The 288,358-nt window shown below is 41.5% G+C and overlaps 2 protein-coding genes and 1 pseudogene across 33 annotated transcripts; all 3 read right to left on the bottom strand.

The window, feature by feature from the left end:
• Positions 1–158,743: 158,743 nt before the first annotated feature.
• Sec16b (SEC16 homolog B, endoplasmic reticulum export factor) lies at positions 158,744–245,108 on the bottom strand. 25 transcript variants are annotated; one of them, XM_074047366.1, is made up of 32 exons: positions 244,647–245,108; positions 242,775–242,907; positions 237,684–237,791; positions 229,106–229,177; positions 228,568–228,686; positions 225,839–226,188; positions 223,926–224,038; positions 223,047–223,167; positions 222,140–222,236; positions 220,826–220,970; positions 220,054–220,205; positions 219,676–219,737; positions 218,240–218,375; positions 217,548–217,778; positions 211,960–212,057; positions 209,599–209,680; positions 206,084–206,201; positions 204,827–204,938; positions 202,995–203,100; positions 200,939–201,079; positions 199,771–199,884; positions 198,904–198,979; positions 197,192–197,497; positions 196,726–196,793; positions 190,725–190,865; positions 190,473–190,565; positions 189,972–190,083; positions 189,771–189,850; positions 188,754–188,852; positions 164,693–164,784; positions 164,138–164,279; positions 158,747–162,546 (listed from the first exon to the last, which is right to left on the bottom strand). In XM_074047366.1, exons 6-31 carry the CDS (start codon positions 226,129–226,131, stop codon positions 164,177–164,179), a joined length of 3,291 nt encoding a protein of 1,096 aa, XP_073903467.1. In that variant the 5' UTR covers positions 226,132–226,188; positions 228,568–228,686; positions 229,106–229,177; positions 237,684–237,791; positions 242,775–242,907; positions 244,647–245,108; the 3' UTR covers positions 158,747–162,546; positions 164,138–164,176. The 25 variants fall into 25 exon arrangements, 24 of the variants coding, with proteins under 24 accessions (XP_073903485.1, XP_073903463.1, XP_073903473.1 ...); XM_074047367.1 differs by lacking the exons at positions 237,684–237,791; positions 242,775–242,907; positions 244,647–245,108 and having other exon boundaries at positions 229,106–229,890; XM_074047362.1 differs by lacking the exons at positions 228,568–228,686; positions 229,106–229,177; positions 237,684–237,791; positions 242,775–242,907; positions 244,647–245,108 and adding an exon at positions 227,064–228,469 and having other exon boundaries at positions 158,746–162,594.
• An 11,228-nt stretch (positions 245,109–256,336) lies between these two features.
• On the bottom strand, positions 256,337–287,689 carry LOC109678811 (quinone oxidoreductase-like protein 2). Of its 8 annotated transcripts, XM_020154244.2 has the most exons (11): positions 287,539–287,689; positions 284,098–284,344; positions 283,895–284,003; positions 281,589–281,685; positions 280,430–280,488; positions 279,840–279,905; positions 279,023–279,132; positions 277,904–277,985; positions 273,031–273,212; positions 270,780–271,008; positions 256,337–257,691 (listed from the first exon to the last, which is right to left on the bottom strand). In XM_020154244.2, exons 2-11 carry the CDS (start codon positions 284,334–284,336, stop codon positions 257,623–257,625), a joined length of 1,242 nt encoding a protein of 413 aa, XP_020009833.2. In that variant the 5' UTR covers positions 284,337–284,344; positions 287,539–287,689; the 3' UTR covers positions 256,337–257,622. The 8 variants fall into 8 exon arrangements, with proteins under 8 accessions (XP_020009833.2, XP_073903491.1, XP_073903489.1 ...); XM_074047386.1 differs by lacking the exons at positions 256,337–257,691; positions 287,539–287,689 and adding an exon at positions 258,219–269,080 and having other exon boundaries at positions 284,098–284,332; XM_074047390.1 differs by lacking the exons at positions 270,780–271,008; positions 287,539–287,689 and having other exon boundaries at positions 284,098–284,332.
• LOC109678752 (calcyclin-binding protein pseudogene) lies at positions 258,219–268,884 on the bottom strand (annotated as a pseudogene).
• Positions 287,690–288,358: the final 669 nt, after the last annotated feature.

Genomic DNA, 288,358 nt, shown 5'->3' with positions numbered 1-288,358 from the left:
TATGATCTGAAAAATCCAAAGGTACTTTTATGAATAATGAAATGAAATAAAGAACTAAAACACTCTCAGAATCCAGTCAAGTAGAGGAGATATAGTTGAACAATATTTCTACATAGGGTCACTCTTTTTTTTTAGTACTAGAGTTTGAACTCAGGGCTTCAAGTGCTCTACCACTGGAACCAAACCCCAGCCCTTCTTGCTTTAGTTACTTTTCATATAGGGTCTTGCTCTTTTTGTCTGGGCAGACCTGACCACAATCCCCCCTCTTATGTACTCCTAGCTGGGAGGAGTAGGTATGTGCCACCACTCTGGCAGGGTAATTCTTATTTAAACTCTACTAGTATATTAAATTTCTATTTCCATGGCAGTTACCAAATCTGCAAGAAAGGCAGAAACTGGTCAGGGTTTAGGGTTATATTAATAGAATTTTTATTTAAGTGAAAAATAGCAGTTACCAGGATTCTACATTATAGTCTTATAATCCTATGAATATCTTTTTCTTCTTCTAAGAAGTATGTCTGACCAAAACCTAAGAAGCAATGTGACAAGCTAATAAAATAGAAAGAGGTTTAAATGTCAGTTGAAACAAGATTCATTTCTTCAAAAACATCATTTGCAAAGCTTTTTGAGCCACCAAACTGAACCTCTTACAGTTTGAAGTTCATCCAGAAAATCCTTTTGCAAAATATTTGCTGAAACACTGTAATGTAGGAATTGTAAGGAATTGAGGCATGTTCACTTTCTCTTCCCCCACACCTATCTTCCCTAAACTGTTTTCTGAAGGCCAGAAGCTTAAATATGTGTGACTAAGACCCACATTCCAAAGTCAATATATCTCTTACCATCCCCACCAAATACTAATGTGCTACTGAAATAATCTCACTACTTAAGTGAGTAAAAATCACAGGTCCTTCATACAATATTATTAGTCAGCAAACACAATGGATCCCTACTGTCCTTCAGTTGTTTTAATGTCAGCAATATCTTTATACTGTGGAATTTAAAATACAGTGCAGGTCCCTGCCTTCAAATAACCATCAGCTCAGCCAGTGAAGCTGATGGAAAGAACACCTGAGTAGCAATGACTCCATATGCAGTGGTTAAAGGAAGGAGAAATGTGTGTGGGCTGCCGTAATCTGGGGAGATTCAGAATTTCCAGGAACACAAATGTCAAAGGAGGAGGAAAGGCCATGCAGGGAGAAATGGCATGATGGCTTTAACAACAAATCAAAAAGTGAAAAAGCACCCTTATTTAGGTGGCAGAATTTTAAAAGACTTAAGGATTTCATGCTAACTTTTGTTTGCATCCACCACAAGGATAGATACTGCAATCACATTATTTGCCATTCTGGTATTTTTAAAGTAAGAGGATTGCAGCCTTCTCAAACTGTCATTCCATCAAGTTTTAGAGCTTTTTCACCTCAGCCCTCGGGTTCACCTTGATTCTTACTGCATTTGGAATATACCTGGGTGTTAACATGTATAAACCAATCTCCTCCTCATTGAATTACTTCCCTTTATCCTCTGCCATATTGTTTTTACCAATAACGATAATGTATAACAGAGGCTATATTCAAACATGCCCAGTCTTGAGTTAAACAATGAATCTACAAGGCCAACTTTCCCATCCAAGTACTAACCAGGCCCTACCCTGCTTAGCTTCCAAGATCAGACGAGATCAGGCTCATTCAGGGTGCTATGGCCATAGACAAAGGCCAACTTGCCAACCCTGCAACTAGTCTTGAGCTTTGCCTTGATGGAATCAGTGTCATTCATATGTGTATGAATGTGTGTAGAATACATGTGTGTGACACAGGTGCGTGGAAGAAGATTTTATCTCGCTGCACCAGTGCCTCGGCTACCAACATGCTGTGCCCTCCTCCCAGCTCTCTGTGTAGGCAGCAAATGGAGAAGTGTGAAAGAAGGTACAAGAAAGAATAACTGGAGGCATGGAAAGAGACTAATCATGATTGTGTTGTCTGCCAAGTATTGTTCATTCTTTTCCCCTTTGGACATACAGTAGTCATATGTCCCCCGCCCTTCTGTTAAGGTACGACTGCCCTTCTGTTAAGTTGTGGGCCTTGTGGAAACAGCCAAGATGCCCCAGCACTGACGAATGGATTAAGAAAATGTAGTATCTATACACAATGGAATTTTATGCAGCCATGAAGAAGAACGAAATGTTATCATTCGCTGGTAAATGGATGGAATTGGAGAACATCATTCTGAGTGAGGTTAGCCTGGCCCAAAAGACCAAAAATCGTATGTTCTCCCTCATGTGTGGACATTAGATCAAGGGCAAACACAACAATGGGATTGGACTTTGAGCACATGATAAAAGCGAGAGCACACAAGGGAGGGGTGAGGATAGGTAAGACACCAAAAAATTAGCTAGCATTTGTTGCCCTTAACGCAGAGAAACTAAAGCAGATACCTTAAAAGCAACTGAGGCCAATAGGAAAAGGGGACCAGGAACTAGAGAAAAGTTGAGATCAAAAAGAATTAACCTAGAAGGTAACACACACGCACAGGAAATTAATGTGAGTCAACTCCCTGTATAGCTATTCTTATCTCAACCAGAAAAACCCTTGTTCCTTCCTATTATTGCTTACACTCTCTCTACAACAAAATTAGAAATAAGGGCAATGTAGTTTCTGCTGGGTATTGAGGGGGTAGGGGGGGAGGAAGGGGGCAGAGTGGGTGGTAAGGGAGGGGGTGGGGGCAGGGGGGAGAAATGACCCAAGCCTTGTATGCACATATGAATAATAAAAAAAAAAAGAAAAAAAAAGTTGTGGGCCTTGTGTCACTCCTAGGCCAAGCTGGCAAATTGCAACAAGATCTTCCAAAGCTCTCTCTTTTCCCCTCCAGCACAGTGTTGGGTACTATTCAAATGGTGGCTTCTGCATGGGCAATAATAAACAGCCTCCCTACTAACTAGCAATGGACAAATGCCTTAAATAATCATTTTTCTTTGCTTTGTAAGTCCCTGAGATTTAGGGAAGAGGACTTTTGTTACCACGATAAGGTTTTATTCTTTCCTCCAACTTAGGTCCTTGTCGTACTCCAAGCCAAATGTGAGGTCTCAGAGAGAAAGAGAGAGAGAGAGAGAGAATGGCCTCTCTTTTCCTATTAAATAACTGCTTAGGTAATAGATGTGAAAAATAAGTGAAATGAATGGGAGGGAGACAGCAAGACAGAGAGAGAGGTAGCAGTTCAGTTGACTAAACATTCACTGTTTGCCATACCAATAATGTGAAGGGGTCGTGGAGTGGGCCAAGTGGTACAGAACTTGCCTAGCAAGCATGAGGCAATGAGTCAAACCCTAGTACTGCCAAAAAAAATTAAGAATGTGAGCTTTCTCAAAAGGAAGAATCTTACATATGAATAATAAAAGAAAAATGAAAAAAAAAAAGGAAGAATCTTGGAAATCACTCCAGCTAACTCCACCCAAGAACTGATCCTCAAGCCTACAAAAGTAAACAGCAGGTGGGAAAGGTGTGCACCGTCTCCAGGCCCTTTTACTTTCTATGAATGATTCATTGGGGCCCTCTTACCACACACACCTTACTTGGCAAAGCAAGATGGCAAGCAATGGCTAAATTTGAGATACACGTCCATTTGTTAATCTCTGTCTTCTCCATCATGCTGGGGGATAAAAGGAATGCAGACAAGGGAAGGAAAGAGAAGAAACTCTGCTCTTTCCTTACCAGCTGACCCGGTAGCCATAGTTAATCCCAGAAATGGGACTAGAAATTAAATAAGACTGTACCAGATTTTAATAATTGAAAGTGACCAAAACATCTGTGAGAAAAGTCCATGATACCATTACAATACAGGAAAGTAATTTTGACTAAAGTTGGTTGAAGGCAGTGATCAGAGAAAAAAATATTTCATGCTTGTACAACACTGAGTTTAGAATGTTTACAAAAATAGTTATATCTAAAATCAGAGAACAAGAGGGCGGAACCGGGTGGGGGGAGGCAGGAGGTAGGGGTGGGGGGGTGGGGGAAGGGCCCAAACAATGTATGCACATGTGAGTATATGTAAAAATGATAAAATAAAAAAGTAGTTACATATCTACCTAAAAATTATGACTATTTTTTTCTGAAGCACTCTGGAACTCATATATCCAAAGGAATGTTGTGATTCAAAGTAATCTCCAGGGTTACACTCTTCATCCAGAAATGTTTCCATTGCTCAGAACATTTTTGGAATTGCCTTCAGAGTCAATTTATGAGCCGCAAAATAAAATATCTCTTTACAGCCCCAGATCAGCCTTCCTTGGATTACTACTTTATTTGAGCTCTTTCTCTCTCTTCTGACTTTATTCAACCTAACTCCACACTCCTCCCTCCCAGTCTGTCAACTAAGGCAAGGGAATTTCATGTGTGCTCTCCAGTCCTCTGCATGTGTTGAGGAACATAAAGACTGGGAAGATGAAACAGGAAGCAGTGGAGTGTTATGAGGAGACGCCCATTTGGATGCTGCCTACTGAAAAGCAGTAAATGGATAGCGAGGGTATTGCTGACTAACCATTACAGCTGAGAGCCCCAAAAGTTGACTTCCACTGAATTTTAAAAAGTTTCAGTAAATTTTAAAAGATTGAAGTCATACAAAGTATGTTCTTTGACCACAATGATATTAAGTTACAAATCAATAACAGAAAGCTATATGGGAAATATCCCCAAACCTTTGTATACTAAATAAAACAGTTCTAAATAATTGAGAGGCTAAATAAGAAAACAAAAGGAAATTTACCACTCTAAACCAGTGGTAAGGCCCTTGCCTAGCTTGTGCCAGGCCAAGTGTCCCAGAAAGAAAAAAGAAAGGAAATTGGAAAGTACTTTTAAATGGAGGGAAAATGAAAACACTCATCGATTTGTGGATGCTGCTAAAGCAGTACTAAAGGGATATTTATAGCACTCAGTATCTATATTAGAAAAATGAAATATTTCACATTCATTACCTTAGTTTCAACCTCAGTTAAACTCAGGGTAAGGAGAAGAATGGAAATTACAAAAATCAAAATGGGAATCAATAAAATAGAAAACAATAGATAAAATCAATGAAGCCAAAAGCTGCTTCTTTGAAAAAAAAAATTGTAAAATTGATATATCTCTAGTGACATTTATCAGGAGGGGAAAAATGGAACAAAGCACCAATAGTGAGTCTGAGAAGTGACATCATTGCAGATTATAATAGAAATGAAAGTTGTAATATGGAAATATTATGAACAACTCTGGCCCATGAATTTGAAATCTTAGATGATATGAGTGAATCGCTTAAGAGAAACAAACTTTTAATTTCACTTAACAATAAATGTGTAACCTGAATAGGAATTTTATTCTTAACACCTACTCACAAAGAAAACTCCAGACCTAGATAGCCCTACTGGTAAATTCCAACAAGCATCAAAGAAAGATGTGATAGCTATGCTAAACAAATTCCACCAAAAACTGCAGAGAAAATATTTGTCAACTCAGGTTATGAGACCAAAATTACCCTTATACCCCAAACAAAACTACAGACCAATATCCTTCATTAATATAGACGCTAAATTTCTAAAGAGCATTTTAACAAGTCAATAAAATATAGAAAGGATGATAATCATAACCAAATAGCCTTTGTCCCTGGAATGCAACTTTTTTTTAAATTTTAACATTAAAAAATTAATCATTACAATTCTATTTAAAAGCTAAAATAGAAAAGCCATGTAGTCATCATCAATATTAGAACAAACTAGAGGAAAAGAAGAATCAGGAAAGAATCCTAGGATTTGGGCCTAAAAAAAAAACCAAGAGATGCCAACCATGTGGATTTAATGTCCAGAAAATTAATTTTTACTCCTTTATAATAGTTTCAGTAAAAATATGGGGATAAGTGTTAGAATTTCCAGGGCTGATGAGTAAAGAAAGTAACTATCACCCATGAGAAAATGATTTTTGTTAGCTTCTCAATCCCAATGTCAACCACAACCTTTGATCAGAGGGGAGAAATATTTCACCCCACTTCTTCTCTGTACATAAACTACAGCAGATAAATATCCTGAGTCTTTAGCTAATATAAATTCAGTCTTGATCCTACATAAACCCCAACTACATACAAAGTGCTTTCTCTGAAGTATGCTAAAGGATGTCTCAGCCCCCAATTGTCTTTTGGAGCAAAGGAATAAAGGAAAAGAAAATGTGATAAAACACTAGATGCTTTAGACCTAATTGACAGATTTAGAAACAAATAAATCACAGTGAGTAGATGGCACCCACCCAAGAGTCTGAAGGAACTCAAGGATGAAATTGTGAAGCTGTTGGCCAAATTGTAACCTTGCAGCTACAAAGGTCCTCACACACTGGAGTGGCAGTTTGCCAGTGAGTTCTTTCCATGACAATGCTACAGAGACCTGAGAACCACATACACATAGGCCAAACTTCTCACCCAGTATGTTGTTGAAAATAATAATGAAGTGGAATCCTTCCACACACATATGAAGCCTAATCTCTTATTTAGGCAGTGCCCCTCACTGTCTGAGAGATGCAGGAGGCGCAGAGCACTGAAGAACAGCTGGAAGGTGCGAGAACCACTCCCACATGGGCTGTGAGCACCCTGTGTCTCATTCTCATCTGCAAAGTGGAAATAACACCTACCCTCCCTGCTTCATAAGTGTGTCAGGAGGCTGAGAAGAGGTAATAGAGACTACTATGTTTTATGTTAAAAGAAATTAAACCTAAACAAATTTGTAGTGTTCATGAATTAAGGAGAATAATAATGATAATAACTGTAACAATAATTTTCTCCTACTAAATGCCTGTGGGAAATAGTGCAAATCTCCAGAAATTGTTCTTCCATTACAATTGTGTCAGCTACTTCCTTTTGTTTCTCTCTCCTCCCTTGATTTTCATTACTTTTAACTTACCAACTTCCACACCAAGCTATCATTTTCAATTGCTTCTTTGACAACTATGTGTCTTGCCTGAGCTTCAATCCCAAACTTACCATCTTTGCTTTCAATATTCTATCCCTGTGTAGCTTCCCTGTCTCTGTTAATGGTGTTGCAATCTTAACTGTGACCTGGCTGGCTTTTTAGTCTTTATCCTCTCTTCTCTACACTCAAAAATGTGCACATCCCTATGCACCCATGCACACTTATTCATAAATTTGCTAGCTCTTGTCAATTCTCTCCCACAAAACCTCTGCCATCTATGCCTTCATTTCATGCATTTCCAGCACTGATCGAATTCAGTTCCTGTTATCACAATCGTTCTTTGTGTTACTTAAGAGTCTTCTAGGTGCCAGCTGAGAATGTGAGGGTGAAAAGTAGCACTTTGAGAAGCCTTGTGGCATGTAAAGGACATGGCAGGCAGGGCAGTAGTCTAGAGGAAGGCAGGAGCCAGATGTTTGAGGGTTCTGCAAACTATGTTAAAGGGCTCTCACTTAGGAATGAAGGGACGTAGAGCCATGGGAAGGACTTTGTACACGGAGGTGACACCTTTCTAAGCCTGTAATGCAGCTCCAAGAGCTCAGAGCCTGCTGCCCACTCAGTCTTATCTCTGTACCCAGAGCATACCAGCACATAGATATTTTCTTGTGCCCTTGCCACCCAAAGGCCTACTCCCACTTTCAAGTCACAGGTGATTAATGTGGGGCCAAGCAGCAGCTTCCCTAGAGAAAACTGTCAAGAACTCTGTTAGCAAGTATGAAACCACGTGACTCTACCTTCCTAAAAATGAGGCGCTACCTTTTCTTTTCCTTATTCACAACTAGCTGGCTGTTTCTTCTCCCCTTACCCAACTTCTGAACTTACACTTCTAAATCTTCCCCCTGTGTTCTCTAAATCTCCATCCCTTAACTAACAAATTCCCTTATACCCTTGACTTTTCACTGAGTGTCTCTTTACTCCCTTATCTCAGTGTGTTTATCCCCTGAGAACCTGCTTCCCCTGTAACCATCTCACCTGAACGATCCTCTTGCCTCCAACTCCCAGACCATTATTCCATCATTTTGCTTAAGGAAATCCAGGTCCCTGTCCCTGTGTCATGCTCAGCATCCCTTGACTCTGTCATCTTCTACCCTCATGGATATTGTTGCTCATTTACTGATGTCTTTGGACAGTTCTGCCATCTGAAGGGGTCCAAGCACCCTTTGTCTTTCCAATGCCAGAGAACTTCTCCACTCAGAAACCTTATTTTAATAAGAAACTGTTTCACATCCACAGAGTGAGTGGTCTAATCACACTAGGTCCCCTCCTTCTAGCTTCGTCAATCAATTACATCCAGAATACCAGTTCTCCCTCTTCAGTGGGATTCCAGCCCAGGGACCTCTCAAATCCCTCCTTACTCCCTTCCACACCCACGGTTACCTGATATGCCATGATCACTCTTTTTCTGATATGCTATATTAAATCTTTATAGAACTAATTTAGGTAACACTTAACATTTTCAGAAACTTCTGTTCTGGGTTATATGGACTATCCCTGAATTGCGATAAACTCCTGACCAGTCTCTTCATATTCCAAGTTTCTCTTTACCTTAAAAATTCTAGTACCACACTTTGTAATTTTATTTATTTGTTTGTTTGTTTATTTTAAGAAAGGGACTCTCTATGTAGTCCGAGCTGGCTCTGAACTCACTATGTAGCTCAGACTATCCACAAACTTGCAATCCTACTACCTCAGCCTCCCAAATGCTGGGGTTGTAGACATGCACCACCTCACCCATCATACTCTCCCATCAAAGTACTAAAAACTAATGAGGTACTACCTTGCTTAGTTTCCAAGATCAGGTGAGATTGGGCACATTTGGGGTAGTATGGTTATAGATTCTAACACATTTTCTTAAAACTGAGCTCTGATCACCTTACTACCCTGATCTCAAATCTTAAAATTATACCCCTTGCCTATGAAAGCAGCCACCTATGAGTTACATTCCAAAACATCCTGCAGCCCACCTGTCTGTTCTTATCTCACTCCGATTCTTTCCATTTTTAGTATCCTCTAGTCACCCTCATCTCACTTCTTAATCATGTTACCAATATCCCGTAAAATCTTTTGAGCCCTCCGACTCCCATACCCATTCCAATCCTTACCCTCCAAAGGTATATATGCCTCGCTTGTGAAATGTGTCTGAGATTTGGCCTTGAATTATAGTTGTAACACTATTCTATGACTCCCCAAAGTCTTTCCAGTTTTTTCTGGAAAAACCCAAGGCCTTCCACATCCATGTTTTAGCCAGAGCTCTGTCTCCTCTCATGCTCCGATCCCGTCAGCAGTGTTGCCACATGCCTCCACCATATGCTGACACCACTTCTTGGCAATAAAACCTTTTCTCTATCTGTAGCCCCACCCCACGTCTCCCTCTGCTGGTACACACAGAGCTGAAGACGAGTGACTCAAGAGAGACAACTTCCCTGCACCCACACACCCTCTAGGACCATGATCCAAGTTTATAATCTTCAAAGACAGATTCTGGGCATTCCCAACATCCCAACATCTCACAGAGGGTTTCTGTGAAATCCACATCTTAAGTCTCTGCTTGTAGTCTCCCTCCTCCTCAAGATCGGTAAAAGGTCTTAGAAAGTCACTGACAGAGAGAATCTCAAGAAAGTGTTTTTCTCTGAATTCCTTTCCATTCCCCAATTCCTCCTCTCTGTCATCCACATCGCCCATGGAGTTCCATCACAGGCACAAGCAGAGATATTTTGTTTCACAGTGAAGGTAGTGGAAAACACTAGTCAGTAATCCGAAGACCAGTCTACCACTGGTGGCCTTGAGAGAGCTACTTGCTTTCTAGAGTGGCACAGTTGATCTGACTCATGTCTCATAGCAGAGATGCTGTGAGAACTCTCCAAGGTGATACAGGTGGAGTAAAACTAAATTGTCAGGTGTTACAGTGTACAATCAACTCAAAGGCAGAGGTCTTGACAAATCGATTAACCTCCCAAACCTAAAGTTCTCCATCTATAAGATAGAGCTAGGGTCATCTCATAGAGACATATTAAGAATTAAATAAGATATGGAAGATGCCAATAGTGCACTTGTAACCAGAAAGTAGTCACAAATCTGTGTGGTGGTGATGTTAGTGGTGATGAAAGAAGTAATAATGATACCCCATTTTGAAATCTGAAGACATCAGCCTGCTTATATAAAAGTCCATCTGGACTTTCCTTGACATGCTGATCTTACACAAAAGAAATAAATTGTCAGTTTGCAAAACAAGATTCCTCCAAAACAAGATTCTTTGTTGCTTATAAAAGATTTGAATATTTTCTACTAAAGGAGTTTTTTAATTCTTCTATATTAGGATATTATCCAATATTCATAAAACATCATTACATGTAATGGCATACATAATTTGAATGTCTCAAAATCTACAAAAATTTTATTGCTATAAAAATATATTTGCAATGTTGGTATATTATACAGACATACTTTTATAACATCATTTTAATTATTCTGAGCCAAGTTTAACTCCACTTTAGTCTGGTATAATTTTTGTGCAAGATTTAATTTGGGGTTAAACAGTCCAATATAAGCAGAACAGAAAAGGCACCACGTGCTAATTTCATATTTTCAGTACATTGTGTCTGGCCATACATTTTTAATATCATAAAATTGGCTTGTTCTGTAATATTTTGATTGGAGATTTATGCATTCTGTTGTCACATTCTTTAAACAGATGTGCAGTAAATTTGATGAAAAAAAAATCTCTTCCTCCTGAAACTAGGACACTTGCTCATTTAAATAATATAGAACAACAACAGTCACCATGGACATTTTAGAAACACAGGATGTTCTGCAGAGGAAACGGCCTCAAAACGTGCAGTCACAGTCTTATTCCCAATTCACTGGAAAGCGTTAAAAGTTCTAACTGACGTACTGCTATATTCCCACAATGGTCTCTCCCACCCATATTGTCTCATTTTCAGTGACAACATGAAACACCATAAAGTAAGGAGGAAGTTGCCTTTTTTGTCAGGAATTACAGTCCCATGAATGGAGTTTAAAGTGATGCTGTATTTAGGGCTATAAACCATTCTTGGGGGCTGTTCCAAAAAGTAGAGAGAGAGACCAGGTTTTGGAACTAAATATCTTGTGTTCCAGTCCCAGTTCTAGAACTTACTGAAACTTTTTATTGCTTCAGTTTCATCATCTGTAAAATGGGAATAGCCAAACCTACTTTGCATGGAGGTGACAAGAGTTAAATGACATCTTCCTGGAACAGTGCACAGTACACAATAGATTCTCTAAACATTGTATTTAGTATATTTATATATTTTGTTATAATTTTTACCTTACCAATGGGTATCCTTGGTCTAAATGGGTTCCAGGAAGCAGAGTGAAGTAACTTCATTAATCTACACCAGCTACTAGGAAAAAGCAAAAGCTTAATGCCCATTCCCTCGTGGTAAGAACTCTCACATGCAGAATAAAAACATATCAAAAGCCTCCACAAATCTGCCTTCTTCAAGGAGTTTTCTCTAAAGTTATGGATATAAATGACTTTTGCACATTATTTGAACAACCTTCCTAATTCCAGAACTCTTACACTCTAAAACACCTGAAATAATTCACACATTCTGTGTGATGTTTTTATTTGAAGCTCTTTTTTTAATCCAAGAGTAATCCCAAACTTCATTAAACGAGTTGTTTCTAACCCCTCCCCAACTGAGGCTTTCACTAACTTATTTTTACCAACATCCAAAGGTACTGATTTGAGCTCTTCCTTCTCTGGCAAAGATGCTAGTGAACACCAAGAGTCAAATGCCAAAGCACCAAAGAGAAGTTAAGAAGTTTGGGCTATTTACCAAGGATAAATCTTTAAACACAAGCTATGTCTTCATTTCGATCATCCTCTGGCCTTAGCAAACTTTATATTTGGAGTCACTCTGTCAATCAAATCCTCTGTTGTCCCATACCCCCTCCAGCTACAACTCCATTTTGCCACCCCATTTATATGTGACCTTCTTTAAAGAATTATTTATTCATCGTCTTCACTGTCACCCTTCCTTTCTCTCTTGAACCTCTTGCAGGTCTCCTTGCCCAGTATATATTTCACTGAAACTGCTTCTGTCACAGTCCCAAATGACTTCATTAATAGCTAAATTATTGTCTTTCTTCTCATTTAGAATTTCTTAGACTGTATTTAGACCACACAAAAAGTACAATAATTCAGTGATCATCTGTGTACCCACCACATGCTTTAAAAACAAATCATTACCAAAATATGTTGAATGTATCTTGTGTTTCTCGCACAAATCGCTCACTCTTCTCCTACTCTTAAAGTAACCAGTATCCTGAATTTAGTATTGTTTCATTTCCATGTATTTCTTTACATTTTTATTGCATAGATTCCACTAATAAACATAGGTTTGTTTTGCATGTTTTAAAACCTTATAAAAGGTATTCAACAGTACATACTCTTCTTAACCTTTCTACTCACTACCATGTTGATGGGATTCCACCAGGTGGTCCTAGCACATTCATTTTGTTCACATGAATAGAATTCATTGTATAAACATACAGTATTTGCCCACTCTCCTGTTGGTAGGCATCATGTGGGGATTGTTATGGTTTAGATATGAAGCATCCCCCAAAACCTTAGTTGCTCACACTACTGAAAGGTGATTGGATCACGAGGACACTAACTTCACCAATGGGTTAATTCATTGAGGAGTTCATAGCTGAATGGGATATTAAGTGATGGGGCCTAGATGGAAGAAGTAGATCACTGAAGATAGCCTTGAAGACTGTCTTGTCCCTGGACTCTTTCTCTCTTATTCACTCTGCTTCTTGGCTACAATGAGATGAGAAGCTTTGCTCCACTGAACTCTCTCTACAATGAAGTCCAGCCTCATCTCAGGACTAAAGTGATATAGCTGAGCAACCATGGACAGAAACCTCAGAAACCATGGGCCAAAATAATAAACTTTTCTCCTTTAAGTTGTTTTTCTCAGGTACTTTGACACAATGATGAAAAGTGACTAACACAGGAAAGCTTCCAATATTTTTCTAAAAATAAACAGCAATCTTGTGAGATTTCTTATATGTCTTCCAATAATTCTCAGAGCACACTTTACTTGAGCACCTGGAGAAATGTAGCACAGGTGATCACTTTCTTACCACATTCTTCTTGTTTTCTCTCAACACCACTGCCAATCTCTGGTTGGCCCCCTCCTCTTCCCAATCTCTAAATGCTGGGGTGCCCAGGACTGAGGCTTAGCCTCTCCTCTCTTCTCTCTGACACTAAATAATCTCATCTACACCCAGGGTTTTTGGATACTATTTTTTTTTTTTTGCTAATTATTCCAAAGTATGTATACCATTAGCTCTGCCCTCTCCCTTGAACTTCAGGCTTCTCTATCCAACTTTCTAGGTAATATCTCCACTGAGATATCAACATTTAACATAACCAAAGCTGATTGATTTCCAGAATTGCTCCCCCAAATCTTTTTCCTCTCCAAGTCTCTTCATTCCTTGAGTTGAATCATTTGATTAGTTGCTCCAACAAAAAGAAAAATTTAATAACCCTCCTCCTTTTATCCTTTAGATCACTTCAAACATTTAGAATCTATTCAAAAATTCTAGGGTATCTACCTTCAGAGTATATTTCAAAATAGCTCACTTCTCATTTCCACCTCTATCAAGCCACCACACTGTCTCACCAGAACTACTTAATGGCTTCCTAGCAAGTCTTCCTACTTTCACTACTAACGCACTACAAGCCACAGAGCAACCTGAGATATCGTGTAGGAAAATAAAGCACGTAAATGCTATCACATCTCAGAACTATTCAGTTGCATTCCATCTTACCTGTAGTACTGTCCACAGTCTTTTCCAGGGCCTAGAGCCTTCCAGATGACCTGCCCTTCTAAGCCCTTACCTTCCCAGTGTCCAACCTCTCTCTCTTTCCCCCTTATACTCCTATCAGACTAGACTCTTTGTTCTTCCCCTTACAAATTAAACATTTAAAGTCTCAAGTCTTTTACCTTTGCTATTCCTTATTCCCCTGGATTTGCATGGCTTGTTTGTTCATGTCATTCATATTTCTGTACAAATGTCTCCTTCCTGACTATCTTATCTTAAATTTCTCCCCATCACCCTCTGTGCCCCTTATCTAGGTCACTGTCTTGGAATTAAAGAACCTCCGGTGCTGAAAACAGACACATAAAAGACAGAAACTCTTGACAAGGCAATTTCTCTTGATCAAGAGGGGCAAGCATGTGCTCACTCCCACTAACCAAACACTCAAGCACAAAATGGCTGATGGTGGCTCCTCCTTACATCCCTGATGCAGTCGTACCTACCCCTCACCTGGGATTTGTCCAGGTCAAAGGTTCACAATCTCCCTTGATTGGCTAAAAGGCTTGGGGGATGGGTTAGGGCATATAGTTGGCAGGCAATGGACTCATACAGGAACCTGGAAGAAGAAGCAAGGATACTTTAAACAAGCAAGTCATCTAAGATGGTGGCCTGAGGAATTTTTAAGTAATCTAAGAGTGTAACAAATACTTTGATAGAAAAGATCATTTTTCTTACAACTCTGTGTATGGTCTAGAATCCTACAGAATTCTGGTCACTCAGACTTGTGCTCTAAATGGGAATCAAGGTGTCAATGCAGGAATTTTTTGTGTGGCATTTATACTATTTTTATAAGGAAAAAAGGAAATGACAAAAGCTTGAGGGATGTGATCAAAGGTTTAGCTGCTAAGGGATATATTTGTATTCTGCTCTTATCTGCCCAAACTACTATGACCAAATCCAAAACTCCCTAGAACATTGGTGTAGCCAAAAATTCCCAAGTCCATCAGCTGAAACCTTCCTCAGACTCCCATGGAGCCATCAAGGTGATTTGATGACACAAATCTCTCATGTGCTAGCTGCAGGAAAAAATCAAGTCACTTAAGTATTGAACAACCTTGATGCACAAAGCACCACTCTCAGCCACATGCAGGCACACAAAAGTGGAAGGCATGGTTTCTATATACCTTCATATCCAAGAGGCTCATCATGACATAAAGGGCATACAGTGACACTTAAGCAATGATATGCCAAGTGCAAATAACAAGATGTGTGCTCCAGAAGTTGAGAAGGAAGTCAGCTAGCATTTTCTCAACAATTACAGTGTGTACCAAGCTCAGAGCTAAATGATTCTCATACATTATTTTAGTTAACCTTAAAAATAATCCTTAGAAGTAGACATTACTATTATTCCCATTTTGCAGGTGGAAAAATTGAGTTCTAAGGTGACATAACTAGAAATAAAGGCTCTGAGTTTGTTTCAAATGGCAAAATCCACGTTCTTTCCCTCTGTGCTCTGTAGTAAGAGTATATAGTCACCCTCTAGGAGTTCTGACCTCTGAGCCCTCAAGGGTGGAAATCATGGCAGATAAAAGAGCTGGGATTCATTCTAGTCATAAACATTTATTTAGTGCCAACACTGTACAAAAAACTAGGGCAATAAAGATGGACAAGACATAGTAAGTCAGTATGCCTCTATATGCTTCCATATAAGAGATCCCATACAGGTTCATCCAAGAGCATGTGTCCTCCTATAGGAAAGTGATTAGGATGTTTTCAGCTGTATGCAGAATAGTTGTTTAATGTTAAGTACAACTTTGTTATTACATATTTATTTGGAGATTAAATAAGATTCAAGGGGATGTGACTCGGTTCTGGTTTGACAAACAGCAGAATAGCAAATTTTATCTATCAACTTGGAAGGTGTTTTAGATAAGAACAACATTTAATTTGGTGATCTTTGAGTAAGGAGATTGCTCTCCATAATGTAGGTAGGCTTCATTCAATCAGTGATGGCCTAAAGGGATTTTTTTTTTTAAGTGAACACCTGAAGCAAGAGGGAATGCTCCAGCAGCTGGCCTTCAAACATGTTCTGTACCCTCTGCTCCCCTGTGTCTCTAGGGTGCCAGTCATGCTGCAGATTTCAGACTCACCATGCTCCATACTTGTGTGATCTAATTTCTCATTATCAATCTTAAATAAATAAAATAACAAATTCTGGTGAGATGTGCACAAAAAGGAACTCTTAGACACTGTTAGTAGGAATGAAAATTAGTATAGCCATTATACACAGTTTGGAGGTTCCTCAAAAAACTAAAAGTAGGACTACCTACCATATGATCCAACTATCCCACTCCCAGTTATATATTCAAAGGAAATAAAATCAGAATAAAAAAAAGCAATATCTACATGCCCGTATTTATTGTAGCACTGTTTACAACAGCCAAGGTATGGAATCTGCTTCAATGTCCATCAACAAATGAATGGATAAAGAAAGTGTAATATATATATATATATATATTATATATATATATATGGAGTATTATTCAACAGTAAAGAATGAAATCCTGGCATTTGCAGCAAAATGGATGGAACTGAGGGAAATTATCTTAAGTGAAATAAGCCAGACATAAAAAGTGAAGTAATGTGTTCTCTCTCATATGCGGAAACTAAAAAGTCAACCTTAAAGTAGAATAGTGATTACTAGGGTTGAGAAGGTGGGTGGAGGGGTGAGAAAGGGGTGATTCAATATACTCAATGCACACTGTATATATGTATAAAACTATCACAATGAACTCCATTAATATGCACAATTAACACATGTTTATTTAAAATATGGATAGTCATGGAGCAAAGAGAAATTACGGGTAAGTCAGTTTGTCCAGAAAGGTGAGGGGTAAGTGACTTTTGACTTGATACTTGAAGAATAGGTCATGTGTACAAAGCAGGTGAGAGGAACTTTCAGGCCTGACAGAGAGACATACGCTAAAGGACATGAGTGGGAATACACCCACAAGTGGATGTTGGTGCATTCAGGGATGGTCTAAGCATCTCTGAGCTTAGAAGCCTGAGCAGGGATCCTAAGAGGGAAATACCAGGAAATGACTTTGAAAAGGTGAATGGAAAAACAAGCAGGGGTATCAGCAGGCGCTCTAGCCTGTTCTAGTCAGACAATGGTCATAAGATGACATTGAAGAAGGAATGGGTTTGGGGCCTCTGAGGCCAATGCAAGAGCCTGGAGAGGAATCTCCAACTTGAACTGAAAGTAGCCAGTGACCCTGAACAGCTCACACTATCTAGGCCCAGGAAGCCAAACCAGAACTTTCAGAATTGAATCCTGTGAATGTGGACTCAGATTCATCATCTAATGCCAAAGAAAAAGTTACTTCATTCTAGGATCAGAAAAGCTGTTAGGCTATTCAGTCCTGTAGCTTAAATTTGCCCTCACTGTCTGCTAAACACATGTTTTTACAATCTGGCAGTGATCTATGCCTATTAAGCATCTCTGGCCACTGAGAAGTGATATTGATTTGTCTTGCTTTTACTGCTGGAGGAATTTGTTCCTTTTTGCAGTCTCACTTCTTTATCCTGGTTTTTAAAATATCTATGGTGGGGATAGAGCCTGGAGTTAGTGACTTATGATCCAGGTACATTTGGAAGAAGGGATGCTGTGGGTGGGTCACCAATGTTCATCATGATTTCTTGGAGGTGGACTGAACATGCAGTCTTTCCTGACTTGGCTAGAAAAAGATGACAAGGATCCAACATCAGTATGCATAAGAAGAATCTTTGGCTTCCAAACAAGAATCTCATTCCTTTAGACTCTTCTGAATGCCATGTTTTGTGCTCAGAGCTAAAGAGAGAGGAAGTGCTCACAGTGGGAATCAGCCATTCCAGTTAAACAAACCACTACAGCCAAAGATGGACATTGAGTTAATGTATGTGCGAATTCTATAAAGGTCAGTGGGAGCAGAAAAGAAATCACTCAGACCGTCACCACCGATCATGCTTGGAATGTTGAGATTGAGAGGATCCCAGTTTGAGGCCAATCCAGACAAGTAGTTCCCAAGACCTCATCTCCAAAATAACCAGAGAAAAAAAGGGTTGGAGGTGGGGCTCAAGTGGTAGAGAGCCTGTTTTGAAGCATGAAGCCCTGACTTCAACCCCCAGTCTCACCAAAAAAGAAAGAGTGAAAGAGCTCTCAGATTGTCTTAAGGTGGGAGGCAAGGGGTCAAAGGTGACTTTCAGGTGAGATGTGAGGAAGGCTGCCATACAGACAGTGGAAAAAGGCCATTCTATGTAGGTGCAATCACAGGAGAGTGGAGCACACCTGTAATCCAGTCTAACAAGAAAATTCCAACAGTCTCCACTCAGCACTTCTTTACCAAGGACAAAAGTTCAGCAGCTCATCTCACATTGAAGAAAACATTACCCTGAAGAAAACATTAAGACTTGGTTTTGTAAAGAAATACTTACATGCTAAGCATTTTGTATTTCCAGGTTTAATTAAAGCATCTTAGGCAAGTGTCTTGATTTCTCTAAGTGCTAGGTCTGTAACCCTCCTTCCATGAGGGTTTCACTGAGCTCAGACATGGTGCCAGCATAGGGGGACAGGTCTAGAGGCACCATTGGCTTCTCTAGGCTGCCATTGATGGACAAAGCCATTGGCAGGAGAAAATGTGTAAAAGGATGATAATAAATATCAGAGGAAAAACAAATATGAAGGAAGATGGGGCAAGAGAAGAGAGAATGAAGGCTTCTTTGAGAGCCAGGGAAGGTCCCACCAACAATTGCTCACAGTCTCTTCAGCTGATGCCAGCTCTGCATCTACTTCCTCTCTGATGTCGACTTCACTACCAACAGTCTCCTTGGGGTCCAACTTGTCATGTCAGCCTTGGGGTTGGAGGGGATGGGTGCTGGCCTCAGGGGAGAGATTGCTGCTACCCCAGAGCTCTTCCATCCTGACAGAAGGCCTCCAGCCTCAGAGCATTGCAAAGTCTGAAAAACAAAAAAGAAAATATAAGAAGAAAATGTACAGTTGAAGTTATCAACTATTTAATTGAATATTTACAAGATGTAACCTAATGTCCACTTCATTAATTGTTCAATTTGGTATTTACCCCCTCCTAAAGTCATCATATTAGAAAATCATTTAAGATTTTCTCATCCCATGAGAATCTCATCATAAATAACTTTTAAACCAAAATTAGAAAATAACTTGACATTTTACAGCAAATACATAAACACAGACAACAAAAAATAAATTTCCTCAAGAATGTGGGGGCATTTTGCAGCACACCATATGTTTGTTGTTTCATAGGATCTGGAATAAGGCCTCAAAGGAAAGAGAGCCTGAGGCCTGCAAAGTTCTTAGAAGATGCCTGGTTCTCCTCCAGAGCCTTTCTTGATCATTTTCTGAGGCTTCTTAACCAGCATATTTCACCAAGACACCAAAAGCCATCTTTAACTGCTTTTGAGTGATTCAAAATACTCCCTGGTATTTCACAGCACTCACTTGGAACTATGTTTGATTACCCTCTCAGAACAAGTTCAGATTATTGCAATGTTTTCTGGTATTCCCAGTAAGTACAAAATGCTTTCAGGGTGGGATTCAGTTGACAAGTAAGCAACTTGATGAAAGCCTATTACAGAGCTTAGCAAACAGTTAGTGCTTAATAAATATTTGTTTAATAAACCAAACCTCCTTCTAACAGTCTACAATATTTATAAATGCCTATCTCTAATGCTGCATGTGCCACATTATATTGAAGTCTCATTTCTTCTTCTTTTTCGTACTTATTTTTAAGTCCAGGAGAACAAGGACCATGTTTCACCCATTATTGTACATCCTGGACCTAACCCAGTATATATTATAAGTGTTTGTTGAGCCAGACACAGTGGCTCACATCTATAATCCCAGCTACTCAGAAGGCAGAGATTAGGAAAATCATGGTTTTAGGCCAGCATGGCAAAAAGTTTGCAAGACTCTGATCTCAACAAACAATCTGGGTGTGGTGGTACATGACTATAATCCCATCTATGCAGGAGGTGTAGGTAGGAGGATCCAGGTCTGAGGCCAACCCTGTGCAAAAACTATGAGACCCTGCTAGACACTGGTTATTCACACCTGTAATCCCACCTACTTGGGAGGCAGAGATCGAGAAGATCATGGATCAAAGCCTGCTCAGGCAAAGAGCTCAAGGGACTCTATCTCAAAAATATCCAACCCAAAACAGGGCTGGTGGAGTGACTCAAGTGATACAGTGCCTGCCTAGCAAGAATGAGGCCCTTAGTTCAAACCCCAGAAGTGCCAAAAAAAAAAAAAAAGTGTGAGACCCTTTTCAAAAAATGACTAAAATCAAAAATGGGTTGGGGGGGCATGGATCAAGTGATAAAACATCAGCCAGACAAGCATGAGGTTCTGAGTTTAAATCCCAGTACCAACAGGACAAAAAAGTATTTATTGAGTGAATGAGTGAATAAAAGAAGTGCTGATGATAGATGCAGGGTAATAAATCTAAAAGATAGATAATAGAGATCTGATAGATTATAACTCTAACAGATCAAAGCAAGGTTTTGCCTTAATAGGTCAGCTCATGCTAATGTCAGTTGTAATAATTTTAGTTTTTGAATGGTTACTGGGTACTGCTGCACATTAAGTGCTTTTAAGTGTTTTTATTTAAGCTTCACAGATCTAAAAGGAGGTAGCAGTAAGATAATGAAACTGAGATTCAGAGACATTAAGTTTGGTGCTCAAGGTCATACACCTAACAAGTATTGAAGACACCATTTCAATCCAGTAATGATGACCTACTCCCCCCAAAAAAGTCTCTCCTACTCTATTCTACACTTACCTTGCCCTTTGTGAGAAACTTGAGATCACATGGATTTACAGTGGGTCAGAATTCCTGTCAAAGATTAACATCTTTCCAGACCCACCTGTCTGGATGTCTTCCTAGACCTGGATTACACCATTCAATAGGAGACAACTGCCCTTCTACCCCTCTGTGAACACAGAAGGGAATGAAAACCAAGACAATCACCCTCTGAAACCTTCCTGGGGCCGCATTCTGTAAGGGAGGGGGTCAGAGCTGAGGAGTTAGGAATCTAGGGTCCTGGGTTCTGGGTTCTAGAGACTGGGTGCTACCTCAGTCAGATCTCTGTGCTTCCCTGGATCATTTCCACAGCCTCTTGCAGCACTAATATCATCTTCGTCTAAATGCTCAATCTCACTTCCACTTTTTCTTTCATCCCAGGGGAAGTGCCTTTTCTCAAGGTGAGGACCATTTGGTGTCCTGCAGCAGAGGATGAATTACCTTAGGAATTGCAGCCCTAACCAGGGTAACAGTGGAAGCAGCTGTTATTCTTTCCCATCTGAAAGCCCAGCTAACCACCTGCCTCAGTTAATAGCAAGCAGGTTAGGTTCCTTCATAGGTTAATTATACATTGTGTGGAAAGCACTTCCTTTCATCAGTTCTAAATTTGCTCCCTTTTAATTTTGTCAAGTGCTGCCTCTTTCTCCGATTAGGGGAAAGGGCAAGAGGTAGCCTGCAATTGGCTTGCTGCTCCCCATTCATTACACTCACCACCTTGGAGAGTGCTCAACCCTTTCCTTAGCTCCTTTCAGAACTAAATATTTCATCTTCCTTGGTGTGGAAGGCATCCCTTTATGCAGAACCATCTGCTTTGCCCTCCCAGGGACCTTTCCCATTTCTTCTGTGTCGTCTCCAAAATTAGGTGAACTGAATGAGGTCAAGGTGAGGAGAGAGCACAGATTTACCAGAAGAGGTAACAATGGCTTCCATGGCACTCCCATTCTTTCTTAGCATTCTTTCTTAATCACACCCTCTCTTTAAAAGCAAAGCCCAATAGCATATCCAAGGTAACTAGTGAATCCCTCTTCCTCAAAAAGGTGCTGGTAATTTAAAGGCTCAAACATAGCAGTTTTAATTTTTCTCTTAAATGATATTTGGGACTTTGTTCTATGTCAGTGAATGGTGTCATGTTCCCAAGAACAGTGATGAAGGGAAGTTTCTCCCTTCAAGTGACGGAGCAAGCCCAGGGAGCCCTGGAGATGGAGGTCCAGTGTGCACTGATGATCCTGGCTCTGAAATCCTGTGCTTTGATCTGGATTTGGACATCAAGGCCATCTGTTAGATCAATCTCTGTTAGGTATATCACACCCACAAAAGTCAGTGGTTTACCCCAAGCCTCCCATTCTCTATCTGATCATTTAACAAATAATTCATGAGCCCTCACTATAAGCAGACACTGGGATAGGCACTAAAAATATGAGGATGAGTAAACCAGATTGAATCATTGCAGCCAATAGTTCTGAGACCATGCCAGGCATCCTGTTAATCACTTCATGTGCTATCTCAGGTCGTCCTCACCTCTGCTCTAGCCAGAGAACACTGTTATTATCATCTTCATTGTTATTGCAGGAAACAGAGGCCCAGGAAGGTTATGAACTTTGTCCTGTGTCCTGTAGCCAAAAAATGTGGAGTTGGCAGTTGAATCCAGTGGTTGTGAGCTCAGGGTGAAGCTCCAGCTATTCCCTTCTTGGCCCTGCCTCCCTGGGCCTCAGCCTGGTGACCTGGGGCTATTTAAAGCCTTCCCTGAGAGCTGAGCTGGGTTGGGGGCGAGGGAGGTCTTCTTAATGTGTGATGTGGATTATTTCTTCCAGCTCTTATCAGTTGACCACATTGAAGTCTATTGGTGGCTTTTTTGGCTGTGCCTAAATCCCAGGTAACAACTATGCAGAGATTTATAAACTTCATACGTGACACCAACAAATTCAAGATTCAAAAGTATGGATTCAAGAACCCCACATACGTCTGACCCACAATCAGGTGCCAGAACCCTGAGCAGGGGAATCCCTGGGACATTTCTAAAGGAGGGTACCCACCAGCCTGGTCCCTGGAAGGAGCTGCCATGAACTGCTAAGGCACCTGAGGGAGGAGAATGCACTTGATGTTTCTTGATAATAATAAGCATAGCTAGCATCCAGTGAGTGCTCAATGTGTACCAGGCCCTGCACTGTGGCAGGCACTTCATATGCATTACCTCATGAAGACCCATAGCTAGCTACCCTCTGAAGTAGGTAACATTACCTTCTTTCATAGAGGAGACTGACACACAGAAGATGAATTAATTTGCCCAAGTTTACACATACAGATAGGATTCCACTATGGACTACCTGATTCCAGCAGAGGGAACTTCTCAATGATACCTAAGAAAAAGAAACTCATAGACACAGGGGAGATCAATGGTCTACTGACATTGTGCCAGCTGTCTTACCTAATCCAGCATTTAGCTTTTCTGTCTCCGTGCCCAGGCCATGTGACTGGAATCCACGAGCAGAGAGAGGAGCCCCTGCCCTTCCCCAGTGGCCCTGCCTGCCTAATGCCTGGCCGTGTACTACCAACTCCTCCTGATCTAATGGGAGTTGAAATTTCCATTAATTAACAATATAAATAAATAAATGGGTAGGAAAGAAAGCGAGATGGTGGCATGGTGCCCAGAAGGCTCTGCTAAAAGCAGCCAGTTCACGCTTCATTAGCATCTTTGCTCTCTCTCTCCAAAGCTGCTAGCACAGCCTTTCTCTCTGAGACACACTCTGGGAGAGAAACTTCAGTTCAGTTCAGAGGGGAGCCTTCGGTTTCAGACTTAGTGTTTCTGGCCGTTTCTGGTTGACTTTTCAAGGTCTTTAAAAGGCCAGCTCACCCCAAGTGCATGATTCCTCTTCAGCTCACCCACCCTCCTACCCACAGTGTCAAGAAAGAACAACTCATTGCTGCAGATCCGGGGTCCCCCACAGGAGCCCTTACACCATCAAAATGCCATGTTGTGCGACGGTGATTCAGTCAATGGTTAACATTTTCTAGGCCAGGTTTTTTTCTTCAGCTAGGTCTTTATGTTCCTCAGGTCAAAGCTCCCCTCTCTAACTTGAGTTGAAATAGCATTGCTAGAAGTGAGCATTTTCCCAGCAGGCTTCTGTTGTAGACCAGAAGCAAGTGGTAGAAGGGAGGAATTCAGGAGGCAGAGCAGTGGGGAGTCCATTCTGCCAGCAAGAACACATTGCTACTGTGGCACTGGGCACTTGGCCGGAAACAAAAGTGGTGAGGACATGCCCTTTACTCTCCATGTGCACAAGACACAATACGGCAGCAGGCAGCACTTGATAAAGTCAAACTGCATGCTATAGACTGTACAATAGGGTTCAGGGGAGAGAGGGTGGAGAGGGAGGGAAGAAAATCCTGAATGTCTACACAGTAGGAGCATGGAAATTGGATGACTGACTTGTTTTAACTTGGACACATAGGATGGTGGACTTATTGCAAAGCTGCATTGGCTCAACGAGCACACTGCTTCACCTTTCTGAAGCTTAGATTGTGTTCTTAGGGATGAGGGTGCTAGAGACATTTCCCAACAGGTTGCCCCTTGATGCTGCTGCTTTCGTGGAAAGTTATACAGTCCCAGAAGTAGAGACTTGTGATGGGTCAAGAAATGGAGATCCACAGTCCTTTCAGCTTCCTTGTGAAGAAACAGAGTTAACAGCTAAAATGGGTGAATGGAGCTGGAATCAACAGAGAAGAGCTTTGGCAGTAGAGGCAGACTTATGGCTAAAAACTTGTCATCTGACTCTTAGCTTCAGTTCCTATAGAAGAGGCATTTACAGAAATGTCAGTTCCCACAGTTGAATGCTACTCAAAAATGAGAGCTGGTTTGACACCAGAGTATGAATACAAGAGTAATGTGTCTTTCTGATCTGGGAGACATATTCTGGATCTGGGCTCCTAAGAACACTTCTTCCTTACCACCACTCCTAACTACGATTTTTTTTTTTTTAAGTAAGTTAAGGAATAAGGAAGAAAGGAAGTACGAGGAGGGAGGACCAAAACACCTGGCCTTGTTGCAAGAGGTATCTGAACAATCTGTTTTACCAAAACACACAGTATGTGTTAAATCCATGTGATAGCTTGGAATACTTACTGTAGATTTTGTCATTATGACTATGGTATAAGAGAAAACAAAAGTTTTGGTGTTAAACTTGAAGCTCTAAAGACTTGGATTCACTGATGCAAGACAGAAATGCTGTAGGAGTTTGAGGATCAGGTGAGGATACAGGGAGCCCATCCCTATTCTTAGCCCTGCCTCCCACACTTTGTCTAAAAGGTAAGGTTAAGATTCCCTACAGTTTGCCTGCTGCACTCAACAAAAGACCTCTATGTTATTGTTATTATAAATATTGTTGTCCTATTTTAGATTCTTTAAGGTTAGGGTTAAATTTAAGAGTAATTAACTTAGCAGCTGAGGGGACTGAGGTAGGAATAAGGACAGGAACACACTTTAGGACATTAGAAAGAGCTCACCCAGCATTTCTAGCTTTCTTCCAAATTAAAGTGCAAATCATGTCCTGTTTCATTTCTTCTCCCTCTCAGTCCCTGCCTGGTCTCCTCAGAGGTGCCAGAGAATAAAGCAGCCCTGCTTGATTGTGTAAATGAGAAAGGAGCTGCTATTCTTAGCCAGGGACAGTCACTTGTAGTGCTCTAACAACCTACCTCTCTCTCCTTTCCCCTGTGAGCAAGCTTTTCTCTAATGCAGTGGTTCTCAGCCCAGTTATGTATTAGAATCACCTGGAGGGTGCTACTAACCACTACCAGAGCCCTACCCCCACCACACACACACACACACACACACACACACACACACACACACACACACATACACACACACATACACACACACTGATGTAATTGCTCTGGGGAAGTGGTTCTAATATTCAACCAGGTTGAGAAAAACTGATCTAGTGTGTGAAACAAATTAATCATCTTTTTCCTTCTTCTCCCCTCTTCTGTATTTGAATATGATCCCAGTTACACTCATTATTTGCCTACATTTGGTTTTATATTTGGTTTGAACATATTTTTTAATGAATTGGATAATTAAGATCTTTATCTTTCAGAGAAACATCAAAATATTACAAGTGGCAGCTCATCCTTCCCTCAACAAAAATGAAAAAGGGAAAAAAACTACTAGATTCCAACATTAACTGAAATCTAAGAGTCTGTGAGATTTTCAACTCAATTTAACACTGTGACAAATGCTGGGGGTGTTTAGTCCAGTATCTTCCATCTTGTGCCCTACTCAATGCCCCACATTATAAACCCAGATTATAGGTGCCATCCCAGAAATTCTAGTTGAGTAGGTCTGGAGTGGGAACCAGGAATCTCAATGTCCAGAATATTCTATTGGGAAGCCAATTTAGGAAAATCACTTATTTAGACAATTTCTCCCTTGAGTGAACAAACGAAAGGTCTTGGTTTCTACTGTAGCATTCTTCAACCATCCTTTGGCCAAAGTTTGATTGTGTTGATACTGTGGGATGCACTCTCCCCAGCATCCCTCCTAAAGGTATAATATAACATGTCCTTTTTACAGTTATAATTTACGTTGAAAATTCTGTGAAAAACTTTAGAACCAGGGTTAGAGTTTAGTTAGGACCACAAAACACTCACTGGAAAAACATGATTTAAAATGCCAGCCTGACATCCTACAGTGAGTACTAACTTGAATAAGGAGCAAAATAGAAGGGAAAAAAACTAGGGTGGCCATGAAAGCCCCTTCCTGGGTGCTGAAAGGAATAACTCTTCTTCCTCCTCTGTGTTACAATGCAAAGTGAGTAAGAGAAGCATTGAAAGAGAAAATTGAGCGAAGACCAAGATAGAAAAGAGCATGAGAGGGGAGAGGAAAGACTCCAGTGAGAAGCAGTATTGAAAAACCCCAAGGAGAGTTTGACATTGAGAAAGAAAAAATCAAAGAGAGAGAATAGTAGGATTGGCCACATGCTGTATTGCTGAGCACTCACACAGCAGGTTTTAGACGTGGAGCACTCCCACCCCTAAAATCAAAAAAACTTTACGCAGTTCAGAAAGTCATTCTTCCTCAGAGTAGTATCTATCATACAGGTATAAAATGGGGGCTTTGCCACATTTGCCACTTTTTACCAATTCACAGTATGTCTGAAGGAATCTTGAAGGCAGGTAAGAGTGGAGGGGATCCAGCCTACCAGGTAGAGTTACACATATGTGGATTGAGGTTAGGACCCAAGGAGACAGTGTTTTTTGGCATTTGCCATCAAATCCTTTGATTTTCTCTTTTTAAACAGAAAAATCACTGAGCACCTGTTGCATATCATGTATTTACATACACATTATCTCACATAATCTTCGACACAGCCTTAAGCGCCAGAATTACGCCAGAATTATGTTACAGATGGGTAAGGAAGTGGTGTAAATAATCCAGAAAGGAAAAAGTAAGGTCAAGCCCAGATCTTCCATCACAAAGAACAATGCTCTTTCTACTGTATCTCTGCTGCCATTGGATTTGAGCTTCATGTTTTGATCCAATAAAACTAGAATCTCTTTTTTTTGCTATTAATTTTTAAAATATGAAAGAGTTATATGTACTTTAGGGTAGTTATTAAAAGCCGTAATAGCTTTAGGAGAGAAATGCATCAGAGGACATTATTTATTACCTAAACTTTCTGATCTCTCTCCTAAATTTTCCTCACTCTAATGGTGCCCTTACAATAGCCTATTCCTGTCCTCCATCTTTCATTTAGAATAATTCCTTAGCAACTTTCCCATTCTAATGAATTACATCCAGGGTTATCAGTAAGCATAAGAATAATTATTATATTCATCACTAATCAAGTGCTTATCCTATAAAGAAACAACTCAGCACTTCACAGGCATTATTTAATCCTTTTAAGATCAGTTCAATTAGTATTTCTGTTTTACACATCAAGAAGCTAAGGCATAAAGCTCGTGTAACTTTTCAAGATCTCACAGCCAGTTAATGGTCATCTGGAGATTTAGACCTAGGTCAAACTCTGGAGCTCACATGCCTAAACCAACCTAGAAAGTCAGTAGAACCCTGAAGTTCTCAGGCCAGACCTTTCAGAAGTGGCATATAGCCCACAGTAGAGTTCCACAAAAAGGAATGAGCACAAGATTAAAGCATTAAAAATGATTTGAAAATCATTTTTAATGATTTTTCTGGTTCTTAGGTTTGATGAGAGAAGGAGAAGATATTAGAAACTCTTCTGGAAAATTGACTAGGAAGAAGGAACAGAGAGAGACCATTATAGGAAAACCAGTCATTTCTGGCAAAGTACACAGGAAATGTATACTTTGTAGAACTCTATGCGCTAAGAATTTAGCAATAAGAGATCAAATATAAGTATATAAATAAAAAAAGTCACAAGTAGGCTCAATAACAAGATAAAGGCCTCTGCAGACCAAAAATTGATTTGAAATACAAAGTGGTAAGTGTGGCTAAAGCCACAGCCTTCTGGATTCTGGGTCTGAATTGTGGTTAGGAGGTTGGCCATCTAGACAGAGGAATAGACAAGTGCTTATTGCTTAAGGCCAGGAGCATGGCAAGGAAACTCCACTGTCCTCCAGTCTCCCCATGTCCAGAGCTTTTAGCAAAATATAGGCCTGGGGTGGCTAGAAGACCAGTCACATCTTCTCCATCAGAAATTGAACTCAGTAACTCATGGCTTGGTGACTCAGTCTGCGCTATCACCCATGTCCAAGAAATATAGTTTTAACCCAGACTGCCAGGGGCAGTAGATAAAACCATTTGACATGAAAAGTGAATAAACTGGGAAGGGGGAAGAAAGAGAAATATAAAATTGCTAATATTTAGCCAGCACACTAAAATTTCATGTCACATGAAGAAATACAATACAAAGAAAAAGGATTAAAAGAGCCACCCACTGGAACATAAATCCACCTCAGATTATATTAATTTATTGAAACAGTATGATAAAGGCAAGAGGGGCTATGTGAAAGAACTCAAAAAGACTAATAAAAGTCACAATTTCCATTTAAAAAGGTCAAGAAATTATGAGACAATAGAAATTAAAAAGAAATAAAAAGAATGCAATTTTAAACCTTATAAATGAGAGATATTATTAAATTTAAATCTCAAATAATAGGATAAACTCTAGAATGGATATTCAAAGAGATAATTCATATGTTGAAAATTTGTACTGAGAAATTCAGTCAAAATATATCACAGAGAAAACAAAAATTACAAAGCAGTTAAGAAACGTAGAGAATACATAAAAGATTTCAAATAGAACAAGAGATGTTCCAGAAGAGTATAGTAGAGATAAGAACTAAGAACTTTCCAAAATTCCTGCAAGAGTCATCAAATCAAGACTACTTCGACTACTGGGGGGCGGGAAAAGGAAAGACAAATCCACATCGGACCGTCCTAATGAATACTCGGAACATCAGGAAGAAAAGGAGAGAAAAAGTTACAATCTACAGAAAGAAAAGCCAGATTACCTAGGAAGGAATGGTACTTCCTGCCAGTAACATAGAGGAGAGATGACAATGGAGTCATGTCTTTGAAATGCTGAGAAAAAAAATAAGTCAGTCTAGAATTATAGACCCACCCTAAAATATTGTTTATTAGTAGGAACCCAAAAGGTATAGTTTTTCATCATAAAAAGGCAAAGAATATATTATCTTTATATCTTCACTAAAGGAAGTGCAAAAGAATATACTTTAAGAAAAAAGTAAGTCTAGAAAGGAAACATATAAAAAGTGAAAACACTAAATTAATTCAATAAATTCAATTAAAACCATTGACCATAAAAATTGATAACATATATGTTTAAAGAATGAGTGAAGCTGAATTTTAGATAAGAATAGCAAGAGAGGACTCAAATTTTTTATTGTGATGCATGAAGGTACTGGGTCCATATAATGTACCTTGAGTTTTTAAAAATGTTTATACTGAAAATGATAAAATAAAAAGGAGAAAAGGAAAAACAATTTATAGTGAAATGTGCATTTTTTAAAGGGCAGAGAAAGCTACCAATGAAAGAAGAGTTCAATAGTCTTTGTCTTTCAACCAGCAGAGGAAATACAAGAGCTTGATGCTGGGGGTGTAGGAAATGTACCAATCAATAGAAGGCAAAAAGTGGAAAATATGTAAGAATCAAGGAAATAGGATGATAAAAACATAAAAATAAAATAGCACTGTATGTATAAAGATAAACTTTTCAATAAAACAAAGAATGCCATATTGTAATTATTGCTTGAAACAGACATAACTGAAGCAAAAAAAGCCTAAATAACTCAAAATAAAGGATAAACCACTTAGGAAATCAATTTTTCAATATCTAGGAAATTCAAAGATGACCAAAATTCTCAACTTTTGGTAATATACCAGAGAACAGTCAGTGTCTTTGAAACTGCAAGCTATGACCCATTCCTGGATCATAGAATCAGTGTTGTGAAGCACAACCAGAATATTTGAAGTGAAAAATTTAATTTGAAAAGAAATAAATGGATAGAATAGAATAGGATATCAGAATAAATATTATACTATATCTCAGAGAGCTCCATGGATTAGGAGTATTGTTTCTTGAAACTTTTATTTGTAGTATGTGTGTAGGTATGTCTGTGTGTATGCAGAAGTTGCTGTGTAACATGTGTTTCTACCTTTTTAAAAGAGTGACAAGACCCAGCCTAGAGAAACTCTTATAATTATATACAAGGGTACATGTACAGGGATTTCTGTTCAGTATTATTTGAATGTACTCATGGATGAAAATGGAAAATGAAAACTAACTGTTGAAACTATTCTAAGAATGGGAGAGATGAATAAAGGAGAATAATAGAGGGGATGAATCTACCTATGATATATTGTAAGCACTTTTGTAAATGTCACAATGTACCCACAGTACAATAATAATATGATAATTAAAAAAAGAAAAAGGAAAAAACATGTTCAACAGGATAATGGATAAATTAATTGAGATAAATATGAATAAATGAAGTATGATAAAATAAAGAAAATAAACTAAACCTATGTCAATATGGATAAATCTCTGGAATAAAATATTGCATAAGTAAAAGCAAGATTCAGAAAGAGGTACACTATGCACTTTATACAAAGTTTGAAAAAAATGATATTTTCTACTGTTATGGACAGTATATAGAATGACACTATAAAAACCTGTGAAGGTGATAAACACCAAATTCATGAGGGCAGTGAACTCTTCAGAATGGAGGTAGGGAGAACAGGGTTATGAGGTCAGGGAGGGTACATGAGAGACTTCAACTAAATCAATAATGTGTTTTTTTAATTGTGGAAGTAAATATGGGGAAAATTTGATAAGACTGGGAGGCTATATGGGTGTTAATTTACTCCTATGCAGATAGATAGATAGATAGATAGATAGATAGATAGATAGATATGTGAGTGTAGATAGATATATGTATATATATACACACACACACACACACACACATATCCATAGCCAAAAGTTATATAGTCCCAAGATTGGTGTTTTTAGTCCATAGACTAATCACACGGTCTGGCACAAACATCCACTCTCCCAACCCCAATGTCCTGAATATTGAACTGCTATCTTACTCCAAAGCAAGAGATACAGCCAACTTTTCCATACTCATGAGGGACAGATTTCCTACCCTGAGTTGTGACCCTCACAAATTTATATTCACCTGCACCCAAGGCAAAGTTAGAACTCAGCTCTCACTTCTAAACAAAGGCCACCACATTAAACCTGAGTACAACAGAGGTTCCATTGTGTTTCTGATGAGCAAAAGATGTATCGCTTTACTCCACCTAATGAACATTTCAATCTTCTAATAAACACTCTAATAAAGAAAAATTGAGACTTAACTCACTTTTATTATCACAACTGACATGTCGAAAGGTCTTAATTGGGCTGAAAACAGCTTCCAATAATAATACCCTCCTTAATTGATTCATTAAAGTGGCCCCTACTGAGACAGAAGTGCTAGTTCCAGGAAAAGAAATGAAATAGAGTCCCGATTTCCCACTGAGTGGCGATGATCCCTCTGCCATCAACTCCCCGGGCCATTCAAGAGTATGTTAAGGATATCTAGTGCCTGGAATCATTCCTCTAGTCCCAAAGCGGGCATGGAACTGAAACACGATCTCTACAAACACACCACTCCTTTGTGGGGCAACAAACAGGCAGACATGGAATCTCAAGGAATTCTCTCTTGCTATGAGATGAATCTGCAAATAAGCAAGCAGACAAGGGGATGCATTGATAGCAAGAGATTAAAACTTTTTATTACCACATCCCAGCATGGTAGAGCAAGAGAGGAGAAGCAGGTATAGCAGAAGGAAGAAGTACAAGGGGCAAATGACAATCATCTGTCTACAGGAAGAGTTGGTTTTGAGCATATTATGTAGATTAAATAGCATAGTCATTATAAGCATGAAATTTGAAATGACCCAGACCTGGTAGATTGTCCTGCTCTAAGCTCCTGTTCTACCACAGCAGCCAGAGTGAGCCAGATCTTATCATTCTTTTGTTTGAAATGCTCCAGTGGCTTCTCATTACATTCCTACATGATCCACCCACTCTGTTACCTTGCTGACCCCATCTCTTACTCTATTCCCCCAACTTACTATACAACGCCTGACCCCTGCTGTTCCTCAAAAGTACTCAGCATGCTCGCACCTCACGCCCTGGGGTTGTCTGTGCCTTCGCCTCCAGCTCTCTAAACCTCTCCCTCCTTGATCTTCCTTAAGTCTTTGATCCAACATCACCTCCTTGTGACCTCTCAGTTTGCCCCCTGCTTACTCCAGATACTCTTTTCCCCCACTCTACTTTTTCTTTTTCCATAGCACTTATCACCTTCTAGCATTCTGTATAATTTATTTTTTATGTCTTCTGTTTATTTTCCCCTGTTGTTTTAGTCACTGATCTAACTGCCTAAAAGAATGAACAGCATATGACAGGTGCTTAATTTTTACTATGTGGAAACCTCATAAGATTGTTCTGGTGACTAACCTAGATAATGCCTGTGAATCACTTAGCTCAACACAGACATACAGAAGTAGTCAGTAAATTTTATCTATTGTTTTCCTGGTGGTGCTATTATTGTGATTATTACTATTTTCCATCCAACATAAGGGATATTAATTAATTGGGTCATGATTCTCTTAGCCAATGGTTCTAAGAGAGAGAAGACCTAGATTTAATTAGTCTTCTGACACTAAATGACATCTTGTTAGGTATGAGTGCCACTAGCTGAGCACCAAAGGTGTTGGATCACTTGCAAATCCCACTCACCCTACCTACTTTGCCAGTATGCCCAGTGCTGGGAACAGTTACTAGGTTAAGAATGAACATCAAGATACAACTAGGAACTGCTGCTCTCTTTGTCTTGTCCCTGTATTGCATGTAAATACCAACTCAGCAGCACCTGCATGTCAGCAGGAGGCTAGAAGGGTTTTATTTTACATTTAGCAAAGCATTAGAGAAGGAACAGGAAGAGAGATGTGTGACTGGCTTGCTGGAGTCCTCAGAATTTAAGCTCCTGCCACACTGTCTGAGACACATGTGTTTCTATCCAGGAAAAGAAGAAAACACAACCATCTGCCCATTCCATAACATCCCAGGCACTAATGAGATGCCTTCTTTGTCAAACACTTAGGAGCTTCTGAGACAAAGCACTACCCTGGGTAAATAATGAATGGTGCAATCCCATTAACTCAAAGTTCGACTGCATCCTCTGTTTCCTGAACATGAAGGAAGACAGGAGCAGCCAAGGCAATGAGCCATTGATTACTCGGAGCCAGAGCCCACTCTCCACTTCTCAGCTGATAAACCGTGTGAAGTGCACACAGCAGCCAAGCAGGTTCTATGTTTCTTTCCCATCATGCCCAGCTCCCTTTGCATGCTGCACACAGTGCCTGTACAAAGGAACACGGTGGGCGTGTCTCAGCACACTGATGCTGCCACCAATGTAGCACTGTGGAATGCTCAGGAGACAGGAGAGGACAGTGGGTTAAAACACAAGCATCTGTGCCAGGAAGTGCTGCATTTAAATCCTTGCATTTCCGTGACCTCATCCCAGTTACTTTTCCTCTCTGAGCCTCAGTGTTTATCTGCAAAATGTGATGATGGTAATGCCTAAACCATAACGTTGTGGAGAGGTGGATAAATTAATGCATGAAGTCACCTAGCATTGAGTCTGGAGCACAGTAATCACTCAATAAATGTTTCTGAAAGAAACTAAAAGTTTGAATGCCACTGGATTCAATGACCCATTCATTTCACAATACCTTTCACATGCCTACTGGTTCCAGGTTCTGGTTTAGCTGCTAAAGATGCAGCAGTGAACAAAGATACCCTGCCTCACAAAGTTTACTGACCAATGGATAACGATGGCCGTTGCATAAGGGTATAGTCAGGCCTTCCTATGTGTCAGATGGTGCTCTGGGTGCTACATCAACTTACTTAATACTTGCAACCACCCAATGAAGGCTATTATTATTATTATTATCTCCATATGACAAAGCAGGACATATATCTCCATATGACAATATGAGGCACAGACAGAATTGCCCAAGGTCATGAGCTGACTCCAAAGCCCACTCTCTGGAGCATTGTTTAAATTGCCTTCTTTCAGTTACTACACACTCATTTGTGTGCCCTGACAAAATGCCTGGCTAGTGAGGCTGACCATAAATGCTTGTTGGAGGAATGAGGGGAGATTTTCTCTGAGACATTGGAACTACTCTCTTTGCTAGTCTCATGATACCTCTCTGTAAATCCTGCATATGTAATGAAAATATACTGTTCTTCCTATGCATAGAGAATGTAATTGATTTTCTGTCCATAGGTTATTAAGCATAAGGTTGTTTGTCCAGAAATGGTGGTGAATTTTCCTTGAACCACCTACACTGTGTTCTGTTCTCTTTAACCCAAATGACATGCATTTGAGAGGGATCTGGCAGACATTGATTGTATTTTAAAATTCCCAAATATGTGATGCTAAGAAGAGAAAATATGGACTACTCCTGTCCTTTTATTTTAGAAATCAGTGAAACATCCTAACCACACTCAAGATCTGAGTTCTCCAGCTCAAACACCTCTAACTCTTTACTAGTCTCAAGGCCATTTATGCACAAGCTAGTTGAGTTGAAGTGGGCCACAGTTGAAGAAGACGACAGAGGGAGATGAAGGCAGAAAAAAAAGGCAATCCCCAGAGAACTCAGATTGACAATTGAGTGGAATAGCCATCCTGCACTGAAGATGGCTGGTACTTGATCAATAATAATAATAAAATTAATTATATTTTATATATTATATTATATTCTTAAATATGTTATAAGTAAATCTATTTTCTATATTTACCATATTATATATTTAAATATAACAATCCATATAAATATATTTTATGTATCAATTATATTCATATTATAATATATTCTTATTAAACCTGCTATTTACTAATAATGTCTATTCAGTTTTTTTCACATTATTTCATTTAAACTCTATAATAACCATGAAAGTAGTAATAAAATATTTGTTAAGGAAACAAGCTAAGTTGCTTTAATAAAGACACCTAAAAGTACAGTGGTTTAAACAAGTGTTTTTTCCTTTACTGTGTAACAATCTAGAAGCAATGATATGTACATACAATCTAAGCTGCTGTGACAAAGATGAAAAAAGAATAAGTGACTTAAGATAAAAGTTTTTCTCCTGTAATAGTGCACGACTATAGGTAGTCTGCCATCCCCAAAATGCAGCTCCTATTTAAGGAATCAAAGTGCTTCTTCAACTCCCACAGTCACATCCCAGCCAGCAGGCAGTAGAAAGGAGCAATGAGAGTGCAAGCCTGTTTCTTTTACAGACACAATCCAGAAGTGACACTCATCACCTGCATCCCTTTGGCCAGAACTTGGTCACAGAATGCTGTAAAGAATAAATTGAAAAGCCAGATGCCTTGAGTAAGACATTTGATAAATGTCCATTTCTTCTCTGTCTCTTTTTGACATCAGTATCCTGAAAATGAAAGCTAGTATGATTATTTTTTTTAAGTTTTTTTATGATTTTTGTACTAGGGGTACATTGGGACATTTACAAAAGTTCTTACAATGTATCATCGTTAAATTCTTATTTATATCCCTTCCCTTCCCACAGACCACTGTAGACAGAGTACCCTTCCCTGCACCACTGATGTTAGGCTTGGCCATGCAATGTGCTTTGTCCGATGGAGTGTCAGTGGTCATGAGGCAAGCAGAAGCTTTGTTGTTATATGTGGGGTAGTACTGGGGTTTTGAACTCAGGTCCTTGTTCTTGCAAGGCAAGCACTCTATCACTTGAGCTATGCTGAAGTCTTTTTTTTACTTTATTTTTTGAATAGATCTCCTGTTTTTGCCCAGGGCTGGCTTTCAACTGCAACCCTACCTACACTTCCTACTTGGCTAGGATTACACACATGGTACCACTACATCTAGTTTTCTTATTGAGATGCTATCTCACTAACTTTTTTCCCTGTTCTGACTTCAAATGCTGATCCTCCTCATCTCTGCCTTCCGAGTAGCTAAGATTATAGGTGTGAACCACTGCACCTGGCCAGAAGCCTTAAAAGTGTTGCTTGGTTCAGCCAAGATAGTGCTCCAGTGACACACTGTAAGAAGAGCTTATCTGCTTATCTTACAGCAAGTAGTGGCTGCTGGTTCAGCTTGAGTTGAAAGCAAACACTTAGCAGAGTAGACCCAAGGCCAATCCTAGTCACTGTGCAATCTAGAACACTCTTCAACCAATTGCTAAACCCAGCCTAGATCCATTTGACAATTCTTCAGCACACCTGGGAATGTGAGCATGAGCGCTTCTTGTTGTAAGTCACTGAGTTTGCATCATTTCTGAAGCAATAACTGGCTACCATTGAAACCGGTATCAGAATTGGGAACTGCCGTAAGGAAAGCCTAAGCGAGGCACCTGTGGTTTGGGAAGCAGGCAGCAGATGGGGAGGAAACTGTAATGGAAAACTGGAAACATGCCATCCCATGTTATTTCAAGAAGAGGTTCTTGGCAAAACTCATCTATAGTGATTTGGTAGACAGAAAATATGCCTAATGAACTGAAGCACTGGACAAGAAGGTGTCAAGACAGAATATTGATTGTATAATGTAATTGTTGCTAGCTACATATGTTTCTAAAAGACAAAGAGGAGTTTAAAAAAGAAATGACCAATTTGCCAGCAGAATTGAGAGCAAATATGGAAATCCCAAAAGTTCCAAGACTTGCATGTCTGAAAAGTGAAACTATTTTTCACCTTACCATTTTATCAGTCTCAGGACAAAGACTAAATCAAGGGTGTGGCTGTCGCATCCTTTGTGACAACTTCTAAAAGGATTGAAGTGATGCCTAACCATTCTTTTCAGCTGAACAAAGTGCTCCTAGAAATATAAAGGCATAATCCTACAGAGGCCTAATATATCCAAAGTAGACAAAATTAAGTCTTAAGAGAGAGAGATAGGTCTCAAAATGCATCATAGATGTAACTTCTGGCACATGGAATTGACTGAAATCAAATCCTTTTGAAGTGCCTGTATTAGTAAAATGCCATCAACCTGAACCTGTAAGTGTTTGAGATGTAAAAAGATCTCTCTCCCCCAAATTTCTAAAAGCAGAAAGCAGGCTTGCAAGTTGCTAAGCCATAAAGAAAGGCTCATTCTCCAAAATCATGGCCACGCAAGATGGATGATGGCAAGGGAAGTACCTCCTGGAGACTGGAGCCAAAAGACACAGGGAACACTGCAGGTGGTAGCTATTCCCAAAAGCAGAATGGGGCCCTAACACAGAGGTCAGCACACTGTGGCCCAACACCACCAGAATACTAAGTGAAGTTATGTTGGAACACAAATTATCTACACTGCTTTTGTTGCAAAGTTGTAACAAGTACCTGCAAAGCCTAGAATATTTACACTTTGACCCTCATCAGTAGCCAGGTAGTGAAAGAATCTTCTGTACCCACAGAATAAAGAAACATGCCTCCACTCCCACAACAGTATTTCAGATTTGCTGTGGATTGGTGACTGCAATGTGCCTACCATTCCTCCCTAGTTCAAATGGGAATATTTGTGGTAGTTATTATGCCTCTGTTCAACATTACACCTTGGGAGATTAAAAAATAAGTAACATATCTCTTTAGTTCATAGGAGTCTTACGTGATAGGAGCAATGTCAGGATTTAGAGTAATTTCAAGATCTTAAGCTTCAATACTGATATGAATTGAATGAGACACTTAAAGGTATAGGCACAGGGTAAGTATATTTTGCATGTAAGAGAACAGGGAATAAGAGGTCAGACTGCAATGGTTTTATTATAATTTATTTCTCTTTTGCTCCCATAGTGGGCAGTAGATTCTTCCTAATGATATGGGATTGACCAGGTGACTTGCTTTGGTCAAAGGAATGTCACCAGGCATGGCAGTAACAGCTTTAAATGTACTTACATGGTTCATCTTGAATCTTGCATTCTGGTGATCTGCCATGAGAAGACCATCCCTTCAATCTGGTCCTTAGAATAAACACATATGGAACAGACCTAAACCAAAGATGTAGCTTTAGGACAAATCCAATAAGACTAAAGCCTAAGTGGAGCTTCCCAGGTGAGCCTGAACTAGATCATATAACCACAATCAGTCTTCAGATCCATTGGTAATAACTTAGGTACCTGTGAGCCAATGAGGTTTAAGGTGCTTTGTTAAAGCCATTATTGCAATGATAGCTGATTGATAGCTTCTATAAAATTATGAGGTAGCTGGAATCTATAGATTACACATCAGTTTGGAAATCAAAAGATCTGCGTTCGAGTCTCAGCTCTGCCACTTACTTGTTATTAAACTAGAGAAAGCCACTATACCTTTCTGAGCCTCAGGGATTTTTAATTATAAATTGAGAGTAATAAAAACCTAAATCTGAAGATCATTGTAAGATTAAACAAGATAATATATTTAAATGTTTTATAAATAGAATAAGGTTGTACAAATATGAGGTATTTTCATGATAGCACTTCTGTTTATGTAAAGTAAGTTGCCTGGTTTTATTTTTAGTCAATTGTGGAGAGGGAGTGGTGTGATTTTTGTTCTCTGTCATGCTAAGTCTGGAAAGATAAATATCTGTAAGTTGTTAACACTGTTGTGTTCAATCACTTTCTTAATTTTTAAGTCTGATCCCTGATTTTTCTCCAATGAACATGTAATTTTATTGTAAGAAAGCAAAACAATATAAAGGTTATTCTTTTGCAAATTGACCATGCTACCCAGTCTTTACTCCTCAGCACTTCTCCTTCCCCAGCCCTCTCCCTTGCAGTGAGGAAGTCATAGTAAAATAGATCACAACAACCTAACTGCCAGACAAAAGAAAGTTCTTTGAGCCCATGTTCTCTCCTCACTGCAGAATGAAGTAAGAATCAGAATATTTCCTTTTCTGAACCAACTAAAAAAATCCCTGAAAACCCAATCAGACAACAGGACTCCCAGCAAACAGGGAACCTCCATTAGATTTTTTTTTTTAGAGCAATGTCCACCAAATTGTTTTCCCTGGATTCCAGAATGCCACTTGACCAGAGTCTGAGCTGTTACAATCTAATTACTTTGTGTTTGTGTCAAAAATGTTTTTCTTCTCCAAAATGCCAAAGGAGAAGAACATGGGTTTCCTAGAAAATACCCTAAATTGTCTCCCTGTAGCCAAGAGTGTGAGCAGTGTGGCACAGACACCATCCACAGGGAGAAGGGAAAAGGTCAAGTCAGTAGCTCTGATGAGATCCATTTGTCCCACTAAGACAGCCAACACCAGTTTCTGGGGAGGATTATTTGAGAAATAAATCTACCCACACAGTTACCCCTAATCTTGCAGCCAAAGCAGCAGAACCCACCAGAAACCTCTCAGCTCACTTTATAATAGAGCAGATGAGGTAGGAAAGAACATCTCATGGAATTATTGACCAGAGTTCCTCTCTGATGCAATAGGGTTGCTGAATACAGGATCTGTGTACTGCTTGTCATTCCATCTGTTCAATAAATACTTATCAAATGAATGGCTATGGAATCTTAAGTATTGCATCACCACCCACCAACATCAGCAAACTAGGTGGAAGGGCTGTGGGACAAAGCAAGCAGAGTGAAGGGTCAGGAGGCCTTCTAAGCAAGGATGCTGTCAACCAGGGATGTGATTGTGGACAACTGCTTGAGTGGCACATGCTCATCTGAAAGATGAAGGAGTAGGCAGATGATCTGTAAATTTCCCTCCAGCATTAAGACTTGTCATTTTACACAGGTTACTCCAGAGGCACCTGCACACCCATGTTTATTGCGGCACTATTCACAATAGCCAAGTTATGGAAACAGCCAAGATGCCCCACCACTGACAAATGGATTAAGAAAATGTGGTATCTATACACAATGGAATTTTATGCAGCCATGAAGAAGAACAAAATATTATCATTCGCTGGTAAATGGATGGAATTGGAGAACATCATTCTGAGTGAGGTTAGCCTGGCCCAAAAGACCAAAAATCGTATGTTCTCCCTCATATGTGGACATTAGATCAAGGGCAAACACAACAAGGGGATTGGACTATGAGCACATGATAAAAGCAAGAGCACACAAGGGAGGGGTGAGGATAGGTAAGACACCTAAAAAACTAGCTAGCATTTGTTGCCCTTAACGCAGAGAAACTAAAGCAGATACCTCAACTGAGGCCAATAGGAAAAGGGGACCAGGAACTAGAGAAAAGGTTAGATCAAAAAGAATTAACCTAGAAGGTAACACCCACGCACAGGAAATCAATGTGAGTCAATGCCCTGTATAGCTATCCTTATCTCAACCAGCAAAAACCCTTGTTCCTTCCTATTATGGCTTATACTCTCTCTACAACAAAATTAGAAATAAGGGCAAAATAATTTCTGCTGGGTATTGGGGGGGAGAGGGAGGGGGTGGAGTGGGTGGTAAGGGAGGGGGTGGGGGCAGTGGGGAGAAATGACCCAAGCCTTGTATGCACATATGAATAATAAAATAAAAAAAAAATCCAAAGACTAGAAAACAAAACAAAACAAAACAAAAAAAAAAAGACTTGTCATTTTAATCATGAATAACATTCACTGAGCACTCAGTGTGTTCCAGGTGCTGTGTTAACAACTCTGCCTGCATTATTTTATGGGATCCGGTCCTTTGAAGTACTATGGCTATCCTTATCTTATGCAAAAAAAGGAGGCCAGGAGAGGAGAAACCACTTTTCCAAGGACACATGGTGGTAGACTAGGGTTTTGAACCCATGTCTGACCAACTCAAAAACCCATGCTCTCAAACACCTAGCCAGACAAATTCCTCTTCCACAGCCACACCTCAGGTTTTTGGAAGCCCTTTGGGGCCATCACTTCTGAACAGTTTCATTTTCTTTGTAGCCAAACTTTCAGAAAATTGCTAAAAATGCCTGCGGCAGATGGCAGCACAGCATAGAGGCCTGGAAGGCCTCTCGCTGGGCAGCCATTGGCTTTCTCATGGTTCTTGAATGGGCCTGGGGCCTTAAACCACCAGTCAAATTTCCAGGAATCCTAGCAAAGGGAGAGAAAGTCAAGAAGGAACTACAGAGGGTGTCAGTCGGTCTTTGGAACATGGTAATTTGAGCCACATTTGAGGAAGGATCTGAGAAGACAAGAAAAGAAAAAGAAAAATATTTTGTTCAAGGAGCTTGGGGCAACTGTAAAGACTGATCATATTCTAGATCCATCAGACAGATGTGTCTATTCATTCTCCCAGTATTTAAAGTATGTGGAGAAAGGTTTGTTCACCAAATAACAGGCAATAATTTCAGGAAAACTTGGTATCTTACACGTGAGTCTCCAAATACCCAAGGTGTGGCAGAGATCAATGACACTGACCAAAGACTTTGGGACAAAACAAAAAAGGATTTTTTAAATGGGCATATTTTTAAATGAGACAGAAAAATCAAGTAAGTCTCTAACTCTCTTTTAAAGTTGCAGCTGAGTTTTTTTTTCTTCAAAGTGATAAGCAACAGTAAAATAAAATACTAAGCCATAAATGGATGGCCCCAAAAGGTACAAGTAATGAGCACAGGTTACTTGAAGGAAAAGAGAGAGGAAAATACAGCTCATGTTTAGAAAGCAATTGGCAGGAGGAAAGAATAGGATTGATTAACTGCATGCAAGTGACCTTAAACCTAAGGCAGGGAAAGAATAAAGAAGGGGGCTTAGGGGAAAATGAATGGATTTTAATTGTCTCAAAGAGAAATCTACAAGTGAAAACCCAAGAGTTCTTTGGGGTGGCTGTGTGTGTGCACGTGGGGAGAGAGAGAAAAACAGAGAGAAAGAGAAAGTTTTTCTTGATGACAGAAAAATAGAAGTCAGAAGCACTAGGTAGCTGTTATTTTCACAGCTAGAGGAAGTTCCATTACATCTCATGACAAATGAGCACAGTAAGCCTTCCTATTAGTATTGGGCAAATGATCTTCCAGATATGCCTAAATCCAAACCACACAAAAGAAGTTAGGCCATAGAAAGGCAGTTTGCTCCAAGGCAAAATGACATTTTTCATGCTTAAATTACCCATTCCCTCCTCCACCATTCCCCTTTTGAAATGCTAACTTGTTGGAACAGTGGGCATTATGGAAAAACAGGCAGGTAGAGATTCAGATTTGGCACAAGGAGCAAAGTCCTCTGCATTCCCCAGCCTTTCCAGACCTCTGCTGGTTCCTACAGCCATCTCCTTCCTGCTGTCCGACTCTGCCGATCTGGGCTCCCAGGAAATTCTGCGGGCCACCTGCCCTGAGTTGAATTGAAACATCTGTTGAGATGGCCTCAGACCCTCCCTAAACATGACCAATAAGTGCACCCCAGTTTTGCCCTACAAAGTCAAGCACCCACTCAGCCTAGACACACTGCAGTTCAGGAGTGGACAGTTGATGTAGTGGGTGTCCAGACATGTGGTAAACCCATTTTCAATTATTTCCTCGGCTGCTTCCAAAACAGCTGCTTACTGCCTTCCCATCTCTGAAGATCATATCCACTCAGCCCTCCAAAATATAAATTGCCTATAACAGAAATATTAAAATTTAAAACCCCACACAGTGTGTGAGGAAGAAGGCAGGGTCTCTAAGAGACTTGGCATGTTTTCTTCAGCCCTACAATTACACCTGGGGATTTTTACAAATCTGTGAAGAGATTTAATGGAGGACAGAAACCAAGATGGGAGGAGAAAAGAATAGGATGAAGGGAGGGAAAAGAAAGGAGGAAGGAAGGGTGGACGGAAGGGAGGAAGAAGAGACAGGAAGGCACATATCCTAAGGGCTAATACAATTTCCCAGTTTAACTCATGATTCCCTCACTTTGAGCACAGTAACATTGCCACCTAGAGGCTTTTCTGAATTTGGACATCAAATTACAAGACATTTATCTGTGTAAGCTGGTTAAGGAACTTTGAGGAGTCCTAATGGAGATGGTGTATACTATCGAGAATTTCCACATTTAACCATTTCAAAGCCACTAACGTTTATCAGGCACCTACTGTGTGCCAGGGACTGATCAAAGTGCTAAGAGTACAAGTAGGACTGTAGTATCTCTGCTGAAATATATCAGTCCAGGGAGAAGATAGACACATGCAACACAGTCTTTGAGAGTTGTCATAAATGTACAAAGACGTTGTACATGAGGTGTAGGTGAGATCGCTTCTGACTACAGCCATTGTGGGGAGCATGCTCTGTACACAATTCAGGGAATCAATGGAATTGAGGTGGGTCACAGGAAATCTGGACACTTGAGAGGGAATCCCAAGTCAAGGTAACCACCAAACTAGGCACAAAGTCTAGAAAGGACACCATGAACACTCAACATGACTGGATGACAGGAAAATTGGGTATTACCTGCAGGTAGAGAATGATAAAGGCCAGAAGAATGAGTTGAGTCAAATTATAGGTGGCATTGAGTACAAGGCTGAAGGACTTCTTAAATTGCACAAGGACAGGGTTTTGTAGCTGCTTTATTCTCTCCAGTATGCCCAGTACCTCATGGTAAGCACTTTGTAGTGGCTTAATTGGAATCTGTGGAGTGAAGGACTGTGACAGGAAGCCCATGAAAATTTTGGAGAAATAATTGGATAAGATTTGTGTTTCAGAAACACATAACTTGAGACAATCTACAGAAATAGAAAAGGATTACAAAGAACCATCAGAAATTTACTGCCAAAATTTGACTAGTTGACATTGATCTGCCATGAGGCACAGTGGGGACAATGGAAAGGCTTGAGTGACTATGCACAATTTTGACAAAGTTGGACCTAGTGTTTAGCACCAGGTGTGTGGATTAAGGCTGAGTGATGACACTGGCCAACATAGAAGATGCAGAGGGAGGAGCTGTTTTGGGAAGAAGACAATGAGTTTAGTTTGAAAAATGGAACCTCCGGTTTCTGGGAGTGTAACAAATTGGAGATGCCTGACAAGCAGTTAAAGTTACAGTGTGGAGCTTACTGGGAGGAAGTGGGGGGAGGGCTTACACACACATACTCCCTACGCCCACTCACATACCTGCACCTACTCACCTGAGCTGAATGCTACTAGCATTTTGTTCTCATCCTGGTGTTAAGCAATAAAGTGAACCTACAACACCCTTGAGGCTAAACTGTACTCTATGCTTCGGTAAAACCAGAAGACTGGATGGAGTGTCCTCAGTATCCACATATGAAAATGTGGACTACTGTAAGACTTGATTGAGCTCACCCATGGAAAATATCTAGCATAAAGTAAGTACACAATGAGTGTTAGATTGCAACCTAATCGCACATCTTAATGTGGTAGACAATGGGATTAAAGGTCAAACTGGGTTTATCGTATACATGACCTTGAACAAGAAAATTGACTTGTCTTAGTCTCAGTTTTCTCATCTGATCAGTGGGAGGACTATTGTCTGCAACACCTGTATCATAAGATAAAATGAGATAATGAACATAAGTCACTTTGTAAACTGGAAGTCAATTTATAAATATTACATATATATATGTATGTATTTTTTTTTATGGGACTGGGGTTTGAACTCAGAGTACCACACTTGCAAAGCAGGTACTCTACCACCTGAGACACACTTCCAGTCCTTTTTGTTCCCATTTTTGTGGAGATGGAGTCCACCAAACTATTTGCCTGGGCTGGCCTTGAGTGGCCTCCCAAGGAGCTAGGATTATAAGCATGAGCCACTGATACTCAACTATTACGTGATTTATTAAATGGAAGATTGTGGTGGGGAAAATCTCTGAACTTCAGGGTACTGTGGTTCTTGGTAAGTATGTATCTTTTTAATACCCTTTTCCCCAAAAAAAGAGATTCTTCTCTGGCTCCACTTAAGAAATTCCTCACTTGTCACTTTTCTACGATCCAGACATGCTTTCATCACAGCACATTTCCTTTATTCCATCTTCAATTGCAATTTAAAAAGAAGTCTTTGAAACTCCCCAGCTGGTAGAACCACTAGGGAATCAAAGCACATTTGTTCTCTCTTCTACATATTCCCCACATGGTTGACCAATCAAACTCACACTGTTAATCTGAACGGAAAGGAAATGGGCCATTATTTAAAGGAGACAAAGATAACCAACATGGAGTATTGGAATAAATAAGGTTATTCAACTTCTGACCCACAAAGAATTTTTTGTTGTTGTTGTTTGCTCTTTGCTATTCTAGTCCCTCTAGATCACACCTGTAATGAAAAGTCAAGACCAGACAGCTGCTGGTTTCAGCCTGCAGCCATCACCATGCATCTGTGTTTAGGAGGTAAGATGATCACTGACTCATTGGGCCAGAACTGAGGAAAATTGAATATAATGTGACTTTCTTCAGCCTGGTTTTACAGCACAATACAGAAAGTCAGTTTTGCAGGGTAAGTGACTAGCAAACATTTGGCTTCAACTTAATCCCTTTTGGAACTAGGTGGCCCCCATTCTGTGAGGGGTTCAGTGGGCAGTGAATCCTTAAAAGACTCTTCTCTGCCTCACTTGCCTGACACCTCACCCTCTGCTCTCAGAGCTGCCCTCTGACACTGCACAGAATGAACCTCTTTGTCCCCTAACCTTGTCTTCTCTGAGCTACTAGCCCTCTGTCCCTCAAGATGTCCTCATATGATATATGCGCTGCCTCTCCTCATTTCTAAATAAAAACCATACCTACAAAAGAAACCTGAAGTTTCATTGTTAGCCATAAACCCAGGTGGTTTCTGTGGATTGACTCTCCTGTCCCAAAGCTGTATTAAATGATTACTAAGTGCCCCCACTCCATAGAAGGGCAGCATCTCCATCTGAGATTTTCTGAGCTCTAACAGACTTGAGGCTGATGGATGAACTATTTCATACTACCCTAGCTCCTCTGAGGCAGACAGCTAGGGCCACAATTTATAGAGGAAGATTTGAGGCATTTTCAACTTACCTCAAGTCAATGTAACAGTGACTCCCTCAGCCTTCCCATTTCTGCCTCTGGCACCTTATTCTCTCAGCCTGGTTTTGGAGATGTGGATCCAACTTCAAAGTCTTTTCTGTTCTCATAGATCCAATAAGTCGCCCACTTCCATCAGTTTCCTACCTGTCTATCTCTTTCTCCTGCATCCACTGCTTTCTTTGGACTACTGTCTTGTACCTCTACTCAAGTCCTTAGTGTGTTTGGAAGCATTTAAAGATTTCCAAGCTGTCTGATTTTAAATATAGATAAAATTTTAAGCATAACCCTCAATTTTCTCCAGAATTCAGCTGTCTGATCTTTCTAGCCTTGTCTTGCAGGAATCTTCCTGTTGGGTCAGGATCCCAACAGGAAACAGATCACGCATACACACTAAAGGGTCAACTACAGAGAATTCATTCATGGGACTATTTACAGAAGTGTAAGTGATATCAAGGAAACAAGCAACAAACAGTGATTTCATAGAGACCATGAACCAATGAGAAGCCCTACTTTCCCCTAGGCCTGAAGGAGCAAGTGGTAGGAACAGTGTTACCAGGTCCCCCATGGAATCTGGAGCTGGAGGAAGATAAGCCTCAGACAGAAGAAACAAGAGGACTGTAGCCTCTGACAGGACCCTGGCCTGCTGGTTAGGAAGAGGGTGATGAGAGGACAGGGAACAAGTATTCCAAGTCTCCTTGCTCTAGTTGCTTACCTAAAGGCAAGAGAGCCTGTGGGATCCATTCCTAGAAATCAGCCTCTTGGGGCACCAAGCAAGGATAATAAAGGCAAAGAAGAGACAAAGTAGAGACGTGGGGCACTGGGAGACTAGCCCGCACATTATCTCGTTACTTGTGTCCTATCTCCAGTCAAGTTCATGAGCTCACCACTCTTAATCACAGAAACCAGTTCCTGATCCTGTGCCCTTGTTCACACCTCTTCCTCTCTTCCAAATGCCCTTCTCTACAGGGAAGGCTTGCTCAGAGAAGCACCGAGGGTTACACATTCAGAGACTGGCTGCATGCCTGATGCCAGAGATTTCTCTGGTGGGATGCCACAGCAAAGAGGAGTGCAGCTACTGTGGGCAAAACCCCATAGACCCTCAATATTCTCTGTTTATGAAAAAGGAGCAGCAAGCAATGGAAATAGAAATGTGCACCTGTGTCACGACATCTGTCCCACACACCACCTCTCCCAGCACCTCTCACGCCTCAGTCAGGGGAGGGACTTGGGGCAGGACCATGAGGGAAAGTGGGGCTGCATAGCATGGGTCCTCGTGAGCAGAGCCCCTGCCCACCTGTCAGGCTTCTGGGCCCTCTGAAATGATCAGTGGAACAGGAAGATGGGCTTTGCACTTAACAATTCTTTTCAGAGTGAAAGTTTTCCTCCCCGTGCAGTTCTTGCCTTTTGTCAAGGTAAAGAAAAGAAGAATCAACCCAGAGTGAATTCTGTGTAGCGGGAGGTTTGCAGGCAGCCAGTGCAGCCAGAGCACACACGGTGCATTTGTCTGAAACCTGTGCCTGCTGCACAAGAGCAGGTGGGAGGCCTCTGCCTCCTGTGCATCAGGCTACCCTGGGGCTGGGGCTTGCTTTCCTACCTCCAGGGGGGCAGAGAAGCCACATTTCCTTCCAAGAAGAGTAGGTGAGACAAAGCAGAGGCATCTAGAGATTCTTGATGGATGAGAGAGCTGGCAGTGGTCCTGCTACCATGAAAGAGAATGTTTTCAGAGAAAAATCAGGAATATCTGCACTTGACCTCCAAAGCTATAAGGGCCATGGACTCTGAAGCCAGACTGAATGGGTTCAAATCCTATCTACACCATTAACTAGTTGTGTAACATTGAGCAATTTACTCTCTCTCTCTCTCTCTTTCTCTCCTCTCTTTCTCTGTCTCTCTGCTAGAAGGTCCAAATAAACTAACCCATTTTAAATGATGGGCATGGTACCTGGCATGTGATAATAGCTCTCAAGTAAAATCAGCTGTTGAATAAAATGTGCAATAGGGAAGCACATGTAAACAGAAAGCAAATGGGCCCTGCTCTCAAAGAACATGGATAATGATGATAACAGCTAACATTTATTGGCCACTTACTAATCGTTAGGCACTGTTACAGTACTTACATGTATGACTATCACTTAATCCTCTCAATATTTCCATTTTCAGATACAGACATTGGGGTGAAAGTTGGCTACATAATTTGTCCAAGGTTATTTAGCTTGTAGCTTAGAATTGAAGAGCACCATTTAAAAAGTAAGCCAAAAGATGAACTTAATATTGCAGTTGGTGAGAAATGCTACAAAGAAAATGAAAAGTCTCTCGTGGCAGAGCTCAGTGGAGGGCCCCACTTGCAAGGGTGGTCAGGACATCTCAAACCAAGGCTTGAAGCAAGGGAAGCTATGTGTCATGCAAAGGGCAAAGGGAGAGAATTTCAGGTAGAGGGTCAGCACAGGCACTGGTGCTGAAGTGAGAAAGAGACTTGGGTAGCCAAGAAACTGAAAGAGGCCCAGATGACTGACATGGGGTGAGTGGAAAGGAATGAGAGGAGTCTGGAGTGTAGGAAGAGCCAAATCATAGCGTGGCCTCATAAAGACCTCACATCTAAATGCACTAGAAAGCTGCTAGAGGGCCTTACAAAGAAGATGACCTGACCTGAGTGCTTCCATGGAGTGACCCTTGAGTGAAAGCAGGGGTCCCTTAGCAGGCATCTGTAGCAGTGTTTAGTGAGCTGGACCAGAGACATGTCAAGCTTGTCCTGGACAAGGGATGTGCTTTGTGAGCATTAGGGAATAAAGGCACAACTCCATCCCCATCCAGAACTTAACACCAATAAAAATTCTTGTGCTTTTCCATTATCACCATCAGCAACAGTACCATTGCCATCATTTCCAGATCATGAATCAAGGTCACAGTGGCCCTGGGATAGTCATGACTTATTCTAGCTCCCACACAAGGGGTCTCCTATCTGGAATCCACCATCAGAATGACAGCACAATACCTCTGCCACAATGCATACACAGACACCTGAAGAAACCCTGAATAGAAACAGCCCAGAAAAGAGAGTGTACAAATAGCCCTAAGCGCATACAGAAGACTAAAGTCTTAGAGCAATCATGTGAATTTTGTGATAGATACAACTAACTACTTAACACACTTCTTTCGCCTATATTGCCAAGGACAACGATAAGCATCAATCAGCCCCTTCGTTCAGGGTCTGAATCTTTGATACATTACTACACAATATTAAGATACTTCATTCACCACATACAAAAGAAATTTATTGAATAAACCTGTACTGCCCCTGAACTGAGCAATGGGGAAATATGAAAACAAAATACCACATCTCCCCTCAAGTTGCTCAAGGCTCCTCACTTTACAGACAAGTAAAAGAGCAATTATAATGCAATATGACTGGAACTAGGATAAAGGGGAGGACAAAGGGTTATGGAAGCACTTAAGATGGGCCTTTATCCAGGGTGGGGGCAGATTCTCAGGGAAGGAAGGCACAGAAGATGTGAAAGAGGAGGAAGCAGTGTGCACAAGACTAGAGAGCTCTTGTGAGGAATTAGGAGGACAGAGTCATTTAGGGTGATTGAAGCTCCACAGCAAGGAGGAGGTAAAGGGCCATGAGGCAGGCCCACTTCAGGAAGAAACTTTTGGCTATGCTAAAAAATGAAGATGTCTTTCAAGAGCTCTAGGGATCCATTAAATATTTTAAGAAAGTGTACAATGCTCCTATTTCATTTAAGAAGATAATTCTGTAAGTGGTTTGAAGAGTAATGCAGAGGGGAAAGGACTGAAGGCAGAAAAACCCAACAAAATAAAAAATAAAGAGGGCTTATAACATCATACTTAATGGTGAAAAACTGAAACCATTTCCTCTAAAATCAGAAATGAGACAATGGTGCCCACTATCCCCACTTCTATTCAACCATAGTACTGGAATTCCTAGCCAGAGGAGTTAGGCAAGAAGAAGAAATAAAAGGAATACAAATAGGTAAAGAAACTGTCAAAATATCCCTATTTGCAGACGATATGATCCTATACCATAAAGACTGAAAAAACTCTACCCAAAAACTCCTAGACACCATAAACAGCTATAGCAAGGTGGCAGGATACAAAATCAACTTACAAAAATCATTAGCTTTTCTATACACCAATAACGAACAAACTGAGAAAGAATATATGGAAACAATTTCATTTACAATAGCCTTAAAAAAAATCAAATACCTAGGAGTAAACTTAACAAAGGATGTGAATGACCTCTTCAAGGAGAACTACAAACCCCTGAAGAAAGAGATAGAGGAAGACTACAGAATGTGGAAAGATCTCCTGTGCTCATGGATTGGTAGAATCAACATAGTAAAAATGGCTATACTACCAAAAGCAATCTACATGTTTAATGCAATTACCATCAAAATCCCAATGACTTTCATCACAGAGATTGAAAAATCTACCCTAAAGTTCATTTGGAAACACAAGAGACTGCGAATAGCCAAGGCAATGCTCAGCAAAAAGAGCAATGCAGGAGGTATCACAATACCTGACTTCAAACTATGTTACAAAGCAATAGCAATAAAAACAGCATGGTGCTGGCACAAAAACCGACATGAAGATCAGCAGAACAGAATAGAGTACCTGGATATGAATCCACACAGCTATGCCCACCTCATTTTTGACAAAGGCACCAAAAATATATGATGGAGAAAAGACAACCTCTTCAACAAATGTTGCTGGGGAAAATGGTTATCTGTCTGCAAAAAACTGAAACTAGATCCACGTTTATCACCCTATACTAGGATCAACTCAAAATGGATCAAGGACCTTAATATCAGACCTGAAACTCTGAAGTTAGTACAGGAAAAAGCAGGGAATACTCTGAAAGTAATAGGTATAGGCAAGGACTTCCTCAATAGAACCCCAGCACCTCAGCAACTAAGAGAAAGAATGGAAAAATGGGACTTCATAAAATTAAAAAGCTTCTGCACAACAAAAGAAATGTTCTCTAAACTGAAGAGACCCCCCACAGAGTGGGAGAAAATATTTGCCAGCTATACATCAGACAAAGGACTGATAACCAGAATGTATAGGGAGCTCAAAAAACTAAACTCTCCCAAAATCAATGAACCAATGAAGAAATGGGTAACTGAACTAAACAGAAATTTCTCAAAAGAAGAAATTCAAATGGCCAAAGAGCACATGAAAAAAAAGTTCACCATCTCTAGCCATAAAGGAAATGCAATCAAAACTACACTAAGATTCTATCTCACTCCTGTTAGAATAGTCATCATCAAAAACACCACCAACAACAGATGTTGGTGAGGATGTGGGGGGTGGGGGGGAGGAACTCTTGTACACTGCTAGTGGGAATGCAAGCTAGTGCAACCACTCTGGAAAAAACTATGGAGGCTTCTTAAAAATCTAGACATAGATCTGCCATATGATCCAGCAATCCCACTCCTGGGGATATACCCAAAGGAATGCAACACATTACTTCAAAGGCACCTGCACACCCATGTTTATTGCAGTGCTATTCACAATAGCCAAGCTATGGAAACAGCCAAGATGCCCCACTACAGACGAATGGATTAGGAAAATGTGGTATCTGTACACAATGGAATTTTACTCAGCCATGAAGAAGAATGAAATCTTACCATTCACAAGTAAATGGATGGAACTGGAGAACATCATTCTGAGCAAGGTTAGGCAAGCTCAGAAGACCAAAAGTTGTATGTTTTCCCTCATATGTGGACTTTAGATCTAGGGCAAATATAACAATGTTGTTGGACTTGGGTCACATGATAAGGGCAGAGCCCATACGGGAGGTATGGGGATAGGTAGGAAACCCAAAACTTGAAAGTGTCTGATGTCCCCACTGCAGAGGAGCTAATACAGAAATCTTAAAGTGAAAGAGGTCAATTTGGGAAGGTGACCAGGAGCTAGTGAAAAGGTCAGGTAGAGATGAATCAACTTGGGTTGTAACACACTTGTGCATGGAAGCAATGCTAGAAATCTCTCTGTATAGCTATCCTTATCTCAACTAGCAAAAACGCTTTGTCTTTCTTATTATTGCTTATGGTTTCTCTTCAACAAAATTAGAGAAAAGGGCAGAACAGATTCTGCCTGGAAGCTAGGGGGGGTGGGGGGAGAGGGAGGGAGCGAGGAGCAGCGGGGAGAAATGACCCAAACAATGTATGCACATGTGAATAAATGAATTAAAAAAAATTTTTTAAGAGGGCTTATATGAGGAATCTAGACCTAAACCGATGATAGTGGTGGTGGGGATGATGGGGTGGGGGGAGACATGTGCATAAAAGGGAGACTGTTTAGGGGGAATCAACAGGAGGAGGTAGGGGGAATCAACAGGAGGAGGTAGGGGAAGGAGATGACCAGGGAGTGACAAGATTGAAGTATATTACATATATTTACAAAGATAGCATAATGAAAGCCACTAAATACTGTTTTTAAAAGGGAGAAGGAGATGGGGGCGTTAAAGGAATATAATAGAGGGGGTGAACTTGTGGAAAGTACAGTGTATGCATCTATGGAAATATCACAATGAAAGCCTCTTGTACAATTGATATACACTAATTAAAAATCACCTCATAGAAAAGAAATAAAGAGGGCAAATATCACATGCTTTTGCTCATATGCAGAATCTGGACCTAAATAATAATAATAATGGTAATAATAAGATATTGCAAAAGAGGAATTGTTTAGGGGGTAATTAGTGGGAGGGGAGGAGGAGAGGATAACAGGGGTGAGCATGAAGTAAAGAACATTATATGTGTGTATGAAAATAGCATAATGTAACCCACTAAAAGCTATTCAAAGGGAAAGAGGAGGAAGGGTGGCTAAGAAAGAGTAATCCAGAGTATGAATTTGATCAAAGTACATTATATGCGTGTATGGAAATATCACAATGAAACCCCTTTTTACAATTAATTTATACCAATTTAAGAAAAAGAAAGAGGGTGTAAGCTAAAGCAGGAGCAAAGGAGTTGGGGAGGAGACAAGGAGGGGGAACTCCTGAGTTAACAGCAGGGGAGAATCAATAGAAGATTGTGATCATTTGCATTTGGAGGGAAGTTGGAAAGAAAAGGGTTAAATTTTCTTCCCATGGATGGGAAATTAGGTCATATGACAAAAGTTCTGCGGGTAAGCTTAGACTTGACATTTTGGTAAACAGTGGGGAGACACTAAATGTTTCTGAAAAGAGGAGTGTTATGGTTGTAACTTGAGATAAATATAAAAATCAATAATGTGCAAAACATTGGTGGGAGGAGAGACAGTGGAGGGGAGAAGACAAGTAGGGTCACTCTCATGATCGTCTGCTGTGGGGAGAGTTAAGAGCATGACCAGGAAAAGCTGGGGGATGGGAGCTAATGCAAGGTCCTGAAGAGACTGTGATCAGGAGCAAAGAAGGCAGCAATAGCGTGGTGAGCAGAAAGGGCCCTTCTGTCTCTGGATGGGGCAAGGCAGAAGGAATTAGAGACCAAAGCTAACTTCCAGGTTATCTGGCAGCATCAGTGTTGGTGTCAGGAGTGAATGATATACTCTAAATACTGTGGTAAAGACAAGTATTTAAAGACATACAAAAAGCTCACAATTTATTAAGTTATAGAAAAGCAAGTCGCAAAATGATACAGGTATTATAAAACCTGTTTGTTAGAGACTTGTGTTTGTGGACTGAAAAGTCACACATCAGAACATTCAGTGGCGCTCTCTGAAAAGGTGAGTTCTAGGTGATTTTTATTTTCTTCCAGACACATTTTTGTATTTTCTACCATAAACAAGCATGACTTTTGTAATCAGAAACCCAACAGAGTTTAAAATATATTGGTTAAGCTTATATAGCATGGCTGTCTCCCAGAATTGAAGAGAGGCCTGTTTGTTAACTTCTTTTTTTCCAGTCCATTTGTGGTTCTTGAGATGCAGAATAACTTCAATGTTTCTGAGAGGGAAAGCAGTGTGTTTACTTAGTCTGTATGGGGACCGACATCACCTAGGAAGGTCACCAGAAGGTCTTCTCCAAGCCCTTCCCCAATACAGAGGATGCTGGCTTCAGGTCCCTCCTCCCAGGAAACTCCTTGTCTGAGCACAGCGAGACCCAGCAGACTCTTAGCCCTGGGCTCTCCAACCAGTCAGCACATCTCCCTTCCTTCCTTCCAAACTGTTACCCCTGTAAAGTTCCAGTTCTGTGGACTAGAATGTAGTTCGGTGATAAAGTGCTTGCCTGACATGCACAAGGCCCTGCATTCAATCCCTGGCACTGAAAAAGGAAAGACAAAAATAAATAAATAAAGCTCCAGTTCCAGCAAGGAACTCACCTCCCTCATCTCTCTGTTTCCAATGTTCTCCTCAAACTGTTGAAAATGCTACTCAGTCCCAAACCTTTGTGGGAGTGGAAAACAGAATAAAATAATTCAAATTTCTTTAAAAAAGAAGCACTGAGGTAGGAGAGGAGAGGGCTGCAGGTCAGAGCCTGCAGGTTATGGTGTCCCTATTAAGGCCTACTGTGCTCACAGAAGCTTCTTAAATATTCCTTGTGACTACAGAGCCCTGGACTCTAGTCTCAAGCAGTTGTTTGCACAGAATTTCTAAAGAAATGAAGGCTCGGGCCTTCTCAGCAGGATGAATTCTCCCTGTTGGGGGTTGAGGATAGTGATATAGAAATAAACAGTGTTGGAACTCACAGCTCCCCTACTTTGAAGGGTTATCCGTGGGCTCCAGGAGCGGGGTTGCCTGGAGCCTCTCCACATCCTATGAAAACAAATTCTAACAAGAAGGTCCAACTCCCTTTATTCTTCAGGCAGCCTCATAGGAAGGTTAAGAAGGGGATTTTTTTCTTATACTCCTACTCCTCAAAAGCAGAGACACTTCTGCCCTGCATTCCACACAGAGACCAGTTCTGAATTTTCTAAGTTAGTGAAATAAGATATAGAGAATTTAAACAAAAGTACCCAAAGTCATTTGGTTATTTACTTATTTTTATTATTTTACTTATAATTAAATACTTTTGATGATTATTAATTATCTCAGGCCACAGAGATTTAATCACGATGCTATTCTGGGTGTTGGGAGCAGAGTCCTGTTGTCAAGTGCTTACAATCCAATTCTGACAGAGCTGTGATTTGAATCCAGGACCCCTGCTGCTGGTGTGGTAATACTTCCTTCTCCACATATCACCTTTACTCAGTGTGGTCTTTTTACTTACGAAAAATTCATTTTAATTTTACCAAGTCCTTTTAAACATTACATTAAAATTTTTATAATTACAAACCAATCACTTATAATACCAAGCATACAGCATGAAAATTTTCCCTAAATTCTGGGGGACTTTCTCACACTAAATAAGCTAGTGTTTGGATAATGCCTAATGCCTCAGGTTTGTAGAAATAGCTCTCTTCTGAAGCTCACAGAGCTTCCACTGACTTCCCGCAATGTTGCTAAGACTTTTAACAGAAGGTTCTATGAGGGAAATAATTAAATACAGGATTCAAAATCATGATTGATGAAGTCATTAGACTGTATTCCAGTTTCCTGTTTCCTGTTATCCATCGTCATTTGGTGCCTGCAGAGACACTTCCTAAAACAAACATTTATAGAATGGTAGAAAGTTAGTGGCCAAAGGGACCATGGAACATTTAGAACAGTCCCATGCTTTTACAGATGAGAAAATTGAGGCCACTCAGTAGAAATACCATCACCACTTCCCAAATTGCTAAACAATATCACATCAACTATCAAAATTCAAGCCACATTTGGTTGCTAGAACACAGGCTAGAAGAGAAAGCCTTTAGTTAACAACAGATGAAAGGTATCCAAGGTCTATGGAAAACTGAGCAGAGGACTGAAGAAGTAAAATTGGCCAAAGAACCACAATGATTTGGTAACACTATGCTCTTCTGATACTCCCAACACCAAAAACCATAGCCTGGCTGCAAGGCCACCTCTGCCAACAGCAGCCCTGACCATGGCTGAAGACAGTAGAGATACCAAGCAGCTGAGATCCCTCAAGAAATTCAGGCAGAGGAAAGATTGTACTCTCTAAGCAGCCTGTGATACAGCTAGAAAGAGAACTAAGTCTTAAAATATAACAAGAGTAAAAGGAAATGTCTGACATATTTTGATTTCCATCTTTGTATTTTTACTAGTTCAAGTCAGCTCTGAGTCACCATCTTGCACAAATCCGGGGCTCCTCTCACATATGCAGTATGATGGCTTTAACAAACCTGCCCGAGGGCTCAGGGACCTCGAAGTGCATCCTCTCTGTTTCTAATGTGAAGCAAAGAGTGCTCCGTGGAAGGTCAGTTATGGAGCCACGAGTGGGGAGGGTGGAGAAAGAGAGGGGCTGGGCTACAGTGACTGGCTAGGTAGGCATGGGCCCCGAGGACTCAGACAATTGATAAATTTATCCATGGTAACAGCAAGAAAGGTGGCCCAGCTAATTTAAACCCATGATTATAATAAAAAATCCCACTGTGGCTAAAAGCCAGCCTCCCCATCCACCAAATCTTTTTAAAAGAGCTGCTAATAAGGAGAAAAGTGAGTGGCTTAAATTTTCTTTTCCTTTACATTTCCTTTCTGGTCAAGGTGTTAATGAGGACAAACAGATCCAAAGTGCACAAGGACAGAGATGAAATGGCTTGGAAATACGGACTGTGTAGTCAACCTTCAAGTAAGGGAGGGCTGACTCTAACAGAAGCAGGTAACAGACACTTACAGACAGTTCACAGATCCTCCCTCTAGATGGCCATGAAGGAAGATTGAAAGACCAAGTAAGAGAAACGTGAAGTGACATGAAAGACCTGGCTTAGGAACCAGGGGACATGGGCTGTGGTCCTGGCTCCATGACCTCTCTGCCTCTCAATTGCCTCAACTATAAAACAGTAAGTTGAACATAATGATTTAAAATTCTAAAATGTAGGGTAACAATTCTCCAAAATCTGTAACATTGCATTCTCTATTCAGAATGGTGAGATAATAACATCTATTTTCAGGATCATTGTGAAGATTAAATGAAAACACACAACAAACACTTTACCGTGAGACAGCACAAGCATTTAATGTGCATGATGTCATTTATTTCCATCAACTACACTGCCAGATAGATATTAACATGATCCCCAGTTCACAGATAAGTGCAATGAGGCTTGGAAACATTGGTGGACATGTCTAAACCCACGAGTATACTAACCATTCAAACTGAGATCTATTTGCATTCAAAACCCTTATTAAGGCCAAGCCTGTAATCCCAGATATTTAGAAGACAGAAGAAGGAGGATTGTAGACTGAACCTTGTCTTGATAAAAGCACAAGACCCTATCTGAATTAAAAAAAAAAAAAAACTAAGTGCAAAAGGACTAGAGTCATGGCTCAAGTGGCAGATCACTTGCCTAGTAAGCACTTGACCCTGAATTCAATTCTTAGTACTAACAAAAAAAAAATCCCAAATTAATAACCTCCAATAACGTATGTGGAAGCTCCTACAATATAGTAGATTATCAATAAATATCATAATGCCTAGACTATCCCCCAATATGATGAAGTATTTTAATATTGAATGAATGAACAGGTGAGTAAATGCACTATGTGTCACATGAAAGCTGTTACACTGAGACCCTAGACTTGTGATGGCTATCCAATCCTGTGGTACAGTAAATCCATTTACTAGGGCAGGTGCCTTGACACAGAGCCAGGAGTCAGAGTGCAGGAAGATGTGTCTATCCAAGGACACAAGTCTGGAAGAATCTGAACAAGGTACAGTGTCACATTATAACACAACAGTCCCTTAAATATGCTTGGCGACTAAGACTGTAGCTTTAATTGAATCTTAAACAAATAAACAGACCAGGAAAGAAAATATCTAATTCACTGACATTTTCCTGCTCAAACAATTCAATGCAGAACTAAACAAGTCTTAGAATTCTGATGAGGCAGTCCCCATGTTCACACTGCCTTCCTAAGTTCTATCGACTTTATACAATCACATATAAGAGAGGATCCCCAGAAGAGGAGAGGCATTCAGTGATGAGTTACTGAACAGTGTGTGCCTTCACACTCTCCATCCAGAGCAGGCAGAAACAGCAATCAAGGAGGCTCTTCTAGAACTATGGTTAAAAATTCTACTCCCTCCCTCACCCCCATAGCAAGCTCATGGCTAATGAACAGGGTAAAGTGATTGCCTAAAAGGAACAAAAGTAGGCTTCTTGGAAGTAAGCACTTTGGCAAGCAGTAGCCTCTACCTTTCTCTCTTACTTTTGTGGGCAAAGACCAGGGTTACTGGGAGCTCAAAGGTCCTGTTCTTAGAACCTCCACGATCATACACAGCATCCAATTACAAAAGGTGTGTTCTCTCTACTTCATCAACAAAACCAGCAAAATGGTTTGAAAAATGAGGGAGAAGAGAAAATAACATTAGAAGTAAGTAAATCACTGGAGCATAAAAGGAGCCATTTCAAAACTCACAGACACAAGGGCAAAAGGAAGTGAGGGAATGAAGAAGAAACAAAACTTGTTTTGGAGCCCAAGGAGTACATTGTTCCAAATTGCTAATCAATGCTAGATACCAACACCAGTAAGTGCTAATAACAAAGAAAGAATCACCTCTCTTCAGCTGTAATTATTTCTGACACAGGTCTCCATGAGGAGTGTCAGGACTCAGGTTAGCAGCTCAGTGTGATAATAACCCAAGATTACCAGAAATTCACAATGTCTGGAGAAAAGGAGAGCTTGGAGAAAGGGAAATGGCAATTAGAAATACTTGTCATGGTAATTGCATTGTGAATAGCAAACATCCACTTTTCCATAGCCATTGTAGGTTTTCTTCTGCTTGACTTTAGAAAAACATTTTCTGGGCAGGTAGAGCAATAGAGGAATACATCAAATTTTCAAAATTAACAGTGTGGAATTCTGTCCAAATAATGGTGTGCTAGGTAATAAAAACTTGAAATTCATAAGGCTGAGAGAGTATATTACTTGACCAATGTTAAATTGCCTTAAGCCAACTAATAGCCACCTTGTCTTCTCAAAGTGATGACATGTCAACATAGTGTCTTCTCCCAGGACCCAAACAACTCTTGACTTTATTCTTTAGTTATTCACTTTGTCAAAACCTCTCCATGTTGGAGTTGGCCTGAACATGTAGTGAGAACTGGTCAAAGCCTCTCAGACACCCATCCTGTAAAGATGATGTAAGAGTTCACTTATGGACCCCAGTGAATTGACAGTGCCTCTCTTCTGTATTCTTTTTTTTTTTTTTTGTCATTTCTTTTTTGGTGCTAGGATCAAATCCAGGGCCTTGTGCATGCTAGGCAAGTGCTGTACCACCAAGCTGAATCCCAGCCCTCTCTTCTGTACTCTTTAGAGAATTGTGAAAAAAAAAAAAAAAAACATAGACACTCATCTGCATCTTCATACTGACAAGAGTTTGGCCTTTGCTCTAATGCTAAATGACACAGATACCATTTAACTTGAAGCTTGAGTGGGCATTCTAAAAAGCAACCCTGACCATGTCAATCCCAGTCTAAAACCTATCAGTGGTTTCCATTGCTTTTGGATGAGCTATAGTCTCCTTCCTACAATGTTCTTAACCTGAAAAGTCCCCCAGAATCTGACTTTTCTCCAAGTTTCACAATTCAGCCCTGATACACTCACATCACGTTTTTGAACTTCAGCTAATTAATAACAGTTTGTCAGGCCATGCTCCCCAAGCCTCCATATTTTTGTACAAGTAGTTCTGTCTGAGAATTCCTTTTAGCTAATTAGCACTTAATTGTGTGTTCAAGACTCAGCTCTGGAGTCCATTCAGAAGCCTTTTTTGTTCCCATCCCTCATCTGCCCCTGACAAACCTGACTGCAGGGCCTCTACTATGGGCTCTTATTGCAACCATTTCTGTATGTCAGGATCACACCCTATGCTACCTACCTGACCATTTCTCACACTAAACAATGGCTTACTTGTCATGCCAGGGCAGGTTATCATAAGAAGCTTATGCCAGGCTCAAAGTTGAATGGAATTTGTAGAAGAAGGAAAAAAAGGAAGAAAGTGAAATTAGATAATGAAAGAAGACTTGGTATATTCAGAAGTAACTAAACCTCTTTATTGGTAATGGATTTGCCAGCTCTAGGCATCAGAAGCTAAATTCTATGAGGCAGGGCGTATCCCTTCTGACCAGGAGTCTATATTTTTACAATATTTAAGATATTTTTTATAATTTAGAAATTTATGGAGGTTACAAAAAAGGATTTAATGAGAACTGAAGACACACTCTACAGAGACAGCAAATTCTGATGACCCTCTGTTATGCCTCCTCTCCAAAGAATCAATGACAAACCAATACCCAGGACCCGCCTGGACCTTCTGGACCTACTTCTGCAGGTCCCATATGGTTCTGTCTTTATGGCTTGTCCAGAGCTAATTGTAGGTCAGTTTTTCATTTTCTAGGAAGGCACAGCTCCCTCAGCTCTGCAAAATGCTAACTGTTTTCCTATTACCTTGCAACACTAAATCCCCATCCTGACCACAGATCCTAGGAAGGTTCAGTACTCCTCGGGACAAAGGGAGTGTTAGAGATTGTTTAGAAGAGTCTTTTTTCTGCCCCTATTCAAACTTATTTGGCCACATTTGCATAATGACACATTATTTCCTGCATGACACACCAGTAAACATTCCTGGGGCAAGGCAAACTGAGACTTCAAATTAGTTTAATTATGCGATGCTGAGTAATCTTGTCTAAGGCCAAAAAGGGCCCAGGTAGGACCTGTGACACTCCCATCATATATGCCAAATACTTAGTTGAATGGGGAATGATTTGTATGAGGATTAAGCGGCCTACAAGAAGAGTGGGTTGGGGATCCAGCAGTAGAGAGATACAGGAAGTACAGAAATAGTGAGGATCAAAGATCGTGAATACAAGATTGCCAGTTGGGCTTTGCCTAATACAAGCAGAGGAAATGAGCAGAAGGGAGGGGCTGTTTTCACAGGGGTGTGTGTGGTACTGGAGCCACAGCAGTGCTACACCAAGAAACAGAAGACAAGTTCAACTCTGGTGTACTTCATTAGCATAATGGTGTCAGGAGAGCTTGCAGGTGGGAGCAACAGAAGGCAGTGCCCTCGTCAGGAAAACAGGAGCAGGGTACCCTCCTCAAGCGCCTGTGCATAAAAGACATCAGCAGAACACTGAGCCAGGAGAATGGATTTAGGAGCATCATTCCTTTTTTTACACTTTTTTAAATTATCATATTATTATTGTACTGGGGGTACATTGTGACATTTACAAATGTTCTTACAATATGTCATAGTTGAATTCACCCCCTCTATCATTCTCCTTTATTCTCCCCCATTCTTGGAATAGTTTCAACAGGTCTCATTTTTTCCATTTTTATGCCTGAGTACATAGTATTTCCACAATATTCACCCTCCTATACCCTTTCCTTATATTCTCTCCCCTCCCACTGGAACCAACCCCCAGAGAAAACCTGATTGACCTTCTTCTTCTCTGTGTTTGAAAAAAGACATTTTTGTTGCTTAAGGTAGCTACACAGGGAGTTTCCTTGTGACATTTACATATATATATATATATATATATATATATATATATATATATATATATATATTATAACCTGAACTGGTTCATCTCCTCTATTTTTCTCCTTTCTGCCTTAGTCCCCTTCTTTCAATAGTTTTAAAAATTCCATATTCATTCTTATACATAAAGTATATCAACCATATTCACCTTCTTGACTTTCTTCTTTTACCCTCCTTCGGGAGGACCATTTTTAGTCATTGATGAGACGCCCCCTCCTTAGAAATATTTTGATGGCGAGTGTTGTGGGAAAGACTTAAAAGAGGCTGATATCTCACACATGTATGTGGGGTTAAAGTCTTGTACATACAAATTAGTGTTCATGAAGCAGAAAAAGATCAACATTACAATTATTGCAATTTTAGTCATTCTCTTTACTATGATTTGAATATGGTTTGTCCCTCCAAAACTCATGTTGAAACGAGATTGTCTGTTATAATAGTGTAGGGAGGTGGGGGCCTTCAAAGGTGATTAGGTTAAGAGGGATGAATGCCTTTCTCAAGGGAGTGAGTTGTCATTCTCGCAGGACTATGTTGTAGTTAAGCACAAGAGCAGGTTTTTATAAAAGGAGGCCTCCTCTCATTAAAGTTTTGCTTCTTTCTCCAGTCACACACCTTTTGCCCTTCACTCTCCACCATGAGTTGATACAGAATGAATCCCCCACCAGAAACCAAGCAGCTGATAGCACTATACTTGTAGATATCCCAGCTTTATAAATCACCCAGTCTCAGGTATTCTATTACAGCAAGAGAAAAAGAACTCAAACAACTCTTCCCAGGAAAAAATTATACAAAACACTAAAGCTATTTCTAGCTTAAAGCAGGTACTCAAAAACAATTTGCTCTTGAAGAGGACTCATGGGGAAATGTGAGAACAGGTCTGATATGAAGCCAGTCCATACTAGAATGATGACACCAAGCACTTGCTGCCAGTGTCTCCTCTGAATGGTGCCTGTGCCATTTAGTTTATTTCCTTTGAATACTGCCCCTAGATGAGACACTAAGAAATCTGAGATTACCCTTTGGTGATTGTCAAAGCAGTTCTAAGCTCACTCAAAAGCCTGCAGATTCAGAAACCTTTCCTGAAAGAAAGGACAGGAAGCAGCAACCTCACCAGTCTGCTTTTCCCTACCCTCCACCCACCTCCCCATTCACAGCACACCAGGACTACGCATGCTCCCAGCCCAGGACTCCAAGGTCTTCTCTCATGGGAAGACTCAACATCTGTGACTTGGGAATAACGCAGCTCATCTTTTGTAACATTTTGTAAAATCTGCCCTTAACGTGGGTGCCGGCACATCTGACAGTTGTTTTGTGAAGAGCAGGGAAGGGTGTTTTACAGCTCAGCTGCTGGGAAGCGCAGATGTTGCAGGTTGTGTCGTGGTGAGGTGGTAAAGGCTGCAAGGAAGGTGGAGAGCATTAATTATCTTCCTGCAGCTGTTCATTAGCCCACAGACACCTTGACTTGCCATCTTCAGGACTGACAGCCACACAATTGCAAAGCACAGCAAACCAGTAGATCTGCAGGAGGAAGAGAAGAACTGCCTGAAGGTTAAAATAGAAAGCAATACTTGGAGCAGCTGGAGACACTCCAGGAGCACAGGGTGACCACCCCAAGAGGTGCCCACAGGCTCAGCCCCAGCCAGCACGGCATAGAGTCCCCCAGCAGGGGTGCAAGTGAAGTCCCTTACCTACTTGCAGGAAGACCAGCTTCCAGGTGTAGGGGAACAGGTTGCAGGGGCAAAGCCTCCTCTTTAAATTTTAACTTTCAAGGTGAAAGATGCTGATGAGACAGTCCTGTAAAGTCAAATGCTGAGTCAATTCAGTTTGAGTAAAAGCACAACTCCCATCAATGATCTGGAAGCATTTCAGACCTCAATATATTTTAACCTGCTGAGATATCACTTAAACTCCATTTTATTTTACTCCATATAAGGGAAATAGAAGTGATAGTCTCAAATACTGATAGAACAATATACAAATCAGCTCCTGTGAACTTGAACCTGCCCATCCTGACCTGTAACCAAGCACCTGGTTCTAAGACACCACAATGAGGTCAATACTTTCATTCTTTACATATGGTTCCCTTTTGGCTACAGGTCTCACCCCTTCAGGAATCCTTGAAGTTATGTTAGGAAGACATGCCTTTTTTTGTCTCAACGTAAGCCACACATCTTTGTTCCTTGTGTGGGCTGCTCAAAGAACTAAAAGAAAAATCTCATGTGTGGTACACGTTAAGAGTCTTCATCTAAGACTGGAGTAGTGGTACACATCTATAATCCTAGCTACTCTAAAGGCAGAAGTACAAATATTACAGTCCAAGACCAGCCCAGGCAAAAAGTGGAGGACCCTATCTGAAAAATAATCTAAAGCAAAAAGAGCTGGAGGCATGGTTCAAGTGGAATATCACCTGCCTAGCAAGCTCAAAGCCCTAAATTCAAACCCCAACACCAAAACAAAAGTCTCCATCTGACCAAGCCCAGTAATCTTAAAGTTGGAATATGTGATATGCTTCCTGTCAAGGCATGCAGCAACTCCAGCAAGAGAGATTCTCACTCAGTCACAAGATAGAGTAAATGAGGCCCTTCTTAGCATTTCCTGGGAATTTCTAGCAGGGTAGGACACACCCCCTACCTATCAGGCCTCGTGCTGCTTCCCAGTATTGGGGATTGGCCAGTCCTTGGTCACAAGTGCTGGAGACCCACTGACAAGCATGAGCAGGACCTCTGTCACCCTGCCTTCCCTCTCTCCCAGCAGGCCCATTATGCTAACCCTCCTCTCATTCCAACTATCACATCTCAGATACCACACGAGTTTTCACTTGCCATATCCTGCCCACAGTGCACCACGCACAGGCAGTAATTCATAGGTGTTTCCATAACAACCTTCATTGTGGTCTTGGTGTAAGTGCTACCATATGCCTCCAGAATGACACAAGACATGACAGAACCCAGGACAAGGGGAAGTTGGAAATGTTATCTTATCTCCCCCACCACCCCAAACCCAGCCTAAGTCATTTGAAAGAACTGATTTTCTTCTTAAAGATTTCTAAGCAAACTGATTCATACTTTCCTCCATTATCAAATTAGACTTTCAGTAAAAAAAAGTTTATCCTTGTGTCTAACCTGAACTCTCAGTTGAAGCTTCAAGCATTTTCTCCTGGCACCCTTCTCAGAAGCTGTGCACATTCCCCATCTCTACTAAGATTTAGTGACCTAATTCACATCCAGGCAATATGAGCTCAAGGCCACTTTCCAAAAAAATAACATGACAGATAAGGGATACAGGAAGGAGCAGGAGACACTCCAGAAGAATAGGTATAAGCAAGGACTTCCTCAGTAGAACCCCAGCAGCCCAGCAACTAAGAGAAAGAATGGACAAATGGGACTACATGAAATTAAAAAGCTTCTGCACAACAAAAGAAATGGTCTCTAAACTGAAGAGACCCCCCACAGAGTAGGAGAAAATATTTGCCAGCTATACATCAGACAAAGGACTGATAACAATAATATGCAGGGAACTTAAAAAACTAAACTCTCCCAAAATCAATGAACCAATAAAGAAATGGGTAACTGAACTAAACAGAAATTTCTCAAAAGAAGAAATTTAAATGGCCAAAAAACACATGAAAAAATGCTCACCATCTCTAGCCATAAAGGAAATGCAAATTAAAACCACACTAAGATTCCACCTCACCCCTGTTAGAATAGTCATCATCAGCAACACCACCAACAACAACAGGTGTTGATGAGGACGTGGGGGAAAAAGAACACTCGTACACTGCTGGTGGGAATGCAAGCTAGTACAACCACTCTGGAAAAACTTTGGAGGCTTCTTAAAAATCTAAACATAGATCTGCCATATGATCCAGCAATCCCACTCCTGGGGATATACCCAAAGGAATGCAACACAGGTTACTTCAAAGGCACCTGCACACCCATGTTTATTGCAGTGCTATTCACAATAGCCAAGTTATGGAAACAGCCAAGATGCCCCACTACTGATGAATGGATCAAGAAAATGTGGTATTTATACACAATGGAGTTTTACTCAGCCATGAAGAAGAATGAAATCTTATCATTCTCAAGTAAATGTATGGAACTGGAGAACATCATTCTGAGTGAGGTTAGCCAGGCTCAGAAGACCAAAAATTATATGTTCCCCCTCATATGCGGACTTTAGATCTAGGGCAAATACAGCAATGTTGTTGGACTTGGGTCACATGACAACGGGCGAGCACATACAGGAGGTATGGGGATAGGTAGAAAACCCAAAACATGAAAGATTTGATGTCACCACTGCAGAGGAACTAATACAGAAACCTTAAAGCGACAGAGGTCAACACGAGAAGGGGATCAGGAACCAGTGTAAAGATCAGTTAGAGATGAATCAACTTGGGTTGTAACACATTTGTACATGGAAGCAATGCTAGGAATCTCACTGTATAGCTACCCTTAACTCAACTAGCAAGAACGCTTTGTCTTTCTTATTATTGCTTATGTCTTCTCTTCAACAAAATTAGAGATAAGGGCAGAACAGGTTCTGCCTGGAAGCGAAGGGGGTTAGGAGAGAGGGTAGGGGCAGGGGGTAAGGGGGAGAAATGACCCAAACAATGTATGCACATGTGAATAAATGAATATTTAAGAAAATAATAAAGGCTATGTAAATCCAGGGCCAGTCACTTGACTGCTTCTCTTGTCCAAAACCTCTAATCAGAGAGGATCTGGGCTCTTTCTAAAGGGAGAATCTAGTCTTCTCCTCCCCAGTTCCCAGTGGTAACACAGAGCTATTCATTTTTAAATGCTTTTCTTCATTCTTGGCTAGTTCCACTTTGGGCACTTTGCTATTTTTATATTATTTATATGGGTGTGATCCTTTAGTGATGATTATCTGTGATTAATCCTCGCAGCCATGGGAAACCAGTGTAATGGCTTGTACCACATCTAACAAGAGTTGATGTCTGTGTAGCTTTTTTGTGTTAAGCAGATTTGCAAGTTCACTTTAATTGACAAGAGAAAAAGAGGATAGGCAATTAAAAAGGTGTTTATTATTTATTTTTTAATTTATAATTTATAGGAATTATGTATCTAGTTGACAGATAATATCATGCTTTCAGCATGATTTAATGAAGCCAGGTGGCCCATCAGCAGGGCCCTAGCATGCTCTAGAGACTGGCTTCACTTTCTCTCCTCCCTTGGTCTAAGTTGCTATTGGTCTGAAGTCAGCCTCTGCCCAGTAAGAAGCAGAATAAAGGAGGATGTTACTCCCTTTCTAGGAGTGTGGTCACAGCACAGATCTCATACTACCATTTAAAACAGGAGCCACAGCTAAGTCATCATACCCCATTCTGACAGCATGGGACAGGGACCCTGAGCTTCCTGAGTGGCCCTCTCCCCAGACTCTGGCAGCCAGACAAGCACAGCTTGAGTCTAAAGGGTTAAAGGAAGATTTACAGGACCATATTTCTTTCCCTGAAACATCAGGCAGTTCATATGTACACATTTCTCTCCACTAAGACCTAATTTTCCACCATTTCCCTTGATTTGCAGCTCCCTTTTCCCCATTTCCTTGATTTAATGCCCAATTATTTTTTGTCCCATTGCCAGTAAAACAAAATATTTCATAACCACTTCTGTGAGGTTTTGGATACCACTTTAAATACATAACTTACACTCCTTATATTGCAAAATTGAGAGGAATCTAGTGAACACCGACATATGAATTCTGCTTTATTTCTCAACAAGCTGACCTAAGCTTGACATTTAAAAGCACTGTGCCATACTATAACAATTTCCCAACATTCCCTTGTCTCTCAGTCTCTACCCAGGATCTTCCTCACTGTCAGCCTATGAGAGAAATATTAAGATTTCACTCCTCTGGCCTTCTTTCCCTCTCCCAGCAGTAAGTAGACAGAGAACTGGCTGGATAGTCAGGCGACCACTTAGTTCCACATAGCAAACCACTGACCAGACAGTCGTGGCTGACTCACCTCACTGATTTGGTCCTTAGTCACCAAGTGTATAAAATGAGCATTTTGAATTAAATCTTTTCTAAGTTTCTTATGACTCTAAAAACTCTGGATTTCCTTCTGTGTCCTAGAAATGGGAATTAAACCCCCAGACCAATGAGCCTGGTTTTAGAATTTGAGGAAGGAGACTATAAAACATCAAGAGGTATGGCTTCTCTATTAAAATCCCTTTTCCCAGTTTAAGCCTCTTTTGGCCTAATTTTTGCATGCATATACACAAGAACAGTAGGACAGAAAGGAATCTTACAGAAATTGTCTCCAATTTGTTTGACAATTTCACTTCTTTTTCTGCTCATCCTGTTTTACGGCTTACTGTTCTGTTCTCAAAATAAAAAAATAAAATTAACTTTGTTCTGAGAAGTATAGAAAACTTCATAAAAGCTGTAAAAGTGCTGGAGGCATCCTGGGGTATCAAAAAACCATTATCCCAAACCCTTTCTGGAAATGGGGTCACAGGATGTAGCCTTCAGTTACAGGACTGCTAAGATGAAATGACTACTAATTATTCAGGCGAAACTCCCCCAAGTCATCTTCCAGGTTCTGTCACACTGGATATCAAGGGCCCTGTTTGAATTCTACTATTTAGAGAGAACACAGCTGGTCCTAAACTAGGTTTCCAACCAAGGGCCTAGAGCTAGGATTAGGGTCTATGAAGGACTGGAGATAAAATATAGTTTGGCAACAATCATGGAGTTCAGGAATACTGAGATTCAAACTCAAGTCCAGAGACCAGAGGGATCAGAGGCAAGAAAATCAAAAGTGCAGATCTAGTTAGAGAAATTCGAAAAGGAAATTAGATTGGACAAAGCTAAAAGAGATTTCCAAGGCCACCAAGACTAGAGGAAAGCCAGGATTAGTTACCAGTACCAGGTTAAGATGGGGTCATATTATATTGCATATCAACTCAGATCAGCCCTTCCTGGCAGGCCAGAACTTTTTTTCTCAAATGCCCTAGGAACTCCTAGCTGATTTCAAAACCATGATGGCATTTTTTTCTTGGGAGTGGGCAAAGGCCTAATATCTGGTTGGGATGGAATGTCATCAAGAGGATTCTGGAAAGATGGTGGCTTGACCTCCTAACACTTCCTTTGTGCTTCCATACCAACTCATCTTTATTTCCTGAACTAAGAAGTTGTTGAAATTGGAGACACCAGAATAGATCTGAGGAAGCGTGTGGGTCTCCTTGCGAGAAACAGATTGGACTTTTTGAACTGTGTGTCTACAGGGAGTCTAGAAACCCCACTGTACTGTGAGCAGCTCAGAACCTGCAGATTCCAGCAGAGCTTGTCGCACGTGGACAATCTCCCCCTACACATACACCCCAGCAGGGGGAAGGAGGTCTATGTCCATCCTCAGTGAAAGTCCTGTTCTCCTTGGCCCCCTGAAGATAAGTTTACTAAGTCCTCCCTCCACATGGTGTTGGAAGAACCCACAGAGACCAGGAAGACAAAGAGCTTCTCCCAAAGTTCAACTATGATACTGGCCCAAACTGGTGCAAATCCTTGGGTCTTTCTGTAGAATACCTCACTTAAAGTTCTCCAACAAGAGTCCAGTGAAAAGACAAAGAGAAATATCAAGACATCTTGCAGTGAAAGTACCTCAGGTTGAACATATCCCTGCTCTATAGGAGCTTAAAATCTAGGGAGAAATAAAAAATGTAACAAGATTATTTGTTTCCATCAATTCTAAACATAACCCCATCATTTTAAAAATTGCCATCTTTTGCAAGGGTCAAGTAGAGTTGCGTATAGCACAGTCTTCAAACAGAAAATGAGCCCATTACCTTTTTCACCCATATTTCTTCAGGAATTTTTAATTGAGTAAAGGCACTGTACCAAGGAAGATGTCCTCTCGTGTGACTCCTTACTTTTTACTATGCCAGGCATAACCATAAAGCAAGAAAGCTGGTCTCATATAACAGTAACAGAAATTTACACATCGAAATGAACATAGTTGATGGAGTTTTAGAGGGCTAATAAATAATACCTCTTTCTTCTTCACCTGGAGATTAAAACAGAATGATAGAGATACACAAGAAGTCAGATAGATAGAACTGAAAATACCACCAATATTATTGACCATGAAGTTTTAAAACTGTGGCCAAGAGGAATTGCTAATATTTTGTCTCCCAATTAATCAGACTAACCCATGCAAATCTTTCCAACTTCAGGTTAAAAGATTTGCAAGCTGACAAATCTAAAAGTAAAGCACAAAAGGGGCTGAGCCACCCAGGCCAAGTCCACTTCAGGATTGAGTTATTCTTGCCCCCTGAGATGAAGGCAAAGATAAAGAATGACCAGTAACGTCGTTCTGAAGGCACACAGGTGCATAAAGCCAAGGGAAGCTCTCTCCCCTGCCCCAACCTAATAACTGTCTCCTTCAAGTGGATCCCTTGGGACATTGTCTCTTTCTGCAATGCCGTCATTACTCAGAACACTTTTGAGCTCCTCTCTGGGAATCCTATTCAGAGCCAGCGGCTTTTTCTTTTTTGATGCCTTCAGTTACAGCACAGTTTCATCTCCCTGCATGAAATACCCAAGGGTCCTTGGAGCAAAGCAAGGAGGTACATTTAAGGTCAGTATGAGGGGGACAGTGGAGAGATGAATGTAATTCTCTGGCGGGAGGTATAAACTGATACTGAGGTTTGATATCAGTTCCCCTAGCAGCAGCACCCTGGGAATGAAGGTGTGGTGATTGTGGTGAATTGGAGCTAAAAATTGTGATGTATAAGCTGACAAAGACTTTTCAAGCCACTTCCAAGTATAACAGGGTGTCTTGCAAATATAATAAAGGTGCTGAAACTTTGGTCTTTCTGGCATCTTTCAATTGCTTATGAACAGAAACATGAAATTTTGACATAGAAACTTTGCATCACCAGTTCTCAATACATAACCAGCATGTGTGAATTACCTACAAGATACTAACTTTAAAGAGGATGGTTTTCACTTCACAAAATTCTGTTATATTTATACGAGTGTGGGGGGATCATACTGACTGCATTATGGCAAAACTTCAAATGTGAATGATCATTGGTGGGAGGTTTGGTTGCTGGTGTGACTCATACCAGGAAGCCAGTGTGACTTTTATCAGCTCAAGTCGTTAATCAGAGAAAAGACTGGGCCTTAAATGAGCAAGCCATTTTAAACCACATGTTCCTTTTAGAAGAGGGATTAATCATATTTTCTACTGCATTTACATTTTCTATTTGCTCTGCAATTAATTGTGTGAGACCACCTCTTCTACAAGGCTAGGAATGGGTAGGGAAAGAAGGTGAGGCATTAAAATATTGGAAACTCAAGAGCCAAATGCACGTTCAGGTGCCATATCTTTAAAACCCTGGTGGTTAGAGGGACTTTGACCCTTCTGGGGAGGGGTGCAAAAAGCTCTGCACAGGGAGCCAGAGAGGGAGAAGGAAAGAGGCCTGAAGTGAAGGGCTGGCTGGGGAGAGCAGGGGGAATGACACTTGTAGTTGTCAGAAAAAAAAATGAGGTGTTTTTTTTTTCTCCTTCTATCTATCTCTTCATAAGAAAGGGCATGGGGGAGAAGGGGTAAAGGAAGTAACTCAGTGAGAAGCCCAGATAAATGACACTCCTGTAACACAGGCCTGAAGACGTCTTAAGAAATATGGACATTTACTCCTATCACAGAATAGTAACATTTAGGGCCTTGCTCCTGACACAGCCAGGCTGAGTGCTTCCCATCTGCACTGTGCCGGCAGGGAACACGGAGGTCCCCAGAGCCACATTACCATAACACACTGCTCTTCTATGGCATCCTGGAGGACTCCCATTAGAACTTCAGACTGTTCGCCCCTCTGCTCAGAAGAGATTTGGACTGCTGTCCGGAAGACAAGAACAGCTGGGCTGTTAAAGTCAACAGGCTCCCACTTCCTCACCAACCAGACTGTGTCATAATTGGAAAAGTGAAATATGCTTTTCACTGATCAGCTCTCAAGGCTGCAGAAGCCTGCTTGTCTCCTCCAAATCCCAGCAAAGGGCAGGTGCAGGCTTGAGTAGATGCCCCAGTCTTAGTGAGAAGAGGTTCCATGGCCCCTGCCAGGTCCCTGTAAAATATGTGTTCTCAGCAGCCCTGTTTGAAGAAGGAGAGTGTATGGGAGACGGGAGGATGCAGAGAGGTGAGGACATTAAAACAAATCACATCGACCACATCAGTCTCACGCAGGAAATGTCCTCACCAACCCCCTCCACCTGTCAGTGGAAATCTGGTTGTCCTTCAAGACTTGGCTCAAATTCCACCTGTTCTTTGAGTCATTTTCAGTTACCTCCAGATTCCCTGGATTGTCTGGAGTTGAACCCTGATAATACCATCAGTTTGCATAGGAACATTCCCATGGACCCCGTGGGTCTTCTGTGGGACCAAACCCTTTTTCCTGAAGCTGCTTTCTCTTTCCCTTCAGTCCAATCTCTTTCAGTCCCTTCCCGAGGTCCCCACTGTTTCTCACTCTCCCACTCTTACTTCAGAACACACTTGTTTCCCCACATCCACCTAAGTGTTTTGTAACTTGCTCTGCAGTCAAAGATGGGTCTACCCTGCCCTGAGTTTCTGCTGCTGTGTCTGAAATCTAGGAAGCCATGTCGGGTAAGGAAGGACTTTAGGATCTACCATTCCAATTTGCAGTTTGCCCTCCCCCTATGTCTAAACAGACCAGACACATCTTAAACGGCAGGGATGCTTCCTGCCAAAACCCATCACCAAGGCTACTGAAGAGACACATATTTCTCCTGCTACTATAATCGTGAAGTAATTACTTTACCAAAAGCCTCTGTCCCCTCCTAACCTTTCTGAAGGGCAAAAGATATTATGCCCAGTGTTCCCTCCCTGGCTTGTTCTGGAGATAGGGGAGGAAGAATAAGGGAAATATCTTTTGACTCAAACAAGTTAAATTTTTCTCCCAATAAGAATGTAAATTCATTTTTATCCCCCTCAATATCTAGCACAGGACCAGGCACAGTATGTACTTAAGAGCCAGCTAAGACACACAGTAGGACTCAGACCCAGGTCTGCCACACTCCATCCTTCACACGGTCTCTGCTCCCTGCCATGGCTTTCCTTGGTTTGGCAGTCTTCCAGAGATGAGCATCACAGTTCCAAGGGCTGACCAGAAGGTCAATGAAGACCACTGGGTGTGGAGGGGGAAAGCAGAGGTGTTTCGAACCAGCAGAGATTCCTCCTCTTACCCTGCTGTACATGGACTCATAGCAAGTGCCCAGGTCCTCAGGCAAAGAAGTGGGTTCCACAGCCATTTAACATCTGTGGCAATTCTAACAACAGCTCTGTCCTAGCCTTTGCCAAGGCATTTGACCTCCAGCCAAGACCCAGCCGGTGGCCAGGAAGAAACGGTGAGGGACTCAGTCTAAGAACCCGCCTCCTCCATAATCATTTGGCTGAAAGTAAGAATGGGAAGCATTAATAATCTCTGTTCTCTTTTATTAGCAAGACTCTCATCACAGAGCTAGTTTAACCAGCCAGGGCCCCGCACCAAAACTGAGCTCTGACTTTGGACCAGTAGACCGATGCTTCCAGGCATTTGGTAGCATTGCAACCCTGTTATTCAGTGAAATTTTATGCAGAACCCTCATACAGAAAACCAGTGGAAATGATGAAAGTGGCAGAGGGGTCCCAGGACCCCAAGGCCTTGTTCTTGGTCTTTGTACCAATCTAATCTCTTTCCAATTGCAACCTCCAGCCCCTGGGGACCCTGGTGAGAAGCCATATGAAAACAACCGCAGCAGAGGGAGAGACGGCAGGCAGAAAAGTTGAACAGCAAATTTGTTCTGTCTAAGGCCCCTTGAAGTGAGCTACTTTTGCTTTCAGAGAGTAAATAATGGGCCTAGGGATCAGAATGAAGCCTGACAAGGAACCTGTCAACATTTCCAACATTTACTGTCTTTAAATATTCAAACCAAGATGTTGAAGGCTCTTTGACTTTTCTCTTCATTTTTTTTCTCCAAATGTCAACAAATACTGTTTTTGCTGAGTGAAGAGTATGGCCTTGCCTTTCTTGGTGAAATAAAAGAGAGGTGACGTGAGAAAGAAGATAAGAAAAGGGAGGATAAAGGCTGAGGATGCTTAAGGCTGTCCTGAAGGGGTGACCCAGAACTTAGGAAAGGAGATGGAGGTAGAGGAGCTTGGAGAATCACAGCCCAGCAATGGTTACATGTTAGCCTCCTCAGTCATGCCCCTCATTTTACAGAGAAGAAAACTAAGGTTTCAAGATGTGAACAGAGTTAGGTTACACCACAAAGCCAAGTTAACAACAACAAAGGTAAAACTAGAGCTCACAGTTTCTTGTGTCTGGACCAAAGCTCTTCATAGGAAAAGTGGTTCTTGCTGACTGAGGCAAAAAGATCCATAGATATGATTCATTCTCTCCATCAACATTTATTGAACCCCTACTATGTGTCCTTAACTGCCCTGGATATTGGGGAATCGTGACAAATAAGACACAGTCTCTGCCCTCAAGGAGTCCACAGACCAACAGAAAAATGATAACTGCAACGCAACCTAGCAGGAGTGATATCTGTGCTATGAGGTATCAGATCAAATACTACTTAATTGATGGACCCCAATGGAAAATAAAAATGCAGGACCCCTTATTCAAAAATGATTAAGAATCTTAAACAGAGACAGCATAACATGAATCCAAATGCAGAGCACAGGGTGACTGTACAGTCACATGTCCATGAAGTCTGACGCCTGGTGTCAAATACCCTTTCACAGAAGAGGTACTACTATAGCCAAGTCTGAAAAGACAAGAAATCACCAGTAGATAGGAGAGAAAGAGCATTCCAAAAAAAAAAGGACGCTGAAAGGTACAAGTACACAGTACATTTCAGAAATTGGAACAAGTTCAGTGAGGCCAGGGGAGTGAGATATGGATGAGAGAGCAGCAAGAAATGAGGCCAGCAAGGGTGCAGGCACTTAGCATCAAAGTTCTCTTAGACCCTACTAGGCAGTTACCGTGTGGATATTGGTGAGTTGTTGAAGCTTCCCTGGGGTATGACCTAATGGGTAATTTAGAAAAGAAACCTGGGCAGCAGGGGGAGTGTGGATCAGAGGAAAGGGAGCCTGGAGCTAGTTAGGAGGTCAGTGTAATAATCCAGCAGAAACCAAAAAGGAAAATCCTGAGGGCATCCAAATATTTAGGAGAGAGTTCTTGGTTAGCAGTAGAAATTCGGGGCTTATTCATACATGGGGGTATTGAAGTCTGAAGTGTTGACGTGGTTACCTGGAGTGAGAATAAGAATGAGCACCAAAAATAAAGATGAAGAAGAGACTTCTAAGGAGGGATATTCCAGGAAAAGGATAATTAAAGAGCAGCATCACATTATTCAAGAGCCAAGATTGTGGTGCATGTTTGTAATCTTAGCACTCGGGAGGCTAAGGCAGGAGGATTTCGAGTTCAAGGCCAGCCTGGGCTACATAGAGACACTCTGTCTTTAAAGAAACAAAAAAAAGTCAAAAAAAAAATGGCAGGAAGGAGGGAGTGGCCAACTTGTAAAATAACATAAGAATCAAGATAAGGACTATAGTGTCTGATGTTACTGAAGGAATGATGTCCAAATATGTGGCCAGTGATGGTTTTCTGATAACTGCAAAAGAGCACAAAGACAACAGAAGGTTCTGTGTCTCCACCTGCCCCAGAACTGAATGCATAACCCTGCATCTTCTCTTAGCCCAGGGCTGATTCCTCATCCATTCCAGACCCTCCAGGAGGTTGCAGCCTGAATCTCTGGTTTTCCCAAGCTTCTTGCTGTGGTCTGAGTGTTTATCTCCCCCACAAAAAATTTATATGTTGAAATCCTTACCCCTAAGGAACGGTGCCAAGGAGGTAAAGCCTTAGGGAAACTCCCTCATGAGAGGCTCCCTACCCCCATGAGTGAAATTAATGCCCTTTAAAAGAGATCTCAACAAGTTAGCTAATCCCTTCCACCATGAGAAGACACATGAGAAGGGGCCATCTAAAACCAAGCAACAGTCCCTCACCAGATATCAAGTCTACCTACCCCTTAATCTTGGACTTCCCAGCCTCCAAACTGAATGAAAAATTTCTGCCATTTCTAAGCCAACCAGTCTATAGATTTTTATTATAGTTGCCCAAATAGTCTGAAACACACCTCCTTCCACTCTCTCATGGCTGCCACACTTCCTTGCAGGAGCTGTCAGAAGTCATCTAATCTCGGGGAGGGTGTTGGGATGTGCATCTGCCCGTGGTCACCCTCCCTCATTTCTACAAAAGCTGACTCAGTCACTCTCCCAGTTGCCAGCATGCACCAGTCCCTATGGCCACTCAAATGGTTTGCACAGAGGTGACACTCCTCTCATCAACCTTGAAATACTCTGATGAGGCTCCAGACAGGAAGACCTCCTTGACCCACTTGTTAGAACTTGCCCAGTGTGGCAATACTTTTCTTTTACTTACTCTTCTGGAATGATAAACTCCTCTGTCTTAGACTTATTACAGACTTCCCATAAGGACCAACAAAGGCATCCATGAGCCAGGCCTGCACTGCATCACAAGTAAAGTACCCTCACTCCCCTGGCTCTCAGTCAGTAGACCAAGTCCCGTCCTCCTGGGCCTCAAAGCATTCCTGCCCCATCAGGCACATGGCCTAGGAGATTAAGTCCAACAGAGTCCCCTTCATTGAGCTCCCACTGTATGCCAAGTGTTCACCACCATTAAATCATTTCCCTTTTGCTAAGGACTAATCAGGGAGTTAGAAAACCTGATGGCTGAGTGCCATGGCTTGGATATTGATAAAGAGTCACATTCTAGACTGCTGATGCTAACAGAATGGCTTTGACATACAGCAGGGTCTTGCTGACCTGAAGCCTCTAGAGCCCACAGAAAATGATAGCCCCAGTCTGACCATCCAAGGCCAAAAACTCCCACTGCCCAACACACAGGAGGAATCAGTAACACATAGCCCATTCTCTGAGAGTTAATGACACTTAAACCAGTTTTCCAGGATTCACCAACCCCATCTTTCACAAACCCCAATAAAACTTGAGGTCTTGGGACTCCTTCTTGAGTCTGCCCACCCTCCTGTTGAGAGTGCACTTTTGCTTTGCTTTACATAAATAAACCTGTCCAACCCTCGTATCAGTACAGCAGCAGCACTCCTTTGTGTTAAACTGCCTGCTGCTTCACTGTGTCCTTATAAACTTCTTGCTTCTCCTACTTGCTTGTCTTGTAAATTCTTTTACCAACCCACAGCACCACAAAAACCCCTGACACTTTTCAGTCCAAGCCACTGAGGGAGGCGTAAGTATCGTACTATTTCCCAGGAATGATTATCAGAGTGGCCAAAGGTTAAACAGGGGCCACATGTTCAGAGCCTCCCTGCTATTTGGAGTAAGCAGTCTTTCCACAATCTTCTGTAGTTTTTTTTAACCTCAAGCATTTATCACCTTCTGATCTTGAACCTCCCCAAAGATATAATAGTAGAAAAAAGCCAAGCAATAAGACCCTCTTTTCAGTTTTGGCATTACCTCCACCAGCTATCAGATGGTCAGAAGTGGCTGTGGCAGGCCCAGCTGGCCATGATGGATGCTTCCTTCAGAGGCAGCCTTCCTGATCCTGAAAGACTAGAGATTATGTGTGACCTCAGACCCAGGAAAACACAAACACACACACATCCACACATACATATGCATGCACACACACACACACACACACCAACCTCCTCCTCGTGCTTATTTCCCCTGCACAGAGACAAACTACAGTGCAATCCACATCATTCCTGGAAATGCAAGCCAGCAGTCCACACTGATTCTGGCTTATTTACAGCTGGCCTTGCCTCTGATTTGGCTTTCTGCCATTATGGCTAGATATCCATGCCATATCTGTTGGTTAAATATCTTTTATATCTTCCCTGATTCTAAAGAAATGAGGCTCAAGCAGGTTAAATAATATACTGGTCGACACTCAGCTGCTAAATAGCAGAGCGAGGATTCATTGTCAATTCTACCTAACTCCACAGCCCAGTGCTTCCAGTGCCTGGGCTCCATATATCATGACTCTCTCCACAGTGCCTAGTAGATTTTTATGCAGATAGGACTTCTATCTGCATATGTGGGTCCACTCACATATACTGGGTGCTCCATGATGGAAATGCAAAGTCCACCCCTTCTGGAACTCCAGGAAAAGGCAAGTGGCTAAACCCACTTTTGCAAATCTCATCAATTTCAGATGAGCCTGGTAGCTGGGTGGGGGATCCAGGGCTTTTTATTCTCTGAACTGGAGGACTAACTGGTTTCTGGGAAATGACCGTAAATAAACACACTTTCCTATTCCAGGCTTCACTTGTGCTTTTGAATAGCAGTTGACCCTCATGAGTTTGGGACAACCTAAACACTGCCCAGATATAAGAAGACACTGAGCTGAAACATGTGCAAATAGCAAATATTCAGTCCTTCTGAAAAACAACATCCAGGAAAAAAACAAACAAGCCACAGACATTACAGGAGCATTGCCTTACAGCAATGGGGCAGAAGGGGTAGGAACAGTGGGGATTGGTTGCCTGTACACCCTGCTTCCTGTGTCACTAGGGCAGTGGTTCTCAATGTATGGTCTGTGTTCACAGCTGCCACAGCAGGTAGAAATGTGTGAGAAACACAAATGTTCTGGCCCTACTCCAAACTGCTAGATCCGTGACTTGGAGTATTTGTTGTTTTGTTTTGTTTAATGAGTACATATTAGTTGTACATATTAATGGGGTTCTGTGTGCCCTCCAGTTGGTTCTGATATGTGCCAAAAATTAAGGCCCACTGCACTAGAATTTCACAAAGGTTCAAAATTGGGCAAATCTGTTCCCTAGCCAAGAGAAATTAGGAGCCCCAACCCTTTATAAAGAAGAATTCCTGAGAAGGAGTGATGTGTCAAAAGTAATGAAGTCAGACAAACATGGAATTGTACCCCAACTAAGCCACTTAGGAGCCATGTCGCCTTGAGCAAGCCACTTAAGGTTTGCAGGTATCAATTTCACCTTCTGTAAAATGGGAATCATAAACCCTGGCACAGTGCCTGACATATAGAAGATCCTAAAGAAAAAGAGAAGATACAACAATGCCTCCTGTCAATCAACAACTGACAATAGCACTCAACAAATAGACAATGGGGAACATCCACAAGCTGATGACAACCTGGGGAGAAGGGAGGACTGACTGGGCTCTGTGTGTGCTCAGTGGGAGTGACAGGATCACCGTGATCTGAACTAGATTCATTGGCACAGTTGGGGAGCAACAGATACAGAGCCCAGCGCCAGAGCTCCAGGGACAGCATGTCACCAAGGAACGGCTGCCTGGCTCCTTCATAGCAACACTTCCCGAATAAACCATTCCTTTGAGAAACTTTAAGTGCCATACTGAGGTGACATGTAAAACTAATCAAAACTTCTAAGTGCAAGCCTCTGTCATCACAGAGCAGAGCAAGTCTGCAAGATAAAACAAGCAACGCAGGTCCCATGGTGGGGGGTAGGGGAGGTAGGAGGCGAAGAATGGAGGGCACAGGGGACAGTTGACCCAGTGAGAAGCAGGACGTGTGTGTGACTTATAACAGAGCTCTTCAGCATTCATGTGTGTGTTCATGAGTGTGTGTGTGTGTGTGTGTGTGTGTGTGCGTGCACGCTTGTGTTTTTCTTATTAAAATGCAGCTTTGGATTCAGTGACTCCAGGATGGAACCTGACATTCTGCATTTCTACAAGTCCCTGGGAGATGGTGACGCTGCATGTCAAGTAGCCCCTTAGGATGACAATAACAACATTTAATAAAGGGGTGAAAAGCCTGGACTCCCATCCTGCTTCTGACCCTGCTCGTGTGCTTTGACACTGGGGACTTGAAAATGTCTCTTACCATCTCCAAACCTGCTTCCTGGTCTGCAGGACAGGAAAACCGGGCCTCTGTCACAGTTCTTTTAAGAATTCCATAAGATAATGTGCACTAACACTTAGCATAGTGCCTGACACCTAGTAGTTCCTCCAAAGGTGGCAGCTGTGACAGACATCACCCATAATACCCGCAGTACAAAGGCAGAGAGGGCTGCATACTCTTTAGCTGGACCCCCAAAGGGCCTGAGGTTTGCTGGTGACTCACTGGAACAAACCCGCTGCCTCTCTAGCTCCCTCTCTGATTCCTCTGCCTTTTTCTGCCCTGAAGCATGAGGTTTCCCAAATGGGTCTTTGGCTCTCTGCACTGCTCTCTCTTCTCCCCTCCTTGAGCTCCCTTCCTTTACAGTTCCAATTCTCACTCCCAATTCGCTATGTGTCCTGATTCAGGACTCAAGTTTCCTCGTTACTGCTTGAAAGCCCACTGTCAGTTCTACTACACTTACCTAAAAACAGCATCCTCACCAGATTATTCCACAAAGCCAGTGCACTCCCCTCACTGCCCTGACTTCCTAGCTTAGATGTCCCTTCTCCAGGTAGCCTCAGACAGGCAGGTGGGCTGCTCTAACACCTGAGTCATGTCCCTGCTACAGCCTGCATCATTCAATACGTGATTTCCTGTGCACTTGTCCTTCCCCAGCTCAGGAAGGGCCTTCCTTAAGGTTTGGATCCACTGTCTTGATCAACTTCTCAAGTCCCAAGCTCTTGCCATCTGGGGGCCTAGATTCTAGCCTGATAGTTGCTTGTTGTCCAGGACACTCTTGAGTAATCTGTCCCTGTAAGAAATCACAGCCCAACGGGGCCGAGGAATAATCTTACTAACAGCCAGCCAGTGCCCAGTCTCCCTTATAGAAGAGAGCAGGCAAACTAAGCACAGCATGAAACTCAGGCTTGGAGTCCAAATAGAGGCTCTTGGTGCTCGGGTCTTACCACCTCTGGCTAGTTCATGAGGAGAATCCCCAAGAACGGGAATGAAGGGAGGAGAGAGAAGAAGAAAGGAAAAGGAAGAGAAGGGATGTACTATCTTTCCTACAAATCCTCTCACTCTCTCTCTGAGCACTTATGGATTGATTAGCTTAATATCGCTCAACAAATAAGGACCCTTCTCTTCAGAAGAAAAGGAGGGAAAAAATGGGCTAGATGATAAGATTATCTTTGATTGGAAAAGGGAAATTTATAAGCACTCCCAATTTAATAAATTATGTCCCTTTGCATAGGACTGTGTTCTAACACTATGCCTCAATACAATTACCTAATAAAATGAAGGATAAATTGTATAATATCATAGTCTGTATGAAAAGTACTTATAAGTGAAGCTTTACTGTCATCATCATTCCTGGTAACATGGTAACCTGTTTGCCACAAGCCCTCTATCCTCAGTCCATGGCTTTAGTGGTGGGGTGGGGGGAAGAAATTAAGTTTTCTGGGTTTGACATTCATGTTTGACTTTCTAAATTCACAGGAAACACAATAATCATGAAAGCTCGGCTTTCAGTGCAAACACTGGGCACTTGAGAAAATGAGTCTTTCTGAACTCCACAGAGCAGGCCGCATGAATGACAGGGGTGCAAGTAATTCACCTCTGAGGAGGAGGGTACGAGGGAGCTCAAAGAGAAGAGAACTATGCCCAGGTGAGTATCTTGAGAGGACCCAGCTTGTCCCCTCCTGTGTACCTGTCCAGGTACTGGCCTTGAATTGCATTGAAAGAGTGTATCACTCACCACACACACACAAACACACACACACACACACACACACACACATTTGATCCTGAAAATGTCTGAAAAGATTATTGTCGCTACCAAGAACTGATCACATGGGCTGACCCAAGAGGACAGACCTCACACTGCACCAGCTGTGGACACCTTGCAACGAATGCAATGAGAACAGAGGACAATGCCCCGAACAGATCAGACCACTACTGCACAGCAGAGGTCAGTCAGGACTGAAAGCAATGCACAAACCAGAAAGGACCCTTCTTCCCACCTCTGGTCACTGCGAGTCTTATAAGCTTCTTTCTGCACATAGGTGCCACCCCCAGTAGGAGAGGAGGAAAGAACTCTAGAAGGGATGACGGTCCTAATAAGAAGTTTGAATTTTAAAATGACTGAGTTTTGATTGATTGATTAATTAGTGGCAAAAACTACAAATTAAGCCAGAATTTTACTAAGCTACTTTGAATGTCAAGATTATGTCTTTCCACAATGGTGAAAATGGGACTAGTATGAGTTATAGAATAACAGTGTCACATGTCTATACATCTGAGCTGTGATTAAGCTGCAAACCCAGTCTATAACTTGGTTTTGGACAATGGTAAGAGCAAAACAGATAAAGTCTCCATGTGCATGGAACTTGGAGTCCAGTGGGAAGCCACCCTTTAAACAGGCGATCCCACAAGTACAAGTGTGCTTGGGGCTATGATGGGGAAGGACAGGGAGGGAAGAGGGGAAGACCCTGTCCATATCCTCTCTCCTGCCTGCCAACACTCGTGTCAGTAATTCAGTCTCTCCCTCTCTCTCCCTCCCTCCCTTCCTTCCTCCTTCTCTCTCTCCTTCCCTTCCTCCCTTCCTCTCTCTCTCTCCCTCCCTTCCTCCCTTCCCCTCTCTTTCTGTCATACACACACACACACACACACTCACACACTCACACACACACAAACCCTTTTGGCTTTACTTATTTTGCAGATAGGATCTCACACTTTTGCATGGGGGCCCAGCCCCAAGCCATGATCTTCTTACCTCTGCTTCCTGAGAAGTTGGATTTACAGATATATACCACTTTGCTCAGCTTGTTCTTTGAAATAGGGTCTCACTAACTTTTTGCCCAGGCAGGCCTTGAACTATAACCCCCATCTTCCAAGTAGCATTGCCTTCTCTCTTAATTCTTTTTAAATGCAAAGATGTATGGGAAGAGTTCTTGAGGTTGCTAATATATTAATTTTGAGAATTCAATAACTCTTATTCTATCAACAAGCAGAAAAGCTATAAAAGCACCCAGAAAATGTTGTGGGTAGGTCTCACAACAAATCTGACTATTTAACAAATTTGTTCAGGATTGCTCTGGCATGCACCATGGCCCTTGGGACTTGGCAGAAGGATAAAGGATCCTGTGGTTCTTTGGGAAGCATGCAGCTGTCAGGATACCATGACTCCTGGGAAGGAGTGTAGGTACTTTCCCAAACTTGAAGACTTTAGCTTTTCATTGGCCCTTCTTCCAATGAGAAGAGAAGACCCAGGAAGCCAGAATCTCTCCCGCATTCAGGAAGGAGTATGGCACTGTGGTTAAATCTATCGCTCTGAAGTCTAGCTAAACTCAGACTCAGACACTACCAAATGTGTGACTTTGGGCAACTTCTCTAAGGCTAAAATGAGAGCAAGAAATGTGGTTATCTCATGGGATGTGGGAAGGTCAGATGAGACTATCTACTACAGCTTCAACACACTTTACCTGCTACTTCCCAGGGTTCAGACAGAGGCAATGGTATGACAGCCAGCTCTGGCCACCTGGGCAGGACTGGGCTTATTGATATCAGAGCTACATTAACATCATCTGGGATCTTGCATTACCTGTAAATTCCAGGGCCCTGCCCCTGACCTATAGAACGAGAATCTCTGAGAGGCTGTGCTAACAATTTTTCAGATGGTTTTTTATGCACACTCAGCTGGAGAAGCCCACCTCTGTGCAATCACAGAGAAGCCTGAAGTCATCCATGGTATGTGAGCACAGCATTTGGGGAGAAACAGGGATACTGAGTTCTTGCTAGCAGAGTCGTCTTAGGCAAGTCCCATCTTCTCCAGAGGCAGTGACAGCTATCCCAGACATCTGGTAAGACTCATGGGAGCATCTGTTAATGTACCTGAAAAGCGGGGAAATATACAAAGCAATGGGCAAGTATAAGAGACCATCGTTATTAGTCCTGCTTTTGTAACACGGGCCTTTAAAGGAAAAACAGCCAAGTCCTTGGATTCTCTTCTCTGCTCTTGGCAAAATCTCCTGTTGCTCTAGGAAGATTGCAAGAATGCTAACCCAGAATTCCCTGCATGTGTCCTTGGGAAAGCAAGTTAACTCTGACAGCTAAAACTGCTCCATGGTGTATTAGGAGATTCCTGAAACTCAACAGCTCTTCCCTCTGGTTTCTGTAGTACACAGCCCAGAATAGGCCACAGGGAGAACTCCCTGGGCCCACAAGTGCTCTTTGCTGATGAACAGGGTTTTCAGGGGGTCCAGGATCTGAACAAAGACTAATGGATGAAAGCTGCCAGGATCAGATTTCGTGTCCAAATAGGGAGGGACTTTGCAGCTGTCAGAGATGCCCCCGGTGGCATGACCTTTCCTGGTAGGTGGAGAGTGAGATTCCTGACCCAGGAGGTGTTTGCCTACAGGCCTCTGACCCTCTGGTAGGGCTATTTTATAATTTCCTCTCCGATTTGACTCTCTCAATTGAGTCTTCTTCAAAATACCCCTTAATTCCCTTCTTTCGTTCAGTCAATATTTGCTCATCCCTAACCATATGCCAGCACTGTCCTAGCTACTCAGGAGGAAGGTTGGCTCTTACGGAGCTTCTGTTCTTATGGACAGTGTGGACTGACCAGCAGGTGAGCAGAGAAGGGCTCTGTCAACCAGTGGTATTTCAGGTTGAGATCTGAAAGGACGAAGTGGGGACCACGTGACTCCTGAGGGCCACTGTGGTCCTGGCCAGCCATAAATGACTGGCCTCAGGGAGAACAGTCCCCTCCCTATCAGACTGGCCTTTGGGACCCAGGAATATGTGAGCACACACTCCAGAGAGAAGCAGACCTGTTAACTGTCTTGAGCTCCAGATAAAATATTGATTAGGGAATTTAAAATTTTGAAATGATTTAGGAGCCCCAAGATGGGGACATAATGTGCTGTGCCTGGCTGCGTTATGAGCCATCTATTTCCTGTCAGCAAGCAGCAGGAAACTGACAGAATCAATACAAGCATGTCTGAAGACAGGCCAGAGTCATTTCCTATCCCCCAGGGCTATGGTTGCAATGGGTCCGTCCTGGGTGCTGAACGCTGAGGCCAGGGCTGTACCCTCTGTGCCTTGCACCAGGACGAGGCTGCTGGGTTGCTGCCTCCCTCACCACCTCTGCTGCCTGTTGCAGGTATCTCTCTTTACGAGGGCATCTACAACTTCCATTCTCTTCTTTCCCTTTCTGAGGATGTGTACCGGGAATCTTAAGAGAATCATTGCTTAACTTCCCAGAGCCGCTGATCCTCACCTGTAAAAGGAAGATGACAATATCTTCCTCTCAGGGTTGACATAAGGTGAAAGCAGATACATGGTGAATGTATTTAATACCACTGAACTGGACTCTTAAAGTGGTTAAAATAGTAAATTTCATGTGATATATATTTTACTATAATAAAAATAATAATAAACTGGGTGCCCATGGCGCATGCCTGTAACCCTAGCTGCTCAGGAGGCAGAGATCAGGAGAATCACGGCTCAGAGTGGATAGTTTGCCCAGGTGGATAGTTTGCAAGACCCTGTCTTCAAAATACCAACACAAAACAGAGCTGGTGGAGTGGCTCGAGTGATAGAATGCCTGCCTAGCAAGTGTGAGACCCTGAGTTCAAACCGCAGTACCACCAAAATAATAATAATAATAATTAGCAAGCTTAAAGCAGATAAAGCTATCTAGAAGGTTCTCCATCATAAGTATTGGCTGCTGAGAAAACTGGAACACAAAGCTTTAGTGACAAGTAACATGTCCAAGGTAATAGAGCTCCTGAGTGGTAGAACCAGCATTTGAACACAGGTCTGCCTGATCCTGAATCTGGAGCCTTGTCCCCTGAGTGGCTCTGTGTGTCACAGAACAGAGGTGTGCTTGTTTGCCAGGTTCTCCTTGCTGCTGCTCCTCCAGTTCACCACCATCATCCCAGCTGCATGGCTTGCATTACTCAGTGAGGTTAATAAGCACGTCATTCCCAGGGAATGGCTCGGCTTCTTCCTGCCTCACACATGGTTCTATGCACCTGAAGCATTTATTAACCACACTAAGAGGCTTGAATAGGAATTTAATTTTCTAGCTAAACAATGGTGTGTGCAGGAGGCAAACAGAATTACTTGTTTAATCTTACCTTGCATGCCTATCCCACTTAAGGCAGCCAGGAACATCGTGACATTTCAAGATTTAGGAAACTAAGGGCATATCTATAATAGATCTACTTACTATGTTCAGAAGAAGCCCATCTGTAGGTCCTTTTAACTCCTTCCCAATGAATTTATCTTCCTAAGAACATAGGTGCTAAAACCATTTTTGCCCAAGAATTTGTCAACCCCCCTCACAATGCAGAATATAGATTTGCTCTCTGTTTTCTCAATCCAAACCTCAAATCCTCAAATCTTAGTGTGGCCTTTGTGTAGTCACAATTCATCTGTTATTCAATCCCTTCTTGCACTCTGTCATTTTTTCCCATTTATCACATTCATTAATTCAAAAAGCTTTGTTGAATACCTACAACTTGCTAGGCACTGCAGTCCATATGGAGAAATAATTAAGACAGAGTCTTTGCCCTCGAGGAAGTCTTAGTCTAACAGAAAAGATGAACACAAAAGCAAAACAGGGCAATATGGAAGCAGAAGTGACAGAATCCAGGGGCCAATAGAAGGGGCAGGTAACCCTCCTGAGGAGTCAGGAGCAGAGTCAGAGTGTGACTTCTGAAACACACTTCTTCCTAAGCATGGGACCCAAGTGGACCAAGGAAGAAAAAGTGATCCAGGGATGAGATGCAAACAATTGCATGGAGCTGAAGAACAGGTGGCTAGTCAGGGATAGTTTGGCAAAGCTATAGAATCAGGTGCAGGTTGTAATGGCAGGGTGGAGTTGGGCAGCTAAATACCCCTGATCAAGTTGTAAACAATCACATCTGGAGGACCTGGTAGGTCCTGATAAAGACTCAGAATTTCATCAATATCATAACCATGGACTGGGAGCATGGCTTAAGTGGTAAAGAACTTGCCTAGCAAACTTAAGGTCCTGAGTTCAATCCCCTGTACCATAAAAAATATGGTAAGAAACATTAGCTGCCATTTGTTGAGATACTGACTTAGGCATTTCATATGCCTTATTTCCTTTTATTGTCATACCCATCCCTACAAAGCCCACACGAACCCATTTTTCAGAGAATTAAACCATGATTCAAAAAGTAGAGAACCATTTTTACAGAATGGTAACATGGTTTACTTTATTCTTTAGGAAGACTTCTCGAGTGGAGAATAGAGTACCAGGGTATAAATATGAAAGCACAGAAACCAATTAGAAGACTACCATAATGGACCAGGTGCAAAGCGCTAATGGCCTAAATTAAAGCAGAAACAGAAAAATTGGAGAGTTTGGGGGTAAAAAGGATGATGAGTATTTGCATTTCTGGGTCATTTCCTCAAATCTTTGTTTCTAGAGGTCAGGGAGAAAACATCCTCTGTACTCATTCTCTAAGCTCAGAGACAGAAGAGGCTCCACAGAGAAGGTGCAGAGATGAAGGAGAAAATGTCTATTAGGCAGACCTCTCATTCGCTGCCTCTATCTTGTATGGATGTCAGGGACACGAGGAGACTGTTCTCAGTGAGGATGTGTTTATTCTGTTTTTGTTTGAGAAAGGTTGTGCTCTTTTCCTTTTCCTGTATTTCCCTAATTCCATGGCAGAAAAACCAAAACCCATCTCTAATGGTGACAAATGACCCAGAACTGTGTTCTAGCATGTCATAAGCATACTTTGAAGTTCATAAATTCAAGGAAGATCCTCCTTTCTTTCTCAACTATCACAAAGTAAATTGAACTTGCTAAAGAAAGCAATCCATGTATATAATATTATACAAAGAAATAATAGTATGTAAGACTGGTTTTAAACATTTATTCTCTCTATAAGAAGAACATATATCCTGACCATTGCCAGGGCATTTAGAGAAGCCCTGTGAGAGTCTATGTCCTGGCCCTTTGGCCTCGGGCTACATATGACTTGCTTCAGCCAAACAAATGTGAACCAAAGTGGCATTGAACTTGTGGCCTCATGTTGCTAGGCAAATACTCTACCACTGAAGCCAAGTCCTCAGTTCTTTGGCTTTTAATTTGTTTTTTTAAATTAGGGTCTCATGCTTTTGCCCAGGTCAGCCTCAGATCACCATTCTCCTATCTCTGCCTCCCAAGTAGCTGTGATTATAGATGTGTGCCACCACATCCAGGTGTTCCACTTAATCCTTAAAGGAAGAAGATATTTAGAGCAGGAACAGTGCCATTCTAACCCATGGCCAATCCGAAACATGATCAAGACATAAACTTTTGTTGTAAGCCACTGAGATTTGGGGCTTGCTTGCTACTGCAACATTACCTATAGAAAATTAAGACAGGTAGGGACCTAACCACACAAAGCTCCAAGAAATAGGCATATGGAGCTTTAATGTTTTAAGATTTTCCCAACTAGAATGAACGTTGTGGACTAATGACTAAAGGGGACATCCAGTCTTCCAAGGTCATGGCGCATTTAGAGCAATGAGACAGTTCCCTAGCTTACACACACTGCACAGACTCTCCCAGATGTCTAGCGAGAGAACTTCGAATATCATCTTCCAGTTAGAGAAGAGACATTGGTAGGGCTTTCAAGCTTCCTTTATTGAAATTATTCAGTTGAAGTCTAATGCCGAATAAATCCAGAAAATAAGATTGAGCTGGTTGATTTCATGCTTTCCGTTTTTTTTTTTTTTTCATTTATACTTGACCATTTCTACCTGTAAAACACCAAGGCAGTTGACCATCTGCCACTTAAGTTTCTGCAAGGGACACTTAAAGCAGACCACGCCTCTTGTCTGAGGAAAGCTATCTTTCTACTAATGTTAGCTTATCCAAGAGAGACAAAGAGAAAGTTTTTATATTATCCAGAAGACATGGTTGGAAGCAGTTTCATGGTTTATTGGAGCTTCCTTTTTAGAGATGAGAAAATTAAAGATGGAATGTGACTCAGAGTCAAGCCTAATATAGCACCTGGCATATAATAGCCACTCAGTAAACAACTGCTGAATAAATGAATGAAGTGAAGACTGAGTGAATGAAAATTCACCTAGACTGCAGATGCAGAACTGGTCAGCTGAGACCCTGGATATCATGTAAAAGGCACTTTTTGTTAATGTGAGTTGTGTTTTGACCATACATTCATCAGGTTTTTTTTTTTTAATTGGGCTGCTGCCAAATGCAGTGGATACTGGGGAGACAAAGCTGGCTTAAGCAGGTGACAGTCTCTGCCATCCAAGAGCCTTCAGTGTAATGTGAGTCCCTTGCCACTCTACCTACTTGCCAATATTGCCCCATATTGAATGCCTTTAACGCTCTGACTCTTCCCTGCACAAAGGAAAAGTGACTACTAATATGCTAGCAGCTTTGAGCTGATGATGGTCAAGCTAGTTAGTCCCAGGATCTCTTTGTAGCCTTCAAAAATGACTGAGGACCGCAAAAGAGTTCTGTTAATGTAGTCTCTTTTTCATCTTCCATGAGAACTGCTGATGCAGGCAATGCTTATTCTAATCAAAATTTAAAATGAAAAATGTTTAAAACACATTTATTTGGCTATAACTGTAATAAACCTGCCATATGTTAACATAAATATTTTTAAAGTATTTTTTTCAAAATAAAAATAATTTCTGCAAAAACTACCTTTTTTATATTTTTAAATATCTTATTTATTCACTCTCTTGTGATATCACATATCATGTAGTCTCTAGAAAATTCCTCTGTACTCTATGAAAACATGGAGTAAATAAAAAGCAAATAACACCTTAGTGCTGTTTTGAAAATAGTTTTGATCTCACAGACCCCCGGAGAGGTCTTAAGGACCCCCAACAATCACTAGGCTACATCTGAGAACCACCACTCTGTGTATAATTTAATCCTCCCTGGAACTGGAGAGGGGAGGGCGATTGGGGAGGGAAATGCTAATTCTTAGGTGTGTCGAGCAGGTAGCCATTCAGCTGTAGAGTCATGCTGGGATGTAGCCTCCTCTGTAACCACCTTATGATTTTTTGAGGCTGGACAGCAGCTCTCCAGGAACTTTGAAAACTCTTTACATCAGACCTCATGAAATCTGAGGCAGGATCCTTTATTATACCAGGGTTTCCCCTCCATTAGTCTGACCCAGTCCTCTTGAGAACCAAATGACTCACAAGGATAAAGGAAGTTGACATAAAGGAAAAATGTGCAATCAACTATCCATAGGCCAATCCTTTGTCAAATAAATACTATCACCTTCACACTAGTAAAGACAAAAATACCCCCAAAACATTTCAAGCCTGTGATAACATTCCTGTGTGTATGTAGTCATCAAAGAATACCCTCCTTATACCAAAAAGGATTTGAAGGAGATTATAAAGATTTATAACACACAAAACGCTAAAAGCAAAAATAATATTTTTAAAAATAAAAATCAACATCTAATAATAATAAGTTAGAGAATGATAATTGTAAGATAAAAAGACCTGAACAATTAAATCATTTACATTTGATGTCCACATTCCTTTAAACTGTAGCTAATAGGCAGGAACATGATTAGCTACAAGATAATTACATACCAACTTTATCTAACACAGCTTTCCTGCAAGTCCTGATGGAGGGGACAGAAAGTGGCATAGAGAAAATAAATTTCTTGTAACTCCCTCAATGCAAGTTGAAGACATAAAAACAAGGCCCGTAAACCACAGATTTAGTATCTATAGTATGTTGAGTGTTTTATGATTCTCTATAATCCCCAAAGTACTTGTGCAAAGATTTTTGGTTGCTTTTCCCCTTTGATGGTTCACATCTACACTCCTTACCTTGGCACTGTGGGCCCCCAACCTGGTTTCTTGAAGTTATCCTCATATGCCCACTCCCAAATGTCCTATCCCAAACAGGCTGTGTGGGCACTCTTTCAACCCTGATCCCTGCCTCAACACTTGCGTCTATGCCATTTCTCCCTCTGAGATGTGTCCCATAGATATTTGTTACTTTAGGGCCTAGGCTGTAATCAGAGAAATATATATGAATAAGCGGTCTTCTCGTTAGGCTCTTTCTCACTCTTTTTGTTTAATTTTTATTATAATTGTTTCAGAAAGAATAGAATGGAATGATCTGGACACCACGGCTGTGATTTATGTAGAGTCTCCATATAACATACCCTTCCCTCTCCCTGAGTTCCAAAGAAGATGGTTGTTTATTTCCTAATTCACTCATTCACCAGGGTAAGGTGTCATGAAGAGTCATGGGGGCATATCAGTGAGTAAGAGAGAAATAATCCCAGTCCACTCAAACAAAAACACAAGTGAACAAAGAAATTGCAAGTTATGATTAAGGCTATAAAAGTCCTAATAGGAATGCTAAGAATTAAATTAGTACCTTAGAGGATGGAGGGTCAAGGAAAACATCTTTGAAAAGTGATATTTAAGCAAAGATCTAAAAAAAATTAATAAAAAAAAACCCAGAGGGAGTTAACACATGAAAAGGGAGAATGAGCACTCAGATGAGAGAATTTGTTAAATGGAAGCATATAGTTCCTATCTGTATGGATAACATGAGAATTTAATCTGTTAAGAAATGAAAGCACTAAGAACTGGCCTGGCCATAGCAATAGACAGAGCAAGGAATACTGTAGGGTTTGAGTTAACAGGATTTGTTGATGGCTATTACATTGAGGGGTTGGGAGTTAACAACCCCTCAATGTAACATTAAGTTACAGATGAAATTATCATCCAGGCAAAAGGGACAACGCATGCAAAAGTCTTGATGTGTAAGGGAGTGTGGTATGTTCAAGGGACTGGCATGACAGGAGTATGGCACAAGAGTAGAGAGATATGGTAAAAAATGGTTGGAGATATGAGAGCAAGCAAGTCCTGGAAAACATGATAAGGACCTTGGATTTTAGTCTAGAGGCAGGGTAAAAAAATTGGAAGGTTTATAGGCCAGGCACAGCAGCTCACATCTGTAATCCAAACTACTCAGGAGGGGGAGATCAGGAGGATCAAAGTTCATAGCCCATCCAAGCAAAAAGTTAGCCAGGCACTTCAATAAAAAATATAGTGGAGTGGCTCAAGTCTGTCATTCCAGCTATGCAGGAGGCATAGGTAGGAGGAGTGTGATCCAGGCACATTCAGGCAAAAAACAAGACCCTATCAGAAAAATAACCAAAGCAAAAGGGACTGGGGGCGTGACTCAAGGTCTTGAATTGTGAAGGTTTTGAGCAAGAATGTTTCTGCTATGCGTGCAATCAACTATAAGGTAGAAAAAGACCTAAAGAAAAAAAAGATAAAATTAGTGGTTACACTAATCCAGATGAAAGCAGCTGTTGAAGGCCAAGACTAAGGATAACAATGGAACTAGCAAGGTATGTAATAGAATTTGGACTGGGAGGATTTGTTGATAGATATGATGGGGAAGGGTTGGGAGGGATGTCAGGATGCAGTCATCAAGAGAATCTTCCTCACTCAGCTTAAAATGTCTACAAGGGGTAATGTCAAGTAGATAATTAGATTTATAAATTTAGAACTCAGAGGGGAGATTGAGATAAAAGTTACAAATATTGGAGGCCTTGGTGTAGAAGGCATATTTAAATACATGGAACTTGAGTAGAAAGGGGAATTTGGAGAGACCAAGGTAGAACTAAGACTAGGCACCAAAGAATTAGAGAATGGGTAGAAGAGGAAGAGCAAACTAAGAAGACTGGAGAGGTATAATCCTTGAGAACATAGAAGAAACAGCAAAAAATTGTTATGCAATATAAGAAAAGTGTACTTCCAGTGGGAGAAAATAGTCAACGTTACCCCCAAGCTGTTGAGAGTTCAAATAAAATGAGAGCAAGTAACTGACCATTGGCTTTGGGAGGTCATTGGTAACCTTGGCAAAATTGAGTTCAATGAATTGCTAGAGTCCAGTGCTTGATGTGAACAGTTTGAAGAGATTTGGGAATAGGAACATGGAAATTGTGTATCTAGACAGCTCTTTTGAAAAGCTGTGAGAGAAGAATATCCAAGAAATGCAATCATGGATGAAGGGGCAAAGGATCAAGAAAGGAGTTCTGCCATGGCTGATTACTAGTATTGACAAGAACAGACTTTGGGTTCCATGATTTTACCTGGGAAATTCTAAACTTAATCTCCAAAAGTCACATCTTTTGTCCCCTAAGAGAGAGCATGAAGTTGTAGGAAAACCCCATCAGGGCAGGGTCAATCTTCCTTATTTTTCCCCTTCTCTAGCTATGGTTTACTTTTCTGGTCTTGGCAGACCACTCTTAAAACTCCTCATCCAAACACCAAAATAACTTTCTATGATATATTCAAGAAATTAATTCAATTTGCAACTATTTTTGGCTGGAAGACATGTGTTCCATATGCCTCCTCCTAGCCCAGATGCCACAACCTTCCCCTCTCTCACCTGGATGCAGAGTAAATCATTAAATTCCAATGTGCCAAAGCAGTGTTCATTTAGATAGATGCTGCAGTGAGCCAAATATACTCATTTAAATGTCAATAAACCCGACCTCCAACTGAGTTCATTTGTGCAGAGGGAGGTAGGATGAATCTGAGGAACATCAGAGAACCCTGTTAGCTCTCAGGATGTTATTAGAGGAAGAACCACTAACCACCCACCAATAGTCCCTAAATGTGATCACTTTCAATTTGTTCAATTCAGCGGATAAGTGATATTACAGATTGGAGGCTTGCAACAAATTGTAACAAGAATTCCATTGCTGTAATGTTCCAGCAGGAACTGAGACACACATCTCCATCTCCTGCTGAATTAATTTGGCCCCACTGGGGCTGGGCAGTCTGCTAGTATCCCAAACCAACAACTTGTGAAAAGCAAGGTCTGTTTCTATCACCAACTGACCAAACTCTAATGGTCCTCCAACCTCCAAATGTTGCTTGGGTATTGATTTTTATTTCATTTCTGTATTTTATCTAAAGGTTGCAGAATGTCCACTGTACCTAATGGCATAACAGAAGAAAGTACAAAGCCAATTCCCCAATCGAGATGCCGTTTAAACTTTATGTATTAAGGTAATCATTGCTCGGTTTGAAGACAGACATTTTGCCTTAAATTGGGTCATTAGTGACCATAAAGCACAATGCTCATATAGATTTCCACAAGAATATTTAGGTTTCAAGTACCTTTCATGACACTCAAAAACGTAGGCTCAGGAAATATTTTCATTAAAGCACTTTATCAAGGCAGAGTTTCTTTTTAACCTAACAATGAGTAAAACCAAAACTAATGAATGTGCTGTTTATCCTTGCTATAAACATTCATCATTTTAAAATGATATAGTAGGGAGCGAAACAAAAAAGAGACCTGCTATTTATCTGGGTTTCCAGTGTGAGCTAGGAGACTTGTTAGGTCCTCTTCTGCCAGTAACTAATTTTAGTCATACGTCTCCCATAAAAGGTAAGTGCTATCACCTCCCTTTATGGTGAGGAAGCAGGATCCGGCATGTTAAGTAATTTGCCCAAGGTCACACACCTAGTAAAAATTGAATCAAGATTTGGCTGATCCCAAACCCCATATGCTCTTCTCACCCCACTGGGCAGCCTCCTTCACAAAATGACCCAAAACATGTTAGAAATGAGAAAGGGGAGGGAGTCAAAACAATTATTTCTAGGGTTTAGATTTTAGAGCATTCACCTTTACAAGAAATAAATCATGTTACCTCATTGATCTATGCCAGGGAGTTAACTTCTCATTTATTCATTACACAAAATAATGTAATTATTTCAAACCACTAGGGATCGCAGAATTACTGCTCCAGTGCACGAAATTGCTTACTAGTAATCTTAAAAAGCTAACAACCAAAAGGCTTAGGTTATTTGTGGAAAGCCTATCAGTTTATTAACCAGGGAGAATACATGCACTGCCTGCTGTAAATTAAGGTGTTTCTTCCTGTTCCACTCCCAAAATTTTACATACCCTAAGAAGACTGGATAGACACAGCCCTAACACCTTTAGAGTTTTCTCCATCTTTTCTCAAAAGAATTATTTAATCAGTCCTTTAATCGTAAAAGTGGGGGAAAGCAGAGAGGAAGGGAGAGAGACACACAAAGAAAATAAGTGTTAGTGGGCTGCATGTGTGGAATTCACTGTTTATTTTTCTCTGTGTTGGTATGTTTAACCATCTCTAATAGACTCTGTAAATGCTTTCCAAATCCAGTTTCAATGGTCTATTTGCTGCCTAGTATAGCATATAATCTTTTCCAAAAGTGGTATTGATCTTGTTAAGTCTCCTCATCATCTAGACTTTGAGTATCCCTCAGCAGCATCATTGCTGTGGACAAACCACGGGTTCCTTTCATACAGATGCCCATTACCAGTCTGAGAATACTCGCCTGCTAAAATGGATCAGGAGTTAGGGGGATAATCATAACAACAGTCAGCAGGTATGAGATGTACTGTGTTAAATACTTTACATATATTTTCTCCCATGAGCCTTGCATCAGACCTATGGGGGGAATATCATTTCTCCCTTTTTGGCTAGGTATTGTATGTTATCCCTATGTGAGACAGAGAAATTGAGGCTAAAAGGGACTAAGTAATAGGCACAAGTCCATTTTTTTACTCACAGGCTCCTCTCTTCTGTCCTTTCTCCCCCTGTTGCCCATCACTCCTAGTTTTTAGAGAAATCAAAGAGAACTGTGTGATTGATTATGTATTTCCTTGCTCATCACCAAGAACAGCATGCAATTGTACTGAGAATTCTGTAATGAGAAATGAAATAGGGGATGAAGAATCATTCTTTCCCCTCACCCAAAGCTGAATACAGAAGGAAATTTAAACTCCTATACCCATGTTCAACATTTTCTCCTAACCAAATGTGTTCTTTCTATCGTCTTCTTTCCTTACTCTCTCTCTCTCTCTCTCTCTCTCTCTCTCTCTCTCTCTCTCCTGTCAAGCACTCCACTTGTGGGGAGTCATATATCACTAAGTCCAGACCATGGTACACTCTGCACCTCTCCATATGTCTGAAATCACACTCTTTCTCCTCCACAATGGGTTTTCCCCCACCATTTTAAGCTGTCCAAAGCCTGTTCATCCTTCAAGCCCCTGTTCCTACTCCATCTCTTTCTCAAAGATGTCCTTGTTGCTCTCAAGTCAAGGTTATTCTTCCTCCTTTTCTTACTTGGCCACTTTAACATCCCTTGTGGTTGACCTTGTATTAAAGTTACTCATACACATGACTCTCTTCTCAACTAAGTTGTAAGTTCTCAGATGCAACAAGCTACATCTTATTTATCTTTCCAGCCACTCCTCTGCCACCTCCAACCCATAGTAGTCAGCACATTGCTTTACAGAATGTGGATCTTCACTGCGTGTTTAATGAATTGAATTCACTGGGGTCCCAGGCAGCCATTAGCAATATTGGGCTACTGAAGGCGGAGACCCAGAGAAGCCCCAGCTCAGAATTGCACCTCTGTTCAAAAGGGAGCTTTGCTTTAGGCAGAAAGAAAAGGGAAATTGAAAGTGAACAATTTCTACCCAGAATATATGCCTCCAAATACTACCAAGAATTTGGGTGCCGTCAGAGTGGAGTTTCAGGCCTGTGGGCCATCCACTGTCAAATGCTCTGAGTGCCCTGGCCTGGTTCTTCCTGGGGCATATGCTCATGTCTGAAATGCTCAGAACGAGGGCTGTTCAGGAGCCATCAATAGAATCCCCTACAGATCCCTGGTGAAATGGGATACAGAGGGTACTTTCTGATATACAAGGAAGGAGTGAAAGATCTAGTGTATAGGGCCAGGGAGGGGACTCTGGGTTAGAGCCAGGGAGAAGGTGAGCCCCCTGGGTATGTGGAAGGATTCAATAAGAACTGTGAACAGGCAGTGCAGGCCTGAAGAGAGATGAGGTTGAAGGTTAAAGACAAGCTTTACCCTGGTCCTTTGCCTAGGATGAGCTTTTTTGCAAGTTAACTTAGCTGTCACCCCTGAGAGAGCCGGATGCTCTGTAGACAGCCTGCCTCCTTGCCCTGTGCCACTGATGGGAGGATTCACAAGGCTGTGGGAGAGGCAGCAACCTGCCTGCTATTTCTTTATGACAGTGTGTCCATAGCAGAGGGGGAGAGGTGCCAACAGGGAGCAGACACCACCCTCATCCCCTCGACATTCACGCGACCTGATTGTGTCAGTGCCACTTGTCCCCCCATCTGTCACAATGTCAGTTCCTGCTGGGGCCCCAGGATCCACAGAGGTTGCTCCACGTGTCGCCCCATTTATCTTTGCAAGCGGCAGCACTGATGGGTTTGACAGTTCTATTTGTTATCCAACAAAGCAGGGTCCCCACTCCTCAAAGCAAAGGGAAGAAAAGTCAGACATGGAACAGGCCTGACATAGGAACTAGGAGAAATTTGAAGGGGGAGGTCTATAATGTCTGTCTTTTCTAGTGGAGATGAGAAGAGAGAGAAAGTAATCAGAGAAGCTTGCCTTCTAGGGTGTGTGTGTGTGTGTGTGTGTGTGTGTGTGTGTGTGTGTGTGTGTGTGTAAAAACAGAGCTACCATACATAAGCACTGTGACTACCAGAGAAGCTTGCCTTCTAGGGTGTGTGTGTATGTGTGTGTGTGTGTGTGTAAAAACAGAGCTACCATACATAAGCACTGTGACTACCAGATAATAAAATGGCCTGGTGTGACTTTGGGAGACTGGCTCTCAGGTTCACTAGACACCATGTTAACACTCCCCTCTCCATCTTCTTCTTCCCACATACACCTTCAAAGAGGGAAACTCATGGAGACAGGGATCCTCTATCTGCTAACACCTCAGGTTCCTCTTAATCTGTGTCATTTTGCACAGTTGATGCTCAATACACAGACTCTGTAGAAAAGATGTTAATCCTTGGGCAGCCTTACCCCCCACCAACTCTTGGTCTGGCACAAAACCCTCCAACCAATTAACAAACACCCCACAGAAGGAGCCATTCAGCCATGCAGACAGCACTTATTCCAAAGGCTGACACCAGGTTATCTTGGGTAGAATGAACTCAAGACAGAGCACCCATGGGTGTGGGAATATGCCATTAGGTAAGGTAATAGTATGATAGTTGTCAGTGATTAAGACCCCTCTGTGTGTCAGGGGCTTTACACTTGGTGTGTCATGTAATCTGTATAATAACCCTATAAAGTGGGTAAAATTAATATCACCATTTTATGGATGAGGAAACTGAGGCACAAGGTCTATCTTACCCAGGGTTTCATAGTCCAGACCTGGTCTTTGAACCAGGTCTCACTACAAACCCTAAACTATTAACCAAAATAATACATTGCCTCCCAGAATAACTGAAAAAGTATAAGCCCCTTCCCCAGCTAAGGTGACCAGCCATCCCAGTTTGCCTGTTCCCAAAAAACCCTCAGCCTCAGGGTAACTGGGATGTTGGATCTTCTGCTTTGCAACACAATTCACCACACACACCCCACATAAACACACCTGAATTTTTAACCATTCTCATAAGAACACAGGTCAGAGTTCTTCTCCCTGCTTATTCTTTAAGCAAGGAGGCCCAGGCTTCAGGAGACCAAACCCAGGCAGATCTCAGGAGTTTTACCTAAGGAAACCTCTTTCTCTCAGCTGACCCTCTTTCCATCCCCTGCTGCTGAACCTGGCTGTGCTTGGGAGGGACACAGAGAAACTCAGGGGGTTGAGGATATTTGGAAGCTTTGGATACTCTCTCATAATAAAACATTTATTCTTCATAAAATATTCATAAATTATCTAATATGCAATAGAGTGTTGGTTGATATTATAAGGTAACCAGCTGTGATTATCAGGTAATGAGAGTTATTATTTTTTGTGGCTCCTTAGCTGATTCCAAATGAATATATGACTAAAACATCAGGCCTTACAAATCCTACAGAATGGATGGTTGGTGCATAAGAAGGGCAGATGACCAACCCCATGTTTGATCAAGGTCTGATAAACCAGCAAGCACGGTCTCAGAATTCAAAGGGAGTATAATAAAGGGTTACAATAAGGCTTAAATGAAATAAGAGGAACCTCTAAATCCATAGCAGATATTCTAATGGGTTTTTACTTTTTAGTAGTAATAATAGTAGCGGTAGTAGTAAAACCATCTGCACTTGGCAATTCTGTCTGAGCACCAACCATCCCACTTTCTTTATTGCTCTTACACTGAGCCTGGGAAAGTCAGATGGGTTTAGTGGCAGCAAATCTACATTTAGGAGGGTTTTGGACAAGCCAGTGAGGCACACTGCAATACATTCAGAGAGCTTGGTGATTGTATTTATCAAGGTGACAAGAATTGGCAGCACCCTCAAGGTATTGTCCAGTGGAGTCCAGCAGTGAAAGTGTGGACTTGGGACAGGCTAGGGATGGGGAGAGCATTAGTAGCATCAGAAAGCAACTTCTGTTATGGAGCCTGGGGGCAACAGGGAAGATTTTTGTGCCTCAAACTCACCTTAGTCCAATTCCATTGACTGGACGATATTGGTGATCAGTATAACTGCTATTTCTTATTACAGCCATACATTAAAGTGAAAATTCTACTTCTATAACCATTTAACTCCTGTCTTACAAATGTAGAAACTGCCTCTGGACAGCTAAACTGACTTGTTCAGGGTCACCTAGCCAGCAATGGGATCTGAACATTGGGACTTCTGCAGAATTTGGGAGCTCTTTTTGCAAAGCTACACTGTCTCCCAACAAAGAAAGGATTGCCCAGTGGATTCAGATCAAGCACTAACTTGGAGAATAAGTGGTTTAGAATTTCAAAAGGCTGGGACAGGGGCACCTGATCATGGATCATGGACTGTGAGGAACCACAGGCCTGTCTCCTGCTGATTCCCAGCTGCTTCTCTACTCAAAAGGGCTTCAGAGGGAGGTGGCCAGGAACCAGCAGGCTTCTTCAGGTTGCCTCCAATCCTGGGGTTCTATGTGTCCAGCAGTTGCTAATTCTTCAAAGTTGTCATGCCTCTGTATGCATCCCTCCTCTAGGTTTTCTGATCTTCTGATGGCTTCCCTGCTCAAAAGAGTGCACTGAGGAGAAAATGGGAGAAGATCACAAAACAGGCTCATGGCTGATCGAATGCTGAGGCCTTGGTCCTCCACCACCATGTGCCCAATGGTACCTAACCACCAGCGCTCTGAGGGAACCACACAGGCAGGGAAATAGAGCTCCAAAAGCCTGTCACTTAGCAATTTCCTAAAAAGTAAAGGCTATCTCCCCCAGAATGAATGAAAAACAATGTCACTTATTCTCCTGAGAATGTGCCCATTCATTCACGCTGGGACACAGTGCTATATTTTTCAAATGATTTTAATATGACCCATCAACTATTCAAAGAATATCTCTCGGGAACCATTTTTTCAGACCCTTTACCTATGTATTTTTTTTTCTTTTTTATGTTGAACATCCCATTTTTACACTCACTAAAGTCCTTTATATTAGTTTTTCCTTAGCTCCAGGGGGAGCTCATAAAGAGAGAATACAGTACAATCCTGCTTCCATAGGGGTGGTCAGAGTAACGTTATTTCCATGTTATCATTGAGGATGTTGAGGTTGTCAGTGAATGTTTACAAAATATTCTTTAAAACATATACTTTGCCAAACAATGCTTTGTGTGAGTGCTCACTGTCAGGCAGGTGATCTGCCTTGTCCCTTCCAACAGTAGCTAGCAAAGTAAGGTATTCTTGTTTTTTTTTATTCATATGTGTATACAATGCTTGGGTCATTTCTCCCCCACCTCTCTGCCATCCCTGTTGCATAGCCTGTTGACCTAGGCCATCAGTGAAGGGCTCCTAAACTGCACACCTACTTGATCAGTTCTGGCCCTGAAATTTGGCCTTTGGAATAGTGGTGGTACTTGAGTTTCAAGCAACTCAACAGTACAGAAATATGATGTAACAGGAAAAATACATATGCATTAAAGATGAAAACTATTATATACATAAAAAATTGCTCCTGAAAGAACAGTGGCAATTCCACACTAACCAGACAACCTCAGCAAGGGTACAGTTGACAAATGCAGCACCCACACAAAGCCTCTGACCAGTAAAACAAACCGGATATGATGGCAGAGGCTCATCTCCATGAAGGAAGCTGACAAAGCCACACCAGATCAAATCATGCTTACTTAGACCATCTAATTCCAGGTCCTGTAAACCTCACCCACTTCCTGGCTGCTCTTGCCCAAGGGCATGCTGGAACAGAAAGAGCATTGGACTCACAGAAGGAGACCTGGGTTCATGTTCCACGTCTGCCACAGCAAATAAGTCACACACTTTCCAGCTTCAATCTCTTTACAAATACATTGAAATTTATATATTTTTCTCACAAAGCTCAGAAGATCATTTTGAAATTCAAATTATAGTGTTAACTTGTACATTAAACCTGTATAGAGCCATAGGAAGTAACTTCCCTTCATTTTAACTGGAAAACTATGTAACAGTTAGGTTTGGAGACAGACACAAAGGGGTTTTTCACAAAGTGACACAGACAGCCCATGCCTCCACTCGCTGGCATGTGTGTAGCAGGGAGCCTGGAGTGGAAACACCTTAATGCATTAGGAACTTTGTGAAAGCCTCCCTATATGGAGTATGTGGGGTATTGCACCATTCTCTGGGTGCAGGTCTTTGGAGGGGGGCTATAGCATGACCTAGGAGATAGTAGAGACATGCATTACTCCATCTGGATACACAGACTGTTTCAAATATGATTCCCACTAGTTTGGTTTAGGAATTTGGTTTTGGTAGCAGACATGGGAGGCAAGGATAGAAGGAGACAAAGAAGAAAATGGGAACTGTAACAACCCAGAAAAAGACTCAGAGTCTTCAAGGTATACTTTGTCAGGCTACATTCTCATGGATCATCCAACATCCTAAGCCAAATTCACCATCGTCCTAAACATGGCCCACTCGACTTCCTTTGTTTCCTTTATCAGATGTAGCTGCACCAGTCACCCGTTGTTCAAATTCTGGGTATCAATCAGGACTGCCCACCACTGCATCTAGTTCATTAAAGTCCAGTAAACAGTACATCCTTAAAATGTCCTCATGTCCAGTCTTGTGAATGCTGTTAAGGGTCAGGGTTCTCATCACTGCTGACCTAATTATCACGACTTCCTCCTGCAGTCCTCCTGCTATTTCCCCTTGAATTCGTTCCCAGTGCTCCTCATTCTTCAGATCTCTTCCCTTGGTCCCTGTCTTCCTCTCTGTTTCACTCCTTGCATTTTCTCTCACATACAACACCTTTGCACTAGCATTCCACATGCTTCCAGGTTTTTGCATGTGCTATTCCCCCTACCTGCAATGCCTTTCCCACTTCTCCTAGGTAATTCCATCTCCTCCTGAAGGCTTCCATAAGACCTTTCCAAATCCACATGCAGTGCCCTCTCCAGTGCTATCTGCACATACCCTACTTGATCTAATCTCAGTGTTTAGCTGACTAGATGGCAGAAATTGGGCTACTGACTCACAAGCCGAGTCATCTCTGAAGAAAGGCCTGGGCCTTATTTTATCTCTGTGTGCTCATCTCCCCTGACAGTGACTGGAGCCTAGCATGCACTCCATAACTGTTTCTTGAGTAGTGTTGGACTGAAGCCAATCTGGTTTGGATAGACCGGTGAGTTAGTCTGAAGAAGTCTACAGACCTTTTCCTCAACCCACCTCCACACAGAGGACATCCCTGTGTTCCCCCTGTCCAACAAGTTGATGACTGATGGAAGCATTCCCCAAAATCAGGTCATTACAAGAGTCCCCAAACTTACTCCAAAGCTGACCCAAATATGTAGTTTACCCCAAACTGAAAATTAGCTTCCTGTGTTATCCAGTATAACCCATGTTTGGAGGTGGGTGTTCATGATCTCAGACCTAAAGAGGGCCTTAGCAGTATCCTCAGACCATCATCTCTGTGTCTCTTGCTGAGCACACTGAATACATGCTTCTCAAATAAGTGAGAGAATGAGTGTAAATCAGGCTTTGACATGTTCCCTGTATGTTCTGCAGCATAAGGAATAAAGTATAAGGTATAAAGAATATACCTTCCAAGGTATATTCTCACAACTCTATTCGGACCCACAGGGGTTACATCCCTCTGATATAGGCAAACAACATATATATTTGTGGTAACCATTTCCTTGATACTTTTCACACAAATCACATTCTACACGATTGAGCTTGTGAGAAATTAGGCATTATTCTCTACTCATTTGTTATATAAAACATAATCGTTAAGATTTCTTGAGCTTTGTAAGTGTTGCTTCACCTTTCTTACTGACCTGAATTGTCCATAAGCCTTAAGAGGTGACATAACATACTAGGTTGCAAAAAAAAAAAAATTCTACAAAGCCTCATTTCTCCCTCTATCCAAGCTCTTCTCAATGTGACTTTCAAGTCCTCCAATCAAAAGGTAGTGTCTAGATGGGCACCATGGTACATGGCTGTAATCCCAGCTACTCAGGAGGCAGAGATCAGGAGGATCATTATTCAAGGCCAGTCATGGACAAAAAGCTAGTGAGACTCCATCTCAATCAATAGTCCACATGTGATGGTGCACAACTGTGATCCCAGCTACATGCAGAAGGCATAGGTAGGAAGATCAAGATCTAAGCCCAGCCACAAGCAAACAAAGTGTGATACCCTATCCAAAAAATAACTAAAGCTAAAAAGAGCTAGAAAGGTGGCTCAAGTGGTAGATGTCTGCCCAGAAAGTGCTTGGCCTTGAGTTCCAACCTTAGTAACACCAAAAAAAGAAGAAAAGAAAAAAAAAAAGATAAAGTCTATCTCCCTTCCTCTTGAATCTGGACTGGCCTTGTGATTTTCTTTGCACAACAGAATTCACAGGAAGTGATGATATACCAGTTTGAGCCTACCCCTCAAGAGACATTCTTTCTCTCTCTCTCTGTCTCTCTCTCTGTCTCTCTCTCTCTCTCTCTCTCTCAAACTCAGTAGCTCAAAGCAACAATTATCATTTGGGCAAGGCCTAGTAGGTACAGCTCATCTCTGCTGCCTGACTCTGCTGGGAAACCTCAGAGGCCTGGGTGACTGGACAGCTGGGGTTAACTTGGCATCCTGGAGCTGGGGTCATCTGAAGGTTCATCTGTCACTCACTCTCACATCTGGTGGTTGATGTTTCTGTCAATTGGGACTTGAGCTGGAATGCTGGCTGGACATGTATACATGGCCTCTCCAGGTGGCCTCTCAGCTTCCACATAGCATCACAGGTATGTTCTAAGAACAATATCATGAAAAGAAGAAAACAGAAGCTGCCAGGTTCTCAAGGCTAAGCCTGAGGGTTCACTCAATATCACTTCCTCCAGATTCTATTGCTCAAGACAGTCACAAATATCTGCCCAGAGACAAGAGAAGGAACACATAGTGAGAAAACTGTCAATGTCATATTGTAAAAAGAACATGTGAGATAAATATATTATGGTGGCCATTGTTAGCAAATACCATCTGCCACACCCTCATGTGAGAATCAGCTTAGGTTGGGTCTTTTCTGTCAAAGGATTTAATCAGCAACCACCACTGTTACAAATGTTAGTCTCACTAACTCGCTTCCCATATGCTTGCTTCATGGACTCTGCTTAATGTGATAAAAGTTTCTATTAAGAACAAAGGGTTGTTATCCTCAGCCGGACAAAATTCCACTAGATGCCCTGGTTCCACAACTAATAACCTCTGAGCTTTTAAACATCTTTGTCTTCAAAATTCCTGCCCAATGTCCTCTTTCCATTTAGCCAACCATGTAGACTGTGAACCCAAAACTTGCCCAGTTCAGCAGGGAGTCTGCTGGGTATGCTTGCTCTTTGTTTGTGACGCACCCTTCTGCAGAAGTAAATTTTCCTTGCCTATTGACTTCTGAGTTGTGAGAGGAGCTCTCTCTCTTGTGACACCCTAGTGTCTTAAAGATATTTCTAACACTCATTACTGTAGAAAACAGTCACTCAACTGCCAGACCTATAAGTGAGAGCATCATCCTAAACCATCACATACATACACACACTCACTCACTCACACACACTCTGTCAGACTCACTGCAAATGCATGAGCACCCAAATCAGCAGAGTAGTCAACTGATGCTAGCTCTAGGCTTGTGAGCAATAGTAGATAGTTATCATTATAAGTCATTAGAGTTTGTTTGTTACACAGAAATAATCCTGCCTCTACCATCTACTAACAAGGAAACCACTGCTGTCCAGTTTTCTCACCTACAAATATAGTGATAAGAATCCCTACGTCACAGTTATAAATTATTAGGATTCAGTGACATAACAGGTTTTGTGTGCTTAGTAAAGTGCTGCCAATGAGTTGGTAAATGACTATTCCGTCCCCTTCTTCACACATTCACATCTGTAATGAAGGTCATGTTCTCATCACTCACTGTGCTGCATAAACCAAGGTCACAGAATCTAAACTGGATGTCAGTCTCAGTTCTGCCTTGGAGAAGGTGACATTCAAAAATAACTCTCCTTACTAATCACTTTAAACTAGTGAGAATTTTCAAAATCACTCAACTATTCCAGCAGAAAGGATAAAGGGCAGGAAAAGAAGTGAACTGTATGATCCTCTTAATGAAAATTTCAAGGAGACTTTCTTTATCAACACTGCAAAAAATCATTCTAAACAAAAACATCAGCTTTCCACTGTGACTTGGATATTAGCCAGCGATGAAGGAGAGATTGACCTGATTTAGGGTTGGTTGCACAATATGAAAAGTGATTTTTTTCCCCTTTCCCTAGACCTAGAGCTAATAGCTTTGTTTGTGTCCCTGATCAACAGAAGAGAACATTGGGCTTGTCCCCTTTCCAATCTGTAAGTGCACAAATGGAATGGTGCTTATGGTTAACTCCACATGTACTCTGGAGCTGCCAATGACACAAGCTCAAGTAAAGCAGGTTGTCCACAATAAACACATCACACTCTGATACACCACGCCTACACTCCAAGTGGGAGGAGACATTTTCAAGGAAATTCAAAAGCAAAAGATGGCTATCTGTGTATGCTTTCATTGCCACTGCCAATGCTAAAATAAGCTTATGTTTGCAGAAGAGCTGTCCCTCCTCCAAGGGCTGATTCGGACAACAGCTCTGTGTGAAAACAGAGCACGGGTTGATAGTGTTAGTAGTCTCTTTCTATAGAGGAGAAAACTTCCAGAATTTGGGTAATTCATTGCACTGGGGGTCACACTTTCAGTTCTCACTCTGAGGATCTAGTCAGAAATTCAGAGTATTAGATTCTATTCAAGAATTTGAACTAAGATCTGAGGTGAACCCTAGAAATCTGTACTTTGAACAACCAGCTAGATGGCCCTTTCATAACATCACCTCCAACTGATACCCTTCCTACCAGTGAAAATCAAAAGATGATTTTTAAAACTCTTGCATATAAATACATCCCTTTTTTCATGGCTTGTTACTCTTAAAAATTTGGAAATACCCTGGGTCACATCATGCCCTCTTGAAACATAACTGTTGCCTTCAGTGAAAGCCTCACAGAGCACAGTTAATGTGTCAGAGTGATGCTTGATCTGACTGCCAGCACTACAGTGTTTTGCTTTGGAATACAGGTTTTTTCCAGAAGATTTGTCTTCATAATTATGTCTGGCTTTCAAATAAGATTAAAATTAAAATGCTTTTCCTTCTTCTCTGGCCCACACCAGGGAAAAGGGTAAAAAAGAAGAAGAAATAAGCAATGCCATCCCTCAAATGCAGAGGTCAGAAAGAATAAATGGCAGATTCTGCAAGCTGAAATGAACTACTGTGGTTCAGCTTACCACTGCCTGAGATGGAGAGCAATGGAACAAAAGGTTAAGGGTCACAGACTATCAAACCTTGACCAAATTAGTACCATACCATGTAACACATAGCCCAGTTGGCATTTAAAAATTTGACAGGGCAGACTTCAGTTCTTATTCTCAAAGTTGGTCCACAATCTACCATATTTGCTCTTTTCTTGGGCTGATTACTCAATTCAGAAGCTTCAGGCACCTAGGATGTATTACCTAGGACATTGTATTGTGCTTTTATACATTATTGTTATTGAATGAATTTTTAAGGAACTGACAGTTTTTAGCTCTTTGCAAAGTCACTTTACTATCCAATGATAAAGCCCAAAACTATTCTTACTGTGTTTTCATAATAGACATTCAATGAATTCATGAGCGAGGATAGAGCAAGGACTATTGTGATGATCCAGACTTAAATATGAAAACCGAAGCATGTTAAGGGAAATTATATTGAGTTAGCATAAAGTGAAATTAGATCAGCCAAAGGAAAGGGATTTAATGACCCTGGTGACTGAGCAGGAAGGATCCTGTTGTCTTGGGAATATCAAGCATGCAAAATGTTATTGCCACTTCCTCAGCACGTGGACCTAAGGAAACAAAAATGAGTTGTGCCTACGCAGTAGGTCAGGTGCCATTCTACTCAAAGACATTCTCAGTGCTGTGCAGATTAATGCAGAGATTCACATTTGAAGTAAATTTTTACCTTGATCTAATGGACAAGGTCTCCTAACGAACACTGTGGCAACCATTCTATGAAGCCTTACCTGATACAAAAGCTTCTTGAATTCCACATCAATAAGAGTCATATAGCAGACTAACTTGTTGCACTCCAGAGAAAGGAAAACTACTTCCTATCTCCCTTTGCTGATTAGTTTGAACATGTGACTAGGTTCTGGCCCAAGGAATATAGGAAGAAGTGATGTCACTTCCAAGCTGAGCATAAAATGATCACATAATCACCTTCGTTCTATATCTTCACTCATCAAACTGGGGAAAGCTGGAAGTCCTAGGAAACAGGGGAGCCACAGGATAAAATGGGTCCAGGTCCCCATATCAACCCTGGAGGAGTGGCTCTCAGGGAGATGCCTGGTCTCCAGAAAGCTGTGGCATAAGTGAGAAGTAAACCTCAGTTAATGTAAACTAGTGAGATGGTTACATTAACTAGGGGATGTTGGTTACAGTATGCAGTCAGCTCTAACACACACACGAACCCAAACATGACACACATTCCTGTGGCAAAATGAGGTCCTAATAAATATCCAAGGCAATGCTGAACTGAAAAGAAGGCATAGAGGGGCACTATGAGACGCAATGCCCCAATTTACTTCTTCTTTGTTACTGGGACAATATTTGCAGATAAATGGACTAATGATAACAGATAAATGTGAATCTTCATGACTAAAGAATTGAGTCTACAATAGGCATGTCTAAAGCTCAATATGAAACAGAGTGATCAGAAGGTAAAACAACCTTAGTGAAATTTTTCTCTAATGTGGGAAAATAAGAGAAGAGATTTGGTAAACAAGAAAGAGAGAGAGAGAGAGAGAGAGAGAGAGAGAGAGAGAGAGAGAGAGAGAGAGAGAGAAAGAGAAAAAGAAGAAAGGAAAAGAAAGAAGGGAAAAAAGAAAGGGAAGAAAGGAAAGGAAGGAAGGAAGGAAAGAACAGGAAAACAGAATAAACTGAAAGTCACTCTTTTTGTAGAATTAGATACTTTTTGGTGCATTTTGTCTCTTTTATGTCTGAAACAGAGTCAATTAGTTATCTTTGTGACTAATCAAATCCACATCAATGCAAAATCTGAATGACTTTCTTCCTATTAATTCCATGGATCGATGGGTTTTGTCTCCCAAACTTTATTGGAAGTGTTCATCTTTTTATCAGACCCATGGTGCATCTAATGAGGAAAAAAATCTAGATTTAATAATAATAGCTACTATTCATTGAGTATATACTACCTTCCAAGGACATCACTGCATTTTCACAATTACTCCATGCAATAGGTATCAATTTACAGGCGAAGAAAGCGAGACATGAAAAAGTTCTACATGTACCTGAAGGCCACCCAGATCATAATTTTTTAGCCAGAATTAGAACCCATTCACCTCACTCTAGAATCTGCTCTCCAAACCACTTCACTTCTCTTTTGTGACTTTTTTCCCTCTTCAATGCAGTTTTGTATGCTCATTTTCTCTGGGTTGTCTGTGACTGTCTCATAGTAACCATTTTCCTAGAGACAGAATTCTAAATTGGGTATAAATGCTGATACTTTAATTATGCTCTAGACACTTCCCTAAATGAACCTCCAAATTGGCCCTTATTTTATTACATATTTATAAATGTATCCCAACTTCTTTTGAGGTATGAATTCTTCCAATTTCTAAGTTTTTGTCAAAGGCTTAGCACTCCTAACACTCCTTAATGACTTAAAGGGACATTTTCTTTCTATTTCAAATTTCAAGCCTGCTTACCTTTTAATACATATTCAGTATCTAGGTTTTATAAGAGCAAATAGGGTTATTTGACATCCTAATTTCTTCAGGCCTTATTTTAAATGCCTTTCAACAAAGGGTATGCCAACAGTCACGTTCATCCTACCCCTTGATTTAAAGAACATGCAGATGGTCCACCCGATGTTGGACCCAGAGGAATATTAGGGCCCAAACTAAAGCACTCTCTGAAAGAATCATATTGTGCCCCATTTCTCCCCAAGCATGCATGTGCGCGCACACACGTGCACACACACACACACACACACACACACACACACAAAACACTCCTGTTGGTGAAATAAGTTCACAATGATTATCCAGGACAATGCTGAATTAAAGAAGAAGAGAAGGGCACTATGAGGCACAACCCTAATTTACTTTTTCTTTGTTATTGGGACCATGATATTTGTAGATAAATGAACTGATGATAGTAGATAAATAAGTGTTCACCAGTATGTATATTTGGGTGTCTTTTTGGAATACTAAAATGGACTTTAGGCTAAAGTCCAAAAGCATAAATATCACTTTGCCAATGAGGCAAAATTTCAAATGAGGTTGTTGGGGGGGAAAGTTTTTAAAAACCTGTTCATTCATTCATACCCAGGATATAAGATTGCAAGATTAATAGATAATTAGGCAATGAAGGATTATGTGTTGTTTAGGTTTTTTTGGAAAGGGTCTTTGGTAAGAGTTGTCTACATACTGAGCCCTCCACCCCAACCATGTCTTCCATAAAGGTAAGGTTCTGCCCTCACCTCGCACCTAAAGAAGGAGATCCCACAAGAACTCCTCAGAGGAACTGAGGACCTAATATGGGTCTCTTGTTCACACACCTGACTCCCACCTGAGAAAAAGATATGGGCTTACCAGCTGGCTTGATAGAAAAGTGAGAGAAAATTTGTTGCACGTGGGGCAAGTCTCTATGCTACCAGAACAGAGATGCACTTGCTCTGTCTGTCAAGAACAAAAAGTAGAAATTCCTACTGTTAAGGGAGAAAAGAGGAGGGGGAACATCTCCAAAGAACAAAACATGCCTAAAAGAGCGAGAGTCAGGTATACACACCTGTCAAGGCCAAGAATGCCTGGTAGGTGTCTTGACATATTCTTTAAACAAGATGCTACCAGCTTTCCTTACCTTCACTTTCTCCCTATACCCACTGAGGAGGGTTAGAACCAGCTAGGGTGGCACATAATTTATTTTATACACAGATTGACTTCTGAGAGGGAAAAGGTTATGATGGTTCATCTTATGTGTCAACTTTCAGTACCTGATCATTTGGTCAAATATTAGCCAGGTGGTATTGTGAAGGCATTTTGTAGATGTGACTAACATTTACAACCAGTTGAGTTTAAGAAAAGATGATTAACCTCAATGATGTGGGTGGGCCCCATTCAATTAATTGAAGATCTTAAAAGCAAAAAGCAAGTTTTCCCAGAAAAAAAAAGTTCTGCGTTAAGACTTAACACAAAGGGCTGGCAAAGTGGCTCAAGTTGTAGAGCACCTACCTAGCAAGTGTGAGGCCCTGAGTTCAAACCTCAGTACAGCCAAAACAAAACAAAAAAAATAGAAATCCTTCCTGAATTTTCCTCCTGCCAGCCTCACCTACAAATTTCAGAGTTAACAGTCCCTACAATCATGAAACAGCTCGTGAATGTGTGTATGTTTGTCTGTGTGTGTGTATTGTTTCTCCAGAGAAGCCTGACAACAGGCAACTGGGACCCTCCTGAACAAATCCAGATATATGATCCCCCTACTTAGAACCCAAGAGTTGGTGGAATATGGAGAGAGGATTAGAAATTCTAGGTGAAAAGAAAAAAGAGAGGAGAGGCTACTCACACTCTCTTTCCCTGACCATGGTCTCCAGCCTGGAATAAGCCTGTGTGGGAGAAAGGAAGATTTTAAAAAAAAAAAAAACTGAAGTTCTAGCTATAACATGGAACCAGACATCTTAATTTCCACCCTAAGGTGGTGTTGTATGACTTGAAGTGATTAGAGTTTGTGTTACTCTGATGTAGACAGAAAAGTCAGAGGGCATGTCTGTGATTTATCTGTCAAGAGTGGACTTAGACAAAATAAACTTACTGAAGGACTCCCTGCTTGGAGGCCTGCCAGAGTTACACCAACAAACATTGCCTGCCACAGAGAGACTCAGGCCTGAGTCTGGAGTCATGGCCTGGGTTCGCCCTACCTCAGGGGCAGCTCTGTAGGGCTCCATCAACTGGGATGAGCTCAAACAGCTCATCACTTTGGCACTAGCCCCTACTTCCTCCTCTGCTTACACCCCAGCTAACATGTTTAGCCCATCAGGGCATATGGTAGCTGTGAAAGCTCCTTAACGTGTTCAATAAGTACTTTGCACACTGAGTACATATTTATTGAGCATCTACCCTGTTACTAGCATTATTGAATAGAAGTACAAATATAGAGCCTCTGGTTTCAAGAAACTTGTAATCACATGCAAGCTTTGGGATACCAATCTTCTTGTACTGCATTTTAATCCTTGTATGAGTCTATTCTGAGTCAGCCTTTATTATAAATTCTGAGAGCTCCAAATTTTGATTTCCTCTTTTTTCCAAACTCAGCCTTGTGAGTTTTGTTCCTGGCTATAAAAACCAAAACAAAGATTAGTTTTGTAGTTTGAATGAGCGGCCACACACTTTAAATTGGGAAGAGCTGTACAGGAGATTTGCAATGTGATAATAATACACACATATATACTTAGTAAATATTTTTAGGTTTTTCAGTTTCCATTAATAGGATCTAATATTTTCTAATTTTTTTAGAGGCTGAAAGAAGATTTAAAGACTAAATAAATTGCTCCTCCAGAAATACAGAAATACCACTGAAACTTGTTCTTTTGAAAAGCAGAGAGCTAGATGGTCAATCTATAGGATTCTTTGAAAACACTTAATTCCACAAGAGATAGCTCATGAAATAGTTTCAGATTTTGTCAGGAAATGAGAGTTAAGATGAAGCCGAGTGGTGAACATTCTTAAGCTCAAAATCCATACACCAAAAGAGGGAAATGGAGCACAGCCCAAAGCTTTATTCTGAAGTATAAATTCAAGTATGGGTCAATAACAAAAGAACCGGAAGCAGATAGGGAGGTCCCCAAAGATTGATCAAAGATCAGAATGAGACTGTGTGTGGCTAAACTGAACAGAAGGGTCTTTGTCATTGTGTGGTGGAAGCTCTTAGCACTTCCTGGTATATTTTCGTGAAACAATGAGCTACTGATACTACTGCTACCTGCCCTGTACCATTTCCATTAAGTTGTACTTTAGTTCTTCTTTTAGCCAGAGCCAGTTTGATTGTCGCTTAAGCCTCACTATATACCAGTATTTCCAGAACTATATCAAAGACCATCCAAAGAGACCTATTTCATAAAAGAAATGGGGATGGGAATACTATTGTTTATCTAAAATATTTCCTTGCTCCCTGTCTGGCAGCAAGTTATTGGCCATTAAAAACAAGCAAGTTTTCTGAAATAACTCCTTATTTCCTGTGAAGGCTCAACTACAGCTGCCCCGTATAAACCAAATCATCCTTAACAGGCCATCATGCCTCTAGCCAGCCTCCCCTCCCCATCTTGCCATCCTTGAATCTCAGGAGAGATACCCAGGCTAGATAAGCCTTCCTGCCCTGGGAATTCAGTTAATTCACCTTTCCCCTAAGGATACATATGGTTTCTGCTTCACAGAATATCCTCCACATCTCCCCAGCCCACTCCAGTTTTGCACCACCAGAATCTCCCAAAATTTATCAGAGATGATACAGATGTAATTAAACCTGAATTCTAGGCGCTCCTTCTGACAACTCCACGGACAATTAATGATGATAAAAGAGCCTGCCAGCTGCTGCCTGACATACCAATGTGAGCTTCCATCTCCAGCGAAGATGGAGGGTGAAGGGCAGGTCCCTCTGGTTCCATTTCAATCTGTCTTTTATCTCACACTCTAGCTAAAAGTGATGCTTACTTTGGGGGAATTTAGATTCTTTCTTCTCCCTTCTTAGAAACACCAAACAGACAATTGAGGGAAATGCAATGTCTGTGAAATAAATAAGAAAGCTTCTGGGAAGAGTAATTTCAACTTCAACACCAGAAGAGCAGATGCAAGCAATGCCAGAGTAGGAGGCTGCGCTCACCATCATGACCCCTGAGGAGAAGACATGGCAGCCCCATGCCTCTTTGCCATGGGAACATATCTGGAAGATGCTTCATGGCTTTTTCTGGAATTATGTTGCTGCACTCAAAACTTCGATCACATTTGTCCCTTTCTCTCTAAATTCTGGGTTTAGCCACAACTACAGCCTGGAACAAAAAACTGCCTGGAGGGGGACCAAGGCTTGAGAGACATGGCTATGGCAGGAGTGACTGGAGAGGAAATCATCACTAGGAAGATGAGACGGAGTAACAGGAACCTATTCAACACTCACACTACAACTCTGAGTGCTGAGACTCCGTGGCAACAGCACTGAGCTGCAGGCTTCCTGTGTTGCTTTCTGTTTAATTGTTGGTGTTGGAGGGTTGGGGGAGGGGGTTGAGAACCCATTTGGATAATTCCCAGAAGGAAAAATGTAAATGACTCATAAACATGCGAAATAAATGTTCCACATCACTTGTAATCAAAGAAATGCAAATATAAAACAAGAAGATAGCATTTTCACATATCAAATTGGTGGGAATTAAAAGGAACTCTAATACACAACAGGGGTGGTAAGATGGCCCACCTCTCACTGCTGGAGTGCTAATTGGTACAATCTTTCTTCTGGCAATATGCAGCAAAAGTCTGAAAAGCATGCATACAGGTTGGCCCACTAATTCCCATTCTAGGGACCTACCCAAAGCAACAATTGGAGAACAAAGGTTTCATTGGGGTGTTATTTACAACAAGGAATAGTATAAAAATAAAATGTGACTTTGTTATAAATCATATAATCTAATTATAAAGTACATAATAGAAATGTGAAAAGTATATTTTGACATTGCCTCACCAATTAATATATGCAGTAAATTTATCTATTTTTAAATTCACTGGTATAATAAGAAGTGGAAAATCAATATCATATATACAATATGATCCTAGTTTTTAATTGGGGGAAAGAGAGGGAGAGGGATGCATCAAAATATTAATATTCTCCCCAAGAGGGAAGAAGAAAAAAATCTAAATTCTCCCAAAATGTTATTTTTAGCTAGTGTGAAATAAATATTATTTCTATGTAGATGATTTCAGTGGATTATTTTTCATACTTTTTAAAATTTACAATGAACGTACAGAAAATATAAGCCGTTACCTTCAAATCACAGCCTTATGGCTGAGTAATACTCCATTGTGTGTGTGTGTGTGTGTATATATATATATATATATATATACCACAATTTCTTGATTCATTCATCAATTGTAGGGCACTTGAGTTGTTTCCAAAGCTTGGCTATTGTGAATAGTGCTGCAATGAACATCAGTGTACAGGTGTCTCGATTGTATCCTGTCTTAAGTTCCTTTGAGTAGATGCCCAGGAGCAGTGTCATTGGATCTTTTGGCAGTTCTGTCTTTAGCTTTTTGAGGAATCTCCACACTACTTTCCACAGTGGTTGTACCAAATTGCATTCCCACCAACAGTGTATAGGGTTCCTGTTCTGCTGCGTCCTCGCCAGCATTTGTTGTTGTTTTTGCCCTTGATTCTGACCACTCTCACTGGGATGAGATGAAATCTAAGTGGAGGACATCACATTAAGTGAAGTAAGCCAGGCTCAGGAACACAAAGGCCCCATGTCTTCTCTCATAGGTGGAAGATAGATCCAAAGATAAACATATACAGAAAAACAAGCATGATCTTATACAAACTCAGATGTAGAACATGTTTGTAACAGTGGAACTACTCTGTGAACTCATGGAAAGAGGGACAGGAAAAGAGAATGATAGAGCATCAGTAATATCACATAACAGAAAATGTGAAGGTAGATGATAAAAGGATGGTATTGAAAGCTGTTGAAAAATGGAGAGTGGAAGGTAAAGGGGTAAGGGAGAGCAATGGAAGGAGTTGAATGGACCAAAGCAAAGTATACTCACCACAGGGATATATTGAGAAACCCCTTTGAACATCAATTTAAATATTAATAAAAAAGACAAGACTATAAAATAGGTACAATGGGGGGGTATTAGTGGAAAGGGGGGGTGAATGAAGGAGATTAAGGTGATGGTATATGACTGATGGACTTCATATACCTGTATGAAGTAGAACAAAGAAACCTCTTGTAATTGCTTTAAGTGGGTTGGGAGAGGGTTGAGGGGGACAGACAATAAGGGTGATGTAACTAATGTACAATATAAATCCAATCAGAATTGTCAATATGAATCCTCCCCTGTATAATGAATATATCCTAATAAAAAATTTACAATAAAAACAAAAATATAAGCAGTATTTGTAAATGTGTAAATAAAATATTGACAGTGTATTTATTAGGATGGGCTTTATAACAAACAAGTCCCAAGTCTTCATGGCTTAAAACAGTGAAGGTTTATTTATCCTACACCTTGCATGCCCACTGCAAGTCAGAGAAGGACTCATCCTCACATCACCTCAATCAAAAACAAAAACTTACAGAGCTCTGTCTCCTGGAGCCTGGACCGTCACTAGTCACTGGGACTGGAGGAAGGAAACACTGGCTCTTCATAACTGAATACAAAGGTGATACATGGCATTTGCACTAACATTTCATTAGCTAAAGTTAGTCACATAACCAACCTTACATAATTCAGGTAAGGAAGCTCAATCCTACAATGTGCTTTTCAGGAAGAAAACAGAAATATCTGTAAATAGAACCAATATTTACTACAAAGAGTGTTGATATTTTTTAAGAATTCATAAATCATCATACTCAGGTCTTTCCTCCGTGCATCATCAGCAGTAAAATATGACACTATGTGTCGTTCACATGACCCTAAACAATTTGATTCTGCTTCTCAATTCAGTTCTCACAACAAGCTATTCAAAGTCGCTACTAAGGAGGGCAAGAAGTTATTTGAAAGAGTGAAGGCAATATACATCCCATAGCCACACTAAAGAAATACACTTTCTTTTTGGGGCCCATGGAATTCCAGAATTCCTCGAATTTCTCAGCCTTCATTCAAAACATAGAAAAAATCAAAACAAAATGTTGGAAATTTCTCCTTGCTGGAGAACAAGTCCTGAGCATATATCCAATTTCCTTAAGTCACCCATTACATACATATTTCTATCCAGTATAATTTGTTTTCTTTTTCAATCTGTACTCCACATATAAATGCTTAGAACACACTAATTCAAACATATGACACTAATTATTAAAGAACATGCCATCATAATCCCCTGTAGATTCAAACAGTTCATCATGCTCTCTCAGTAAGAACCATTTTTAAATATTTTTGAATTAATAAAAAACTAATATATAACTATGAAAAACCAAAGCAGAAGGCAAGCTAGCCTGAGAATTAAATCAATTCACAGATTTTCTTTGTTACAATATAACTTGAACAAAGCTGAAAATGAAAGTTAATTACATGCAGTGTTGGTTTGTAGTGTGCATTGATAGCCCTCTCTGAGGGATGCAGTAATTATAGAAAATCTGATCAAGTCCGAGCCCTCAGGTTATCACTGAATCTTTTTCATCACCATTATATCTAATTGGTCATCAAATCTTGTATATTCTAAACTTCCTAAATACTCCTTTGATCTGATCTTTTCCCTCCATTCTTAGTTACTATGTTCAGGGATGCATCATCCTCACCGCAACTACCCTAACCACCAATTCCTGTGCCTAATTCCTTCTAACTTCCCTCTCTAAATTACATGCACACAAAAACATGCAGTCCTGTTACTGTTCTTAAAATCCCCCAGGGACCTGTCGTGTTTGTGCTGAGAATAGAATGTTCTCTTCCTGTGACCCTAGACTAAGAAAGGTCTTCTCCAAATTGTGTTCAGTGAAACATCCTTTCCACAGTTATATGGTGAGACTGTGTTCCATGGTCCAATAGATTAGGAAGAACCACCTTAAACCTCTTACCTTTCTCTTCTTTTTTTTTTTTTTTTTTTTTGGTGGTGCTGGGGTTTGAATTCAAGGCCTCACACTTACTAGGCAAGTGCTCTACCACTTGAGCCATGCCTCCAACCCTCTGTTTCTTTTCTTTAGTAGTTATTGCAATTGAAAAGTCAAGAGATGTGAGTAAATGAGTCTTAGGTAGGGCTCAACCTATGGTTCTTGTTTCTTCCTTGCCTACTCACATACTCTAAGTAAACCTACCCAGGCTCCACCTTTAAATACTGTCTTTATGCTAACAAGTTCTCAGTTTATATTTGTCATGCCACTTTGCTGATTGCCTTCACACAATCTCCAGCTAGGTGTCTAATACATATCTGAAACTTAACTTGATATCCCCTCAACTCTTCCTCACCCAGTCTTTCCTACTTCAGCTAATGACAACTTCATTCTCAGGTTCCTCATGCCAGAAATCATGAATCTATTTTTGGTTCTATTTTTCCCATATCCCCTAATTAATCCATCACCAAATGCTATCAGCTCTACATTCAAAATATGTCCTTAATTTAACTGCCTCTTACAACCCCACTCTGGTCTAGGTTACCTGCATCCCTCTATGGGATTATTTTAAAAGCCCTCAAAATGGGGTTCCATTCTCTGCCCTTCTCCTATGGATTCTATTCACAATCCAACTCTTAGCTTAATGCTTCATTTATTTTATCAGGCAACAGCATCCCTCTCCTCAAAACCCTGTCATGGCTTCCTCTTTTATTCAAAATGGAAGTCAGAGCCCTCACTAGGACTGAAACCCCATGTCACTGTTACTCCAGGACCTCTCCACCTGTCTTCCCCACCTTCCCTGCCTCCCTCCCTGGGCTGTGAACACTGGCTTCACTCTGTTCCTCTAAAAACTGGGTATTCCTTGCCCCCTCTTTCCTCTTTAGCCAGAAATATACTTACCTCACTTCTTCTTTCAGGTCTTTATTCAAATGATAGCTTTTGGTAAGAGCTTTCTTGACTTTCCATTTAAAATCCTCACACTCCTCCTCCAACACTTCCAACAGGTTTTTCCATCTTGTTTCTTCTTGACTTAATACTCAACTCTAAAATACTAAACCTTTTAAGTGAGTTTGTTTATTGCTGATGTTTTACACTAGATTTAAGCCCCAGGATGATAGAAACCATGATCTACATTGTTCGCTCTCAAGTCCAGAACAACGCACAGCATATAGTTGACATTTAAAATGTATTTACTAAATTAGGGGATAAAGAAATTATAAATGAATTGAAAAAGGATAAGTGACGCTTCTCAAAATTATTTTAGCAGATTCTTTTTTCATGGGAAATTGTACAGAACCAGTGATAGCCACATGTTCCCACCCTTTCTGCCTGCCCTCCCTGCTAAAGAGCCGTCAGACTCTGCATGCTTGGACTTTTCTCTCTCCTTTGCCAGCTCATGTGATCCACTAGTACAGTGTGGACATTAGCTCTAGCCTACTTTGACAGATGTTTATATAGAAAAGGTGAAAAATATTTCATTACACTTTCCTTAGAGTTTTTCACCAAATCTACTTCATTTATTAAGAATGTTAGCTATGTCCCAGGCAGGATGTTAGACCACTAGGACAAAAATAACTGATAGGACACAGAATGTGACCTCTGGGGAGCAGAAATAGAACCAAATGGTTGGATAATTTTAAGTAGAAGGACAAATGACCCAGTGTTATAGAGATACTGCAGGTTTCATGGTCTAAAAAGTCCAAGAAATGCTTCCAAAGGATTGGCCTTTGCGGTAAGTCTTAAAAGACAGCTAAAAACTAGGTTTCATTCCAAGCTGAGGGAAAGGCAGTGCAAAGTCATGGAAGTGTGAGCAGAAACTAGTAGCAGGTTGGACCTGTTGGAAGAAGGTAGGAATATTCTGGAAAGAGGCTAGGGTGGTAGTCAGGGCCCAAGACAAGGAAGACCTTGTAAGCCCTGCTATTGTGCTTGCCACAAAGTTAGCTTATGCTTTTCTTTGTTCAGACACACAGTAGAGGAGTGAATTCCTCAGGCGGGGAGGGTCATAGTGGAGCAGAACTCTAGGATAGGCATAAGACTGAGGTAACTAATATGAATGGGTCCCCCTGCTCACCCTCCATGCAAGCTGGGCCACATATTCTGGCTCACATACTACTGTTATGTGTGGCATATCAGTCTGTCTCATTTGTTGATGGACACTCTGACAATGTTCCTCTTTATCACATTCAGCTAAAGTTACTCACCTTGGTTTTAACCATGTGAGCAGAAGAGAAAGATGCCATTGAGGCTCTGACTTCCCAAGCAGCCTTCCAGATACCCCAGGTTTAATTACATCAGCTTCCCCACATCATGCATATTGCCCATATTACATACCTACCATATGGCAGGCAATAAGCCCATGACTAACCCAGTACTAAGGCCTAATTCTCCTTGGCCATTCCCCAGCATACCTAGCACTTAAATTTTCTGGAGCTGTAAAACGTCATGGAATCAGCTTTCTTTTCTGTTTCTTTGTGTATAAGTCCTGAGCCATAAGTTCTTTGAGGTCAAGAACTGCATCTCTTGGGTTCTTTGCATAATACCTGGTACACTATGGATATACAATAAATATTTGCTGAGTTTAAAGGAATTGGGTAAGAGTCAACCAGAGGTGGTCACTGAGAAGTGGCTTCATAGAAATCCTTTAGTGGGACATGTAAGCCTCCTACCTCAGCTGGACTGATTCTAAAATGGGAACACTGAATGGAGAAGAAATTGGAATTCCCAGAATTCCATTAGAGGGCAGCACAGTTACTACAAAATCAAGACAAAATCTGGTGTCTAATCACTGGTCTGTGATGGTAGAAAATGTGTCCCAGCCCAATAGTCAGAAGGAAAACTGCAAAGAAAGCATTTATGGCTATAAACAATTTTTCTTTATTCCTCATCTGGGTCCTGAGGCCTGTGATTTGGCTCCAATTTTTCATTTGCAGTTGTTTGTTTCAGATAATAAAACTGTTCCTTTAAAATAATGGAGACTATATTGAATCTAAAAATAAATATCAAAAGACCAAAGTCCCTGAGTGGGAACAATTATTGCAAAAGGAGCAGCCGAGCTCAAAACAGCTGTTAAGGGATCTTGGAACAGGCAAGACTCCTGGCTGATGGAGTCACATGGGCGGGTTGACAAACCAAAGTACTGGAAATTTTAAGGTACCAAAAACACACACATAGCAACCATACATATTCTGCCCAATGATCATTGCTCTTCTTTGATCATTATTGACCACTAACTATACAGTATTGTTAAGACCCTTCACAAAATGAACAGAAAATGAGCATTTGACACAGGAGGGGAAACAAACCAACAACAACTTCCAAAAAGCAAAAGGAAGAGCTACTCGTGAATTTCCCAGAGGAGTAACACTAGGGTCCAATTTTGCAGTTAGACATAATAAGTCCCGGTAAGTAAGCAAATGAGAAGTAAGCCAAGTTGATGTTACTTTATTCCAATACTGTGTTTATTTGTTCCCTTATGCATTCAGAGAAAGAAAGTCACAAAATCATTCCATGAATCCCAAGAGCAGTGGTTACCAGGAGTCTGCAGCTATTTTAAAACTGCCTTCATCCACCAGGTCTAGACTTGAACAACTCACAAACCTAATATATGTTTATTTTTGAAGAAGCTTCTGTGTAAAGACAATTCTCTTAGAAGGATGGCACATTTTACTGTCCCTGAATGATTCTTTCAATAGTCATGTTATTTAAGGGATAACCACTAGTTATTTGATCAGTATTTTAAAGTGTGCAATGGATTTCCTCATTATTCCTTTATTCAATAAACTTTGGTTGAATATCTAATATGTACTAGACACTCAACTAGATGAGACCAGACAAAGTATCAGTTTCTATACTCAAAATGCTCAGGGTTTGGTAGCAGAGTAAAGGTACTAAGGTTAGTGGTATGATGCAGAAATACCTGATTGGCACTGAACTCAGCCTGGGCCAGTGCAAGGGTTTCTGGAGAGAAGAGGAGAGGGAGATCCCTCAGCTAGGTGGCTTTTGTAGGACCTATGGAGAAAACAAAACACTTATTGTCATCTGCATACCAACAACAAAAACCAAAGCTAATATTCGTGGGCTGCCAGGCATTAGATCTCATTGAGGAAACAGGGTTAATACATATGAAACAAACAAATATCAATGTATGGCTACAGTAGAAAGGATAACGCCTCTCCAAAGATGCCAATGCTTTTATCCCTGGAACTTTTGGATATGTTACATTGGCACAACATGGTTTTATGACCAGTGGGCTTTGCAGATGAAATTAACATGGTAGATCTTAAACTAGGGCCCTGGGTTATCCTGGATTTTCCATGCACACCCGAGGAGGCAGAAGAGTCAGATGTGACAGAAACAAAGGAGAGACATTCAAAGCATGTTACATTCAAAGCACACAATCTGACATTGCTAGCTTTGAAGGTGGAGAAAGGAATATGAACCAAGTACCCCAGCTCACCTCCAGAAGCTGAGTGCAACTCCAGCAAACAAGGAAACAGGGACCTCAATCCTGCAAGCACCTGAACACAGCTCTGCCAATGACCTGAGTGAGGCTGGAAGCAGATGACATCCCAGAGCCTGCCAACTTGGGAAGCTGGCTTTCAGCCTGTGAGACTCAGGGGACCCACCAGTCAAGCCCATTAGACTTCTGACCTACTGATCTGGGAAGCAGTAAATTTGTTGTTTTGAGCCAGTTAGTTTGTGATAAGTTGCTATGGCTATAATACAAAACTAATACAATGACAATATCCAATTAGGTGACAAAGCAAAATGAGGGGCAAAAATATCGCCACTATAGAGCTTTTCAAACAGTCCCTTTAAATCAACCATGCAAAGTTGATATTCTTCTCTCCATTTCACAGATGGAAAAGGTGAGCACATAGATTTTAAAATAACTAAAGTCACAGCTAATAGAGTAGAACTGGGACTTGTACCCAGGTCTATGAGATGCTATTCTCCTATTCTTCTGGTGGGACTGGGGTTTGAACACAAAACTTTGTGCTTGTAAAGCAGGCTCTCCAACATCTCAGACACATCCCCAGTCCTATTCACCCATTCTTTGCAAACTGCTACACTGCTCCCAGGTGATTATTCTTTATATGGTCTCTGAAGCATTTCTCTGTGCATTACCTTAATTGAACCCCAAAATTGTCTCTGAAACAGACAGGGCAAGAATCATTCACCCCTTTTACAAATGGGACACCCAGTCTCAACAAATGGTGAGCCTCCTGTGGTCCAGCATAAGAACATAGGCTTTCCAACCCCTAATCTACCCTCTCTGCTCTGCCTTAGTAGGACAGAGAAATATCCACCACACGCACACGCACACACACACACACTGGGAATGGTCAAGTGTGTCTTACACATGCAGTCCATGTCACAAAGGCTGTGGGAGTGGACTGCTGTTACAGAAGAAAATGGTGACAGGTGCTAAGCGGGAAGTTGATGCAGTAAGTGAAACTTAAGCCTATTGCTGCACTGCGAGAGCTGGATAAGGTTTATTTGCTCTTCTTCGGGTGATAATTGTCAATACATGCTATAAGATGACTTTGGTGAAGACAGCCATGTCTTCAGTGTCCTCCACAGCTGTGCTAGGTGCTTTAAATGCCTCATTGTTCTCAGTTTCTTATTGAGTTCCTAGAGCCATTTTGTACCTGTGGCTTTAAAAAACAATGAAATCTTGTTTGTGAGAAGACTTCCAAAGAAATCTGCATTCTGTATGACACAATCAATTTATCAAAAAGATTTTTCCAGAACACCTTTGTGGGCCAGACAGGGTACTAGGCCCGAGTAATGCAACTCTGAAGGATCACAGAGGTCCTTGTTTTCATGGACCTGAAAACACTCCTGAAAAGACAGGCAATAAGTAAGTTGGCAAAGAAATAAGACAAGTGTATTTTAAAGATGCAGTAAAGGCAAGAAATATGACCTGGCTAGAGAGAAAGGTTTTAAGGGTACATGGGGAAATCCCGTGGGGATTAGGAAGTTTACAGCAGTAAAGCTTCTGCTTTGCCCTCCTAAGTAAGACAGCTTCCCCACACAGTAATCTATGTAAACTGGGCCCCATAAGAACCAGGGTCTTAACTATGGAGAGATCCTTGATTGGCAAATCCTGGTGACATAGGAAGGTAGGAGTACCCCGGGCTGGTACCGGGGGTTAAACTCAGGGCGTTATACTTGCTAGGAAAGCACTCTACCACTATTGCCATGCCCCTGGTCCTTTTATTTTTCAAATATGGTCTCCCACTTTTGCCCATGACAGCCTTGGACATGTCAATCCTCCTATCTCTGCCTCCCAAGTAGCTGGGATTACAAGCATACACCACCATACCTAGCAAAGGTATAAGTAATTTATGTCTGTATTGTGCATATATCTGCACAGTGTGAAATCAGGTACATGAATTTTTTTCATTTTATACTTTTTTGACAGTACTGAGTTTGAATTCAGAGCATCATGCTTACTAGGCAGGTGTTCTACCACTTGAACCACTCTGCCAGCCCTAGGAATAAGTAATTTAGTTTCTACAAAGTATACCTGATCTGCTTCTCTGCCCCTCAGAATTTGGGCTATTTTGCTTAACTTCTGTGTGCCTCAGTTTCTTCATAGTATTGTGTTAATGCACATAAATCACTAATATTCAGCATCTTTTAAGTGCTCAATAAATGCAAACCTCCTGAAACATAGTTTTAGCTTTCTCATGATGTACATTCACTAAAAAGGGGAGCAAAGTGAACGACTTCTGGCACTGTGTCTACAGTGTGCGTACAAATCCCTCACTATCATTGCTCTCCATAAAATGATGCACATTGTTATGGGTTAAATTGTGCGCCCCAAAAAGATCATATGCTGACTTCCTAAACCCCAGTATCTCAGACTGTGACCTTATTTGGAAGCAGGGTCACTGCAGATGTGATTAATATGAAGTCATAGTTGAGGAGAGTGGGCCCCTACTCCAATATGACTCATGCCCCTAAAAAAAGGGGGGGATAACTGGACTCAGGTATAAATGCCCATAGAGGAAAGATGTTATAAGGAAACACAGGTAGATGACAGCCATGGACAAACTTAGGAGAGGGGCCTGAAACAGAGCCTTCCTCAGAGGCAACCAATCCTGCCACAAACTTAATTTTGAACTTCTCCCCTCCAAAACTATACGATCAGGTTTGGAGGCATGGCTCATGTAGCTCAAGAGCACCTGCCTAGCAAACATCAGGCTCCAAAAAAAAATGTAAGACCATAAATCTCTGGTGTTAAACCACCAAGCTTATGACATCTTGTTGTAACAGTGCTAGCAAATGAATGCATTTTGCTTACGTGGATAAAGTACATATTGTTTAACTCCAGGCCCCCAGTATCTAACGAGTGTGTGTCATGTTGTAAGTGCTTAATAAATAGGTCTTGAATAAATGAATAAATATCTGGTATGGTGGCTCATGATCCTAGCAAGACATGCCAGAGGAGAGGAGTTTGAGGCCTTTATGTAGGGTCTCAACAATAGCTGGCAGTGGGGGGGATCCCCTAAACAAGGGATTAGGCCTCCATCAAGACTCAGACAAACGCTTGACACTGGGGTGAAGAGGAAGTCCTTGGAGCCCCAGTTGGCAAGAAGCACATCCATGCTCAGAAGGCCTGTTGGGTTGGGTTCCATATCTGTGAGATCTGTGTCTGCATCAGGCCTCTCATCACATTGGACTAATATTAGGTGTCAGTCCCTGGTGAGGTTGCTGGCAAGACAAAGCAGCATCCAGAGTAGCCAACAAGGTGTCCACAGGGAACCTTAGAATGAAGGCAGAGAAGACACCCAGGCCCACCACCTGCAAGGTTCTGGGCTCAGGAGCTCAGGGTCGGCTTATCGGAGGTGGATTAGCAGCTAGGCAGAGATGCAAAAGCTCAGGGCTGAGCCTAACAGACAGGGTATGCTAAACCCTGAGCCTACAACCAGGGGAAGGAAAAATCTGAGACCCTGCTCTAAAAGGATAAAACTGAAGCCTAAGCCGGCAGAGGAGCCCTGCCACCCAGTAGAGAGGTCCAGGGGCCAAAGGAAAAAGCAATCTTCAATACAGAAGGAGTAGGAAGGGTTAAGGTCATAATTGTATAGAGAAGAGATGAAAGAAAGCAAGGATTTTGGTAATTGAACTGTTCTAATGACTGCTGACTCTACACTGCTCAGAATCACCAGGTAATTGCTCAATTCTCCATTTCATTTCATCTGTGTAGCCAGAGTTATAGCAGTTCAGTGGAGGAGGAGGGGAACTTAAGAGCTGATTAGGGGAAATCACTCCTTGCAGGCTTTAGGTTATTCTTATTAAAAATGATGCCAGGAAATCATAATTAAAATGGGAACATAGTGAATAAGAAAGCCCCCTTTCCTTGAATGTGAAATAAATTTTAACAGCTACCTTAGCTAAAGAACCAACACATTCGACCTTCCAATAAGGGTAAGCAGAGTTTTCTATCAGAGTGAAATAGAAACTATAAATCAAATGTTTCATATCTAAAGTCCAAGCTAGCTCCAGTGTATAAAATTCCACTCTCCAAGAGCCTGGTGGGTTTTGTTGTTTTTTTTTTTTTTTTAACTGGCTAGCTATCAGACTTTCTTGACTCCGGAACTATATGGATCCTGTTTCTTCATCTTAAATCTGTGAAACTACCATCAAGAGCTATAGTCTTGACTACTTGTGACATACTATCCAAGATAAAGAAGCTGGTCAATAATAAATAAGGCTGTGTGCGAGATTCTATCAAGTACATATGGTTGAGATGGAATTGTGAGGAGAGAGCAGAGAGGGGGAAAGGCATAAGGCGGGGTTGGGGGAAGTTGCAGAAATGATTCCAGAGAAGGAAGCAGGTAGCAGAAAGCACAGAGGAACATTAGCTCAAATGCCTTTTGGAGGAGTTGGTGTGGATAATCTAATTCTCCTGATTCAGGTGCAAGGAAACTGCCTTCCCTGAGCCAAGATTTTTCCTGCTCTTTGCAAGGAAAATCCTTCACTGAGGGAGAGCTTAGATGTCTAGGAGACAGCTGCTTATAAAAACTTCAGGTGTATTTTTCTGGGTTGCTGTTTGCTAACTGGAAAGATACTCAGAGCTATTTGGCTGACTGATACCCTCTTCCTGTTGAAACTATAAGAGAATCTTCCCTCAGCTGTTTGGTTCAGAGCAAAATAAAATACGCTCCCATGGTCACAGTCACACTTCACAAACTCCCCAGAGACTCTTTGATCATCCTAATGGTCCTGCTGCAGAGCAGCAAGCACAAGAGGCATGGGTGCAGTGTGACCAGTACTATAGTAGGGAGCTGGGTCCCAGGAGAGCCAGCCTTTGGAAAAGGCATTGGAATTTTCTGCCGACCTGGCCCACATCTTCAGTGAGGTAAGGTGTGGGAAGGCCGGGATCCCTCAGTGTCCTCCCCTCTGGTCTTAGGCTATGGGAAATTTTTAAATTACAGAAATAGTTGAAAGTGCAAAGGCTGGGCGTAGTGTCATATGCTTGTAATGCCAGCTACAAGGGAGGCAGAGGTAGGAGGATCAAGGTCTGAGGATGGAGCTGGGCAAAAGCACAAGACCCTATCTGCAAAACACACTAATGCAAAAGGACTGGAGGCATGACTTAAGTTATATAAAGCCTGCCTAGTAAGCTCAAGACCTTGAGTTCACTCCCTAGTTCTACAAAAAATATGAGTCAGGAACATGTGATGGAAATATGTCTTAAAAATTAACAGTAGATAAAAATCTGTTTGAAAAAAATGCAATAACTACTCCAATTCTTAAAGCTTGTGTCCTTCCTCTTCAGCCATCTTTCCAGCCTCCCTCCCTGGCCCTGTGCTGGAACATCTTCAATCCAGGCTCAGAAAGGCATCTTGGATAATGACCTTGGATATTGGAAAGGATGACTGACACATTTCCCCACTCATTTGGGTGACACTTGCTGCTTACCTCTGACCAACAATATACTGAGGTTTCTGGCAGATACTACCAACCTTCCTATCTACAAATGCCCAGTCCAGTGGTTTTCATCCCTGAATCCCTCTAGAATCACCTGGGGACTGTTTGGAATGAAACATACCAACACCACTGAGGCCCTATTCTTGAGGCCATACTCTGGTTTGATCCATCTGGAGCATGTTCCAACCCACAACTCTGCATGGCTAGTGTGTAGCAGCATGGGTATTATTCACAAGCCAAGTCCTCTGGGTCACTCTCCACTAAGATAGATTCAGACTGCTCTGAATTCATACCTCACAAAGTGGCCTCACTTCTTGCTCATTTTCTTAATTAAATGCTTAGAGGATAAACTGAACTCCAGAATCTGAAGGTCATTAGAGGTCATCTTTAATGTACTAACTAGAAGAAACACCACCTATTTGTTCATCTTGACCTAATATTTGTTGAATGCTTGGTATGGTCGCACAAACATGAGCTTCAGGCAATTTCTCCACTGATTTTGTGTTCCCTTCTGCCCCTTCAGATTGGGAAACCTGGTTTTCAATTTTAAATCTCTCTCTCTTTCTCTCCTTTTATATATGTTATATCATATATACATATATGACACATATACCCAGTCACATTTACCTATAAATCTTACACTCATATGTATCAACAGCTAATCCTCCAACATATTCCTAAGGCTCCATGGAATGAGACTATGAGAAAAACACTCACATGGAGTCTGAACACACCTTACGCACTCGCAATGTAGCAGGGAGGAGAGCCAGAAAAGAAACGGACAGACTGTGTTCTGATGATGAGACAGGGGGAAGGGATGGCAAAGCAGAGAGATAAAACTTAAAGAACTGAAACATGGGGAAATGAAATAGCCAATGAAGTCACATGCAGCCATATGTGGGTTGAGCTTTGCTTTTTGCTTCTGTAACCTGCTTGCAAGGGTATATAAGGGTATATTTGTTCTCGGGGGCTCAGCCTTTGGACATGAGTCCACTGGGTCTGTACTGGCACAAAAAAATGTTGCTTCCTGAAAAACTGCCTCAGTGTCCCGTATCTCAGCTTGAGATTCCCACAACAGCACCTCTTTGGTGACTTCCCATCTCCTGACCAAGTTTTTTTTATATCAGCCTAAGGACCTAAGTACTGTTAAATATTCAAGAAGCCCAAATAAAAGAACTTCTCTACTCTCTCTGCTCTGCCTTTCAACTGTTCAATTTTTACCAAGCTGTCAGGAAAAAAATAATCATGAAATTCTATAGCCAGATTTTCCAATTCTTCTTAACCCTTGAGGGTCTTAACCCTTGAGGGAAAGGGAAGAAAATCCTGGTGGTGAAAATACCTTCATACTGCAGCCTTAAAGACCAAAGATCTAGGCCTACCAGAGTAGCCCTAATTAATCATTAATCTCTCTGTCTTTTGCCTCTGCTCTGCCTCCTGCCTGCTGTCACAATTACATCCGCACCTGTTTTCCCTAAACCATAGTTTATCCACAATCTGTAATGCATTCAGTGTTTTATACCCATCCCCCAGCAGAGGACATATCCAATAATAGTTCACAAGGCTGGGCACTTACTGTGTACCAGGCACTGTTCTTGGGTCTTTCTCTTTTATCTCTAGTCTACACTCAACCCATTATACAGATGAGAAAGCTGGAGTACAGAGTTTGAGCTCACATTTACACAAGGCCCATGAGGCAGAATCCAGACTCAAATCTAGACCATCTAGTTACAGGTCCTACTCTCTTAGCCACCCACCACCCGCCAGTGCTGGGACTTAGACAAACAAGCAAGCTGTCTCCAAGGTTTTGATGCCATAAGAAGCAGCCATAGCACTGACTAGCTATGTGACCTTGAGAAAACTAGCTAACTTCTCCAAACCTAAGTTTCCCCTTCTATAAAATGATACTAACAGCAACACTGAGTTCCTGGGGTGTTGATTAAATTAGATAATGCACGCAAAGTACTTAGCACAGTCCACTCATTTGGTAAAAGCGAAATAATGACAATGATGATGAGTGATTTGGGTTTCTGTCATTATGGGCATCTTGAGTGTGACTACTCTCCAGTCTGAGTGACCACTACCTCCCCTTATCAAAGCAGTGGGCAGCAGTTACAAACTTTTTAAGGTAACCTTTTCTGAGGAGAAGATATTGGGGTTTGAACTCAGGACCTCGCCCTTGCTAGGCAGCCACTCTACTACTTGAGCCATGCCCCAGTCTTTTTTCTTATGTTTCTTATTTTTCAAGTAGGGTCTCACATTTTTGCACTGGGACAGCCTAGGACCTCAGTGCTCCTATCCATGCTTCTCCAGAAACTGTGATCACAGGCACACACCCAGCTTATTGACAAAAATGAGGTCTTGCTAACTTTTTGCCTGGGCTGCCTTCAAATCATGATCCTTAATCTCCACTTCCTGAGTAACTGAGATTACAGGTATGAACGACCATGCCCAACCCTAAAATAACTTTACTTTACACTTTAAATGGGTGCATACCATGCCATGCACCCATTTAAAGTGTACAGTTGGATAATTTTTGTTATATTTATAGAGTTATACAACAATCAATTTTAGAACCAATTTTGAATTCAGAAATCAAATGGAATCAATTCTGGGAGATTATTCATCACCCCAAAAAACAATCCTGTATCCATTAACCATTAATCCCCATTTGCCCCAAGCTTTATTTCCCACCCCTGCTAGCCCCTCACAGCCATTAATCTATTTTCCCCTTTCCCATCCCCCAAACCTCTAATTAATCTATTTTCTGTATATTCTGGACATTTGCCTATAATGGAATCATACAAAATGTAGTCTTTGTTACTGACTCCTTTTACTTAGCGTAATATTTTCAAAGTTCATCCTGGCTTTCAGTATGTATCAATACTTTGTTCCTTTTTACTGCCAAATAACATTCCACCACAGGGAGAGACTTCGTTTTGTCATCCATTTATTAGTTGCTGGATACCTGGGTTGTTCCTGCTTTTTAGCTATCATAAATAATGTTCCTATGAACACCTGTGTACAAGTTTTTGTGTAGTCATGTTTTTAATTCTCTAGGTATATACATAACAGTAGAATTACTGGATCACACCATGACTCTGATTAACCCTTTCAGGAACTGATGAAGTTTTCAAAAAGCTAATAGCCACTAATCTTGCACTTGCTTCTAGAACAAGTCACTGGACTGCACTAAGTTTCAATGTCCTCATCTTCAAACTGAAAGCATTATGTCCCAAAGGAGATTTTGTACATACAGTGCCATCTACTCCCTGATACTACAATGCCTAATGAGTGACCAGTACTGTGTGTCCCTACAGATGGTCCTCTGCCCTTTCCTGCCTCTTCAGTTTGGATTGGGAAAGGAAAGCCCATACCCCAAAGACTTGAGTGCAGACTAATTGTGGGGGGTGGGGGGGAGGAGGGATATTAGGTAGAGGGAGTGACTATAAAGCCATACCTTCCTGAAGTTTGTCACCATTCTATAAAGTCAAGAAAACCATAAAATAAACTACTCTCAACTCAAGTATGTGTATATCCTAGTTGCTTCTATAAACTGGACTTTTGCCCAGAAACTACAGTAAGTAAAGAAGAAATAGATAATCTAAGTTTTACATACTAATGTAACTTGGTAGAAAACGTACTACAATGGGCTCCGTTAGAACAACATTCTCTCGATAGCCAGGGTGTCCGACAGACCACATCTCCAGAAAGAACTGCAAAAAAACTAAACTCAGCAAAACCATTGCCCTCCTGAGCCTGAGCAGTGTAGCATGGGAGTTCCCAGCCCACCATGCCCAAGCCTCTGATGAATGTTTCCATTTCTTGCAGAACTATCTCTCCCTCAGCCCAAGTAACAATAACATGGCTTTGCGAAAAGAAAATGTGGGGTTCTTGGGAGAGTTGTTATTTAGGGTAAAAAAATACCCCTTGAGCAGATGCACTTCATTGCAGAAGTTACTTTGTAAAACCTGGAAGGGGGAAGACAAGGGAAGCCAGAAAAGGTTGTGCATGCGGTATTTCACAGGGTAAGGAAAAGAGACCCTCCTAGCATTTGGAGAAATAGAAGGACCTCCGTCTTTAGCTGTGAACATACTAATAGGCCTGACTTGAACAGTGAACGCAAGTGGGGCTGCCCCCTCAGGATGGTGTAGGATCATAATGGGGAAAAAAGCCATCCCCAACCCCCAGGCCTTCTTGCATGGGTCCCAGCACTGCCTCCTTCTGCAGTCACGCTAATTATGGGGTAAGAAAAACTAATCTATTCTTTTTCTAGAGACATTAATCAAACCTATCAAAGACACATGAGAGAGAGAAGAGGGGGAGGGATGGAAAAGGGAAGGGAGGAAGGGAGGGTGAAAGAGAGGGAAGAAGAGAGGCAGGAATTTTTCAAGTGGGGATTGCAACAATTTAAGGGGAAAATATATAAAAATTTGTTCACTATTAGCCATAGGAAGGCTAATAGGAAACTTTTATATAACTAAAAGCCACTTGGCGTGTTCCATATTTGGAAAACACACACACACACAAACTGAGTGTCACAGCCTACCCAATTATCTGAGCACCCAGTTGTTACTAAGTAAATATATATTCCAGATAAATCCATGGCCATTCCCAGACGTGATATTGTTTGCCTTGAGACTGGATTCTACATAAGGCACGTGTGGCATGGAGTCCAATTCCTAAAGTACCTACAGTGACCTCATAGCAGTCAACCACCAGGAGGCTTGGACCCCAGCAAACACCACCAGTAGGGACCGGAGCAGGAGACGGGGTGTCTGATATTAGAGCCAGAGAATAAGTGCAGCTAGTGGACTTACTGAATGAAAACAAGCTATGGGTAGGGGGATGAATTTTTTTCTTGGAAGATTCGAAAGGAAAAACAGTCTAAATCTAAAATGCTTCCCGCAGCCTGAGGCTTTGTTAGGTTTCTGCCTTCCCCAGCTAACCTGTTCATCCTTTGGTCTGTGCACAGAGGCCACTCCCCAAAGCCTGAGTTCCCCAGATCCCAAGGTGGGAGAGTGATCCCATGGCTTTGCAGCTCTGTCACCTCCTTTACACCTTCATCTCCCCCACTGGACTGCAAGTTCCTAGAAGGAAAGGAAACGCCATATGTTTATTGCTTGTGGATATCCTCAGAGCCAACCCAATGCATGGCATATACATTGAGTCCCCTAGCTGGATGGGAAAACATAAAGCCTCCACCCCAGAGTAGAGCAAACACTGAAAGAGTGCAGCAGCCATAGTAAGCCAAGGTGCCCCTTGGGGAAGCAAGGGACACCAGAGAGTCAGTCCTACAGACAAACATCTCAAGGAAAAGACTTCTTGCCAATCAAAGCTGGTTGGAGCTTCCTGAGTTAGAACAAAGCACTCTAAGCTGTTACATTTAACAAGTTAAAATCCTTTACAAATGGGAACTATGTGGGGAAGGGAATGAGTAGGGAAGGGAGAGGGTAAAAAGAGGATAATGGGGGGAAGTAATGATCAAAGCCCTGTATATGAATGAATGAAAAGGCAATAATGAAACCCTTTGAAATTGATTTAAAAGTGGAAGGAGGACAAGAAACAGCAATAGAGGGGAGATGAATTCAGTTAAAGTTCATTACATACATGTACAATTAATATGCATTATATGCATACCACAGTATACACTAATAAAAGAAAGTTGAATGTGATTCTAGCAAAAAAAAACTTCTTTACAGTGATAAAAAGTGTTGTTATTAAATGAGAAGCATATCCTAAGTACAGATTGAGAAAACGGAGGCAGACAGCCCTAAGTTCAAATCCTGACTTTGCCACCAGCTAGCAAAGAGGTAAATCACTTCATCTCTCTGCACCTCAGTTTTCTTATCTGCACACAAGTGATAATAGCTGCCATTGCAGAGTTATGCTGATTACATTAAGTTACGAAAGGCATATATTTAGCACTGTATTAAGTGATATTTCTTAATGATAGATGTGTATGTGACAATGTTTCAGCAACATTTAGACCTATAATTCCCAAATAGTTACTAAATTTGTTCTTGTCATGTCAATAACATAAAGACAAACTATGTGTCCTGTCTTCAGGGAAATCATAGTGTATCGAATTAAACAGACCCCGGGATCAGCCATAGCACAGAGGGGTTAGACGCTTGCCTGAGAGTCCCAGGTAGCAAAAGTGAGACAGAAATACAGATCCAGCCATTTCCCTGGCTCACACTTCCTAGGGAGAGAAAGCAGGCATTTCTTTATCAGCTGTGCATATGGGGGATGGTAAGTAAGAGAGGAAAATGATGCTACAGTCATCAAGTGGAAGGTAGGGTGTTTCCCAATGCATTGAGGGTTATTACAGAAAGGAAAAGCAATAATAAGTTCAAATAGGTTCTATTTAACAGGTGTCCCATGGGTCATCCAGGACAGAGCCTGAACCAGTTAGGATTGAGAAGTCATTTTGCAGCTGTGGAAGGAAAGGCAGGTAGGCTTCCTTTTTTTTTTTTTTTTTTGCTGTACTTCAATGTCTCTTCTTTCCAAAAAGAGCTGCCTCTTACAAAAAGAAAAAAAAAACACTTTAACACAATGACAGGGGAAAAAATAACGTGTGAAAAGAACAATGACTTATTAACAATCCATCTTCCTCTCTCTCAAAGATAAGATCCTGACCATTCTCTGGGTAGAATAGAGATGTTCAGACTTGGGTTTGGGGCAGTAGATGCTCTGCCCAAGGAAGCAAGAACTCTTGAGAGGAGCTGGGAGCAAAGACCCCAACCCCCATTCCCTTTAATAAATACATATTGACCATCTATTGCATATGAGCTTCCACTAGGTGCTGTGTAACACGCCCTCCTTCACTGCACATCACAAACAAGGTGATTTTTAAGTGAAGAAGCAGCCTCGGGAGGTGAAATGATTTCCTGGAGTTGAACTGATCACCTGTAAAGGAAATAGTCAAAATTAATTTATGAAAAGTGTATGTTTTTTAGGTTGACAACTGGCTGAGAACAGAGCTTGGTAGAAACAGAAGAAGACCATATGTTTTGAGGATAATGGGTATCGAATGAAAGAAGGTTAGGGAGTATTCTAGAGAGCATAGGGCTAGGATGTTAGGAAAGCCAGGTATCTGGGGGAACTGGCCAAAAGAGAGGGGAGCATTCTGGAGAGCTAAAAGGGCAAGAGAGACATCCAGGCATACCAAAGGCAAAATTTGGGTAAGCAGAGACTGATTGGAAGCAGAAGAGTTTTACTTCAGTCCCAGCTCTGTGACAAGCTTGCTATTTGACCCTAGTTAGATAAGTCCCTGAATCTGTCTTGAGTTTTTGCCATTTTCTCAATATGTGTTTCACAGAAAGAATGAATTAATATCATCCAAAATGGCTCAAATATTGCACAGGAACCTCAGGAGTGTGGCCTGTGGCAAAGTTTCCTCATTGAGCTCAACCCCTATGTCTACTTTGTCTGAGGCCCCACCCCCTTGGGGTGATAGAATCTCTATCTTGGGCTTTGTTTCCATCTCTGTTTTTAAGATCCTTTCTGACTGAACTTGACCACATTTATTTCCCTTCTTAGATAATAGAGGTGATAGGTAGAGAGCAAGGAGACCTAGCCTTCTCACTGCAGAACTAATTGACAAGTGACCCTTATTCTAGCCCTGGTTTGGGGAATTCACTATCTCCTTTTGATTGACTTTCCTCATCTTTAAATGAGAGGTTGGCAACTGATGATCCCAAGGTTCCTCAAAGCCCCCAACCTCCCTAGTCTCTTAGAAGACCCCTCCTGAGACCATGTGACAACCCAGTGCTGTGGCACTTTTTGTTACCCAATTAACAGCATTTATCCAACATTTCTGTCAGGTATGTGCTTCTATTCTAGGCATTCTGAGCCAATTCTGCAAATCAGATTTCTTGGAAGACTCAAATGTTTTAACAGTCTTCAAACATATGACATCAAGCATGCCATTTTCCCTTCATCTACCAACTTTGTACTTATATCAAAAAAAAGAGGTACTGAATCCATCTGGCATGATTTGCTTTGAATAAAAGCCCATCTGCTTATTATTCCTAATTTCATTGTCCTCTAGAATGTTTACAGAAGCTTCTTTCAATATTTATTGCACTGAGTTTCTAATTACAATCCAAACCATCCACACAGACTTGGTGGGGTATCAGGCTAGGATGTAGGTGTCTTTCTCCTTTTCATCTTCACAATTCTTTCCTCTGGAGGCCCTTGGCCGTCATTACAGAGCCCTGATGTAATGCTGCAGAGGCAGATTCTGACAACCAGCTCCTTTATCGTGAGTCTCCCTGGGAACTTGTGAAACTGCCTCTGATGAATTTTTGCCTGCCTCCACACCATTATTGTCATAGGAAGGATGGAGATAATTACCTGATTTATTATCCTGAGGCTAGCTTCATCCTGGGGCCCTAAGATCACTGGAAACAGGAGGCTCATCTCTGTTTTCAGGAATCCGGAATGGGTAAGTAAAAGATTTACATATCCCAAATGACAGTATGTCCAGAAGGAAGGGGATGGGATGGTCTCATGATGGAAATATTTTTAACTTGGGCCTCTTGAAAATGCCACAGATATTTAAAATGCTAGAGCTGTTTAAAAATTGAGTTTCCACTTCTGATTTCCCCAGTTCCACCATGATGCTTTACTCTTCTCATCTCACAGTGCTGGGTCTTTCCCTGCAATCAAGCATGTCCTGATATTCCCTCTTTGTGACATCTTAATGCCTTCCCATCTGTCCCTAACTCCTGTCCCCACTCTATTGTCTAATCTTGGCCCATGTAACATTGTACCTACTCCTGCTGTACCCCCATCTTTCATTCTCCTACACACACTATATTCATGATTCCAGAACAATCCACCAAAAATATGACTTGAGCTCATCCTTTCCCAACTCAAGAATGCTCTATGAGTGACCTTGGCCTTGCTGACTCTGACTCACAGGAGCTACACACTGTCTGTCCTCAACCCCAAAGCTGGCTTGGTATCCCTTCCCTGCAATCCTCCTTCCAAAGTTAGAACCAGAGCTCTGAGTTCTGAACTCTCGGTGTTTTCCCAGGCATGTGAAAAGGTTGAAAAAGGAAGTAAGAATTTGAGATGAATTCTTAGTACAGACACCTTGGGGTACAAATAAATTTTTTACTACTTTTTTACAGGAAATGTCACAATCCACTTGTTTCTGATCTTCCTTCTGGATCCTGAAAAAGCATTTCTACTGTGTAATGCACTACATAGCCCCTGTTCTCCCCCAGTGATTCGGACAGAGCTTCATTTAAACACTCACACACATACACACACACACACATACAAAGAGAGAGAGAGAGAGAGGGAGAGAGAGAGAGAAATCAACAGACATTACATAGGAGAGGCAGCAGATATTGCTTTGGAATCAATTAGAACTGGGCTCAAATTCCAGCTCAACAACTTACTAATGCTGTAACTTGGGCACAGAACTTAACATTCCTGAGACTGCTTGCTTATCTGTAAAATAGGGTGAATCCCTACCTTGTTGGGTGAGAATCAAAATTAACACACATTCAGTCCCATTGCAGATAGATTCTAGAACTTAGCCTCTCAGTCATGACTGCATTTCTCCACCATGACCTCCAGCTCCAACAAGTCTTGTCCCATTCCATAGATTATCACCAGATTGGTCCACTCCCTGCTGATTGGCAGGGTCACCCTGCCAGCTCCCCAGTGTGGTTCTGTTCCAACTTCTAACTGGGACTAGAGGTTGCAGTGGAAGCCTGAGGTCAGGTCAGTGGTTACAACAGTTCCTCTGGAGACCACAGCTCTGCATATGTCCCTGCCAAGATTGCCCCCTGGTGGGGGACCCCACAACTACAGTCCCACCAGGTGGAGATCTTTACTTCTCCTGGAAAAGCAACACCCCCTTACTACTCCTAGTAACCAGCTGCAGTCACAGACTCCCAGAGAGTGAGAAGTACTGTCACTGGACAAGCAGAAAAGAATCATGCCTGAGGCAGGCCTAGTCTTAACCTGGGCCCTGGAGTTGGACTGTCTGAAATTACCCTCCCCTCAACATTTCTCAGTTTGTAGCAGGAAAGGGGAGGGAGGGCAGGAAAGAAACAGACAGACTGTGTTCTGATAACAAGATGGGGGGAAGGGATGACAAAGCAGAGAGATAAAACTTAAAGAACTGAAACATGAAGGTCACGTAGCACTGGGGAAATGAAATAGCCAATGAAGTCACAGGCAGCCATATGTGGGTTGAGCTTTGCTTTTTGCTTCTGTAACCTGCATGCAAGGGTACATAAGGTGAGACTCCGTTGTTCTCGGGGCTCAGACTTTGGACACAAGTCTGCTGGGTCTGTGCCGGCACAATAAAACATTGCTTCCTGCTAAACTGCCTCAGTGTCCCCTATCTCGGCTTATAATTTCCCACAACATTACTTGGAGGATCATCCGAGATTGCAGACATGGTGATTTATCCCCTCCCTTGTCACCAGGGTGCATCCCCTAGACTGCCAGGTGCCAACGGACAGCTTGATCAGAGAGAAATTCCTCCTCCCAGAGATTTGGGGTGAGAGCCTTGGATGAACAACAGAACCCAGTGAGACACAAGAACCAACTTGGGAGCACCGCTCATCAGACTAGTAAGAACCTGGGTTCAAATTCAGACTTACCCCAGGAGGCAGAAGGGGAGACTGATCACCTCCCAGAGACCCCTTAATAACCCTACTTGGGGTGAAACCAGGTCTCTCAGGTTAAGGGAACAAGACAAAAGTGTGTAAGTCACCTCCGAGAGTTAGGGGAGTTGAGCTTTTCCAGGGAAATAGTCACGATTGAGGTTAAGGGATGGATAACAAAAAATTCAGTTCCAAAATGGGGGGAGACTCCCAAGAGCACTGATGCATCATCTACCATTCCACTGGATAGCCCTCTGGGTATAATTTAAACTTTTTTTTCTTTTTTTGAGAGTGCACTCTAATTGTGTGTGTGTGTGTGTGTGTGTGTGTGTGTGTGTGTAAATTTGTTTAAAGCACTGAGAAAAATTTAGTTTGCTCCTGGAATTCCAGCTCTCATCTTGTGTGAGCTTAAGTTGACATTTTTTCCTGGCATACTTAATTTATAAAACTTTTATGCATGTGTGTATATGTAAGCATCTTCAAAATGGTTCTTAAACTGCTGTTATAAAGTTAATATGATATTCAAGGTAACAAAAAAACAAGGTGTTTATTTTAAAGATCTCTGTTACAAACTGCTTAAGCATTTCACATTTAAATATGTAAACATCTTGAGGATGGTTCTTATTATAAAGTAAATGTAAAAAAATTATTTCTCTGTTCTACTGCTACTTTAAGAAAACAGGTTTTCAAACTACTTCAATCAGGTCTCACTAAGATGCAAGCATTCCTGGGTTAACGCTCTGGCTTAGATCAGAAGAGAGGTGGGAAAAAAAGGGAGGCTACAGTCTGAAACAGAAATCTTAAAATTTTGGTAGTTAAAAATGACCTTAGCCTGTTATATTCTGTCATAAATAAAATCTGGGATTTAATTCTCTTTTATAATACATGGGTCTATTAACAAATGGGCTTTCTATAAATTGTTTTTATACAAAAAATAATTTTAAAGTTGCTTTCTTTCTGTTTTTTTTCCATACAAATATAAGGTTCTAAGTTAAACAGTTTTATAAGTTAATTTCAACAAGTAACATATATATATATATGTATATGTGTGTGTGTGTCATATAGATATGATATTAAAGATATGGTTTTTTAAATAAAAGGATTAAAAAATACTTTATTTATTTATCTTTTGTTCATTTATTCACATGTGCATACATTGCTTGGGTCATTTAAATAAAAAAAAGATAAAGACAAGCTCCTCCAGGGGATACAAATAAGTTGTCATAAAGTACAGAGTAAGTTGTCATAAGAGCATAAAGCTTATAAATGCTTATGTAAATGATTTTGACTAAAAGCCAGTCACCTTAAAGGTTTTTGTAAGGTCAAAAGTTGACGTATTGATGTTAAACTAAAACTTAATTCTCTAAGCTCATAACAGCAAGACTATCTTTAAAATATTATTCTTAATAACATTTACAAAAACTGTCTTTAAAATGGTTTTTGTTTTGTCAAGATAACTGTCAGGAATTCTTGGTGCTACATGTTAATCCACAAATTTGGCAAGACAACAAGAGTTTATTAAAACACAGAGAGGCAAGAGGTAGCTGAGCACAGGGAGTATTGCTACACTGATAAGAGGGTTGAGACAGATTTACTTATATAAAGCAGAGTTAAAAAAAAAAAGGCCAAAGTGCACCCTCTAGATAGGATAAAAATAAAAACTCAAAAAGGAACACTACACTAAAAGTCAAGACCTCCAGTTTTTATTGGAGTCAACAGAGTGGAGATATTAGTCCTACTCCTTCCACATGTCAGGTAGAGGAAATTTTTGGCCTGGGATGGTCAGCTTGGGCCTGTTATTTTAGGGGGCTTCCATTGACTACAGGTTGGTGGGATCCTGCTGTATGTCATGAGCCATTTGTTAATGTCAACAATCTGAGATGTGATCCCTTATCAACATCTAAGCCATAATTCTTGGCCACTGTGTTTCCTAACTCCACACTTAGTCCCAGTAAATATTTACCTGTGTTCTCTGGTGATTTTTGTCGGGGTTTTAACTGCTAAGGTAACTGAGTCATGTTCATTTAAGAGTTGGCTTATGTTGGGGTTAACAATGAGGACAGCTATGTTAGGACTAGATCCCCTTACCCTGCCCCTTACAGATGGCTTACTAGAAGCAATTATTAACCTTTATCTCCCTAGATGGATGCTAAGGACAGTTGGGCAGACAGTCACCTAACTACAACTTATCTTTCTTGACTGTCCAGCAACAGCATCCCTTAGTGACTTTCCTGGTACTTTTCCACTAGCCCCCTATATCTAGCCCAAGCCTGTGTGTGACAGTGGGCTTTAGCTCTCTTGCTGCAGTCTCCCACCACAGGGCTCTTGCCTAAACAATAAACCCTGTACTGGTCTCTCTGCCTCTTCCATGCCTCTTCTTTTCTAACAGTTTATGTAAAATTTTCTAGATGACCTCATGGTTAAACAACTGTTGTCTTGGGTGATTCTAAGACAGTCAGTACCCTATATGTGTCTGTGACTGGGCTATTTGGGTTTACTAAAATTTTTCTTCCCCCTACAACTGATAAAAATCTAAGGTTTTAATTCAAGAACAACAACTAAAATAATATGCATATATAACCTCTATAGAGCTGTGATGCTATTCCTGGTTCCTTATACTAAATATATTTATGTTTTTCAAGTATATAAAGGCTTCTAAAATACAAAATTTAGATAAACATGGTAACAAAAGTTAATGGTACTGATATACTTTTCTGTTAGTTGCTAAATTATCCATCAAAATTTTAACCATGGCTCCTTTAAGTTTTTTTTATTACAGTTCTGATCCTTCTGGGGCATTTACAATCAAGTCCAAAAAAATGACTCTAATAAGTGCTTATGTGTCAACCAGGCTAACTTTTTAGACATCTGCTTTTGTTGGCTTTTGTTCTATATTGTCCTTGTCTAAAAACCCATAGCCTAAGGGCCACTCCTTCTAAGCCTCTTTGTTGCTTAAATTTGGCACTGACTTCCCCTTAATCTACTCATTATCCCCCCCCACCACCACTCCCCAACATAGGACCAAAACCAGACAAACAAAATCCAGGAAAGAACAAATCCTCAAGATGAAGAAAGAAAATGACCAATCAAGAAAGATCTTCAGTCTGCGGCCATACCACCTTAAACGTGCCCAATCTCCTCTGGTCTCAGAAGCTAAGCAGCATTGGGCCTGATTAGTACAGGAGACAAATCTTCAAAAGAGACTGCTCAGAGACAAGTGGTTTGGAGACAAGGGGGGAATGCCATTAAAGTTCAAAGAGAGTCACTCATGCCAGACCTCTCAAAAATAACCAAGGCCGAGAGGATTGAGGCAGTAGTTCTTATACATGTGTGGCTATCTGGCATTAAAGCCAGATACAAACTCATATCTTTTTAGACAGAGTCTTCTACTTAAATAGAGACAAAATAACTATTTTTACTGACTCTAACCATGTCCTTTAATACTTAAAGATGGTGTTTTTAACTTTTAAAAAAAACACGTTTTCTTGGACATATATACTGATAATATATTGTTGCCATGGTAATTCTATTCTGTTAAAAAAACAACAAAAAAAAGACATTGTCTGGTTAAAAGAATAAAATGTTCAGTCATTAAAACCCCCTTAGAGGGGCCCTTTTGTTGCTGTCTTGTCTATCCCCACTACAATTAAAGTAGTTAAAGTAGCAGAGGTTGCTCCTTGGATCCACCACAGTCAAGTCAAGCCAGCTTCTCTCAAGTGAGAGTGCATCCCTGATCCAACTTCACCATGTAAGATCACCTGAGCACCCTCCCTCAGCAGGACTCCACTTCCCAAAAACAACAGGGGATCAAGAACAGCAGGACGTCAGCCCTGCTCTAGTCACCCCAAGAAGCTGACTAATCTATATATGGGTAAAGCTTGAGGAGTCAACTCTCCAACGGGACAGTTTTCCATACCAGTTATTTCACTGTAATGTATTGTCACTCCTTGTCTGTATCTGTTGCTGTAGTTCTCACCCTAGTCTTCGCCATAGGTTTGGCAAAAACTGCCCCCACTAATTAGATTTATTAGCTCTCTTCTATTTCTTTTGGGCAGGATACATAATTACTGTTTATTGTTACTGATCTGGTCTCCCTTCATGGTCCCAGAGCCCTCCTCCTGTGACCTATGCGTGCATACTACTCAGGCAGGAAGTGTTGTCACTAGGATTTTGCTTTTCCATACTTACTATTCCTGTGCAGGCTCTGTCATCAGGTCATACACTCACAACCATACCTCCTATGTAGTGTGCTCCCATGGTGATCAGCATATCTGCTTCAACCCCACTTACCGCCCCCGGGAGCAATGGTTAGAGATCCAAGCATCCACAACCCTGAGACCCTCGTCAGTCACACCCAGGTGTTTAGCCCTGATAAACCAGTGTCTATGTTCTTTGATACATATGCCACCATAGACCAAGGTGGGTGTGGAGGTATAGGGTATGGCTGTGGGCCTAACTTGGGAAAGAGCCTATATGTCGAATGATAAGTACATACACAGGACAGACAATTCCTGGCCCTGTGATGATGTGGGTTCTTATTACTGTCCTTATTGGGGTTGTGTTTCATGGGCCACATGGCAGAGGGCTAAGCATGCAGCTCTCCTTCACAAGGAAAAAGCTGCCCCTGACTGCACCCCTGGCACCTGTAACCCTGTAAATTTCGCAGTACTTAAGCCATCTGATTGGACACGGGGACATGTAATTGACATAAGGATAGATGGAAAGGGCCTTGACCCTGGACTCTGATACACCTCAAATTAGTAACTGTTACCTATGAGCATTCCTCATACCAAGTTTTTCACTCCTTTTATGAGGAGATGAGGAGTGAATTTTCCTTCTCTGCCAAAGCTAAAAACTTGTTCCTCTCACTGGCTGAGTCTATAGCCCAGACACTGAATGTCACTTCATGTTATGTTTGTGGGGGGACCAACATGGGAGACCATTGGCCTTGGGAAGCAAGGGATCTGGACCCACAGGAGTCTTTTAATAAGACTGCTTTTCCAAAACACAAAAAAAAGGCATCTGGTTCCTAAAAACTTCCGTCATCAGAAATTATTGTATCTCCTGCCCAGAAAGCCAATTCTCCACCTCATTGGGGGATTTAACTTGTTCAGGACAAAGGTTTTACAATGACACTGCCCAAGAGACCCAATGATGGGGAGCTCCTAACCATATAAAACCCCAGCTCCACCCACTGGCCAGCTTCTCTAATTTCAGAAAATCTTGGGGACAATCTTACTGCAAACATAGACTGACAAACACCCAGGGAGGCTATATTGAATATATAGGAAGCAAGCTTATACAGTGCTACCCAGTAGCTGGTTTGGGTCTTATGTGCTAGGCTCAATTAGACCATCCTTCTTCCTGCTTCCCCTCAGACAAGGTTAAAAAAAACTGGGAGTCCACATATATTAAGAAAAATTAAATTGACAAAACGGGGTGCCTTACAAATTGGCAATTGGAAAGACAACAAACAAATCATCCAATACTATGGTCCTGCCACTTGAGCAAAAGACAAGTCCTGGGGCTATTCCACCCCTATATATATATGCTCAACCACATCATCAGGCTACAGGCTGTTGTTAAAATTATAACTAATAAAACTACAAGAGCTCTCAATTTTCTGGCAAACAGCCACACATGTAATGATGCTATAAAAATACAAACCTCTAAATCAAAATGATGCTCTTTAACCCTGGGTGGGTCTGAGCATCAAAGGTGGGAAATGTAGCAGGAAAGTGGGGGCAGAAAGAAACAGACAGACTGTGTTCTGATGATGAGACGGGGGAAGGGATGGCAAAGCAGAGAGATAAAACTTAAAGAATTGAAATGTGAAGGTCACATAGCACTGGGGAAATGAAATAGCCAATGAAGTCACGTGTAGCCATGTGCTTTTTGCTTCTTCTTAAAAAGCTTGCAAGGGTATATAAAGGGAGACCCCTTTGTTCTCGGGGCTCAGCCTTTGGACACGAGTCCGCTGGGTCTGTGCTGGCACAATAAAATGTTGCTTCCTGCTAAACTGCCTCAGTGTCCCCTAACTCAGCTCGTAATTTCCCATAACAAGTTGGGTGGTCTTGCCCATGTTGCTTAAATATAAAATGAAAAGCAATGAAATGAAACTCATCTATAAAATGAAAGCAATGAAAGTTCCTATTTTATGGGGTTGTTGTGAAGATTAAATGAGTTAATGCAGACAAACCACTATTCTAAGTGCTTGGCCTGTAGTAAGTGCCAAGTGTTATCACCGCCACATGTACACACACATACGCGCACACACACACACACACACACACACACACATGCATGCACACACAAACACACACACCACACCAGCAGGAGTCCAATGAAAGAGGAGACTATCACTCTATAGCCTTCATTAGCAACAGTGGAGGACACAGAGTAAGGAAGAGAGACAGGAAATTAGACTGGAAAAAGCAGTTACTAGACCATGAGAGTATTTTATGTTTTACCACATCTTTTACTTTTTATCCTGGAATGAAAAAAGAAACAGTGAATGGCTCTGAGCAGAGGAGTAACATGGTGAAATTTGGGTTTGAGTAGAAATAAGATGGTTTTCCAGTGGATCAGGGGAATAGAACCCATTTAGTGATCAATATGGATTTGTAACCGATGAAAGATGATAAGAACCTGAACTAAACACCTGTTGGTAATTTAAAATAAATAAAAGACACTTGAGAACTATTTAGGAGGTTAGAGCATCAGGATATGGGACTAGTTAGGGAGTGGAGAAAGAGGGCAGAAATGGGTGAGCCCCAGATTTCTACTATGTGAATGGAAAGTCAAGCATCAATTTATGAGTTAAAAATTCTAAGAATACTTGGCTTTATATAATACTTTTTCTTGTGCAATATTCTAGGTGCTAGTCATTTTAAAACAATGCTAAAATCATATCAATTACATAACAGAGAAAATGCTCATTTCTAGACCCTGAAGCCTCTGGTGTACACATTTTTCACATAGCACTAGATTTTATATTCGCCTGAAGCATCTACACTTCCAGTTCAGTCTCCTGGAAATGACAACCTGTGCTAAGAAGACTGGCAGAAGAGATGGGGAAAATATGTGGAACAAAGATTCAGGTACAGGGCTAATATCTGTGGTCCAGATAAGAGAACTGTGATCAGAAGAACATTGGAGAGGTGATTTTAAGCAGGCAACTGCAAAGGGAAAGTGAGCTGCTGGAATTTGGGGTGCTTCTGCTAACCAGTACCACTATCAGAGCAACAAAGAGCTAGGCCTTCGTGCTGGCCCCATTTGAAACTCCTCATTGCAATCTTTAATTACAAATAGTTCAACATTAGCTCATTTCCCATCTTGCTCACTCAAGGCTCTACTGTCAGAAAAGCCCATAGCAGAAAACAGGAGTTGAGGAATTAGAAATGAGTCTGGGAAGAAGGTAAATGTCAGACCTAGGAATGTGGTCAGAGATAGGGAGTCACGGAGGGTTTTGAGCAGAATCATGTTGAGATGGAAACAAATGTTTTGAAGGATAATCTGAAAGCTCTGTGCAAAATGCCTTACCTTGACTGAAATCCACTCAAGTATTAAAGGATTGTTCTTCCTCTAAGTAAAAGTGGAGGAGACTTTTCATTCTCCTCTATTGTTGCATCTTTGAACTCTGCTTCCTCAAAACCTATGACAATATTGCTTACTAAGACTGTTAGCTCTCTGTTTCTGTAATTTTCAACAAGGAGAGGCACAACGTTTAGGAATTAGTTGGTATTTATCACTGAGTTGTTGCTGTTTTCACAAGTTGAAAGAAGTAGGGTGCTAGCATATAGTTCCACAAGAGCCAGATATCCCAAACGCACCTGGCTAATCCTGTCCAAGGAAAATGTATCTTGCCCAAAAATGCCACCCATGTTCCAGTTGAAAAACATAGCATCTCACCTCTTTTTGATTCCCTATCACTGTCTTGTAGAAATTTTCTTCTATTTATCACCAGGCATCCTGCCAGCTGCCTGATTAGCAGGTTAAATGGTCACTCAACTGTCAACAAATTCCTGCTCCCTTTCAGGAGCAATTGGAAGACAGCCAATGTCCATTATTGACCTCATTCCATAGCACTTAGGTTTCCACAGAACTTGGCAATGGTTCCTATTGGCTAATTCTCATGTCAGCACATGAACTGAGTTGGTTTTTTATTGGTAACAATACCAAGTGCAGAGACATAAGTCTAGAGGATTTGGCAACCTGTTTGTGTCTTTTATATTTAATTAACATAGCCAGATATGGGGAAGCTATTTTCAAAGCCACAATAGAAGGAGGAAAAACAAAATTATAATAGAAGGAGTCAACTTGTTCAAAGTACACTGTATGAATGTATGGAATTATCACAATAAAATCCCATTGTATGACTAATGCATAATTCAAAAGTAAAATAATTTTTAAAAGTAAAACAATTTAAAGTTTTTATAAGAATAAAAAAGAAAACATTCCCAAAGAAGAGATCTTAGTCCAGATGGATGCCATGAAATATCCAAAAAAGTGATTGAAAATCTTAGTAGGTACTCACAGCAAAGTAGGAATGGAGAAATGACAAAAAATTACAATAAATGGAAAGCATAAATTAAGATGGTAAAAATAAATTCTAATGTAACAGTAATTTAAAATGTAAATGGATTGATTTTACTGAACAAAAAAAGAGACTCCCAGATTGGATGAGAGCATAATCACCATGGAATAAAATAGTTATAAGGGCTACGTTGTTTTAAACATGAGTTTTCTGAAAGAAAAAAGGATTTTTAAATATATATATATATATATATATATATATATATATATATATACACACACCAAGCAATTATCAACTAAAGAAAACTAGAGTGGTAATCTGTATTTCAGACAAATTAGAAATCAAAGTACAAGACACAACAAGGACAAAGAAAGACATTACATATTAGTAAAAGAAGAAACCCTTGTATTATTAATGAAGGCTAATAAAAAGTAAAAATAAAAAGAAGCAAGGATCCAAAAGATATAACAATATTATTACCAAAAGTAATTATTGGCATTTATTGAGGACTAGGCAGCATTCTACAAGTAATATCTTCATACCTAATCTTTTAGATTTTTTTTGGTAGTACAAGGGTCTGAACTCAGAGCTTAACACTTGCTAGGCAGGCACTCTACAACTTGAGCCATTCCTCCAGTCCTTTGGCACCATATTAAATCTGATCGAAGATCTTTTCAGGTATCAACTCATTTAATCTTCATCATAACCAATGAGATAGGCCATATTATTATTACCATTTTATACATGAGGCAACTCAGGTACAAATATATGTCATAATCATGAATACAAATGTGACTAATACTAAGGCCCTAAAACACAAGACAATAACTAATAAAACTGAAGGGACAAACAAATAAATCAATTAATTGTAGTTAAAATTTTAAATACAGCTTCTGAAATTTATTAAATCAATCATGTAGAAAGGATTCTTTTGGGGCTAGAGGTATGGCTCAAACAGTAGAGCACCTGCTTCGCAAGTACAAAGCCCTGAGTTCAAACCCCAATTCCACCAAAAAAAAAAATAAAAATAAAAAGATCCTTTTTGAGAATCCACAGGACACTCAAAAGGGAGAAAGAGCTCTCACATATGGAACAATACCAACTAATAAATGTAGAAGACAGTGGAAGAAGAAAATTACTATCCACAGCTAACAATGTCATTCTTCAGGTAAGGATCATTAATGTATAACATAGCCATTTGGGTAAAATGGTTATTGAGAAACTTGATAGCTGCACATTCTCAAAGTAATACCCTACAAACTTGATTTTAAGTGGAAATAGTTTATTGGTTTCCAAGTGGAAAAATATATATACCTTTACGACCAAGAGATCTCATGCACACCTTAACTAAGTTACCCATGAAGGAAAAAACTGATGTTATGTGCCTCTTCCTGTGATGTAATGGGAAGAACATAACATGTACTGTGATCACAAGAAAACAATCAGAAAAACCCAGACTGTGAAACATGAGGACAACTGGTCTATACTCAAAAACAATGCTAACAACAACCATACAAAATAGGATCCCTCATTTGTCCCTGGGCCAAAATGTAAAATAGACCAGAGACTAATAAATTAAAAAAGAAAACATTGATTATCTTAATAATCAATTACAAAGTTTAAAAATCTCAATTCTTTTTGTAACTTAAAAAACTCAGAACATTTCTTAAGTCAATAAAGGAGAGCTACCAAAAGACCAAAAGAAGCACCATCTTAATGCAGTCCCTTTAATACCAAAATAAGACACAGAAGCTTACTATTGCTGCAGCTGCTTTACACAGACCCCAGTGTCTTGGTCAATGCCAGAGAAATGAAGAGTACAAGTGAAAAGCAAAAGTGCCATTGTTTACAAATGACAAAGAATGCACGCTAACTTTCTAGAAAAATCTTAAAACCTACTAAGCCATGTGAGTTACAAATAATAAAGGCCCAATGTTCATGCATGATAAGATTTAACATCAACAGATATAAATTCTCCCCCCAAATTAATTTGTAAATTTAATGGAATTACAAGTAAAATTTCAGCAGGATTTTTTAAACATTTCTCCAAACTGATTCTAAAATAAATAGAGAAAAGTAAGTATCCATGATACAGATAATTTTGAAAAGGCAGCAGAAGCAGTTACTTACTGTAGCAGTTTTTAGGGTTGCTATAGCAAATTGCCACAGACTGGGTGGCCTAAAACAACAATATTTATTCTCTCACAGTTCTGGAGGCCAGACAGCCAAACTCAAGGTGTCAGCAGGTCCACAGTCCTTCTGGAAGCTCTGAGGAAGAATTCATTCCTTGCCCCTTCCAGCCTCTGTGGGCTTCTGGCATTCTTTGGCTTTCCTTGACATCCCTCCAATCTCAGCCTCTTCACACCACCTTCTTTTCTGTAGGTCCATGGCTTCTACTTTTCTGTCTCATAAGGACACTTGTCATTGGATTTATGGCCTGCCCAGTTAATACAGGAAATTTTCATCTGAAGATCCTTAATTTAATTACATCTATAAAGCCTCTTCTTCCAAGTAAGACAACATTCACAGGTACCAGGGATTTGGATGTGGATATATCTTTTTTGGAGGGGAGGGGACACCATTTAACCCACTACACTTACTCTACCAGATATGAAGCTGTGCTATAAAACCACAGTATGGCTCTATTATGTATTGGCATGTACTAAGAGACCAATGGAACAAAAAAAGCCTGGAAAGAGTTCCAAATTGAAAAATGGAGATTTGAGATAGCTGACATGATAAACCAGTGTGAGAGGATCAGTTTAGAAAACACAGTTTTATTAAAAAACTATATGTAGCTCATTTGAATTTGGGCCCTACTTGTCATCTTATACAAAGGTATGCTAAAAACAGATAGATTAAAAACCTAAAAATTAAAGATTAATAGGGTATGAGTGTGTGTGTGTGTGTGTGTGTGTGCAGAAAAAAAATACAGGAGGAGAATATCGTGATGGCCTTTGAAGAGAGAAAAGATTTCTTAAATGGGATTCTAAAAGCACAAATCATAAGGTAAAAAAAAATGGCAACTTTGATTACATCAAAATTAAGAATTTCTTCTTCCTTAAAGTACTCCAAATAATATAGGCAGAGAAGGTGAAGCTTAATTTCCCTTCCCTTTCTTATTATCATATTATTGTTGTACTGGGAGTACATTGTGACATTTACAAAAGTGCTTACAATATATCTTAGTTAAATTCACCCCCCCCAATTGTTCTCCTTTATCCCCACTCCTGCCCTTTTTAGAATAGTTCAACAGGCCTCATTTCTCTATTTTCATGCATGAGTACATATTTCCACCATATTCACCCTCCCACACCCTTTCCTCATATCCTAACCCCTTCCACTGATACTAACCCCCAGACAGGACCTGTTTTACCTTCCTATACTCCATTTTTAAATTTACCTTCCCTTGAGTGTGGACTGAATCTAGTGACATATTCAAAACATGGAGCATGAAAAAGAAATTAACTTTACATTGGAGAAACCTAGCAGATTCCACCATACTCAAGTGTTCAACAGCACCAGCACGAAATGTTGCTTGTATTAAGTACTCTTTGATGTGACATGATGAGAAGGGTGCTACACTTCTATGCTTTTTTTTTTTTCAAAAAACACCCAATGTGATACTAAGAAAATATAAGACAAACCCAAACTGAAGGACAGTCTACAAAGTGCTTGGTCAGTACTCTTCAAAACTGAGAAGGTCATAAAAACCAAGGAAATACTGAGAAACTGTCACAGATCACAAGAAACTAAGGAGATATGTCAACTGAATGCAATATGGTGTCCCAGATTGAACACTAGAACAATATAAGAAAATGCATGGAACCACTGTGGAATTAAGTCAGTTGTTCAAGTAATACTGTTATGTCAATGTCAACGTTTGACAAGCAAACCAAGTTATATAAGAAAATATCAACTAGGGGAAGCTTGATGAAATCCATACAGGAATTCTGTAGCATATTTACAACTTTTCTATAAATCTAAAAGTATTCCAACAGGCCGTGACTGGGGGGTTGGCACCAGTGGGAGAGAGGAAGGAAAGGAAAGGAGGGCAATTGATGGAAATATTATGTACTCATGCATGAAAACAGGAAAATGAGACCTGCTACAGACTATTCCAGGAATGGGGATAAAGGAGAAGGATGGAGGAGGTGAATTCAACTATGACATATTGGAAGAACGTTTATAAATGTCACAATGTACCCCCAACACAACAGTGATGATAATACATAAATAAATAAATAATAACATTATTCTAAAATTAAACATTTGTCACATATTAAAGAATTTTTCTTCAACAAAAGATACCAAAAGAAACTTGCACCAACTGAAGTTGACAAAAACAAAAGTCTAAAATATACAAAGAACTCTGACAAATTAATGAGAAAGACAGGAAACCCAACTGTGAAATGGACAAGCCTATAAATATCATGAATATATGAGTAGATGCTCTCCCTCACAAATAACCACAAATGTGCTAAATAAAATCAAAGAACTACATTTACATCAGTTTGGGGAAAAATATATTGATGAGAGTGTGGAGAAACAAAAAAAATCTAATGTACTGCTTGTAGGAGAGGAAGGGGAACAGCTTTTCTGTAGAGCAACTTGGCCATACATGCTTGTTTAAGACACATGAGGAGAGGGAATAGGCACAGGGATGGGAGAGGGGAAATACTAAAACCGACAGGCTCAGAGGAGGGACCATGAACAGATAGATGCATGTGTTGCTGGGATGATGACTTCAATTTGCATCCAAGATCTTAAAGAAAAAAAAGGAGTGAGGACAGTTCTGGATGAAGGTGTAAGAGGGTCACCATGGAGCTAAGCACATCAGAGTTGGATGGATAGACGTAGGAATATTCATATCATCTGCTCAGCAGCACTTTTTCTTTGCACACTGATTACAAAATAAGTCACATTTTTTAATGGCCAGATAAGTCAGCCTCTGATAAGAAAGGCATTGCTGTACTGGATTTCATTACAGCAAGAGCTACCTACACTACAGTCTGTCACTCAAGAGTAATTCTTTCCAAGACCTTTATGAATCCCCCTAATTCACAAATAACACTATGTCACACAATTTCCCCATTATATATATTTATAATGAGTGAGAACATTTTTTTCTTTGGGGAGTTGGGGGCAGGGTGTCAGACTCATTTACTAAGAGTACAACCCACCACTACACTCCAGCATGCCAGCCAGCAAGTGCAATTCTAATTCATGCTTCAGTAAAAATACAAATTATAATACAAATTTTGAACCTGGAGGGTCGTTTGCAAATAATGAGAAATGCAAATTCTAAATCAATGAAAGTCCAGGGAGTACTGTACCATGATGACCACTCCAGTGCCCTGGAAGAGTTACTGCAGCTTTTTAACGTGTTTAATTTAATCTCAGAAACAACAGAGGCCATGAGCAAACTCTGCTCATTTTGATTGACAATTCAGCCTCTGGCTCAGACCACCACAGCACTGACTCTGAGCAAATCACAGAAGATTGAAATTCTAAAAGAAGCTGTTGATTTCAAAGCTTTTAATGATTCAAATTTTCAAATCAGAAGGGTTTTTTTTTCCAGTTCATTACCACCAGCCTCTGTGGATCAACCAATGCGTGCAACCCATCTTCCACTTAATTCCTTTACTAATACAATACTGTCCGTCATTTTACCATGCCCTAAAACACAAAGCCAAAAATATACATGTTCATTTCACCTTCATTTGCCTTGGCCAGATTCCAAAAGCCTAGGAAACACAGTTAAAAAAAAAAAAAATCCCAGCATTTCACAAAACTTCTAAAGCAAAGCTGATCAAGTTGAAGATTCCTTTAACACAATTGAACTGATGGGAGATTGAACACAGCCTGGCAGCTCTGGTGCAACAAACTAGATGCATATGAGAAAACAGGGAGGACAGAGAAGAGTTTCAGCTTCAAGTCAGAACTGTGTCCATCTCCCAGTACCATTCCACCTTGGGAGTTCAGGGATGAAAATAACTTGGCTCTGAAGCACACATAGGCTGTTCAGAAAAGCAGCCGACAATTACAAGCAGGATGGGGGGGGATACAGGAATAGGTTCCTACTGTGTAAAATTGCATGTTATTGAATTGATTGAGTTGTCATTCAGAAAAAGCGATTTTAGAAATGAAGCTAGCAGGGAAATAGAGTAGAAATTCAGATGAAATTCATTCAACTATTGCCACAGGTGTATACAAAACCAAAGAATTGCAGTTTGTGAGATAATATCATTAAACAATGATCCTGAAGGTCATTCCTTGTTACCCTTTCTTATAAATTATCCCATTTCTTCTTTGGATCATGGACTGTCACTCAGCAGAGTCACTTGCTCACTGAATGACCTGTAGCCAGGGCCAGCCAGACATTGGTAATATAAAGAAATCCCTATGTTCTGTTCCCAACCTTTGGCCTCTTCAGAGCAACCCATTAAACTATTAGTTCCTATAGTTGGCCAGTAAGAGGAGTTGTAGAAAACCAAGACCCAGCTTTCCAGCATCTCAAGAGGCAGATGACATTCAAATATGCTTTCAATAGATGTGTGGAAAATTCATGTTTCCTGAGAGCCAAGTGGGATCAATCCTGGATTGTGTTTTGTATGTAGTATGTTTTTAGCAAAAATGTTTCAACAAATGAAGGAATAATGAGCCACTGGTGGTTCCCTGCAGAGCGATCAGCATTCAAATTTGGCAGGTCTGTCCAAAGGAATAAAACCCCAGCTGGGGATGGGAACACCGGGGACAGAGCTCAGCTCCCTAGGGGACAAGACCAGCAAGGAAAGAACAGGTTTCCAGGACTACAGCCAAGGAAGCTGGGGATCAAAACAGAGCTCTGATCCCAGCAAAAGATGCAAGGGTTGAATGGGATCAACTCTACAAGTTTAGAGGAGGTGCATGCACATTCATTGCACGGCACTGCCCTGGACGGGATCAGCCCAGAGTGGGCAGGATGCACTGCAGAAGGGGTCTCGGGGTCCATCCTGGCCAGTCAGGACATCTCCAGTTCACATCTTCCTTTCCAAACTCATACCTGCAGGGTAGTTAATACAGAGCCTGCCTGAGTGGAAAGATTCAGTCAAAGACACTAATCAGAAAGCAAAGGATCCCCCCCACCAACCATGACCGCCCACCAACCGTGACCGCCCGCCACCACCAACAAGTCATTTAACTTCTCCAAGTCACAGGTCCCTCCTTATAATTGGAAGCAATGACTAAACTAATTGGAGCACTTGAGGAGAAAGGAGATTTCACATGGAAAAGCCCTGTAGCACTGTAATTGTTGGCTGTTTGTATGTTAAGCAGTATTTCATGTTAAATCCAATGCTGAATTTATCAAATCGAATTTTCCATAATTATAGAAATACAGCATTAATTTTTTATTCAAAAAACTTTAAGCATCAAGCAGACAAAAAATGAGTTTTGGAGTGGAGAGGAAGACCTTCTCTGGACCCCAAAATCACACAAGCAATTGTCATTGCCCACTGTGTCCCTTCTTAGCAGAGTTCTGCTTAAAGCTGTGATTGGAAGCCTCTGTCTGAGGCACGTTTAAGTATCTGCTGGAGGGTAGGTAAATAAACCGTCACTAAGGTAAATAGTTGTTCAGCTTTACTGCCTATTCACACTTAATGTTTATGCTCCATTATGATAGATGGCTTCTATGAGTTTGGAAGTCCTATAACGTCATTCAGTGCTCCGTCCTCTAAGTGACTAGCTGATAAATAGTTATTTACTCACCAGCTTTCACAGCCCATGAAAGCCTTTAAACTGGAACGCTGTCCCTAACTACCCATTAGTGATCATGGTAATTCTTCCTAAGGCATGTGAGCCAGTTATCTTGACAGCCTTAGTGGCACAGGGTGGCAGGTTGGACAGGATAAGGAAAAGCTGGTATTCAACTCAGAGGCTTCCACTGCATTGTCTAAACCAAAGGCTATGGACCATTGGTACGTCACATCATGACAAAATGTGGCATGCTAATTGGGCATGGTGATGCAGACTTGTAATCCCAGAATTTGGGAAGCTAAGGCAGGAGGACTGTGATTTCAAGACGAACCTGGACCATACAAGAATTTTAGGCCAGTGAGACTCTGTCTCAAAAAACAAAAACAAAAAAAAAATGTGGTAAATTCTCCTAGCACACAGTCCATGTGACAAATACTAAGAGGTTCTAGGAAAGAATATGGGTGTTACAAACAGCATCTTTCACTGAATCAAGTGATTAACTTCTCAATATCAACCTTCTGCTGGTTCACACCAAAATGATTATGTTCAGTTTAATAACGGGATCTTAAGGTATGAAGGAGTCAGGTATGTTTATTTTGTAAAGTATTTTAATAGAAATTATAAACAGCAGTTTGAAATTATTGTTGCAATGGTTATTTTTATGGTGACCATATTGTAATGGTTACTATAAAAATAGATATCAAGTGTTGAGTGCTTCTTACTTTCCAGAAACTATACTAAATCTTCCATGTAAGTATTTTACATGTAATACCTGTGTGATACTTGCAGTTAGCCCATGAGATAGGGTTTATCATTTCTATTTCATAGATGAGAATACTAAGACTTAGAGAGGCTAAGGAACTTGCCCTAATGTTACAAAGCAACAAAGCTGATGTTCAAAGCCAGTGCTCTGGACCACTCCTCCAGTTGGTGGTGATCCTTGAATTCTTCATACTTTCTACATTTCCTAATTTTGAAAATGAACACTTTTGATTGTGCAATAGGACATTTCATTGGTACCTTTCTAAGATAGCCTTCAAAAAATCAATGTTAGCCATACACAGCTGATGTTTGAGAACATGAGTTTGAGCAGGGGACCAACTGAAAAAAATGAGAGAGAAGAGTAGGGAAAATGAGGAGTCAGAGAGAGAGAAGTCAGAGATGGAGAAGGAAGAGGGAAAGCAGAGGAAATGAAGACATCTTTGTGAATGAGAATGTGAAAAAGAAGAGTGAAAGAAGGTGGAAGTATAATGGTGAAAGCCTTTGAATGTCAAGTTAAGGACTTCGGGCTCTACTCACCTTCTAAACCAGTGTCACTTTTCACCACATGTGGATTTCATAACATAAAAATGTAATGAATGTTAAAATAGCTGTCAACTAGAAAAAGAAGGAAGCAATCGTTGGCAACTACAAAGACCTAATCTTTTTAAAAGAATGACATTACTTAAGTGTCATATTTTTGAGTGATCTTTTCCCTTGAAGTAATGAAACAAGATGATTTTCACATTTTCAAAGCACTAATGATAAGTAGCCTATTAAATTATCGCAAACACTCAATTGGTTACATTTTCTTTGCCTACCTTTTCCAACACTATCTGAGACCGTCTCTAACTCAGCATGTACTCATAAACCAGATTGTTGGAGTTTACAGGCAGACCTCAAGTCTCAGGAGGTCACTGGAATACTAAGCAGGGAAACTGAGGCAGAAGCCCAATTATGAACCAAGCCAGTGGCATTTAAAAAGATTGCCTCTTGGAGCCTTCTGAGGTATTCGGAGATCAGTCAACTATAAGAAAAAAGTGAATGCCAGGCACCTCTCCTGGCATAGCAGCAGAGCACCCTGGGTGCCAGACACTGGGCTGATGCTAAACAGAAACAAAACAGATGGACTTCTGCCTTAGACAACTCACAGCCTTTGAACATGTTCTTAACAGTCAGATTAACCCAGGGCCTGGTAGGGCTGAGCATATATGTGGAAGGCGTCCATAGTCCTGCACTGAGAGACTGGCTAGGTAGGAGGGAAAACAGAAGATACAGGGACCAGGGCAGGAGCCCTCCTACACAAGTGCACACGGTCTTCACTATTACCAGGAGAGAAGAGAGAATGTTGGTTTTAACTTCGATTTGTTTTGAACATTGTGGCTGGGAGACCTGTGGATACTTCCAAGCTCAGAAAAGTCCTGGCCTAACTCTTGGGCTTCATTTCCATCCTTGAAGCCGCCATCTTGGACATTTTTCAAATGCACCATATTTTAACCACTTTGGGTCTTTGTTCAGTCTTTCTTCCAATGAGTCCATTCTTCTCACCTTAGTCCCTTCTCCACCTTCACCTAGCTTATTCAGTTTTACATTCACGTATTAGCTTAATTGTCAGTTCTAAAGGGAAGGTTTCTCTTTCTTAGATCAGGTTGAAGGCCTTGCTATACCTCCTTAACACCCTCTTGTTTCCTTTTCATAACTCTTATCATACTTGCAATTATTTCTTTGCTGTCTCCTGCCCCTCTTGACCATGAACTTTAGAAAAACAAGTTTTTATAAACTTGTTTGTTGCAATTGTCAAGTTTACAACATCCTTAGTGTCAAGAACAGGACCAACCCTTTATCAGATGCTCAATAAATATTTGTTGAATAACTGAGTCATCAGCCACATCTCTATGGTAGAACAGGTTTCTGGAAATTCACATTAGTCTCTTGTAAGTTCTTAGAGGCCAGGACCAAGCGTTCCTCATCTTTGTAGATGTGCTGAAATATTGTAGTCACTGAACTTAAAAGGTGGGTGAAACATGAGATTGCATTTCCTTGCTCTGGACTTCACCTTTATCCAACCCAGAAGACCAACAGAAGTGCACCAACTACAGGAAATCTTTCCTCTCCAGCCCAGCCCCAAATCAGCTTCCTTGCCTCAGCTGCAGGCCTTAATGGTTGTACCATTTGCTCAGTCCTTGTCACATCCTGTCCTTTCATGTGGCTCTAATTCCTAGTACAGAGTCAGATAGAGCTCAGTGTGTGTTGACTGAAAGCTGACAAGAAACTGAACTTATTTCCAAAAGGATTTTAAGAACTCTTTCTCTGGCGAACTTTGAAAAACAGGGTAGATATCCAGGTGTGTGGAAAGCTGAGTGACAGCCTTTCTGAAAACAGAAAGGTAAAGTACAAGAGTCTTTGTACCAGCCTTGGACTCCATGAAAACAAGTATCTTATTGCCACTGTAAAAATAAGAAAATGCTCTTGTTGTCTGCCTTCATTTCAGACAAAGTCTGTCCTTGTCAGATATGCTCAGGTTTCAGAAGGCTCTGGAATAACAGGCAGCATGCCCCACTCCGACTGAAATCAACACAGACCAGTTCTCCTTCCTCTAAGGACAGAAAGAGCAGCCTGTTCTGGAAAGTTAGGGACAGATTCTCAGCTTTTGCAAGGATCAACAGCACTACAGAGGCCACCCCAGTGCTTTATAGACAGGCTCAGCCTCCATCAGGGTCTCAGTATGAAGTCCTTGTCTCCACACCTGCTGGCACATTGTCCTGGCCATAGATAATAAGTGAAACCTTGCCTGGCCTTTACACCAGCCTTCCACCTTGCAAGAGCTCTTCTTAGCCTCTCACCTCCTTCCTTCATGGGCAGAGACAAGAAAGGCCCCCTCACAAGGACCCCTGGGTGTGTCACTAATCCATTCGCCTGCTTCTGTGTCACATTTAATTACTCACTCAATACAGAATTATCTGTACTGAGACTCTAAACTAATGAGATGCTGTGAAGCCTTCAAATTGGGGATTACAACTGCAGCATGTGGCGCCAAGGTCGCTTTAGGCTGTTCTAAAGCTCTGATTACTACGTGACCACCTTCTTTTTAACTGCAAACACTTTATTTTCCATTTTTCAAAAGGAAAACATTATAGAGTGTTTTGGAGGAGGCAAAGGGTGCTGCTTGGTTGTTTGTTTTAACTACATGAAAGCTTTAGTGATCAATATCTAAATCCTCAGAGCTGCATTGAAGCTAACTCTCTCTCAGTAATCTTCCCAGCAGGGTAGCTTGACCTTTGCCTCAAGGGAATAAGAAAGTACAACCTCTTGGTGGCATTTTGCAGGGAAATAATGCAAAGATTAGATATATGTTGCTTTAAATATATCTGTATTCCTACCTGCTTCATAATCAGAGATCCTAAGCAATCTTTTCACCCAATTCCAAGAATGTAGGTACCTCAGGAGTAGAAGGACTTCGCATGTCACCATATTTGTTCTACTCAGGAAGTATGTGGTGGTCAAAGGGAGCTTTCTGGACTTGAACCATGCACTCTACAAACCTGTGGTGTCTAATACGTATAGCAATTGAGCAAAAAGCATGGCTAGCCTTTGAGATGCACTATAGATGTAAAATAAGCTTAGACTGAAAAAATGTAAATAATCAGATTAATACTTGATTACATATTGAAAGCTTGTTTGGAGGTTCTAGCAGGGGAATGGTCCTCCTCTGTTAGGGATGGTCATCCTCTTTGACAGAGCAGCAGCTTCAGGAGGGACACAGAAGGAAGGGGACAACCATCTAGCCAGCCAAATCAATCCTGGTGATCAATAGATGACAGATGTCACAGCCAGATAGCCCTCATGTCCCAATTACATGTTGAAATAGTAATGCTTTGGATAAATTGGATTAAATCTGTTTTTAAACCTCTTCACTATTGACATTTGGGGCCAGATAATTCTTTGGTGTGACAACCAAAAAATACCTACTAACATTGCAAAGTGCATTGTTAGAGATCAATAAATTCCCTCTGAGGGGCAAAAATCTCTCCTGGTTGAGAACCACTGGGATATGTAAAATATGTTATTAAAATTAATATCACTATTTCATTTTCCTTTTTCCATGGGTCCCTAGAGAACTTAAAGTTGCACAGGTGGCTTGCCTTTGTGGCTGTGTTGTATTTCTCTTGTACAGTGCTACCCTAAACTGTGAACATCTTCAGATTGAGACTTATTACTTTTCATTGTTGCATCACCAAGGCTGACAGCAGAGCCCTTTGGGCTTAGGACCACAGTATGCCATGTTGCTAGACCAGGTTGCTAGGCACTGGCCCACTGAAGATACTCAAGAACCTAAGAGGAAGGAATTGGGACAAATGACTGAAGATCACAGATCAGGTCACCCATAGTGATAGAAAAATATACTTGCACCAAATCACAGAGCTAGAGGAAAGGTGAATTCTTAGTAATTGTTATGAAATCACTGGTGGCCTTTGGTGGCATGTGTATCTCAAAATAATTGACTACTTCAAGACCTCAGGCTGTCTTTTAACTGAGAAAAGCTTTACTGTCATTAAAGCAGTAGAGATTACTATAACAAAGGTATCATTTGGAGGTATAATAATTTTAATTAGGACACAAACTCCCAAGTCCCCTTGCCACTTTTTAAATTTCCTCCTTCCAGTCTGACACCCTTGGCCCACCTTTCCTCCACTGTTCTTCCCAATCCTGAGTTCACTCCCCCACTACCATGTCCCACATAGACCATAAAATCCTCAAATGTTTGCTGTTTTCAAGTCATTCAGCAAACCTTCCACCCACCCAGGTAGTCCTAACTTGTACTAATGGGGCTGTATTTCCCAAGTTATAAACTCTTCACTCTTATCCTAACTTGCTCACTACCTCCAGACATTCTCAATATAGGTCTCTTCCTGGCTCTTCTCTTGATAAGAACAAGTCTCAACTTAGGTTTGTGATTTAACATCTAAGTGCAGTGTTCCATTGCCTCCGGTAAAGCTCAGGGGTCCTGTCACATAGCTGGGATACACGCCAAATGAAGGAAAAGAAGTTCTAATGTTATCATTTCTTTCACTAGGTTCCCAATGACTGACTGGGACAGAGAATGTCAGCTGACTAGGTAGATAACTGGTAGGCAGCTCTGGTTAATTTGGTAACTCAATGACATTATCAAACAGCAGATGTCATTCGCTTTTTTGCCTGGTCATTCTCACTGTGTCCACTTCACCCTTTGGGGTGCTCCCTCAGGGGCCCCAGTTTCAGGTGCCCCATTCACAGAAGATGTCCAGAGATAGAAAGAGAACTACTCCTTCCTGTGTCTCTTTTGAAGACATAAGCGCTGGCACATTTATCATGTCTTGTTGACCAGAATCCCATCATTTATTTATATCTAACCAATAACTAGCAAGGAGAAGGGGATCACCTTGATCAGTTTAGACCAGTGATGTTCAAAGACTGGTCCTCAGAAGTAGCAGCATCAGCCTCATCTGAGAATGCAAGAAGTGCAATTCTCTAACCCCTTCTAGACCTATGAAATCAGAAACTCCAAGAGTACAACCATTGACTGATGGGTTAACATGCCTTCCAGGTGATTCTGATGCACATTAGAGTTGGGGAACCACTGGTTTAGACCAATCAAGACCTGTTTCTGATTTAAGACCTGGATTCCCTGAAGCATGGTTGTGATGAGCAGGGGTAGATCTGGGAACAAAATCAAGGTTCTTTTGTGAAAGAGAAAGGAGTGACAGGAGTATAGATTTTAATAGCCAATATTATCTGTTATAATCACCATGCCATTTTTTTTCCTTTTGACTAGAAAGAGGCGTCCTGCTTCTTTGTTGCACATATCCCATAACCAATAACTGTCAAGGATATTTTCAAACAATATTTTTCAAAGAAATTTTTAGATACCCTTAGGAAAAGTTTGACTAATTCTCTCTATACATATCCAGCAAAAACAATAGCCCTTTAGCCAGGCACACAAAGTTTAAAACCATTTCCTATAAAGGATTTCACATTATGCCCAGGACAATTCTATATGGTAGGAAGATGAGTTATTATTTTTTATTTTCATTTTACAGATGGGAAAACTGAAGCCCATGAAGGGCAGATTCACAGAGCTAGCACATTTCAGGGCCAGGGTGAAGATGTAGCTGTAGTTCTTCTGGCACATTCTCCATCAGAGTCTGTTGGGAGGTGGAGGGAGGAGGAGAATGGTAGCCTTTCTCCAGGGAGAAAGCCATGTTTCGCTGACTTTCATCTGCACAGGCTGCTCTGATGCAGGACGTTGGAATTCCAATGTACAAGAAAAGCTGACAGCTAGAACAAACGGCTGAGATTTTCCCACCACTGTTAATTGTACAGTCGAGGGATTTTGCATGCTGCTACCTAAGAAAACAAGCACTTTCATTACCCACTATAGCTTTAATGAATGACCTAAGGTACAGCAACAGAAATGCTACCTTGATCACATTGAAATTCCTAAGAACATATTTCTTTCTAGAAAATCCAAAAGATTTTTTATTTTATTTTTGTGAGCTAGAGGTATGGATGTTTTTGAAATCCTAAATAGGAAAAGAGAAAAAGTATGCACATTGCACATTAAAATAACTTCAACGGTAGATTTTCAGCTAGAAGACCCAGGCTATTATGTTCTTGAATAGCCCTCAAACCAGGAACCCAGCCCCCAAAGATCACACTGGGGGACCTGAGGTCAAAGAGCCAACCCGCAGGGTGCCCAAGCCCAGGTGCTCCTTTCCTCTGGTGTTCTGTCCAATGTGCAGCCCTACTGAGAATGCCCTTCACACCCTGTGAGCCCTTTTTACTAGAATAGCTCTGCTGAGATGAGAATCCTGTCAGCCTCCCAACCTCTCTCACAGCCCGGGTCAACTCTGCAAGATTCTGAGACTTCAGGGAGTAACAAGTGTCAGATAATAGGAGAGCTCTAGCAGAAAAGCACTTTCACTGAAAATAAGTCAGTGGATTTCAGTGGGAACCTTGAACAAAGGACAAGGGTGACATGGTCTCACTGTCCCTTGCCCTAGAGTTTTCCAAGAGAACCTGTCATATTCAGATTCTCTACTCATGGCTCTCCCATTTATTTGGGATTATTTTTCCTCCTTTTGTGACCTCAGTTTACCAGAAAAATGATGCAGCTCTGAGCCTGGAGGTTCTATGATTCTGAGGTGGGCCAGCCACCCCCACCTCAGCTCAGGACCCCAGAATTACTTCAACACGACTTGCCTAAATCTAATACACCTGATCTTCAAGACGCTGTCACCAGGGAGAACTTCCTTTCTGAAGAAGAGAAATCCTCGCTCCTGCTCCAGCTCCACTGAGTCCTTGCACATCTGCGAGGCTCTGTGTTCAATGGAAGTCAAACATCTTCCTGCAGGAACCCAGGTAGAGGAGAGCACATTCCTACCTCAGCCCTGTAGGAACACTGAAGTTCAAAGCCCTGGGCACAGCTCTGCCTAAGCAGCGTTCATGAATGCTTTATTATTGTTCTGCTGAGCAGTTACCCCCATACGAAGCAATCAGAACAAGCCTTCTAAGCCATGGTGATGGATGTTCGCAGGGAACCCGTGGGAGTTATTAATATTCATGTTCCCGTCACAATTTTGCAAGTAATGGAAGCTTGTTTTCTGTAACACATCATTAGGCGAGGAAGACAAGTGACCTCCTAGAGTTTTGAAGCACAAAGGGTGGTCACCCAAGACCCAGGAGGGACTAAGGAAGGAGTAGACAAGGTGAGAGTGTTTTAGGTATTAACTTTCTTCTTATGGACAGTCATAAAAGATCCTTTCAGTGAATGTGAACTCCTCCAAAGTGAGCAGTTGCAGAATCCGAGGGCTGTTCATGGTCTCTCCCATCTCACAGAGAGACAGCGGGACTCACAAGCAGTATGAGAACACAGCACTGAGGGCACAGAGGGGAATTCAGGAACGGTAGCTGAGCCACCCTGCTTCCAACACTGGCGTGGCCTGCAAGTCAGGATCAAAATAGCAGGGAATTCAGTTAGAATGGCTATCCTGAAAAAGAAAAAAATAACAAATTCTGCCAAGGATGCAGAGAAAGGGGAACTCTCATATGCTATTGATTGGAATGCAAATTAGTGCAGCCATTATGGAAAACGGAATGGAGGTCCCTTAAACAACTAAAAATAGCAGTACTATTTGATCCAGCAATCCCACTACTGGGAATATATCCAAAGGAAACAAATTCAGTATGTCAAAGTGATATCTATACTTCCATTTTTATTGCAGCACTATTCACAATAGCCAAGATATGGAACCAACCAAAGTGTCTATTGACAAATGAATAATAAAGAAAATGTAGTATACAGACATAGTGAAATACTATTCAGTCATTTTAAAAAAGAATGAAATGCTGTCATTTGTGGCAACATGGATGGAACTGGAGAGCATTATGGTATGGAAATAAGCCAGATACAGAAAGTCAAGTACTGAATGACCTCATGTGTCTGTGGAAGCTAAAAAACGTTGATCGTGCAGAAGTAAAGCATAGAACAGAGATCAGAAGCTAGGAAGGGCAAGGAGGAGGGACAATAGAGAATAGATAACCAGTACCAAAATGCAGTTGGGAGGTATAAGTTTTAGTGTTCTACAGCATAGTGAAGGGGCTACAGATAAAAATTTACTATAGATTTCAAAATAGCTAGAAGAGAGAATTTTGAATGTTTCCAACACAAAGAAATGATAAATGTTTGCGGAAGAAATGCTAATTACTTTCATCTGATCATTATGCATTGTATACATGTATCAAACTATCACACTATACCCTGTAAATATGTCAATTATTATGTCAATTAAAAATGTTTTAAAGTAGCATAGTCATGTGGATGCGAAGAGAACATTTTCTGAGCTTAGGAGAGTCCCTATCCAGAGCGAATGGACTAGAGAGAGAAAAAAGAGGGAAGGAAGAAATGTGTGGTGACCGAGGTGAGGCAGGACAGCCACTCATCGCCCCAGGCCTCTCAGAGCTGCCACCACCCTTCCACACTCAAGGCATAAAGTGCCTACTTAAAATGGAAGCTGCTTTTGTCAACCACTAAGCAAAGCAGATAGCTTTAGGAACAAATCTCTACACTTACTGGGGAGATAGTTGGAGCCTGTTTAAATGGCAGTGAATGCACCTTCAAAGTTTTTCTTTCTTTTTGTTTCAGCTTAAGCTCTTTGGGAAAACTTACAAGGAACAAGTCAAGGTCACCGAGTCATTCCAACTCATTCTTTTAGGCAATCTAGAGTAAATTTGGTTACTTTCAGCACTAAATTCTTTGCCCAGAAGGAGTAGAATACGCCATCTTTCCTTTTTTTAATGGAGTTTTGAACTTAGAGCTTCATGCTTGCTAGCCAGGTGCTCTACCACTTTGGCCACACCCTCCATCTTTCCTTTTGAACAAATGCTGTATGACGGTGAACTGAGCATGCTCGGAAATATGCCTTTCCCCTCCTTGTGCTCGCCTATATGGGTATGTACAGGCTCCCCAATAAAATCCTCAGTGTTTGGGAACAGCATTTCTTTGGAAACAACCCCAGTGCTCTCCTTACTTACTTCAAGTAACAGAACTTCCTCCACTCTTTTGTCTGCTGTTTATGCTTTTGGGCTTTGCAAGTACCAAGATGCAAACCATTGTGTTTGGCCACATTTTACACTCCCCAGGACACTCTTCACACAGCATTGCCTATTTTCTGACCTGCAAAATGGGCATAAGAATAATACTTCATTTTCTTGTGAAAGGTGAGTTAAGGTATATAAATGTACTTCGAATAGTTCCTGGCATGTGGTATACCCCATTAGATGTGAGCGGTCATCCTCATTACTATCAGGGGTTTTTGTGTGTGTGTGTGTGTGTGTGTTCATTTTCCTCAGTAGACTGAGATCTCTAGAGCAGAAACTGTGTCTCATTATATTTGTTACCCCAAGACCAGGGCTGTGCCAGGCACAGTGTACTTGCACAATAAACACCTAGTAAATGAACAAATCCATTAGTGAATGGTACACTTGCTAATCCTGCCACTGTAAAAGGGCTTCCCTCCATCCTCAGGCTACACAGAGTCATTTCTGCCTAATAGCAATAGGTCATTAATTCATTCAACAAATACTTACTGATCAGATGTTCTGGGATATGTACTATTCCAAAAGCTGGGGATACAACAGAGGACAGAAACGACAAAATTCCCAGGCCTCATGAAGATTGCCTTTCATGAGGAATAAAGGAAGGAGAAAAACAAACAAAAATAAATAAAATGAAGCAGGAAAAAATGTTATCTTAAATAACAATCTGTGCTATGGAGAACATTTGAACTGGCAAGGGACAGTTTTACAGAGTAATGAAGAAGGACCTGTCTGAAAAAGGACACTTCAGGAAGCCTGGAGAGGTGAACAGGTGGCCAAGTGTGTGGCAGGAAGGGCCTTCTGGTCAGAGGGAGCAGAAAATGCAAAGGTCCACTTATTTTTACTGTACCCTAACTAGTGACACCTCAGCAATCTATCATAGCCTTACTAAAATGAAGATGGTTTCCTTAGTCCCTGAATGGTCAAGGTCAGCTTGTGGTATGGATTCTCTCACAAGATCAAAGCACAATGAAATAGCAACTGCCTTAATTAACTTGGGTACGTATGTACAGTGACTCTGGTTTCAGTTCAATCGGAAAAGTCTAGTCCTGTTTCTGTCTGTCTGTCACAAATGTCTTTCCCTCCTGGTTATACCAAGGTCATAAGACATTGTATATAAAATGCCTGGCTCTATCCCTGGCACATTAGCAATTACAGTGTAGCAACTGCTTTTTAAGGTGCCAGGTAGGGTGTTGCCCTATTATTCCAATCTTATCCCCAACTTTCCAAAATGCTACAAAGGAGGAAAAATACTGGAGGGGGTTATTGTCCTACTGCTACTTGGGAGGGACAGATGGGGAGAGAGAGAGAAAAGAGATGATTATTAGTGTCTGTTCTCTGCAGCAAACTGTGAGTCGTGTGATTGTGGCAAGCTCCAACCTTGCACAACACCGCCCAGCAGAGCCCCTGGCACACAGTAGCTATTCAGTAAATGCTTGATGAAAGAATAAATGAGAAATAGGGTGCAATGCCATACCCTGGGCTGTGGTGCTAACATGCTCATTTTCATGAGCCCCGCACCCCTCCCTCCCCGCCCCCCCACCAGGAGCTGGGGACGTTCACAGAGCCAGGCTTGACAGAGACCTGACATCTCAGGAACATAACTCTCCTCCCATCCCCAGTGCACACTCACTCATGCCACCTGGCGTTTGTGGGTTCGCATGAGTGGCAGTCCACAAAGGGGGGGCACTGGGTGATCGTACTGCAGGTTATCTTTGTTGGCATTTACATCAATCATCCCTTTCTGCAGTTTTAAACTTGAGCTCAGTGTTCTCAGAGAAGATGTAAATTATTAAACAAAGGAAGCAACTCTGGCTTCAGATCAGATGGTAATAAGCATCACCTAGCACTGTGAAAAAATCCCTTCATGTGGCCTGTGTGTCAGCATAAGGAGTTTAGGACTTGGCTGCAATGCTCAATTTCTGGCTGACATTAGTCTCAGATGTGCCTGAAAGTCACAAGGACCCATGGAAGCAATTCAGGCATTTACCCCCACTGAAAAAGTAAAGAGGAGGGACAGAAGGGAAAAGGAGAGTAGATCTTGGAACAGATCTTGGTAAGAACACAGGGAATTTACACTGCCTGCCCATCTTCTGCATACCATGTATGGTACATGCATGATGTTAATTTGTACATAAGCAATGATGAAACTGAGGTGCAAAGAAATGAAAATAACTTCCCCAAAAGCACACAGCAAGTGGAGGAGCTGGGACAGGAACCCAGGTCCATCTCATAGTAGCGGCCTCCTCTCTGTAGATGGCTTTGTATCCTGAGAGCAGTCACAAATTCCAGCCCAAAGCCTGCCATGGGTGATGAGCAGTGACTCCCTTAGAAGAGCTTCATCCTGGAACCTCTGCCTTGGATGGCACCCTCTGCATGCATTTCAGTGGCATCAGAACCATTTCCTCTCCGTGAGGAAGGAAAGACAGCTTCCTGACAAACCAAGCAAAACTCATGTGGTCCCAGAGCAGTTCTTCTCAATTTCTCCTTCACTGTGGTCTCCCCAAACCAGCCTTTTTAGACATTTAGTTCTCTAATCACTATCAAATTTTAATATCACAGATATACTGCAACATATATATATATATTTATGTATTTTTTTAAAGTTCATTTTTTCCTCCCCCAGTCAATTTTTGCCCCCATTGAGCATATGTGTCCTAGAGCAAGTCAGAGTCAGCCATTCTTTCCTTCCATCAACAATATTTATTGCTGGCTCTATAAACAGGAACCTAGACCAAAGCATCTTACACTCATTTTCCCTCCTGAAAAGTAGGTGGGACTTACTCTAAATTGTAGAATTAAAGAAAAAAAATGCTTAACAAAATTAAAAACTATAAGAAGCTTGAGAGAGGCAGAATACAAGAGACAGACAGGGTCTGCCAACAGGTGAGAGCCCCCTGGAGCTGGATCAAAGTCCATCAGAGTCCAGCAAGCCCCCATCTCCACATTGGTGTCCACACCACTCCTACTGGGCAGCTCAGGACCCCCCCGGAGGACTGGCCAGTGTGCCCAGCCACCAGAACATGCCAAGGTATGCCCGTGCTAAGGTACAACCATGCTCACATCAAAGAACCCCAGCGTATTACGACAGGGAGGTCTCTGATCGCTTCTAACTAGCTTTCTCATTTTACAAAGAGGACACTGGGATGCAAAGAGAGTGACTCACCCAAGGTCACAGTGGCATTATTAGTGGCAAAGGGACCAGAAGCCAAGTGTCCTGACACCCTTTCCAGGATATGGGGTCAAATCTAACACTGGCATATGGCAGCCAAAGATGCTGATCGAGATGAAGGCCAAGTCTAGTGCCCTGTCCACCCAGTACTGATGACAATTGGCAGCTCACAGGAGTCTGCACACCCCTACCCATGACCAGTGGGGTTCAAGCAGAGAGAGCCTGAGCTCAGGGAGAGCCAGGCAGAGACTCAACCATGGAAATAAACACCAACATGCTGGATTCTATTCCAGAAGGCTACACCCAGTGAGGCTTACAAAAGTGCAAGAAGACTACCTTCAGGCATGGGAGGAGTTATTGGGGAGTACTGCTATCTGAGGCAGCTTGTCTGTGTTCTCAGAGAAAAATATGCCAGATAAACTGCAAGGAGACTTATCCTATAAGCCTCAATTGAAAAGTCAATTCTTCCAGGAAGCTCTCCACTCTCTCCCCCAATGGATGTAAGCTCTTCCTTCTCTGAAAATATTGCTGTGGTGCTGTATGGCCTGATGCTATAGTCACTAGTGCATTCACATCTGTAGTCATGCTTCCCTTATTACATTATTTTATGTGTAGATAGAGCTAGAGACGTCTTATACATTTTCTATTCCCCTCCAATACCTAGAGCAGGTACTTGTCCTCGACACAAACTTAGTAAATATTTGTGGAATGATTATTTTTATGTAAAATCCATCATGGGAAATAAAAGATTATAACTGATCCAACCAAATAGGGTTCAAAGAAGAGAAGGCTTTAAGCATTGATTTTTTTTTTCTAATTCCAATAGTAAATCCCCCTCTTGGAATTCAGAAAGTGACAGGAGTTGTTGACATTGGAATATGGGGGAAGAGGAAGTTGAATTAATCAGGTGTTAAAATAAGTCTTTATTTACCAAAGCATCCCTCAGCCTCTGCCAGATGCCTGTTAAGATGAAGTGTTTTCCCTTCTCGTGGATGCTTCTCATATAAATGGGGGAAAATGCAGTGGAAAAAGTAAACAGAGAGTTAAAGGACACATCAGAAAGACTTTAGGACTCCCAGGTCAGAGTTCTGGAGTGTAGAAGGATGAGTTGCAAAGACCCTTCAACTGCCAGTTTCAAAAATGAAATTCTAAACAAGGCAAATAGGCAAGTTTCAAATATTCCTTCTTCTTCAAATATTCCTAGTAAGACCTTTGTGCCCATCTGGAAAGACCACACTCTTGTGTGTGTACACACACACAACTGGTGACGAGAATGTTTTGGGGCCTTGGTAACCTTTCAACAACTATTGTTGCCAACTGCTGTGTCTCTTGGTCACAAACCACCTGTTTGGGGCACAAGCCAGAAATTCCAGCTGAGCATCCCAAGACCATAAAATTTCACACTTGCCAGGTGACTTCTGACCTGAAGAATGAGCCAGCTCAGACATTTCACTTGGGAATGAAACCAAAAAGCAGCTGCATAAATAACAGTCCCATAACCAGATCCAATAAGATTTCTGCTCTGGATAAGTAGGGTCATTTATGCTGCCAGGATATGGGCTACAAGACAGGAAGAAATATTCAGGTGAGACTGATACAAAATTCTGTATTTCTTCCTTGGGAATTTCAAACCTTTTGGATACTAAGACCTACAAATGTCCTCTGACAAGGCAATCTCACCTTTATAAAATAGCTAGAATTTATCTACCATTCACTATTCACTCATCGTTACAGGTACTTACAAGTATTAACTCATTTAATCAATATAAAAATTCTATAAGGTAAGAATTGTTATTACTCAGAGGTTAACTCATCCAAGATCACACAACTCTGGAACCCTCATTCTTATAACCTGTACTTCTTCTTAGCTTGTATTAGGATGCTGAGAAAATCTTCCATGTTTTAATTCTCTCTTGCTGCCACTGACATAGAGTAACCCTCAATCTTTCTATTGCAAATATATGTGTGTTCCTGAGGATTTATCCAATTCAGTAAATCCAATGAACTCTTCACCTTCTCGGTGAAAATCAGGACTAGACGCAGGGACAGCTCCACCTGTTGGAGGGAGTAAGGGTCCTCCTCTCTGCAGCTCACCTCAAGCAGGAGCTGCCTGCTGCAGAACATAGCTCAAAACTCTACAGGATCACGTGCTGGGTAGGATGTTCTGCGCACACACAAGAAGCTAAATCTTCTTGTACCCCTGACCTGCTCTCTCCTTGCCTTATTTAGCCCCTGACTTTATTTCCAGACTGTATCCTTATCTGTGGTTACTATGGTAAATTAAACCTTTGACTTCTACCAGCCCCCATTCCTAATGCCTCAGGAATATGATTTAGGCCAACTCTGCTGTCAGCTGTATTTTCCTAGACAATCTCTCTGTAGGATTCAGCTGTCCTCACCCTTTTCCTCAGCAGAGGAAAGGACCAAGCAAGACAGTTTTTAGTCCAATCTTTGAGCTCTTTGGGACACAAGAATTGCTGTTACTCAACTGAGAAGCCAGATCACTTAGGTCCTGCAGTAAGAAATAAGTGTGCTCTGTCTGTCCTGTCCTTGTACATTTCTACCTCAAAACTAGGGTGGTGAACTGTGATGGAGTGGAGATGCTGGATGTCAGGATCCTACACATGTCTAGCTCCATCTTTCAAATTACAAGGATCAATGAACTATGGCCCTTCCCTTGTTTCAAGGAACTTAAAATCTAGGGCGTATGAACTTACACACCAGTAATAAGGTATAAAGAAGTTGGTGCTCTGGATCATGACAGATTTCAACTAACAATCAGAAAAGTTTCCACAGGCCTTGAAGGAAGAGAAAAACTTTAAAGGTAATAGACAGAAACACATCCTGGGTCAAGAGACAGCACAAGTAGAGACTATGAAGATATCAATGATTAAAACACTGGCTATCATACAGACTAAATGAGAGATGACTGAGACCAAAGAGATGACAATGATACCTTCCAGTAGAAACCCTTAAATGTCACATTAAAAAACCCTGGCTTTTGTCCTTTAACAGGTAAGCATTTGTTATAGGTTTTGAGTATTTTCTAAGACTTTCCCTTGATCCTGGCCTAGCAAAGGTTTGGCATCTCTTCACTTATTATCACACACATCTCAAGCGGATATGTCCAACCCAAACTCGATTTTCTCCCCAAAACTACTCTTCCTGAGTCTTCCCCATCTTTCTGCTGCTTGAGCCAATAACTGAGATATAATCAGGTTTTCTTTCTTTCTCTCACATCTCACAGCTAATCATCAGCAAATCCTAACAGCTTTAATATGTCCAGAATCCAACTACAACCACCACCATCTGCATGGCTACCTCATTGGTCCAACCACCATGGTCTGTTATTGCTTGGATTACTGTAGGACTCTTGTCTCCCCAAGTATCTACCCGAGAGTGAGAGTGAGCTTGAAAATTGGGACTTGGATCATACCAGTCATTCCTCTAGCCAAAACTCTTCAGTAGTTTCCCTCACATTCAGAGTGATCAAAATCCTTCCCTTGGCCTCTGTCACATATGACCTGTGCCTCCACCCTCTCTGAGCTCTTCTCTATTAGCAAAAGACTAGTTTTATTCACAGGTGAATCTTGGCAACTAGAGCAATACTGGCACATAGTAAACATTCAGTAAATATGTGGGGTGAATAAGCAGAAAGTGACTCACTGTGGCTTTTTGTAATGTCTAGCTCAAAAAGGTGAGTATCTAGAGTCATAGACCCCAGCAAAGACCACCAAAGTTTATTTATAATGATCCAAGGCAGTCATTGGCAAGGTCCAGAGCTAGGGCTTATCTTGAGTGAACATACTCCCCCTTACATTTTAAGAAGCATAATCTAGTGGCCTCTCATGGCTTCAAGTCACAGAAAACCCAACTCAAAGAGACGAGAACATACAAACATAAAGAGAAAGGTTCTAGGAAAAAATTCAACAGCACAATGACATTAAGGACCCAGGTGTTTTCCATCTTTCCATTTTATGCATGAAGGAAAAAGCTTCAACATCAATCACAGGTTTCTCCTCTGTACCACTAGCAAGATTGAATCCCATGCCCACTCCTAACCAGTGCCTGGCAAGAGCAATGGAAAAGCTGATGAGCCAAGCTTAATTGAGATTCACTGCAGGACTGGAAGGGACTACTGTCTCCAGAAACCAAGGCCTTGGTATGCCTAAATAAAATCAAGTTTCTGTTAGGAAGGAAAAAGGGAAGAGGGTCATAGTCTATTGTAACAGGCTGAATAAAAGCCCTAAGAGGTACCCAGTTCCTGATCCCTGGAACCTATGAACGTTTCAAGTGACAAGAGGAACTTGACAGATTTAATTAAATTAAGGATCTTGAGAAGGAGAGATTATCTAGGTAGATCTAATGCAAGAAAAAGCTTCTCCTAAAAGGGAGGCAGTGGGAGCTTTAATAGAGAAGGCAGCAATGTAACAACAGAAACAGAGATTGAAGGATGTGTACACAGGCCATTAAGGTGGAAGAGGTAAGGAATGGATTCTCCTCTGGGTCCCCCAGCAGACCAGCCCTGCTGACACCTTGAATTTAGTCCACCAAGACTGATTTAAGACTTCTGGCCTCCAGAACTGTAAGATAATTAATGTGCATTTGCTTAAGTCACTAAGTTTGTAGTAATTTGTTACAGCAGCAAAGGGAACCAACAGCAGAAGAACTAATAATATCTAACACAAGTGAAAAAGGACAAGCAGATGAAGACATTGCATCTTCAAACAATCCTTTAACTCTAAAATTCCAATAGCGTCTTCAGTAAAAAATTATTGCAGGCTCCCATCACCACCACCACCACCCCGCCCTCTGCTTCTGGCTCTTTCCATGGCAAGATGTCAGAGACTGAGGCTAGCCCTTGCTGGTTCTCTACAGCTCAGTGAAGCTTCTTTTGTAGCAGTAGCTTTAGGAAATACTATTTTCAGACATGACATATAGAAATCATCTTAGTTTTCAAGAGCATTAACTTTCCAAGCTTTTTCTTCCTTCCTTTCCCCCCAATGAGAGGAGGAGAAAGCAAAGACTTCATGCCCTGACGCAGAAATAATTACCTTCAGGACTTTAAGATCGCATCCCCGCTGCTTATGTCATTCTGGTCAAAGTCAGTCATGAATTAAGAACAAACCGTAGCCCTCTATTCACTATTTCTTTAAATAATCTTTCTTCCTCTCCTCTTAAAGGAAAAAAAAAAACTTTAAGCCAAAGACTAGTATTAACTATAATGATGATGTTTCACACTTATATTCTCAAAGATCATTAGTGTCGTTAGACAGTTAATATGTATGACACTTCTCTTGGTGAGGCAGGTCAATACTGTTATTCTCTCTTAGCAACAGGGATCCAGGTATTGTGAGATGCAGTGCTCAGTCACAAACTTGTCATCCATCAGTCACAGAGCCAAGGCTCGAAATCATGTGGACAAAATCTTAGCTCTTTCTAACATATGTAGAACTAGGATGGGCCAAGAGCCTTTGGAAAAGATTGAGTGTCCAAAAAAAAAACTTGTCAACTAATAACATGATTTAAATTGAGTGTTCCCAGTCTTTAAAGGAGATAAGACTTGTGAATAATAAACAAAGAACAGAAGACAATGTGAAAGCCAAGTGCTACGCCATGTGACATATACAATAAGAGCTGCTGGAACTCACAGAAATGAGACAAGATTAAGGAGTGTGTCTATGCAGGGTCCTCACATTTTTTTCCACCTTTCACATCAACTTGAACTCTCCTAGCTCAGAGAAGTACCCTGTAGTCCACATACTAGTTCTGCCTAACAACAAAAATGCAGCTACACGCTCAGTAGAGAGAACACATTAGACTGGCAAATCAGGTCCTGGTTCCTCTGTTACTGTAACCCAGCTGGATTTTAAAATGCTCCTGTATCTCAGTTAAGGCATTACTACAAACCTTAGACCTAGCCTGAATCTCTGCTCTGAAGAGTAACACAGAAAGGCACTTGTAAGACTCAAAGCACCTGATCACAAAACGAGCTCATTCTTTTAAGCAGTCCAGTGCCTTATGTTAAGGCCAACCGGTGCTCTCGGTGAATTTTTTACAGAAGGATAGGCATGCGTTTAGTCAGAGGTCCAGACTTCGGGATTTCACAGACCAATAAAACATCTCCTCCACAAAAATGTGGAAGACTCAGGAATCAACAAAATTTTAGCCATTTTTTATTTTAGCAATTTGTTGTTTTGCCAAGTTAAAATATTTGAGAAAAAAAGAAGCTACCATTGACAATCACCATCTTTTTTATTAAAGAAAGGGAATTATAATACCAAATAAAGTTAAAGGATCCAGTCTTAAAATTCTAACAGAGAATACATTTATCTATATGAAAAGCTCGCTACACTGCCATATTTTTCTTATATCATTGCAGACTGGTGAAAACTGCAGTGTCCAGGCATCAACTGTGGACCTGCATTTGGAAACCACTGGGCTATATAGCCATCTCACCTTAGTATGCAAATACAAGGAAAGCCAGCTCACTACCAATTTTGTTCCTGGAAGCCAAGTGACAGGTAGATGTTCCTGCAGAGGACAATCTCTGAGGGAATACTTTCATCCACCTACCTAACTACTAGTAATTTATTCATTCAACATTTAAGAAGTACCTACTGAATGCCAAGACTATATTAAAAAATGGAGATGCAAAAGGAATTTTCAAGTCACACAAATTATAAAACAAGATGAAAAGCTGCAGTAAGACTGGAGCCGATCCAGGTACGATCAGAACATTAGAGGGGCTGGGGCACAGGGAAATGGGGTAGTGTACACATACCACACCCACCAAATCATCCATCTTTCATTGTACATCCTCTGGTAACGATGCTGACAGAAAGCCTATCTTCAGATAAGGCGGGCGATGATGCACCCCACTGTTCTAATTCTGGAACTGCTATGCCACCTCATTAATATGGGAAAATGTGTTAAAAAGCTGCTGATAAACAGCTGCACAGAGGCAGAAATAGTGACTCCCATCACATTTGCAAGCTTTATTGGCTCTCCAACATGGCATGAGAAGTGAAGCTTTGCCTGCATGTATAAACTGGGTAATTTGCTGCAATGCTCCACTTTATTGGGAGACATTTCGCCATATCATGCCTCCCCAACCACAGTTTAAGGACACTTCTGATTTACACAGCTCTGTAAACTGGCTGCTTCTTAGAAAGAACTGCCATGCCGACTGGCATAGTTGTGCTAACATTCCAGTTTATCAATAAAACAGAAGATTGACTAGCTTCCATGCATTGCCCAATTGCTAATAACTGAATTCCTACTCACTCAGAGAGCATTTGATTAAGAAATTAGGTATAAGTTATGTATAAATCAGTGTAAGCCCTGAGTTGAGTGAGGCAAGGGAAAACACAGTTCTTAGGCAAAGGAAGTAAAACTTTGTCCTAACCCGAGACCAGAACTGGAGTTAGAAAAGAGGTTTGTCTGAAATGCTGCAGTCAGAGCAGACGTTCAAATCTCACAGGCACAACTCCCCAACATCAGGAGCCAAAGTTCCAATTTCCTTTCCCTCTGGGATGGCACTACTTCGTATTTCTCTAGCTACAGCTTCCAGCTAAAATCCCATGGAAACTCAATTCCAGTTACCTCCTTTCTTCCCCCTGTCTCTCCCCTTTCTGGTGACAGAGTGATGGCCTCCTTGGTGCTTCCTGGTGTGCCCCCACAATAGGGGACAGCAACATAGAGCTTGCTGAATTGATTTCCACTGGGTCCCTATTTAGGCTGGGTTTATGGAGGTGATATTCATCACTGACCTTCCCTTGAACACCCCCCCCAAACAAAGGAATTACAGCCTGTTGGGGAACCTTCTATACTAGATAAATATTAAACTGTTTTCTGTCTGGTACCAGGTGGCAGCTGCTCCCTTCCTTCTGGGCTGGGGATTATATATTTGTGTAATTTTTATATTATGTTTGTTTTCCTGGCAGATGGCTTTCTTCTCACTATTTGGGGTGACATAGTAGGGGGAGAAAGGCTGTAACTCTAGGAGCATGTTCTACTGGATAAAAGGCAGATAGGGCAGAAAGATGCAGGGGTTTTTTTAACACTCAAAGAGTATAATATATAATTTAACTAAAATGCTAAGGCCTTGGATCCTGCAATTATCCAACCAGTGCTTGGAACAGGATAATTTAGAAATAGGATTTTTTTTCTAGACGCATTTAGATGACCCTCCTGACATACACATCTCCTGTGGCCTTGCTCCCTTGACCCTGTCCCTAACCTACACCATCCTCTAGAAGAATTCCCAAACAAGCTCAAGTTCTGAGTGTCCCCACCTCTAGAAAATGTGACTGTTTCCTGGCAGCCCAAAAGCTAGGAGCCTTAGAATTGCAAATACAACAGGAAGTTAAAGCCCTCGATATAAAATTTGACCTGATTAAGACACAACTCGGCAAAGCATTCCAATAGCAATTACACAGACTGTAAAGAGGTAAAGTACCTTTTAAAACCTAGAAATGCTTCTGCCAGAAATAAGTGCCCTGGAGGGTCAAATGAGAAGTTGTAAATGCAAGACATCACTTGCTTTGACCTTAAGCAGGGCACTTCCATCACCTGCCACGAAGGCAGCTGGCCTGGGGATCTTGCAGGCAGCACTCTGGCTCCCTCTTCCCAAGACCTCTCTTCTCTCTCATGGACACTTTTTCAGTTGTTGTGACAGTCCTCTCATTTGTAGCACTGGCCTCTCTTAGTAAGCCATTCATTCTTTCATAGATTGTGTTTGAGACTTACTGTATGCCAAGACTTACTTGGTTTCCAAAGAGGCAGAGAAAAAAAAAATTGTAACAGTGGGTCTACAAGACCATCTGTAGACCAGATAGAATTTATGGACTTTTTTTGGTGGATAGTTATAAGTTTCTCATTTGGGGAAATTATTTATTCATATCTACTTTTAATACTGAGCCATTATTGGCATAGGCACTGTACAAGGTGCTAGCAATACAAAGATGAGTTTTGATACAACCCTTGCTCCTGAGAAGTCACAGTGCAATGGAAGCACTCAGCATACACATGAACGCGCAATGATGAGCCCTATCCCTCAGTAGCAGAAGGGAAAGAGGGACCCTAGGTGAGAACACCCAAGACTGGGATAAAGTTCAGTGGTTCTCTTTAGATTTACAAAACAGCTGCTTGAAACCATGAGAACAAGAAGTAGAGGCACAGCCTCTGGAGAAAAACTGTGTAGGTCAAATCCTAGGTCCTCCACTTACTGAGGGATCTTGGAGAAAAGTACAGAAACTCTCTGTGCCTCCATTTCCTCATCTGTAAAGTGAGGCTATAACTCTGAGTTGTTTTAAGGATTAAGGAAGACCACACCCACGGAGTACCAAGAATCTTGCTCTCACAGCTCCGTCCTAGCTATGTAATATTGGGCCTTAGCTTCTTCAACACACTTATTTCATTGGCTCATTAAGAGAAAGTAATGAATAAACACATGTAAACTCTTACAAGAATGTCTTGTACAAAATCTTAGTTATTATTATTGATTTTTTATTACCACAAACACACCCTCAACATGATAATAAAAAAAGCTTTACATTTTAACTTAGGTTCTCATACTCAAAGGAAAAGACCATCAGTTAGGAAATCAGAACTTTAATTAAGGGAATTTAGGAATGAGGAGAGAAAAAACCCAAATTAGTAGAATTAGGAATGCAAAAGGGGAGATAACAACAAACACCATGGAAGTCCAGGAAATCATCAGAGACTACTTTGAGAACCTATATTCAAATAAATTTGAAAATCTTAAAGAAATGGACAGATTTCTAGATACAGATGATCATCCAAAACTGAAACAAGAGGAAATTAATCACCTGAATAGACCTATAACACAAAATGAAATTGAAGCAGCAATCAAGAGTCTCCCCAAAAAGAAAAGTCCAGGACCTGATGGATTCTCTGCTGAATTCTATCAGACCTTTAAAGAAGAACTGATACCAACCCTCCTTAAACTGTTCCATGAAATAGAAAGGGAAGGAAAACTGCCAAACACATTTTATGAAGCCAGTATTACACTTATCCCAAAACCAGGCAAAGACACCTCCAAAAAGGAGAACTATAGGCCAATCTCCTTAATGAACATTGATGCAAAAATCCTCAACAAAATAATGGCAAACCGAATTCAGCAACACATCAAAAAGATTATTCACCACGACCAGGTAGGCTTCATCCCAGGGATGCAGGGGTGGTTCAACATACGAAAATCAATAAATGTAATAAACCACATTAACAGAAGCAAAGACAAAAACCACCTGATCATCTCAATAGATGCAGAAAAAGCCTTTGATAAGATCCAACATCATTTCATGATAAAAGCTCTAAGAAAACTAGGAATAGAAGGAAAGTTCCTCAACATTATAAAAGCTATATATGACAAACCTACAGCCAGCATTATACTTAACGGAGAAAAACTGAAACCATTCCCTCTAAAATCAGGAACCAGACAAGGATGCCCACTATCTCCACTCCTATTCAACATAGTACTGGAATTCCTAGCCAGAGCAATTAGGCAAGAAGAAGGAATAAAAGGAATACAAATAGGTAAAGAAACTGTCAAAATATCCCTATTTGCAGACGACATGATCCTATACCTTAAAGACCCAAAAAACTCTACTCAGAAGCTTCTAGACATCATCAATAGCTATAGCAAGGTAGCAGGATATAAAATCAACATAGAAAAATCATTAGCATTTCTATACACTAACAATGAGCAAATGGAAAAAGAATGTATGAAAACAATTCCATTTACAATAGCCTCAAACAAAATCAAATACCTAGGTGTAAACCTAACAAAAGATGTGAAAGACCTCTACAAGGAAAACTATACACTTCTGAAGAAAGAGATTGAGGAAGACTATAGAAAGTGGAGAGATCTCCCATGCTCATGGATTGGTAGAATCAACATAGTAAAAATGTCGATACTCCCAAAAGTAATCTACATGTTTAATGCAATTCCCATCAAAATTCCAATGACATTCATTAAAGAGATTGAAAAATCTACTGTTAAATTTATATGGAAACACAAGAGGCCACGAATAGCCAAGGCAATACTCAGTCAAAAGAACAATGCAGGAGGTATCACAATACCTGACTTCAAACTATATTACAAAGCAATAACAATAAAAACAGCATGGTACTGGCACAAAAACAGACATGAAGACCAGTGGAACAGAATAGAGGATCCAGATATGAAGCCACACAACTATAACCAACTTATCTTTGACAAAGGAGCTAAAAATATACGATGGAGAAATAGCAGCCTCTTCAACAAAAACTGCTGGGAAAACTGGTTAGCAGTCTGCAAAAAACTGAAACTAGATCCATGTATATCACCCTATACCAAGATTAACTCAAAATGGATCAAGGATCTTAATATCAGACCCCAAACTCTTAAGTTGATATTGGAAAGAGTAGGAAATACTCTGGAGTTAGTAGGTATAGGTAAGAACTTTCTCAATGAAACCCCAGCAGCACAGCAACTAAGAGATAGCATAGATAAATGGGACCTCATAAAACTAAAAAGCTTCTGTTCATCAAAAGAAATGGTCTCTAAACTGAAGAGAACACCCACAGAGTGGGAGAAAATATTTGCCAATTATACATCAGACAAAGGACTGATAACCAGAATATACAGGGAACTTAAAAAACTAAATTCTCCCAAAACTAATGAACCAATAAAGAAATGGGCATGTGAACTAAACAGAACTTTCTCAAAAGAAGAAATTCAAATGGCCAGAAAACACATGAAAAAATGCTCACCATCTCTAGCAATAAAGGAAATGCAAATTAAAACCACACTAAGATTCCACCTCACCCCTGTTAGAATAGCCATCATCAGCAACACCACCAACAACAGGTGTTGGCGAGGATGCGGGGAAAAAGGAACCCTCTTACACTGTTGGTGAGAATGTAGACTGGTACAACCACTCTGGAAAAAAATTTGGAGGCTACTTAAAAAGCTGGACATCGATCTACCATTTGATCCAGCAATACCACTCTTGGGGATATACCCAAAAGACTGTTACTCCAGAGGCACCTGCACATCCATGTTTATTGTGGCACTATTCACAATAACCAAGTTATGGAAACAGCCACGATGCCCCAGCACTGACGAATGGATTAAGAAAATGTGGTATCTATACACAATGGAATTCTATGCAGCTATGAAGAAGAACGAAATGTTATCATTCGCTGGTAAATGGATGGAATTGGAGAACATCATTCTGAGTGAGGTTAGCCTGGCCCAAAAGACCAAAAATCGTATGTTCTCCCTCATATGTGGACATTAGATCAAGGGCAAACACAACAAGGGGATTGGACTATGAGCACATGATAAAAGCGAGAGCACACAAGGGAGGGGTGAGGATAGGTAAGACACCTAAAAAACTAGCTAGCATTTGTTGCCCTTAATGCAGAGAAACTAAAGCAGATACCTTAAAGCAACTGAGGCCAATAGGAAAAGGGGACCAGGAACTAGAGAAAAGGTTAGATCAAAAAGAATTAACCTAGAAGGTAACACCCACGCACAGGAAATCAAAGTGAGTCAATGCCCTGTATAGCTATCCTTATCTCAACCAGCAAAACCCCTTGTTCCTTCCTATTATTGCTTATACTCTCTCTACAACAAAATTAGAGATAAGGGCAAAATAGTTTCTGCTGGGTATTGAGGGGGGGGGAGCGGGAGGGAGTGGAGTGGGTGGTAAGGGAGGGGGTGGGGGCAGGGGGGAGAAATGAACCAAGCCTTGTATGCACATATGAATAATAAAAGAAAAATGAAAAAAAAAAAAAGAAAAAGAAAAATTTCTCAGAAAAAAAAAAAAAAAAAAGGGAATTTAGGAACATTGATTAACCTCTCCAGACCAGGGTTTTTCATCCATCAAGTTACCTCCTCCAGAACCTTCCGAATAACCTCCCTCCTTGGTAGGAAGAGTCAAAGCCCACTATGACATACCAGCAGCACCTGGAGCTGGGGCTGAATTTGTTGACTTGTTACTCTTCCAATTCTTCTGTGAGCTCTTTGAAAGGTAGGCTTTGTTCTCATCTATCTGTCTCTAGGAGGTGCTAAATAAATGTTTGTGGATTGAGTGAGTAGCAAGTATTTGGCTGAGATTCAATTGCCTAATTGAAATCACCAGTTTAGCTAGTGGGATGTCTGAAAGTCTACTCATCCTCACTGCAACCCCAGACTACAAAGTCAGCTTCTACAAAGTGATTAATTGGGAGTGGTTGTTTCCTGTAAAAATAATTCTTTATTTTAGGGATTTAATATCAATTACCTTTAAATTGCAAGCCATTCCGGTGCATTCTAAAATTAATTTGATTTAGCAGAATTTCAATGTACCTGCAATTTTTCACTATTGTTTGTTGCATAAAGCAGATGTGACTGGCTTCTGATTCAAGGTTCTAATTAATATGCTTTATGATAATGACCAGTGCCATCTGTGACCTTGGAGTGTATTGTTTGTTGTTCTTATTTACAAGAAGTTGAAAAATTACTTAAAGAGGTCATGAACGTCAGGCTCTGATTTGCTTTTAACTCATAGTCATTTGTTTAAATACCTGAAGAAGTACGAATGAAATCTTGAGACTTAAAACTCAAATTATTTTCACTTTGGGACATTGGAATTTCTCAGTATCCTGAATCATGATTGTAGAACACAAAACAATGAAAAATGCTCACCAATTATCTTTCATTCCAAAATGGCTCTCAAAGCTCAGAGACAAGTTTCTAAAAATCAAGATATTTGATTTCCAAGAACCGGGCTCTTAGAATTTGGGGGAAACAAAAAATAAGCTAAAATTTTCTGGCCCAAGCTTTTTAAAATTTTTTTCTTTTTTTTTTTTTATTGTGCTGGGTGTGGGTACCATTGTGGCATTTACAAAGGTTCTTACAATGTATCAAATATATCATACTTGAATTCACCCCTTCCACTTCTCTCCCCCATTCCTCCTCCTCTGATTCCTGGAACAGTTGCAACAGGTAGCATTTTTGCATGTGTATACATTGTTTGCACCATATTCATCCTCCTACCCATTTTTCCCCCACCTCCCCCCTTCCACAGTGCCAGCCACCACCACCACCACCTCCCCCACTGTTCTCCGATTTTGTGGAAGAAAAAACATAGAAGATAAAATGAGAAACATAATCTTTGATAGTTTGAGATAAAGACAGCTACACAGGGAGTTTCCTTGTGTTGTTCCCATGCATATGTGTATTACAGCTCCAATTTATTTGCTTCTTCCCGTCCTCTTCACTCCTCCCTAAACTGCTTTCCATGGTGGCCCCAGCCAGTTTAAAATTTCTATATTCATTCCTGCACAGTGAGCACATCAACCTCATTCAAGTTTTTGGTTTCCTTCCCTTGCCCTATGCCTCCCTTGCCCTATGCCTCCCTTGCACAGCCTCCCCTTAGTATCACCTGTATCCCATAATATTCCTGCAATTGTTTTAGGTCTACAATCTGCGTATAAGAGAGAACATGCAGCTTTTGGCCTTCTGAGCCTGGCTGACTTCACGTAAGGTGATGTTCTCCAATTCCATTCATTTAACTGCAAATGACATAATTTCATTCTTCTTTGCACCTCAGTAAAATTCCATTGTATATAAATACCACATTTTCTTAATCCATTTGTCAGTAGTGGCACATGGCTGTTTTCACAACTTAGCTATTGTGATAGTGCTGCAATAAACACGGGTGTGCAGGTGCCTTTGTTGTAACCTGACTTCCATTCCTTTGGTATATCCCTAGGAGTGGTATTGCTGGATCATATTGGCCCAAGATTTAGATTTAATGACATGAATCTGTTACTCTATCCTAGAGTAACTGGGACTCTGTGTATGTCACTATGGAATGGATATGATTTAAGTTTGTCCCCTAGAGGTGCATGTGTTGAAAGCCTAGTATGGTTAGGTCATTGGGGGTGCTGCCCTCTGAAGAGATCAAGATAGTTCTCAGGGAAACCTGGCTAGTTCCCATAAGAGTGAGTTGTTATTAAAAAGCAAGATTAGCCCCTTCTCCCTCTCCTTCCTGTCTCACCATGTGACCTGTTCTTACTTCATATGCTGCATCCCAGTGCCACATGCCATATGATAACTCAGCCAAAGGGGCCTTCACCAGTGGCCAAATAGGGACCCCCAATCTTGGGTTTCCATCCTCCAAAGCTATAAACTAAATGAATGTCCTTTCATTACCCTGCCTCAGGTGCTTTGTTGTAACAACAGAAAATAAACTAATACAGTTGCCTTCATAGCACCAGCCACTTCATACAGATGCTTCATAGAGAATCTGTCTTCTCGGTAATCCTCTCTTAAGATTAAAAAGTAATTTTAAAGAAAGAGAAATAAAGTGGGCACAGGTGGCTGATGCCTATAATTTTAGCTATTCAGGAGGCAGACATCAGGAGGATCGCTGTTAGAAGCCAGCCCAGCAAATAATTTGTGAAACCCTATCTAGAAAATACCCAACACTAAAAAGGACTTGGTGGAGTGTCTCAAGCAGTAGGGTGCCTGCCTAGCAAGCATGAGGTCCTGAGTTCAACCTCCAGTACCCCCCCAAAAAAAATACAAAATAAAAGGGGTAAGATAAAGTGCTTAAATGGCACACTCAAGGCCCTGGGTCCAACCCCTAGTACCACAAGAACGTGTAAATTAATTCACTAATTAATTCAATAAAATCAAAGAGAGTAGGGGGAATATTAGGTAAAACAAGATATGTTCTGACGTGTGCCTCCTAGGATGGCACCCATCTGTGTACACAAACCCCAACTCATTCCCCACCTAGGCTCCCTCCCTGAGAGAAGGTCTCCTGCAATTTCAGTCTTTTCCTGCTGCAGAGTCCTGTGAAGGACAGAGGGAAACAAGAAGGGATTCTATGCCAGCAGTTTGGCAAGTCTAAATGAGGTTGCTAGGAAAAAAAGGTGTAATGCTTGACTCATCCTTCAATTAGTACTTGAGGAAATGTACATCTGTCCAGGGACAATGGGCTAAAAGCCAGATTCTGGGGTCAGGTTGCCCAGACTCTAGTTTCAGCTGTATAAACGTGAACACTATACTTAACCTCTCCCCTCACTTTTGATCTTCCTATATGATATGTGCTGAGACAGCACTCCATACCTCATAGAACGCATACCACAGTGCCTAACAAAAGTCCTCAAGAAATGCTATTGCTGTTATTATTAAAATGCAGACTGTCTGACCACTATAGCTACCAAAAACTCCAAGAATTTTATCTGGTTTAATCCCCAACTACAAAGAAGAAAACCCTATTGTGTAAGATTTCCTTTCATAAGCTAAGGCATGATTTGGTGGCCTTCCAGAATGTGACAGGGTTCCAGGCACAGGAGGTGAGCAGCTGTTTGCCATCTCTACTGGGGACAGGGTGAGAGTCTTAAAGAGCCGTATGAGTGATTTGGATATAAAGTATTAGGAATCACTCTTTGATGTTTGAGGGTATGGAACCCAAGGCTGAAACCTCAAGGAAAGTTCAGAATTCTCCCACCTTAATACTCTTAAAAAATTGAATAGGCACTCTCTAAAATGGGTAGGCCCCAGGAAGCATCTTCCATTAAATAACAAGCAGTTTTCACAGGTCAGTCAACTCGAGTTGACTACTGTTGAGCTTGATCCAGAGAAGTTCTGTTACCCAGGGGGCATTAATAAACAAAAAGGAAGTATATTGCTCTATGTAGCAAGATTGTGATAAAAGCTTGGTTTTGTGGAGTTTCAGGGGGAGGAAAGAGCTGGGATTAGAATTCAGGGCTTTGCCCTTGCAAGGTAGGTACTTCAACCACGCCTCCAGGCTGTGATGAAAACATTTTAACGTGCTATTAATCTTCATTCAAAATAACTTTATATCTTATTAAGAAGTCACTTCAGAAGGAGACAAATGAGCAATGACTGGCTTTGAGCCCATGTTTAGGGGCTACCTAGGCTAAATACCTACATCCTGTTGCCATTACTTACAGATCACATAATTTCCAGTTTAAGATGGAAAGCAGAAGAGGTAAAAAGTCACTTCCACTCTACAGTGTGGGGGTAGGGGAGTTGGCAGAAAAACTCATGTGAATGGAGAGACCCAAATTGCATATCTATTATGCTTTTCAAGCAGGAGAGAGTTTTACATACTCCCTCGTGGGTAGAAAATAGAGGTGGATGCAGTTTCTTGCTCTGCATACTCAGAGAAAGAGGTCGAAAAGAAAGAAGCTTTGGGCTGGCAGAGTGGCTCAGGTGGTAGAGCACCTGCCTATCAAGTGGGAGATCCTGAGTTCAATCTCTACTGCCATGGAAGGACGGAAGGAAGGAAGGAAGGAAGGAGGTAGCTTTCTTCTAGTAGGGGAATAAAATCTAGTAGAGGCTTTGATCCTAGGCAACCTGAACGGGGAGGTGAAAGGGGAGTGTGTGTAGGTGACTAAGTCACAAACCTCATTTTATAGCCACATAAGAGGATTAGACACAGGGCTGAAATGGTGATATGTGATAAAGACACATAAATGGAATTTAATGGTTTATTCTCTTTCAAATTATTGAACATTAAGTTTAAATGTTTTCATATAAGTATTAAATTGTATGTATATAGCAGAATTGCAAATTTGCGCACTACCACTTGGTTTTGTGGATTCTTTCTCTCCTATCATTGATCATTCTTACTGCAAGCTTGTGCTCTACTGAGGAGCAGGTGCAGAAACAAACTTACCAATTAATAATATTGCAGGTTCTTCCCTTCTAAACAGTGTCTTTCTATCATTGCTTTGTTCAAAGAAACTTGTATTCATTCTCCATAAATGCCTTGTGGTGGGAGCCTATGATCCTCACAGTGTGCCCTGTCCCTTACCTAGTCCTGGCCTGTTGTTTCTGGAGCACTGCTGGTCCCATCTGGCCTTCTAGCATGCTGTGCTCGTTTCCGGAGGCCACATTACAGCAGGCTGCAGAAAGCCAGGGGCTCTGTCTCAGAACATGAATATGGTCATCCCCAACACTATGACTCCCAAGACACATTGAACAACTTGCTAAGCCAAAGCCAGCTTCTCCCCAAGTCTTGCATCCCCTCCGAGGCTCTGGAAGAGGAAAGGGGCCTCTAACCCTAGTATATTTCCATTTCTACTCTGTTCCCCAAGCTTCCACCTCAAAAAGTCAGGGACAAACATCTTCCTCTTACAGCTGCACTTGCTTTGTCTTACCACAACTGGTTTTAACCAGCTGAAGCTATAGAAAACGGCCATGATCTTTAGCAACGCAGCCACCACTACCCAGGCAAAGCTGATAAATAAGAAAGAACTTCGAGTGGCACCAGCTCATCAGACCCTAACTTTCCTGACCAGGGGCAATGGGATTTGTTTTAATCAAGCATATTCACATTCTGACTTTGCTAGGGTAAAAACTTTCAATTATTAATTATCACAAACCCCATGAAGCTCCTCCCTCTGTAGCTGCACCTGCCTTTTCCCCTTCTGAGGATTTGTTCACTGCTGTGTGCCTTCCTGTGTGCTTTCCCCCAGATGGGAAGAAAGCTCAGTGCTTGCTTTGTTGAGCACTGTGATCATTGCTTTTCCTTGAGTGTCTTAACAGGAGGAAGAAGTAAGGACACAGATATCCAAGGTCTTTGCCTTCCTCTTTGTTCTCCACTTTCCTCCACTGAAGCCCTCCTTTTTACTGGATAAAACTTTCCCTATGTCATTGTTCCCAGAGGAACTATGCCTCATGGCCTAATGGCCTAGCCCTAGTGACAGATGGAACACAGGAAGAGAAACTGGCTTAGCAATCAGAACACATCTTGAGAAGTCTTTTTACATTATTACTCCCATTATAAACATATATAAAAAATGACAAACCCACAGTTAAATCTGATAATCAAAAATAAAAAGTCAAGATTTTGCTTATTAGATTGCACACTAGACATTTAAACACTTATAAAGTTCTTAGCATGCACCAGGTACTTTTCTAAGATTTTCATTTAATTCTTGCAATGTCCCTATGAGGCAGGTGCTATTTTACCATCCTGGTTTTCTAGATGAGAAAACTGAAGCACAAGACAATGAAGTAACCTTGCCCAAGGTTACAAGGTGAACTGTGCATGAATAGGATTCAAGTCTAGGCAGCTTGACGCCCACAAAACTCACATTCTACTGCTACCACTACTGGGTGTCAGCGTACTGAAGGAGCAGCAGCCTTCTTAAGGAAGAAACTGCAGCTGCATAAACCAAGGGCCTTCTAGGTGCAAAACACTTAAGTATGCATCTTCTAATTTAATCTAAGATGCAAAAATAATGTTTTTAGGCAACAGAATATACAACATTTAATGAAGTGACTGATTTGTGTCCAAGGAGTTTTTGTCCATATTTTTTAAATTGAAAAAAAAAATAACATTAGAGTAACTTGGAAGTAAAGAGAATCTGTCCCTGATTTTTCATTAACAAAGGGCTCTTTCCAGCTGTTCCCACCTGATCACACAATGAAACCATTATTGGAAAGACTTCAGGAAAGAGAACATCAATGTAGTTTTTTCTTTCTGCAAAAATCAGCCAGAGACAAGCATTTGCTACAAAATTATCTGAGTTTAATCGCTATCAACATCAGAACCATAGTACATTAAAGTACAAAACCTTTATGTACAATTACACATACAAAAAATGTTCTTTGTGAGAAGCAATTTCAGCAAATCTGACAAACAGCAAGAATCATTCCTATTTTGGGTATGAAAGGAAAAATGGAAATTTTCAAGATCTCCCCCTCCTTCTTCAGACCCCAGTGACCCTCCGAACATCAATTTGCAAAGGCCTCAGGAAGGAAGGAAGGTAGTATTAGCAATATCAGGCACTCATTCCTCCCCTCTTATGGAAAGGATGAATTTTTAGGAAACATTTTCCATCATTTATTATACTGATGTTCCATCCATCTGCATCATTAGATTCAGTAGTTACCATGACAATATGATGCCTCCAGCAATCTAACTTGATAGCCAGATGCCAGAATGTGAAAAAATAGGACCAGCTAAGAAAGTGAGAAAAATATAATTAATCTGAACCACAAAGAAAATATGCACAAAACTAGGACCAGGAGGAAAATTGCTGAAATGTCATTGAAGAAGGAACTATTGAAGGGCAGCAATAATGAATTTTCAGTGTAAAAACTTTGCTAACTAGAGCCATGTACTGGCCTATAAGTAAGGCTGAGGAAGGAGTCAAAGTTAGTCTGGAATGTCACTCTGAGCCCCTGCTGCAGAGCCCAATGGTGTCACCATTGATTCTAACCATGGGATTCTAAGAACTTTGCTTTCCTGAGGTTCTCAAGTTCCCTTGTCAAATGTGGCTGTCGTGATGCTCTGATCACTTCTGGGCTGCTCCTACACCCAGAATTTCTATCTAATGAAATAATTTCCATCATGCTGCAGCTAAACCAATGACTGGACTGAACTATTTCTTGGGACATCCTGTCCCCTTGCCTTTTAAGTGCCCAGAAGAGGTAACAGTCTAGCAAAACCTCTTAAGGGACTGAATTTGGCAGCGGGGATGGGGACTGAGAAGGGAAGAATGATATAGAAGCTGTGCTTCTGGGAGACACATGACCATTCTCAGCACGGCTGAGTTGGATAGCGGCGCTGAGTTAGGCGGTTTGCTCGATTCACGCTAGTAGCTGTGGGGAGCTGGAAAAGAAAAACAAACATTAGGGGACAACCCCAAGCATGAGTCCACCCAGGCTGACTGGTTGGATTGAGCAAGGGTACCCTGAACATCTGCCTAGAACACTCCAACAGCAGGTGGCTGACCAGCATTGTGTTCTAATGATCAACCTTCACCTTCTAACTATGGCAAAAAGAAATTTAATTTTATAAAGAGGGAAGGCCAAATGGGCTATCAGCAGACCTAAGCCTGCCCCAGGTGCCTGAAACATAGAGAGGTTAGCATCAAAGTTTGCAATAATCCCCTCAGCTCAGGACAGAGGGATAAGGTATGACACCATGATACCAACTCTGTGTATTTCATGTCTCAAGCCTATTAATGGTCAAGAAAACTACTTTAGGAATCAGGGTAGAGGGAGGATGAAGGAGAATTGTAGAGGATGTAAATTCATGTATAATATATTTGATACCACAACCTGTGTAAATGCCACAATGTACCCCCACCTATCACAACAACAAAGGAACAAAAAGAACAATAGTCACAATTGTGAATATTGTATGCCAGACACTTCCCATACGTATCTGCGAGGAAGCTACTAATAAACTATTTTACAGATGCATAAACTGAGGCCTAGGTTAAATAATTGCTCAGGAACTCACATATAGTAAGTAGTAAGTTGGCACTATAAACATGGTCTCCTTAATCCACAACCTGTGCTCCTACCTTCTCCTCCATGGTTATCCTTACCTGAGGGACCTGAGATGGGTTATAGAGAGGAACAGCCCCTTTCAAGGTGGATGGAGGAAGCAGAACACTAGGTTTGGAGTAGAGCTCAGAAGAAACACCCTGTTGTGGAACACAATAGAAAAGCTGATCAGTGGATGCTTCCTGAAATGCCGATCTTCTCTGAGCATCAACTTTTGTCAAGAGAAGGGAATGGGAAGGGTTTCTTGTAAAATTCAGGAAATGTCCAGCAAACAAATATGACTCAAGTATGTACAACCAACACTTAGGTGTAGTGACAACGCAAAGATGCAAGTGCTAAAAAAAAAAAAGACTCAGGTGCTGCCGTACCTGAAACAAGTAAGAAGGAAAAACCACAGTATATTTTTCAGAAGGCCTAAAATGCTATAAGAGTGCTCTAATCACACTTCAGGAAATAAAAATGCTTTCTTAGCAATAGGCATGAAATCCCTTAGCAATGTGGACAATTCATGAAGAATTGTGGCCCCAGCCAAAGGAACCAGCAAACTCCAAGCTCACACTGAGACAGGGAAACAAGTGGTCCCCTAGAATTCACCAAAGGGGCTGTATCAACAGAATTGTGTCCTTCTAAAAATTCATATGGAGAAGCCCGAACTCCCAGTGTCTTAAGCATGTGACTGGATTTGGAGACAGGGTCCTTAAAGAGGCCATATAGGTGCCTAATCCAACATAACTGGTTTTCTTACAAAAGGAAGAAAGTTGACACTGACACACAGAAAGGAAAGACCATGTGAACACTCAGGGAGAAGACAGAGATCTACAAGTCAAAGAGAGAAGACTGAGAAGAAGTCAGACTGTGAGAAAACACATTTCTGTTCTGGAAGTCCTCCAGTCGATGTACTTTGTTATGGCTCCCAAGCAAACCAAGGTAGACGCCTTCTCCATATTCCTGTGAGTCAGCCCATCACAGGGCAGCACCTCCAGGCTACAGTGAAAGTTCAGGTCTCACACATACAGCTATTAGCTGGAAAACTGGGTTCCTGCCCATGGACTGCTCACCTTAAGCCCTGAGAAACCTCCAATCCCAGTGTCCTGGACTGGTTCCCCAGTGGATGCAAATCCTTGGATTTCATCCCCACCTAGAAAGCAGTAAGTCAGAGCTATTCTTTTGCACACAAATCATGAGCCCCAACTCCCAGAAGGCACCCCTCATCCTGGAGGACCAACAGGACCAGAGATAACCCAGAGGAACTGAGGTACCTGTGTCCTTGGAGAAGATGCTGACACAAGGCAGAGGTGCGGACTCCAGAGGAGATGTCGGTGAGAGGTCCAGGCTAGCCTGGTGGGGAGATGATGCTCTAGGAGACTCCTGCTTTGTGAAGAAGGAGAGACAGCGGAGCTGACATTGGTTAACAAGCTCATGCCAACCTATGTGTATTCCTGCACCCACAACAGTGGCCTCCACCTGTGACCTGACATTGGGGGGAACTCTTCCCAAAACACCATTTTCCTCCTGCCACTCCTCTGAATTACCTCGTGTTGCTGGACCTCTGCAGTTACAATTCTTCACCACAACTTTTTAAGGCCATTTATAATCTGCCCTGGGCCTCCCAGAACCAATTGATTTCCCATGGCCTCCCAACACAAAGCTCTGCTCCATTCAGACTGGACAGAGTCTTCTGGCAGCCCAGATGCTGCTCAGTGCCAGGGGATTTCCCCTGGTGCCCCATAGGGACAGACCCCTTTCTCCCACCAGGGTACCTCCGAGTCCGAGCTGTCTGATGAATTGACAGAGTGAGACCCACTGGTCTTGGGCTTCCCTCTAAACCAGCTGAACCAGTCAAACCCTGAGCTCTGGAAGGAAAAAGGAATTTTTATGGGCCATATATGTTTGACTCACCCACCCCAGTACAAGATGGAGGTGGAGAGGAAGAGGACCCCCAACTCTGCTCCACCATTTAGGACAGGAAGGAAGGGGAAGGAAGCATGGGAAATGGGAGCAAGCCTCTCCACCTTTGTAGTCTCTTTCGTGTCTCTCTGTGCAGCATTTTGGGAAGATTTTTTATCTGTTTCATCAGAGGATGACACCTCATCCTCTTTGGCTGAAACGGTGGAACTCTCAGACAACCTTTGCACTCTGGGAACCAGCAGTGCCTGTAATTAAATAAGAAAGAACTAACATCAGTCCAACATTTGGCAAGTAACAAAGCGCCTTCCCATTTACCCTCCCGCCTGACCACTCAATAAATCGAGAACAGTCTTGGGAGATCACATTTCACTGAGGAGGGAGTAAAGCTTAGCTATGAAAAATGTCTTTCCAACACCTCCAAAAAGGAGAACTATAGGCCAATCTCCTTAATGAACATTGATGCAAAAATCCTCAACAAAATAATGGCAAACCGAATTCAGCAACACATCAAAAAGTTTATTCACCACGACCAAGAAGGCTTCATCCCAGGGATGCAGGAGTGGTTCAACATACGAAAATCAATAAATGTAATAAACCACATTAACAGAAGCAAAGACAAAAACCACCTGATCATCTCAATAGATGCAGAAAAAGCCTTTGATAAGATCCAACATCATTTCATGATAAAAGCTCTAAGAAAACTAGGAATAGAAGGAAAGTTCCTCAACATTATAAAAGATATATATGACAAACCTACAGCCAGCATTATACTTAACGGAGAAAAACTAAAACCATTCCCTCTAAAATCAGGAACCAGACAAGGATGCCCACTATCTCCACTCCTATTCAACATAGTACTGGAATTCCTAGCCAGAGCAATTAGGCAAGAAGAAGGAATAAAAGGAATACAAATAGGTAAAGAAACTGTCAAAATATCCCTATTTGCAGACGACATGATCCTATACCTTAAAGACCCAAAAAAACTCTACTCAGAAGCTCCTAGACATCATCAATAGCTACAGCAAGGTAGCAGGATATAAAATCAACATAGGAAAATCATTAGCATTTCTATACACTAACAATGAGCAAATGGAAAAAGAATGTATGAAAACAATTCCATTTACAATAGCCTCAAAAAAAATCAAATACCTAGGTATAAACCTAACAAAAGATGTGAAAGACCTCTACAAGGAAAACTATACACTTCTGAAGAAAGAGATTGAGGAAGACTATAGAAAGTGGAGAGATCTCCCATGTTCATGGATTGGTAGAATCAACATAGTAAAAATGTCGATACTCCCAAAAGTAATCTACATGTTTAATGCAATTCCCATCAAAATTCCAATGACATTCATTAAAGAGATTGAAAAATCTACTATTAAATTTATATGGAAACACAAGAGGCCACGAATAGCCAAGGCAATACTCAGTCAAAAGAACAATGCAGGAGGTATCACAATACCTGACTTCAAACTATATTACAAAGCAATAACAATAAAAACAGCATGGTACTGGCACAAAAACAGACATGAAGACCAGTGGAACAGAATAGAGGACCCAGATATGAAGCCACACAACTATAAGCAACTTATCTTTGACAAAGGAGCTAAAAACATACGATGGAGAAATAGCAGCCTCTTCAACAAAAACTGCTGGGAAAACTGGTTAGCAGTGTGCAAAAAACTGAAACTAGATCCATGTATATCACCCTATACCAAGATTAACTCAAAATGGATCAAGGATCTTAATATCAGACCCCAAACTCTTAAGTTGATACAAGAAAGAGTAGGAAATACTCTGGAGTTAGTAGGTATAGGTAAGAACTTTCTCAATGAAACCCCAGCAGCACAGCAACTAAGAGATAGCATAGATAAATGGGACCTCATAAAACTAAAACGCTTCTGTTCATCAAAAGAAATGGTCTCTAAACTGAAGAGAACACCCACAGAGTGGGAGAAAATATTTGCCAGCTATACATCAGACAAAGGACTGATAACCAGAATATACAGGGAACTTAAAAAACTAAATTCTCCCAAAACTAATGAACCAATAAAGAAATGGGCAAGTGAACTAAACAGAACTTTCTCAAAAGAAGAAATTCAAATGGCCAGAAAACACATGAAAAAATGCTCACCATCTCTAGCAATAAAGGAAATGCAAATTAAAACCACGCTAAGATTCAACCTCACCCCTGTTAGAATAGCCATCATTAGCAACACCACCAACAACAGGTGTTGGCAAAGATGCGGGGAAAAAGGAACCCTCTTACACTGTTGGTGGGAATGTAAACTAGTACAACAACTCTGGAAAAAAATTTGGAGGCTACTTAAAAAGCTGGACATTGATCTACCATTTGATCCAGCAATACCACTCTTGGGGATATACCCAAAAGACTGGGACACAGGTTACTCCAGAGGCACCTGCACACCCATGTTTATTGTGGCACTATTCACAATAGCCAAGTTATGGAAACAGCCAAGATGCCCCACCACTGACGAATGGATTAAGAAAATGTGGTACTTATACACAATGGAATTTTATGCAGCCATGAAGAAGAACGAAATGTTATCATTCGCTGGTAAATGGATGGAATTGGAGAACATCATTCTGAGTGAGGTTAGCCTGGCCCAAAAGACCAAAAATCGTATGTTCTCCCTCATATGTGGACATTAGATCAAGGGCAAACACAACAAGGGGATTGGACTATGAGCACATGATAAAAGCGAGAGCACACAAGGAAGGGGTGAGGATAGGTAAGACACCTAAAAAACTAGCTAGCATTTGTTGCCCTTAATGCAGAGAAACTAAAGCAGATACCTTAAAGCAACTGAGGCCAATAGGAAAAGGGGACCAGGAACTAGAGAAAAGGTTAGATCAAAAAGAATTAACCTAGAAGGTAACACCCACGCACAGGAAATCAATGTGAGTCAATGCCCTGTATAGCTATCCTTATCTCAACCAGCAAAAACCCTTGTTCCTTCCTATTATTGCTTATACTCTCTCTACAACAAAATTAGAGATAAGGGCAAAATAGTTTCTGCTGGGTATTGGGGGGGGTTAGGGAGGGGGCGGAGTGGGTGGTAAGGGAGGGGGTGGGGGCAGGGGGGAGAAATGAACCAAGCCTTGTATGCACATATGAATAATAAAAGAAAAATGAAAAAAAAATAAAATGCTAATAATTATAAATACTGTGGCAATTGTAAAAAAAAAGTTCAATCCTAAATATTATTATTAAGGAAGAAAAAGAGAGAAACAAAGTATTAACTGAAAGTCATAAAAAGATCAACATAAATAAAAAGAGTAAAAAGTAAAAAAAAAGAAAAATGTCTTTCCAAAGGTATAGGGACAAGGACAGGACCCAAGACCAGTCTTCTTGTTATCTTTAACTGTGAGGCATTTTTTCTTTTGGTTGGACTGGGGTTTGAACTCAGGGCTTCAAGCAGGCACTCTACAACTGGAACCACACCTCCAGTCCAACCTTAGGGCATTTTTGTCTGTTGTGTGACCACTCTAGAATCTAGTCCCCAGAACTGTGCTGAGGCCTGGAGTAGACAAAAAAGGCCTGGAAACACACCACAGAGACCCCAAACCCAAAAAACAGCGACTGTGGCAACCAGCAAGCTTAGCTCCCTTAGATCTGAACTGGCTCACTCAAGAGCACAGGAGGGAAGCAAAATACACCATGGCACTTCATTTTAACTTTTCTTTATTGTGCTAAAACATACATAGCATAAGGCTTACTCTTTAACTACTTATAGGTTAAGGCTCAATGGCCTTAAGTCTATCCACGACGGCATACAGCCATCAGCTCCATTCGTCTCCAGAGCTTTCTATCACTCCCAACAGCAACTCTGTACCTTTAGAGGTTAGTGTTTAAAGACACTAACTCCACGTCCCTTGTCCCCAGCCCCTGGTCACCTCACTCTACTCTACTTCCTGTCTCCATGAATTTGCCTATTCTAGGTAACCTGCTTAAGTGTAATCATGAAACCTATTGCCTTTCCGTGTTAGATTTGCACTTAGTACTCTCCATAAAGCATAACTGGCACAAACTTTGGAAAACACTTTGACAAAATACAGAAAATACTGTTTTTATTCTAATAAGTTTAGTATCGCCAACATGCCAGGCACTCTCCTAAGTACCTTATATATAGTGATCCACTTAATCCTTCTATATTCTGAGGTAGATATCATTATCATCATCTAGTTTGTAAAATGAAAAAAGTAAGACATAGAAGGGTGAAGCAACCTACTCTTCAGGTCACACAACCAGTACCTAACACAGAACAGGTTCTACCTAAGCAGTCTGGCTCTCTTGAGAACTTCTCCTTATTGACATAGACAAGAGTTTATATGCCAGGATGGCCATTGTGTGTACTGTATATGAGTGAAAGTAAGAAAGACAGGAAGACAGGAAGGGAGAAAGGGAGAAAGAATAGAAAGAAAGAGGTAGAGAAGAAGAGGAGGTCCTTTTCTTAGTGCTCTCCCCTACCGCACCCCATTTTCCAGGCATAGTGAATCTCTTGCTCTTCCTTGACTAATCCAAGTGCACCCACTCAGGACCTTTGCTGTGGTTGTCCTCGCTGCTGCGACACTGTGCCCTTGATAGTTACCAGGCTCATTTCCACACTCCATTCTGATCTCTGCTCAAAGACCTCCTCAGAGACACCTCTTTACACATTCCCTCTAAAGCAAATCCCCTGAGCACGGAGTAGTTCATTTCTGGTCACCTCCCCCATACATCAGTGTGTGAGGGTAGTGTGTCTGTTCACTGATGCACCCCAGCCCTACTAAAGTGCCTGATAGATTATAGGAACTCAGCAAAAACTTGTGGATGAATGCCAGAACCTTCACACAATGGATTTTGTCACATAAATATTAAAAATCATATTTATGAATAATAAAAAAGCTTATTGTGCTAAGTAACATAGAAAATAAAGCTTTATACATACTTTTTTTAACCATTTTAAAGCATACATTGTGTGTGTATATATACACATATACAGAAAACATAATGAGAAAAGAATCAAAATATTTGACAATAGTATTATGAGTGATGTTCATTTGGGATTTTTTTGGGGAGACGGGACATTGTCGATACTGGAATCTGAACTCAGGGCTCTGCACTTACTAGACAGGCGCTCTACCACTTGAGTTGTCTCCAGCCCTTTTGCTCTGGATATTTTGGAGATAGGGTCTCACTTTTTGCCTAGAGTAGCCTGGACCATCATCCTCTCATTTTATACTTCCCACCATAGCTGGGATAACAGGTGTACACCACCTGCCCAGTTATTGGTTGAGATGGGGTCTTATGAACTTTTTTGCCCAAGTTGGCTTTGAATTATGATCCTCATGATCTCAGCCTCCCAAGTAATTATGATTACAGGCTTGATTCATCATGCCTGGCAGTTTATTTGGTTCTTTATATGATATTTTATTTTGTAATTTTTCTGTAATACTCATGTACTACTTTTCCTGTCAGAAAGAAAACAACAATAAAATTTAAGGCCTGTAGCCCATTACTGCTTGAAATGCAATATGATATAAGTTTCCAACCAGGCAAAGCTGCAAAATAACTTAAGTTTGGCATCAAAGCTGCCCACTGCTGAGGGAAGGGGTGCATCCAGCTAACAGCTAGGTGGAATAATTAGACACGGTTCCCTCCGACACCTTACAGCCTAACTGAGGAGAAAAGATAGAAACAGGCATCCACAGCTACCATAGAGCTTTCTTTGACATGAAGCAAGGTAAAAGTTAAAATAAGGAAACAAATACCAAGACTCTTTTGTGACTGCAACATGGCAGGGTACAGTGAGCTTTTGGTTCAGTAGCAAGAAGAGATTGCATAGGGACCAAGATCTATCTGTGAGCCCAACATTAAACCAGCTTTGTTGCTCCCTTCCCTCAAGGACAAGAGGATGGGATGAGCAGAAGCAAAAATTCAGCCTCCTTCCCAACTCCCAGGTCTGGCGTGGAAAGAAACAAAGGGAGACAGAGCTCCTGGTGTCAAAGTGGAGCTAGCATGTGACTAAGAAACCAGGGGCAGGTAGTAAAAAGCAGAAACAACAGAGTGGCCTGGGCATCTTTTCTGTCTTGTCCTGTCACCTGAGGTTCAGAAATGACCTTGTGACCGTCAGGATCCTGGGAGAGTTCCTGAGGGGCTGTATCCTCTCCTAGAGCATCAAAGAGAAACAAAGAAAGCAATTCAAAATTTTTTTCCAACCAGTCTGAAGAAGAGTAATGGGGATTCTGAGCCATATGGCATTTTCTTTACTCCGCCCTACAGACTCTCCATTAGAAACTATGGAGCTTTTCAAGGATAGGGCAGAAGTGGCTGTGTTTGTCCTACTGGAGAGGTAGGTGGACTGGCAGAGGGCACACTCATTGAGGGGCATGCAAAGAACCAGCATGTGGGTTAACAAGGAGCCAGCCCTCAATGACAGGCACACCTCTGACTATCTCTACTAGCTCCAACCTCACTTCCTCCCACTGGTCCCTTCACCTCCCTCACCTGCTTCCTCCCTGCCAAGGCTCCATCCCCAATGTGTCCAGTCCAGCTGGCAGGTCTTACCCAGGGTGGGATGGAGCTGTAGTGTATCCTCCCCGACTGTTCCTTCAGCATCCCCTGTTACTGCCATGCTGCTGATGCCACCACTGGTCCCTGGGAGGTGGGTCTCAGGAACAGAGTTAAGAGGCACTGGGACCCCTATGTGCCCTGGAATGCCTCCTGCTGGGTAAGGGTCCAGCTGTAGGGGAAAGGACTGCTGTGGGCTAGACTGGGCAATGCCTGTCTGCTCAGGTGTTGGCCACAGGGCTGACTGGTGCCCAGGGTCTTCTGAGTTGCCTTGCTGTCCCAAAAGATCCTGGTAGACAGTGTCTGAGACAAAGACAGAGGAAGAAGTGAGACCTGAAATGTGGCATTTGCCGACTAACCATGCCAGAAACATCCCTGCTCTGTGCTCTTTAGAAAGCAGTCAAAAGGACTGACTGCTTGATGTGGTTTCCATTACTGTGATGACAAGCAAAGCACAGAATGACTGTGACACCTCTTACTGCCATTTCAAAATTATTTCCTCACAGCCTTGGATGATCTCTGAACCCTCAATCCATCATGCAGGAGGACAGAAACTACCACCCCATCTTACTCCACATCTTTTAATTTTCAAGTAAGCCCTCTCCTTTAAGGAGTTCCTAGTGGGCATGGGTATTTGAAATTTAGAAAGTTTACAGTTAAAAAACTCAAATGAGTCAGGCAGGGTGGCTCACACCTATTAATTCTAGCTACTTGGAAGGCAGAGATAGGGATCGAGGTCCAAGGCCAGCTTGGGCAAAGTTAGCACAAGACCTGTCTGAATAGCAAACTAAAAGCCAAAGAACTGGGGGCATGGCTCAAGTGATACCACACTTGCCTAGCAAGTAAGCAGGCCCTGAGTTCAATCCCCAGTACTGCAAAAAAAGGAAGAAGGAAAATTAGACCTTAGAAATGACGGCTAATTTTTAAGGAATCATAGCCTGCTGAGAAGGTTAATTAAGGTGTGAATGTGTGAAATGATTGGCACAAGGTCACAGGACTGGTGTGGGCATCTAGTCTACCTGCCCCACTGGGCAACAGCACAGCAGTCAGGGCTATAAGAAGCCCCATCATCCAGTGACACCAGCCTGGCTCTCACAAAGCCAAGAAACAGAAACCAGGCCTTCCCTTCCTTCCCTCTCCTCTCTTTCCTCCCTTTGTCCATCCCTGAAGGAAGTCCAAAAGACTGGAAGAGATAACATAAAATCCCTTGTCTGACCCAACCATGAGTTAACTTGGGGGAAGGATATGGAGTTAACTGGGGATGTGATACCTACGACCAGCCACTCATAGGCATCCCAAGAGGAGAAGGGATATTGGGAAAACATCTCAAAACATGCTTATTTTACAGTTATATGACAATCATTGCTCAAAAATCTTCAACTCTTCCCATGTCACAACACTAATGTAAAATGCAAATAACCCACAATCTCTGGCCTCAAGAAGTCTATCCAGCTGGAGAGAGGTTTTAACCTAGGCAAAACAATTACCTAGCAATGCAACATGTAAAATTTTCAGGTATTAAAAAACCTAGACTGTGAAGCAGAAACAGGAATGTGTGAGGCCACAGGAGCTGTGTGGAGAAGGTACCTGGACCAATGGGTTGGATTTACACAGACAAGGAAGGCACCTTGGGAAAGGAAAGGTAGCTGTTTCCTAAATTATTTTATCTCCTACAGTCAGATCCCGTGTCAGTTCATCATTTTGAGTACCTGTTGTTGTTCCTCTGGTTCCCAAAATATCTGAGCGAGCAGAATGAGGAACTCCAGTGTCTCCTGCTACCTTTTGCTGTTTAAAATAAAATAAAATCCTTTAAGCAACAGGGACAAGGAACAAGGTAGTTGAAAAATTAAGTCACCAAGAAACCTCGAGGGGGAGTGAGTGACTAGAGAAGAGAGCCTCAGCTGTTGCTCAGGTCCTGGCGTCCCGTGGAGGGGACACTCACTCCCAGGCCTCCCATCTCTGCTCAGAGCAGGCAGAGATGGCTACAGCCCATGTCATCCATCCTCCCCAGAGCAAGGAGCTAAATTATAGGCCACATAGTCTGCAGCAGAGGGAGAGAGAAAAGGTGATGTGTGCTTTTTAAAGTTCACTTTGGCCTTCCTTCAGAGCAGAGTGGAAGAAAGAACATGGGGAGGCCCTGCTCCAATTACTCTTCTGATTATGGCCAGCAGACTTTGCAATTGTCAGAACAAAAGGAAAGGCCCGGAAGTCTTTTAAGCAATTGCCCTACATTACATGAAAGTGACACAGGTCCACTGTGATCCATTGTTCCTAACAGAGATGGGAAGCTTTGATGGTTGTGAAACATTCTCTGGCACCTCAGAAAAGGATGGCAGGAGTCGTTTGGAAGAGCGCCTCTCTGTGTCACATGCAAATGTGGAAGAGAAACAGGGACAGAAAAGCCAGAGTCCACCCTTCCAAGGACACAGACTGTGCCTCAGAGTGATGGGAGACTCCATGGGGATGGGGAATGGACAGGGGTCTGGGCACTTGCTATGCTTATCTCTGACTAGAGGAGTGAAGAGGGAAACAGAGGCCAGGCCCACCCCACTGACCTCTGGCTCCACTCTACTTACCTCTAGATCCTTGTGTCGCCTTCGCAACTGCACTAGCCAATCTGGCTCCAGGTTCCTGTCCCCATGGCGTCTTTCTAAAACCAGAGGATCTGACAGCTTCAGTTTCTCTGCGAGCTATGCAGGTATCCAGTCAGGTTTGAGTCAGAAAGTAAGAGGGGCAAGAAGAGAAAAAAAGAAATATAGAGAGGCAATGGGGGAGAAAGGCCATCAGGAAAAAGGAAAATCATAATTCACTTGTAAATTAGATTATAAAGAATAATTGAGAAATAAAAAAGTCAGTAGATATCCTCCCAAAATTGCCACATAAATAAACAACTATCCCATTTTGGCATTAGATACTAGTGACTGGCTTTGTTGCTCTGCAAAGCTGTCCTCTCTGTGAGAGGCCTCTGGAACTTTGGTGGGCACAGGAATCACCCAGGACCTTGTTAAAAATGCTAATTCCAACGCCTGCATCCTAAGCGGGGCCCAATATCTGCAGTTCTAACAAACTTCCCGGGGATGTTGACACATTCAGTCATCTGCCCTGGGTCCCTGAGCTCCTTGCAACCAACCTCAGGGCATGGCAGCCCAGCAGCATGGATTTTATTGGTCACAGACTCCAACAATTGGGCCTCATCTAAGGCAAAACAGAGATTTAAGCTGCCTTTTCACTCTCTAGCTAATGGATTTTTCTTCAATTAATTGGAACCACTATTTGTCTGATTGCTGCTTTCTTTCCCAGGAACTAAGGGTTGATATGTTTTTGTTTTCTTTTTTAAATGTATCCCACATGTGATAAAATATTCCATGCATTTAAAAGCATTTTAATAAGGATCATTTCTTGTTTTAATCACTAAAATATATTTTCTAAGCCCCGCTTTTGTAATTAGAACAGCTCACCATAGTGCACATTTTTACTATACCAGAAAAGTATACGAAAGAATAAATTTCTCGAGCAGTTCCCCCTCTCCAACCCCACCGCCCCCTGCTCAGCACATCCTTCTTTGTGCATGTCGGGCCTCAGCTTATCACACGCAAGCATGCATATGTGGTCAAAGACAGCCATGGGCTCCAATTTTGCAGCATGTTCAAAGAAGATGAAATGTGGAGTCTAAGCTGCTCTACAATGGCTTTCTCTGAACACTGAAGATAAAACACCTGCAGAGAACACTTTTGAGATGCTCACCTTGATGAGCTCCACTAATAGCACAGGGTGACTGCTCTCTCCCTGGCTCAGGACAGCTGCACCAATGACTTCACAGTAATGCAAGGCCTGGGACACCAGACCATAATCTGCCAGACGGGAAGCATAAAGGAGCTTATACACCTGTAATGAGGAACGGGGCCAGTGAGGAGTCCATCCAGCAGGGATGGAGAGAGAGAGAGAAATGTAGATAAGACTTCTTAGAAGTCAGCTGACTGCCAGCTTCTGCTAACTCTGGCATCCAAATATCAAGGCCCTGTGCCATTTGGGATATTTGATCTGTGGATGGGCCCAACTCCAAATCCAGACTGCAGTCCCTGCATTATGAAGAAAAGGATGGGGATCACATCAGCTTGTCTTCCCGGGCCCTGGTCACTGTGGAAAGGCACTGCAGTACTTCTTATTCAGCAGCTCACATCCCCAGAGAGCCTGCTGTGTGGAGCACAGCCCCAAGCACCAGGACACATACAATAAGCAAAAGGCATAAAGCCCAGAGGAGAGTATGGGCAAACACAGGAAGCAGGAGTGCAGGGCGAGAACAAGTGTGAGGGCTTTGTGGTCAGGAAGAGCCAATCACATCCAAACTCCACAGTAGGTGTGGAACATTGGACTAGTTGCTTCAGCTCTCTGTGCCTCAATTTCCTCACTCTGGCATGAGAAATAATACCACCACCTCCTCCCTTGGTGCTGTGCAATAAATGAGAAAATCCATACAAAATGCTTACAACAAATGGTATCCAGGAGAAGTGAGCCTCAGTTCCCTCTTTTGTAAAAGGGTGAGAGTAGATCATGCCTACCTCACAGGATTAAAACTAATACACAAGAAGCATAATTCACAATGCCACACATGCAATAAAATGAGCTAATCTCATTCCTATCAGCCCAAAGCAGAACCAAAATAACTGGCAAGTAAGATGAATAAAGAAGGGAAAGTAGAGACCAGAACACAAGTAATGGATCTACAAGGAGGAGCTAATAGGCAAAGCTTTGCTAGAAAAGGAAGTCTTAGACAAAGCTCTCAAAGAAGAGAGAATTTCTTTAGAATGCAGTAATTCATTCCTAAGATTACATTTGTTTTGTGTTGTGTATACATGTGTGCCTTTTGTTACTGTTGTTGTGTACACACCCAATACCTACTAAAAGAGATACAAAGAGTCATTAGAAAAGGCCTGGGCCTAAAGAAGATAATTCCATTTATCTTGAAAAGGAAAGAATGCAGGGCACAGTGAATTAAATGTCCAGTGGAGGCCCTGGAGCCACTGCTGTGGCTGCAGTCATGTCAATATGAGAGCCATTGCTCTGTGCCCACAGCATTCTAGTGTACTAACGCCATGCCAGCCCCATTGCACAGACTGTACTGTCACTCCCATTTCACAGCCTAGACCACTGAGGGCCACCTTTGTCACATCAGCAAGAGTAACCAGACTAGGATTTGTGGTGCAGGGTCTTGAAGGAGGAAGATGTGATGTCAGCACCAGTCATTATAAGTTTTTTAAGTGACAGTGGTCCAGGTAGAGAAGTTGAGAAGAGAGGAGAGAACCTGCAGTATAGATGCCACCTGTAAGCTGGAGCCCTGAGAGAAGAGAAAGAAGGTTAAAGGTCAAGGTGGGAGGAGTCGTCAGGAGGGGAAGGCTGAGCAGCCATGGGTGGATGTCACACTCCCTCATCTTCCAGGGCAGGATGGCTGCAGAGGCTGAGGAGAAAAGGGTGGAGCTGCTGGCAGGAGATGAGCAGAGAGGGTGGACAGCAGGAGCAAGGACCAGGCCCAGAACACCGGGGTCCAGAAGTGCAGCACAACATCCGTGTGTTGAGAGTGAGGCAGGAGCCTCCCGCAGAGAGGCCTCTGCAAGGTTTCACCTTCATATTGCAAAATACAGAACTTTAAGGACATAAAAGGAAGTCCTAAACCTTCTTACTCGCACACAAATGAAGAAATATGCAGTAGGTGACTTTGCCCTCCATATAACGTGCCAAAGAGCAAAGCTGCCCACAGCCATCAGACACCACTAGGCTGGCAGCCTGGGCTGGTTTCAGTTACCTGGAAAGAAGGAATGAAGGATTTGGAGTGGCCCAGCATCTGGCAGTACTCGAAGATTTCCGTCCTCTGGATAGCCTCAGTGGTTGCAAATTTCAAAAACTCTTGACTAAAACCAGGGAATAACAATGACAGAGGGTGAGATGGGGGCGGGGCTCTGTCCTGGTAGAGAGCCACACACTAACTGCACCCTCTCATGGTGCAGTGTCCATCCTGGGATGCTCCCAGGCAGCTCCAAGACAGGAAAGAGACTGTGGGCCCCAGAATGGCTGTTTTGCCTCCTTGCCCTCCACCCTCTTGAGTCTGGGAAAGGGACAGAACTGGGAGAGTCACTGGAAGGCAAAGACTGCAGGAAGGATGTCTTCCACCTCCTTTGCCGAATGGTGAGGCTGTATGGGACACACCAAGGACCAGCCTTTGTGCCCCACAAAAAGCCCTGGCAAGCCCCCCAAAAGTCACCTCAGTCACAGAAAACAGGCACGAAAGAAGAAGCCATGTGCTCCTCCAGGAGTACTGAGGAAAGATGGCCTGGCAGAGAATGGGGAGATGGATTGAACCAGAAAGTAAATGACAGTCCTCGCATGGGAAGTTCATTCCATCAAGGAGGAAGAGGACAAGGTGGAATGTGATCTGAGGCATCCCGAGCATCCTGCGTGCCCCTAAATCTCTTTACTCAACAGCTTGCCATGCAGCCAAGCATCACTGTCACCAGGGAGACTCCGGGGAGTTAGGACATGGTGTCCAGAAATTTCCTATACGTCACGAACATGGGAGGGAAACATGTTAGCCCAAGCACCTCAGTGTCATGTTTGGCCCATGTGACCTATTTTGATAAGCCAACTCGGTGCTGTCCGAGCCCAGGACCTCCAGAGAACACAGTCACTGCGACAGCGTGGGCAGTTTGGGAACACGTCACGAACATGGGAGGGAAACATGTTAGCCCAAGCACCTCAGTGTCATGTTTGGCCCATGTGACCTATTTTGATAAGCCAACTCGGTGCTGTCCGAGCCCAGGACCTCCAGAGAACACAGTCACTGCGACAGCGTGGGCAGTTTGGGAACAATGTCTACAAATACAGGCTCTGCAGCCCAACCTGACCCTAACCAACTGAACTTACACAAGTTTTTTAAGCTCTCTGTGCCTTGGTTTCCCTCCTCCATAAGTGAAGATTAAGAATATACCTTCTTCATAGGGCAAATGTGTGACAAAGAAAATAGTTCAAAGAAAATGACCAGCACCACGTAATTGCTTGGTGAATTTTAACTATTATGGGGAAGGGGGTAGAGAGATTCAGAATATGGAGGGCCACTCAGGAGGAGGTTTGTCTGTCTGTCCATCGTTCATTCTCTACGGGCTTATTAAATTCCTCTGGGTGAAAAACCTGATGTCATGGCCGGCACAGAGTAAATGACCAGTGGAACGGCTCTAAGAAGCTTGCACCAGGTCTGTGTAGAGGTGCTGGGGCCCCAAAGAGGGATTCACATAAACTTGTGGTTTCTAGTTTTGAGCGGGGTCCCTGAACGGTGCCAGGGCTGCCTACACAGAGCGTGAGCTGCTACCTGCAATTTTTTTCTTTTTTTTTTTGAGACAATCTGATTGTGGAGCCAGGCTGCCACCCAGTGGCCATAAGGGCACAATACACCACAAAAAGTAGCAGCTGGCAGCTTCCCAGAGCAGCGTCTGAGGCCTGCAGCCCCCTGGTCAGTAAACAACCCAGAGTGAACCAGCCATAGCAGAAATTCACACAAGAAAATGAAAACTGAAGCCACAAAACCCAACGAGGCTAAGACAATCCCATAGAAAATATCTCTGCCATTTTCTTAAAGTCACATACCTGTGGCTACTGCCCAGCAGCACCAAATGGTCTGTCTTCACAGTATAGTGGCCAAAGGACACATGAGCCATGAGGTAGCAGAAGTGAGCAGCTTCCACAAGCCCTTTCCCAGCTGCAGGAGAAGCAGAGAAAGACGCAGTCATGGAACACACCCAGGCCGGGCCCCACCATCTAAGAGGGACAGAGATGGAAGAGGAGCCTTGGGGATCATGAGAACAGCCAAGTGACTTCTCATAGCAGAAGTCACACACCCTCCCCACCAGATATCACCTCAGATATTACAATCCTTTTCAGCCAGAATCAGGCACATTCCGCCTAATGGGTTTTTCACTGGGAATTTTTTAAGCATGTTAGCCCTTCCTAAGGATGAGAAGGGAGAAGAGATACCTACACCTGAGAAGGGTGAACCACCGCGAGTGGCAGTTCTTACACTGGGGCGTTACTCCCCCTGCCAAAATCAAAATAGTAGAAGGCTTTTCCTAGTGCTTATAGAAAAGAAAACTGTTCTCCCATACATTTTCCATTGCCTCAAAATTGAATTTTAAATTCTAGTAAGTAAAGTGCCTGGTACCCAAGAAGAGCTCAACAAACACAGGTTCCCTGTCATTCGGGATACTGAATGCCCAGCCATCACTTGCCACAGCTGTCTTTTTCCAGTTTAACAGCAACGGTTCACAAAGTTTCACAAGGAACATGTGGAGAGGTTCTGCCTCTTGACCAAATTTGAGAACTGCTTTTCTGGAATGTCCAATAACCCCTCAGTGCTTATAAGACCTTGTTCACAGAGAGGTAAGAGAAATAAAGATTACAGAACTGACCACTGGGAGGGCTGGCTGAGTGGCTCAATTGGTAGAGTGTCTGCCTAACAGCGTGAGGCCCTGAGTTCAAATCCCAGTACCATGAAGGAAAAAAAAAGAAGAAGAAGAAAAATATCAGAGAAAGAAAAAAACTGAAAACAACAGAATTGCCTCCTGGGTTAACTCCATGTACAAGGGAGTTGCACCCAGGGCTAGAAAATCAACTTCTGAGAGAAGTCTGTATCGTAGGAGTACAATGTCTTATACAGGAAATTCTGGGATGCAGTGGTACAGGGAAGACTCTCTTTTCCCTGAAGTTTCTTACCTCCAAAACATGAAATCTCCTGGGTCATAGACCGGCCCTACACAGAATCTAAGACTCTAAGGACAGGTGTTTGAAGCTGGCCTGTAGGTTCCCTGGAAAGGTGGGGGGAGCAGAGCAGTGTTACTTTTTGCTTACCTAGGGTGTCCCCCATGGTGACAATTGCTTTCTGATACAACTCCGAGTCCCCAGCCTGATTTGACAGAATCACAGCTAAGTGGGGTCTCCAGTCTCCCCACTGCTTGTCCCCACAACACTGAAAAATAGCAGAAAAATTATGAAGATTTATAGAATTATTTAGTACCACCCAGCATGGAAGTAAAGAAGGTTGTTGTCTATTTTTTGGTATGGAGGTGGTCAAGGAATTCCAACTACACCATCTGCAATGTTGCCATTCATAGCTTTAGAATTCTCCTTAAAAGGTGAGGGTGTGGGCTGATGTGGTACATGCCTATATTCCAGCACTTGGGGTCCTGAGGCAGGAGGATGGTGTGTTTGAGGCAGTGACCTACATAGTGAGACCCTGACTCAACAAAAGAGCAAAACTCCAGGAAGGACAAGCAGACAGACACGTGCATGCATGCATCCATCCACACATACATCATAAGTACATAAGGTATTGGGAGGTAAATTAAATTATATTATTAGTCGTATGCTAATTTTCTAATGTATACCCAATATCTTCACCTCAAATAGATAAAGACCCTTTGATATTTCAGTGGGAGAGGGAAGATGAAACATCTTTGTCTTATGAGTAGAGGAAACCACTTTAGCCCATGTCAAAGTCCTGGTTTTACAAAGTCCTTTCACATACATCATTTTATTTAACCTTTACAACAACCCTATAAGGTCTACTTCCTATTTCCACTTTGGGATGAGAAAATCAAGTAAAAGAGCCCAGTCAGGACGCGAACTCCTTGTATTTTCCTCTTGCCCCATTCACTGGTGGCGATGCAGAGGCTAAAGATTCCACCAGGGGGTCAGCAGAGAGTCAGCAGAGCAGCAGGAATGTGAAGGAGCCCCACATAAATGGTACTTGCCTGTGAGCTGCTGGCCTGAGGGTGGCCCTTCTCCCCAGTGAAGGAGAATTTCAGGGAAGAAACTATCAACAAACAAACAACATAGTGTCATATATTCAACACAGGCCCTCAATTTGACTCATTCTAGCTACATGACCTTGAGCACATTTTTTAATGTCTTTGAACCTTTGAACCTTCCTCATCTCTAAAGTGGAGATCATAATTTCTGCCTAACAAGGTTACTGTTGATAATAAAATAATATCGTTACATAAAGCACACAGCATAGCATAAAGCTTCACACTTGATTTGCACTTTATCAATTCCTTAGTAGTTATGAATACACACACACACACACGAGGAAAGAAGTGGTTTGTACACCAGTCTAACTGCAACCTGTTGCAGAGACAGACAGAGCAGGAGATTGACAGTAATAACTAAGATTTGAAGGTAAAAGCTGTTCATAATTATTTGGAGTTTATAATTATCCCAAGGAATAAAAGATGCTTTATCCAACTCTGTGCTATACTTATTCCTTGTTGATTTGGATAATGCAGCATGAATGAAGACACTAGCGATGGTGATAATAAATCACAATAATAATAGCAGTTCTCATTTACCAACCATGGCATTTCTCCTGCCAACAATCATATGTGCCAGGTAATATTGTTACTTTCACTTTAACCTGTAAATCAGGATCTTTAGGAAGCAGAAAAACAGAAAAGAAGCTCTGGCTTTAAAAAAAAAAAAATACCTTAGAAGTTATGTCTCCTTCCTGGATTATTTGAAGGGAAAAAAAATTACAAAGTAGATCTTTTGGGCAGGGCCCAAGCATGGTGGTTGATAGGTTCAGATACTCTCTCTCTCCTTTAATTTTCACAATAACTCTATTAGTTAGGTACCAAAATCTCCACAAAGATGAACTGAGGCTCTGTGAGATTAAGTAACAAAGCCAAGTTCACGAATTCACAAGGAGCAAAGTCTAGTTAAGCCTTTGATGAGATCCACACTGTGTGCCCAGTTGCCAAGTTTTTTCTACTACACAACTCATCACAAGTAGCTGAAGTCGAGCCTTCCAGTAGATATCAGGATGTAAGGACTCTCCCATACGTTAAGATTCAATACTACATTGGTACATGACCTCTAGTTCCTGAGTTATCTCACTGAAAAGTAAGAAAAATTAGCTAAGTCTACCTTTTCAGGGAGACCCAGTGGATCATGGGCTGATTGTATCATTTTCTCTATTTAGTGCTTTGTGTGTGACACAATGCAGTTTCATTGCAGAGCTGAAATTTCCATTCAGCTGAATTTTGAGGCACCCTCCATGTTCCAAAATGGCCCGTTGACTTAATGATGGGCACAAAAGTTATCATTTCTCTTTTCTTTTCTTAGAATTACCCACAAGCAATAAGAAGGTTAGAAAAGCAAAAATGTGAAGTTCATTTTAATTAAAATAAGTTGTCAGGAAAAATACAAACTTGTATTTGAATACAGAAAAAAGCTGTCAAAAATAATGGGCAAAGGAAGACAATGCAACGACTGCCTCCATGAAGCAAGCGCATAATGCTCAATTCAAAGGATTCAGGAAAGAGATGGTGAGCTACAGGAAAGAGATGGTGAGCTACAGGGGAGATAAATGTGACCTGCAAGCTCAGGAAAGAAGGAGGGAAAACATCAAAAGACAAAAATGGACAGAAGCAAAGTAAGAGAGACTGGTGAAAATACAGTGAGGGACACAGAGGATGGAAATGAGAGAGAGAGAGAAGAAGAAGGAAGAGGAGGAAGAAAGAACAACGTCTTTATTAAAGAGAAAATTTTATATATATATAAAATTCACATTTGTATCATAGTCTAGACATGTATACATAAATATATATAATATAATGTGTATATATGGAATTCCTGAAAGCAGAACCTAAATAATGGAATGAGATAATTATTAAAAGGTATATTTAAAGAAAATTTTCCTGAACTATATATAAGATATGAATGTACATATTTAAAGGCCATGATGTACCTCAAGTAAAAACTCACCCAGTCAGTCAACACCAAGATATGTCCTAGTAAAGTCATTGGACTTCAAAGATAAGGAACAAAGTCTTTGTGGCAAAAAAGATGCAGTTGTTAAATAGGAAAATTCTCAAGCAGGCCTTAGCCTTCTCCACTCCAGGAGCATAAAGCTGACATGTTTATCTCTCAAGCATGGAGGCACAGTGGAGAAGCACTCCCCCAGAGAGAAGGAGGGTAGCCCTGCTGTGGGAAACCCTGGGAACCACAGCTTTGCTAGCCCCAGCAAAGCAAGTCATTGTGGTATTGTGGGAAAAGCAAAGTCTTTAGAGTCAGACAGACCTGGGCCTATCTGGACCCCATTGCTCACTATCTCTGTGATCTTGGACCATTTTACACCTTTGTGCCTGTCTCCACATCTGCAAAACGGGGGTGATAACTCCTGCCTCTGAGAATTAAATGAAATAACAGTCATCAAAGCACTTAGCACAGGGCCAGGCACATGAAATTATCCAACTATTATTATTCATGTTTCATTTGTGAAGCCATTACTGCTTTCCTGAGCAGTCCCATCACCGCCCAACCCTTGGGATGCTGGGATGTGGAAGGAGTCCTGTCACAGAGGGTACCGTGGCTGCTTGTGGAATCCTCCCTGACATGAGCTGGAAGAGGGTCTGCAAGGGGTCGTTGAGCGCCAGCGTGCTGGTGAAGCTGCAGAGAGAAAGGACAGTCAATGGGGACCTTGATCTTTACCCATTGCCAGCATACAAGGCCTAGCTTATTTTCACTTGATTTCCACAGCTTCTTTTGGAACTTGGGAATTGTGTCTTTACATACTCTTTTTGGGGAAGGTCAGCAGCATCTGCGTTCCGTCACACACCCGTGTCAACCTCATCACTTGGGGATATTTTCTCTACTTTCTCCCTAATGCCCTCTTGTTTTGCCTTGAACTCAAGGCCTTGAACTTGCTAGGAAAGCACTCTACCACTTAAGCCATGCCCAGTTGCTTTTTGCTTTAAGTTTGCTGTTCAGATAAGTTCTTGTGCTTTTGTCTGGGCTGGCCTTGGACTACAATCCTCCTAGCTTTACCTCCTGAGTAGCCTGGACCAAGGCATGCACCACCCCTCCTGGCCCTAATGCCCTAATTCTTGAGTAACCATTTTTGTAGGTCTTTCTCCATCAACACCATAACCACCCACACCTCAAGTGCCCCTGGGGAGCCAGCAGTTCACCTGGAAGCTCTTTCCCATGGGTCCCTCTTCCCTGCCACCCTCAGCTCCTCGTCCACACCAAATCCACGGCTCTTAGTATCATTTTTCTGCCTCATCACAGGCCTGGGTCTATAGCGCTTTGACTCACAAGCACTAAATAGCCATTTTCAATAACCAAAGAGGCGTGGAACAGGGACCAGCAATGATCCTGCTGATGACAAACCATGGGATATGCTTAACAAGGATATAATAAGCTCTACAGCTGATTTGAGATTTAAGCATACTCAGTAAGAGAGATTTTTCACAATTCACTGGGCCCCATCAAAAATCAATGGCCCAAGGCAAAAATGTAGCAGAGATGTATGCTACAACTGGGGAATGTGGGATGTTCATTTTCAAAACCCAAAGGAAAATGGTCCCTCAGAACTCCATCGTTTACTTTATAGCACCCTTGCCACAGGAGCTCTCAGCACTGAGCATAATAGATGACAGCTCCTACTCCCTACCGTTCCAGCCTCCCAGCATAAGGAAGTGCTGGCAACCTTACTCATCCCTGAGAAGACTGGAGGTTAGAGTAATAAAGAGACTCCACTGAGGGCGTGATGAAGAATGGGCTCCTGGTCAGTGTGTGGCAGCCACTGAGAACACAGGGGTCCGCCTTCTCATCCAACTTTCTGCCCAACAGGATTTATGGTCAATTCAACCCTAAGTAATCTGAGAGCATAGCTTCACTGCCTTAACCAACCCTAGGAGATAAACCTAGAGTAGCAATATCCTTCTCATGGTCTGACCTACCTGCTCCCCACTGGAAGTCCCACCTCACCCCTACCACCCCTACACCATGCTGGTTGGAGCCTGAAGGACTTATGCAGAAACCCTTTTCTGGCATCCTCTAGACCCAGCACTGACTCTTCATATTAATTTTCTGTTACTTGGTTTCATCTCCCGTATTCTGAACGGCTGGCTTTGTACCTTTGCTTCCATCCTATCTTGCTCTGGTTTAGTCATTCTTCCTGATCCACCCTGGCACCCAAAATCTTGGTGTGCTGGCATGATTTCTTACTAAGCACAACTTATCGTCTCAACACCCCCATTGCTGTAGATATAAACTTCTGAATCTAATTCCTATTCCCATTAATGCCCTTTCTTACTACAACTCACAGTTCTGCAACCACCATAGCCCTACCCACCTCTCAGAACTCACTGCAAGACTAAAGAAGCACACTAGACACTTCCTTCCATCAAAACCCCGCAGTGAAACTTAACTCCCTCCCTAACAGAACTATCTAGAACAGCCCCTCCCAAAGTAGATTACTACAATGTACAGCATACTTAATTTTTGGAAAACGGTGACCCTTGGAAATATTACAAAATGTTTCATTCCACTTAGCAGATAGAAAGCATATCTATGTAGCTAAGCTATGAAAATATGGAGACAAAGCCAGGCACTCAGGAGGCTGAGGCAGGAGGGTCACAAGTTTGATGCCAGTCTGGGCTACATAGTGAGATAGACAGAGATAGAGATAGAGATAGAGATAGAGATAGAGATAGAGATAGGTATAGATAAAGATATAGATATGATACAGACACAGATACAGATATAGATACAGATCTATATGAAAGAGTAAGAGATGAGAAACAATAAAAGAGAAAATAGAAAGCTTCTTGGAGAGTGAGTTTCTCAATGCATTTTGCTCCCTTCCTCAGCCTCACTCCCCCTCCCCACCTTTACAGCAGAGGCTTCTCTGCTCTTTGGTATGCTTCATAAGATGGACTCACCCACTCATGACCCAGTTGTAGGTCCTTGGGTCCATCTTGCTGGATAGGAACAAAGCATGACCCCACAAGTGGTTCTTCATAGCCCATTCCAAGGCCTCCTGAAAACCAAAGCTTCACAATCAATAGTGCCTTACCTACCTTCCTCCAAGAAAAATAACAAATTCCCACACACAGGCACTGTGGCACCCTGAACAATAGATCTGGGCCTCCAGGAAAATGCTTGGAGCTTCACATCTGAACATGAAGAAGGAAGGGGAGGAGGCAGGCTCTAATCGCCATGGTATTTTTCTCTGTGTTGTCCACTTCTCCAGCCATCTATTCTGCCATTTCATCAGCTTCCCCTCACACACGATCATTCTTCTTCAGCAAAAGTTACAAAATACTTGTGAGAAACTAGGTACCAAGCATAAAAAAGCACTTCACCCCATGATTGAGTCTCAACATGAGTAACCTACTAAGGAAGAGTGCCTTTTTTAACTGGTGGAGACCAGTGGTTGCTCTCCACAATCCTTGTTTTCCTTCCTGGGCAAAGAACTATATCACATTTGCACCCCCCCCCATCCCGGTTCCTGAGTGTGGCCAAGTCTACGCCATGGAATGGAAATGGAAGTATAGGTTTGGCCTATAAAACCGCCCACACCCTATCCTCCATGTGCTTTACTCCATCTGGTTCCTGGAATGGAAAGGACTCCAGGAGAACCTTAGAAACTCTAGGCTGAAGATGGTAGAGCCCTCAACATCCTGTGTGGAGGAGGGCACCCCACGGGTCTGTTCACATACTCTTACATGAACAGTAATAAACTACTGTTATGTTGAAACCAGTACACTTAGGCACTAACCCACCTGCCTAATACTAAAATTAATTGCTTATTACCCATCACATGACTTCATAGGTCAAATTAATAGCACGATTAGCTTCATAAGATGGACTAGAGCTGCAGATTTTAGAACATACACACATACACTCACCTTTTTACTCAATTTATATGTGAGGTTTTGAACTGGGGAAAAGAAGTCACTAAAGAGATAGTTCCATCTCCCAAAATATCCCAATATATCACCCTGTGATCTTATTGGGAAGGTGGAGAGAGAACATGCATGCATGCAAATTTAAATAGTCACAGTTAGCCTCAGAGCAAAGGCAAGTAAAAAATGACATTAAAGGGTTAATTTTCTAGAATATTTTAATTATTTCATAATTTTTTCTTTTTGCTAAAGGGCTTATTACTGCTTGGTTAGACTTTATCTGTTCATTCAAAAATCCGTCCCTCCAAAGCTCAGTATAGTAGCTCAAGCCTATAATCCTAGCTTCTTGGAAGGCAGAGATGAGGAAGATCATGGTACAAGTCCTGCCTGGGTAAAGAAAAAGTTCTTGAGACCCAATCTCAACCAATAAAAGCTGGGTGTGGTGGTGCACGCCTGTCATCCTGGTATGGGGAAAGTGTAAATAGGAAGATGGCAGTCCAGGCCAGCCCAGGCATAAAAGCAAGACCCTAAAACACCTAAAGCAAAAAGGGCTTGGGGTATGGCTCAAGAGGTAGAGCACCTGCCTAGCCAATGCAGTCCCTAAGTTCAAATCCCAGTACTGCCCCTCCCAAGAAAATCTACCCCTCCAAAAATATAATTTAAGAATAAGTGGAAAAATTGAGAACTTAATATATCAAGGTTATCAACATCATATAATGCCAGAAATAAGTCCTCGGTCAAATATGAATAAAGGTTTTAAAGATATTTTGATACCCAGCTCCTTATTAATCACTCTGAGCCACCCTCCCTCCCATGCGCCATCTATCCCTCATTTACTTACCTTGGGGCCCAGGTAGAAGGGGACATGGCGAGGTAGTTAGAAGACCAGGCTGCCTAGATCTAACCTGACTCTACAGTCTACTACCGTTCCTCATCTGTGAGCATGTAGGACAAGAGCAGAACCTAACTTACAGGGTTTCTATGGAGATAAATGAAGTAATGCATGCAAGACATCAAACAAGTGCTAGCAGGTAGAAAGTATTCTCTAAGTATCTGCCTTTGATATTGTTGTGGTGACAGTCATTATTTATCTTTTTTAAAAGACTTCATAACTGATTTATCTCTACAGGCCCCCCTGGGTTCAATGCCTTAGGAGTAGTAGTGGTAACAAATGTTTATTGAATAAATGAATCACTGGTGAAACTGCAATTCCCTACTCTAGACGGAATATTTGGCTCCACTGATTTTTCTAGTTATCAAGTACTCACTCAAATGATAACATCATAGCACTGAGGCCTTGGCTGAAGTGGTAGAGTGCCAGTGAGAGCCACCACTACCACCCTCCAAAAAAGGTAACATCATACAAACAAAAAAACCAAGAGATTAAATATTTAAACATAAAAGTCACAAGTGAACTTCGATTTCATTTTTATAAATTATTTTTGAAGTAGGGAAAGGCTATTCAAATATGACCCCATATGTGACTTTCAAATCTGTAGAGTTCCTACTAACAACATGTGAGGGTGAATCACTCAGCAAAAAACTGTGAAAACTCACACCAATTATATTCAACTTCATTCATAACAACAGATATGCAAATGACTACAGTAAATTTTATTTTTTCACCTCTCAGATTGGCACAGATAAAAAGTTTGAAAAATCTGGTGAGAATGTGAAAAACAAGCACTCTCATACACTGCTCATGGAATGAGTTGATGTGACATCTAAAGAGGCAAGTTTTCAACATCTATCAAAATTTTAAAACAAATGCCCTTTGACCCAAACATTCTGCTTCTAGAAATTTGTCTCCTATGAGGCAAAATGACAGTGATGTTTTGTCCCCCCCAAAAGACTCATATATTGAAGGCTTGGGCCCCAGCTATTAAGAGATGATTGGATGCTGAAAGGACGAACTCCATCCATCAATTAACCCATTGATGAGTTCATAGCTTAATGCACTATTAAGAAGGGAGGCCTACTTAGAGGAAGTAGGTCATCACCCTTCCTCTCTCTCACTCTCTCTCTCTCTCTCTCTCTCTCTCTCTCTCTACTTCCCAGCTGTCAAGAGGTGAGCAGCTCTGCTCTGCCAGGAGTTCCCCACCATTATGTTCTGCCTGACTACAAGCCAATGGAGCCAAGCAACTATGGATTGAAACATCTGAAGCTGTGAACCAAACTAAACCCTTCCTCTTTTTAAATTGTTTTTCTCAGATTATTTTGTTACCGTGGCAAAAGCTGCCAAAAACAGTTATTCATTTTAGCATTGTTTGCAATATCAAAAGATTGGAAATCATTTAAATGTCAATCTATAGGGTCTTGGTTAAATTAATTATAGCTTATCCATAGAAAACAATGCAGCCATAAAAATAATAAGGAAATTATGATATAGAAAGTGATATATATGTTGTGATAGAGAGAGTGTAACAAAAGGCAGGGGACAACAAAATATGTTTGAGGTCAAATCCAGAACACTGCCTGTTGGGGGTACAACCTATAAGTTCATATTAGTTTTTATCTTTTTAAATGAATGGAAAAAGCAGAAGAAAAGTAATATTTCATTACACATGAAAATTGTATATAATTCAGTTTTATGTCCATAACTGAGTTTGATTAAAACACAGCCATACTCATTCATTTTTGTATTATTGTCTGTGACTGCTTCCCAGCTGTCATGAGGTGCCCTTTTGTCACAATGGCAAAGTTGAATAGTGGAACAAGACCAAATGGTCAACAAAGCCTAAAATATTTACTATCTGTTCCTTTACGGAAAATGTTTAGAGGGGTATGATGGTGCATGCCTGTAACCCTAGCACTTCAGAGACTGAGGCAGGACAATTGAGAGTTTGAGGCCAACCTAGGTTACATGATAAGATCTTCTCAAACATGAAAGAGAGAGAGAAAGAGATATATAGAGAGAGAGAGAGGAAAGAAGGAAGAAAGGGAGAGAGGGAGGGAGGGAGGGAGAGAGAGGGAGGGAGCAAAAAATAAAGAAAAAGCTTACTAACTCCAATGTCTGTCTACTAAGATATTTTGCTAAATGGGAAAGTAAAGTAATGATATATAGTACACTAACAGGAAAGAGAAAATAATTACATATGCAAAAACACCTGTGGCTACTTTAGAGAGAGAAAACAAGTGGCTGGGGAATTGGGATCTTGTTTCTCCATTATATTCCTTATGATCTTATTATATAATCTTACATAATCCTTACATTCCTATTATCTTTAATATTTGGAATTAAATTGATTTGAATTGATTTTAACCACATTCAAATATTTAAATGAGCACAACTTCAAAGTTAAACAGGACATCGCTCTACATCTAAATGCTGAACTAAAGCACTCAGTGCCAGTAAGCATACCACCTAAGATACAGTGGCAGGAATATTATTTGTAAACAATCTTTCCAGAAACTAATTTGGTATAGAGATAAAGAACCTCTTAGAAGTACATACTCTTTGGCCCAGTAAGTCCACTTCTAGCAATCTATTCTTAAATAAAAATAAAAATATCAGTCAATGACTTCTGTTTAAAAAAATGTTCAAATGGAATAATTTCTAATGGGTGAAAAAGTTGCAAATAGCCTATGTATTCAATAAATAATGGGTAGATTAAATAAAATATGATTTTTAGATGGTGCTATTGGTCAGTGGTAGAGCAAGCCTAGCGTGCACTGCAAAAAATAAATAAATTAAATAAGCCACGTACCAGTGGCTCACATCTGTAATCCTAGCTGCTTGGGAGGCTGAGATCAGGAGGACAGAGGTTTGAAGCCAGCCCAGACAAAAAAGTTTTCAAGACCCATCTCAACCTATAGCAAGGCACAGAGGCACACGCCTGTTATCCCAAGCTTCTGATCCAGGCTGAGTTCAGAAGGATAATAGTTCCAGGCCAGAACAGGCAAAAAAAAAAAAAAAAAGTTTGAGAGACCCCATCTCAACAGAAAAAAGCTGGGCATAGTGTTTCAGGCCTGTCATCCCAGTGACAGTTGGGAAGTATAAAATAAGAAGATCTCACAGACTGAGCCAGCCTGTGCAAAAAGGAAGACCCTGTGTCCAAAATAACCAAAGCATAAAGGACTGGAGGTGTGGCTCAAGCTGTAGAAGCCCTGAGTTCAAACCCCAGGATCACCAACAAAGTAAAATAAATGTGTGCTATTAGAGTATATTTAATGCTACCAGGGCATTACCATATAATCTAAAATTTAAAAGAAAGAAAAAAGAAACAATTGTAAATGTATTTGTTTAGGGGAGACTGTTCATTTATTTTGAAACAGCATCTCATTATGTAGCCCAGGCTGGTCTCCAATCTGTGATCCTCCCATCTCAGCCTTCCAAGTGCTGAGATTACAGGCATGCACCATCAGGCCTGGCTTGTATATGTAATTTAAACTGATTTTTATTACACACATGGGAAAACACTAAACGCAAAGGTAGCAAAATGTTAGCGGGTATTATCTTTTATAGGAAAAGTATTAATGGCAAAAACACAATGATGTTTTTATTGTCTTCGCTGTGCCTTTCTGAACATCTCACCTGCTGTAATTGGAGAGGGAAGGGACGAGTGGCAGGGTAGGACGGTGGTCACTTATCTAAAGCAAGCGTGGGAAAAGGGCTTACTTGCCTTCTTCCTTCCGTAGTAAAGCCGGTTAGTGAATTTCTCCAAGACCTGTGCAGGTGTCTCCACCATGGGAGGAATCTCTCCAGTGAGCAGGTTGCGGGTCCCAGAGTTCAGCACCGGCCAGTTCTCATCGGACAGGTTGATGAGGTTGGCCACTGGGGGCTGCCTCTTGTACTTCTCCAGCTTCTTGCAGTCCTGCATCAGCAGCTCAGCAATGTCAGACCCCACCATGGACTGCAAGGCAAAGAGGGTCACTCTGGGGGAGAATCCTGTCAGTCCCCATGCTGGTAGCCCGAGCTGGAGAGAGAAGGCACCTGCCTTCTTCATAAGGAGGCCAGGCATGCGCACACAGCTGCCCTGTCTTGATTACTGCATTTCAAAAATCAGCTTCATGATCATGGCTGCTTTCTGCCTGTCAGGCTTATTTGAACCATTCGTAACTCCACAGGTGTGTTATCTGACCGCTGCCATAATCCAGGGACCATCCAACAATCCTCATCCAGGGAAGAGCATCAGATAGAAGGTTCACATTAGCAAGCCTGTGTTGACATCGAAGCTGTTTCCCCTGGGGGGCTATGCATAGCTTCTTTAGTATTGCTTCCCATAACCATGCCAAAAACCAACTCTTATTATCCCAGAACACTAAAACTTCGGTCCCTCCTGCACTTGGCTTGCCCATCAAAGCAATAACTCACCCCATTCTGGCGACAAAGGAGAACCAGCAGTTGCCACAGTAGAGCCAAGTCTCTGCTCTCCGGTGTCTCAGATCTGCGACTCTGAGCTGCTTTGTGCTGACAAAACGTCATGATGTCCACCTTGTGTACGTCTTCCCTGTGGAGAGATTTCAGGAAGCAAAGGGTGGGCAGACAGGCACTTTCCCTGCTCTAGACCTAGCAAACCCTACAGTGTGCAGACCCAGGGCAGCTGGGCTTGAGACAGAAGCCTGACAATCCAGGGCTTGGGAAGAAGTCTGTAGCCACAGGATACAGTCCTATTACCCAGTTATAAGTCTGCTATTTCCTGTAGAACAGGAGGGGACTTCATTCCATTTTACAGATGAGGAAGCTGGGGCCCTGAGATCTGAAGTGATGACACAGGATAGAAGGTGAGAAGAGACTTTGGGGTCAGATAAATCTGAGTCTAAATCTGATCTGGCACCTCTCAGTTTAGACGAGTTTCTTACCTCTTCTGAGTCTCTACTTATTTCCCTTCTTAAATAGAGATAATATGAAAATCTACTTTTCCATAAAAAGGACTGAGCAAATTGTGTGGAATGTATTAAACACTCAATAAGTAGGCATTATTATTTGCTGAAGATCATTCAATAAACCAAAGCCAAGTTGGACAAATCCCCTACCGTTTAATACCCAATCCACTTCTCTACCCATATCTGCATATCTGTGTGTGAGACATAGCGACAACACTCATTTAAACTTAAATCTCCATGTTGTCAAGTACAACATGGAGATTTTCTTAGAGGGAGGTCTTCAGGGTAAAAATACATGTATACAGTGGTGATAATTAAAGGGCTTCCACATACATAATCAAGTGGGAATTACAGCACTTCTCAGAGGGAAAACTAAGGCTCAGAGAGGGCTAATGGACCTATCCACCATGGTACCACTATTCAGGTCCTCTGACTGCCAGCCAGGATTCTCTCCAACATCAGAGCATGCCTGAAAATGCTCATGCAGTTCTAGTTCAGTCCTGCAGAGGACAGACTTGCACATTGTCCTGTAACTGGAAAGCTGACATTTTTACTTCTCAGAAAAAAAAGGCACAGTTGCAAAACGTTTTCTATTGTGGTTCACTTGTCAATGACTTCCAAGGCTATGCTCTACTTTTCTGCTAATATCTACCAAGTACCTAGAAAGAAACTTTCTTCCATGTAACATCTTCAAAATGGAACTGATGTTTAGATTTCTGAATTGTCAAGTTAATTTTTCTTTCTGTCCTTCAACCTATCAAATGGGTTTATCAAGATGGCTCAGGCCACATCTGTTTCTATCAAGTGTCACAGAGAATTTTATTCTACCTGGGCTATAGATTTTTTTCCAAGGAAAGCACAACTCAGGCAGGAAGATTTCCCAAGTTTCAAAAGCCTTTACTCAGAGCTCTTATAGTACTTTACCCGATCAGGGGTCCTGAAAAACTTCTCATTTCCTCTTGGTCCTCAGAATCATTAAGAATAACCTGAAACAGAAAGTCAAATTAAGTCTTCAAGACTATTCCACCCAGTGCCTCTGTCAGTCAAGTCCACTAGGTGATCCTAGGGTATGGAGTGCCCTAGCAAGAGGATGGAAGCAAGTCATTCTGTTGAAGATGAGTCAGAGAAAAGCTTCCTTCAGAAAGGAGCCCACCCATTCCTGCACCCCTGGCCAGTTTCTAACAAGAGTACCCCTCTCGGAGCTGCCTAGGTTCAAGCAAAGGGACGCAGAGGAGCAGGGGAGTAGTTGGGTAAGTTGGGTGAGTCATGTGCCAGCATTCCAGGGACACTGGATCTGATTACCTCCATGCTATGCAGTTCCACAAGAGCTGTTTGTCCATCTATGGGAGAATTGGGACACGAACACACCAGCTGGCCTCCAGGCCCAAAACTCACGGACACATGAGGGATATAGAACTTCATGGGTGTCTTGGGACCAGCTGCTGATACATCCCCTGACCAACAGACACAGAAGACATCGTTAGCAATACCTCACTGCTTTTCTTCAGTTTAGAAATATGTCACAAACATGATTCTGACCAAATTCCACCAGGGACCAAGATAAGTTTCTGGGTGGGCTAATTGGAAGAAGCCCAGGTTCTGTGTTCTGGTTCTATTTAAGCCTCACAGAATATGTCAGAATATAATGTAAGGATTTGATAATTTGGTCCAAGTGGTAGTGTACTCAGCCCAGATACTCAGTAAGGGTGAGACACCAAGGACCTCTGGATCCCAGAGCTTCTGTACCCATGGCAAGTCTCCTACAACCCGACAAAGCAATTATGTTGTGTGTCCCCAATTCTCTCAGGTCTTCAATTTCTTCACCTGTTATTTAAAAGCACCCCTGAGGCAGCATTCCCTTCTAAGAGCCAGCTATGGTGTAATCTCCCTTACAAGAGACAAGGTAGAACACAGGCCAAAGTTGGTTTCTCTACCTAGGAGGCCTGCATAAGCAAATGAGGTGGACAGTGCCCCTTTCCTGGAAATGCAGGGAAAGGGTGACTTTCCTGGAGACTTGTCACTCAGCCTTTCCTCATCAGACTCAACCAACTCCAATGGTCATTTTAGTACTCACCAGCCCGAACTGGTCTCCAAACTGCTGAAGCCTTAGGTTCATACTGCTTGGGGATATCTCCCATATACTGACTGAGCTCATAACTGCTAGAGCTCAGGCCAGACTCATGCTGCTCGAGAAGGTTGGACTTATTGGTCAGCGATGGCTGAAAGTCAAAAACCGTGAAAACACATGGGAAGCTGCTTCAGGGAGCTGGTCCTCCCAAGAGTTCCTTCAAAGAACCAAAATTCAAACTTTCCAATAAATACAGTGCATGCACATGTGGTGAAAGAAGGGGTCACTCCAGTTGACAGGTGTTTGCTAAAGGAAGCACTATGGCCCATGGGAAGAATGCCGGCCCTGAGGTCAAGGCCTCATGTTAAATTCCAATTCCCTGCTGCTGTGACCTCGGACAAGTGATTTGGGCTCTCTGGGCTCAATATCTTCATCTGTAATATAGCTGAATATATCTGTCCTATAGACTCTGATGACTTGCTTGTATTCATTCACCAACTATTTAATGAACACCTATATGCTCCAAGTACCTTTTCCTGGGGAGACGGGTATATAATAAATTCATAGAGCTTATATTCTGGGAAGATATGTATAAAAACAGTGGATTTAAAAGCTCTTTATACACTGTAGAGTGTTGTACACACGTGGGAAAGTGCTGTTCTTGGGTTGTTAATATTAGTCACAATAACATGTGCCCTACCCTGTCAAGCACTAGGTATCCAGAGGAAAACATCCACAAAATCACAGGAGGCTAATCAGGGAGACAAAATTAACACAAGCTTGTCAAAAATGAAAAGTGCATCCCTACAGTATCTTTGCAACTTTCCCATCAATCTAAAACTATTCCAAAACTAAAACTTAATTTGGAAAAAAATAAGAGCTCTATCTTGTGGTCCATGTGGTGCACACATCAAGATGTTAGAGTAAAGAGAATAAAGAATCAGGAAAGATTTCAAGCCCTGCTTTTCAAACCTGAATTAAAAGATTCAATAATGTCTCATTTCCTGGGTAAGCTAAATTGCTAGTGCCCTGGGGTCCCTAACACCTACCACTCAGTGGCAGCCTCTTCTCAGAGTGACATGGATCCTGCCAATTTGACAGAAATGTAAGTGGGCCAGATCAGGACCCTAGAGCCATAAGACTGAAACAGGAGGTCAGGAAAGAGAAGCATGAGTGGAGGCTCTGATGGAGTGGAGGAATGGGCACCTGCAGACAGCAGGCTGCTGGAGACCCCCATCCCTAGGGCTTTGCCTGCCACTAATGACAAGGTCCATTTGATTCACAGTCATGGGCCTCCAGCCCCATATCACTTTAGGTTACCTTATTCTTCTGATTCCGAGTAGGAAAGAGCCCCCCAGGCTGCTCCTGTCTAGAGCTGGAAGCAGGACTGTCTTTATAAGGGTTCCAGCTGGTGGATCTGCAGTGAAATGACAGCAGCAGTGAGACAGGTCCTGGGCAAGTTAGCAAGGCTGAGGTGCTCTCTGCTGGAGGCTGTCCCGATTCTAGATGTGGGCAGCTGTCAGGGTAGCCTGTCTGCCACAGGGGAAATAATCCCAGAAAACCAGGAATGCTTAGGTTCCAACCACAGTTACTGGAAGTGGCACATACCTGTGGAGAAGGGTGGCTCTCCACAGCCTGCCATCCTGGAGTGACTTAAATCAGAGCACTTGAACTGGTGAATTCCAAAGCTAAGGGCACCAAGATAGGTGCTTAGGTATACTTCGTCCCTATTCTGCCAAGGGAACTTTCCATTCTCACAGCCCAGAAGGGGCAGGGGAGAAGCACTCCAACCCCAGGCAGGACAAACCATAGGAACTCTGGCAAAGCCACATTGTTTCTGAAGCCAACATAGGATTAAGGTCCTCTTTTAAGACAGGCCATAAGCAGAAGTCACCTCTGAATTCAAGGCCTGACCCCAGGATCTGTACTCTTCCCCCAGGGTATTGTCAGTCAACAGCTGGCCCCCACCATCCTGGAATGCTCCCAGGTCCCTGTGGCTGGACCAAAAGCAGACAGGTGAGCTGGAGGCGTGGTTCAAGTGGCTTAGCATCTGCTGCTCAGGAAGACTAGCGCTCCAAGTTCAAACCCTGGTACAGCTAAAAATAAAAGTATAATTTCCAAACGTCCAGACAGGTTCTCAGACATGAGGGACTGCCATCAGATGCCCTAAGATTAGCCTAACAGTCTGACCAACTCTTGCCCAACTGGCCTCCCCTTTCACACTTACTGGAACTGAGCATCACTATTTGTTCCAAAAGGACTGTTCCGGTTTTCACGATGATGTTCATTGAGGTACTTTTGTTCTCCGTAATCTTCATACCAGATATAAGGACTCCCTTGCCTTGGCACTGCACCCTCAGAGAGAAGAAAATAAAGACAGGTCACTTGCTGTTTCTGAAAGTGTTTCTGAAACTTGCTGTTTCTGAAAGTCCCTTCCAAAAGATACATATCAAGCTATGAAGCAGAGGTACTGGGAACGCAGTAGGTATAAAAACATATTTGGCAAATTGAAGTAAATTGATAGGTGACAACCAACAATGAAAGTCCCCAAGATGCCTCTCTAAACCAATTAGCATGGCTTTATGTAGCTACACAGTGGTGGGGATCTGTGTGTGTGTGTGTGTGTGTGTGTGTGTTCAACATTTGAAACAGATTTCTCTCTGCTAGGAGGTCAGAAGCTGCCATTAGCACACTCCCTATCCCTGTGAGTGTAGAGTGTGAAACTCCTATTGGTGTGTGTCTGCCACCTCCAGGGTGAAGTGACAGCCAGACTCATATCACAGGCCAGCACAGCAGATGTCCTTAAGAACCAACTGACTTCACTATTATTTGATCAGTAACTATAACCTTGGCTACAAGGAGAAGTAGGAGGAAAATGTGGATGAAGTGCAAAGTATCCACAGTATCAGTAACACAGGAATACTTTCCATACCATTCCCACATGCAAGAGAAGCTCCAATCTCAAGACATGGAGTTGCCGATTCTCTGCTGTGGTTTCATCTGCCCAAAGGGAGGCTTTGAACATGGTGCCAGTGGTCTCTGCCCTGCCTGTCAGGCCTGCTGCACACTCCCAACCTCCAAAGGCTTCCTGGAGATCACTCCATACCTCTTTCTTCCTGCAGCCACTGCGGGTGTCCACGATAGTAGTAATTTCCATAGGTATATTCTTCCCTCAGTGTTGGAGAGTGGCATCTCCGATAGGCATCCTCATAGCCTGGCCTATGAGATCACAAAGAAGGTCAGTCATCTGAGGCCAAGTGTAGTAAAGAGAGAAACCAAGGGAGAAGTGGACAAACTAAGCCATTTCAGAGGACAGAATGGACATCAGTCTAGAATCTACCAGAAAAACACAGTTCATTCTAGATCCCATAAACAGAAAACCCAGAATCAGAGAAAGGGGGGGGCAGTGGTCCTTGTTATATAAGGCTGGGATTTTAAAAGCAAAATTTCTATTTAAAATTCTTTTTTTGAAAAAAAGAAAGCTATTTTACTTACAACTCTTTTTTTTAATAGTAAAATTCCTTCTCCCAACAGTATAGGAGTTGTGAACTTAGATATTCTCTGAGAAGACCCCATTCTGAGAAGACTGTGTAAGACCCCAATATAGCATTGTAATTTCCATGCATATTCCAGATAGAAAGGAGATGAAAAGGTCAAGTCGGACTATCTTAAATCTGATTGTTTTTACTGTCTCTGTCCTTAATATACCTCCCTTTGGGAATTCAGCAATTCAAAAAGATTTGAAAGGAACATCATGTTGTTGGTATTTTCTTTATCAATTAATAATACTTTAGGGCCAGGCGCAGTGGCTCAAGCCTCCAATCATATCTACTCAGGAGGCAGAGATTAAGAGGCTCATTGTTTGAGGCAGCCCAGGCAAAATGTTCCCAAGACCCCATCTCAACCAACAAAACCTGAGAATGGTGATGTGTGCCTGTCATCCCCGCTACTCAGAAAGTGTAAATAGGAAGATCAAGGTCCAGGCCAGCTGCGGGCATAAAGGGAGACCCTATCTCAAAAATAACCAAAGCAAAAAGGGCTGAGGGAGTGGCCCAAGTAGTAGAGCACCTGCCAAGCAAGCAGGAGGTCCTGAGTTCAAACCCCAGCACCACCAAAAGAATAAATAAATAAGCAATACTTTAGCATGGCATAAAAATGACTGTCATAATTTCAACCCTATGTATCATCTTAACTGGAAAAGGCAAAGTAGAACATAGATGTTTTCATACTCCAGAAAATATTCAATCCAATGCTATTGATTAGAATTTGGAGGGGAGTAAGAATTACAGATTCTCCATCCTAGAATTACCTTGCTGTGACCTCTTCCTTCTGAATGTAGAGCCTGTAAGTCTACTTTTGCCTCCCCTGAGGTGAATGTTTCAAGTTCTCATTCACTAAGCACAAAGTTTCTGCATGTCTCTCACTCTCCAGGTACTGTTCTAGACACTGAGACTCTTCTGGGTGCTGGTGGTATCAAGTTGAGATCCAAAGACTATGAGAAACTTCACACAGGGCCTAAGAAAAGTCTTCCCATAGTCTACATGTGTTGACTTTTGCAACATCTTGCCAGAGGAAGAAGGCCTCAACTGCTCTTAAGAATTTCTACCCTCTATCACTCTCCCATGCCCTTTCAATCACATCGTGATGGCTGCTTTATCCCCCTGGGAGATAAAATGAGGGAAATACTACCTTCAGTCACCAAAAAAAAAAAACAAAAAAAAAAAATCAGGAGAGGACAGGTTTGAGATAAGCCAATGGAGCAGAGTGGAGAAAGAAAAAAAAGAAGAAAGGGAAAAAAGGAGAGTCAAGTGTGTGGGTGTGCATGCCTATAAATTCCAACACTTGGGAGGCCGAGGCGGGGTGATCCCAAGCTCCAGGATCACACAGCAAGACACTGCTTCAAAAAAGCAAAAACAAACAAACAAAAGAGGAAGAGGGGGAGAAAGGGAAGAAGGAAAAGAACAATCTGTTCATAAGAGTTTAGGAGAATAGGATCCATTCCAAGCCCTCAAACTATACCTCAAGTACATCTGACTAGGATAACCCCGTTCATAGTAGTCAGCACTGGACATAGGTAGAGGCCACTCCCCAGGCCTGGCTGCATAATGGGGCTGTTGTGGGTCAGCCCTGGGGTCCTGCGGGGGCTGTGGGCTCCCTCGGACATCTTGCCATTGATGGAACCTCTCTCCATTGTGCCGAGGGTGAGGAAGAAGCCGATGATGTCCTCTCCAAAGATCTCGGTCTACATCCTTTGATGGCGCCATGGGCCTCCCCCGTGGCTGAGATGAGCCCTGGGGAACCCAAGGTTCCATCCCTGACCCTTTGAATTTCTCTTGGGTTTTGAGACTGTTTTGTAGTTATTTATTTTCCTGCACACAAAACAAAAAAGAAACAGTCACCATTTAAACTTCATATCTAAACATGGTGGTTGATCAGGTTTTATGAAAAGAGCAACTATGATTGTCAAAACCCTATCTAAAACAAACCGTATGGGACCAGACAGAGAAATCTGAAAAAATAAAACCTCAAGCTGAGACATGAAATAAATAACAAGCTAGACAATTATATTGATGCTGCTAAAAAATTAAAAAGTACATATGGAACAACAGATGTGGGAAGCAAGGGAGACAGATACCAGTAATAGACGCAGCTACAAATGCTATCAAGGAATCCTAATTAATGTTTCTTCATTTATCCCACCAGCAAATATTGATATGACACTTAATATGGATGTGCTGAGGTATCATAGAAATAGAGCCGGCCTTGAAGAGATCCAGATCAGGGTTCAAATCCTAATCATGCCACTTACAAGCTGGTTAAATTTTTTAAGCCACAATTTCCTTATGGAGACCATAAAAATTATTTGCAGGGTTATCGTCAGAGTTAAAGTTAACGTATGGAAAGTGCCTGAGACACTGCCTAGCATATAATAATAAAAGATAAGTAGGTGTTATCAAATATAAAAATGAGGCTATTTCCTAAGCAAAAGCAAGCTTAAATTGATCCCTTCAAAAGACACCTTTGCTGCATCCTTACATTAACCTCTACAAGAATGGGACCTCAGAACCTGGCCATTCTTGCCCCTCCTCCAAGAAAGCCAACAGGTGCAAGTTGAGGGCTGCTGATAAGAGAAAACAGAGAACCGGGTCTCAGAGTTCTTCCTGGCTGGAGACTTCTCCCTTGCAGCAAGCTAACTTGCCACATTCATTCCTCAGCATGGGAACTAGCTCCAGGAACTAATTACCTTCCAAGTTCCTCTGGCCACATGACAGAGGAGAATGTGCCAAGGGAAAGCACAGCTCAGACCTTCCTTCTGCTTAGGGCCCCCTGAGGCATCAGCACACACAGGTGAAGTTGGCTCCCATCTTTCTTCTCCCTTGGGAACTATTTTAGGTTATAAGATTTGATCAAATCTATTCACTTGTTCCCACTCCTGAAACTCCCAGCCTCATCTAAAAATTCATATCAGATCAAAAGGTCAAAAGGGTGTGTGGCGAAAGCAAAGATGTCATTCTGCTCGGGTGCCATGGAGCCAGGGTCCAGAGCCATGAGCCAAGAGCTGTGAGACAGCAAGATGGACAAGAAGAACTGGGCACAGAGGGGCCTTCCACCTCCAGGTCTGTCACAGCTCAGGGGAACCTGTGTCCTCCTCTCCATGCCAGCTCACTTCTTTCAAAAAGGCAGGCACAATGACTGCCTTTGCCAGCAAATCTGAGGAAAGGCCCAATGCCCAAGACCAAGTGTGAGGGTCCTTGGGCCTTTCTTAAAGGGTCCATAAAATTCAACACCATTTGAGCACATACGTAAGCAGAACAAGAAAAAAGTTGCCTTCACTTTGTCCCCAGTTATTTCCACTCAGCAGCCTGTCCCCAGCTACAAAGGCACAATACCCAATCTCTTCACTGAAATCTCATCATTTTGTTGCCAGTCACCAACTCCAGCAGGTTAGATCTCAGATTGAGGAGACTGAACTAAAAACATGTAGGATTCTCAAAATAAGTAAATTTTATCTGTCATGCCAAATCACACCTCACATGACTGAGCCCTGGTCCCAGCAGGGACAAGAGAACCTGTCTAAATCTGACAACCCAACTCAAAGAAGGGAAAGAAGGACGTTCTGTTCCCACACACCTGCTCTGCCAGTTCCCACCTGCTTCAGCGCTGCTCAGGGACTTGCCCCGGTCTGCCTCCTCTCCTCCTGGAGACTGTCAAAGTCCAGGTGCCACATCTACCAAGACTTACCTGGCCCTCAAATCCACAGCCAGTTAGTTACCTTTGCAGCTGCCCGGCCTCCATGGAGCTGATTCATTAGGGCAAAGTACGGTGCAGCTACTGTGGGCTGGGGAATGTCCTGACTTGGAGTATTTGCTCAGTACCTGCTCAGAGACTGGCGCTTCTGATTGCCTGGATGTGGGCTGAGCCAGCCTCACTCGTGTGAGAACACATCCAAACCCCCACAGCAAACGCGGAAGAGAGACACCAGGGCAAGGAAGTCCAGACAGCCCCGAGGCTGCCCGGTCTACAGAGAGCACCACCTGTGCCGGTAGATTCTTGGCGCTGTCATTGGCCAGCAACCTCTCTGAGTCTCACTTTCTTTTCCTTTAATTTGGAGATAAGCCATATTAATGTTACTGAACAGCACGTGATTCTCAAGTAAGTCAAAGGTAAATAGGATCTTTTCTCTTCAAAAGAGATGAGCCAAAGGCACTGGTGGAGGTACAGGATACTCACAGGTAGGAGGTAAATACCTGGATTGCGTGGTGTGGGTTTTGCTCATTCATGTTTCTCTCTGTTGGAGCCTGGATATGTAATCAATTCTGTTATCCAGCTGGAAGGCCCAATATTAGACTCAAGGCACTGACGTTTTCTAATAAAAAAATAATTTCTCACATTTGGAAAACACATTTCCCCAGCATTATCAAGGTAAACACAGAGAAGTTTATGTCTCCATTTGAATAAATGTTTTAAAATTCAGTTTTCTCTTAAAAAAAAAAAAGCCCAAAGGTTTATTCTTTCAAAAAAAAAAAAAAACTCTTAACTGAGTTCCTGTTATGTGCCAGGATTTGACACACATACATGTGAAAGACACAGTCCTTGCCTTCAAAATGCTTAGCTCAAATTAGCCTCTCCTGTAGTTACTGATCCAGTGGAAATCACCACTGTTGGGTCTTATGGTCAGATAGGTGATGTGTCTAAGCCTTAAGATTTTCTCTCAGCCCTTCACCTGACTCCTAGGACCAAGCAACAGAGTGAAAAATTCTCAAGGCATGGGTAATAGATTCTTACCTCACTTCTGGGCAGTGAAATCTGGCTCCCCCGTGGCTGCACTGCTGTTCTTAATGCCTCTGGGAAGAAATACTAGAGAAAGGCACAAACATTGACAAAGCAGAATGAGAGCAGGGTTGATATGGCAGACTCAATATCAAATTAGTTTTCTGACATATCACAGTAAGTCATAAATTTCTGATGTAACTCTTTTAGCTTATAACATGGCATTACACCTGCCCTATACCACCATCTGCATTACCAGGGTGTCAGCTTTGGAAAAGAGCTTAGGGATTATTTTAGCAACTTGACTTTTTTGGATGATAAAACTAACATCCACAGAGTTAAAGTGATTTACACAAAAATCACAAACCTGTGAGGATTATATTGGTATTCTGTAGCTGCCTTACACAGGCCTTACAAGTTCTGATTATGTAATATTTAAGTGTGAGTCAGTCTTTGGACCACGGATAATTTTAAATTCACCATGACGGTAATATTTATTCCACAGAAATTGACAAATGTTACAAAGCAAGGTTGTTTGCTTGTGTGTTTGTTTTTCAGACAGCCAGTTCACCAAAATATTGAGTTCAACCTCAAACTCTTAGTTCCTAATTCAGTGTTCCTTCAATGACAGAACTGTCATTTGGTTGCTAGCCTTTGCTGCACATTTCTGGTTTAAGCATCTAGCCCTGTTATTCCAAATGCTCCTTTTGTGACATCCCAAAGCATCTCTAATTATCTCAAGAGTTATTATGAAACTCTTAAAATACTCACCAATCAAAATTAATTTTAATTAGCTTTAATTATTTTATATAGACATATGGCATAAAACAGTTATATGGGTCACATAATGAAATCGATTGTGGTGGGATCTCATCACTCCAAAGCATTTGAGATTTTATCAGTCCCTGCCTTCCCCAACACAATGTACTAGAGTTACTAAGTCTTTCAACCTGGCAGCTCAATTATTCCTAGTTTTTAAAACAAATTTACCCAACTTGACAATGCATTAAGAGCTCAGTCTCCACCAGGAGGTAAACTACAATTAGTCTTACCACCCCAAGTTCTGTTTGCTGTGCTTTGCATGATCCCATAGACACATTCATGCCCAAACAGCTACACTGTTTACCCTATTCTTGTCTCAGTTTCCTGACTTGCTAGAAGCCTAGATGAGACACAAAGGGTAAAGGCAACTATGGGGCACTTGGATGCTCCATTAAAGAGTTGATATAGAGTGAACAATAAAAAGGGATGAATGTGGAGAGATTGGAGACACAGCAAAGCAATACAATTACTGAAGGAACAAATCTCAGAAGAGCTGGTCATATAGAATCCAGGCCATAGTGGAAAAAAATGGAACTTCATCTAGAAGAGGGCCACTCATTCCATTGAGAGAAAGATAAAGAAGTTGAAGATGGGCACAGATGGAGGCAAGGGGACTGGAAAGAGAATTCTCTGTGGAGTAGAATGGCAAGCTTCACTGGCTAGCTCCAGGTTGAGCATTTGGTAAGGAACTTGAGAGACATCATGAAGGTTTAGAATGGCCAGTGTGGAAAACATGAGTGGGCTTCAACTAGGAACACACTTCAAGTGGGCTGGAAATGCACCCGTTATTGGACAGCTCTGCTGACTTTTATCTCTAGGGATAGTGACCTTCTGTGCTTGGATCCATGCTACACCTGCAGTGCTTGACCCAGTGCCTGACATGTGACAATAGCTCAATTAAGTTTCATTTGTCAACACCTTCAATGTATACTTGAATATTGAATTAAACTTTGATGAGGAGTTTCTACAAAAAATACAAGAGAATGTTGAGGCAGTGAGTTAAGGGAGCTGACCAAAGAGTGGGTGAAAGAATGTCATAAGTGGAACAGAAACAAATTATTTGCATACATTATTAAACCAAGGTCCCTAGCTATAATTTTTTTTCTGGTGGGACTGGGATTTGAACTAAGGTCTTTGCCCTTGCAAAGCAGGTGCTCTACCGATTGAGCCACACCTCCAGTCCATTTTGGTCTGGTTATTTTGGAGATGGGGTTCTCACAAACCACTTGCCCAGCCTGGCCTTGAACTGATCCTCCCCATCTCAGCCTCCCAAGTAACTAGGATTATAGGCATGAGCTACCAACACCCACAAAAACCTTAAATTTTAATAATAACTTTCAAACTCTTAGCCAAAGTGAAGATAACTGGACAGTTACCATACCTTCATTCCAAGCAACATTTGATTCATTGTGGCTCTTTCTAGTTAGCAAGCATCTCATATTGCTGACTCTAAGAATGAGTCAAGGGATGAAGGATTTGTGGGGAGTGGGGAGTGGTCTCCTAGCTCCAGCAAAGCCACCCCTGGAGCCAGTCTCAGAGATTGGCCACGAAAGTTCTGACTCTCCCTTCAGGTGAGCTGTGTTACAGGCAAGACTCAGAGCAGCAGGTGCTGGTGAGCAGTTCCAGTTATCAGAAAATGTGCCAGGAAAAGATGGTGCCTGTGCCAAAAACAATTAACCTGGCATAGGCACTATAAGCCACCAGTGCCCATCCTGAACTGTTACTTCTACTGCAACCTGAGGAGTAAAGGTTTGGGCACAATGCATGTTTCATATTGGACCAAGGAACCCTGAAGATGAGCCCTGGCTAAGGGCTCTTTAAGTGTCACCTCCCTGACAGCCTGCAAATCTGCTCTTCCTGCACTTACCTCTGCTGCCAAGAGCTAGAAAAATAACTTATCACTCACTAAGACAAAACCATCCATACCTCCTTGGCAGCCCTGGACTAATGGAGGCCCCACTTTCTCCTTTCTTCACCCCTCCCATTTCTTTGGTGTCCCCTGAGTCAGGAAGACCAAGGCAGCATTAGAATGCTGTTGTGACTTCTGACCCCATGTCAAGCTCCAGGAGATAGGGTGACTTACAAACCTGCTAAATGAAATAAAGGACTATAATATTTCTGGTGTGCTTTCTCAGCTGCAGGTCAACGGGATGTAAATTCCCTGGAGGAGAAGCAGAACTCAGTGATCCTGGAATAAGACTACCTGGCCATGAATCCCAGCTTCACTGTCTGCTGGCCGTGTGAACTTGGGCACATTGCTCTGTGTCTCATTTTCCTCATTTGTAAAGTTGGGATGATAATGGAACTTCCTATCTCACAGAGTTATTGTAAGGGTAAAATTAGATTAAGAATGTACAGAATACTTGGCATATAGAAAATATTTGCTAACTGTTCATTGTTATCGTTTCCCTGGAAACACTGGAAAGTGCCCACAAAGTAGTCAGCACACATCATCCATTAGGGATTGATTGGTTATCCATTCATTACTGCCGTGAAACCCGCAGCTCACCCTTGACAATGCAGTGCTCCCAAGGAGCCATGGGATCCAGGAAACAGAGAAATTGTGTCATAAACGGGTTAAGGTGAAAATATCAGAATTAGTGAATTTAAGGAAGTGTAGTCCAATTCTTCTCACACAGGAGTATGTATTACCCCAGGGACAATGGGAAATGCCATGGAATAAGCATCAATTTTCTTTCATAAGCAATTTAAAGTAGCATTTTAATTGAAAGTAAATACAAATATTTTGGAGTAAGATTCAAATTTCATTCATTTTTGAGGCAAAACATGAGATGTCAAAGAAATGTCATACTAGCTATGAGGCACATACACACATGCACACACATTCATGCACACACACACTGCACCCCAGAAGTCATTCCCTGCCATTTGATGGGAAAGTGTAACAGACACACGCTGAACAAAAGCAGACATTCAGACACACAGAGCCAATGAGCTGGAAAGACTCTCTGGAAAGAGTCCATCCCTGCAGGTGAAACCAGGTCTAGGTCAGGGAGACGCAAGCCAAGGCCCTTGCTCACATGCAGTTTTGCCATTTACAGGCCAGAGCACTTCAAGCTTTCTATTTCTGTGTAAAATTCTGCATTATATAAGACTATCTACAGGGTCCCCAGTTGCCCAGTGGCTCTCTTCAATTTACCTGGGACATTAAGCGTTGGTTCTTCAGGGAAGGTAAGTCCTCGGACTCTTTATTGACACACACCCCAGTATTTTTAGAGTCAAGACGCAATTCCTGATGGATAGCACACAGCCAGACTCAGACTCTCAGTTCAGCTGTCTTGAAGGAACAGCCACCATGCCACCCAGCAGACTTCTCCTCTCCAGGTTATACAGCCCCAATCTTGCTTGTGTTTCCTTATAAAATACCCTATCTTAATCATTTGGGGGAGGAGCAAAGGTTCAGAGGGAAAAAAATAGGAATTGAAGCCTAGATTTAGTTTTTCTATGCTGTTTCCAAGCCATGTGCCTTTGGAAAAATCACCCAATCACTATGAGCCTCAGATTCTTCATCTTTAAAATGAAATTGAAAAAAAAATACTTCCTAGGGCTGTGGTGTGAAATGAAATGATATATGGAGAAACACCAAAGGAAGTGCCTGTTAAACACAGGAGTGGGTTTCCAACTGATTTTTACCTTTCTCTCTTCCAATTCTTTACATTCTGTTAAAGGTATGAGAAGCTAAACTTCATACAAAAATAATAAGGATGACACAGAATAGTGGTAATGAGCTCACTTTGCATTCAGAATTGGATTTGAGTTCCATCACCTCCACTGACTGTGAGATTCCAAGCGAGTTATTTAACCTCTCAGGCAATGTGTCCCTCTTTGTTCAATGAGTATATAATAATGGTTATATCTTCAAAAGGTTATAGTAGAATAAATCAGACAAAGGCTAGGTGCAGGGACTCACACCTGTAATCCCAGCTACTTGGGAGGCAGATTGGGAGGATTGCAGGAGTTTCTCAAGATCCCATCTCAATCCAGGAGGCATAATGTCCAGGCTGACTAAGCATAAACGAGAGACCCTATCTAAAAAACAACTAAAGAGAAGACTAGGGGCATGGCTTAAGTGGTAGGGCAACTGCCTCGCAAGTGAGAGGCCCCAAGTTCAATGTCTAGTACTGAGAGAGCAGTCTCTCTCATGTCCATGCCATGTACTGGATTTCATTCAAATCTGATGAATGAATGAATACATGAGCTAGGAAAAGCACTGAGCACTGTCTGCACATAGTAAGTATTCAACAAAAGGCTTCTGTCACATTTAAAAGAGTGCAGCAGAAGAGAAACCTTCTAGGCTGTTCTGGGTACATGTTCTTCCTTAGATTTTATCTTAGTCAAACTATACTTTAGCTATACTTTGTTATTGACTCATAATCTAATCTGAGGTTATTGTTTCTGTTCTTTCTCTCTTCATAATAATCCACTGCAATTATAGTTTGTCTTCCCCAGAGATGCTTGTAATTTTCATTACCCCATGCCATCAGTAAAGTTTGTCCATTTTAGCAGCAATAAAACCAAGAGGAGAAAGGGTAAGTGATTTCTCCAAACTCACTCAGTGCATCAGTATTAGTCATTAAATGGAGGAAAACCAATCACAGTACTTCTAGTCCAACACTTTGGTTCAAAAAAGCACACTGCTTAGTAATAGCCATGAATATATTTAACACAAAAATGCAATTATTTAAAAATCCATTCTATATGACTAGAATGATTACACCCTTTGAAGTTATCAACCTGTATAAATAGATTCATTCAACCTGATGATAGATAGGTAGGTAGGAAGCTATTCAGTGATAAAAATAAGAACTCAAAAATTAATTTCTATATTTTCTCCACATCCCATTTGTCAGCCAACAAAGTTTCATACTACTTTCTGGTGTTCTACTCCTCTGCCCACTGTTCTATGTACAGAAATAGCCCGGGTGTGAATGCATACACATGTTTTAGTGGCACTCGTGTCCCTTGTTCCTTCAGTCTGGAATAAGTGCCTGCAGATAAAGCAATGTTCACCAGCAGTGATGTTCTAATGCTGAATTTAGCACATCAGGGCAATTTCCGTAGGAGCCTCATATGAGACCAAAAACCAAAATTAAACTTCAGTTTCTGGAGGACACTGAAGGGCATGACAAGATGATGGAGAAGTTTCTTTCCTAAGCATCTTTGACACGACGGATGCACTTTGTATGCCCTGTGACATTAATGACACTATGGCACCATGTCCTAGTGCTGGTCCAGGCGTCATCCACTGAACAAATCATATCACTAACTGACTCCAACTGAGGTATTACCTCACCCCTGGGAGAATGAAAAAATATTTTGTATTCAGTGGTTTAAGCTTAACTGACAAAAGGTAGTGTTGAATAGTTGAGACTAAAGAAACCATTCTAGCTGCCTTGCCAGCCACGAAGAAAGGAGTCGAACCTGGCCTCCCAACACTTAGGTTGTTTGCATGTACTTAAAATCAAAGTCTGCTATTTCTGCCTGTCCTGCAGCTGATCCTTAGCTTCTGGCAATTGATCATTAACTTTCCTTTGATGAGTTCCCTGCCCTTTCTTAGGCAGTATGTAGTGTATTGGGCCAACTATAAAAATGGGCACAAAATTCAGATCTGGACACTAAGGGTCTGGTATCTGCCAGTCGTCGTGATTAATTCTGCAGTCAGCACGTGGACAGAGGCACATCTGAGAAGCATGCACCCAGGACTTAGGCTCTAACTACCGGAGAAAAAGAATGCTTCCCATCGGGTTGACTGAGATAACAGGATGTCAATGTGGAGCTGCAGGGGGCCATGTGCCCCCCATTCAATAACAGCTTATTAATTGACTATTATGCACCCCATACTGTTGCATTAGGAATATAGAAATAAAAACACATAATTTTGTTTCATAGATTTTTCACCATCAACAGGCAAGGCAAATAAATTATTGTCTTTAATAAAATATGGTAAGTGTTAGGGTAGAGGTTACGTAGATTCTTACAAGTACAGAGAAGTCACAACTGGGCCTCCAAACTCACTGAGACTTGTTGGAGAATTAGGACTTAATTGAGTAAGTTGGAGAAGGGATGGGTCCTGAAGAGAAATCAGTAAGTCTCCTGACCTGGAGGGGAGGTCCAGCTGGGATCTGGTAAGCCATCTTACTCAAGCAGGCTGGAGGGAGGGAATGCCCGTTCAGTGACGTGGGGAAAAAAAAGCCCAACCAAGCTGGGACTGAAGCACAGATGCCTTGGATCTTCACTGAAGACTGTGAGGGGCCACTGAAAGATTTGGAAGGTGGGTAGCATCATCAAGTTGGCATTTTAGAAAATCACTTACACAAAAAAAAAAAAGAAAATCACTTATATTGTAATGTAGAGAATGGTTGGGAACAGGGCAGGGGGTGGGCAGTGCCAGATGGCAAGGAAGCCTTAAGAGGCATCAACCTCCTTAGTCAGTGATGCTCAAAAGAATTGAAGGGAAGGATGAGCAGAGTGGGTGTCAGATTCAAGAGGCAACAAGGAAGCAGAATAGCTAGGATCCAGAGGTTACTTGGACATGCAGTGCTCTGGACTGGTGACTGTGGATGGTGATGTCCTGATCAAGCTAGGAGAAACTAGCTTGTTAAAGAAAGGGAGGTTGAGTTTCCTGCAGAACAGTGTCTTGAAGATGTGTAAGGAGGTGACTGCAAGTTAGGAACTCCTAAGAGAAGCCTGAGCAGACACACATTTGTGGTGGGTGGTATCTATCACTTCCTTCCTGAAGATTTGTGCATGCTTTAATTTAGGCATTATCAGCACATAAGTCATAACTGAAATCATGGATATGAATGAGATTGTCAAGCAGGAGCACAGACTTCAAAATGAAAATAACAGTTTAAGGTGAAAGACAGAGTTAAGAGGAGTCCATGAAGATTGGGAAGGTAGAGTCAGAAAATCATCAAAGCAGCCAGGGAGGAGAGAGGGTCAAGAAAGTGGAAGAAGCAAAGAGAACAGATACAATGACAGAACAAGTCATAAACAAACTTAAAAGTGTCTGCCAGATTCCCAAGTGTTGATGGAAGGAGGACAAGGAGGAGGAATTGTGTGTTTTCATTGACTGGTTTGCTGGCTGGTTGGTTGGTAAAAAATGGCAGACACTCAAACATGTTTTACTCAAGGTGAAAGCCAACAGAAAGGAGAGGCTAAACATGCAGAGGGAAAAAACTGGGGAGGCGGGAATGTGGTGGTACCTGAGGAGACTGATACAGATGGACGGTACAACAGATGGGACTTGTCCCAGGTCAAAAAACATACCTCTGCTTTTGGGACGGGAGGGAGACAGCAAGGATGTTTTGATGGCCATGAGTCAGGCTAGACAAGGTTGATAGGAGAAAATGTATATGTAATAATTATATTAAATAATTCTACTTTGTCCATCATTCTGTTAAAACATGGGACTCCCATAGTTTCCAATGTCAAAAGTGACTATGTTGATGGTGACAAGTTTCAGGAAGCAAAGGTGCACCAGTCACCAATGGTGGGTAAAACTACAGCATGTCTTATTTTTTGACTCGATTTTTTTTCATACTTTAGCCTATAGGTCACCCGATTTGAAGAAATGTCATAGTCCTTGTGATGCTTTTGTGTCTTGCACCCAGCAGTGAAGGAACTTGTTTCAATCACTTAGCATTTGAAAATCAAAGCCTAGCTATTGAAGATGAGTTGATGTGGAATTGCTACCTTTAAGATATCTTTCTCAAAAGCAATCTTTCCTTCTACCCATATCATACTGTACCTGGGCTCATAGAAGAAGATGCTCCCAGTTTTTCTTACAGAATATCACAATCTGATGAGGCCTGCTTGATGACAGGTGAAATCCACTCCATAAGTAGAGCACCCATCCCTGAAATGAATATGAAGAAAATCCAGTGCTGTAGAAGCTACGCAGCAAGCATAAACTCACTCTAGGTGAGGAGTCGATTACTGAGGAGGTTATCCATCCCAGTACACTCATTTTATAGCACGTAAGCTGAAGCCCACAGTGCCATATGGTTCAACGGGATCAACGCCAGGACTCAAATCCAGGCATACAGACTCCCCCAGCCCAGTGTTCATGGCTCCTCTCAGAACGTCTGTTTTTCCTGCTGGGCCACAAACTCCAAGGGGCAACAACATCTTCCATCTTGTTCACTTAGGTATTCCCAGCATAGATGTGGCACTCAGAAATACCTGTAGGTCAGTAAGTTACTGATACTCAGGGTAGATCACTAGTGGCCATTTGTGAGGTTTCACAAGGAGATGAACATCAGAGTAAGAGTCTCAACAGAAAAAAAAAAATCACCAATCCATAAACACATAGTTTATGAACTCTGCAAATACCAGAAACTCTGGACATAACTTCCAGGGTGGAAGCCTTGGGAACAGCAGCCATCCAGCCACCTCTTGCTAATGGGATCTGTGCCAGGGTCTCATCTGTCACAGAGTTGGCAGTCATCACACCTCTAGTCATCTATATAGCTTGAGAACAGAAGTTTCCACATTGCCTGGAAGTCAGCTTGAACCAGCTTGAATCCTCCTTAAAATATCTAACAGGCTTTCTCCTCTCCCCCAAACACTGTAATTGCTAGCCCTCCTTTCATCTTACCATAATCAAACCTGCCTAAATTTTCATGTAAGTTGAAATCACATGCACACCAGCCATGCATTCTGTCCACAGGAGACAGCCCATGCCAGAGTATGCAGGCACTCTACAAAGTGAAGGTTTAAAAGCAGTATTAGCCACAGCTGAAGTGAGGTTTTTCGAATGAGACCCTGTTAAGTTCTTTATTTTGCTGAAACCATGTGCTGGCATAATGCCTTTCTCCTCTGGTTAAAACCAAATGCTTCTCAAATGAATCAGCTAAAAGGGTCTCTAGTGGGAACTGCATTCTCTCTTAGCATTCTTCAGTTTGGGTTTGGTTTGGGTTAATTGGTTAATGGTGAAAATAAGTACTTACATCTTTTGCCCCTAAATCAGGAGTTGTTGCTGCTGCTGCTTCTGCTATATCCCATCATGACAGCCTGCTGTTACTCACAGCTGGCAAACACTGTAAACTGTGATGCCACGTCAGCTACACAGAACCTTTCTGCTTTGGCAACAGTTTCCCAACGGAATTATTTAGTATGTAGCTCCAGAGGCTGGAAACATGATCTGACCACCATCTTGAGAAGGTCTCATTACGCAAGAATGCTACTTGAAATTACAGAAAGAAACCACACGTACCTTTTTGTGTGTCTAATGAAAATTCCAAGGAGAACCTAAATATTATATTGGCTTTCTAAACAATCATGACAGCATGGGAAAAAAAAAAACTAGAGTCAGTAGGGATCGTAGTTCATTTAGAAAATCGAGTTTAGAATGGCAAAAAAACTGAAAAGGCTTTTGCTCATTGATAGGGAAATAATTGAATAAATTATGAATCACTTATGTTTTGAAACATTAAACTATTAATAAATAATAAATTATAGCTATACCCATGGACTAAGGGTTTTCTATGACATATTATTGAGTGAAAATTGTAACACCATAGGCCATAATATGTACATATATGAATATGTATAATGATACAAGATTATACATTAGTGTGTATGTATCAACATAGATAAAAGTACATAAATGAGACATGCCCAGCAGTTACTAATGCTTCCTTTGTTTGAGGGAGAAAGTAGGAAAGGGAGTGTTGGTAGAGGGGAAATAACTTTTTTCTAAGGCTTACAATGAAGAAGCATTTATTACATCCTACTCTTGAAAAACTGTCCCTTTCTGAGTGGTGGGTATGACTAAAGAGAAGTATGCATAAGTTTACAGAAGTGTTAATTAGATCTTACAGCAGTAGGATTCCAGGTGACTTATTTTCCTCTAGATATTTTTAAGTATATTTCAATTTTTTTCCCCAAGGAAAACGATGTAGGTAATCTGAAGAAAGCAAAAAGGTGTTTTCAGTATGTGAAAATCATTGACAAGTGGTAACTTGCTTGAACTCTTATGTTTCTGAGTGCTCTGCTGAATCTTAAATAGATTTTTTTTTCTCTCTCTCTCTCTGTTCCAAACACACTCATGAATTCTAAAGATGTTCATGTGCTTATCTGAAACAGACAAGCCGTGCCAAAGAGAATGTAAAGCACTTGCTCAGACCTCACACAGCCGTCCCTTACTTACAGACTGTTGTCAGAGGTGGGTCACATCATCATGTCCTTCTGTGATGTGTGCTACAGAGAGGGATCCACACAGCACAGGCCCACACAGACATGTTGCTGGTGGGGAGGGTTAGGGGGTGCAGTCCACACAGCCTCAGATAATGCTGCCAGGGATGACTCAGAAATCGTTTGGGAAAATGCCCATTGAGGAAAGAAGAAGGGATTTGCAATTGACCGACCAATCCCTCTATTTCAGCAACAAAGCCAGAAAAAAAAAATGGAAAATAAAGCTCTTATTTTGCAAAATTAGAACACAGGAGAGGTCACTCTGTATTTCCTGGCCACATTTTTTTTAATTAAAAAAGAAGGAAAGTATATAAATGTTCTTGGACATTAAGCAATCTTAATTATAAGGAGAAGTTTAGGAAATTCAATTTGTTCAGTCACCATAAAAACTGTGCATCCACTATTCACAATAGCCAAGTTATGGAAACAGCCAAGATGCCCCACCACTGACGAATGGATTAAGAAAATGTGGTATCTATACACAATGGAATTTTATGCAGCCATGAAGAAGAACGAAATGTTATCATTCGCTGGTAAATGGATGGAATTGGAGAACATCATTCTGAGTGAGGTTAGCCTGGCTCAAAAGACCAAAAATCATATGTTCTCCCTCATATGTGAACATTAGATCAAGGGCAAACACAACAATGGGATTGGACTTTGAGCACATGATAAAAGCGAGAGCACACAAGGGAGGGGTGAGGATAGGTAAGACACCTAAAAAACTAGCTAGCATTTGTTGCCCTTAACGCAGAGAAACTAAAGCAGATACCTTAAAAGCAACTGAGGCCAATAGGAATAGGAGACCAGGAACTAGAGAAAAGGTTAGATCAAAAAGAATTAACCTAGAAGGTAACACACACGCACAAGAAATCAATGTGAGTCAATGCCCTGTATAGCTATCCTTATCTCAACCAGCAAAAGCCCTTGTTCCTTCCTATTATTGCTTATACTCTCTCTACAACAAAATTAGAAATAAGGGCAAAATAGTTTCTGCTGGGTATTGAGGGGGTGGGGGGAGAGGGAGGGGGCGGGGTGGGTGGTAAGGGAGGGGGTGGGGGCAGGGGGGAGAAATGACCCAAGCCTTGTATGCACATATGAAAAATAAAATTTTAAAAATAAATAAATAAATAAATCAAAACAAAACAAAAAAAAACTGTGCATCCAATAGATGTATGTATGAATCAGAAGGCATATATTATGTGTACATGTGTGTAAGTATTACCTAGAATCGAGAAAGCTCTCATTTCAGATTTACATAGGGAAGAGGCCTCGATTTCAGTTAAATGCCTGAATCATAGAATTGTTCTAAAATAACTTTTCTTTAATGTTGTGTTATTTTCAACTACAAAAATAATCTGGATAGCTGGGCACTGAATCCCAGCACTAGGGAGGAGGCAAGAGGATAGAGAGGTCAAGGCCAGCCTGGGCTGCATAGTGAGGCCTTGTCTCAAAATCATAAAGAGAGAGAGAAGAGAAGAGAAGGGAAGGGAAGGGAAGGGGATGAAAGGGGAGGGGAAGAGAGGGGAGGGGAGGGGAGGGGAGGGGAGGGGAGGGGAGGGGAAGAAAAGGAAAGGAAAAGAATCAGAAAAAGGAAAAAGAAAAGGAAAAGGAAAGAAACACTTAGCTATCTTACAGCGGAGGCATTCCAGATGACTTATTTTACTCTCTACATTTTTAAGTATATTTCAGCTGCTATTCAAGGAAAACTGTTTAGGTAATCAGAAGAAACCATAAGGCTTTTTATTATGTAAAGATAAATGGTTAATAATTTGTCCAAACTAGAATCCCTACACTTTTTTTCTCCTAAAAGAATCTTGTCTTAGTCCATTTAGGCAGCTATAACCAAATACCCTAGACTGGCTGGGTTATAAACTTACTTCCCATAGTTCAGGAGGCCAGGAAGTTCGAGGCCACAGCACGGCAGATTTGGTGTTTTGTGAAGGCCTGCTTCCTCATACTTGGTTGTCATTTCACTGCACCCTCACGTGGTGGAAGGAAAAAGCAGCTCCCTCTGGCCTCTTCCAAGGGCACTAACCTCACTGGTGAGGGCTCTGCCTTCAAGACCTGATCATCTCCCAAAGGCCCCACGCTCCTAACACCATCACTGTGGGTTGAGGATTTCAACATGTGAATTTCAGACCACAGCATTGATCTCTAATTCATCCTATCATTTTAGAAATAACTAAAGATTCAAAGAGGATAAATAACTTGTCCAGGCCACACAGCGGAACTCAGGGCCTCTGGATCTCAGAGCCCAAGCTGCAGCACCACGCTGCCAGTATTAAAAGCCTGCGAGACCCAGTTTAACATAGCTAGATAAGATGCAGATGCTTGCTTTGTATGCAAAGAACACTTCGTTCGACTTATGGAAAGACTAGTTAAGTATGGTCTGCCTTTCACATCTTGCCTTGCAATTTGTTACCTATCCTTTGTCCTGTTAATAATCACTCAACTAAATGCAATGAAGGATACAAATAGACATCCATAGAAAACAAAATGTAGCTAGGCACGGGTTTCTCACACCTATAATCCTAGCTACTTGGGAGGCTGAGATCAGAAGGATGGTGGTTCAAGACTAGCCTAAGCAAAAGTTTGCAAGATCTCATCTCAATGGGTAAAAGCTGGATGTGGTGGCACATACCTGTCATCCCAGCTATGGCATGGAGCATAAGCAAGGAGGATCACCATCCAGGCTGGCCTGGGCAAAATGTGAGATCCTATCTCCAAAATATCCATGTAAGGTCAGGTGTGGTGGCTTCCACCTGTAATCCCAGCTACGTGGGAAGAAGAAATTGAGAGGATTGTTGTTCAGGCCAGCACAGGAAAAAAGTTCATGAGACCCCATCTCAACCAAGAAGCTGGGTGTGGTGCACACCTGTCATACAGCTATGTGGAAGGCATAAATGCAAGAATAAAGTTCCAGGACAGCCCAGCCAAAAAACAAAGGTGAAAGGTGAGACCCTATTCAAAAATGACTAAAGCACAAAAGATTAGCGAACATGAGGCCCTGAGTTCAAATCCCAGTAACCCCACACACATGCACACAAACCCCACTGTCAATAAATGCCAAGTGTGTAATGTCAGCAGCAAGTGCTGTGTTCCCAGGACACTTCTACACTTTGGGCTATTCTTAACAAAACTGGGTCTGACTTCATGTAAGACTTGTGACCCTAAGCTTAAACCAATATTGCAATTTCACGACCACACCTTTCCCCTACTTAAATAGAGACATGTCTGGCCAGGTGGTCCAAGCCTATAATCCCAGCTACTCAGGAAGTAAAAGCAGGAGGACTGGAGTTTAAGGCCAGCACAGGCAAAGTTAGCAAGACCCTACCAGAGAGAGAGAGCTTTGTAAAATGTGCAGCCATCTTAGATAAATTGAGGAAGTTGGTATGGTAGCTCACCTACATCACACTAAAAGATTGAATAACAGGAGGAAGATGTGGTGACTGACACACTCCAAGGTCATAGCCTTTGGGTCTCAAAGGTGCGTCCTTTCCAAGACCATCAGCAGACTGGAGTTGTTAGCTCTGAACCAAAGCTCATGGTAGAAAATAACAACTATAAATGTCTGTTTTTGAAAGAATTTTAAGCTCTACTCCTTAATCTAAAATACTCATTCACAAATAACCAAAAATCTCATCTTTTTCTGCCTCAACACTGAGTCAAGTGATAAGACATCTTGCACTCCCCAGGAACAACTGGGGAAAGCCCATTTTTAGAACAGAGGCTACAAGGCACAATGGTGCTTTGTGTTGGTCTGAAGCCACACAGCCAGGCTGGGCTCCTAGCTGTGCCACTGTCTAGTCCATCATTTCAGGTAAATCACTGGATCTGTCTGGATCTCAGTTTCCTTATCTATAAAATGGGAGTAATAGTAAACACCACAAGGGCTATTATGAAAAGTGAACAACTTCAGGTAGTAAGCTCAAAAAAGTGAGTAGTCTATGCTTTATGCCTTCAATCTAATAATAATTATTTAACATTTGTTTAGGGCTTGTAGTGAGTTGTTTTGCCTTGTATTTTACCTATAAATTTTCTGGGGGTGGTACTGAGGATGGAATTCAGGCCCTCATGCTTGCTAGGCAAGCACTTAAGCCATGCCCCCCAGTTCTTTATACTTTGGTTATTTTTCTAGATAGGGTTTCATGTTTTTGCCTGGTGCTGGCCTCTGACTATGATCACCCTATCTCTACCTCCCAAGTAGCTGTGTACCAACCCACCCAGCTTGTTTGTTAAGAAAGGGTCTTGCTAACTTTTGCCTGGGCTGACCTTGAACCACTATCCTCCTATCTCTATCTCCCTAGTAGCTTGGATTATAGGCATACGCCACCAGACCTGGCTTGCATTTTATATATAATTTTATGCTTCCATATAGGAGCCCTACAGAGTAGTTCCCATTATCTATTTCTCTTATTATAGATGTGAAAACTGAAACTCAGAGAGGGCGAGTACTTTGTTCAAAGCTCCACAGCTGGAGAGAACCATACTAGGATCAAGAAGTTTTAATCACCATTTGTACTTCCTCCAAAGTCAACAATTCAAAAATACAAAACACAGATCCATTCCTTTGTCCATTCATTCTCTTGTTCATTTGCTGAAAGCCTGCTGTGTGCTGAGCACTGCACCTGGTGTTAGCATGTAGAGATGAACCAGGCAGGTGAGGAGGAAGCCTTCGTGCTGTGCTAGTGACAGAGAAGGACAAGTCAGCAAAAATCAATCAATTAGGTGATGTCAGGTAGTATGCGTGCTGTGAAGAAAGTAAGGAAGAGTCAGAGCATGGAGTGTCAAGGCCAGATGGGAGGCTGTGTCAGGAAGAGAAGTCATGGAGTGCTTTGCCCAGAAGATGAGAACCATCCAAGAGCTAGAGGGAGGTGTGCAAGGCAGAGCAACTGTGAGTGCAAATGTCTGGAGGCAGGCATAAGCTCAGCCATGGAAGGGTGAGGCCAGCACTACCAGAAGGAGCTGGTCTAGAAGAAGTTGTAAAATAGCCTCTCAAAGAACAAACAAGTGAATTAACTGGGGGAATGAAGCAGCACTGAAAAAATGCTCAAGCTGTGTTCATAAAATTAAGACCAAGATTCCAGCTGGGTGTCTTATCTGGCACATTGTGTTACTTGGTGCTTAGATGCAGCATGAATAGGTGGTAGAGAGTTACTGGATCTGTGGGTTTGCCAAGTGAAAACAAAAGAGGGAGAGAGAAAGGGAGAAGGAGAGGCAAGGGAGTTGAGCCTGGACCCTGGACTCAGGTTGGGAAGGTTGGAAGGTGAGACTGGAGAGTTGTGATGGATGGTGAAAAGGTATGAGGATGATGGATTAGTGGACCTGGTAAAGCCGGAGTGGAGTTGGGGTTCTAGAGGAAGTGAGGTAGAAGTGAGGAGGTGGAGATCAGAGTAAGGTGCCAGAAACCAAGGTTTCTAAGGTGGGGCAAGTACTCACAATGACCAGCAGCAGAGTACGATCATGAGAATGGGTGGCTGAGGTAGGAGAAAGGGGCGTTTGGAAACAAGGAGGTTAAGGATTCAACTGGCCAAAATGCTACTTGGATCACCCACATCAGTGGTTCTCAAACCTGGCCACATACTGGAAGAATGTGGGAACTCTTTAAGTATATTTACATGCCTCTTACCCCCAAAGATCCAGGGAGAGAAGAAGAGTCATCCCAGCGATGGGAAAGAATGATCTAGTGGGCATTGTATTCACCAAGAGAGGCCAGGAGTGGTGGTAAAGAGAGCACAAGAAAGCCACAAGTGCCCCAAGCTTCAGTGAAGACACAGTGAAGGCAGACTGGTGGGTGACTGCGGTATGGCAGGTTTCTGGGTATCCATAGGGCCCGTGCTTCAAAGCTGAGGAGGGAGGGATTGTTAACGAGGAACAATAATCTGAGAGTGGCCATGAGGAGCAAAGAAATGGGGGACGAAGTCAAATAAAGAGCTATACAGAGCTGTGTTGGGAGCATGGCCTTAGGTAGTCAGCAGACAAAGCAATAAAGCATGAAAAGACTAATAACACAGCCCTCAGGGAAAGGTGAATAATTCATTCTAATTAGAGCCTCCCTTTTGTAGTGATGTGCTACTCAGTGACACAGGTATGTCCTAAGAAATGTGGTGATGGATGATTTTATGTACAGATACCACAGCGCATACGTACCCCAACCTATATGGTATAAGTTGGTCCCTTGGTGCTCCTGGCTGCAAACCAGAGATGTACTTAACAGGAGATGTGTGAGGCTGCTGCCAGTTCACACAGCATGCTGTTTACAGTGAACTTTTTTTCATAAGTGGAAGAAGTAAATTCTAAAATAACAATAAAAAGTCTAGTATGGTGACTAAACAAACCAGAAACACAGCCATGCATTATCATCACCAAGTATTCCGTGCTATACATCATTGCACTTTCAGACAACTGGCAGTACAGTAGGTTTGTTTATGCCATCACCACAAACACGTGAGTAATGCATTGTGCTACAACGACACGGTAAGCCATAGATGGCTACAAGGTCCCTAGGCAATAGAAAATTTTCAACTCCATTACAATGGCAGCATATTTGTGGTCCACAGTTGACTAAAACCTCATGTGGCACATGGCTATATTTTGTTTAGACTCTTGGGCAGCATGCTAGTTTCCTATAGCTGCCATAACAAATTAACACAAACCTGGAGGTTTAAAACTAAAAGAATCTATTCTCTCCTCATTCTAGAGGCCATAAGTCTAAAATCAGGTGTCAGCAGGCCCATGTTCCTTCCTAAGGCTCAGGAGGAGAATCCTTCCAGCCTCTCTCTTGCTTCTAGAGGCTCCCAACAGTTCTTGCCAGTCCTTGACTTGTGCTCCAGTGCTCCAATTTCTGTTTCTGTCTTCACATGGCCATCTTCCCTCTGTGAGGGTTCAAATCTCTCTCTCCTTACAATGATTCCAGGCATTGGATTTAGGGGCCACCCCAAGTCAGCACGACCTAATGTTAATTTGATTATATCCACAAAGACCCAATGTCCAAATAAGATTGTTTTCACAGGTACCAAGGACGAGGATGTCAACACATCTTTTAAGGGGTACAAGGCAAATCATGACAGGCAGTTCACAGCAGTGATGTGACAGTTAGGTATGATATTCTTAAACAAAGAACATAGGCTCTTTGGGCCACTATTAAAATCACCACAACTAGAAGAGGATCCACAGTGGGCTTTCTTTATAGACCTCAGAGAAAGGGCAGTTTGAACGGATGCACACACTGCTTAGTGGGCCTTCCCCAAACCTGCCTGAGGAACAGAACAGAGCCAATTCAGGGGAAACCCATCCTCATGGGATGGAAACAGTTTCAACAAACTTTCTTTTCTGGACAGGTCAGCAGTATCTTCCAGTACACATATAGCACATATTTGATGAGAAGCCACAAATTGACAAGATAATGAGAGCCTAAAAGATTTTCTGCTATCTTACCATTAGCAGAAAGCAATGAAACTGGAGAGATAAAGACAGAGAAATGACCTATGTTGTGCTACAAATCCCAAATTCAGTTAAATGGATAATGTACTTCTACCGATCAATTATCAAGGATTAAGTGCCCATAACTGCAACGTTGACACAGAAAGAACAACATGCACAGCATCTTCCTGCAAAGAATTTATCCACCAGATGGGGATGTGAAAGACTTGAATCCCATACTAAAATCTAAGTATAGTTAATTATTAAATTGTGTAATGTAGATAGACTTGCTAATACAGAAATTCAAAAATAGTAGAGATTAATCAATTCAAGATTACCCAAATTGGACTTTCTGAAGTTTATAAGTATTTCTTGGGGCCTATTCTATGTGCTCCAGTCATCAGGCTGGCTGGACCCTAATCTATCAGCTCTCACTCTGCGATTCCCAGCATCTCTGGCTTAGAGGTGAAGAAATCACGTTCACGGACATGAAGTGACTCACCCAAGGTCAAATAGCTTTTAAGTCAGGAGTTGAATCCAACTCCTTTGTCTCAAATCCAGGGCTTTTTCTACATCGCACTGAAGGATAAGTAGGGTCTGAAAAGGTAAGGAAAAACAAGAGTGTTTTGCATGCGGGAAATAGGATTAATATTTTATTATTACATTCAGCTCATAGGCTCCTAAGAGTCAGCCTGTGTCCCCAGATGAGCATCGGCTGTCAGTCTCTTAAAATATCTGCTCTTAAACTATCTGGGTCAGTGAGAAGAGGATCACAAGGTCTCCTTGTGGTTATTTTTAACTTTAAAAAAAAAATCCTTTAAAGGAGAGGATAAAAATTGAATAAATAAGTCAGAAAGTTTATTATCTGAAAAGAGAACTGTTCAATAGCAGCACTAGGTTATTGACCCTGATTTGGGAGCAGCAAGGAGGGTCCCTGGAGGGTCATAGGGCCTCCTGGCTTCATCATAACTGAGAAGGTGGCCTGGAATCTACATCAAAGAGCACACCTGAGACAGGAGCAGGAATGGAAGGCAGGAAATACGTGGGTGCTAGGGTCACTTCCCCATGCCTGCTTTCTGAAAGGCATGGCCTTTGATGCTTTCTGCAGAGAAAAAAAAGTGAGAAAGAAACTCAGCAAACCTGTCACAGCTTCTACAGCTGACTTTTGCAATCTTCAGGACAAAGGGAAAGGAAGGAGAATCTTTTAAGCAATCACCCTATATTACCTGAAAGTGGCAACAGTTGACATGCAAATGCGATTTGTCTTGAAAAAGAAATATATTCTAGAACTGATTTATGTTCTTTGAGACAAATCAGCAATAATGCAAACCTCCTGCAGTTTTCAAAATCAACACCAAGATACCAGAAAGGAGGAAGGAATTCTGGCACTTACCATTATGCCTCCCATGGAGGTTCCTGCAACATAGCTCACTGTGTCATGTGTCAACAGCAACACAAGAGCCTAAAAAGGTTTCCCTCAGCTCTGAGGCAAAACACACACTTTATTGCACTGGTCCTCAGGCAGGAAAATAATATGAGATACAGGCCCTGAGTCTATAGAACAGGTTGCCTGGTTGCATGGCTAACCCAGGGCATGGGTCAGTGTTTGCTAAGAGTGTTGAACGTCGATGATGGATAAGACTAATGCATACCATGCAACAAGACAACCTATAGCTATCCCAGAGCTGAACTGTGTGCTGTGGGAGTTCTGAGGAGAAACCGATCACTGCAAGCTGCTCTCACTGAGGAAATGAGCCTTCAATGGGCCCTGAGTGATACAAGCGTCACAGAAGGAGACAGGCTTGGTGCAGAGAGATCTGTCCATCAGCACTGTGCATTCACAGACACAGAGAGCAGACCACGTCCTGGTTCCCACTGTCCCAGAGCTGTAGCAGAGCAGGCAGCCTCCACAGAGTAGAGGGCACTAGTGGGTTACAAAAAGGCTGGCACCTATTTAGGGTTCACAGTGTGCCAGGTATTAGCTAAATCCTTCACGAATACAATTCCATTGGATCCTCCCTGCAGTTCAAGATGGGAGAAAGATGACTATTATTGTCATTTAATGGATTAGAAGCTGAGATCATAAAGCTAACTAGTGGTGAAGCCAAAATTCAAAAAAATTCAGGGCTTCCTGACTCCAGAACACATGGGCTATAAGATAAGTCTCGTGGCCTGCACAAGCTTGTCGTAGAATCCTAACTGAGGGCAATGGGAGATGCAGAAAGGACAACAGACGGAAGACAAAACATACATAAAGCTGGGGCCAGGTAGGCTGTGTGCTCCGACGGAGACACACCAGCCACCTCCACCTCCAGTGCGTTTATTATATACAGTGACAACACGAGGTGGAGAGGAAGTTCTCAGGAGAGGGGGTGTGACAACGTGATCCTCAGGAACAGAAGGACCCTGTGACAGTTTCTCTCTGAACATAAACATCTTAAGAGAAACAGCAGTACTGCATCTTGCCCACTTCTGCAGCTGAGGCTGTGCCAATCAAGCCTGCAAATACTAGGCATAACTCTACTTGGTCCTTTCTGTGTTTGGGGGCTGTGCCAAACTCAAACACGCTGCTTATTCAATACACCTGTCAGCTCCCAACAGATAAGCTTCAGTGAGGTTGTATGACCATGAGGTTGTATGAAGCAGTACTTGAAAGTCAGGAGCAATGGTTCATGTTTGCTATAGGGGGTATTTGCTATCAGTTCTCTCTTTTCACTACTGGAGACACATTCCCAAGGGATACACATGGAATTCAGAGGACCCTCTGGGCAAGACATGCTCTCTCTCCCCTAGATCTCCATCAGCCTTCCCTCCATAGTGAACTGAAAGGAAGTTTCATGGCCATATTTTTCTCGTCTTTAAATCCCAACCCTATGAGAAACTGTAAGAAACCAGTCACAATAGTTTTTCCTATCTGGACTTTTGTACTGGCTTTGGAAGGATTCCAGAAACCAAAATACTCACACTTTTTTAGGTAGCATCTTACCATCTCCATCATCCAAAGGAAAGACAGACACTTACAAAGGTCTTCCTGCCTTTAGGTCTCTCACCAGATCTTCCCAGAGAGGGGAAAAGGGATGAGAGAAGATGTTTGTACTTCTCTACCTCCCTAGAGGACCAGGGATTGTTCTCTGCTCTAGGTACACTCTTTCGCTTCTGAGTTGGTAAATACTGATCCTTAAGGAGATCAGGGTCAGGAAGGGAAAGTGAAGGTCACACACCTGAGGGCACAGAACAGGAAATGCTACAATAAAAGAGGAAATTCTCATGTTCATAGGGACAACATCTTATCAATGACAAAGCACTTCCAGATACTTCATTTCATTTGAATCTCTCAGAGTAGTAAAGCAGGTTTTAATGTTACTATCTTTTCCTCCCTTGTTTTTAACAGATGAATAAACTGAGGAACACAGAAGAGAAGTGACTCCCAAAGGTCACAGAGGTCATACCTGAAGGCAGGTCTTCTGAGCCCAAATCCTGTGCTTTCTACTCACAGCATGTCCTCTGAAGAATCCTGACTTAGACAAAGATCCCAGAGCAGGAAGCTCAATGGTCTCTCTCTGTGATATCCTCTAAGACCAGGGAGATTACAACAAATAGTTTTAGTTTCATTTTATGCTCTCCTTTGAATATATCCTCTAACAATATAAATCTCTCTCATAATATTTGATTTTGGTACCAGCAAACTTTGAGAGTAATAAGTTCTATATGCTTACTCTGCCTGTGTAAAAAGTGCTATTTTTACTTTGCCCTAAAACTATTTCTTTAAAATGATAAAGTCTTCCCTAGTTCTTATGCACTGGAATTTAATAAGTTCATATTTTTATCCTATGATTTTCATTATTTTATAAATTTCAATCAGATTCCTCTCTCAGCCTGTGGCTTTCTAAAATGAAGAGCCCTAATTCTTTTATCATCCCTCAAAAAAAAAATAAAATCCTCTGTACCCTCTTGATCAAACAAGGTGTCCTCCAGACCTTGTCTGGCTCTGTGTACCTTTGAAGTACGTTGGATGACCAGGCTCCTATCACTTTATCTATTATTCTGTACAAAAGAGCACAATGGCTTCTTCTAAAATGTAAAACAATGTGAGAGACATTTTTAAAAAATCAAACAATTCTTTTGCTGTGCCGGCACGGCACATACTGAAAAAATACACACTTCTCCTTCAACTCTGAAATGAGTTTAAACACAGTGGTATAGGCAACCTTGTAATCCATTATGAAAATGGCAGCTTGCAAAGCACTTTCCCACACAGCATCTCATTTGACCCACTCATGAACCATCTGAGGTAGAAAAGGCATACTATTATCCTTATGTTTCACGTGCAAAAAGGAAAAAAGAGTCTAGCTCAAGATCAAAGAGCTGAAATTAGAGCCCCAGTCCTGGCCTTCCAGCAAGAGGATGGTGCCTTAGGCCCTGTGCAGCATAAAACCAGTTGTCACTTACTTTGAATTCCAAACTACCCCCTCTCCAAGTCTCTTTTGGTGGCTCACAACATAGCCATGAAATAGTCTATAGCTCTATTAAAAGGAAAGAGTAAGCATTGTATCACTCATATTAGTAAATATAATCTCTTTCCTTTTTAACAGCCACTTAGTATTCCAAGCTTATCGTATTCTTATTAGTATCCTTATAGATAATATGTGAACTCATAGGCTTATTAGTGGGCTTATTCACATAGGCATTTACTGATAAACCTCTACTGTGGCAACCGGGGCACAGCACAAGGAATACCCTGGTGGGCAAGAGCTATAAATCTAGTGAGGAGAACAGACATAAATCCAGCACCCAGAACCATACTAAGCCAGGGCCACATAAGGTATAATGGGGTCACTTAGCTCAAGGAGGTTGAGAAAGGTCTTCCTGAGGACAGGTCCTAGAATATTCCTCCCTTTCTTCCCTATTTAAATTCCTAAAAGTTTCCATCTTCAGATGGAGGCTCAAGAGGCTGTCCTCAGGAAGTAAGATTAGTTAAAAATGGTGCATTAGGGCTGGGGATATAGCTCAGTGGCAGCGCATGTGTTTAGTGTATGCAAAGCCATGGGTTTAATCCCCGGCACCAAAAAGCAAAGCAAAAACAAAAAACCTCAAGTATATTACAGCATACATACAAGTATATTACATACATACATACATCTTTACTTTAAAATGTTTGTATGTGTGTTTTAAAGGTCTATAAGACTAACATCAAACTTTAACAGTGGGTTCCTTGAAGAATTGGAATGAGGTAGGGTAGAGGAAAATAGGATAATGATTTCTACTCATAAACTTCTGTGTGGTTTGACTTTTTCAGTGACCATGTGATATTATTATAATTATATTAGCAATGCCATTTTAAAAACACTGATACAATTCACTAAAGCTCAGAAAACTTACCATTTCTAAATACAGTAAAAAGCGAAACAAAACAAAAAAATCCACTTTATATATGATTCCTCGCAATGAAAAACCTCCAGGAACCAGCACATGTCTATGATGGTTCTATAACAAGTTCTACGATAAAGGGAACAACTGCAAATGCCAGGATTTAATTAGGTCTTCCCCTCAAATGACTTTTATAAACAAAAAAGTTTTGCAAAACCACTACTCTTAGATTCTCCTTCAACCCTAATTACCCCCCCAAAGCCCATCCTCAAAGGCCATTACATGGGAGGGTTAGGGCTTAAACTTTGAGAGGACACAAAACACTCAGCCCATAACAGCAATCATGACATGCTATCAGTTCTGGGTAAAATGGAGTGAGCACATCCCACCCTGTCTTTTTGCTGAATGTAGCTATAAAACCTAATGGAACTCATGGACTAGCTAGCTGAGGAGTGTAACAGATGAAAAGTAGCAGGTGGACTGAGGAAGAAGACCAGAATTTAAAGTACAAGCTCAGAGGGGAAAATAAGACAAGGAAATAACAGCATGAATTTTTTTCTTAGTTTACTTTGGCTTTTTATTAAATACAAGTGATCATCTGAAAGCACCTCTATTTCCCTTCACTCGTCAAATAACAAAGCTTTTATTGTCTTTACCATGATCCAAATAGGAAAAGATAGCTTTCTAAATTCCCACAGATCACAGAGGAAGGAGCAAGGTCAAATACACTGGCAAGAAGTAGATAGGATCGTCCCATGGCTAATGGCAGAAAAGCTCCCTTTGGCTGTTGAGAGAGACATGTGCAGGGGGACAGGAGAGGCAGGTGTGTGGGAGTGATTTCTCCAGCAGCCAGCCTACGAGGAAGAGCTCGGAAAAGTCTGTGAATTTAGAATAAATACTGTCACTTGGGGCCGCACTGATTCTTTTTTCAGACTAATGGCTCAGATGGTAGAACCACCAAACAATGACTAAAATATGAGTCAAATACTTTCAAATCAAATAACTTCAATGAAGCAGGAAGATAGGCAAGCAGGGAGCAGGCCGATAGGGGTTCTAACCAATACTTGTTAAATCTAAAGAAATGCACTCTCTTCAATGACTGCCTCTTTCCATCTGAGTCATTTTGACATTCGTGAACTGGGACTTGAGATCGTTGCTTGTGACACAAACTGATCAGCTCTGCACAGAGGAAAAGGCAACCCCTGGCTGGGCTCGTGCGCTCCACCTAATCCTGATTTGTCTTCTCTCTCAGGGCCCATCCAGCATGTCTTCAGTGTTGCCAAAGGGTATCAGAAAATGCTAAAATTACCCTCAACATTGAGTTTCTCGAAAAACAACTTTCGTTTAAGTATAAAAATAGCTCCTGTGAAGACGAAGTGGAGTTGGGCAAGGGGAGGGAAGGAGAGGCATAGGCATATCATTAAAAGAACCACAGGGCAGGAAGCTCCCAGAGACTGGAACGTACCATGCCAGGGCCCACGTGGAAGCATCTCGTGGACCCATGACAGACATAAGCACAATGTCCATGCCATCTTTCCCTCCTACCTCCTTTCTATTATTTTCTAAGTTTCTAATTGTTTCCCCAAATGTTCATCCTAATTTTACAATTCTAGTCTTTAAAAATTTTTTTCTTTTGGTGAAGAGAGCCTGAGAAGCCAGGTCTGAGGTAGTTATCAGAAAACAGCATCTTACCATATTTCTTGGTAGAGAATCCCAGCCAGAAGTAGGGCTAGGTGCGGTGGCTCACACCTGTAATCCCATCTACTTCGGAGGTGGAAATGGGGAGATCGTGGGTTAAGGCAATAACTTAGGGAGACCTTATCTCAACAAACAAGCCAGGCATAGTGGCACAGGCCAGCCATGTAGGAAGCAGAGGTAGGAGGATCATGGTCCAAGGCCAGCTGGGACAAAAACACTATCTGAAAAATAACTAAAGCAAAAAAGGCTGGGGGTGTGACTCAATTTGTACAGTGCCCACCCAGCAAGCATGAGATCCTGAGTCCAAACCCAGGTACCACCAAAAATGAAAAAATACTAAAAACCAAAGTACCCACATCCCTCTTGTGTCACATGCCTGTTTTTATCCCCATCTCACCCTCTCCTTTTACACAATCATCAGTCATGAACAAGGAGGAATACAGTACAGATGCTACTTGACCTACAGTGAGGTTAGGTCTCAATAAATCCAGGGCAAGTTGAAAATACCATAAGTCAAATACATCTTGCCTACCTAACATCACAGCTTAGTAACTCAGTAACCCTAGGAGTGCCCACTGTTTGCCCTTGGGATCTGGTGACTGGGAGCTGTGGCTTGCTGCCACTGCCCAGCATCAGGAGAGAAGACTGCACTGCATACTACTGGCCCAGGAGAATCAAAACTCAAAGTAAGACATTCCACTAAATGTCCATCACTTTGACACCATCATAAGATGGAAAAATCCCAAGTGAAACCATCATGGTCAAGGACCATCTGTACAGTGTCAGCATCAAGCAAAAATATAGGACCTCACTCCACAGACCAGGACTCAGGCAGACCTTGGAGCTTCCTTCAATCTGAACTAAGCACTATATACACTCCGTTCTCTTCCTTGAATCGGTTCACTTAAAAGTAAGGGTAACATTTTTAAACTTTTTTTTTTTTTTTTGGTGATACTAGGGTTTGAAATCAGGGCCTTGCACTTGTTGGCAAGCACTCCACCACTTTAGCCAACCCTCCAATCATTTTTACTTTAGTTATTTTTTCAGATAGGGTCTCACTTTTGCCCATGGCCCTGCTTTGGACTATAATCCCCCTACTTATCCTTCTCATGTAGCTAGAATTACAGGCGTGCACTGCCATATGCAAGGTTTAAGAAAAAGCACTTTGCCAGGCTTGTTTGTTGAGGTGGGTGGGGAGAGGTCTCGCTACCTTTTCACCAGGCTGGCCTCAAACCATGATCCTCCCAATCACCACTTCCCTCATAGCTGGGATTACAGCCACAAACCACCACAGCCAGTGTAACTTTTTTATTATGATAAAAGATACATAACATTAAATTTACCATTTTAACTACTTTTTTTCATTTTAATGATTTTTAAGTAAGTAGCATTATGTATATTCCAGTATAGAACAAGCATCATCACCATCTCCCTGCAAAACTTGTCTTCCCAAACTGGAATTCTACACCCATTAATAACTCCCCATTTTCCCCTGAAAGCAGAGGGCCAGTTTACCAAAATCTACTCCCAGAGGGTCCCTGGCAGCCATCATTTCTGTCTCCATGAGTTTGACAATTCTAGTTATCTCATTTAGGTAGAACCATAGAATATTTGTGTTTTTGTGTCTGGCTTATTTCACAAAGAATGTCCCCAGGGCTCATCCATGTTGTAGCATGTACCAGAACTGTATCTCTTTTAACACTGAACAATATTCCATTGTAGGCATATACCATTTTATTTATCCACTCACTTGTCGATAGACATTTGGGTTGTTTCCAGGACAACATATTCTTCATTTAATTCCATAACTAAAGATTTACAGGTAATTGAAATTCAATTCAATTAGTTGCACATTTACCAAGGATAATTCACCAGGGTAGGAAGTGTGGGAAGTCACAAAGGTGAATGGGACATGACACCTGCTCTCAAGGAACTGACAATACATTGGAAAGGAAGTGAGAAAGAAGTGAGTTACCAGCATTTGCTAATTGATCACCAGCTGTAAGGTGCTTTGCCCAATCACTGCACATATTGCTCACAATTTGGGAGGAAGAAAGTGCAATAGCCATGCCACAGCGAGAAAAACGAAGTGCAGAGCCCTTAGGTAGCCACCTGCACAGTGGTGAGGCTGTTACTTGAGCCCACATGTTGGATTCAGAAGCCTATGTTCATTCCACCACACATCTGCTTCTTGTAATACAAGTTAAAATGTGACAAATCCTGGGAGAGAAGTTACAGGAAGGTAGGACAAGGGAGGGGAGGGAAGAGGATGGGAGGGAGAGATCACCACTCTCCTAGGGATAAAGGCACCTGGGGAAGACAGACCTTAGAGGTGAGGAAGGCCTGTGATTGACAGAGATGAGGACAAAGGAAACTGCATGGGCAGAGCCCCATGAGGGAGGCAGAGGTCTGCTTAGGGACTAGGGGAATTGTGGACTACAGTGCCAGGAAGGGCTCAAGGTCGGAACTCTCCATGTCGGCAGTGGTGAGTCACTGCAGGGTTTCTGAGAAAAAAACATAGTCAGGGCTGTGTTTTGGGAAGGTCACCAGGGCAGTGTGTGTAACTCAGATGGGAGGGGATGGGAGAAGCTTAAAGGTGGGAAAGCCAATTCAAAATAGTAGTCACTGGAAGTACTGGATGAGACATAATTAGAGTAGAAAAGAGGGATGGAGGAGAGTGACATCTTAGAAGTGGGAATGACAGACTCAGTAACATGCACTTTGAACAGAGCAACCATACTTCCTGGTTTGCCTGGGACACATTTTCCCAGCATAATTACTGATATCACCCTTGGACAATACTGATATTGTCCAAGTTTAGACAATAATCTCTATGGTCATACTAATTATGAGCAATAAGAAGACAAACCAAAGGTGACTGACTCTAAGATTTTAAACGTGGTCAATAAGGAAGCTTTAGAAACATGGGAAGGAAATCAGGTTGGGGGAGGGAGGACTGATAAGCTTGGATTTAGACATTGAGGTTGTGCTGAGGTGAGGATTTATTTAAGACTGAGGAGCACTTTGCCCGTGGATCTGCGCTGAATCACATGAAGGAAGGCATCATTGACCTAAAAAAAAAGAAATCCAAAATAAAATATGGTCAGACTTACATCTGTGTGTCATTCAACAAATGTTTGTTACTGGTTAAATTATTAAAATAGCCAAAATTTTTTTTTTTTTGCAGTGCTGGCGATGGAGGGTCAAAACAAAATAGCTAAATTATTAAGATGTATCTTCAATGAACTGCATGCAATTAACTATGCAATGCTAACTAAATAAATAATCCCCACAAATGCAAAGGAAAACAGTAATGCTTAAGAATAACCCACCCTCTTAAGGGAGGGGGTGGGGGCAGGGGGGAGAAATGACCCAAGCATTGTATGCACATATGAATAATAAAAAAATTTTTAAAATTTAAAAAAAAAAAAAGAATAACCCACCCTTGGTATCCCCCCTGTCTAAACCCATGATTTTCCCTGTTGTGAACTTAATGTCAGCAGGTAAAAAGTCCACGAGCCAGTGCAGACTTTGCTGTAATGACTCTGTCCCAGCTGTTCCATGTCAGGAGTATTCTAGCTTTTTCAAGAATAGAGCCTTTGGCAGAAGACTCAGTACTTTCACTTTTTTTTTTTTTTACAATCTTTATCTTTTTATTAAAATTGTCCTATTTCCTGTGTAACTGAAATTACAATCTATCACAAATCCTTTTTCATAAATGCAAGGTTATAAGACAAATTACAAAGCAGCTACAGTAATCAAGACAGTGTGATATTGGTAAGGAAAAAAAAAATAATAGATCAGTGGAATGAAATAGAGAGCCCAAAAACAGACCCGGAGTCAACTGATCTTTAACAGAAAGGTAAAAGCAACTCAATGGAGAGAGGATAGTCTTTTTAACAAATAGTGCTGGAAACACTGGATATCCATGGGAAAAAAACTGAATCTAGATACAAGTCTTACGCCCTTCACAAAAATTACCTGAAAATAGGTCATTTACCTAAATGCAAAATATAAAACTATAGAACTTCCAGAAGAAAACAGAAAAAAAACCTAGGTCACTTTGGGTTTGGCAATGAGTTTTTGGATCCAGCACCAAAAGCCCAGTCGATGGGGGGGGGATATTTTGACAAATTGACCTTGTTAAAATTAAAAACTTCTATTCTGCAGAAGGCATGGTTAAAAAAATGAAAAAGTCAGCCTGAGAAAAAATCTTTGCAAAACACATATCTACTAAAGGATTTGTATCTAATATAAAAAGAGAATGCTCCACACTCAACAATAAGAAAATACCCAATTAAAAAGTAGGCAAAAGATCTGAACAGACACTTAACCAAAAATACACAGATGACAAATAACCATACAAAGTCTGCTCAGTGTAAAATGCTGTTAGTGAGTAGAGAAATTAAAACAATGAGATCCCACTACCGCCTGTTAGGATGACTAACATCCAAATCACTGACACCAAATGGTGACAAGGATGTGGAGCAACAGGAACTCTCAGTCATTGCTATTGCAAATACAAGATGCTACTGCCACCTCAGAAGGCAGTTTGGTGTTTTCTTATAAAACTAAACATACCCTTACCATTCAGTCCAGCAATCACACTCCTAGATATTTCCCCACATCAAAACGTGCACATGAATATTTATAGCAGGTTCATTCACAACTGACAAAACTTGGGAGGAACCAAAATGTCCTGCAATAGGTGAACGGATAAGCAAACTGGTATGTCCATGAAATGAATTCACTCAGTAACAAGAAGAAGTGGACTATCAAGCCCAGAAAAGAAATGGAATACCTTAAGTCCATATTGCTAATGAAAGCAGTCAGTCTGAAAAGACTACATGTATGATTCCAACCAGATGACATTCTGGAAAACTATAGAGACACCAACTGGGTACCAGTGGTTCATCCTAACTTCTTGAGAGGCTGAGATCAGGAGGATTGTAGTTTGAAGCCAGTTTGGGCAAAAAGTTCATGAGAACCCATCTCAATCAATAACTGAGCACAGAGGCATGTGCCTGTTATCCCACGCTACATGGGAGGCTGAGATTAGGAGGATCACTGCTCCAAACCAGCTTGGACAAAAAAGTTTGCAAGACCCCATCTCACTGGGAAAAGGCTTGGCATGTTGGCATGCACCTGTTATCCCAGTGACAGCATCAAGAGTAAAATAGGATCCAGGCTGGCCTGGGCATAAAGCAAGTCCCTATCTTCAAAATAACCAGAGCAAAAAGGACTTGAGGTGTAGCTCAAGTGGCAGAGTGTCTGCCTCTCAAGTGAGAAGCCATAAGTTCAAACCCCAGAACCACCAAAAGAGAGACACTAAATAGATCAGTAGTTACCAAAGATACAGGGATTGGGAGTGAGGATGAATATATGTATCCCAGAGGAGCTCGTGAGAGCAGGGAAGCGATTCTGAATGATACATAATAGTGGATACATGACATTATGCTTTTGGAGAAACCCACTGGCTGACACAGTGAAAATTAATATAGATTATCCACTCCAATTAATACTTTTCATGAATCAATGCTGATTCATCAGTTCTAAACAAATGTGAGGCACCAGCACACAATGTTAAATGACAGAGGAATTTTTGGGCAGTGGAAGACAGAGCATATGAGAACTTTCTATACTTTCTGCTGAATTTTTCTATACCTCTAAAACTGATCAGAAAGTAGTCTACTAATATTTCAAATAAAATAAATGACAAATTAAAAGGGGCAATCAGGAATAAAATATTAAAGTGTTGTTATTTGTAGACAATATCATAATCTACATGGAAACATTAAAGGAACAAATAAAGGTCATCAGGACTGTGAAATGCAAAATCAGCTTATAAAAATTACTGACATTTCTCTATATCAGAAATAACCAACTAGGAAATATAACAGAAATAAAATACTGTTCTCAAAGGCAACAAAACAGTAAAGTACATATATTAAACATAAAGAATTATGTTTGTAGAAAAAACTTTAAACTCTATTAAAAGACATAAAAGAGCTGAATTAATGGCTCTCTATCCCTGTTCACAGATGGGACAACTTAACATTGTAAAAATATCAATCTCCTCCAAATTCAATATTGGAAATCAGATGCAGTTCCATTCAAGATTTTAGCCAGAGTTGTTGAGAAGCTAAGCAAATTTATTATAAAATTTATCTAAAATGATAAAGATTGGCAAATAACTAAGTCATATTTAAAGAAGAAGAGCAAAGGTGTAAGAGTGGTCATTCCATGTACTAAAATGTATTTCAGAGCTATAACATAAAAGCTGTATGATGCTGGTCCAGGAGCATGTATGTGAACCATAGGAGAAGAACAGATAGCAGAGAGCAGACACATTGATTTCCTGGAGCTTGAAATAAGATGAAAGTAGCAGCACAAACCAATAAAGAAACTGGGTTATTTGTTACTGAAAAACCTAACTTGCTATGAAGCAGAAAATAAGTATCAGTTACCTAATCTATATCCAATACAAAGGTGACTTCAGGGCCTAGAGGCTTAGCTCAAGCAGTAAAGTGCCTGTTTTACAAGAGTGAAGCCCTGAGTTCAAACTCCAGTCCCACCAAAAAAAAAAAACTAAGGTAACTTCAAATATAATAAATACGTAAGTGTGGTATAACACTATAAAGGTAGCTAGACACTGCAGTCTAGCTACTCAGATAGACTGAGTATAGGAAAATCACTTGAGCCCAGGAGTTCAAGACCAACCTGGGCAACACAGTGAGACTCTAGCTCAACAACAGCAAAACCTATAAAGTTAATAGAGAAGAAAAATCCTAGTGACCCAGGGATAAGGAAGGACTTCTGAAACAAGTCCTCTCAACAGCATAACCATACAGCAAAATATTGATGTGTTTGATTACATGAATCTAAACAAAGGTAGCAAAAGTGTGACAAATTTGAGTCTTTTGCAAAGTCTCTAGTTAATATCTAGAACCTGAGTACTCAAAGGATAGTTCAAGAACCACAGCCTTCTGCACCACCTGTACATATTAAATGCACAATCCTGTGCCCCATTCTACTTTTACTGAGTCATAATCTGAATCTTATCAAGACCCCCCAGGTGATCTGTGTGCACATCAGGGTTTGAGAAGCACAGATTACATGAGGAACATACAAATTAGTAAGAAAAAGACAGGACTCCAAATAGAAAAGTGCATAAGGAGACTTAAAAAAAAAAAATCACTAGAAACCTGAATGCTTATTTGGTTGTTGTTGTTGCTGGAGAACAAACCCAGGGCCTTATGCATACTAGGCAAGTGTTCTACCACTGAGCTACATCCCCAGCCAGCTAGCAAATATATAAAGAGATGCTTAAATTCATTAGAAATCAGGAAAATTCAAATTAAAAATAATAAGATGCCATTTTATGCCTTATCATTCAGAAAAAATGAGAAACATATATTGCAGCATAACCAACAGAATGGCAAATGAATAAAAATCCTCATGTCCTACTGGGTATAGACATAAATTGGCCAAGTTGTTCTAGAGGGTAACTGGCAATCAGATTAAGTACATATACATGCTATGATTCAACAATCCTACTGTTGAGAAAACAGACCCAAAGCAGCCAAAGCAGCATTTGCACAAGTCCCTAAATTTACACATACTAAGCTGTTTACTACCATACTGATTCTGGTGGTTCAGAATCAGGTTTAACTTGAGGGAGTGGATTTGGAACAATGGTGGATGTACACCATGCAGTACTGTGCAGCAGTGGGAAGCAATGAACTACTGGGTCAAGAGCACACCACAAATTATGTAATTAAAAAAATACAATAACACACAAAATAATTCTGTGTGATCTATAAGGAAAAACAAACCCACAGATATGTAACAAACGTGTCACAAAGACTGGATCAGAAGGAAGGAAGAGTGAGGAGAGGCAGTGGGAAGTGAGAGGTATAAGAAAATACAGACATCCTGAGGCTTTGCATAGTCCAACAAGGAATATGTGCTTTGAAAAGAAGATTATGACTACCCAACGCTTTCCATTTGAGATCCTCCAAAAAAGCATGCAAAAATAAATAAATAAAAATAAGCAGAGAAATAAGTCAGTCGTGGCAATCTCTCTGCAGCATGAAATCCCCTGATTTCCAAAACATCTGCTATTCAGGGCTCCATGCCTTACAGAGACCTTTCCAATCTAAGCAAACTGAGACTCACTCTGAGGAGGTGGAAAAGGGCCGAGGCAGATGTTTGAACCAATCATCCCCCCTTGTCGATTACCTCCAGGTGACTCACAGTTGCATCATTCTCCCTGTCAGTTAGAAGTCGCTTGTTCCCAGAGATTTGTCATAGCCCAACAATAAGAAATACTTAAGAAAATGAGTATTATTTGTGGCAGCCCAGCATCCTAGGGAAATGAAGGATCTCCTGCAAATTAATTTTAACATAAAAAGTAAGTTGTGCTTTCAAGTGCTAAAGCTTATTTTTAACCATTCTCATATAAATCTTTATATACATATTTTTTAAAAAGTGTCACATATTTGCCTATGTTCTTCAAAGATAATACTGTGGGGAATACATGTCTTTTTGTTCCATGACTTAAAAATCTGGTAATGTTGAACATCTGTTATCTGACCTGTTTTTCAGATGTCCTGTCACCTCGCCATGTCCAGTTGTCACTTCTGTTGTGATTGTATCTGCTTCTAAAAATAATTCAACTCTGTCCCTTTCTACCTGCTGGTTTCTGTCCAGGCTGGGAAAACAAACAACCAGTGGTGCTAAGGACTGGAAGTTTCTAAGAGTGATAAGGCTCTGAGACAGAGGCTAAAAAGCAACATGCACAGCTTCAAACCAGGCTTTCAAGAGCTACTTCTTTGGCCCAGGGACATGTTCCTCCTATATTCCACAGGCTGCATTCCAGAGAGGGAGGGTGCACCCTCTGAAGCCTAGCCACAGCAATTCCCAGCACCTGCTTCTCTGCATGGAGGTGGAAGAAGCCATAATTAAATTTGTCTCCAGAGATATGCAGCCTGGAATTTGAGGCAGGGTAAGGACATTGCTTTGTTTTAGGATGTGAACATTCTGCTATTGGAATTTTTAATTAGCTCATCAAGCAGGAATAATCAGAGTACTTATAGTTCCCTAAATATATCATGCTGATTCATGCTTCCCATCAGAAATTGGCTCTTTCCCTCTCATAGCACTGTCCTGGGATCTTTCCAACTAAAAAATAAACTCATTATGGGCATGACTAGGTCTTAACTTTTTACTGACTGTCATACAGGATGTACTTGGTGAATGTCTGATGAATAAAATAAATTCATGAATGAGTAAATGCATCTGAGACTGAGTGGGATTATTTATAAAAAGGTAAACACATTTGGCTAATGATACACTGCTATGGCTGAATCACATTCATCGAATTGTTAATCTGATACAAGATGACCTGAATCTTCTTTTAAAAGTCAATTGATGCATTTCACGAGAAAAGAGATTCAGACAGCAGATGAGTCCATGAAAAGATATTCCAGATCATTGTTCCTAGAGGAATACAAGTTAACCCACTCTCAAGTAAACAGTGATACACACCTATTAGAGTGGCTACAATTAAAGAAAACCACTGACCATAATAAGTTCTGACAGGTACAGAACAACTAGAAGTCTCAGACATTGCTGATAGGGTACAACCCTCTGAAAAATAGTTTGGCAGTTCATAAAAAGTTAAACAGAAACAAATCAGTAGAAGCAAAAAAATCCCAAAATGTTAAAACATTCAGCTTGACTTTTGGCACCTTTATCTGCCAAGCACTGGTTTCTGGTCCAGAATAGCCCAAAATAGAAAACCTGTGTTAAATGGGCTTTGATAAAAGTGCCATAATGGTGGCCTTGTCTCAAAATCCTGGGATGTAGAGACTGAAAACAGAGCTGTTTCTGAGGCAAATGGGAAGAGATGCTGATGTAGTTAAGTCTGCACCTTTCTGAGGGGCATCAACATCTGTTATTTCTAGGATTCTGCATAGATTTATTTTAAATTCACCATTAGGAAGCAGTTACAATCAAATTCTGGACTTATATCATGCTTGCTTAATGATGGTGTCATTAGGCACCATTAGAGAGTAGGGAAAAAATAAAGTCGATTTAAAATCTGTAGATTTTTATATATATATAGGACTTGCACTTGCTAGCCAAGAGCTCTACCATTTGAGCCACACCTTCAGCTCTTTTTGCTTTAGTTATTTTTCAGAAAGGGTTCCATGCTTTTTGCCTGGGACCCGCTTTGAACTGAGATCCTCCTACCTATTCCTCCCTCATAGCTGGAATCACAGGGGCACACCACCATGCCCAGCTTATTTCTTGATATGGCTTCAAAGCTCGATCCTCCTGATTTCTGCCTACTGAGTAGCTGGGATTACAAACACAAGCCACCACACCTGATCAATGTCTGTAAATGTTTTTTAAAGTTAAACATACACTTAGCATAAAGTCCCAAAGTAAATAAAACCGTATGTCCACACAAAAACCTGTACATGAATATTTACAAAAGATTTATTCATAATCATCAAAAACTGAAAACACATGTCTATTAATTGGTGAATGAATAAACAAGCTATATAATGGACTATTGCTCAGCAATAAAAAGGAACAAACTACTGACACATTCAACAACCTAAATAAACCCCAGAAGCATTATATAAAGTGAAAGAACCACTCAAAAGACTATAGACTACAGGGGTCCATTCATATGACATTCTGGAAAAAGTCAAATTATAGGGAAAGAAAACATATCAGTGGTTCCAAGGGCTCTGGGGCAGGAAAAGGGATTGACTGCAGAAGGTTTAATGGGGTTCAGGGAATCTTCCAGGATGATGGAAATACTCATTCTTGATTGTATTCAATCATCAAAACTCAGAGAACTAGCTATGTGCAATGGCACATACCTATAATCCCAGCTGCTAGGGAGGTTGAGACAAGGGGATCACGTAATCACAGAGTTCAAGACCAGACTGGGTAACATAGACTCCATTTCAGAAAATTCAGTGGTAGACCACAAGCTTTGCATGTGTAAGGCCCTAGCTCAATCCCCAGCACTAAAAAAAAAAAAAAGGAAGGAGGGAATGAAGGGAGGGAGGAAAGAAAGGAAAAAAGGAAAGAGGAAGGAAGGAAAGGAAAAAATCCTTAGAACTGTACATCTAAAAAGGTTGGATTTTGCTATATGTAAATTATATCTCAATAACTTGACTTAAAAAAAAGTTTGGCAGAGCTAGGGGCATGGCTCAAGAGGTAGAGCACCTGCCAACAAGTGTGAGGTCCTGAGTTCAAACCCCAGTACTGCTTAAAAAAAGAAGAGAAAAGAAGACAGGCAATGCATTACTAAACACAAAAGTATATATATTTTTAAGTTAACTGTCAGCCTGGGTTCCTTAGAAAATACAGCCTGATAAAAATGTATTCCTTAATGTATCATTGGAGGTTGCAATCCCAGGAAGGCAAGGATGAGGAAAAAGGGAATTGAATCAAGTAAAGAGAGACTACAAGGACGTGTGTTGCTGATCTTAAACTGGCTGTGGTTTCAGAGGGACAAGCTGGCCACTGTCCACATGCACCTCTGCAGATAAGAGGCCAGATGAAATAGTCAATTGTAGAGGAGGAAAGGGGAACAATTTATTTCCTGCCTTTCGTTCTCCAAAGCTCTCCCAATGAGGCAAACTCCCCACAGCTCTGGACTGTATTACCCAGCCCTCACACAGTTCCTGGGGAAGCCAGTTCCGTTTAGATCAAACCTCTGCACCAGAACTGTGGTTCCTGCCTGACAAGCCTAATGGAGGCCTTGCTCTAAGATCAGCCCTCCCCCAGGAAAGCAGGAGACAATCAAAGGTGTAAGGAGATGTATCCGAGGGACAGGGTCACAGGGATCTGATGCAGGAGCCATCCCCAGAGAAGTGTGACAAGCAGCCAAGTGGGTTCCCCAAGGCCTAGGAGAGGGAGTGTAACAGATATAAGGAGTTCCATAAACTAGGTCTGAAACAATGGCTATAATTAATATACCATCTAAACTAAAATAATTGTTTCATTTTAAGGATATTCCACAGATACATAGAGAAAACTTCAAACAAACAATTCCTGTCCATTAAATCTGTTCATGTGGTGATCTCACCTAACAGTAAACAAGTTCATATCTGTGAGGTTTGAGCACTGTGTCAGGTCAAGATGTATGTGGGCAGCTTCAAACAGAAAATAGACTCTGCACATCTAAACAATGCCATCCTCTGAAGAGATCACAGGGCAATTCATGATCCACCCATCACAGCAGTTATAACTCTACAGAAAACAATAAACTCTAGCGAAAATTCAAAACCTGAAGATTATCACTCTAATCCCGCCCTCTGAGACATCAATGCAAAAGTGTTCAGGGGAACAGAAAAAGCTCAATTCTGTGTTTTATAATAATGGTATATTATCCATTCAAAACTAAATTCACTATGTTCTTTTATATGTATCATTTTATTTAATCCTCCAAACCACTCTAGGAGGTAAGGTATATTACTGTCTCATTACGGATGAGGACTAAGGCACAAAGACATGATTTGCCCAGAAACACTATCTGAACTCTGGTGGTCTGACCTCAGAGCCTCAACCCTCAGTCAGTCATTCAACAGATACATGAATGATTGCCAGAAACTGAAGATACAGAAGTACAGACAGCACATGGCCATTGTTTGTGTGAAGTTCGTACCCTACAGGAAACACAGACATTAAACAAGTAATTACAAAGCCTATAGAAATTTAAGTTCCAGCCTACTAAAAAAGCTATCATGAAAGAATTATGGTCATATTAATATAACTATCAAGGTCAAATCTGAGATTTCAGGAGAAAATACAAGCTGGGAAGACAAGTATTTCTGATACTATATATATTTTATAAATTCAGTGGTTACTTTCCAAGATCAAACAGGTTCTGATAAATAATTGTATAGTATGTTAACTAATCTACTTGAAAAAAATTACTCAGACTTCAAAATTCAGTGAAATTAATTATATATTAAGAATCTTCATTTTAAAAGAACAAAACATACAAATTCTGATACTTCTCAGGAAAAAACAAGAATCCTGGTCATATTTTAATGTAAAAACTCAGGCTTTACTTTTATTTATTCTTATATTACTGTCATTAATTTCCAGGCAAGCAAATACCTTAGTTTTCTACCTATAAGCGGGACAAAAATACATGTGATATAGTAAAATTTGCTTTTTACATTTCAATAAACAAAACATTTCTTGAACAAAACAACAAAGTACTAATGAAACCATCTTTGAAGGAAATGTTTAATAAGCATACTGTATTTAAATAAATCTTCCAGTAAGAAGTGGAGAATTCACTCCTTTATTTAGAAAGCTATGTAAATAGTTATCTGTCAAATTTATAGGTGCAGCTCACCACTGTTGCCTTATTGGAAACATTAGTATTTCCACCTCACAGTTCCCAAAAGGACTTAAAAGTCTCAAAGTTTTGTGTCCCCTATGGCTTGCTTCTCTCTTGTTTCCAGCCAGGCTTTATTAATGGCTCTCTTCCCATCATCATCTCCGCCTTCATGCATTTTCTTTTAAACATTCATTAACCCCCACTAGGATCTGTTCAGTGTCCTGGAAGGTTTTTCTTTCTCTTTGCAGGTAGTCTCACCATGCATTTTCCACTCTCTTTCAGTCATAAGAACTGTATCAGACTTGACTGTTTTCAAACTGTTATCTATAGGTGGGTTTCAAGAGATCGTTCACAATCATGGAGTAACTCTTCCAATCCAAATTCTTTCCCAAAAGATCCAGTGTCCTTTCTCTGAAATGCCCTGTACATTCTCACTGGGAACTTGAAATTCCAGTTATGGTAATGTAGATTTTTACAAATTTATCTGATCCCACCCATAATCACTGAGTGTCATTGTTGTAATGGGAACCACCGCAGTGTGGTGCTTTTCAATGTCTGGTTTATTCTGTGATTTCTGTTGCTTTCTGTTTTTACTTCTGTCTTAATCTTGGATTTTTCAAGTGTAAGTGCACCACACGCTTTTCCTAGTGACTCTTTTCCCAGAAACATCTTACCTCTTCTAGATCTTTCCACAGCTTCTCCAAAGGTGAAGTCTAATGGGTTGGGCCAAAGGCCCGAATTTCAGCTACATATAATAGAGCAGACAGAAAACACCACACAGAGTGAGCTCACCACCAACATAGACCTCACAGGGCAAGTAGCAGTGCCTGCAGCCTGTGTGGCCTGCCCTGCTCATTTTAATTACAAGATAGTCCTTCCACATAGATAGTTCTGTGGTAGATGGATAAATCTAATATTATAGAATAAGGTGTGCAAGACACGGGGGTTGTTTAAGGAGAGAGTCTGACAGCTGTAAAGAGTCAGATGGTGAGGTCAGACAGACCAGGTGGGGAGTGTCAGCTCTGACACTCCATATCATTGGGCAGGTTTCTTAGTTTCTATCAGTCTGATTTCTTCACCTGAAAAATATGATAAAAATGGTTCATTCCTCCAAGAGTTGTTCTGAAGGTAATGGGATAATACATGCAAAGTACTTAGCATATTATTGTTATTCCTCTAAATCATTTGCATATTGAAAGAGAAAGAGAAGAAACAGTAAATGGATAGTATGTGAATGAGATGACTGAAGTGTGTTAGGAAGCATGGCTCCAAAAATCACCTGATAAAACCAAAGTGGAGGAGGGCAAACTATAAAATTCCCTCCTGGGGGTCCTTCACTGGGATGAGGAAGGGCAAATAGAAGCTGATGGGTAGTTAGTAATTAGAGTTAATTGTGTTTAAGAGGAGAGACCTCTAAATGATAGTCCACCTCTGGCCTGTTGTCATGGCTGAGCAGCACCAAACAACGCATCAATGCCGAAAGGAAAGGCGACATTCAAACTAACACTTGTTTCTACTCCACTCACACTGCCTAAATGTCCTCTTCCTCTACCAACAGGGATAGCCTCAGGCAAAGCAAACCTCAATATAAGTCATACAATGATAAAAGCCACCAGATGGGAAGGGGATCCAGAAATTATCTAAACTGATAGTTTTCAAGTATTTATGCCACAAAACCTTTTCTTAAATGAAAAAGTAAAAATATGCAGCCACTCAGGCCTCAGCAGAGAAGAGGTCCCTGAACCCAGCCAGTTCTAGTCTACACCTGCCCACCTCCCATCGACACCTAACGTATAACCTGAAAGCCACTAACAATGTCCCATCTGTGGACACTGAAAGTCAGCAAGGGGACGGAACTTCCACAAACCATAGCTGGAACTGGAATCTGAACAGTTTGTAACGGTCAGTCAGGTTCTCTTTATAAATGCACTATCTTCTTGACACACACCAAGAGGACATAAGCTGTTTGAAAAGAATGTGCCTTGTCACAGGAGCAAACACGAAAATGGAAGGCTGGTAATCAGTGAAGCCTGGCACTGACAGCTTAAGCCTCACTAATCTGCCTTTGAACAAAACACTGCCTCTATCTATGAATGACTAGAGCTACAAAAAACAGGTTTTAGAGCACTAAAACAAATTATGCCAGAAAAAACAAAGACTTTTCCGTGAATGGCTAACAGATTCTCATTTACAGCTATCTCACATGTGCATGTACACAATTACACTTTGTAGGAAGTTCAAGCCACGCTAATGAGACCATAGGGGAACGAAAAAGGGAGTGAAAAGCCAACACAATTAACTACAGTGACTAATGGATGAATTACAGTCTTATGATACCAGGCATGATTTATGTTCTGCACTCAGAACTCCAGCTTAGATCATCTGGTTGTACTTTGAAGTGTCTATATTTGAAAATCAAAGGTCAAGTCAAGTGTTTCCTTCTTAGGCTTATGTGTTGTGGAGTTCAAGGTTCATATCAACACGTGTAAATTATTTTCTAAAGTACCATAACTTTCTACTGTTTGAGATACTAGTCATGCAGACAAGGTCTCAAAATTCAGTTTTACACTGGGTCTAAGTTAACAGCTACACAACCCAGAAGACTGGCAGGAATCTTTTGACCCTGGTGCCTGGGAGACCCAATGATTCAGGTGTGGCATTTTCACCTCTTCAATCCCTAAAAGAAGGATGTATAGCACCCAGAGATAAACACACCAGCAGTTTGACAGAGATTGTTTCCTGGCCTTATTTGTACCCCATTCCTATGGCATGTCTCACCTCCTCCAGCTTGAACACCGCTCCAATGTGTGGCTGTATGCGTCCCTGCTGGCAGTACTGAAGTGCGGACGACATGCTCTTGGAGAAGACCGTAAAGTTCTCCTGTTTGTATTGACCAAAGTACAGCCCCATGGCAGAGATGTTCTTCAGTAGCAGCAGGTTGGAGGGCACAGATGCAATGCTTCCTCCAGCAAATCCCAACACCACAATCCTGCCCTCCCACGCCAGGCTGATGGTGAGAGGAGAAGGAAAGAAAACGCTAAGAACCACTGGATAGCTACAGTCATTAGGTTAAATGAACAAATAGAAAATAACGAGCACTGGCAAGGATATGGGGAAATTGAAATCTTTGTGCACTATTGGTGGGATTGTAAAATGATATGATTGCTATGGAAAATGGTCTGAAGTGTCCTCAAAAAATTAAAAATAGGTCCAGCAATTCTACTTCTGGTGTACATCCAAAAGTACTGAAAGCAGATTTTTGAAGAGGTATTTTGCACACTTATGCTCATAACAGCAACATTCATAACAGCCAAGAGGTGGAAACAAGCCATGTGCAGTTTGAACCCAGGGCTTTGCACTTGCTAGGCAGGTGCTCTACCACTTGAGCCATGCCTCCAGCCCAAGGCTGTCTGTTTAACTGCTCCAGTTATTTTGTGGAAGGACCTGAATATAAACAAATATCATTCTTTAGGCTGTACTTCAAAACAACTCAGTTTGGTCAGGCATGGTGATGCACACCAGTAATCCCAGCTACTTGGGAGGTAGAGATAGGAAGATCATGGTTGGAGGCTGTGGTAAAAGTGAAAAACCTTATCTAAAAAACAAATTAAAGCAAAAGGGGCTGGAGACCTGGCTCAAATCATACAGTACTGGCTCTGAATTCAAACCCCAGTGCTGCCAAAAAAAAAAAAAAGAAAAGGAAAAAAAGACAACTCAGTTTGAAGAATTTGAATTTAGCAGCAGGAATAAGACAAACATTGGAATTAAGAATCACTGCTTTACACAAAGACTGAATTTAGAGTTCCTGTAAGTCATGGTGCTTCTTTTGAAAATTTTGAATAATTTATAAAAATTCACAAATTTTCTAAACCCATTATGAGAAGTACCACAGAGGGCATGCTACTCAGTGAGTTACAAAAACAACTTTTGCACACATCTTTGCTAGAAAATATATGTATGTTTGTTTGGTGTTTGCTTTTTTGCTTCTCTTCTTCAGAAGGGAAATGAGAAGCTTTGTCAATACATGATTATCCAGAAAGCAAAAAGAGAAGCAGGAGAAGGGCGAGCCCACTTGGCCTGCACACTGCTTCCTTTGCTTCTCTAGCCACCATCCCAGGCACCGTGCAATGGTCATCAGACATACACACTGCCTGCCTCTCAGCTCAGGCGCCGCCGTACCACGATTCCTTCTGTTGTCAGCTGTGCATTCTGCTTCTGTTTTTCTCTTTTAAACTTAAACAAACTACAAAATAATGCTTGCCAGGATGACATGAGAAATGAAAACAGGCTGGACATGCTCGTAATCTCAGCACCTGGAAGGCTGAGGCAGGAGGATTGCCAAGTTTGAAGCTGGTCTCAACTACATAGCAAGTTCCAAAGCTGACATGGGCTACATAACAACACCTCATTTCGGAAAGGAAGGAAAGAGAAAGGAGGGAAGGAGGAAGAATAATTGAGAGGGAAGAAGGAAACCAATATTCTCAGAGAATTCTAAGATCCCTGGTTAAAAGTACAATGAATCCCACTAAATCTCCTGTGGTACATTTTTTAACAAAACAAACTAAGGCAACACAATGCTATCTGCTTCACAAACCAGTAAGATCAGAAGAGCTTATACCTTGGTGCACAGTGAACTAGGGAAGGGAGAACTGCCACCCCAGTAATTCTAACATCTGAACGATAATCTCCTTAAGAATCCCCCATATCCATGTAGATAAAGTAGTTAGTAGGGGCCAGCATAGCTGAATTTAACACATGTACAATTTTTAAAGCACTTGACATTGCCAACTAGAGAGTCTGCAGTCATTTTTTGGATATTTTCCAGTGGGTGTTTTGTTTTTGCTATATTTAAGCATTTCCTGATTTTCTCTGCTTCTATTCCTTGTCATCCACCCACTCGGCTGTTCTCGTCCATGTTGATGCCTACAGGAGCATTGAACAGCAAAGGCAAGAGAGAAGCAAGGCCAGAGGAAGACAGAGGTACAGAAAGGTTCAGCAGAGCCCCAGCTGCACAGACCACTGCACACACCTGCGGAGAGCCTCCAGGAAAATATCTCCTCCCACCATGTCGATGGCCACGTTCACCCCACTCCTGCCCACCAGCTCCTTCACCGCCTCCTTCAGGCTGCCCTGACTGTAGTTCACACTGAACTGTGCGCCCCTCTGCATCGCCAGCTTGCACTTCTCATCACTTCCAGTTGCAGCTATTACCTGCATGAAGAACACAAGGTTTCTGATGGTCCAAAACATGTTCTAAGAGGGGAGCCACCCTGCCTACCTAAATGCCAGCCAAAATTCTTGATTTTCCTGCCCAAGTATGAGCCTTGATCCCAACACAAACACCATCCCAGTGGCCCCTCCCGGCCCCACTGGACCTGAGGATGACCACATTTCTAGGAATCCTGGAACTCCAACAGGTCTCCTCAAGAGATACTCTGAAAGTTTCTGCCAAGTACAAATAAAAACCACCATTTACTAAGCCAGATACCAGGTTCAAGTCAAGAAAGCAAGATACAGTAGAGCAATGGAAGGACACAGGTGCAAACAAGAGATATCTAATCTCAGTCTAGATCAGGAAAGGTTTCCCAGAAGATAAAATTTGATGCAGTGGAAACATCTTGAAGTCAGATAGGCCATGGTTCAAATACTGGCTCTGCCACTTAACTTCCAATGCTATCTTAGGCAAATTACTTAGTAAGAACTAGTACATTGTGTCACTATTTCCAGGCACTATTCTGTTTTACATATATTAGTGACTCATTTAGTCATAATATCCCAATGAAATACACTCTAGTATTATCTCATATTATAGATGAGGAAACTGAAGTGAAAGAAGTTAAGTAACTTATCCAAGGAAGGTCACACAGCTAACAGGAGGCAGAGCTGAGATCCATACCCATCCATCCATCTCCAGAGTTCATGCATTTGACCGTGTACTGCCTGACAGCTTTTCTAGGTCTCAAGTACCTCATTGGTAAAACTGACTTACTTCAAAATTAAATGGAACACTGTAAATCATTTGGAAAACAAAGAGTTAGGTAAATTGTTATCTATTGTTACACATATGTAAGCATTTATTCTATTTAAACATCAGAAGAACATTACTGTGGAAGTTTAATTACTTCCATTCTATAAGGAAAGGCAGATGGAGACTCAGCGAAGTCAAGGACATCCAGGTACCAGGTAGTAGAACAACTATTCAAACCCAGTGCTGCCTGACTCCAAAGCCCATGTTTTTCTAACTCATCATCCTGGAATAAAATTGTGTCTAAGGCCCAACGCAGATGGCATAGATGCTTGCAAGCCACCTGCAGGGAAGTCCACAAAAGCTGCAGACACTCAAGCATCACCTAAAGGTGCCTCATCAGTGAGCAACACCCTCTACCCACACATTTTGGCTGAAGGTGATGCTTAGAACTTGCACTGAAACATCCCAAGAAAACTGGTGCCCTTAAAGGGTTCCAAACTCATCCATTGCTATTTGAAACTGAAAGCTCCTCTCCAATGCTCCCTGCAGGTCCCTCAAAATAATACCAATCACTATTCACACAAAAGGCCGCAGTGGACAGACACTAGTCGAGGGTCAGTCTTCATCCCGATATTCTCACTATGTCTCACAGGGACCTGCAATGAAACACTCTCTCTTGGTGCCTCACTTTCTTGATCTGTGAAATAGGGACAATAACACTTCTGTTACCCATCTCCCAAGGGTTGGGTGAGGGTCAAGGGTAAGATAATTGCTATGGAGGCAGTTTGGAAGCAGTCTGAAATGCTGGGGATGGAAAGTACAATCAAAATGACCTGTTTTGAATAGGTGGCATGGTAACGTTATTTTTAACTTAGATTTTTGTTTACTTCTATTTAAAACCATTTTTGCTATGGAAGAACTGTTATAAATATTTTCCATATATTAATTACTCATTTAAGTAGCTCAGATTAGTTTACTATCTGAATTGAAGCAAAATTTCTATTTCATCTCTGAGAACTATTTAAAACAAATGGTACAACTGTACATTTCCAGAAATGTTATGGTGTCAGTGGCTTAGACAATGAAAGCAATTATGCTCTTTCTAAGAAGAGCTTAAAAGCCCCCCCATTTAACATGAAACGTGTTTGTGTTCCATGTCTCCCAGGACCTAAGATTGCCCTCAGAACTCACATGTCCTTTCCAAAAGGAGCCTACAGTAGAAAAGGAAATTCCAGGCCAATCCAAGTATCTCCAACATCCGTTTGCTATCTCAACATCCCAATCATATGCTGTACAGGAACCGTGCTTTCAATGTGTCCAAAACTGAACTCACCATTTCCTTCTGTGTTCTTGATCTCAATAAATGGGATTTTCATAAGCTAACCTGGTTTTCTCCTCTCTACTCAATATCTAATAATAACAGGATTAGCTTTTTAAGAGATTCTTACTGACATGTCACAATCTCTAACAGGTGCATTGTATGTGTGATCTCAATAGCCTCAAACAACTCTCTATAAAAAAAAAAAGCACTATTTTATGAATGAGGAAATAGAGGGGGAATTAGAATGTGAACCTGTATCAGGCTACCTTTAGAGTCTTTGTTCTTTTGACTAACCACCAAAGTCTCTATTTTTTTCTACTTCAGAATCTCCCAATTCATGACCTCCACTGCCTTGGTTCAGGTGTCATAATCTCTGGCTTGGACAATTCCAAGAGCCTTCTCTACTGCTTCCATTACCTCTGCCCTTCCCCTATCCCTCCATCTCATGGGCTACCAGAGTGAATTTTTTAAAATGCGAAGATGATGCTAGGCATGGTGGCACACAACTGTTAAACCAGCATTTGGAAGGTGCTGGTGGGAGGATCCAGAGTTCAAGGTTAGTCTAGGGCACTTAGTGAGACCCTGTCTCAAAAAAGCAAAGATGAATAGTAGGGGATGAGGATGGGGGTGGGGAGAAGGGTAAGGAGGAGTAATAGAGGGGAATAAACTGATTAAAGTGCAATATATTTACAGGTGAGATACTGTGGTGAAACCCCTTTGAACAATGAATATATAGTCAAAAAATGAAGGACAGGAATATAAAACAGGTCCTGTTGGAGAAGGATAATACTGTGAAGGGGAGGGGAATTAAGAGGGTAAAGAAGGATAAATATGGTCAATGTGTTTTATGACTTATTTGAAAATAGAACAATGAAGCCTGTTGAAATCATTTTTTGTAGGGGGAGGGGGATGAGGGAGAATGATGGAGGGGATGAACCAACTAAGGTATATTGTAAGTATATATGGAAATGTCACAGTGAAATCCCCTACACAACTAATATATGCTAAAAAAAAGTTTTTAAAAAGCAAAGATGATCATGTCATCTCCCACTTAAAATTCTCAATAGCCCCTAAGAATCTGCAATAAGCATTCAAATTTTGACCTTATAGCTTCCTGCTTCACTAGAGCACCTTTCACTATCCCCCACAAGTCCTTTGTTCCAGAGATTCCATTTGCAATTCCCTGAATACTAGTTCCTATTTTTTGGTGTTCTAACATGTCCTCCACTACTAAAATGCCCTTTGCCTCCCTTTACCCTGTTTCAATTACCAGTCCCTCGAAGTCATCCTAAATGTCTCTCTTCTCCAATACCCACAGCCTTAAAGAGAAATCCTTGTGCAGACATGATTCATTTTTTTCATTCATTCATTTATTCATTCACTAGTTCTTTCATTCAAGAAATAGTTCTTGAGTGCCTACTATGCTCCAGGCACCATACTAGATGCCAGAACTACAGTGGTGAAACACACAGACCTTTTCCCTGCCTCCATGGAGATTACAGTCCAGTAGGAGGGAGACATTACTCTAATAATGACATAAATAAAGGAGTAACCAAAAAAGAATGATAGACAACAATATGGAAATACATAGCATCTGTGCAGGTAGAAGACACAACGATACGTAGTGAAAGCTGTTGAATAATAGAGGGTAGGAGGAAAGGGTGAGGGAGAGTAACAGAGGAGGTTGAACTGACCAAAGTACAATATAGTCACAGCTGAACTACATCGAGAAACCCTTTTGAACACTGACTTTGGAATGAAAAATGAAGGACAAGACTGTAAAATAGGTCCTATGGGTGGGTGTGGGTATTTGTGGAGCAGGGAGGGTGACTGGAGAACATGAAGGAGAGTGAATATGGTTGATGTGCTCCTGTACACATATATGAAATAGATTATTGAAACCTCCTGCAATTGTTATAGGTGGAGTGGAGAGGAGGATGAGGGGGAGAGATGACGGGGAAGAACCTAACCAATGTATAATGTAAGCATTTCAGAAATGAAACAATGGATCCCCCCTGTAAAATTAATGTATGCTAATAAAAATGAAAAAAAGGAATAACCTCATGATGAAGTGTGTACTAAGAAACAGAAAGATAGAGTGTTATGAAATCATATATAAATAGTGGGAGGACTGAAGACATGGTTCAAGTAGTAGAGTACCTGCCTGGCAAATACTAGGCCCTGAGTACCACCTACCATGATGATAGCTGATAGAAAGATAGATAGATAGATGATGGATGGATAGATAGACAGACAGATAGGTAGTGGGGAGAGGAGACTGACCTAGCCTAAGGACAAAGAAAACTTCTCTGAAAAAGAGACATATGAGCTTAAATCTGAATCTCAGGGGAAGACCCATTCAGAGCACTATGGGTAGAAAAAAGAGCATCTGCAGAGGCCATGGGTGAGAAGCACTGCCAGGTGCTAGTAACTGAAGGGACAGTGATATATTATTAAGTCATCTCCTAGTCTGTAAACAAACAGATGGCAAGACCCTACACTAGGTTACTATATATCCCCAGTGCCCTGCACAGGGTTTTTAATAAGTGAATGAACAAATTCCATGTCTGAAAACTGGAGGTATTTTTAACAGAGACTCTAACATGCAAATACCTTGGCCTGAAGAACATTTGTTGCCACATCTATCACTGCAAGTCCTGTGGCTCCAGCCGCTGCTGTCACTAAAACAGTTTCTCTGTGACAGAGAAAGAAGACTGTCACTTCCTGCAAAAACCTTCAAACCTCACCCAACAACGTGATGCAGGAACATGTTAGAACTAGAACACACGAAAGCAAGAATGTTAGAGATTGTTTTGTTCCAACCTTCATGAAAATCCCTCTCCAGCCTTGAGGGATGGGGTGTGTACGTAGCTTCTGGGTCAGTGCTAATTTGGTCCAGTTTTGAAGACTTCCCAGAACAAAGATCCCTTAATCTCTCTAGGTAGACTCTCCCTCATGGCAGTGGCAACTGTTTCTTTGAGAAATCACCCCAACTTATGCTTCAGAAATTTTGTCTTAAAATCATTCTCATACTAAACACTGACTAATTTAGAAGGTAGTGTCTCATAATGGCCACCACTCAGCTAAACCTACCAGTTGGAAACAATTCTGAGTGCTGGAACACCCAACCAAACCTCAAAGAAACAAATACCACGGGCTCCATTAAACTCATATAAAACAAGTTTAAATAAACCAACTGTCAGCTGGGCATGATGACACACACCTGTAATCTCAGCACTCAGGTGGCTGAGGCATGAAGATTGTGAGTTTGAAGCCACAGTTTGGGCTATGAAGTGAGTTTCAGGCCAACCTTGACTATATAGCAAGGCCCTGTCCCCAAAAAATAAAATAAAATAAAAATAAACGAACTCTCTAAACTTTAAGGGTTTCTATGAAGTGATTCCCAAAGTGGTCAGGACTTAGAGAACTATTTTTCCAAATTCATTTTGGCCAAGTTCACAGTCTACCATTGCCAGACAAAAGAATGCCCCCACAGTTATCAGACACCAGTCTCAAGTGATTACCTCCTTTTGGCTTTTCCCTCAGCCAAAATGAACAGGGACTGAAGAGAAGGGGAAGAGGAAGGGAAAGAGAAGGGGAAGAGGAAGGGAAAGAGAAGGGGAGAGGGAAGGGGAAGGGAAGGGAAAGGAAGGGATAGTAAAAGTCTTCTTGGGCATGCCTAATGTCAAAGAAGGGAACCATCTAGCCTTCTGCCACTTTCATAGTCCTTACCCAGGCTGGGTATGGGCCCGATGCTCCAGAGCCAAAATAGCTGTGCCATAAGATATAGGTAAGGTAGCAGCTTCTCTTAGAGAGACCTTTTCTGGAACCTGCCACAGGTTCTATAAAAAGAGAACAGTGAGTTAGGTATTAACAATATGTGCTTGGTTGCAAAGGCTGCTCAATAAATATTGTGATTTGATTCAAGGGTGACTAATTTGAATGGAAACCCAAGACCAAAAAACCCATGACAGAGTTCAGGATTGGGGTGCATCTAACTTCAAAACCCTAAAAGTAACCAATTTATGAAGACTAGACCACAGATCACAGTATTGAAACAGGTAAACTGTATGGTATATAAAGTTTACCCCAATAAATGTGAAGAAGGGGGAGGAGGGGATCTGTATAATGTACACCACTAGGGAACACCATTCACATCCTGCTCAACCATACAGGCTCAACAGCCACCCTGGCTGACTCCATTTTTAAGCCTATCTCTTTCATAACATCCAGTTCAATGCACCAAGCCAGTTTTTCTATGAAAACTACCTATGGTCCAATTTGACAGCCAGCCAGTTGCTCAAGCACTACAAAAACAAAATGCCCCTTTTCATTAACACACTTTACACAAACAAAGTTCTATGAGAGGATTGTCACACCAGTAAAGAGAAATGGGTTAGCATTTGAATGAAAATAACTTCTTGGCTGAGAAGAAAGATATGACCAAACAAATGCAAAGAAAAGTGAAGAGAGGGAAGAATGAGGTAGGAATTACAGAAAACAAAAGAGAAAAAAAGTCTATAAACATTGATGATGAGAGGTAGGGTACCTTCTGGTCAGTGATGCATTCTTCAGCCATCCCATGTAAGATACTCACACCAATAACACAATCTCCCTAAAGGGAAAATAGTATTATAGATATGTTCACATGCATGGCCTTGCATTCATTTCTTCCTGAATTAATCAAAGAATGAAAGAAAAAATACAGCTCTGATCCCATAAGACACAGGTTGGCCTCAATATCTGTTCAGAGTTAATGGTTAATAAATAAAACAGCAATTCTCTCAGTCTCAGCACATTTTAGACAACAGTGGGGTAAAGTATGGAAAAAGGTTGATAGGAGTTAGAATCTCAGTGTTAGTTTCTTTCATATAAACCTGGGTCTTGAGAATTCTTTATCCTCTTAGTTATGAAGGACTGAAGTGCTGCCTTTTAGTCACAACAAAGAGCTTTATGAAGCTAGAAGCCCACCAGATTCCTTCCCCAAATTCAGAATTAATTTCTTCCCCTTCCATCTCAGATTCCTCTGGGTGTCTGCAGGCAAAGACCTTGAGAAGCAAGACTTTCAGGGTACAAATGAGGTTAACACATTCCTCATAGCTATTCACACACTGATTCCCCACATTTCAACTAGTTTACCTCTTTCACTGTGTTGACATCTGCACCTGTCTCCAGTACTGTCCCAGAAAACTCCATTCCTAAAACGTTGTTTAAAGATTAGGTTGTCTGTAAAGCCTAGCACACAGAGATAAGAAAACCCAGATCAACAGGCCATCTCATTAGCTGCTGGAAGCTGGTGAGGTCTAAGTATCACCACTCAGCATAGGCAGAGGGGTAAAGTGTTGTACCCAGAACAATGGAGAGTAAGCATAAGACTTCACAATCGCAGTCTACAAGGCTATGGCAGTCCCAGTCTTTACCTTGACACAAATGATCATTTCAAGAATGTACAAAAGCACAGAGAACCACAGATGCACAGGTACTTTTGACTTTGATCACTGGGGCTGTAGACTCCTACAGAACCCCAAATATGATAGCCCCCCTCTGCTATGAGGGCCTCAAGGATATGAACTGTGTGTCTTCAGACAGTACTTGACTCAACTGGATGAATTTCTTCTTCCTACTCTGAAATTTCTGAATTTAATGATCACCAGTTCCTACATGAGCTGCCAGAGAAATAACTCAGTATGTGACATCTTCTCCCTCTTCAGCATTTTCTCAAATACAAACAGAAGGAAATAGTTCCAACTGTTAAGACACAACCAAAGCTGGATGTGGTGGTTCATACTTGTAATCCCAGCTACTTGGGAGGCAGAGATAGGAGGATCATGGCCCAAGGCCAGTCTGGGCAAAAGTGTGAGACCCTATCTAAAAAACAAACTAAAAGCAAAAGGACTGTGGATGTGGCTCAAGTGGTAGAGCACTTGCCTAGCAAGCACAAGGCCCTGAGTTCAAGTCCCAGGACTAACAAGAAGCGATTCCGATAAACAGAATTCTGGTGGACATAATGATGTGTGAATATTCATTTACTCGTTTTTAAAGTATTTACTGAGGATCTTCTATGAGCCAGGTACAATGTTAAACTGGCAGTTACAATGGTGAATAAGAGAAGCATGGAAACTACTCTGAGGGACTCACAATCCAGGGATTCTTATTAACAATGATGCTGACATATCTCATAAAAAACTCATTGATGGCAGGTAAAACCCATCAGAGCACTGTCTGGCAGGATGCACGCGATTCCAAACATTCTCAGGATGGTTTTTTCCTGAAGCAGCCACTGGTGCCCCATACTCACCAGGTGTGAAAGGAAGATGGGGCCTTTCCTGATATTGACCACGGCAGACCAAAATATCAGCAAAGTTAATGCCACAAAAATGAACATCAACTCTGACCTGTAAAGGAAACAGAGCAGCAAAAAGGAATGGTACACATCCTGGAGCCAAAGTTCATTCAGTTATTCAAGATTTCCCGAATCAGTGACAACAATATGTGAGGTACTGAACAAAGAGCCATAATACAACCATAAGGCAAAATGGGCAGTTCTGTTTAGTGGAGCTAAAAGGCTAGTAGAAAAGACAGACATTAACCAAATAATAATGAAGCCAAATGTGTTAAATTATAACTTCACATAAAGTACTGAAGATAGGAATAAATGGTGGTGAGATAACTGTGCAAAATGGGGGAGAGAGGAGAGCTTGACACAGCAATGTCATGTGCAAAAGCCCTGCATCAGGGACAAAAGAAAAAAAGAAAAACCAGTGAGCCTAAAATACAACAGATGGAGGGAGACAGGACCACACTTCACAAGGGTTTAGGTCTATATTAGGATAGTGGCCTTCATATTAGGAAAAATGGGAAGCCATTGAAGGGTTCTAAATGGAATGGTTTCTGTTAGGAATCTGGAATCCTGGAGGCCAGGTTCTGTGCTCAAGGCAAAGCCAGCCCTGAGGCAGAACCTCAGTGGTGTGGACAGTAGTTTCTCTATGCCAGTGAGTTTCAGAAAGTGGTCCCAGACCACCAGAATCAGTATCACCTGGGAACCTTTTAGAAATTTAAATTCTCAGGCCCTACCACAGGCCTGCTGAAACTCAAGAGGCAAAGCCCAAGCGATCTGTTTTAACAAACCCACATGATTCTGATGCACGCTGAGGAGCTACTGTGCTAGATGACACATCTCAACAGGGGTTAGAATCACACAGAAAATGATGGCTGGGCACCAAAACAGATATTTTTTTTTGCTTGTTTAAATTTAGTACAGAGGTGGCCATATTGGTGTGAAGACATTTTTATCTACAAAATTCACTCATTCCACGATTTTTTTAAGCATCTGCCACATACCAGGACCCATTTCAAACCACAGGGATTTAATGTTGAATAAAAATAACATAATTGCAGCTCTCATGAGCTAATTCCTTACAATGCAAAATCTGGAGAAATAATAGAACCAAGGAGGCCAGCCTTCAGCCTGTGCACATTGGGTACAGGACACATTAGTTACTGACAAGCATACCACACATGGGTCCTCAAGCCACTCCACCTTGATTAAAAATGACTCAGTCGGGAGGTGGTGCACACCTGTAATCCCAGCACTCAGGAGGCTGAGCAGGAGGATAGAGAGTTCAGAGCCAGCCTAGATTACATAGGGAGACCTTGTCTCAAAAACCACCAAATAATAACAATAAAGAATGACTCAAGGATGATTTATCTCAGCGTGTGAATCCTAGGCTGCCATCAGGTGTTCATCCAAATCATCCATTTTAGCTACAGGCTCCACTTGCCTGACACTGTAAGTGATATTTCAGGGCTGCCAGCTGCATTTCTCCCTCTCACCAGTGGTTACACACACACACACACACATATACACACACACACACACACACACACACATACACACACACACACACACATACACACACACACATACACACACACACACATACATATACACACACACACATACACACACACACACACACACACACACACACACACACACACACGGGGGCTCACTGCCTGCTTCATTCTGCTGCAGGTTTTCTCTCTGCACACCAGGTGACACTGTGTCACCAGAGGCCAAAGTGATTTCCACATTTCTGCACTCAGTCCTAAACTACTAAACTAATCCCATCCCAAATCACTGCAGAACACCAGTCGGGGCACAGGGCACGTATTCATTCACAAAGTAAAGGTAAAGGTGGGTCCAGGGCTGGTTTAAGGGACACGGAAAGGCACATAATCTGACACTAACTGAAGAGGAATAAGGCAAAGGGTAAGGGTCCATTTATCCGTATTAAATCAACAATTTCCAGGTACTTATGCAAAACTGTGTGCAAATCAGAATTCTCTGTTTCTAAGGCAACAGCTCTGGGGCTTTCAGAAAGAGGCCTCGCCATGTGTTTGGGGGAACACTTCACGAAGCACTTCTGACCCTCTGTGAACTTGAAAGGGCTTCGACCCGCACCGGCCCAGCCCCCAGCAGTGCTGGGGTCTCGCGGTCGCCCCCTATCTTGGGAACTGGGAACTTGATTCAGGCCGGAAGCCTGCGATGTGCGGCGGAGAGAAGCGGAAGGTCATCGGGTGTCGAAGGATCCCTCACCCTACCTCGTGAGGCTGGACAGCGCGGGAGGCCACCTCTTCGATGGCCAGGGGCTGCTTCAGCGTGGTGCAAAGCGCGGCTCGGTAGTGCCGGCCGCAACCCTGCCCGGGCCTCCTGCAACAGAGAACAAGGGAGGGTTGGCACCGGCCCTGGTTCAAGGCGTACCCCGGGTCACCCTGTGGGACTCAGGGAGGACTCGGAGTTGCACCTGCATAGCCACGACCGAGGGAGCCACCGCGTGCACACCAGCGCCGCCATGGCCAGCCGTACAAGTCGCGAGAGGGAGGGGCCAGCGCATGGCAGGAAGAACGGGACAGCAGGGGCCACGCCCGCGGCAGAGCGGAAAGGCGGCCGAGGGACTGCCCAGCTCCACCCACAGTGCGCCCTGCGCCTCCGACCAGAGCCTGGAGTGTCTGATCCCGTGCTGTCGCAGTCCTCCCTGCGCATGGGGTCCGCTGGAGGGGAAAAAGAAAAAAAAATCAGTGGAAGGATTAGATTACCCGAAGGTTAATCTTCGTTGGCATTTTTGTAGCAAATTTGGGAGGCTCTTAAAATACCATTTGATAACATTTAAATACCCATCTGGGGTCCTCTGTAAGGAAGAAATCCTAAATGCGTAGGTGAATGCTTTGATCTCTGCATTTGAACACCTTGCTGGAGTTCTAGTCTTCCTGCTTATGTTCTCACACAGAATCAATTACACTAAAACTGCAGGTTGCTAATCATCTGATATTCACCGATCCTACCCAAACCTAGAGGACTTCCCAAGTAAAGTCAACTCAAGAGCTGTGGTCTTCATGTTCCAAATGCCTCTATTGACGGTAGCACTTAGTAGATATTCAATAAATGTTGATTCGATGACCACATAATTTGTAGGTGAACAGGCACGCTCTGGAAGAACTAAAAGCATAAAAGGATTATCTGTGAAACACTATAAAACTGGCAGACGCTGTTACAACAGTAACTAAATATTTATATACTAGGAGTATATGATAGGTCCAAATTAGGCTGGAAAGAATGTGTCGCACAGGTAGCATTTACAGACACGTGGTCAAAGAGCATAAGTCACAGGCTCAAAGCCCAGCTCTACCACCTGTTTGTGTGACTTTGGCATTGATACTTGATGGCTCTTGGCCTCAGTTAACTCTTCTGTGAAGAGAAGGAATTGAACAGTTACGAACAGAAGTGGCATAAAGAGGGAAAAGGAGAGCAAAAATGAAGTGGAAACGAACTTCCAAGATTACAGCCTAGAGCAAGGCACCGGTGGCTCAGGCCTGTAATCCTAGCTATTAAGGAGGCAGAGATCAGGAGGATCATGGTTTGAAGCCAACAAAGAGCTGGCTCAAATAGATCAGGAGACCCTATCTTGAAAATACCCAATACAAAAAAGGGCTGACTGAGTGGCTCAATTGGACTAGCGCCTGCCTACCAAGAGTGAGGACCTGAGTTCAAATCACAGTACCACCAGAAAAAAAAAGGGTTTTGGCCTAGAGGATGGGGTAGGGAAGGATCTAAGAACAAGTACCAATGATGTTACTTATTGTAATAGCACTCAAGGAGAATATGAGAAGTCATTTCAGCCTCTCCCCCACCCATACACACCTGCACACGCACACACACACACACACACACACACACACACACACAGGAGAAAACTGACTAGAAGGTGAGAAGGTGAACTTGTTCAAGGTACAGTGTATACATGTATGGAATTATCACAATGATCCCTTCGTATTTTTAATCTACGGTAATTTGAAGATAAAATTTAAAAATTAAAAAAGAAAAAACTGTTTCCACTGAGACATGAAAGCACTGTGTAAGTTGTTAATTATTAAGCACTGAGGCTTAAAAGGCTGGAGGTGTAGCTTAGGTAAAGAGAGGTGGCCTAGCATGCTGGAGGTCCTGGGTTCAATTCCCAGCACCAAAACAGAAAAGAAAAGAAAGAAAGAAGGAATAATGGAGAAACAGGAACACTGCCACAATCAAAATGAACAACCTCGGGATGGAGTGTAGCATAATGGCAGAACACTTGCCTAACATGTGGGGGGGGGGGCTTCAGTTTGATCTCCAACACTGAAGAAAATAAATAAATAAAAATCTGGTTGGCAAAAACAGTGAGCAACAAAAAATCTCAAATTTAAGAAGCATGAAACCAGGATTGACTATTCTGCATATGAAATGAGTTGTTATATGTGGAAAATGTTTTGCAAAATATTTAAATATATTAATATCTCATAAACAAGATATAAAGGAAGAATTTTTCAGTTGAGCTCCTTGAAAACTGCATCCATTTCTTAATCTCCTTTATGTTTACAGTATTTGCTTAGTATCTGACACTTTTAGGCATTTAATAGATATTTATCTACTGAGTTGTTGAATGAGCACTCAGTTATCTAGTATTAACTTTCCACATAATTGGAGTATCTTTAAGCATCAAGTCCTTTATTTCTAATTAAATGCTTTTATAGAAAATTTTTCTATTATAGTTTTCATAATATACTTGTCATTCTCGGGGAATATGAAAATCAATGAGTGGAGAAGTCTATCAATTCTGCATTGTACGTTTATGAAAATATCTGAAGAAAATAGTAAAAATGCTTTAAGAAGAATCTTGAAGGGAAATGAAGGTATTTTAGGTAACTGAGGTGATTGAAGCACTTAAATGCAAAATAACTTCACATTTCCAAAGAGCAGTCAGAGGTAAGTAGCAAGGCGTTTGATAGTAGTTGCTATAGTAGCAAAAGAAATATTTAGCCTATCCACAAAAATGCTGCCACCACACCTTACTGTCTATTTTTGGTTATTGTTTCTGGTCTTGTTTTACTTGGGGGGTGAGGTAGAAAAAGGGGACAGGATGAATAAAATTTGAGTTCTGGGGAGATTAAGATCAACCAGCTAAATCTGAACTGATCAGTCCTCTGGGGTTTAAAAGAAAAAAAAGCAAAACAACAAAAGGATCGATAGCTGCCCTGCAAATCAGCTTAAAGGCTCATTAGAAAGTAAAAGAGTAACAGATGACTCTTCCTCTGGTACAACTCACATGAAGAGATAATATTTAACATCCAGAAACTGCCAGAGGGCTGAGGGTGGAGAAGAAATCCAAAATTGAATACACAAACAGCTCTGTTTTCACAGAATAATAGACAATATATAAACAATATAAGCACCATACAGGACTATGCTAAGAATGTAAGTATCTTCCACAGTAAAGGTATGTTATCCAATTAATTCTCATCTCCTGGAGAAAAGAGGCTGTCTCTGTAGCCTCTGAATTTACCTCCATGAGGTGCTCAGTGAACTTTAGGAAGGTAAAAGCAAGTAGTCCTGCCAGCTGTGTGAGGAAGGTGCCAGCACAGCATACCTACCCACAAATCCAAAAAGTTTTAAAGGTTCTTGCCCCCACTTCCTTACCTGCCATCACAGCCACTGTACATAATTTCACCTTCTTTTGGTCTAGTTCAGAATTGCCATTATAGTTACAAATTCTTATCTTCTGCCACCACGCTGTCTTCCAAAGCTCTCGACTGGTAGGAATAGTTTGCCTCATCAGCACTCACTAGGTTACTCTTTCTGATTATTACACTTGGGGTTGGCGTTTGTCACCTGCAGAGATATGTTTTAGCCACTGATCAATGTAATTCATACTGACCTTCTCCTTGATTCCAGGAGCTGTGTAAGATTTGCTATGTAAGTTGTTTGCTCCAACCCTCATAGCATCGTAGAATTTTTGACCTGGGCTGGATCTTCAAGATAATCCAATTGAACTGCTTCATTTATAAGCAACAGAGGCTCAGGAAGGGAGAGAGACTGGCCCAAAGTCACACTGCTGGATGGTGGCAGGAGCAGCATTAGGATCTTATTTTGCTGATTTCCTGTCCGGTGTTCTTTCTACTGTTCTCATTGGATCACACTCCTCAATAAGGAACACAATGGTAACAATGCTTCCCATTTTCACAGTGCTTCATGGGTTTCAAATCACTGTCACCTCAAATGACTCATCCCGCTAATGGTACAAATAATACGCATTAGCATTACAACTGGCACTTACTGGTTACTTACAACAAACCAGTACCTGATTGGTTTTGCATGGTTTCGTTAATCCTCACAATCGTCCTAAGACTAGGACCGTTTTTTTTTTCACTCTTTTATAGATCAGGAATGTAGGCTGAAGGAGGTTAAGTAACTTGCCCAAGGCCACACAGCTAGGAAATGGAGAGATTTAACATCATCCTAATTGCCTTGTGCCAGAGCCCTTCTAACAGGCTCTGGCCGCCCACCGTGCTTCCCTCACAAATGCCCTGGGAGCAGACAAAGAAGACATTATGCAGTACATTTTAAAGCCATGCTTTGCTGGTAGTTTTAAGCTTAATTTTATAGGAATTTTATAGTCACTCAGGTCTAGAAAAATAGATTAATTCCCTGAAGGAAAGAATGAAGAGCCAGCAGCCTCCAGGGATGCCTGCAGTGAA

The sequence above is a fragment of the Castor canadensis genome, chromosome 11 (genome assembly GCF_047511655.1).
Source record: "Castor canadensis chromosome 11, mCasCan1.hap1v2, whole genome shotgun sequence".
In the NCBI taxonomy this organism is placed as follows: Eukaryota; Metazoa; Chordata; class Mammalia; order Rodentia; family Castoridae; genus Castor; species Castor canadensis.
This window is presented reverse-complemented; position numbering and strand designations above follow the sequence as displayed.

Bases quoted from the DNA above. Each gene is read 5' to 3' on its own strand.
- Sec16b (XM_074047366.1), bottom strand. From the start codon at position 226,131: ATGGAACCTTGGGTTCCCCAGGGCTCATCTCAGCCACGGGGGAGGCCC. The intron at 206,202-209,598 runs GTACCCTCTGTG...GCTATTTTTCAG, and splicing joins GGATTCCACAAGCAGCCACG to TGTTGTGGGGACAAGCAGTG. The intron at 190,866-196,725 runs GTGACAGGACAA...ATTTAATTACAG, and splicing joins AGGTCATTTCTGAACCTCAG to GCACTGCTGGTTCCCAGAGT.
- LOC109678811 (XM_020154244.2), bottom strand. From the start codon at position 284,336: ATGCGCAGGGAGGACTGCGACAGCACGGGATCAGACACTCCAGGCTCT. The intron at 284,004-284,097 runs GTGCAACTCCGA...TCTCTGTTGCAG, and splicing joins CCTCGGTCGTGGCTATGCAG to GAGGCCCGGGCAGGGTTGCG. The intron at 279,133-279,839 runs GTACCCTACCTC...CTCTTTTTATAG, and splicing joins AATGCATCACTGACCAGAAG to AACCTGTGGCAGGTTCCAGA.